The 284,526-nt window shown below is 48.3% G+C and overlaps 5 protein-coding genes across 8 annotated transcripts in view; all 5 read right to left on the bottom strand.

Moving 5' to 3' along the window:
* The window catches only part of LOC139678550 (pre-mRNA 3'-end-processing factor FIP1-like), a 23,461-nt gene extending 2,767 nt beyond the window's left edge, over positions 1-20,694 (bottom strand). The window contains exons 1-15 of the mRNA XM_071569444.1: positions 20,292-20,694; positions 18,741-18,780; positions 15,768-15,852; positions 14,514-14,620; positions 13,721-13,779; positions 12,612-12,722; positions 10,269-10,399; positions 9,409-9,533; positions 8,338-8,443; positions 7,126-7,324; positions 5,750-5,776; positions 4,682-4,739; positions 4,141-4,196; positions 2,805-3,009; positions 1,085-1,243 (exon numbers count right to left, since the gene is read on the bottom strand). Of these exons, the coding sequence (XP_071425545.1) occupies positions 1,085-1,243; positions 2,805-3,009; positions 4,141-4,196; positions 4,682-4,739; positions 5,750-5,776; positions 7,126-7,324; positions 8,338-8,443; positions 9,409-9,533; positions 10,269-10,399; positions 12,612-12,722; positions 13,721-13,779; positions 14,514-14,620; positions 15,768-15,852; positions 18,741-18,780; positions 20,292-20,388 (1,565 nt within the window). The 5' untranslated portion in view covers positions 20,389-20,694. The remainder of the gene's footprint in view (positions 1-1,084; positions 1,244-2,804; positions 3,010-4,140; positions 4,197-4,681; positions 4,740-5,749; positions 5,777-7,125; positions 7,325-8,337; positions 8,444-9,408; positions 9,534-10,268; positions 10,400-12,611; positions 12,723-13,720; positions 13,780-14,513; positions 14,621-15,767; positions 15,853-18,740; positions 18,781-20,291) is intronic.
* A 3,110-nt stretch (positions 20,695-23,804) lies between these two features.
* On the bottom strand, positions 23,805-45,984 carry CHIC1 (cysteine rich hydrophobic domain 1). 2 transcript variants are annotated; one of them, XM_071569526.1, is made up of 6 exons: positions 45,808-45,984; positions 37,662-37,716; positions 31,260-31,415; positions 28,571-28,627; positions 28,315-28,374; positions 23,805-27,558 (listed from the first exon to the last, which is right to left on the bottom strand). In XM_071569526.1, exons 1-6 carry the CDS (start codon positions 45,975-45,977, stop codon positions 27,508-27,510), a joined length of 549 nt encoding a protein of 182 aa, XP_071425627.1. In that variant the 5' UTR covers positions 45,978-45,984; the 3' UTR covers positions 23,805-27,507. The 2 variants fall into 2 exon arrangements, with proteins under 2 accessions (XP_071425627.1, XP_071425628.1); XM_071569527.1 differs by having other exon boundaries at positions 23,805-27,461.
* Positions 45,985-57,557: 11,573 nt separating this feature from the next.
* CDX4 (caudal type homeobox 4) lies at positions 57,558-66,014 on the bottom strand. Its single transcript, XM_071569556.1, has 3 exons — positions 65,615-66,014; positions 60,277-60,422; positions 57,558-57,764 (listed from the first exon to the last, which is right to left on the bottom strand). Exons 1-3 carry the CDS (start codon positions 66,012-66,014, stop codon positions 57,558-57,560), a joined length of 753 nt encoding a protein of 250 aa, XP_071425657.1.
* Positions 66,015-76,381: 10,367 nt separating this feature from the next.
* On the bottom strand, positions 76,382-90,895 carry LOC139678594 (homeobox protein CDX-1-like). Its single transcript, XM_071569531.1, has 3 exons — positions 90,496-90,895; positions 79,743-79,888; positions 76,382-76,636 (listed from the first exon to the last, which is right to left on the bottom strand). Exons 1-3 carry the CDS (start codon positions 90,893-90,895, stop codon positions 76,382-76,384), a joined length of 801 nt encoding a protein of 266 aa, XP_071425632.1.
* Positions 90,896-141,063: 50,168 nt separating this feature from the next.
* LOC139678330 (vascular endothelial growth factor receptor kdr-like) lies at positions 141,064-278,442 on the bottom strand. Of its 3 annotated transcripts, XR_011699014.1 has the most exons (31): positions 277,625-278,442; positions 242,177-242,273; positions 237,914-238,125; positions 225,123-225,250; positions 220,028-220,187; positions 218,537-218,673; positions 216,900-217,056; positions 215,993-216,110; positions 214,126-214,301; positions 202,212-202,362; positions 199,618-199,723; positions 190,509-190,617; positions 183,086-183,379; positions 181,036-181,182; positions 178,555-178,680; positions 178,343-178,449; positions 177,030-177,165; positions 175,705-175,809; positions 173,310-173,426; positions 169,628-169,716; positions 168,286-168,451; positions 167,638-167,735; positions 166,382-166,504; positions 166,174-166,285; positions 160,692-160,791; positions 160,019-160,124; positions 157,594-157,718; positions 157,282-157,360; positions 154,943-155,037; positions 143,996-146,822; positions 141,064-143,931 (listed from the first exon to the last, which is right to left on the bottom strand). XR_011699014.1 is itself a non-coding variant. In XM_071569065.1 (30 exons), exons 1-30 carry the CDS (start codon positions 277,686-277,688, stop codon positions 146,618-146,620), a joined length of 3,945 nt encoding a protein of 1,314 aa, XP_071425166.1. In that variant the 5' UTR covers positions 277,689-278,442; the 3' UTR covers positions 141,064-146,617. The 3 variants fall into 3 exon arrangements, 2 of the variants coding, with proteins under 2 accessions (XP_071425166.1, XP_071425167.1); XM_071569065.1 differs by having other exon boundaries at positions 141,064-146,822; XM_071569066.1 differs by having other exon boundaries at positions 141,064-146,822; positions 173,310-173,423.
* Positions 278,443-284,526: the final 6,084 nt, after the last annotated feature.

Raw genomic sequence — 284,526 nt, 5'->3', positions numbered from 1 at the left:
CTGAGAGCTCTCCCCTCAAGCCATTGGCTCGTTCATCTGGTACCTGCTCAGCTTCCATTTGTTCTGTATTCAGTTTCGATTATGGTCCTGGCCTTTCTTCCCATCACTTTGTTTGCAACCCTTCAGCCATCAGTGCTTCCTGAAAACTTACTCATCTCCTTCAGGATGAGAACAGCCTTTTACCTCCAATCACTGTGCAGGGTTTTGTGGTACCAATTTGAAAATGAGGGTCATTACCTACAGAGCTGACACGAATTTCATGTAAAAGAAGGAAGGTGAAGCATCCAAACAGAAGGGCAAGAACAATTCTGCTCAAGGCATTACTGGGATGTAAAGTGACACAAGACCTGAGCACAGGACCTGCCTCAGCCCAGGGAGCACAGCTGCTGCTTTGCTAGAACAACCTTCTCACAGGAAGATCATCTGCTGCAAATCCATCTTCTCCAGAAAAACTGGGGTTTCAGGACATCCTGCTCTGCCTCAGGAGTGTTTCACCACCCTCACTGTCAGCACTGGGCACAGAGCTCTGACCATGGGCTCTTGGCCTCCTGCTCAAGAAGCATTTTCAGCTGCAGAGAGCTCTGCCCTCATGCACAGGAGCAGCAGCACTGAAAGCTTATGCTCCTCTTGTGGTTTGGGCCTTCCCTCTGTGTGCAGCTTTGCCAAGGGCAGGAGCTGCACTGCCCTGATGGGATGCTGAGCACAGGTTACCCTCCTCCATCCATCAGTGCTGCCCTACTGAGAACTCACCAGCACTGAGGGCCCTTCTCCTGTTACAGGTGTTTCCTCCTGCCCAGGTACTGCTCAAGACACTTCCCCTTGCCAGGGCACCACCAGCTCACAGGGGGCCAGGATGACCCAGGGCAACAGCTCACCCCGAGCATCCAGCTCCGTGTGGGCAGCCAGGAGTGTTCCCATGCCACCCCATGCTATGCCACCCCATCCCATCCCATGCCATTCCATGCTATGCCACCCCACCACATGCCATGCCATCCCATGCCACCCCATGCCATGCCATGCCATCCCCTCCCCTGCTCTCCCCTCCCATCCCATCCCTCCCATCCCATGCCATGGCAGCCCGTACCGCCGGGAGGATTTGTGCTTGGAGCTCTCCTCCTTGTCGCGGTGCCGGCGCTCGCGGTGCCGGTCCTCGCGCTCGCGGCTGCGGTCGCGGCTGCGGCGATAGTCGCGCTCGAAGTCGTAGCTGCGCTCGCGGCTGTAGTAGCGGTACCGCTCGTCGTCACTGGGGGGACAGAGAGCGGGTGAGGCACCGCTCACGGGGCCGGAGAGCCACGGCAGTGCCACCCACCCCACCGACAGCACTGCCACCCCGCACTGCCAGCGCGCTGAGGAACGGGGGATGCTCCCGAAAAACCTGCACCAGGAAAGCAACACCAACAGGCTCCTCCTGTCCCGCTGCCTCCCCTGCTGCTGCTGGGCATTCCTTCCCCACACTGACACCCCAGAAAACCTGGAATTCTTTGATGTGAGTTGCACTAAGGGGCTGTTTTCTTCCCTGTGAGCTCAAACTGTGAGTGCAGCTGATGTGGTTCTTCTGTCCACACCTCCCCACCTGCTCAAAGCACCTCATTCAATCCCCACAGGAGAGGGCACGAGGTACCCCAAATCCAGAGACATTCCCTCTGCACCTTCCTCTACACCTTCCCCACAGTCCCTGTGCAATTTCTGAACGCCTAAACCTGAGGGTTAACAAGTTCCTTTGTGGGAAGCAATACTCAGTCTGACAGGGAGGAAGTCAAACATTGTCCTGACAGTCCTGGGAACAAGCTGGACAAACAAGTGTCCTGGATCAATGATCTGGGAGTGCTCCCAAGGACTGCACCGAGTATGGCCACTTTCACAAGCATGATCTCAGCTCCAGAGTGCTCCACATCACCCAGAAATGCCAACAATGTGCTCAGGAGTGCTGATCCCAGGCCTTGGCTGGCCCAAGGACCTGCTCAGGGAGTGGGAGAGTCTCACCTCTTCCAACTTTAGCAAGTTTGTCGTCTGTTCTGTTCCTCCCCCTCACACCCACAGTGACCACAAGCTTGTAAGTTAAAAAAAAAAAATGGGGGAGAGAAAAAACCAACTCGGGAACAGGCTGGGCTGTTTGTTCCCTCCCAGGGCTGGGAATTCACATTCTGATCATGCTTTGAATGATTATTGGCATTTCTGAGCCTGACCCCTGCAAAGCCCTGACACTGGACCCCAAGGGGATGGGCTCAGGAGGTCTGTGCTGCCCAGCCTCCACCTCAGCTCTCCACACAACATGGGCAGGCTCCAAGCTCCTCTCCCCTCCCCTCCAAGTGCTCCCAGCACTGCTGCCACCCGAGGTGACAGCAGGTCCCCCCACGGTGGCCTCTCATGGCTGACTCCCAGTGAGTGGCACTCCCTGCCCCGAGAGCCTCGCCAGGGGTGGGAGCAGAGCAGGGGGTTCGTGCTTTGATCTGACAGTGAAATGTAGAAGACAAACAGCAGCAGCTCCTGCAGCCAGTGCTTCACACTGAGCTGTGAAATAGGGAGTAAACACTAGGACTACTTCATTTACTGGCCTGGTGGGACAGGAACTGGTTCTGCTGGATTTAAACCAGGAACCCCAAATCCAGGCACAGGAAATCAGCCACTGACACCAGCTCCGGGTCTGTGCTCCAGCTATTGATCCAAAGTCGCTCTTGCCCAGACATTCCAGGAAATCCAGCTGGTACCACGTGTGATCCCAGCCCTTGGGCACTCAGCCCCGTGGTGCTGCGGGGCAAGGCCAGAGCTGCCCAGAGTGGGCACAGGGGGCAGCACTCACTCACTTGTTGTACTCGCTGGTGGTCGGGGTGCGGTCTCGGTCCCGCTCTCTCTCCCGCTCCCGTTCCCGCTCCCGTTCCCGCTCCCTCTCCCGCCTGGAGCCGGAGTATTCCCAGTGGCTGCTGCTGGAGCTGCTCGTGCCCTTGTCCACCGTGGTCACCCAGGGCGTGTGGGACGTGGAGATGGGAGGGTAGCTGATGAAACCTGAATCTGCAGGAGAGCAGAACCTGAAGCATCCACAGCATCGCCTCTGTCCCTCCCCTTCCAAAGAGCCCCTCTGGCAGTACAGCTGGATCCCAGGAGACAGTGGCATCTCCCTCCTGTCCTTCCCCTGCACTCCCAGCAGTTTGCTATGAGCACAGGAACCCCTTTCCCCGAGGCAGACACAAGCAAGAGCAGATGTTTCCAGGCAGTGCTGCACACCCTCTGTCAGCCCTGGGCTCTTGGCCACCTCTTACCAGGTACCTTCTGGTCTAAGGTGGCACCTGGGTAGGGCCAGGAGCTCCAGCTTCTAATGAAGGATGTCACCTGGTGAGCCCAGAGCCACCAGCACTTCCCATCCATATGCTGCTCTGCTCAGCTGGACCAGCCAAGTCATATCCCACAGCAGTGCCAGCTGCTGAGCAGCTGCACATCTGGCAGCACTGGGGGCTCCTGCTGCTCAGGAAGGACTGACACTGCCCACCCCTTCAGCCTCTCCAGCAGGGAGACACTGTGGAGCTGCCAGTGCTTCCATCTGCTCAGCACAGCCAGGAGGGGCCACTCAGAGTGCTGGTCACTGTGGAACTGGGAGAGAACACGGCCCTGCTGGCAGGGCTGCACCAGGGAAGGAAGCCTGAAATCCTGGCACTGCCTCTTCCATTACAAAACCAAAGGAGATGGTGCCTGTAGGCAAGGGAGAGGGGGAAGTGGGCGAGCAGGGATTCAAAAGCTCAGGGAGATGCCAAGCTGATAGCTGTGGATGGTTTTGTTTGTCCCTGAGGGTGGGGAAAAGGCAGAATGTGAGTGAGGGTGGGCACACGTGCGTGCAAATAGGCACAGCAACACCGTGTTGAGGCACCTGGGGCAGCTCCTCTGGTGCTGGGGATCTGCACTGAACACTGGCTCGACCCTCAGCACTCAGCCACAGAACTGCATCACCAGGGCTGCACAACATGCAGCTCTCCAGCACTGCACAGGGCAGTGAAACTCAGCCTGTGTTCCTGTGACTGGGATCATCTGGGGCACAAGCAAGACCCTGCACTTAAAGCAAACATGATGTCTGTAAGCTCAGACCAGCCTGGACTGCCAAGCCCCAGAGAGGAGAGAGAGCAGCAGTTGGTGTGTTCTGTCAGTGCTCACCTGCAGAGTTGTAGCCAAAGGGAGGTGGCTGCCTGTTGTTGTAGCTGGCTGGCTGCCTTTGGGAGAGAAAAGGATGAGTTACCAACACCAGGGAGCCCCTGCAGGTGAGTCTGTGCTGCAGGTTCACCCCCTTTCTTCTGGAGGTCTGTGGAACACCCTTATGGGAAACCCCCCAGCAGAAATGCACACGGGGGGCAGGGGCTCTGCCTCAGCCTCTAAACCTGCCATAACCCCACTGCCTACCCTGCTCCACCCCAGCCAGGCTTCCTGGGTGGCACCACTGCTCCCAAACTCCCCAGGGAATCTTGACAGTAACACAACATGCCTTCAGCTGCTCTAGGTTGTGCCTGGATTCTGTGCACTCCTTCCTGTGCAGTGACAAGCCAAAGCAAACACACAGAGGGCTCCTGACAGACTCTGCTCTCACCCCCATCCCAGTCCAAGACCAGACCATGCATCACTAGCACTGGTTTGTGACTTTTCTCCTCCCCTCCTCCCTGCACAGGAGCTGCAGCCCTGGCTCAGCCCAGCTGTGTCTTACCCGTCCAAGGTGGGAATGAGCAGAGCTGGTGGTGGTGCCAGGGGTGGCGGGAACAGCCCTAAACACAGAGGAGTCAGTCAGCACAGACAGCTCCCAGCTGGCACAGGGCAGCCAGGCCTCAGTGCTGGGCACACTTCAAGCAGTTAAAGCACCTTTGACTCTGAACAAGGCCCTGTTTGAAATGGAATCATTTTCCTTTAGTGTTGTGTCTCCTCCTAGAATTCAAACCCTACAGCTGTGTTAGTTCTGTGGGGGTAAGGGAAGAAAAACAAGGAAAAACTGCCTTGTTTTGGCTTATAAATCTTAAACATAAGAGTCATCAAGGAGTAGAAATTAACCCTTACAGTCCTATGGAAATAAAGTGGTTCTTGGGATGCAGACACATTGCAACTATAGCAAAGGTTTTATGGCTGCATTGATTAAAATGAGTAACCGTGTCCCTTACACAGCACAGAACTCCCTGTCAGCCCTGAACTTTCAGAGGGACAGGACATGGGCACAGCCACTGCTCCCAGTGCTCTGCTGTACCAGCAGCTCTGTTTTCCATGGCAAAATTCCCAGTAGAAAAATTACAGCCAGAGGGAACTCAGCTTTGAATTAGGGGGTTCAGCAGCTCCGAATTAGTGGGTTCAGCAGCTCTGAATTATGGCCTCTTGACTTACACACAAGATTGGATGTTACATTATTTTCTTAGTTTTCAGCATCTCTGCAAAGGCTTCTGCTGGAAATGGCATTTATTCTGCTCAGTCTCACACCCTCAATTCCTGCACAAAGGAATCCCAAGAACTAACAATCTTAAAACTAACTAAGTGGCTTTTGCCATGTCAAGTTCTCCATTTCACTGTCTACAGTGGTCTTCAGAGAGAAAACAAGACAGAATTAACCCTACAGATGATTATTTAGGTACAGAATGTACCATAAGCAGCTCGAGTTCAACACTGCACTGGAATTTATGAGTCTTAAATTAACTGTGCTCTGAACTGGTCCCATCCTATCTCAGTTACTTAGTCCAAATGCTCAGGTAAGGCTCAGAATTGCAGCTGCTATTGGAAGCAAGGCAACACCTACCTGGAATGGGACCTGGGGGTGGCAGACCTGTGGAGATAAGGAAGGGAAACAAGTGAGGACAAGAGGGAAAGTGTGGCATCTCTGTGCTTCATGGCACCTCTGTGCCTCAGGCTAAGCCTCACAGCACACTTTTGAATAAACATCACAGATTTGAGCAAACAGGGCAGCACCAAAACTGGTGCTATTAAGCAGAAACTGGCCCACAAAGTGTACCACTCTCCCAAATTATGATCTCTTTACCTTTATGTTGTAATTTAAAATGTTGCTGCTGTCCTGCATTGGAGAATTCCTTTTCTAAGTGTCAACACATAAACAACTGATTTGGACTTCAGAACAGAGGAGAACCTGCCACAGGCTCCATCCAGCGTGTCCACCTTGCTTTTGCCAATCATTTTAATGTAAGGCAGTGGGAAAAGCTCCCACAGCAAAGTCACCAGGAGAAGCACCAGTGAGCAGTGCAGCAGAGCCCTGCTCAGACAGGGGTCTCTGATGAAGTGCTGCTGGTGCCCTCTCTGAGGCCTGGCTGCTGCTACAGGACCAGAAGCCCAGAGTGTGGCCCCTTCACTTGAACCTGGCCCTACTTCAGCAAGAGGGGGACAGACATGACTCATGTTGGACCAAAAGATGAACACAGTTAGTGAGAAGTGAAGACAGAAATACATGTCTTAGGCCATGACCAACATATTGGCAACTTGCACAGAAAAATGACCCTGTGCCCCTGGAAAAAGCTGTGTATTTGGCCTCTCCCATCACAAAGTTCTTTGTTCTCTGCACCATTTGCCTGGTGCTAGAAACCCATTTACACTATTATGCTTTGTTTTTAAAATGAAGCACAGCTCTGAGGTTTGCAGTAGACATTACACTCCTCCAGGAGCATAAGAATCACCCTCAGTGGCAACTGGCACAGGCACATGCACAGAAACAAACAGAGGAAGGGACAAATCCTGGTATTTCAAGGCATAAACCTATCAAGAACTGAAGCTATTTGCTAGAGCTGCTGTTGGAGAATTGCCAATTCTAGCATCACCTTGGAAACACCTGGAATCAGTAAGAACCAGAGAGGATCCTGAGCTGAACCTGCTGATGTAACTCAGGAGAGCAGTTCCCACATCCTCACCTTCTCCCACAGAGAAAGAGGAACCTGTTCCTTTACATTTATCAATAAAGCAAATCCATCAGTAGCACCAAAAGGTTCTCTCAAGGAAACAAAGCTCAGAGCTATTTTTGCCAAGGACCAGCTGCCAGTTTGTCAGTGTTCAAGGGCAGATGTCAAACAGGCCGATGGAGACTCTAAACAAAGCCTGGCTGGGCTCAGCTCCTGCCTGCTCAGCTGTCTGCCAGCATTTCCCCCAAGTCTGGAGCCCCCCTGGACGTACCTGGTGGGTGCAGGGGAGGTGGCACTGAGGTGACAGGAGGAGGAGGGTGCAGGAAATGAGGAGGAGGAGGCCCGGCCAGTGGCGGTGGTGGGGGCCCTGCGGGTGGAGCGAAGGGCTGCTGCTGAGGAGGCTGCTGGGGCTGGGAGGGCTGCTGGGGCTGCTGGGGGGGCTGGGGCTTGCTCCCGTGGTCTCCAAGCACCTGAGAAGGCAGAGGAATGAGAAGAGAGCATTTGAATCCCATTGCTCCTGCAGCAGGGACCTTGCAGTGTTGGCAGGAAGGGAGCACTCATCAGAACAGGCAGGGGGTGATGCCTGGGAGGAGAGAGCAATGTGCAGAGGCACCAGAAGGACCTGGAAATGCAGCTCTCAGTGCTTGTAAGGGTCAGGAACAACCACTTCCCAGAAAAAGCTTTCTCTTAGGCAAACTCCTCTTGTTGGCAAAATCTGGAAAACTGACCACTAAAAGTATAAACCGACCACAAGACCACATGTAAAACAAAACCAGGAATTGCACCCAGAGGGGCAAAGGTTCCATATTTGGCTTTTCTTGGCAAGGTAGAGGGGGCTGGTAGGAAGAAGAGAGGTGGGTAAGAGAAGAGCTCTTGGCAGATGGTTCTCAAACCCTGCACACAGCAGCTTCCTGCCCAGGAGCCAACCAGAACATTATAGCCATACACTGGGCATGTAAGCTCCAAACTGAGACCAGTTTTATACCCAAGGTGTTCACCCCTTACAAGGGACAAGATCCATCAACACAGACCCAGCCTCAGACTGAAGTGTGGGCTGCACCAAATGATGCTGAGACTAAATGCTACTTCAAAGTAGAATGAAGCACCAGCCACAGGTGGAGATTCCAACCCAGAATTGGAAGGGGAAGGGAATGATCCACAAAAAAGCTTCCCAGCTACACAACCCAAGACACTCTGGGAGAGCTGATGAGGAAAAGAACTTGGGCCTTGCCATTCTGAAGGGAAAACTAGTCTTTAAAGGACAAATCTGGCTCCCAGCAAGATCAAGCTTTTAACCTAGAAGTGAAGTGGGACTGTGGAAGGGAACAATCTGTGCATACACTTCCACGGGGTCTGCACATCCCCTGCCGCTGTGCAGGCAGGAGCTGGGCTGTGGGAGGTCAGCAAAGCACAGACACATTTGCTCAAGGTTCAGCAGAAGTGCAGCAGTCAGCAATCTGCCAGGACAGCACACAACACTCACCTGGATGGGGTTCTCCTCCGAGGCGTGTTTGTCCCGGCGCCGTCCCTCCACCCTGCGGATGGTGCCTGCCTGGCCCCCGATCACATCGATGGTCCCACCCAGCTTCCTGTACAGAGCACAGGCATCTTTTCAGGCTCAGAGACATCAGAAGGAGCAGTTTTCCCTGCTGCAAGACAGACCCCTCCCATGCATTCCTTCCCAGCAGGGAAGCACCTCCAGAGACAGCGCTCAAATTGACAAGAGGCAAACGAAAAGTCTGTTTGTACTTCTGAGAGTTTCACTCTGAGCAGGGGTGAGTTTGGTCTCTCTGAACATCCAGAAACATGATCCATTGGATCCCCACAAAAAACAGGGACTGCACACTGGGACAGAAATGCCTCCAGAGTGCTCAAATGCCACCAGGCTAAGCAGAGCTTTAAAGCTCATACTTGGAGGACAAAGCTGGTTCTCAGAAAAAGTGTAAAGCTGGAATGCAAGGCTGGTTTCTGCCAGGCAGGTGTGCAAAAGCTGGTTTGTGAATGAAGCAGCAGAAACACCCAGAGCCCAAAGCTCTGGCTTGTCAGGTTTCACACAGCTCTGTCTTCCTGGAGCTCCTGATAAAACCAATGGATCTCCTGAGGGCCAAGTGGTTTCCCCAGCAGAGGCTGCACATCAGAGTGACTCAGTTGTTTCCCCATATCCAGCAGCATCACACACAGCTCAGGAAGCAACAGCTCCTCTGATCCCCTGCCAAACTCCTAACCCACTTCCACTGGGGGAGGCAAAGATAACACCGTGGGAGTAGGAATAAGCCAGGCAAGCACAGGCAGTCAGCAGGGGAAGGCCTCAGAACTGAGGGGCTGGCCCTGCTGCCTCTGCTCATCAGCTGGGACACAGGACTCCCTCTCTGCACTGAGCAATCACCAAGGAGAGGTGCATGGGTAGGCAGGTAGGCACTGCTGAAGGTGACAATGCATGAGTGACCACAGAGCTCCCTGGGAAGTTTCAACGCTTCTGTTTGAGGCTTGAGGAAGTTCAGAACGGCCTAGGTGGATGCAGCTGCCCTGGGGAAGGAACCTGTCCACCCCTTACCTGTTGGGAGGAGGCCCAGCCTTCATGCGCCCTCCCACCAGGGCCAGGAAGTCTGTTTTGAACTCTGTTTTGATGATGTTGTTTTCCACCTCTTTTTCAGCATTTCCTGTTCTTCCCTGCTGAACCTGTGGAAGGCAATGCATAACATGCAGGTTTAATGCTCTTCTTTCAACTCAGTGTAGCACCAGAGATTAACCCTCAGCAAAAGAACTGGAACAATCACAGGGCTCTTGCCAACAAGCCACACATTCTTCAGTCAAGGCACAGACATTTCTGTCAATTAATGGCCATCTCACCCTTACTGCTGTCCACTGTCTCCTCTGAGAAGTCCAAAGGTTTAATAATCTCATCCTTTTTCAGGCAGTCCTTAAGCCAACACTGGAACTACCAACACTTGCTGTACTGACTCTGCCTGAAGTTCTGATTCCCAGCTGTTGGCCACCAATGGACTCTGCAAAGGCTGATGGCCAAAGCAGTATCCAAAGACAAACTGCAGCCACAGCAACGAGCACAAAAGCCATGGAAGTCCAGCTCCCCTCTATCCACCTCCTGCATCCATAGGAGTTTCCAACCAGACAACCCTCTTGCTGGGGAGCCTCAAAGTCAACAGGAAATTCACTCCAGTCTTGCTGCTGCAGTGGCTCAAACCCATCAGGCAGACAGAACTGTGCCTCCCCCAGAGAAGAGATTTTAGCAGAGAGACTTAATCTATAAAGACTCATTTTTGTATTCCTAATCACTGAAAGGACTCAGAACAGCCTGGAACTGAGGCACCTTCTGCCTTTAAACCCTGCCCTCTGTGATGACAGACCCCAGCACCAGTGGCACTGGAGCCAGGAGCAGCAGGACATGCCACCCACCGTGATCTTGTTCTCGGTGCTGATGGGAGGGGCAGGGTCCAGCCCCAGCTGCAGCCGCCGCTGCTTCTCACAGTAAGCCTTCCATGTTTCCTCATTGAATCCATAATTAAAGTAATCAGAGAGGTCAGCACCTGGCAGAGGGAGCAGAAGTTAGCACAGGGGTTCTGCACACTTGCATTCCCCACCTGTCCCTAAATGAAGGGTTAAGAACACCAAGGTCTCCTGGAGAGCCCAGCTGAAGGTGCATTTCACTGCCAGGAAGCTGCAGGGGCACAGGGGCAGCACCTTTGGGTGGGAGGGGCCTGAGCACCCTGGGACCAGCTGGGACACACAGTGCAGCTCCTGCACAGGCCATGGAGAGCTGCCTGCAACCACTTATTCACCAACCTGATTTCCCCAGACTGGTTTCTTCCAGCTGTCCACGAGCTGAGAGCTGGGGAGAGCACAGAAGTGACAGTTCCAGTTCCCACCACAGAAATGGGATGGTGGCACAGAACATTTTCCTTGGCAGAGCTAAGCCCACACATTCCCCTCCTGACCATCACTGCTCTTGCTGCTTTGTGAAGACATTCTGGGGCTCACCCATTTCATGAAAGACACCTAAAGTGCAAGTTTTTAATTGATATATCCCAGACTACACCAGTAATTACAGTTCAGTCACAAGCCTAATCAGTCATCCTGGATTGTTATCTCACATTGACAGTCTCCTGTGCAATGTGCTAATTCAGCACGAGCACTTCTGAACAGAGCTGGCCACAAATTGCTTGCCAAGGAAATGTGGATGCAGAGGGACAATCCTGGCTGCAGGAGCTCCATGAGCATCCCTCCCAGCTCCCACCAGGAAGCACTACAAAGCAGCTCCTGCCCTGCTGAGGTGTCCCTCAAACATCCCCCACTCAAAGATATTCCTGCACAGACCAATTCCAGAACAAAGAGCTGATATGCCCAGGGCTATCACAGCACTCTGACCATGCTGAGTGTGGTTTAAGCTGTGAGGTTTCAGTTTATCTCCTAGGCAGGAGGCCACTCTTCCTGTTGTACCACCCAAACATGCAAATTGCACCAACACCGACTCAGCAACATGACATTTACTCATCTACTTTATCAGCCTCTATTTCTGACCAATATCAGCTCCTCCACACAGGATTTCTTCCTCTGCCTCACTCAAAGAGATCCCAACCTGCTGAACAATTAACTGTAAAGGATATAAACTTGAAAGGCTGTTGAGTAACAAGCTACTTGCCATTCTAAAATAAACACAGACCACACAGCTCTGCAGTCCCTTTCCCTCTCCTCACAGTCCAACACAGTTTCAGGGGAAGCTGCCTCTGTTTTGGTCCAGGGATGTCAGCATGGCCACAATAATTTCCAGGCTTCATCTCTGAACTTCATTGTATTCTTTCTAACTCATTTTCTTCCCATTCCCCTTTCTCACCTCACAATCAAAGGGAAATCCCTGCAGGAGAAAGGCTACATGTTCTATTCTGTCTGCACTTGCTCCATCACAGGGTCTTTAGTGCTTGTTTGATGCCTTGACATAGTTATTAGCTCTGTTCTGTACTCTGATGCCTTTTATGCGGGCAAGAGAAACCCAGCCCACACCACAGACAACCTTAGAAAAGCACTCCTTACTCAGCACAGCAATAGCTCTGAAAGATAAAGAAGATACAGGCACTGGCAGGGAGAAGAATTACTTCTGAGAAGAGGCAAGTGGATGTTTTGTTTCAGTTGATGTTTCATCAGAGCACATTTTATGAGCAGCACAGCAAAAATATGTATCTCTTGGTCCTTCAATTATTTTTGTATCAGATGAAAACCAGCAGTTCCTTTGTGCCCCCCTACAGCTGTCCTGCAGGAGCAGGAATGTCCTCACACTGCTGAGTGTGGGCAGCCCCAGGACCCCAGTGAGGAGGGTGCACAGGGACAGCTCTGGGCTTGGCCACAGGAACAGAACGAGCTGCTGCACAGGAAGAGGAGAGCACAAATCAACACCCAAATCCTGACCCTACTCAGCTGCCAATGTGGGCGAAAACCATCACCAGATTGGGATCAGTGCAGTATTTTCTGGAACCAGGGAATTCATAAAACAGACTATTGAAAAAAAATAGCTGATCCCTTTAGTTAAATCACTAGAATAAATGCAACCCAATTTTAGGTAGAGCATGGCTTGTTGAATCAGAAAATGCCACTGATTGTCTAGACAGGCATCAGAGGCTGAGCAACATACATTGTTCCAGCTCCTGTTCCCTGGCAACAATAAATGGACAGAAACATCCTGTGAAATTGCAGAGAGACAACTAAAAATGCAGAAAATATTTACCACAAGGAACTGTGGGGCCCCACCTGGTTTTCTCCATGGCTTGTCTTCAAATGAATCCAGATCCACTTCTATAACAGGCAATCCATTTATATTCCCTGCGGCATCCAAGTCAATACCTTTGGGCTGCAACTTGGCTTTGGAGAGACACAAACTGTTACTGCTTTTAATGCAATGCCTTTAATCCCCTCATTTGCTGAGCAAATGATTCCAGTCAAAACCAAATAGCTGCTGTGAATTAATCCCTGGCTTTACAGCACGCAGGTAACCACAATGAACTTTTTAATGAATATGTCTCAGTCATCCCATAAACAACAGCCAAGGATGTGCAGCACCTGAGGCTGAACAGCAGAGAGGCAAATTCAACCCTGAGTGGTGCTACAGACAGAGTAAACCATTAGAACTTGCATGAAACCTACTCCAAATTAAAATAAAATCAATTTTCTCCCCAGGTAAAATATCTGTTTTCCCCTTCCAAGACAGACAGAGGAAATACTTTCAGGATCAGTCTTTACTGACTGTGGACTAATGGGAATCAAAAATATGATACAGATACAGAATCCTCAAGCAGAATTTCTCTCACTCAAAGAAAACTGATTTGGATTTAAAAAGTAAAGGGAAGGAAGTAGATGAAGCCCAGGAAAGGACAGTCTCACATATGTGGAAGGACAGGACCCACAACAGAAACTAAACTGAGTGGTGGGGAAAATGTCATCAGCAGAAATATGCAGAGCTGATACTCAAGGCCAGAGCTGGATTCTTTCAGCAGCTCAGGACACTAACCAGAGTTACAGTCCTTCTCCAGGCAAGTTGCAATGCTCAGCCCCAGTGCCACAACAGAGGCTAGAAATATTGCAGAGGTTTTACTATAAAAGTAATAATCAATGTATTTTTTTGTAGTTTAAATAAAATTATGATCAGCTGTGATGGGTAATTAAACTTCTCCATTGCATCCTGGACCCTCAGACTGTCCCAGGAACACTTGTCTTTAGGAAATGCACTTACTAGTCCTGGTTTGCATAAGATGCACAAATCCTATATCCTTCCAAAGAGACCAAAATGTGCAGCTGCTGCAGCTCTCAGTGCCAGGAAGTGAAATACAGCAAAAGGTGAAGGATAAAAACAACAGCAATACCTGAAGCAGATGCTCCATAGCCTCTACCCGTTTTTAAGTTTAGGTTCATAGGAGTTCCCCTATTGGAAAAGAATCACTGTGTTGGCATTTGAACAAATGACTTGGCTGAAGATTCTCATGCAAAATACTCAAGCCCTGACACCCTTCAGAAGATGCTTTAGTTCACCTGGGTTTGCTATTCAGAGTCATCCATCAGAGTGAAACCATCTCTACAACAAGAGAAGGAAATTATCCATAAAGTGGAAAAATTAGAATAAGCAGCAAAGCACAGGTAAGTAATTTCTGTGAGAAGAGGGCTGCTAGCAGCAAGCAGAAGTGCTGTCTTATTATTTTTATTCAAGGCACATTAGTCAGAATTTAAAAAAAATTCCATCTCCTGGTTCTCAAATCCAACCTCATCATTTCTGAGCCACAAAAAATCTGACAAGCTGGGAATGAGTAAATCCACAGCTTTATCCAGATTCTTGGGAACACAGATTTTGGTTCTGGGAGTTTTCACAGATGAGTTACATGTAACCTCCCACTTTTCATTCTGCCCCATGAAGCACACTAATTAGAAGGTTAATTTTCCAGCAGCAGACCCACGGATTACCACTCCTAGTTGACAGATGGATTCTCCAACAAGCAATTGCAGGACAGAGCTGCCCATCAGCTCCCAGTCCCATTCCAGTGTTCTGGCCATTCTTCCCATGTCTTCAGGAGACAGAGCAGCTCTCACCTCACCCCCACCTTCAACCCCAACATGTTGGAGCCACCTCAGCCCAAAAGTCCCACCAAGACCAGCAATACCCACATGTAGGACGGGGCTCCCGTTTTGATGTTGCCAATGGTGACTTTGACGTCATCATCATCGCTGTCGCTATCACTGTCATCTTCATCATCCTCACCACTGGGGAGGGCCTGAAACAGTGCACACAGGTGATAAACTCCCCAGGACACTCAGCCAGGTCTCAGAAAGCTGCCTGAACAGCCTTCAAAACCAACGGACAGGTGTCCACAGGTGTCCCCTGTGTCCTCTGAAGGCAACCCCCAGTTCTCAGGTAGGGTCATATTTCTGAATGTAGGGAGGGTTTAACTCAGCTCTGAGAATTTCATCACACCCCTCAGCTCCTCTCCCCCTGTGTTTGAAAGAGTCAGGGCTTTTCTGACACATCTCCCTCACAGGTCCATGGTCAAAGTACATGACCACAAATAAAACCCACCAAAATACATTCACCAGGCTTCCCCCAAGAACCTTGAAGGAAATATTCCCTCACCACTTCTGTGGTAGGAATCTGCTAAGGAGTTTGGCTTGCCTGATTTAGCACAGTCAGCCCCCAAGCCACTTCACTTTAGAGCTGCTGATTTGACTCCAGTGCCACTCCAGTGCTGGGGCACAAGAGTAAAGGAATAGGCAAGGAAATTTCCCAGATATGCAGCAGTGAGATGTATGAGCTGAATTAACAGCTCACCCCACAAAAGGGCATGAGGAAGCTGTTCCTAACCCTCCCTCCTTTTCCACAGCACATGGGTCAGTCAGGACCCTGTGGGAACCCTCCTGATGTGCCACAGTGGCAGAAAATAAACCCACCGAAGAGATCAGAGGAGGAAGGAGGGGAGAAGCAACCCTCCTCCTCCTCCTCTTTCAGCACTGAGCTGCTAGATTGCATTCTAAGAAGTCTGAGCCTAAATCAAAACTGATTCCCAACCCTTTGGGCTTTCTATCCCAGAGTCTTCCAGATCCTATGGGCCCTTGAGAAGCCACACTGAATACTGAGGGGGAGGTAACACTGTGTTCTGTTTTCCCTGCAGGCTGCAGCACTGCAGACCCCCCTCGCCCCTGGGTGGGCACGAGCAGAGCTCACACCGGTTCCTGCCCCACCACTCGGGACAGGCTGCCAGGAGAATCCTGCTGCTGCATCTGGCACTGGGGATTAGCTGTCAGTGCACCCTGACACTGCAAAGACAAGGAATTGGGCAGTACCAGGCTCTTTACAGCTCATCTTTGCACCCAGGAGTGCTGAGCAGCACAGAGCCCTCCCGTCCCCCGCAGGCAGTGCCCACGTACGTGCTGTGCCACCTCCCGGTCCTCGCTGCCGACAGGTCTGCTCTCCTGGGGGGCATCCTGCAGAGGGTGGGCAGGTTCTGCATGCCTGGGGACAGAGGGAACACAGTCACCATGACAGGGAACACAGAGTAGACAAGCCCAGCCTAGAGGTTCACCTACAAACACTTCTGAAACCTTCATCCAGGAGACTTTCACACAACACTTTATTCATGCTCTGTGTGTGCTCTGCTGGCACTCAGCTCAACTACAGCAAAAAATCCATCCCCTGCCTGGCTCTGGCTCTGCTTTTGCTGGAAAGAATTGGTTTCACACATCCAGAGAGCACCTGACAGCACTCAACAGCTCATGTATGAGTGGCAGCTATACCAGCTCTCAGCCTGGCTCTGGCACAGTCACAACTGGTAAGATTAAGACCGTAAGAGGCAAAATTTCCCCTCGTCCTTAAGGATGCTCACAATTACACAAGTATTTAGTAAGCTGTAAGGGCATCTGTCCCAGACAAGCTGAGGAAAAAGTGATTTCAGTGTTTCTGCAAATAGTTTACAATAATGAGAAGTTAAAATTCCAAGAAGAAGAGACAGATAATTACCCATCTAATCTTCTCACTCATTACAAATCAGTCCTAATGCAACAACGGTCAGGTTTGGATTTACCTCCAATTAAAGAGTTTGTACAAATGTTAACATTATTTGCTGCATTGGTCAAGCACAAATGTCAAATTGGTGTGCACATGCTAGAAAAGAGTATGCCAAGTATTACAGAATTAAAATACAGAGAGAGGTCTTTGTCTCTAATGCCATAGATAAAACCTGGTAGAACTTCATAACAATTCTGACTTTTCAAGAGAAGACAATCAGAATAGCCCAAAACCCCCATTTCTCCACCAGTGCCTTGTGGAGATGTTGCTATTTAAAATTCCATGTTGGACAACAAACATACACAAGATTGTTTTCAAAAATAAGCAGAGGGAACACTCACAGAATCCAAACACTGGTCACAGTAAAGACAAAGTAACCCAGCTCAGGAGTCACTGAGCATAAAACAAAGACAAACAAACAGTCTGAGCAGGAACTGAAGCTCCATATTGCAAAAGCCCCACATACACAGAAACTCATCAGGCCAAGATCAAAAAGAAGGGCTGAGGGTTTGGCAGCTGATCAGGGAAGGTCCCATGGTCACCATGTTCCTGATGTGACACCTGCAGACACTTCAGGTGTAAAAACCAGACAAGATGTCAGAGGGAAAATCAGTCTCAGTATTTCCACACTGCAGGCACAGGCTGGGACAAGACAACCAAAGGATGGACCACTGGAGAAAATGTCTCTGATGGATTCAAAACCCTTTGCCCAACCCAACCAACTCCTAACACTGACCTCAACCTCTGAATTTTCTTAAATCTCTGAGATGACTGTGATTCCTGATGTCAGGAAGAGTGACAAGTACTACCTTCAGCTTTGAGTCACATGAAGCATCTGTGGGTGTGCATTAAAATGTATGAACAGGAGTTCAGGGAGGCATTTGCCACCCAGCAGCCTTTCCCTAACCTGTTTGCTTCCCAGGAATGAACCACCTGGCAGGGTCCCAGCTCCACCTGCACCCAGAGAAATGTCACAGCCATTTCATTTCCCCAGAATGCCAACACAAGCCTGGGCACTGCTGACCCAGGGGCATCCTGCTGGTGTTTAACACATCCCCTAGGCTAGGGAATGCTCATGGAGACTGCAGCCCAAACCACACTGGTCTCTGCTTCATGGCCAGGGACAGACCCTCCAGACAAGCCAGCAGGGCATCCCTGGAGCTGCAGCCACTGCCAACAGAGCAAACAAAGAGTCATTTTTCTTAAAACACCCCAAGGCTCTTCATTTAGGAAGATCCTCATTGTGCAACAAAGAAGTGGGAAAGGAAAAGAAAAACAAAACAAAAAACCAACCAAACAAAAAAAACCAACAGGAAAAAGAAAAAAAGGAGAGCTAACATGAACACTAATCCTTTTCCTTCCTGCATCTTGCAGTTACTGGAGACAGTTGCTGGAAATTCAGATTTTTAATCCTGCTTGTCAAGTAAAATTACATTCAGATGAACATGACACAGAACAACAGATTGATGCAAATCAGCAGTACATTTCTGTCTAAAACCTGCTCCTTCTCACAAAGCTCATTTGATGTTTTTAGGTAATAATTTACTGAGTTTTTTACCACTTGCTTATTTGAACAAGTTTTCAGGTTCCTTAAAGCACTCAAGTGGGGCAGTATCTGTAACAACCCAGAAATGCCAGACACTGAATCCACAATGACAACAAACATTCAACTGAACTTCAGAAGGTGCTGAGCACACGGAAGTCCAGTGAAGATCAAGTCTTCTGAAAAATGTCCCACTTTAAAATGGCAAACAGATAATATTGTGCTGAGGGAAAGCTCTGCTGGTGCAAAACACAGGGCTGCAAACACAGAGGAATCATGACCCAGTACAGACATTACTTTCCACACACAGAAATCCAAACTGATCACTGACTTTATCTCCAAGTCTTACCCAAACCACACACTTTATAGATCTCACAGAATGTGCTCATTTGATCATGTCAAGATTTTAACCCCAGATATTTTACCTTTTCCAGGCTAAAGCACAGGCCACAGTTTCACCAACGCTAGGCCAGCACAAAGGCCAGTCCTCAAGGCATCATTTTCCCAGGGAATTAAACTGGAAAACAGATCTGATTTAAAACTAATTGGTGAGAGGAAAGAAGGGCTAAAAGTTAGTTTTAAATCAAACCAGTTGACTGACCCAGTCCACCTTCCACATCCTTAAATGTGTGCCAGCCCAAGTGAGGTGGATGATTCCATGGGATGGGGAAAGGACAGGCTGCTGTTCCTGGCAACAGGACCAGTCTAAGGCACTCATAAAGCTCTGCTTAACAAGGCTTGATCTTCTCTGTAGCATGTACAGTTACAGTGAATAAACAGCCACTGGACTCACCCAGAAATTGGTCCATCTTCTTGCTTACCAGCAGTGTCATCTGCAAAAACAAGAACCAAGAAATTATTCAAGTGAAAGGAAAAACAGTAAATCTAAGCCCAAAAGGCATCCCAGGTACAGAAATACCTCCCGGTGCCAAGGCATCACAGCCCCAGTACTCTCTTTCCAACAAAGTTCAACTAGAAATGGACCAACTGCAAATAAATCCAACAAGCAACACCCATGTGCAGGGGTGATGCCTCACTCCCCTGACACAGCACAACATTCCAAATACACGGCAGAAGTCTCAGAGAGTAGAGACAAACATCACACAGGAGCTGAACTCGGCCTTGGAGGTCTCTATAAAGAGTTCTAACGTGCCAGAAGGATGAGACACCAGAGTGTTCCTGTGGGAAGCCCTCGGGAGGACAAGGGGTTCCCACAGCATTGGGATGGGCAGGGACCAAACTCTGACAGAGCAGCTCCTTCAACCTCCCTGCACCAGTGGCAGTGAGGGACAGACAACAACACACCGCCCAGAGAGCCATGAAGAGCCTGCACCCTGCGGGGCTGGGGGACAGCGGGGGACGGGGGGGACTGTGGAGGGGCAGGGGGCACAGGGGAGACTGCGGGGACAGGGGAGACTGTGGGGGGACAGCAGGGACAGCGGGGGACGGGGGGGACTGTGGGGGGGCAGGGGGCACAGGGGAGACTGCAGGGACAGGGGGGACTGTGGGGGGACAGCGGGGACGGGGGGGGTCAAGGGGGACTGTAGGGGGTTGGGGGCCAGCGGAGGGACAGGGGGGACTGCAGGGGGACAGCGGAGTACGGGGGGGGACTGTGAGGGGGCAGGGGGCACAGGGGAGACTCCAGGGACAGGGGGGACTGTGGGGGGACAGCAGGAACGGGGGGGGGCAAGGGGGACTGTAGGGGGACGGGGGGCCTGTGGGGGGACAGTGGGCATTGTGGGGGGCAGGGGGACAGCGGGGGCTGTAAGTGGACAGTGGGAGGACAGCAGGGGCTGCGGGGGAACAGCAGGGATTGTGGGGGAACAGTGGGGAGCCGGGGGGGGGGGGGGGGGGATGGTGTTCCCTCTCTTGGCCCCGGGAAGGGATGTGGGTCCGTGTGCGGGCCCAGGAAGGGATGTGGGTCCGTGTGCGGGCCCAGGAAGGGATGCGGGTCTCTGTGCAAGGCCCCAGGAAGGTATGTGCGACCCCGGGATGGGATGTGGGTCCGTGTGAAACCCCGGGATGGGATGTGGGTCTCTGTGCAAGGCCCCAGGAAGGGATATGCGACCCTAGGAAGGGATGTGCGACCCCGGGATGGGATGTGAGTCCGTGTGCGACCCCGGGAAGGGATGTGGGTCTGTGCGCGGGCCCGGGAAGGGATACAGGTCCGTGTGCGGGCCCGGGAAGGGATGTGGGTCTCTGTGCAAGGCCCCGGGGCGGCGATGCCGTTCCCTCCCGCCCGCACCCGCGGGGCCGCCCCCGGTGCCAGCCCGGCCCGCACGGCCCCGAGGCGGGGCTGCCCCGCGGTGGGGCGGGCCCGGTGCCGGCCAGGGCCGGTACCTACCCCCGTACAGCCAGTGCTCCTCGTCCTCCTCCGCCTCCAGCGGCGCCGCGCCCGGTACGGCTGCGGCGGCGGCGGGCGGCTCCAGCTCGGTGGCCATGGCGGCCGCGGGGCGCGGCGGCGGCGGGAGGAGGAGGAGGAGCGGCGGCGGCTCCGCCGGGCCCGGGCGCGGCGCTCGGGCGGGGATCGGCGGCCGCGCTACGGAGCCGCCATCGCTGCAGCTGCGGCGGGAGCGGCAGAGACCCCCACGGGGGCGCGCTGGGGCCGAGCGGCGCCGGCAGCGATGCGGGGCCCTAGTGCCGCCCGGCAGCCGCGCACGGTCCTAGTGCCGCCCGGCAGCGATGCGGGGCCTTAGTGCCGTCCGACAGCAATGCGGGGCCCTAGTGCCGCCCGCACGGTCCTGGCGCCGCCCGGCAGCGATGCGGGGCCTTAGTGCCGCCCGACGGCCCCGCACGGTCCTAGTGCCGCCCGCACGGCCCCGCTCCGCAGGGTCCCGGTGCCGCCCGACCGGGGTCGCGCGCATGCGCAGTAGCGCGCAGATATGGCGGGAGCGGCGCGGCGGAATGGCGGGATCTCTGCACAGTTCATCCCTCAGGCTCTCACTGCCGGGCTGGGAGAAGGAGGAGGCTCCGCGCGGGCTCGGCCACAAAGAGGAGCTACGCGCGCAGAGCAGAGCCCTTGTGTCTGCTCCCGCTCGCAGCCCCCGAGGGACGGGAGCAGTCCGACAGAATTCCCAGCGAGGCGCGGGGAAGCGCTGCTGGCAGCGCCGCTGGGCACGGCTCAGGGCTGTCCGGGCGGGGTGTCCCACCTCCCACCCGGGATGCGGCGCCCGGGGCTCGCTCTGCACCTCAAAGCAGGGTGCGTTCCTGTTCCGGAGCAGCTGCACCGCTCGGGCCCTCCCAGCTCCATCAGCACCCCCTGCACACGGCCAGGCGTTCCGTTCTCCCAGCTCCATCGGCACCCCTTGCACCCAGCACTGCTCGTGCTCTCCCAGCTCCATCGGCACCCCCTGCACACGGCCAGGAGTTCCGTTCTCCCAGCTCCATCGGCACCCCTTGCACCCAGCACTGCTCGTGCTCTCCCAGCTCCATCGGCACCCTCTGGACACAGCCAGAGTGCTCCAGCACCTCTCATGCTCACAGTTCCGCAGGATCCTACAGCAAAGTATCCTTTCCGTGCCCTGAACGATGACACAAACGCCGCATCCCGAGTTGACCTCAGCAGTGTCCTGCCCGTGGCTCTGGTTCCTCCTCGCTGTCCCCTGCTTGCCGCTCCAGGTGGGAATGCCGGGGCACTCCCGTGGAAACTGGGATGGAATTGGCCATGCACAGGGCCCGAGGAGCTGACACATCCTTGGATACACCCGTGGCTCAGGGTTAACTCCAAAGCTGGGAAAGTTCTGCTCGTTCGATGCACCTCAGCAGAGCCCGGCGTTGTTTTCCATTAACAACATCATTTTCCATTTACAAACCAGAATTCCCTTTGAATTTTGTTGCTCTATTCCAACACTTCACTGTCCAGAAAGTCCAAGGAGACCCTTGCAGACGCAGCCTGGACAACCAGTAGTTTTCAATGTCGTATTCAGGCTTGCACATCACATAATTTACACTAAATGCAGTTCAGTCATTACCTATTGATTAGTATTTGTCTTAAATTTTAAATTCTTAGTCTAAGAGCTCCTGTAATTCCTCCTCCCAATTTTATTACAATCCTGGATATCCCATGTGATTTCAAGTGTTCTTAAAAAGTGTGGTTTTTTCACATCTCAGTTTATATTTGTTATCACTGAGCACAGAAATATAAATTTACTTCCTACAGGAATTTTAATTTACTGCTCAAAAAAAAGCTACTATGGATCACAAGATGTAGATAAAGAATGTGAGATAAAATGTGAATATATTAAAAGGATAATTATCTGAACAGATACAGCAGTTACAGAAAATGCAGAGAATTCAGCAGTTCAGCCTAGACCCAAATCTGCCCTGTTCATGTTTAGAAAACAAACAGGTGTAAATCAACCAGGTCCAGGTAGGTTGGATGTACCAGATAAATCTCAACAAGGAAGTTACTGGAACAGTTGCATGGAGAGTTAATAGAAACATTTAAATCAAGTCAGGGACAAAGCAAAAGGGCTTTAGAGAATTGTGAGCAATTTACCAGTAGAAAGTGCCAGGTGCCGAGTCTGGACTGGAGGGACTGGTAATCAGTGTCTGTTGGGAGCTCCCATAAACTACAAGGGACTGAAAAGACCCAGATTTATCATGGAATGGCAGTGAATGAGAAATACAATACAGACATTAAGGAGACGAATGGGAGCCTTTCAATTTAAAGGATCATGTTCTTCTCAGAGAAGAGAAGGAACTGTCAACACTGAAATGCTTGATGGCTTAGCCATGAGCTGCTGTCCGGAATATCCAATTGGTTTTGGTCACTCCTATCCAAGGGAAATTCATTCAAACGAAGAAGTACAAGCAGGATGAACAGGACCAGAGAACTCTGCTTTTGAGAGATCACCCACATTTAATTCTGTCTAAGAAATTAAGGGTTTAAGTCTCTATAAGATCAACTGGAAAAATAAACTCAACTGGGGACAGACACACAGCATGATAAATACACTGGCACAGACATCACAGGAAGCTGCAGCACCAACAGCTCCACAACTGCCTTCCAGTAGGAGTCAGGGCCAAATCCCAAATATTCCTAGAAGGAACCTTTGCTGCCATTGGAGGCAATTACACCTCATAAACCCTACGAGGGAATGAACTCCCTGACTCAGCCTCACGTCCCTGTTCTGGCCAACCCCCCCAGTACCATCCCTGCCTTTCCCAGCCACTGAGGATCAGTCAGTCCTGTGCTCACACAGCACTGTCAGCCCAGCACCTTCCAACGCAAATGCTGCACATGCCCATGTCAGGAAGGCACGTTTTTCCCTCAGGGATGAGCCACAGGCTCTGGGTGTAAGTGCTGCTGTCACAGCTCCTCATGCAGGCTGTTCTCACACACAAAGGGCCACACTGTGCTGGTCACAACCCTCCTGTGACACCCAGTTACTCACCTGCAGCACTGGCTGGGCCCAGGGTGGCTCCACAGAGGGGCAGCACAGGGGAAAACCCTCTCTCTGCTCCTTGGAGAGCAATGTTGCAGGAGATTCCTTCCAACAGAGGGTTTGTAAACCCACCACCCAAATGATGAAATCGTTAAGGCTGGAAAAGGCCGCTGAGACCTCCCAGTCTGACCAGCACCACCTCCATGTTCACCACTAACCATGTCCCCACATGCCACATCCAAAGGCTTTCTGAGCCCTTCCAGGGATGGTGACTCCACCACCACCCCAAGTGGAAGGTGGATCATCTGGAAAGCCAGATGTGATGATCATTCTGCAATTTTCTTCCCTGGAAATCCTTCCTAAGCTTTCCAAGTGCTGTTCTCCAAACCAGCCATCCCACTTACATTCTGCTACAGGGAGAGACGCAAAACATTCCTATTGTTTTCCATAAACACATGGCACTATTTGAGATTTTCATCTTTAATTAAAGAAAAATGTCTCAAAATGATGAAGCATGTCTGACTTCCAGCTTCTTTCAATGGCACAAGCCAGTGCAGTAAATTGTAGAAAGCGAGCTCAGTTAGAATTTTATTTTCATTTAAAATAAAAAACAGAGAGAAAACTCTCCAGATGTGAGGTCCTGTTAAAAAAGTGGCTGTTCACTTGTAAACAGAATAAAAGTGTTAAGAACATAGTTTCATACAGCTTAAACAAAACCACTTTTCTGAAGCAGTACAAGTATGTTACAACACTGTAAGAACACCAGAAGCAGAAAACAAAAGAATGGCAGAAGAATCATGTAACATTATTTACTAAAGTGATAATTATGTTGAATGTTAATAACTTGACATTTTTATTGCTCCAATGGTAACGTGTTGACAAGTACATGTAGTAAACTCCCACAGTGGGATGATAATAAACATCTGGGTTTGGTTTGCATATGGAGTTTTGTACCTAACCAAGGAGAGCAGAGGAACATTTTTTTGTATTTATCAAAACTACACCAGATTTAGCAAAAATATTTTTTCTGTTTTTAAAGTCACCCATCTACAAGTGAATCCACACTTCCCAGACTTGTCTGTGCATGTCTAACACTTTGTGTGTTCCTCCTGTGGTGAAACACCTGCCCAGACACAGGTGAGGATCAGCAGGATGGAGCCTGGATGCTTTGCCCGTGTTCTTTACACCTCCAATACTCCTTAGATACAAAACTCTGGATACAAACCCAGATATTTCCTGTATAAAAACTAGTTAGTGTCATCATGTTTATGTGAAAAATTAAACACTGATTTGGTAAATAGCAGCTGCTTTTGAAAGTCTGCTGCAAACTAACACTACTGAGTTACCAGTTCCCTTTTCTCCTCACCTTGTTGGAACCAGCCAAGGCACTTCCTTTACCACTCCCACTCCCTTTGCTGACATTAATCTCTGTTGTGTTGCTACAAATTCTTTCTCCAGCTGACAAATATCCTCCATAAACAGTTTACCATCTCCTGCTGGTGATTTTACTGTCACAAATGTGATTTTCAGTCTTGTGAGACAGAATTACCTGTGGATGTGTTTATATTAAAGCAAAGGGCAAAAGAAAAGAACCTGTGCAGATTTCAGAGCAGCACTCAGAGCTGCCTTCATCCTTCACTGAACTGTGGCTCTTCCAGATGCAAATATAATACTGCTGCTGGCTTTGCATTTTAATGCAAATTTATCTACTCTTTAAACATAGAACTTAATGTAAATCTCAGTTTAAACTCTCCTTCTTTGCTAGTTGCTTTATGGCCACATAGTTAAATGTCTATTACAACACAAAGAGGAGGCCCATTCATAGTTTGAAGACTGTACAATTAATAATTAAGGGCAAAGTAAAATGTATAGAATTTACATAGTTAAAATGTAAACTTTAATGTGCTTAAGTGTCCAAGGCCAGGCTGGATGGAGCTCTGAGCAACCTGGAAGGTGTCCCTGCCCATGGCAGGGGGTGGGACTGGATGGGCTTTAAGGTGCCTCCCAACCCAAACTCTTCTGGTAAGTGCCTGTTGTAAGGTGGGAAAGTACACCTTTAAAATACAGTTATGTAAAGAAGAAAATAAGAACCTGCTGAGATTTCTTGAGTTTCTTGCACAACCCCCAAAAGAGACTAACAAAGTTCTGGCATAACAACGAGAAACTGCCAATGTTCTGTTAATTAAGCCAGCTCCCTTAATTTTCTCCAGAAACTCTGCCAGGGAAATCCAGAGAACTGGGTGTGCTGTTGCAGTTTTGGTTTACCCTGTGCTCTTCTGCCATTATTTTCTCTGCTTCCAGCTAACACTCATCTAACAAAAATTTAAAAAAATAAATTGGACACAACACTTTGCTTGGTTCTGTGATGGAAATCTGAGTTGCAAGGTGTAGCTGACATTAAATTCCAACCACACAGGAGGGTTTTATTCATGTTACAAATGCAATTACACAGCCAGTTGTCACCAGTCTCTCAGTCAAAGGAAGCTTCTGCCTGCAGTGTGCAGACCTCAGACCCTGACCCACCTCAGCTGGGAAGGAAAACAGCACAAACTCTGCATGAGACTGGCCTTGTGTAAACAGTGGACAACAAATGTGACCAACTACACAGAATGCAATGGTCCTACAAATACTGTACTTCAATAACATACTGCAAACTGAGAGGATGCAAATACATTCAGAGGAAGTCCCAAGTCACCCTGAAACTAAAAAGAGACTTGGGATGGTGTTGTAGGGAGTCAAGTTGCTGCAAAGAAATGCCCCGACAGTGATGATAATACTCATCCCAACTTGCAGATACTCAGTCATCTGCTGGTTTTAATTATTTGTAGTTAGGAAAGGGAGAAAGTGTGCACCAATTTTCATTTTCTTTCTATTATCAAGTGGTCCTGCTTAGGTCAGTCATCACAGAAGTTTTTCTACAATTACTTCACTTCCTGAGATCAGGCAAACAGGGAAGTATCCAAAATAATACTGAATTCCACAAGGCATTTGTGGTTTCTCAGACATTGCCTGACTGCCAAAACATGCACCAGCCCTGACTGCTCCACTTCCTCCCTCAGCATGTTGGGAGGTGCCACTGATTTACATGAAATGATTTCCACTAGAAAGAGCATCATGTCAATGTTGAAATGCTGAAGTACAACCACACCACAATAACAAAAGTGCTACTTCAGCTTTGATTTGACTCTTCCAATTTTTTTCTCCTTAGTAATGAGGCTTTCCAATCATGAGACTTTTCCTTACTTCAATTCAGAACTTATTCCTAGCTTAATAATCCCTAACTTAGAAAGAGACCTCAGGATACTCTTTGTCATGGCAGCTGCCCCACAAATGCAGCTCTTCAGAGGTGAATGGATTTCAGCTTCCCACTTCAGGGGCTGCAACCACCACCTGAGATACTTTTTAAAAGAAAAAGACAGACAGAAATGCTATGCATTTTTCATCCATTTACTAAACAAAGTGCAACTGGGCCCTACACATCTGAGAGTATGTACAAACTCCTTATGGCTTTACCATAAAACCAGCGTGTGGACACGAGGGACACGAGCAAATGGAACCGATGCGACGCTGTGGGATGTTGGCAAGAGAGCAAGAGCTATAATACATTCTGTAAACCTTGGCATACCACACTTTACATTATGCAAAGAGTCAATATTTACAAATCCAGAGTGGGTAAACTAATGTCAATGATGATTTTGCAAAGTGCAGGACAAAACCAGTGCTGTTGATTGCAAGTCCTATGCAAGCAGGTTCTACTAAATCAGCACTACAAGAGGCTTACCTGGACATTCCTACTGAGGGTTTCTAGGAGTGAGACAGTTAGAATGAAAGAGAGGATGACACAGCTTTAGGATGCATGTCTTGAGAACAGCAAACAGAGAAATTAATAAGGCAGCATGCTCAGAACAAGTTGAAGCAGCACTGATGTCAGATCCCTAGTGGCAACTCTATCAGTTGTTATGTTAAAAATTCAGAGTGCAACATAGAAGCCTCGTTTAACATAAAAAATGTGCAAATTGTTCTCTTCTTAACAAAAGAAAGTAACAGCGAGGAAGATAATCTACTGAAGAACATTTTTAAGTCACAGCAAAGTAGACCATCTTCTTTCCAAAATCATCTACAAGGCACTAAGGGTAGAAAATGACAGGTAACATGAAAGACCAATGTTGTTCCTCAGTCAGGTCGAAATATGGGGTATTTTGGTAAGAACTCTATTAATATTACCTGTTGAAGAAGGGGAAAAGACAAGAATAGAACACAGTAACCAGGAGGCTCAAACCTCAGCACAATTTCCATGCAACATTTGCTGCTCATAAGATTAAATATATCTGAGATGGTCTGTAAGGAGGGAACGTTCCCAAGGAGAATCAAGTAGAGATTTCAAGCATCTTGAAACAGAGGGATTCTGGATGCCTGATTTTTTGGGGCTGACTCCTTTTCCTTAAAGCCTGCACCATCTGTGTTAAGGTGGGAGGGGGAGCAGCAGTCACAGCAATAATCTGAATTCTGCTTTCCTAAAAGGTCTGTCATGTTTAAGACTGTGAAATTTAGAGCTGACCAAAACAGAAAAGAGGAAAAGATCCATCCAAAACCACCCCCAAACAACCCACTGCTACAAAAATGCAATATTTCTGCACAAATTATTGAATCAAAGTAGTTATGAATACCACTGGAAAGGGGGGTAAGTGTTACAGAGCTCTGGTGTGGGAATCACACCCGGGCATGCAGTGCCAGTGGGTCTCCCTCAGCCCAGAGCACAGCAGATCTGCAAACACAGAACTGGCACGAAGGAAAAGCATCTCTGTGGTGCCAGAGGCTCAGTCTGCTGCTGCTGAAATGGCCTTTCTGGGAGTGTGTCAAACACAGCTCCACTTTGTCTGGCAGATCTCTCTGCACAGGGTCAGTCTGGCAAGGTAAGGATTTGCTCCATTAAATCCCAGGGATAGGGAATAGCAAAGCAGGAACAGAAGTAATACTTACATATTCCATCATATTGCTAGTTTCACATTTCCTCTTACTCAGCTTCCAGTGCAAACCAAGCTAAGAAAATAATTAACAAAGATTAACACACCACAGCCACAAGCATTAGCAACACTGAATTATTACAATCTGGAACACTTGAAGAGCAGTATAAAGTATTGTAAGAACAATATTATTATAATTAGAATTAGAGTAAGACTGTAAAATTCCTTCCTGAGCAGTATTCTTAAAGCTGAAAAGAAACAACTTTTCTTACCTTATGATATAGTCTGTTATTTTCCCATTCTAATAACTTGTGAATTGATCTTCTAGTCTAAAAAGTAAGAGTCAAAACTGTATTATAAATGGTTCAGTAGCTGGTCTCATCCAGAAGAATCTCACTATGGCATTTATGGCTAAGATTAATTTATAATAAGTTAGTTTTATATGAGTAGAACCAAGGAAAAGAGAAATTATAGTGGAAGTCCTGCCACTTCACCTCCCCACTCCTACTTTTTTCAGAGGAAACACCCATGGGTTTCCTGTCAACTTAGGACTGTAAATTTCCCAGAATATATTTAGATGGTAAGAGATACTTTGAATTCAGTATTTTCACCTACCACAGCCAAGCCAACAACCCCAAATGTGCCACATTCCCGTGGCCAAACAGTGCACTTACTACAGGGGTTCTACTGACAACACATGACTTACATAGGTGTGATTTCTCCTGACAACACATAATCTCCATACATGGAATTCCCAGATTTTGCTCGTGTCATTGTGCTCTGAACCCTGAAAACATCTCCCCATCACAGAACTCCCAACAAACCCTGCTTTGTTTTCAACTCTTGGCTACCCAAGTGTGACCTTCATGTTTTGCTCTTTCCACTGCTGGGGAGCAGGAGATGATTTTTGGAGTTCCAGTGATTTTTAGGGTCACAAAAAAGACCACTGTGATGACCCTGCATGGGACACACAGAATTCCACCACCAATTCCTTTGCTACAGCCAAGACTGGCAGCTGAGCTACAGCATGTCACTAAAAAAAGATACAAAGCTACCTGAGTCACAGACCCAAAGGTGGGGAATCCTCCACTTCTCTGGGAGTTTCTCCAGTGCCAAAGCTGTGCCTGGAGTTCAGCAGTACCTGCATCCTGTGCCAGCTGTCCCAGTTTCACACTGCAGCCCCTGGGCCTCTCTGCTGCAGGAGGAGAGTGTGGGGCTGGCTGGGCTGGGGGGACTGTTCTTCCCACAGTTTGTGCTTCAGCTGCATGAGTGGAACAGAGTGACCCCACAGCAGTGCTGTGGCTGCTGCAGGACTGCCAGGGGGATGTTCCAGCCATGGAACACCATGCTCAGCCTTTCCAGCCTGGAGATGTGCCAGTGCAGGGCTAAGGGCTGGACTGGATGGGCCTGGTGGGTCCCTCCCAGCTCAGCAGGTTTGGTGAGGGATTTGCCTCTGCATCTCTGGGGTTTTCTTCCTTTTTCCTCCTTCACTTACTAAATTTTATCTAAAAACTTTATCCCTCTTCTGGTTCTCTCCCCATCCTGCTCTGGAGGACAGGGGTGGAAGGGGAAGGGGCTGGGGGAGCTCAGTCACCCTCTGGGTTCAACCCTCAACAGGAAAAAATTAAATACCATCTTTGCTGGTGATGAAATCCCTCCCACACACCAGCACCATCATTTCCCCTACTTGCATATATTGTATATATTCTGTAGCCTTGAGAATGACAATAATTCTACAACATCACATGGGCATTTATTTAGGTCTTCGCTAGCAAAGGAATATAAAATATGGCTTTAAACCTGCAAATGCTCCATTTGCATATCTCAAGTATATTCCTCTGCAATAATTACAATATCCAGGCAGCTAAAATGAGGCTAAAACAAGCCCTGCAACTTTGTAGTGACACAGCTCCAGCAATGAGCAGTCAACAAGTTAACACATTATGCCTTTAGTGCATTTTATTTTATATTTTTTTAACCAAAACCTCGGAGCCAGTGAAGGCAACTTTTTCTGGATAATTTGGCAAAATCCTTGTGGTTTGAAAGCAAGGCCTATTCCTCATTTTTGCTTTTGGTTTGTTTCATTAAAGATCATAAACTCTGAAAAGCCAGAAGGATTACTTTTAAAAAAATTTTATTCCTTTTCCTGTTATTAAACTAAAAAGTCCAAGAGGTTTTTTCCTACTGCACTTATATAATATTTGCATTTGTGGATAACAGGATTTTATGGCTACAAGTCTTACAGACTACACAGCTGCCAAGAATATCATCACAATATACCCACTTATGTACCTCCTAAACATTTACTGCTGTGATAAATCAATTCTAAATGTAAACCACAGAGGTAATTAGGATCATGTGTATTTGATATTACTAAAGTGCTAATCAGAATTATTACTTTGGACCTGATTACAGGAGTGATCAACTCTGTTGTGGAGGGAAAGTCTTTGAACTTCCCAAATAACAAAAAAAATTGTGTTTGATCTTACCAGAAACAGCACATAAAAATGCTCTGAAATGTTGTAGGATCTATTGCATTAAAAAAGTGACTTGATTTAAAAAATATTTGGGGGAAGAGGAGTGAAGAGCAAAAGTGAGTTTCAGTCCAGTTCTGGCAGTCTTTGAAGTTCAGTGACCAGTTCTGCACTGATTTAACTCAGCTCCTAAACCTTCAGAAATCCTGGAAATTCAGGTTATCACATACTCCATCCTGTTCTCTGAACTGAGGTGGAATCAGCTGTTCCAAAAACTATTGGTTCAGCTGGTAATTTGGTGTCATTTATTTCATTAACAAACACATTTTCCCTATTTTCTAAGGAACAGAAAGCAGAACAACCTTTCGAATGCAAGACCAAGAGAGGGTTTTGAAACGGGGATGAGGTTATCAAACGTTACTTAATGGTGTTATTATTAATACTAATAACTGCAAAATAAAGAGAAGGAGATGCAGCATGTACTTACTCTTTTATTAAGACAGACTACAGGCCAGAGGCTGCAGCCCAGGGTGCAGCAGCAGCACAGGCAGCCACAGAGCAGCCACTTCACGTTGACGGGGAGGTTCTTCCTCAGGCAGGCGTTCACTCGGCTGATGCTGGTCTTGAACTCCTCTGGGGCCACCTGCAACAGAGGGGCTGCAGGTCAGTGGGGGGCCCTCCCAGGGGGACTGAACCAGCTGCTGGCTCTGCAGGTTCCAATGGAAATGAAACACAAAGCCATGGCAGAGCTGGAGCCCACCTGCCAGAGCCCTGGCCACCCGTGAGCAGGAGGAGTCACCTTGCTGAGTGTGCCTTGCACAAACTTGCTTTCAAAAGCTACACATCACTTGCATGAACAGCCTCATCCCTGTTAATTGCACCATTAATAAATCCATTGGCCTGATCACACAGCAGGCCCAAAGGAAACTAGAACTGGGACATGGCTGTGCAATACATGCACTGACCCAACCCAGGGAACAAGGACAGGCCTCTGCTTTCGGGGGACTCTGGGAAAAGAAAGTGTCATAGAAGGGGATAATATTGTCCAAATTAATGTCATACCAATGCAAGTCTACACTGGGCCTGGGTGAGGGTGGGCCTCTGCCCACAGATACATTCCTGAAGTGGTCCAGACTGACTTGGAGCCACAACTTCCCTTGTGGCTGCTTCCTAAAAGAGGGAAGCCTGCAAAGATACATACTGGATTATATTCAAGGCAGAGCAAAGCATCTTGTACAGAGTTATGGAGAAAGCTTAGCTGGTGAAAACCAACCTATTTAAAATCAGGGTTATTCAGCAGAGCTTAGTCAAAATAGTATTTTCTGTAAATTGCCTCTGCAGAGTCACAGTGGAACCCCCCATTTCTCCAATAGCAGCATGTTGCTTACCTGCTTGCACAACCCAGACCCCTCATCTCTCTACAGGATCTAAATAATCTGTACCTGCCAAGCCAAATATGGATTTGAGGCACTGACTCCCAGATGACACCCTTCACTCTAACACAGTCCAGGACGAGAACACACAAAGGAGAATAATCTGCTCCAGCTCAACAGACTTGACCAGGCAGGCACAACTCAAAAAATAAAGAAAAAAACAAGCAAAAAACTCTCCCCTAACTACTTGCAGTGTTGATGAAAAGGCTGTCACAAACCTGTGCTATCCCTACACAGCCCCCAGCCCAACTCTGCTCTTCTGCTCCTGCCACACCACGGAAAAGGTTAATTTAATGACAAAGATCCCTTTCAGCAGCAGCAAAGCCACGGGGCAGGAAATGGAGAGGACCTGCTGCTGCCTCTCCCTATTCACCAGAGCCACATTTGTTAAAGCACTGCAGGAAAGGGAGCAAATAAACCCAACATCTGTTTCCTGGCCATTGAGGTGGCCAGGCAGGAGAGGCAGGGGCAGCTGGGCTTGCACACAAGCCAGGCCTACACTTAGGAACACAAGAACATGGCTGAACATTGTGGTTATTTCATAAATACACAGAAAGCATTTATTCTGCACTAACAGAGGCTGCCCCCTCCCATATTAAATAAACTGGTTTGATTCACATATGCAAATGGAGCAACTAAAAGATTTCTTTATGCATTTTTCAACAGACATTTTAGTTTAGGGAGAAAAAAAAGAAAATGGCAAAAAATCCCAGATATCTTTCCTATTCATTGTCAGTGAAAAAAAATCCCACTGTAACATGGAACACAGGCCTGTGCTTGCATGTCTCTGAAACAAGGGTTTCCAGAGCCCTCTGCCAGTGCCAGCTGTTGTATTTGGGATGTAACAAATACCAGGGGCACATGAGAAAATTCAGCTGCAACATGGGAGAATGTTTTGCAGGAAAGAAAAACTGGGCTGGTGGTTTGCAGTGACCTGGTGCAGGCAGAGGTGCCTCAAAGGAATTGGGGATTCCTACAGGAATCAGCATTCCCAGCTCCTAAGGAGGTTTACCTCTGCCTCAATTTAGGTATCTTTTGGAATGTTACATGTATCATTCTATCTGCTGGTTTGAAAGATAAAAATAAGTGGTTGTTTTTCTTAACCCCAGTAATAGTTTTGCAGTGGAACCCCCTAAGAGAAGAGAATGTTTCCATTAGGCACAAAGATTCCTCCACCTTGACAACAGCACTCCCCAACCCCAAACAGAGCTGAACAAACCCACCAAAGGCACTGGAACTGCCTTTAGTTTAACAGGAAAACCCCTTATCACCAGTGATAAATCCAACATGAAAAGAACTCAACCAGACTCTTGGATCACAGCTGGGCCCTGGCAAGAGAGCAGGGGATGGGGAGACTCCCTGTTCCTGTGGTCACTGCTCACATCAAGGGCAACAGTTTGATCCTACTGGGTAAGAATAATGTTGAAGTTTTCTCCTCCCTGTGGAACAAGTGGCTGAACTAGAAACCAGCTTTGGTGCCACTAAGGAACAGAGAATTTCCATGTCAGGAATGTTGGTCTGAGGGTTACCTTAACAGTCTTATGAAAGCACCACCATGACCTGCTAACTCATCAAATAATTTAATTTAAAGATAAACCTCTTGGCTACAACATAAGAGGAAATGATTGAAGATGTTTTGGGCTAACCCAAACTATTGGGTTATTTCTTCCTTCAGGAAATGTAATCACAAAAAGTTTTTCTGTTACTCAGTGATACATCTTCATCTGAAACTGAAGGAACTGGTGACCAAGATAAACCTGAGAAGGAAGAAACAGTTTGTGGCTCTCAGTTTCCAGCTCAGTGACAGTTCAGTTTTGTTACACAGTGACAAGGAACAAAATACCTGTGAATAAAGCAACTGTTCTAATTTAACAATAAAATGGTATCCAAATGAAAGTCACCAAAGAATTTTGCTGATTTTCTGGCCCCACTTTAATCTCACCTTTGCTGCAGGTACAGCTGCTGAAAGGGATGCAGGAAATGCCTAATGTGTCTCAACCAACCCCAGCATTAACAGCACGTCCTGCACAAAGAAAGCTCCCTGTGGAAGGGCACTTTGGGTCATTCTGGAGATCTCTGGCGAGTTTGTGTCTGTGTCCTGAAAAGCAGGAGATAAGCACTTGGCTCCTGGCTGTGCAGTCACCCTGTGAGGGGACAGCAGCTCCTTTCAGGCCTCCAAGGCAGGGCAGAAACAAAACAAATAAAAGGCAAGGAGGGGGTGTCATAATATTTTACAACAGGATGCAGAGGCTCTACAAACACCAGAGGAGAGCGAGGGAAGCCCAGCAGGCCTGAGGTGAGCCCATCCATCACAGCTGCAGGGGGAGTGCAGTGCCAGCCCCCCTTTATGGCTCCCACTGCCCTGCAGGGCACAGGCCCCTTTTGCTCTGACACCAGAGCACCAGCTCCTCTTTCTCCCCCAGGGTTCTCTGCCCCAGCATGTTCTGGTCACCTGGAGCACTGGGTGCTACTGTGCTACATACCAGGAGGAGGACTTTGGTAAAAGCTTTTAAATGCTTGTTTGAAAAGAATTAATAATCCTGTGAAACTGCAGCACACAGAATTTAAATTTAGGCCAATCTCCAATTATGTTGTTAATAATAATGTAATTATATAATATGGCATTATTAAAAGTTAAATATTGCCTTTGTATTAAGTGTAGTTAAGTCTGTTCTTAAAATACTCCCTTGAAAAGAAAGCACTGTCTGAAAGCCTGGCTCAGGATTTATGAACCAGGTGAGCTTGTGCCTCATCCTGCAGGATGAATATTAAGTCAATTGGGCTGAATTAGTCAGGCCCCACATCTGACCCACGTGGGATTTTCCTTTATTATTTTACTGCCTGTGCTTTATCCTCCCATGTGCACATTCACCTCCCCCAAGGAAGGCAACAACCATCTCAATTAAACGTTGCAGATGTAATTACAGGCACTGCAGCTCCAACCCAACTTTCAACAGCTCTCCAGGCTCCCTAAAAACTGGGAGACCAGGAGAAGGGTGAAGAATTAGGGGTATTTCAGATTTCAAACCCCAGAAAATTAGCAGGTTTCCTACCCTATTATGTGGATGGGCAAACTGAGGGGTGAGAAGCTTTAATAAATTACTGACACAACTCAGTGGGGCATAAACCCCAAAAGTTTGTGCTTTTGGGACAAAGGTGTAGCTGGATGGCTTTCTCTATTTAGGATTTTTATTATGCATTGGAAAGATTTTCATCCTCTGTTTAAAAACCTGCACCTTTTACACTGGTATTTATTAAAAAGGAAAACAATGCCACAGAAAAACCCATCAACCCTATCTAAGGGCTTCATCTCTTACACTCCATTAGCAGAAGGGATATATTATTAATATCCATCCACAGTGGGCAGCAAAGCCAAGCTGTTAATGTTGCTCAGACATTCTGAATAAACTCTGACATTGCCTTACACCAGCTCAGTCCCAGTGCAAGTTCACAGTAAACACCTTAATCACAATTTGTTAATAGAAACAGTCACTCTGCTCTTTATAAGTTTTGATTGCATAAAAAAGTGAAAAAATACATTTTAGGAACAGAAGAAGATCTTAAAAGTGGTGTCACCATTGACTACAGTGCTGATTATTGTGAATTATTTAACAGGGTACTTGAAGAAAACCTTCTTGCTGGAAAAAATTGACTGTATTTTCATTTTCACTGGGATTAAAATGATTGACTGCCTCAGCCAGAGGAAGCAGCAGATTATTTATTTCTTGCAATTCATGAAAAGTATTAAAAACCAGAAGACCCACAACTGTGGTTTTTAATGCCTTTTGTGGCAGGCAGGAAGAAAAATGTGTTTACTGTCTTATTTCATTGGTGTTCTCCCCTGACAAAAAGGATTTAATTTCCTCTCAAAAGCACAAGGAAACAGCAGCAGCACCCCAAGAGAGAGCAGAGCCCTCTGCACACCCCTCCTGTGTCCCTGGCACATCCACAGCCAAGCACAACAACTGCCCCTCTCCTTTCTTTGCTCAATTAAGGCCAAGCAGTCAAGGGAGCCTGAAATTAAGCCTTTTTTCAGAGTATTTAACAAGAGGAGGACAATCACATGGAAAATGTGATAGGCTGGTATTAAAAAGTGTAGGCCTGGGGGGTTGAGGTTGATTTATTTTTTAATATACACAGAAATATATTTCAGGGAGACAGAAACAGAGGAAATTATACAATCAAATTAATTTTTAACATTTCTTGCTAGGGATTTTCTATAGGCTTATTTATAACAAACTACAACTTGATTGAACAACATGGAATTTTTCTTTCCCAAAAACATTGTGGCTTTCCAGTGATCAAAAGGAGTTTCCCAGAAAAGAATAAGCCTCAGACAAGCAAAGTAATGAAACACAAATGGGGTGTGTGTTACCAGCAGCCCTCACATGAGACACTGTGGAACCAGAAGGACTTTTCCTTTCATGTTCAGTAAGGTCCTGAAGCAAGGCCAGAATTCCCAGGATGACTTTCAGCAGCCACAAACTCCCAGCAGTCACCTCTTTCCAGTGGTACTGCTGGCCAAGTGCTGCACGACCCCAGCACAAGGATTTCACCCACGACACCCTCGGGGAAGGGAAGGATGAAAGCCCAGATGTTTGGCACCATCCAGCTGTGACTCAGGGCATGACTCAGCCCCTGCAAGAGGCTGCAGAGCCAGTGCAGCTGTTTGGGAGGGCACCACAGAAGGGAGAGAGAGCCAAAGAAACTTTTCCCTCACAAATTCTGCAAAAGATACACAGTGGGGATATAAAATGAAACAAAAGCAAAGCACCAGAGTGAAACAGCAGGAAGAAAAAAAATCAAGAGAAAAAATTACAAAATTTAAAGTCTAAAAAAAACCAGTATGCAAATAATTTAAAACCATAACTAAGGATTTTGTGAAGATTTAATTAATAGTTGCAAATTATTGTTTCTTTCAACCTGCATTTAATTAGATGACAGGGCTCCAGAGAAACAAGAGACTTGCCATTATTAATTTTCAGAACTAAACAATTGTATTTCCAAAAATGAACTAAAAACCTGCTTAATGTTCAGATTTGACACCATGTGAAGCTTCAGATAAAACAGATTTCACTCCAGAGATCTGTCTAAACACACACTCAAGGGTTGTCAGGCATGTTCAAACAGAGGGGTGGTACCTGACCCCCCTAAATTCACACAGGAGGGAGCACAAGCTGCAGGTATATCTAAGCAGGGAGAAGGGGTCTTGCTGTCCTGGCTGCTGCCTGCATGGAAACTGTGCCATGGAGAGCCCTTCTGTGTTCAGAGGCTCAACAACGAGAGCAATCCCTGCAAAGCTTCAAAGTGCACTGGGGGGACTGGCCACCAACCAGCTGGTTCACACAGGGCAGAGTCAACCACCTGCAGTGGGTTCATGAGCACGTATCCACCACAGAAACCACTGGATGCACTGCATCTTCCCATGGAAAAGAACAGTTTAATCTCACACTTACCTTCCCTGTCAGAACAGAAGGAAATTCTGTATCAAACTTGTTGCTCAAGCCAAACCTTGAAAACAAAAGAGACAAACAAAATATATTCCACCTAACTTATTTTGTTTCCCTTAATCAAGAAATGTAATAAGAATTTTTACTTTAAAAAAAAAGAAAACTATTAATATCTTTTGCCCTTACATTTACAGTATTTCATGAGCTTTCCATCTCAGTTTATATAAGCTCTTGTGTATCATTCATAAGGTCATTGAGAGGACAGACAATTACAGCTTGTTGCCCTGTTCAATACCTCTGAGTCCTCAAAAAATACAGAATTTCTTTTACAATTTGGATGGCAGTCCTTTCAATCTTTGCTATCTTTAAGGAAAAACCCTCCAGCTGTTAATTCCCAGGTTTACTGGGTTCAATAATCCTTTTACTCATGCAATTGTCCCACATGCAACAGATGCAGCTCATTGTAAGGATCCCATTCACCACCATCATCATCATCATGATAGAAATTTATAACCACCTGGGTTTAAAAAAATCACTTTGGGCAGAGTTGAACTGTCTCATGCAAAACATGTAAGAGCCTACACAAAGAACAGCTCTGCAACTGTGAACTTCAAGGAAATTAAATCTTAGGTGTCACTGTGATTACTCTTCATTGAGGTGTTCTGGGGTTTGAGCAAGAGGTTTGCACTGTAACCAGGGAAAGCTACAGGGGCTGGGCTTTGCTTTAAACCTGTTCCCACAGCCCCAGAACTCCTGAGCCTTCCCAGTTCAGTGATCAAACAAAATCCAGCAGCAGCTGCCCCTCAGCCACCACCTGGGTGTTTGAGCAGAGCTTAATGGTACCTTTGTAAACTTAGATTGGGCATCAGGTCCACTGTCAGCTCTGCTAAACTGTGTCCTGAGTATTTGTGTTTCAAAAAACCCAAAAGGAAGAGCCTGAGATGAGCTCAGTTGGTTAAAACTTGGTTGTAATAACACCAAGGTCATGGGTTCAATCCCCTGTGTGGGCCACTGACTTAAGAGTTCGACTCAATGATCCTTGTGGGTCCTTCCAACTCAGAACAGTCTGTGAAATCTGAAGAGCACAAATACATTGGGTGTTGTAGCATTTATTGCAGAAACAAACCTGGAGAGTACCTGCTTGGAGTCCAGCTGGCACCTGACTTACTCCTTCCTGGTGCCGTGCACCGACACCAGAGCTGCTGGAATATCCCACAGGGGTTGGGGCTGGAGGGACCTTAAAGCTCAGGTGGTTCCAACCCCTTGCCATGGGCAGGGACACCTCCCAGGAGACATCAGCCCCATCCCTGTATCACACACACCCTCAAGGGCACAGCCAAAACTGACCAGGGGACTTGTTTAGGAGGAGGCAACAAAGGTAAAATCTACCTGAAAGAACAGAGAGGCACAACAGAACTTGTGCTGCCTTTAGAAACCCAGCCAGGTAATGGAAATGTTTGGCAACAACACCGGGGAAGGCCAGGCCAGTTCTTCAATGAATAATTCAAGGCAGAGCCTTGACTCTTGTCAAGAGCATCATATTGGAGCACTGGCTGTGTAAAACATGAAACAAATCCCCCAAAACAGTAAAAACAGTAGGATTTTAGGCAAGCACAAAGGTGACTAACACAGCACATTTCCATTCTCTGTGAATGTAACCTGGCAAGGCAGCCTCCACATCTTGGAGCTCTTCTTTTTAAGCTCAAACCCTCCAAGTTCTGTTATATGTACCGAGTTTCAAGGAAGCTTGAAAAGCAGTGAAGTAACCTTTTCAATCTTTAAAACACCCAGAAAAGACTAACAATAGGAAACACACACACAAGGCTGTTTTGAGAAATGCTTCTCTGTGCATCAGCAATGAGAGGACCTGAAAGGATCACAGAGTAGGAGCAACATGGTAAGAGAACTACTGGGAAGGCCAGGTAATACTCAGAATTATTTACCCACATAACAGACCAATTCCACTAATTCATGCCAAGGGTCCCCCTCTCCCAGAACACTGACTCGAACAGTGGCCACGAGCAGATGCCCAGGAGACAGCAGAGGAAAGGAAAAACAACAACAAAAGAGCAAACATGTACTGGCAGTTGCCCAGAATACTCCCTGACCTTCAACAACTCATAGTTCAAATAATTCCTGAGCCACAGGTAGTGTCTTTTATCTCTGGCATCACACAGGCTCATTAAAATTCCCACTGCACCCCCAATTTCCATGAAGAACAAGATAAGCAGCCAGGCAGAAAGGGACCTGGGGGTACTAATTGACAGGAAGCTCAACAGGAGCCAACAGTGTGCCCAGGTGGGCAAGAAGGCCAGTGGGATCCTGGCCTGGATCAAAACTAGTGTGGCCAGCAGGCCCAGGGCAGTGACCCTTCCCCTGGACTCAGCACTGGGGAGGCCACACCTGGAGTGTTGTGTTCAGTTCTGGGCCCCTCAGGTCAGGAAAGAGATTGAGGGGCTGGAGCGGGGCCAGAGAAGAGCAACGAGGCTGGAGAAGGGACTGGAGCACAAGCCCTGTGGGGAGAGGCTGAGGGAGCTGGGGGTGTTCAGCCTGGAGAAGAGGAGGCTCAGAGGTGACCTCAGCACTGTCTGGAACTGCCTGAAGGGAAGTTCTGGCCAGGTGGGGGTTGGTCTCTTCTCCCAGGCACTCAGCAATAGGACAAGGGGGCACGATGGGCTCAAGCTCTGCCAGGAGAAATTGAAGTTGGAGAGCAGAAAAAACTTTGCAGAGAGAGTGCTCAGGGATTGGAATGGGCTGCCCAGAGAGGGGGTGGATTCACCATCTCTGGAGGTTTTTAAAGTGAGCTTGGCCGTGGCACTGAGTGCCATGATCTGGTAAAGGGACTGGAGTTGGACCAAGGGTTGGACTTGATGATCTCGGAGGTCTTTTCCAACCCAATCCATTCTGTGATTCTATGATTGTATAAATTAGTGCTTTCTGATTTAGAATTCTGATTAAGAATGCAAGACCATAATATATTTTATTATGTTAAATTTGAAGGCTGATGTAATGAAACATGTTTAAACACCAAAACTTTTATCAGCTGCCAAAACACTCCTTTCAGTTGTAGCTCATCCAAAAAACCTCAGTCACAGAACTGCATCTTTCACACTGACACCTGCAAATGGCTCAAAGGATATAAAAGGTTTTAACTACACTGAAACCAGGACTGTGCCACACTAAAACACTCTATTCAGGCAGCACCACTGATGGAACAGTTGGACTGAAGTGTCTGTACGAGTTTTACAGACCACCCTGTGACTATTTACCAGAGTTTAGAAACATGAAACTCCTGTCAGAGGGTTCAGGGGAGTGGTGCTTCAGAACCAAATAAAATAAAGGATTTGAAGCAGGATGTTATTCAGCTGTACAGCTTTGCAAGCAGCTTTGTAAAAGTATTGAAGTGTTATTAGAATATTTCATATTAAAAAAGTTAAGATCTAGTCTTGATCAAGAGATAATTAACTTCATTAGACTTCCTACAACAGACCAGTGATCGAGCATGATCAGGCTTTCTAAAATTCAGTATATTTTAAAATCACTATATAAAATCAATTGCAGCACCTGTCCTTTGAGACATTTAAAACATGAGCTGGTGGTGACTTATTTCTGGGCCAGTTCTCTGACTCCTCAGTGAAAGCTGCCCAAAGTGTAACATTTAGGAATTCAGATCAGTCACCCACATACTTGGGTTGCACTTTTCTCTCTGCATGACAAGTATCTCTAAAAGCAAAGCCCTGTTTCCTACAGCCTGGAACAGAACTAGGATGACCTCACCCTCCAGTTCTGTCCCTCCTTCCCTTATTTCATGGGTGGCATCAGACAAGTCCTCTCCCCTCACCTTCCCCCAGCAGCAAACTTCTCCAAGGAGCTGAAATAACACACATTCATCAATCCCTGCAATTAGAGACTGAAAGGAACCCCCTGAATCACCAGTGACAAACCCCACCTGCAACAGGCACAATACAAAGTTCTGTTAGTTTACAAAGCAGGACATCAGGTTTCCTGTCCCCAGAAGGTTTTGGGAAACACCTTGTCTTATCTAGAAGAGACATATTTACAGGTGCTTTGCCTTTTTTTTTTTACTTTGACTTAAACAGTGCTTCACTCTCCTTTCCCCCACTCCTGTATCTACAGACACTGATCAGCCTGCCTGTACTACACAAGCCCAACCTGCTCAGTGAAGCTCTGCAGCTTCTCTGGGCACAGCTCCCCTCCCCACACCTCCCCCAGTTCCATTTAACCTCCCTGGAACAGAGCCCAGGCCCCACACACTGATCTTCAGGAGCTTTGTCCAGCACAAAGATGATATTCATCAAGTAATAATGGAATAAATGTCCAGGTAAAGATGATATTCATCAAGAACCCTGAGCTGGAATCTCCTTGAACACTTGGCATTCCTCTTCCTAATTCAGGACATTTTCCTGTGAAACCAACACAACTATCCAAGATTGTCCTTACCCATGGAGGAAGTTTTGGAAAAAGAAGTTTTTCATAAGTAGTGGGAGGCTGAGGTCATTTTCTCTTTTAAATATGCAGAAAATGGACTAATATGAGATAATAATCAAATGCCATCTTATCACAACTGGCTCTTCCCCCCTTGCCAACTGATAACAAGCAGCTTTTCATCAGCACCTGGACTGTGGGTCCCTGGGGCACTCCTGCAGAAAACAGGGTGGAATACCAAAAGTTAACTTCTAGTCAGAACTAGGAGGTTTGCAGACTTCAGCAGGAATCACAGGCTGGACACTAAGGGCAAAAATATGCTTAATGGCTATTTCAGTACCTCACACCATCCATCCACACCGACTTAATGACATGGAAAAACTACAGCAGATAAATAAAACCTTATAACCAAGTTACAGTTTGTTTACTGCTCTGTTTCTGAGAGTTATTGCCTTTGCTTTGCTGGGCATATGACTCAGCCTTCACTAAAAATGCCCATGTTGTGTCAAAGACACCAAGCAGAGTCACCCTGACTGTGCCAGAAACAGCAAACAAGGGGTTTGTAACTCATCAGAGGCAAAGGCATTTACTGGGACCCAGTAACTTCTCTGTGCTAAAATTCAAAGCTCTCTGAAAACATTAATTATGGCTGAGAGCTAATTTTGTCCAAGTAAGAATCTCCAACAAGAGGAGCATAAATTTTGCCAAGCATTTTCACACACATTCTGAGTAAAACAAAACAAATAACACTTTTCATGGACACTCTTACCATGCACAGGGGTAGGTGGGTTGGCAAAAGTCAGCTGAAAAAGTCAAATCCTGCTAAATACCTTGGGAAGATTCTCTGAATTTCTATGTAGTACTGGTGGGTTCTGCAGGACTCTGGGAGGGTGAGCAGCTCACTGACAAGGTCACAACAATAAAAACTCTCAGGCAAGAAACTAACACAAAGTTTGACTCTACCAACTCGGGAGTTTTATAAGGGAACTGCACATCAACAGCTGAAGCAGAAGATGAAGCTGGAATTTGAAAATTATCCCTTTTCTATACTCCAAAAGCACCAAGAAGGCCAGTGTCAGCTGAACAACAGGAGATACCTGAAACAAAAATCCAAGGAAAACAATGGCTTTATAAAGATAACTGGTCTTCTTTTTATATTTTTTTTAATAGTGTGTGACTTGTGTGACTTGCCAGGACAGAAATTTTCATCAGCAGTGTTCCAGAGGGGTTCAGAAAACAAACACAAGTTTCAGTGGCTGACGTGCCCCAGCTCAGGAAGTGGAGCAGCTGCTCCTGCAGCCAACAGATTTCAAAAGCGTCGCTGTGATCAAAAAGTGACAAGAGTTCCAGCACTGATACACACTAACCACAGACTGTCTGGGAAGCAAAACAGTTCCATTTCATAAGGAAGTCAGGATTACATAGTCTAGTGTGCAGGGTTTGCTTGCATTTCCCAGGGGTCTGTGTTGGGTCCAGTCCTGTTTAACATCTTTATTGATGATTTAGATGAGGGGATTGAGTCCATCATCAGCAAATTTGCTGATGACACCAAGTTGGGAGGGAGTGTCAACCTGCTGGAGGGCAGGAGGGCTCTGCAGAGGGATCTGGAGAGACTTGAGAGATGGGCTGATTCCAACGGGATGAAGTTCAACAAGGCCAAGTGCAGGTCCTGCACTTTGGCCACCCCAACCCCCTGCAGCAGCACAGGCTGGGCACAGAGTGGCTGGAGAGCAGCCAGGCAGAGGGACCTGGGGGGACTGAGGGACAGGAAGCTCAACATGAGCCAACAGTGTGCTCAGGTAGCCAAGAAGCCCAATGGGATCCTGTCCTGTATCAAAACTAGCGTGGCCAGCAGGCCCAGGGCAGTGACCCTTCCCCTGGACTCAGCACTGGGGAGGCCACACCTGGAGTGTTGTGTTCAGTTCTGGGCCCCTCAGGTCAGGAAAGAGATTGAGGGGCTGGAGCGGGGCCAGAGAAGAGCAACGAGGCTGGAGAAGGGACTGGAGCACAAGCCCTGTGGGGAGAGGCTGAGGGAGCTGGGGGTGTTCAGGCTGGAGAAGAGGAGGCTCAGAGGTGACCTCAGCACTGTCTGGAACTGCCTGAAGGGAAGTTCTGGCCAGGTGGGGGTTGGTCTCTTCTCCCAGGCACTCAGCAATAGGACAAGGGGGCACGATGGGCTCAAGCTCTGCCAGGGGAAATTGAAGTGGGAGAGCAGAAACAAATTCTTTGCAGAGAGAGTGCTCAGGCATTGGAATGGGCTGCCCAGAGAGGGGGTGGATTCCCCATCCCTGGAGGTTTTTCAGCTGAGCTTGGCCGTGGCACTGAGTGCCATGATCTGGTAAAGGGACTGGAGTTGGACCAAGGGTTGGACCTGATGATGTCGGAGGGCTTTTCCAACCCAATCCATTCTATGATTCTATTTTACTGGTAACATCCAGTATCTGGTTTTATTAGTTTAAGAACACTTAAAAATACATCACTGAGGTGACAAAAGCTGCCTTCTACCACTAGGGTAGGGATGCCTGTCACAGGAAGGAAGCTGAGAAGGGTGGGAGAAAGGGGAAGTTGGACGGGGATTCAGCTCAGGGGGCTGCAAGGGTAGCTCAGGATTTCCACATCACTGCCAAGTATTGCTTTGCTTTGATGCAGACACCCCCCGTTCTGGGAGATGCTCCTGCCCATCCCCAAGGGAACTTTAAGGCCCATCAGTGACACAGAAAAGGGCAGCACAAAGCAAGTGAGTGTGTGATGTTTTCCCCAGGTAACTCCTCAGATGGGTACTTGGTGTTCTGAGCATTTTGCTTGTGTTCCACCTCTCGTTCAGTCAGTGCAGGAAGAAATTGCACCAACCCGAGCAAGGGCACTGTGGTGCAGCAGAGCAGCTCCCCCCTGGCAGCAGCTCCGTGCAAAGCTGCCCCACAGTGCCAGGAGGGCACCATCACATCCAACACTGGCTCCCTCGGGATGGGACAGCCTTCCCCCCAGTGGGGTCGCTGCAGTTGGATCACACTGCACCTCTTTACAGAGAGAAACGTGCATTCTATGCAGTCCAAAGGCAGAGCCAAAGCAACACAAAACGGGTCTCTGCAACACAGACCCTTCAGTGCCTCCCTCCCTGCCACGAACATTAATGTAACAACCAACAACTTGCTTCTATTAATTCTTCAGCTTGCAGGAGCAAGAATATCAAACAGCTCCCTACAAGCCAACACCGCGTACACGGAAACACAGGTTGCCCATCCTCTGTTCCGCTGTTTAAACGAGCAGCAAACATTGTGGCTGACGCTGCGTTGCCGTGACAAGAACACTCGCTCTGAGCCCAACTCAGCGAAGTTCGGGGCGGGTGAGGCGCAGCCCGGGCTGAGCGCGCCCTGCAGTGCGGTGTGACCCGCGGGGCTCAGCGGCACGGCCGGGCCAGGCTGCCCGTCCGGGCCTGGCCTTTATCGGGCACTGCGGGGGCAAAGCGGAGCCCCGGGAGGGCCGGGCCGGCCCCGCACCGGCACCCCTCTCCTCCCGCCGCTGCCCCGCGGCTGCCCGAGCGCCGGGAGCGCCGAGCCGCGGGTCTCCCCGCGCCAGGGGCACAGCCCGGCTGCGGGGGCAGCGCTGAGGGACAGCCGGGCCAGCGCTGAGGGATAGCCGGGCCCGCCGGCCGGCCCCGCCGCGCTCACCCTCCCGCCCCGCCACGCCGCCCGCGCTCCGCCCTTACACGGTGATGTGGCCGGCGCCCCGCACCGCCACGGGATCGGGCGCGTCGCGGGGCCGCGGCAGGTGCTGGCTGCGCACCACGGGCTGCGGCTCGCCCGGGCCCTCGTCCTCCTCCTCCTCCAGCTCGTAGATCGTGTCGAAGTCCGCCATGTTGGGCAGCAGCACGCTCATGCCGGCCCTCCCGCCGCGCCTGCGCACTGCGCGCCGGGGGCGGGGCCGCGCACCGGGAGGGCGGGAGCGCAGCGGCGCAGGCGCGGCGGGGCGGGCGGGCTGAGGGGAGGTGGGTTGTGTTTTGTGTCCGCGTCTCCCCCTGTCCCTGTGTGCGGCCCCGTGTCCATGTCACCCGTCCCTGCCTCTGTGTACCCCAGTCCCCCGGTGTCCCCCTGTGTCCATGTCCACATCCTCATCCCTATGTTCCCGTGTTCATGTCCCCCAGTGTCTGTGTCACAGTCCCTGTGTCCTCGTGTTCATGTCCCCGTCGCCGTCCACCTGTGCCCCGTGTCCCCTCGTCCCTGTGTCTATGTCCGCCTCCCTGTCCTCCTGTCCCCTGGTGTCCCCCAGTCCCTGAGTCCGTGTCCCAGTCCCTGTGTCCGTGTCGCCGCTGTCTCTGCTCTCCTCCTGTCCCCGCTGTCCCCCCACAGACTCCCCTGTCCCCGTATCTCCCTGTCCCCGCTGTCCCCCCTGTCCCCATTGTCCCCCCCGTCCTCCTTGTCCCCTGTCCCCCTGTGCCTGCTGTCTGCCTGTCGCCCGTGTCCCCGCTGTCCCCCCGTCCCCGCCGTCCCACTCTCCTCCTGTCCCTCTGTCCCCCCTGTCCCTGCTGTCCCCCTTTGACTCCCTGTCCCTGCTGTCTGCCTGCCTCCCCTGTTCCCCCTGCTCCTCTTGTCCCCCGCTGTCCCCCCTGTCCTCGCTGTCCCCCTGTCCGCCCCTATCCCACCGTCCCCGCTGTCCCCCCCGTCCCCCTGTCCCTGCTGTCCGCCTGCCCCCCCCATTCCCCCGCTCCTCTTTTCCCCCGCTGTCCCCCTTGTCCCGCTGTCCCCCCGTCCCCTTTGTCCCCCTGTCCCCCCCGTTCCCGCTGTCCCCCCTGTCCCCCCGTCCCCTTTGTCCCCCTGTCCCCCCCGTCCCCGCTGTCCCCCCTGTCCCGCTGTCCCCGGCGGTGTGGGGCCAGCCCGGCTCCCCACGGGGCGGGCTGTGCTGTGTGTGGCGGTGCCAGAGCAGCCGATCCACGGCGCTGTTCTGTGCCCGCAGTTCCTCGGAGCCCGAGCAGCCCCGCTGTGTGTACCACGGGCATTCCTGGCGTGCCCTGCCCGCGGGTGGGCACCGAGGGCACTGTGCTGGCTGGGGGCAGCCGGAACAACCCTGCGGGACTTCAGCTTGTGTTCGGGGGTTCCCTCCGAGCCCTCGATGTCCAGGGGCCTGAGGATCCACAATGTTGGCCCCGTTGTAAGTCCTGCCTGCCCCTCAAGGCCTTCCAGGGGCCACGAACACAGAGCAGGCTCCCTGGAAGAGGCAGTTCCCGAGCCCTCCGCCTTGTCCCAAGGGAGAAGAGAAGGTTTCAGGCGGCTCTTGAGTTGCCGGCTGGGCTGAGGGCGCCGGGGACACGGGGGCAGGCTCTGCTGGGGAACCCCCACGGGAGGCCTGGGATTTAGTGTTCTGCACAGCTGTTCGAGCGTTCTCCCGCACAGCTGTTCCCATGTTCTCCTGCACAGCTATTCGAGTGTTCTCCTGCACAACTGTCCCCGTGTTCTCCCGCACAACTGTCCCCGTGTTCTCCTGAACAGCTGTTCGAGTGTTCTCCCGCACAGCTGCTCGAGTGTTCTCCCGCACAGCTGTCCCCATGTTCTCCTGAACAGCTGTTCGAGTGTTCTCCTGCACAGCTGTTCGAGCATTCTCCTGCACAGACATTCTCCTGCACATTCTCCTGTTCTGGTGTTCTCCTACAGACCTACTCAGCGCTGGTGAGGTCACACCTCGAGTGCTGTGTCCAATTCTGAGCCCCTCAGTTCAGGAAAGATATTGAGGGGCTGGAGCAGGTCCAGAGAAGAGCAACGAGGCTGGAGAAGGGAGTGGAGCACAAGCCCTGTGGGGAGAGGCTGAGGGAGCTGGGGGTGTTGAGCCTGGAGAAGAGGAGGCTCAGGGGGACCTCATCACTCTCCACAACTCCCTGGCAGGAGGTTGTAGCCAGGTGGAGGTTGGTCTCCTCCCAGGTAACTATCAGTGAGACAAGAGGGCAGGGGCTTAAGCTCTGCCAGGGGAGGTTTAGGTTGGGTACTAGGAAGAAATTATTTACAGGGAGGGTGGTCAGACATTAGAGTGGTCTGTCCAGGGAGGGGGTGGATTCTCCATCCCTGGAGGATTTTAAGATGATCATGGTATGGTAACCGCGGTGGTGGTGGTCAAGCGCTGGACTTGATGATCTCAGAGGTCTTTTCCAGCCCGGCTGACTCTGATTCCGTGTTCTGCCCGCAGGAGGCACGAACAGCGCGAGGAGTCCTCGCCACCTCCGAAGCTTTGCTTGCTGCGTGTTTATCAGGGAAAGGACCGGGGATTGTCCTCCAGCCCCACTCGCCCAAACTCATCGCTGATCCCTGACTCTCTGAGCAGTGACCTCCCTGGAGGGGATGCTGTGCTCATTTTAGGGCCGAGCAGGGTGAGATCGGCACCTTCCCTGTGCCCCAGACACAGAGCAGAAGTTGTGGCTGGAGGGAATTCACGGTCCTTGCGCTGGTGCCGCATTGCCCGTCCCACCCGGGGCTCTGCGGGAGGCGAGGGCAGGGCTGGTCCTCCGGATTTTACCTTCTCCAGGTGTATTTCTGGGGCAGTGCTGCTGAAAACAGTCCGATATTCCTTTCAGTTTTTCCTCGGCCGTTTTTCCTCTCCCGGGACGGCCGAGGGGAAGGCGAGGGAGGTCTTGGCGTTTTCCCGAAGGTTTGAGGTGGTTGCCTGGAGTTTGTTGGTGGGTTTGGAAAGGAGTTACCTGGTGGGTGGGGAGAGGGAATAAAATGCACACAGGAATAGCAAGACTGGAGGAAAAATCCTCTCAGGGGAATACCCCACCCCAGCACGAAGGTGGGAATTATTATTAATTACTCGCCTACTGCAAATGGAAAAGAGCCCAAAAATTATTGGTGTTTGTAATTGCAGTAGAGGAAAGAAAAAATGAAGTTCCAAGGGGATGTTTGGTCTGGTGGGGTTTATTTTATTTTATTTTATTTTATTTTATTTTATTTTATTTTATTTTATTTTATTTTATTTTATTTTATTTTATTTTATTCTATTCTATTCTATTCTATTTTATTTTATTTTTTATTTTATTTTTATTTTATTTTATTTTTTCTATTTTATTTTATTCTATTTTATTTTATTTTATTTTTTTATTTTATTTTTTTATTTTTTATTTATTTTTTATTTATTTTATTATATTTATTTTATTTTTTAATATTACTGTAGCTACCCTAAAGTGTTGAGTCTGATATGTGTCCCAGTCAGAATCCCTGACCACAGCTGTGGAAAGGAAGAGCTCACCTCCTCCTCCATGAGGGAAAAGCGGCCTCCATTCTTGTCTGCTGTTTTCAGAAAAATAAATCATCTTTACTGTTTTACAGGAGTTTCTAGACTGCAACAAAATGCAGATGAGTTGACTGTGAACATTTTTGCTGCTTCCCAAAGCAAAAGTTTATGAGCTGCAGTTTTATCACTGCCCCATGCTCTTACTTTAGCACATTACCCACCCCATGTGGAGCTGCAGGTAAATCCAACTCCCATGACTTGAGGAAAAAAAAAGAGACAAGTTGTTATTAAATGAAATTACATGTTCTGTGTTCTCTGATTTTTGTCAAAATACTTTTTTCTTGTTTAGTGATGAATTTCACCAGTAAATTTCAGGAAAAGGAAATCATTGAGCAAATATTAAAAATACATTGTGTTTAGAAATGTTAAAAAAGAGAAAATTATTCTGTCCTTGAGGTTCTGATATTTTTTTTCACATATCTTCATCTTTATTTGGATGATTGCCATTGATAACCCATGGAAAGGAAGTCCTGGAGCCTCTGAAATAAAGTTATATATTGGGTTATTAGTAAGGTACTGGCCTTTCTTTGCTCTCAGTGAAATTCCACATCTCTGCTTTAACTGATGTGAAGGTCAAAAGGGTAAATCTTATAACTGAGACCACTGGAAGAAATGATAGTTCTGATGCTGTTCATTATAGGCTTGAATATTTAGTTGAGATCATCTTAGTTCTTGGCAGCTTTGGTGAAATGCCCATGAGAAAGGTACTTGTATTTAAAATACAATCACAGGGTGTGTAACCTGATGTGCTTTTGGCCAGTGTTTCCTGAGAGAAGGGGCTAAATGCAACCTTTGGTGCTCAGAGCTACGTGCTGTTACTGAGCACGAGTCACACAGCTCTGGGTCTGTCTCATGGAAAAGTTAAATCTGCTGTTCTTAGTTTATTATGGAAGCATTTTCCAGCACTGTCCCTGCAGAATGCTAAATATTGATGAAAATTAATTGCTTTATCTTCTTCACAGTGCTACAGCATTTCTGGTTTTCTCAAAGCTTTGTCTGACTGCTGATTTTGATTAACCTTGCTGGTGTATTTCCATTTCTTAGACTCTTGACCTGGCAGGTGAAGAGTTTTTACAGGTGTTTCCATACTCAGAGGTATCATTTCAGTGGAGGACCACAGGCAAGGTTTCCAGCTCCTGCCCAGTTAGGTGAGAAATGCATTCTCTTACATTATTAGAGTAAGGTGCTTATAAGATATTTGGTGTCTTTTTCTGTGTTTAACTGACTATTGGTGTCAGTAATTCTTATTTATCACCATTACTTCATCTGAACCGTGGCCTTGCAGTGCTCCATGAATGAAATTGTGAGTGCATCAGCAGCAGGGATTTCCTGGCATTGGGAAAACCAGAGAAGATTCCTTGATCAGCTGTGACAGCATCTCTGTAACTGTATGAGTGGAGGGATCCTGTGACCGTGATAAAGGACGTTTGTGTGATGCCAAAGGGGTTTTTGTTCTGATTTTCACATTTTGTAGATTTTAGGAACACAGCAGTTGTAGATTTTTAGAGGGTTAATATTTCTAACAGTTTAAGTTTAATGCCTTTCTATCCCTACCCCTGCCCCAGAACAGGGAGCTCAAAGTCCTTTAGTTAATTAATCTTGTTTAGACTCCTTTCCAAGGTAGAGCTGAAGGATATCAGAAGGCCCACAGAATGAAACATAAGCACAGGTCAGAGTGACCCAAAAGCCAGAACTGGATGAACTCCAAGGGACCTTTGTGTGCCTGAGGAAGAGGAGCTGGTGAAGACAGAGGGTCTTGACGACCCCAGACCCAATTCCAGGGGTTGGACCAGGGGTGGAACCAGGGCTGGACTGAGAAATGTGTAAAGCAATGATTGGAGGGATCTTATTATAAAAGCCATGGAAACAAGAACTGGGACACAGGCATGTCATCCTGTATTCCTGTGGGCTGTAGGCCTGTGATATTAAAGGACCTTTACTTTTTATCTTACCCTACACTAACGTGGCTCATAGTCCTGCTTTGGGGGGGTCACTCACGACATCAGTGTGTTTTTTATAAAACTAAAATGATTCCATTGCTATGAAATGTTTGGATTGCAGAATAGTTTCCCACCAAAATGTCCTGCTGCTGAAAAGAAGCTGTTTTGAGGCGAAGGATAATTTAGTGATAGAAACCACAAGATAATGATAAACACAGCCCTCATATCCAGGAGAGGTTTCTGGTGAAGTCCAACAGTGCTGTTCAACGTGACTACAAATGCTTTGGAATGGCAGGTGATGAAGTTTGCCAGAGATGTCTCACTGACTTTTGGCCAAACTGTGTCTATGCTGCACAAAGCCCAGGAGTGTGAAGGACTTAAAGCTGTTTCAGTGCTGCCTGACAGTGTTTGCTCATTGCTCTGCATAACCCCTGGATGCATAAGGGAGAGAGGAAAGCCCTGGGAACAGGCAGCTCCAGGTGGCTGGGGAGCAGCCCACAGCCTGCTCCTGGGAATAACTGAGGCAAGGAGAGACTGCTTAGGAGGGTTTAAGCTGGGATTTCCCCTGACTGTGACACTGTGCCCTCCTGTCATGATCCTGCTTTTACTGGGACAGGTGCTGGCTTGGGATGTGGATCAAGCCCTTTAAGAAGATTTTTTTAGAGCACTGAGGATCCCCATTGGATGCTGTAAAGCCAAGTCCCCTTCCCTTTCCTTTCATTCACTTTTGTTCAAATAAAAACCTCCCAAAAACTTTCAAAGGATGACAGAAAGCAAGAGACAAGCAGGGTGTGTGCCAGAAAACGAAATAAACCCCATGTGCTGTGCAAGGATTTACAGCTTCAGCACTAGACAGGACAATGAGGAGATTCAGGTGTTAGGAAAGGTGTGGCACACAGGGAGACAGCCAGGAACAGTGTCATGTGTCATTGGAAAGCCTCCTTTTTAATGCAACCTGTGTTCTGATTTGATAAACAAGGTCATGTCCAGCCATTTAAATGGACATTGTGCCAGAAGGGCACATGTGGTGGGATTAAGGCATAAACTCCTTTAGGTGCTGGAACAGGTGGGACAAAAATATGCTGAGTTGAAGGGCAAAAAGAGCAAGTGTAGAGTTTTGGCTTAATATGCTGTGTAACCTCTTTATCAGGAGTGTCTGAGGTGTTGGCAAACCACAAAAGGAAGTCTCTTTAATTGGAAAAGGTACTTTGCTGTACCAGCTTCATATTTCACATCTTATGCTTTTTAAGTAAGAGGTCGAATGCAAAGTTCAGCTGAAGTTTCTATAGACCTTTTTTATGCTTTTGTGTTCTCTCCTGTAGGAATGATGACTGTGTGGGTAAAAATAGACCATTTTGGAAAAACACATTTTGTAACCCATGTCTGTATTAGGAAAATGTCTGCCGAGTATTGGGTTTGAGAGGTAAATACTACAGGGAATTTTTTCAGCCTGATTTGTCAAACTTTATGGCTTCCCAGGAAGAAATATTTAGAAGCCTCATTTCAGGACATTTTTAGGATGTTGTTTATTTGATGAAACTATTATGCCATAAAACCAGAATGATTTGTGGAGAGATTATGGGCTCTGGCAATATTTATCCAACCAAATCACTTCCTTTCTTGGAATCAAGTGTGTTCTTATATAGTGCATGAAACACAAAAAGAGATCAGGAGAGAAAGGAGATAAAACAAAGCACGTTATTCAATGAAAGCTCCATGGAGAGAGCATGGAAAGTGAATGCTCATGTGGGCCTGAGAGACTCTGAGTCTTCCAATGTATTTTTTCCTTGTTGGTTCCAAATAAATCACCACCACACAGTCATTCTTCAGAAGGAAGGATATACAAGTGATGTCATGTTGGCTGTCACAATTCACTCATTTCAGATACTTGTTTCACCAAAGGGAGAGGCTGTTGGGTAAGAGGAATACACTCCTGGAGTTTGGAGAATGCATTTTAAGTCTGGTGGACAAACCACCGTGTTCCTTGATCAACTAAAACAAACTCTTATCCCAGGCTGAGTTGCATCTCACTGCAAGTTCATGTTACTCTGTTTAGAAATAGAAATGTGTAATTCATTAGGCAAATTGGGCTATGTTCATTTGTTGAAGGATGGCAAGTCAAGAGTGGTGTGAGAGGTTTGATGAAACTGGATTTATGATACAAACATTTGGTATTGTCTGGGAGGTTTTTGGCTCAGGGCAGGGGTGTGCAGCTCTGTGCTGCTTATTCTGAAAATGCCTGATGGAGATCAATTTTCAGAAGTGATCCAAGTTTCAGGATGTCAGGTTTCTGATCCGGGCTTTAACCTGACCTGTATGACTGCTACAAGCAGACAATTAGATGTTTAGTTATGCTCTCTTCTCTGTAACTTGGTATTTTAAATATCTTATAATGAGGTCCTTTCCACCTCCTGGTGTAGTCTGTCATTACTGTAACTACAGAAAAATTTGTATTTTCCTTTACTTTCTCCCACAAATCAATATTGAGAATAATAAAGCCAAATCACTGTGGTGCTACACTGAGCATGAGCAATTTGTGGCAAATTGTTTCTTCTTGATTAGGTATTTATAGGCAGTGGGACTGAGAAGGCCAATTGTTCCCAGAGCTTTGGCACCTCTACACTGTTCCCATAAGGATAAGGATGGTCCAGCTAAATGTCAGGAGGGATTTGCTGGCTGCTGGAATTAGACAGTTGTGTGGTGCAGAGTTTCCTTTTGATATCAGCATGGTGCTCCAGTGGCTCCCTGCTTTGCAAACTCCAAACACCAATCAAACAGCTGAATTTAAACAGTGTGATGGTTTTCTATTTGCATAAAGTGAAAAACACAGGAAACTCAGTGAGCTTGGGGAAGAAACCCACTGGGTGAGAAGGATGGCATTTGATTTATTATTATTTTAATTGCTTCATGGTGCTAAGGGAGAGTCTAACTAAAGTCCCTGGAGAAGTCTTCAAAGGAGGAAAGATAAATATTGGAAAATGTTATTTATAGCCCTTAGTGTTTCACCCATGCAAATACAAAAATTAAATACAAGGGCTGATTACATCTTCTGAAGTTCTCCCTTTGCATAAGCAATGCTGAAGAGTCAAACACAGCTGCCCAGCAGAGAATAGCCATGGGAGGACTTTGGCTGTGTCCTCCACCCACCTGCATATCCTGAGCCTCCTGCTCCCATGCTGTTGTTGGCAGAATGGGAGTGTAGGATGGCTCCTGTCAGGCTGGCCTGTGGCCTGTAGTGGGCCATTGAAATGTGTTGGCATGAAGAGCTGAACTGTATTTTGATTTGGGATGAGGTTTTCAGAGAAAAAACAGTGGCCACAGTCAGAGACAGGAGAAGGGTTTCCTTCTCTCAGCTTCTTGCCATTTCCCCCTCTCTGTGTCTCACCAGCCTCCTTAGCTGAACTCTGACTGCACAGTTATCACACTCTGAGCCAGTTTACTAAAACTTATCCTGATTAGTTCAAAAGAGTTTAATTCCCCCCCAACTTAGATTATTTTGAGAAACAGCTGTGTTGCTGCACTGAGAAAGGGATGTTATGATCTGGGTGGGCACAGTGCAGGACAGGGGGAATAACTTCACATGTGACTCAGTCACAGCCAGAGAAGATAATCTGATACACATTTTAGGCTTAGAGATCATTATATAGTGCATGAAATAAACTCTGTTCCCCAAATACTTATCAATATATGCTTTGGAAAAAATTCAGGGTGAAGATCATGAAAAAGGAAAACACTTTTTATTTACAAGACTGATCTTAAACGTGCCACAGGAGGTGCTTTGTATCCTATTTCAGCTCTGGTTTGAAATCTCCAGGTTTGGAGTGATTCCTTTGTGGACTGTGCTTGCTCCCAAGTGCAGTCAGTGGCTCCAGCTCTGCCCAGTGTGCCAGAGAACTGGGGTGTTTCCTGACTGCCTGGACTGGAGCTTCTTCAGAACATGTGCAATGTGAACATGGTATATAACCACAGAAGATTTTATTTCAATTTTGACATAAATGAGAAGGAAAGAGAAATCTGCAGTCAAGTGACGCATCTTCAGTCTGCAAGTACAATGAATGATGTGCTGTGTGTGACAGCTCCTCACTTGCCATTCTCCCTCGTACATGTGATGACTGATCACAATAAAATCCTGGAAACTAGAGGAAAGTTTTCTCTCTCTGCATTCCTGTGCCACTCAGAACCCTCAGCAAAGCCCTCCCCTGCTCTCCACAGAGATGGGCCTTCTGCTGAGTTGAGATCTGCATAGTGAAGGCTCTCTTCCCTTTTTCCTTGTTCATCTAAAGTGTGAGTTTCTTGGGAGACTATTTTATCCTGGGTATCCTTCACGTGTAGAAGGGCAACACTTCCATGAATCTGAACAGTCCTAGATGCCTCTGTGTGCTCTCTGCAAGGAGCTGCTCTGCCTCCCAAGATGTCCATCATCACCCTGGAACATCCTGAATTAAAGCCATGCAGACAGTCTCAACTTATCATCAGGCTGAGTTTTGTAAACTCAGATTTTCTGTTTACAGTTTGTTTGCTGTAAGGTACACCCATTTATTTTAACTGTATGATGGCAGATATATTGGGGAGCCACCCACAAAATGCTTGTAATGAGTAAGTCCATATCCTGTGTTCCAGGACTCCTTCCTAGTTTAATTTTAGACATGTCTACAAATATACAATTCAGTGTTTATTTTTGAAGAGTGTTATTCTTGTAACTACTAACAGAGTTACTTTCATGGAGTTACTCTAACAGAGTTATTTTTAAATACTTGGGGAACAGTGAGATACATCTTCAAGTTTAAGTTGTCTAATGTATTGAATGCAGATGGTGAGAGCTTTGGCAGGTTCTGTCCAGGTTGTTCAGTGCATTGTCAGTGCTCATGGACACAAAGGAAAGCAGAATTTGATCTGTTTCTGAGAGCAAGTGTGATATTGCTGAAATAAGTGACTCATGACTGGAAGCAATGCCTGACTTTTCATATGGCAGATGATGCTGATTTCTCTTTGTTTTCTGCTGTTTTCCCTTTTTATTACCTTTGCTCCTCTTGGCCTTTCCAGCAATATTAAATTTTTCCAGTAGAGCACTTAACTTTCATGCTATCAAGCAGCTCATACTATGAAGTTCCAAGGACTAATACTACTGAAGGCTTTGGGGATAATTTTAGTGCTTTGAGGTTTCTTTCTACTTTTTCCAGACTTTTCCTCTAGATATCATTGCTACCTTCTCACCTGGCAATATGGACTGATAATTAAAGCAAACCACGCCATGTTTATCCTTTTTCAGAAGTGCACATGGAGTGAACATTCCCTTGTGATACACCTGCACTTTGTGAATGCTGAGCTGCTTCAGGTAACAGCCTCAAAGTGCCCTGTCAGCTGCTGCAGGATGTTCCTTGCCTTCAGTCCCAAATAAGTGTCATGTATGAAATCAGTGGCCTGGGATTGCTGCTATTTAACTTGAAACATTTAGAGACATTAAGCCAATTCTTTATTTGCTTTTTGCAGGGTTGCTGGTAGTAATAATTCTGTTTTCATTGCCATTTTACTCATGTTTTTGAAGTAATACTTATCTTCCAAATTATTTGGCATTTACTGATGTGCCTGAGAAATGGGTGCATTTCTTACAATGGAGCAGATCTTGGCAGGTTTGGTATCCTGTGTGTCTGTAACTGTTGCATCCTTGAATAGAATTACATAGGGCAAAGATGACTTGTGTTATTGAATTAAATGCAGTATGTTAGTATAGTGACATTATTATTTTTCTTGAGTATTCAAATGTGCTTTGAATGTTTTGTTTTCAAACATGTAAGTTTTGTTTTCAGTACACGTAAGTGTAAATATTTATTAACATCTACTGTTCACTCTAATTATATAAATGTAACAAACCAAACACACTCAGCTTCTTATATTTTCTGCAATAATACTCTATTTTATAATCAGTTCACATAGTTTTCTTTGGATATATATGATCAGACTAGAACTACCTTTGCCTGAATCTGTGTCATATCATTCTTTGTGTCAGTGTCTGAAGCAAATTACCTGCTACTCAAAGGTATTGAGAGATGAGTCTTAGCAGCACAAGTTCCCTGAGATCTTTGCAATACTTAAAATATTTTGAGAACAGTCCCAGATCCTGTGCTTCAGCACTCTGAAGGCAGTTAAATGGCAGTGGTCCTTGGCGAGGTGAGTTTTAAAGGTGTGGTGGCAGAGGTAGGGACATCCATTTTGCTTTTGGTTTTTCCTGGTTTTTCCACTGTGTTCACTCTGAAACCATGACCTGGTGAATGTCACTGGGTTGTAAGGCACTGATGGCGTGAGGTGGTGGGAAGAGGGAGCCGGGCAGTTCGTTGGGGCTCAGGGAGCCCGAGTCGCTGTGGGCAGAGCCACCACTGCCGTCAAACTGCGACAGCTTCTTCTTGAGCAGCTTCCGCTCCTTGGCGCGCCGGTTCTGGAACCAGATCTTCACCTGCGGCACACAAAGGGCACAGCTCAGACTCTGCTCAGCCCCTCACAGGAACCACAGCAGGGGGGATGCAGGGAGGGTAAAACCACTATCAAAAAAAAAAAACCAAATCCCAAAGCAAGCAAATAAACAAAAAGCCCCAAACAAACAAAAAAAAACCCAAACAACCAAAACCAAACTAAATTTGTGCAGTGAAGAGTTTTGTTGTTAATATCTGTGTTCATTTTCTGGATCCTTGTCTATAAGAAATTATTTTCATTTCTTGGGCCTGCTGTAAAGTGAACGTGTTGTGTTATATGGGAACACAGGGATCAGTTCATCACCTCAGCTCTGCCAGTGGCCTTAGGAAGATGCAGTGATGGAAGAGTTTTGAAGATTTCCATGTTATCTGTGTTACAGGTTGATTCAAAGCCAGGCACTGAGGGTTCTTCTTCCTCCTTTACGTTGTGTGTTACTTTTGTTTGTGCCTATATTCTTAGTATTTTTTAAGTTTTGATTGGTTTTATTATATATTATATATTTCTATATTTATATCTGTATTTTACAGACATATACATACTGTCATGTGCATAATTAGATATATCAGCACTACCTAATGACAGTCAATTTCCCAGGCTAATAGTGCAGGTGTAAAGGCTCCTACCTATTGCAAATCTACTTTTAGTATAACTATCTATATTTTATTTCCTTATGTGAAGGTGTAAATGCATAGAAAGTTTGTGTTCATACTTTACAGTATTTGTTATAGCATAAAAGGTGTGTTGAATATAAATATGTTGTACCATTGCTTTGTATTAAAACTCTAATTATTGCACAGAATCACAGACTATTCTGAGCTGGAAGGGACCCACAAGGATCATCAAGTCCAACTCTTAAGTCAATGGCCCACACAGGGGATTGAACCCATGCCCTTTGCATTGTTTTCTATTTATTTTTATTACCTTACTGGTAATGGCATTAAGAAACATTTAGCTTTGTCTGTCATGAGTCCTGTAGAAATACAGAGAAATTAAGTGCCTTGTGTACACTATACTTGAAGGAGCTTTGCCTGCCAAAGGCTGGGTGGCACTGGGAGCAGAGGAAGTGCAAAAAGGAAGTGCTGATTTTCTGCAGCATCTCTGGTGACTCCAGGCATGTCTGTGCTCTAAATCAGCCTCCTTGCATAATATTAGGTGGGAATTTGAAGCTTTCATAACTGCAGTTCTCCGAAGACTTTCCAGTGCAGCTCTGTCCTATTGTATGACAAACTTTAGTCCATCCCTGATAAACTTGGTTTTCATTGTTACTGTCTGGGGCCACTTAGATTCTCAGGGTGCAATCTGTGTACCCTTTGGGTCTGGGAGAGAATGTCCCTGCACTAAAATCTGTTTATAAAAATCCACTACTTGATCCTAAAATATCACTGGTTATTTCTGATCCCTGAACTCCCAGCCTCCACTGGTCCCTCTCTATTATCCCAAGCTCTTGCACAGACTGAATGCAGCAGCAGAGGAGCCACTGAAAGAGGAGAGCATTTTAGAGAACTGAATGTGTATGTTCAGAAAGAACAAATGCTTGTAAAACACTAAAAAGAAAGATCTCTAGTTCAGATTTACCTGGGGGCAATAATCTGGTTGCTAAATGAGATGCCTTATGCAATCCCCCCTTATCCTCCAGCTGCAGCAGAACCACTGCAGTTCTGGAGGGTTGCACCCAACAGTCACTGCAGAGCTGTGCTTGGTAAATGTGCTCTCCAACAGAGGGATTTTATGGAATTCTCCTCCTGAATTCCTCCAGTCTGTGTGTGAACACAGCTGACACCCCTGGGCCCTGCTCAGGGCACTGCTTTTATTCAAGGGACTCAATGTGTTTGTGCTTGATATGAACAAATGCAGAGCTGCTTCCCAAGGAAGTGATGGATCTGAGCATGCACTGGAGCATCCCCTGCCTGGGCAGCCCTGGCTACTTGTGTTTGTGTAACAGGCACCAAATGTGACACCAAATTTGGCAGCCTGTACATAGTAGGTTTGACCTACTGCTGTAGGTGAAGTACCTGTGAAAACAGCAGCAGAACCAGACCCTGACTTGAAATTCCAGGGCTGGAAGAGCCCCTTGAACATGCTGAAATGTGAGGAAAAATGTGGCCTGTGAAAACTGGCAATACATTTGTAACAAAAAACTCCCCTTAGGTACCTCATTTGGTTGCTCTTTGAATGATGAGTTTTAATTTTCCTGGCTTACTGCTGAAATATATCCGATGCTTTGGATGTTTTTCTGGCCATTGTTTTGTGTGGGTTTTGAGAAGAAATAAAATTGGGACTCTCGTAAGTATTTGGAGCATAGCTAAGATGATATTAAACTGAACTGTTTAAATTCTGGCTGTGTAGCAGGTTAGCAGGTAAGAATAAGTACTTTGTGTAGTGTGTGTGAGTTCCTAATGCTTTAGTTACCTCTAACTGGAGGTGTCTGTCACATGAACTGTGAGTGCATTTGGGTCTGTGTGGTGCATTCTCTGTGCTGGGTGCTCTCTGTGTACCTGTCTCTCGGACAGTCCCAGGTTTGCTGCCAGTTCTGACTTCCTCCTGATGGTGATGTATCTGTTGCAGTGAAACTCCTTCTCTAATTCTAGTCTCTGATGGTCTGTGTAGACCACTCGGTACTTTTCTTTTGTTCTTGTTTTACCTGTTCAGGAAAGAAACCGCATTAATATTATTAAGAGATATTATTAATTTGATTTTCCATAACATCTTTCAGACGTGTTCAGCATTTCACAGACATTAATTAAGCTACAGAGTACTCACATGGGGCTGTTTTGTGTGGTACAGAGGAGGAATGAGGTGCAGGGTGAAGCAAGAGAGTATTGGTTGCCATAACTGTCTTTCCCTCATTATCTCCCTCTCTCTGCAAACATACATTTAAGTGTGAAGCTCTTAAGTGATAAACACCCTGAAGCATCTTAAATAATTCACAGCACTACCTAATTGGTGCTGGCTTTATTAATCTCAAAGGGCTTTCATTTCAGTGCTCATTGCAGGGACTTCTGGGTATTTGGGAGCAGAAATACACAGGATTTTAAGCCTGAAGTTCAGTCACAATTTTAGTAGTACCATGGCCTAATTCTTTACCTGAGTTTTTAAAGATCACTTCTCTAACACAAAGAAACGTCCTACTGGAAATACTTTTGCTTCCCTGTGTGGCCACAGGATGTGCTTATATGCTCAATAATAATTTGAATTTCCTTTTCCCAAACAGGTCCAGGCTTGCAAGGTGCTGAGTTTCTGTAGAGGCATTCCTGGGGTGTTCTGTGCTGGGCTTCCCTTTGGAGCTGGAGGCAATTTGTAAGATGGGGCAATAAAATACTTGTAAAAGGATTTGAGGATCATCCTCTCTCTAATGTATAAAAGAACTATTCTTAGGTACATTAGGTAAGTACCGCTAAGACAAGAATTACTGAATGTTCAGAAGACACCTCTCATTTAATATAATTTTTAAACAATTCTTCACATAATAATAATACAGAGAGATCTGTTTTCAACTTATTTGTTCTCCTTTGCACTTTCAACAGCCACCTAGATAGTTTTCCTTTTTCTTCTGATCTTCCCAGGTTTTTTTTGATGTGAGTTTTCTGGGACAAACTGTAGGACAAAGACTCCTTTAAAGTGGTTCCCTAAAACCCACTGAGGTGTTAAGATGAAGCACACGCCACACAAAGGAGCGACAAGGAGATCTTATCGAGAACCCCTTTCACATTCAGAGCCACAAGCCAACTGGTTTGGAATTTACAAGCCCTAAACAAATGTCAGACTCTTTCATCTTAGCAGAGGCAAAGGGGACAGAAATAGATGAAGGAATATTTTTTTCCTCAGCTCTCTTTCATTTTGGACCGACTTAGGGCAGACTGTGATATTTTTATCTGAAGGCTGGAGGTAGACATGGCTGAAATACGCATAATTAAGGATATTTTCCCAGTTCCTATGCCAGTTTGACTTCCAGCATACATGATTTTCCTGCCTAAATTTGCAGGACTAAAACAATCATCAAGCCAAGTTTACTTTTGTCAGGGTACAAATTGTTGGCTTTAAAATCTCTGCCCTAAGTGGTAGTTTTAACGCTGACAATAGATAGATATTCAGGTTCCTTGTAAACCGAAGGCTTAGAGGGAATCTTTGAAAACAAGTTAAAATTCAACGAGGTTATTCCGGCTTCACTATAATCAGCAAATATAACCATGATCTGAGGGGGTGGAGAGAAGGAGTAGTTTTCCCCATTCCCCTTGGCCATAAAATTCACAGAGCATTTCTTCTGAAGACAATAAAGCCGGGAGAAGGCCTCTTTATTTGCTGTGAAAATCATCACCCTTTCCGGCAATATAACTCCTGAAGAAAGGAGGGAGAAGGAAGAGACGAGGCTGCATATCAAAGCAGAGCCAAGTGTTAAAAGGGTCTGTGCCTCAATATGACAGATCGGCCTCAAACCCTCAGACAATGTAGCCCAGTGCAAAATAGATGTCACAACCAGTTTGCAAAGCAAAATAAATTAGCATTAGAGCAGGGGCCTGGCCTTTTTCTGCTTTCCTGTTTTGCTTTCTGGCCGTGCTTCTGCTGTGCTGTAATCTGAATTACTTGGACATCACTGCTTGTTTAAGCAAAGACATAAAATGTGTTCGCTGTAGTTGAAAAAAAGCTGAGGCTGAGCTTAACATATGAAAATAAGGCAGTGTCCTTTGGTTTAGTCGCCTTAAAATCCCTTCTCTCTCGGGGAACCGTCGCTTCCAGATGAACTTCCATATGGAGTTTTAAGCCTGTTTTCCAGCCCCTTTCCATACCTTTTCAGTAGGTTTCATGCTTTGCACTCTCCTGCTCTCAGAAAACACCCGTTTTACAGTGTGGAGGGTGTAGAAATGAATGTGCAGCTCCGCTCTTGCATAACTGAAGCCAGTGGGGCGTTTATCATACGGGTTTGGTAAAAACAGGTTCAGACTGTCAGGAATTCTTTAGATGTTCTCCTCACTTTGATAGCCTGACTGGGAAGATACCTTTACCAAGCCAACTTTTGATGTTGGGTTTCTTGAATTTCTTATTGCCTCGTGTATTTGCAGTGTCCGTGTGTTTGAAATAAAAAAGGGGTTGGTTCCAAATCGACACTTACAGCCCTTAAGACAGAGGATATATCATTTCAAATCACATCTGTTGGAAGGACATAGGACTTCTGTCTTTGTGAGGATGTTTTATCCTGAAGATTGACTTGATCAGGTAAATTTCCATTTCACTTTCCCTGCAGCTGAATTTTTTTATAAATGCTCAATATGAATATTGAATCACAATACAATGTTATGTACTAGAGTCTAATAGAGAGGGGAGAAATCCCATTCACATCCACTCCCCTAAATAATTCCCCTTGTCTTTAGGGCAGTATTTCAGGAGGGTCCCTCATCCAGCTGGATGTGTTTTGATCTCTGTTATTCCTTGCTGCTCACACACATTGATGTGAGCACACACCACTGGAGGGCTTAAGGACACGCACATATTTATACATATAAATATATTTGTAGAGGTCAGGGCTGTAATGCTGGAATTCGAGAGCAGTGCACTGTACTAAGCAGCGATAACAGGAAGGAGAGGATCCAGTAGCTACTTTGATAACATGGCTGATATAAAGGCAATAAGGAAAACCAGAGAGCAAGCGCATTTCAAAGGGGGGTTATAATGGCATCAGGTCGGTTTTCTACTCCAGAAAACACTGATAAGGTAATACAGAGCACTTATATGCATATTTTTAGCCTTGTCATTTGTTTGAATTTCCTTCCATTTATCACAACTTTTTATGTGTCAGTATGAAAATTTTCCCAGTTGTTTTTTTTTTAATCATGGATGAAAAGCCAATTCTATTTGGACTTTTCTTGTTTTGCACAATTACCACATTTGTGCTTTACTCTGACAGTCCCTTTTCCTAAATTGGCTTGATGCCTTGAGCTCACTTCTGTGAAGTCCTGAGCTGTTTGTAACACTTCAAAGGAAGGGCACGGCCTCAGGACATGCATCTGTCGATGGGCCCTGTTTCACCTGTCCTGAACGGTTCCTAAAGTGTTCCAGCGGGTGTGTAAATTCTGTGTCAGTGCTTTTCAGACTAGAGATCAATTCAGGCCCAGATCTGTGTCTCTGAATCACAAATGTATTTTAAAAAGTTTGAACCAAGCATGTGAGAAACCTTTCAGGGTCTTCCAGGTCTGTTCAGTAAGTGTAAAGCAAGGATTTAGGTTTTTAAGCCTGTGTTACTCTTTGGAATGCCAGCACATTTCAAATTCAGCGACAGCGTGACACAGACAGGGCTCCCTCATTGACATTCACTTGAATTTGGTCTCCACTCAGGTCTTGCATCACTTCTACACCTGGAAATCTCCAATGATGTTAATGAAGTTACTGTGATTTACATGAGTACACATAAGGGGAGCACAGACTGTAAACCCGCCTGGCTTTGAAGGCCTTTGCAGAGGCTCCAGGTGGAAGGATGGCATTGTGGTATCCTAATGTTCACTGGGCATTTTGTATCTAGGAACAGTGGGAAAGCAGAACAAGTCTGCTTTATAATTAAGAAACAATTACCAGACTGATCTTTCTCCTGAGTAATAACCATTTGGAGAAGGTTTCTGTCTGAAGCAGCAGTGCTGATTTTCTGTGCCTTCTAAGATTGCTCCAATTGTAATTGCCCTGCTTTCTTTGGAGCGTTTTCTTTGATGCTCCCTAACACACACTTACGACTTTTAACCTTAACAATAGATTTGTCAGACCTTGCTACACCCAGTTTACACCTTGGGAATATACATGGAGAGGTTCATCTGGAGGTAGAATGTGACAAGGACACATCAATGAGTGGCACTTGCGGGAAAGTGAGTTTTAATTGTGTAGTTGTGGCAAGCTGCAGAATTCTGGTATGTAAGAAAAAGATATAAAACTGATGTGAAACTAAATGAAGAGGAAGCTTAAGTGAGGAATTATGTGATCTGCAAACAACATAGTCTGTGCTGATCGTTTGAATCAGATTGCCTCTCTAGGAATACTTCTCACTAAAAGATCTGGGTAGAAAAAGAAAAGGCACTGGAAAACCAGCAGAGAATTGCATAATCACTAAGATTGGATCAGAGCACATAATTTTCTTTGCAAGTATTGAACAGTCTGTAAGGTTTAAAAAGGTCAACCTGATTTTGTATTGATATTTACCTTGCAGCAAAAAATAATTCTGTAGTATTTTGGCCTGTAACTGTTAATGTTGCTGCATTCGTTTGCTCCATAACACTTTCAAGATTATTATGTTTTTCATACCAAATGCTTTACAGAATGTTCCAACAGGAGCTGCAGATGTATCTTAATCTCATCCATGTCTAACCACAATCGTACCATAACCACATCCATATCTTAACCACATCCATGTCTATCCACATCCATAATTAACCACATCCATGTTTAACCACATCCATATTTAACCACATCCATATCTTAATGACATCTATGTCTAACCACATCCATGTCCAACCACATCCATGTCTTAACCACATCCATGTCTAACCACATCCATGTCTAACCACATCCATGTCTAACCACATCCATGACCAACCCTATCCATATCGTAACCACATCCATATCTTAACCATATCCATGTCGTAACCATATCCATGTCCAACCACACCAGCAATTCCAGTGGACTAAGCACACAGAGCCTTCATGGGGAGAAAGTGTAACAGCACCAATTTACCCAAAACTGCGTGAAACAGCAGTAGGTTAAATAAATGTCATAAATGACCCACCAACCCGCGCGCTTCAGGAGAAGTTAATTATTCCTGAGGGCAGCGCCGGCAGATGAGCTCTCCGGGCACTTACCCGCGGCGGTGGCGGGCGCGGCTCTGCGCATCCAGTCGAAGGCGCCGTGCCGTGCGGGGCTGTGCGGGCCGGGCTGTGCGGGCTGCGGGGCGCTGTACTCGGCGGGGCTGTACGAGCCCTGCGGGGCCGGCGCGCTGAGCTGCGCGGGGCCGGACCCGGGCCCGAAGGCGGGCCAGTCCTCCCTGTGCTGCGCGGGGTAGTGCGAGCCCCAGGGCCCCGGCGGCGGCCCCGCCGCGTCCAGCGCGCCCACATGGTAGCCCATGTAGTCGGGGTAGGGCGGCGCGGGCGCGAAGCTCTGCCCGGGCAGGCTGGAGCTGCTGCCGCTGCTGCTGCTGCTGCTGCACCTGGCGGGGCCCCCGTACATGCCGCCCTCCTTGTCCAGGAGCGGGCTCACGTACATGGTGTCACACTCCTTGGCACGACATCCTGTGCTCCTGGGTTGTCTTCTGCTGCTTCCAAATGTTTGTGTTTGGGTTTCTCCAATAATGCCACTCTGCTTGGAATCTTCTACTTCAACCTCTTTGATTATCAACTGAGTTACCAGGTGCTGGTGGTAATGGTTTACCAAGACCTTGTCTGACGTCACCCAACTGCTGCTCATAATTACATTTACATTCAAATGAAGCGCTGCCCGACCCCACCTTTCTGCTGGGTCTGGTGCTTTCCCTTTCAGAGAACTTTTATCTATCCTATTATCCTTCCCTGATACTCAACAGCGATCCCAGTCCTGTAAGATAATGCAACAGTTGCTTTTACTTGTAACTTAACTAAGTACGTAAACCTTTGTAAAAGAAATTATAGTGGTAACTCTAATTATAGTGGTAACTCCCAGTACTGTAAGATAATGCAACAGTTGCTTTTACTTGTAACTTAATTAAGTAAACCTTTGTAAAAGAAATTATAAGTGGTAACTCTAATAGCAAAGTTTTACACTCAGCTGATTCTTGTCGGAAACCTTTATTTTATGATGTGATATCATTCAACAAGTAAATCTATTACTCTTAATTTCTCAGAGGCTAAAAAAGAAAATCTCATTTTTACTTTTTAAGGAATACAGTCAGTAATTGCAAGTCAATAACTTCAAAATTCAAAGCACTTCAGAAGCAGCATGTCTGGAATATAAGTCTCTAAAAAGGTCCCTCTCACTGTTGATGTCTGTGAGCCGGTTTCCAGCACAGGAGAATTGGAAGCTCTGACTGTAAGGCACATGTTCCCACTCTCCCCACACAGAGTGATTTAAAGACATCCCTTCTTCTGGTGGCCATTGCAGACTGATAAATTTGGAAAAGCAGCCAATAAATCTTCCTAACAAAGATGGTGCCAGAAGTACAAAGAAAATGCCTGTAAAGAGTAGTGAAAAAAAGTCTTTGATTAGGCCCAGTAATATTGTTGGCTCCTGTTCCAGGACAACCTTTCCGTGCCTGAGCAGAGGCAGATCCTCCTGGGCAGCTGCTGTGTGTGCCCTGCTCTCAGTGGGCAGCTGATATGTGTGCCCTGCTCTCAGGGGGCAGCTGTTGTGTGTGCCCACTCTCCTGGGCAGCTGCTGTGTGTGCCCTGCTCTCAGGGGGCAGCTGATATGTGTGCCCTGCTCTCAGGGGGCAGCTGGTGTGTGTGTCCTGCTCTCAGGGGGCAGCTGATATGTGTGCCCTGCTCTCAGGGGGCAGCTGCTGTGTGTGCCCTGCTTTAGGGGGGCAGCTGCTGTGTGTGCCCTGCTCTCAGGGGGCAGCTGTTGTGTGTGCCCTGCTCTCAGGGGGCAGCTGATATGTGTGCCCTTCTTTAGGGGGGGCAGCTGATGTGTGTGCCCTGCTTTAGGGGGGCAGCTGCTGTGTGTGCCCTCTCTCAGGGGGCAGCTGATATGTGTGCCCTTCTTTAGGGGGGGCAGCTGCTGTGTGTGCCCTGCTCTCAGGAGCAGGTGCTCTCTCAGGGGGCAGCCTGGGCACACATCTGGCAGCTCTGGTGGGCCAGCACTGCCGTGCTGCTGCCCCGGGAGCGCCTCACGCAGGGAAATGCTTCTCAAGGGGCTTTTATATCTCCTTATTGAGGGCTGGACTTTATCGTGGCAGAACTAAACCACGCCTGACGCCTTCGGACTCGCCTCTGTGGGTTGTGTGGCTGCGAGTTGTGGAGTGCGTTTGCTGTATTTTTATTTTGGTTGGGTTTCTTTGCAATGAGCTATTTGTAAGGGCCATGCTTGCAAAAGAGGTGCAAATTACGATGAGTTGTTTCCCTTTACAGAGGTGTGGGTTTTCATTCAGTATCCTTTGTATTTTGACACTACTCGTATTCACACATCCCTTCTAATTCCAGCACTAAAGGATTCTAAGTGTGTACTTAAAGACAGGAAAGATATTCCTTTTCTGTTTGGGCTTGGGGAATGTTTTGAGGCAATAATTTTACTGAGAAGTGTAGCAAAATAATTTAATTAATTAATTTTTCTATATCTACAGAACTCTGAAGTAATCATTAGGATCCTGAGAATGTTGAGGAAATCAATGGATAGGATATGGGAAAAGTAAGACCTTCTGTAATTGCTGTACCCTTCTAAAACAGACACTAAAAATAAATAGTCTTGTTTCCTTTATCTTAAAAAGAAAAGGAATTGTAACACGATTTTTGAGAGCCCACAGAGTTTTCAGTAGTGATGTGTACTAGAAAGAACAAAGAACTCCACTGAGCATCATCCAAATGAAACGAGATGTGTTTGCTGTGCTGGGATTGCCCTGGAGTCTGTGGCCTGTTAGTGAGCATTGTGTCAGCCGCTGAATTCCGTGTATTGCCCAGTGTCACACAGAGCCTTCAGCCACAGGAGGGGAAGGTTTGTCTCCATCGACTGCACCTGAAATCCTTTGGCACGTGGACATTGGTTGTTCATGGATTTCGGATCAGACCCATTGTTTGATTTCTCCAGAACACCCCATTTCCACATCTCAGCGAGTGACATGTCATTTCATACACTGCATTCCATGTTGGTAACATTTTTAATCCCTGGCGCTCCTCCTTCTTTATGGGATTCCTCAGCACATACCCCCCACCATCTCAGTATCACCTAATCCTATTTTTTATATCTCAGAGCTTTATCCTTTTTTCTTTGTTCTTCTTTTATCTTTTGTTTATGCTCCTCTTTTCCCTTTCTTATTTTGCCTGTTCCATTATCTGGATTTTCTTCAGATCTATTTCGATTCTTTCCAGAACATAATTAGATCAAGATACTCCGATGGCAAATTGCTACACTGATTTGATATCAGCTCACAATAGTAAGCTTTGAATATGGCATTTTGTTTAAAAAGATTTACATAGCAGGATAAGATTGCTGGCTAGGACTGCAGATTTTTAACACCAAAGTGAGAATAAGATAACTTAAATGGCAACATTCAAATGATCTGCACCCTGACTCTTATGTCTCCTGTTTTGTATAACAGAACAACGTGGAGATATTAAAGTAACAGAACCTTTGCATGGGGTCTAGTAGTCTGAGGCTACCAAAACTTTGGGGTTGATGTTTTTTGAGAGCTAATTGGCTGTTAATCTTAGTCTGCCTTCCCAAGGATCATGTCTTGGCCATGCCCAGGTCCTTCCTGCTCAGCAGCTTCAGAGCCCCAGAACCACCACACCTTCTGGTGGAGCAACTTACACTGGAGTTCCAGGGACACCTCTAGTGGGCAAGGCTGTCAGGAAATAAAAAGAAAGGAAAAATGACCTGCCCTTGCCATGTACTGTGTGGGGATGGCAATGAGCTGCTGGTGGTGGAGGAAGGGCTCAGGGTGCTGCCTGTGCCTGCATGAAGTGCTTTTGAAACACGGCCCTCTCCTGACCTGCTGGGTGGTGTCAAAGGGACAGCAGCTCTGAAGTGGTGGCAAAGTGGCAGCAGCTCTGAGGTGGTGGACTGAACACCTGAAAGTCTCCTCTGTGGGGAGGTTTATATTTGTCCCCTTTTCTGCAGGGGGTGATAGAGGCAGGATGGGGAGGATCCCTGTGGTGCTGGCAGCAGGAGTGCTGTGCCCTTTGGCATTCCCCAGAGGGATGGGTTGCCAGCAAAACTGAACTCCAAGGCTGTTTTTCTTCTCCACCTGTTCAAATGCCAGGTGGAATTTATCTCCTAAGCCAGTGTCCATGGGAGTTGCCTCAGTGCTTGCTGAAGTGAAGCTTTATGTGTGTTAAATCAAATGTACTTTGAGATCTTCGGAGAAGAAAATTTTCTCATTCTCTAACAAGTGTTTGATGAAATTACCCACAATAACACATGTGGTGATAACTATGTATAGGTTATAGGAGCATATAAAGGAGCTATAAAGTGGTTTTAGGACTGTAGTAGATATGCTGTTCTAGAGAGCAGTTCCAGCTGGGTAATAATGACATAATCACAAACGTGCAATTAAATGTTCTAATGACAGCTATTATAACTGCAATTTCAGCACTACTGGTGGTTTAAAACTTGCCTGTACAACAATAACTTACATGAAAGGTGTTTATAACTGTGATAGTTTTTATTAGGAGCCCTTACTCATAAAGTTACTCTTAGTTTTATGGAGATAAGAAGAAACTAATCTGTCTGTCTTTGAAGCTTGAAAATTTTAGAAATAGCTCTTACTTCTTGGAATAAAAAAGCAGGTGAGCTTAGTGTGCCCCATTCTGGCTCAGGTGCTAGGAAGAGATGTTTGTTTTCTTGCCTCCAGATGAGCACTTTAATAACACTTCAGTAACACCAGGCTTAGGAATGCTTCTTGCCCATTCCTTTATGACTGCATGCTTGGAATTTCAAGGGAATGGCTGCCTAAGGACTCGGTTAGTGAGCTGTGTATTATTGGTGGTTCCAGTGCAGTGTTTCAGAGGTGTTACTGAGCCTGTGTCCAAGCTGGGCTTTGCATGCACACTCCTTCCTCCTAAAATTACTGTTCAGTTGTGTGAGTCCTGGGGAAAGCTCAGTCACGCCATGGTTTGCTGTCAGCTGAGGGCAGTTCTGTTGGCAAAAATGTGGCAAGTTGTCGGGATAGACCAGGACTTTATCAAGTGGCAGAAGTACTACAAGCGATGGGTTGACGGAGATGCAGAAATTGGAGAGCCTGAGGCTGTGGGCTTGAGCTTTTCATATATTGATTTCTCCCCTGTTAATGGCATTGGTCATCAGGTCTACCCATAATGTTTCCCTATAGGAGTCCCCGTCCAAATTCTTCTTCCCAGAACCCCCTTAGGTTTTTCCCACCAACCCTACCCTGATTGGCCCCAGCTTGGTGCATTGCAGTAGTTCTCCTTTTATGGCTCATTGTTCCCTCTTGGTCCTTTCTCTGTACCTCCACTCATGTTTTGACCAATAGGATGCTTGACCCTTCCCCTTCCTCCTCCCATTTTCTGGAACTATCCCCCCAACCCTTTATAAGCCGGGCACCCCAACAGAGCTTGCTTCTTCTGTTGCCACCTGGCCTCAAGTGTGGTCCTTCCTTGGGGAGGCTGCGCCGGGCTGGGTGTGGAGGGAGCCATCCCAGGCTTCGAGAGGCGGCCTAAAGGAGACGGCCACCGTGCCACTCGAAGCAGAAGACCCGTGTTCCTGATTTAGGAGCTTTTTCATCCATCGATACCAAGTGATGAAGGAAGGCAGATGGTTTTAAAATTTCAGAACAGTTAAAGAGACTACTCTTGCTTTTACTGAAGCTTCTACAAACACAAAGCTTCTGAAATTTTTATTTACCTTTTTAGTTGGGCTGGTTTAATATCCAGCACTGTAGTTGGGCCTCATTTTAGGCACACACGGCAGCTGTGGCACAGCCTGGAGAGCTGAGGGAGCTGTGCCAGCTGAGCTGTGTTCACTTGCTGAACTGAACTCCTCTGGGGAAAAGGAAAAAGGGGCTTCTTATCACTAATTCCAGTTCTGTCCTGTGTGTGTCTCTGATTCCTGCTGTGTGTTCCATAAGAGAGAAACAGAAGAAGTAAAGCTCTCAGTTGTCCATGAAGTCTTCCTCAGTGGTTTAGTCTTTAATTTCATGCTCTGAAATTTTGGTTCTTAACAAATCCTCTGGAAAAATGATGGACAGTGTCTGGTTGAAAGCTGAGTGTATTCACCCTTCTATCTACCCCACTACTGGTTTTCTAATTGCTGCTAACAATAACTTATTTTTAATTTCTAAATGTTAAAATATGTTTTATTAAGAGTAGTGTCAATATATATCATGTAAGATCTGCATCAGTGTTGCATTTGCCAGGAAGGAATTGTCTGAAGTTAAAGCAGGGTCTTACTATTCTGAAATCTGATTGATTTAAATTCTGCTACACGATCACTACTGACAGAACTTAGTTTATCTTGGTGCTCCACAGCAGTCTGAGTGTGGCAGGAGTTACAGAGAACCCCAGGGGACACCAACTCTTACAGCAGAGCCATGGAGATGCACAGCAGGTGCTCTGCTGGCATTGATTTGGGATCCTTGCTGAGCTCCCCCTCACTGCCATGTTTGTGCTGGGCAGGGCAGTTGGGTGGTACCTTTGGGTGCTCACTGTGACTCCTCCAGGAGCTTTGGGTGGGGTTTCTTGCCTGAGTGGCACAGGAGTGGATGCCTCCCCTGTTTGCTCATGCCTGCCATGTGCTGGGGTTATGGCCCTGCCACACTGACACTTCTGTCCCACAAATTAACTCTTCTTTCTCCCAGCCAAGAGACATTATTGGCTATGGAGAGTCACTGTGTCCATTGTGGCTGACAAACCAAGAGCACCCAGGATGTATCTTAATTAATCCTCTCCATTTACTGTGATGTCTCTTAGAAAGTGGAGAATCATTTGTGCTCTTTGAGCATGGAAACAGCAGCCACCTGAAATGGGACTCTGCAAATCATGTGCCCAGAGAGGTGTCAGGTCAGCACATGTGCTGGGAAAGAGGGTGGAGTAAGCCTGGAGTGCACCAGCAGACTGCTCAGGTAGGAGTCTGCTTGTTCATTTTCATGATAACATCCAGAATTGATGTATTTTGGAATCTGCTTCTTGGGTAGAAGGTCACACAGAGCTGATGCCTCAACGCACCTTAATGGTTGCACAGTCCCTGAGCAATAACTGAGGGGTTTTTTTAGGTATCATTTTGAATTGTGTATCTTCCTTACTTGCATGAAGGTTTTGTAGAAGGTCCTGTTTGCTGTGCTGCTCATGATTTTTTGTACCACATAGGTCACAATTCTCACTGGGAAATGGGGTTTAAAGGTTAGCAAATTCCTTGGAAAATTGGATATTCCTTGCTCGTTCTTTTAATCACAGTTAGGATTAAGGGCTTAGATACCCTGTGGTGTTGTCTAAGGTATGCTTTTCTTCTTCAAGGCACTTCCTTAACAACCCATCCATCTCCACAGCACTCTGCTTCACTGTTCCCAGTTTTCAGATGTGGTAAAAGGGATAAGTTATTTGATATACTCCAAGTATTATCCTGAGGATTGGCCCCAGTATTTCGTGACTCACAATGCTGGACCAAAGTAATTTCAGTTGATTTGTCTCCAGTTTTATGTCTCTCTTATTTTTAATGATACTCAATACATCATCCAAGCAACAGCACTGCACAAGCTTCTGAGAGAAAAATAACCTTCTTTGGGTTTTGGTGGGCAACTGTTTAAAGGATTAAAGCACTTTGGAAATACCTGGTTAGATGGATTGCTGGTAAGTTTTAAAAAAAATCCAACTATTTAAAACAGCCACTGGCATAACTGGAAGGTTAATAATCTCTAAGGTATTGCCCTGGTTTATAGATACTGCTTTTGGAGCAATAAATTGTAACCTTTGAACATGTGCTTCTGCAAATAAAATCCAGCCTTATTTTGTGTACTTAACAACTTCTGATTGGAAACACATAGCAACCTATAGCCAGCAAGCTTTCAGCAAACTGCAGCAGAAATGAGGCAGCTCTTCAAAGTGCTCACTTATCTTCCTCAATAACTCTTCCACATGTAAACAAGATAAACCAGGTCGTCCTGCCAGATCCCACTCGCTTTGAGTGATGTTCAAATCATTCTAAAGAGAAAGAAGTTGTGTTCACACATATTCCCAAAGTTCTTCCTTGAAGAACTTTTTTTCTTTTTTGTTTTAGAAATGTTATAAACTTAGGTTGTGTCATGGAGATGTGAATAAAACAGGTAGCTGAGCAGCCTGGGGCCAGGCTTCTGTTAGGAGTTCTGCTAGAACTAGGTCCTAAATTGCTGTGTATCAGTACAAAAGACAAAGCTTCCCTCTGTATTCTTACCTTTTGAAAGTCTAAATCTGGCAACTTGTATTGGTTTTTCTCTGGTGTGCAGGCACCATTCTGTTCAATTGGCCAGTGTGAGGCAGGTTCTCTCGTTCAGCCTTTTGCAGCCTCTGTTAAATGAAATATCTCTGTGTGTGAAGCACAGGTAACACCTTTGGCATTGCCCTCCCCAGACGTTCTGCCTGGTCTGTGCTTTTCCTGTGGATTCCCCTTTTGGATACACCCAGTGGAGATCTCTTTGGGTTGGCACAGATGGTACATGGCTTTGCTCCCACGTGCTCTTTGCCATGTGGAACTCGGTGGAGTCTTTCTGTTGCTGCCCTTTGAGTCACAGAGTCCTCCTCTCTCCTGTGCCACCTGTGCAGAGCTCTGCCTGCTCTCAGCCTTGTGCCAGGGGTGAGTGGCACTGGGACAATGTCCCTGTGTCTCCATTTGAAGTTGAACTCTACTTTTTTCAGCACTGTCCTTTTTGCAGCCATCAAATGATAAATGAAGTTAAGAAACAGTGAAAACTGTCAGCTGCCTGAACCACCCTGGTCTTACCATGCCCCTCTAGTTTTCATAAGCTTTTTTACCATCACTCTCCTTTTAAATTTGAAGTCATAAGTCAGTAACAGAAAGCTGCATATTCACTTGCTACAGTAGCTGATACCACATTGGAAAATAGTTATGGAAAAAGTAATTTATTTTAATGTTCTTTATATATAAAGTAATTACACATTACCAACATTTTGATGTTCTAATAGTACTATTTGTTATAATTAAGGAAAAAGAGAACAAGAATGTAGTGCCTAAATGACTTAATGTTCTTGTTTGCAACAGTGACAGAGAGATTTTGGAGGACACCTGGATGGAAATTAGTGAGGATAGGCATCCTGAATTTCTGATTTGGGTATAAATTCCCAAACCACTCACATGCTTTAAAAATGTTCCTTTTGCAGACAAAAGTTATGCATGTTCAATTGGGAGTCATGTTAGGAAGTACCTGCATTAGTCTGAAGTACTGACTGCCTCCCACATTCTGCTCAGTATAGGAAAGATCAGCACTTCAGGAACTGAGACACTCTTAAGAAAAAGCTGAGAGCTTATATTTAAATGAAAGATTTTGTTTGGTTTTTTTCCTTCCAATAATTTGGCTTCTCAGATTTTTTAAGTGTCACAATAGCTCATGAAACTGGACCAAATTTAAAATTGGTTGAATGCAATTATTGCATCTCTGTCCATGTGCTCTGCTGTCTCATGAAATGCAGTCACTTTTCAAAATACCTGCACTTTTAAAAAGGATTTCTTCCCCCTTTGCTCTTTCTTTTAGGACCAAAAATGAGCCTGATATGAATTTTCTTTGACCAAAAATGAACTCGGGCCAAGATTCACAATTCCAGAATGCTTTCAAACCATTGCTAATGAGCTGGAAGGGTGTGTGTCTGTGGCAGTTTGTGGAGCTTTGGAATCATACCTGTCAGAACCAACCCATCCCAAAAAGCTCATCCCTGGAAATCACACCTGTCAGAACCAAACCATCCCAAAAAGCTCATCCCTGGAAATCACACCTGTCAGAACCAACCCATCCCAAAAAGGTCCTCCCTGCCCTCTGCCCTGAGCATTAGTGGGTGCAGCCCCTCGGATCCAGGCTCTCCAGCAAGTGGGTCACCTAAGCCAGGTTTTCCTTTCAAGATCCATGTGCATAGTCCGTGGAAGTGAGGTGAGCACATGGAATCTGCGTGGAGATCAAAGGGGAAGGGATGTCCTCTGCCCCGGGGCAGACACTGACAGTCACTGCCCAACTGCCTCAGCGCTGCGGGGCTGCCCCAGGCGGGTTGGCTGCGCTCTGAGTCTGCAGTGCCCTGTCCCGGGTTCGGGGCGTTCTCAGTCTGCAGTGCCCTGTCCCGGGTTCGGGGCGCTCTCAGTCTGCAGTGCCCTGTCCCGGGTTCGGGGCGCTCTCAGTCTGCAGTGCCCTGTCCCGGGTTGGCTGCACTCTCAGTCTGCAGTGCCCTGTCCCGGGTTGGCTGCGCTCTCAGTCTGCAGTGCCCTGTCCCGGGTTGGCTGCGCTCTCAGTCTGCAGTGTCCTGTCCCGGGTTCGGGGCGCTCTCAGTCTGCAGTGCCCTGTCCCGGGTTCGGGGTAATCTCAGTCTGCAGTGCCCTGTCCCGGGTTGGCTGCGCTCTCAGTCTGCAGTGTCCTGTCCCGGGTTCGGGGCGTTCTCAGTCTGCAGTGCCCTGTCCCGGGTTCGGGGCGTTCTCAGTCTGCAGTGCCCTGTCCCGAGTTCGGGGTGCTCTCAGTCTGCAGTGCCCCGTCCCGGGGGCTGTTTTTGGTGCCCAACGCTCCCTCGGCGCTTCCCTGGCCGGAGGGCTCCTTGCCCTGTGGCACCCCGTCCTCTTGCAGAGGCTCCTGGCACAGTCCCGCTGCCCTGGGCACGCTGTGCTGTGCTGTGCTGTGCTGTGCTGTGCTGTGCTGTGCTGTGCTGTGCTCTGGGGTGACCGTCCTTGCCGCCCGTGTCGCGGGGTCCCGGCGCGGCCGCCCCGTCCCCGCTGCGGTGCTCCCGCCCCGTGGCTGCCCCGCAGCCTCACTGCGAGGCCAGGACCTGCTGCAGAGCCCCGGGGTGCTGCAGGGCCCCCGCGGGCAGCGGGGCGGGCGGGGGGAACAGCGCGGGGGGCAGCGCGGGGGGCTCGGGGGGCTCGGGCACCGCCATGGGGCTCCCAGCGCCCACGGGGCCGGGGCCGCCCTGCAGCGAGCCCACAGCGCTGCCGTCCAAGTGGCTCAGCTTCTTCTTCATTAGTTTTCTCTCCTTGGCTCTGCGGTTCTGGAACCAGATCTTCACCTGCAGAGGGGCAGAGGAAAGGCGTTGTCAGGTGTGATGGAATGCAGAGTGGCCCTTTGTGCATCTGCCACAGCATCACCGGGCAATGCAGTGCCAGGAGCACCAGGGGAAAGCAGTGGCAGCGTGAGACAGCAGAGCTGTGTGTTTATTTGACAGGTAATCTTTCCTGTCTGATAATGAAATATTTACTAATAGCTCGATAAAATGTGGGGGGTTTGAGGTATTTCTTTGTGGAATGACCTTTGATTTATTTTATTTCATTATTTTAACCAAAATCTGAGAGAACAGAATCTTGTGGGTCATAGTAATGGCCAAAAGGATCCAACAGGAGTATCAATACATTGCAAACTTTATGCCCTACTCAGGGCAAGTCAAAATCTGTGCCTGACCTATAAACTGAGGCACAGCAGCTTTTCTGTTGGGTGCTGCACATGACTTGGTGATCCCCAGGGTGTAAGCCACTGGGGACAGAATGTCACCAGTGCTCTGCACTTGGTGCACGATGTTAGTTCCAAATGTTGGATAAGCAGTGCCTAAATAGCTGAGTGCCTTTTATTGCATTCATAGGTGGAGCCACAACCTGCTGCTGATTCCCACACAGTCCACTGCTTTACACCACATCAGGGCACACAGTTATCCTTGGGAAGGAAGGAAGGACCATTGAAGAGGACACAGATTTTGGTTGGAGTGAAGCAAGTGAGGAGTGAGAGGAAGCTGATGAGTCAATTGAAAATACATCAGAACTTGCTGAGGTTTGAAAGGATGAGTGTTCTATGGCAACTGAAGTGTCTTTTGATGTGAATCCCCAGTATTGGATTTAAAGCAGTAAAAGTCAGCTATTTATCCTTGAAGTGGGTCTGTATCGTGTCTAGTCAGTGTAATTAGCCAAGGTACCTCATTCAGGTAATGTTGTGTTTTCTTGGTGGTGTTCAGATGGCAAAGGAAACACTTTGCTCACTTTCCTTTTTCTTTACTATAACCTACAGAAAAATCGAAGGTTTGCTGAGAAATACTGATCTGTTTAGATCTTTGTCAGAATCTGGAAAGGCAAAGAGAAGGATGGTCAGAAAGGAAGTAACACTGGAAGAGGTGACAACATCTGTGGCTACCAGGTTGTGTTTTAAAACAAACCACTGCTGAAGTCCCACAAAACACCTAAAGGAGTCTCTGTGACAGTCTTGGTGTACTTTACCTTGAGGCATTATTATTCTGTTCTACAGCTGAAGAATTCAATTACATGCAAAGCTTGTGTAAATTTGAACTAGGTCTCTTAAGTCCTGGGCTGTTTTCTCAGAGGTTTGGCAGTTCATTTTGTTGTCTTAGTTCAGGAATATCATTTCAGTACCAAATGATGTTCACTAAACCAGTCCCAAGTGCTCTCAGATCTGCATTCTCCCTGTCCCAGGGTAATTCAGCTTCTCTCATACATTTGTCAAAATACATGAAAAGATGGAACAGTCTAAAAACTGAGCCAACACTTATGAATTGCTCTTTGGCTTCAGGGTTCTCACCTGCCAGTGAATTCTGGGGTGTGTTCTGGGTGGTTGTTAAACCAGGGGAGCAGAACTGCAGTGATGCAGAGAGAACTTTGGCAGGCACTGGAGGGTCATACAAACCAGTACAAGGAAGTGCAGATGTAGAAGGTCACACTAAAAGCCAACAGAGCCAGTTGCATTTATCTGACTTGTCCTTCACCTCCTTCCTTTCAGTATTTTTTTTTATCGTGGACCCTCTGAAGTGTAATTTTCTCTCTTCTTTCTCATCCTTGTCATCTCATTTATTTCTGTATCTGTCCCATTTTAACAATGCTTCATTTTTCCTTTTTTTTTCTTAACTGGGTATTGCATCATTCCCTTCTTCCTTCTTTAAATGATTGTTCTTTGTCCTTTTTCCTTGAGATATTCCTTCCAGTGTCCTGATGGGATTTTGGTATAAGCAGAAAAAAAGCTTTTCCAGAAAATCCTTTCAGGTTTTAGGTGGGGTGTAGTGGAGGGTGGGATTGGACAATGTTCAGTCATGTTCATACTATGGGATTGTTTGATTTGTACTACAGGGTAGTGGTGGGAATCTATAACAGGCTTTTTTTTTTTCAATATTACATTTTCCAAAGTGACTTCAGAGATGTAGATTTTATGCTTTGGAATTAATTGTGTTTGTAACATATTGCTGATGAAGAAGAGAAACATTGGAAAAATTGTTGTTGTGTTTCCCCAAAATATGACAAAAAAACGTATCACATGTTCTTGTTTCACCTCTTCAAATATACCAGCAAAAGGGTTTCTCAGGAATTATCACTGAACTAGGAAATTGGAAGTAATTACCATTGGCTGTTTACAGAAGCAGGGGCACAATTTCCAAATGCAGCATAATGAAGTCAAGTTATTAATGTTTTAAGAGCCAGCAAAAAAAATTATACCCAGTTGAAATAACTGTAATCTTCAATAATTAAGTACTTGCATTCAACAGCAGATTGAGAAATACTTCCTTCTCCATTTCTGTGGGCATTTCCAGGCTGTGCTGGGTAGGACAGGCTGGAGTTGGATGGACAGCACTGCAACTGGGTGGATTTTGGGCTATCCCTGCTCAGCAGAGCCCATAAAACAACAGTGAATCACAGGATTGTGCTTTGATTTATCTTCTGGGAACAGAAGTGGGTTTTGGAGGGGGTGGTAGGAAGTGGGGGCAGGAGAAAGGAGTAGCAAGTATGTAGGAAATCTTTAATAAAGACAATAGCAGCCAAAGAAACAAACACCTTCAGGTGTCCTGAACATCCCTGAGCTCCTCCCTTCAGTCTCTGCTCAGACTGACCTTGTTGGGTTTGGTTATGGAATTCCCACTGGCTCAGCAGAACCAGCACTTCTGCTTTAGAAATCCCTGCTACCACTGCCCAGGGAGAATTCCAGGCAGGATTTGTTGGTGTTATTTAGCTCTTGATTCTCAGAACAGGACTGTGAATAAAGCCAGTGTTTGCATTTGATGGAAAGGCAGCTCAGTCACACTGTTGGGTTATTGGGGGCATTATTTGTGTGCTTCTAACCAGTACCATTGTCTGCTCAGCAGCAGTGACAGATTCAGAGGCAATCCTGGAGGGGGGTCCATACTCTACCTGTCTCTCCGAAAGCCTGAGGTTTGCAGCAAGTTCAGACTTCCTCCTGATGGTGATGTATCTGTTGTAATGGAACTCCTTCTCTAACTCTAATCTCTGGTGATCTGTGTAAACCACTCGGTACTTCTCTCTTGTTCTGGTTTTACCTGTTTTGAAAGAAGAACACATTGCTTCAAGTGAAAATTCTAACTGTGGTAACACAAAATATCTGCCTTTACATTTGAAAATGTCAGTGGGTGTTTCAGGCCTCATTCTCTGTGCCCTTACCCAGACTTGGTCTTGGTTTACAACACAAGAGGCTCATACCTTCAGGTATTAGGTTTGCCCCTTAGTAAATAGATGATAAACTGCTTCTCATGTTCTTTCTCAGCCCTGTGTCATCCTTTGGGAAAGGGAAGGTGTTCTTTTTAAGAACAGGTTTCCAGGAAAGCTGAGTTCTGTTCCCAGCTCTATCCCAGCTTCCTGCCCTGTGGGGAACTGCCGTTGTTGCTGTGTCTGAGAGCCCAGACATTCCCCTGCTTCAGTGACTGGGAAGGGCAGGTTATTGCCCAGGAAAAACTGGGAGCCTCCAAACTTCCTCACTTCTTGTTGCCAGAGAAATCCCTCTGACATTGTGGTTGTCCCTGCGGTTTGGAGACTGTTTTCCCTCAAGGTCTGGCACAGCTGTCCATGGCCTGACAACAGCACAGGGAACAGTAACACACATCTTGTAGATGACAGTTAATAAAAGAGAGGAAAGGAAAGCAATAATCCTTCACAATAGACAGAGAAGTGCAGCATCTGCCCCTTTGCAGGAGCACTGCCCCCCTGCCCAGCCCTGGGTGCAGCTGAGAGAGGCAGCCACGGCTCAGCAGCCTCCAGGTCGTTAAGAGGCAATGGCCAATAAGCCAGGGAACATTTTATGGATTCCCTGCCATTTTATGGATTCCACAGAGGGTAATTTCTGAGGACAGGATGTGTGGCCACAGTGGAGAGAACTGAGAATGGGAAAGGCTGCTGGAACTTCCTTTCTCACCCCCTTTTCCTCCCTGGTTAATGTTCAAATCAGACAGTCAATATATTGGAGTATTGGAGATCAGCAGCTGCCCAAAGCCAAGGCCTGACCCTGGCCCAGGCTCTTCCCACAGTTCTGACTGATTGGATCACCACTGTCTTAGGAGCAGTGTTGCCATCTGTGCCAGGCATTTGTTGGTGCTTGTCTGTCTGTACCTACATGGCTGTTCCTCCAGAGGTGCAGATTTAGTCTGTGAATTATCTGGAACAGGAAATGTACTTTGAGGAGGCGTTTTCCACTGTGGATCTGCAGGTTGAGAACAGTGTCCCAGTGGTCCCTGCAGCAGAACAGCCCCTCAGGCCCAGGTTCTTTCAGAGGGTGCACAGAACTCGAGCTGTGTGTGCCTTGTGCCTGTACCTGTCTGCTCCTGCTGCAGGTGTGGGGTAGCTTTCACAGCAGCTCGTGGTTGCTCACAGAACCTCTGAAAAGGTGGTGTGGGGAATACTTGGCATTTTACCAAGGTCAAACCATAACAAAAGGTTATGTGGATGCCTCACTTCTCAAGGAACAGGTTCCTCCATCTCCTAATAACTGCAGTCCAATAAGAGCAGTTAATTTTGAATGGAATGAAATAAATTCTGAGGAATTGAGTGGGTGAAGTGTCAGTCTGTGAGTAGATCCCACAGGCAAGTGGCCCAGGGCAAGCAGCTTCCCCTGGCAGGAGAGAGGAGCTGGAGGGCTCATCCCTCAGCAGTGCCAAAGGCCTCATCCCTCCCCAGCCCCTTCTTCCCACCCTCCCTGCTTTGGAAGTTTGAGTAGCACCCAAAACTCAGAATTCAGAGCACAGAACTACAGCAGAATCTTGGAGCACTTTATCCCTTAATTCACGTTTTGGGTTAATGTTTTTTTCCCCATCTGTGGAGAGAGACGTGTCATCTCTTTGTCTTTATGGCTGAACAGACTTAAAAAGAGCATTGCTGTGCCCTCTGTGTGGTCATGGTTGAGAGCCACGTCCCTTCTGTCTCTTTTAGCATTTGCCAGTCAGTGCTTCATTACCTGCCTGGATTTTTGGCTCCCAAAAAGCATTCGAAGGTTCTCCAGGCTCTGCTCCTCTCTGTGGTGTGTGCAGAGGTGCTGGGGCAGAGCTGTGGAGCACGGGGAGCTCTGCTCAGTGCAGGGCTGTGCACAGACACTGCTCTGTCCCTACAGGACAGGGTTTCTTTGGGACTCTCCCCGGGCTTGGAGGACATCAGGATTTGGCCCTTCAGCTTCCGTGCCCCACCCTGGGAGAGCGCTGTGCATTGCTCGTGCCTCAGAGTGCCATGGGCATTTCCCATCAGCCCGACTGCTGGGAATATTCCGGTAGGGAAAGAAGCGTGTGTGGGTTCCCTGCAGCCCAACCCCTGCGGCTCAAGCCTGGTGACTTCCCTGCCAATGTTCTGTTGGGCAAGAAACGCAGGACGGGCTCATTTCAGAAGCATCTCTGTCACTGCAAACCCCTGGTGAAAGCAGAATTAGCCCAATTACCTTTACCCCGATAATAGAGTGAAAAGTGCTGCTAATTTTACAGCATTAAGGTAAGAATTCGAGAGTCTCTAAGGAGCAGCAGTTACTCCGTTCAGTCCACATAAATCCCAGGACATTTGTTTTCGTTCTCTCCAAGTGTAAACTGTTTGTTTAACACATGGTCACCTGTGGTGCTTTAATGCCTCACTTGATATTTTTTAACTTTTGATCTCTCTCGCTGGTGGTTTGGGTCGGGTTTTTTTCCCCTCTTCAAATGAGAATTTGGGGTCATTCTATGGGACAAAATGTTTAACATGTTTCCTTAGTGTCCTTTGTGTTGTTAAGATGGAGTACACAAAAGAGCAACAAGGTGATCTTATCTTGACCTCTATTCTCATTCAGAAGCCACAGACAAATATCGAATGTTCTTCTATTGCCAAAACAAGGTGGTAAACGTCAAGATAAACCTTCCTGTTTCTGGTTTTAAAGGCTTAAACCCTCATTATCTGAGTGGAAGGGGGTTGTGAGTTTTCTTTTTAAACTGAAGAAGAAATTAGGTGTACATGAAACCCAGAACTTTCTCCCATAGAATCTTTTATTTTCGTATTAGCAACTCTCAGTTTATTTTTAGTAGAAATGATATTATCTGCTTTCTTTTTGAAGGAAGATTGGGAGCTTTGACATCTAATTTCTTTCTTTAAAGTAAGTTAAGAAAATAAAAAGCAGAAAAGTAAAAGGAAGGAAATTCTGAGAAATGTTCCGAGAAAAATTCTCGGAATTGTCACGTAAATCTTGTCTTTAACAATTTGTTTCGTTTGTTTTTGGTTTTATTTTGTTTTGTTTTTGTTTTGTTTTGTTTTGTTCAGAATAATACTCTCTGTGAGAGACAAGAGACAGTGGGAGTTGAGATCTCCTGAGAAGATCCTTTTAGTTCTGGCAGAGCCACAGTTTAGTCTGTGGATGTCAGCGAAGTGACCCTGATGCCTTTGTTGGATGCTGGCTCGGAATTAGTCCGCACATGGCATTTCCTTTCAAAGGCAAAGTACACTTTTGTTTGCCCAGGTTAACAAACAGCAGCACCAGAACCTCTCCCTGAACAGTTTGGGACTTTAGCCTCTAAATTCCATCTGTTGGATGACATAGATCCACCTCACTGCTTTCTGAGCCAAACCTTCTACTCCTTTTATTTAGTGAAGTCTTTTGTTTCAAAGAGAAGTATGAACTGAATAAAAGTAGAGGCAGGACTGATGGATTCACTCCAGAGACAGCAGAAGGATGTTCTTCACTTCCCAGACTTCTTTAGGAGATAATGGCAGAATGTAATGATGCAATGATAAAAGTTATTACATTAATCCAATTCCTTAGTCATATCCTGCATATTTGACTCAGGTGGGTGAAATTGTCAACATTTAAATTTGTAGGATCTTGAAAATCTTTGGTTAATGACAGATTAAAATCATAATCAGCAATACATTGTCAGTTCCACTGGAAATATGTTGCTCCCTGGACAATTATCCCGTGGAATTGCAAGGGCTTGGAGAGGTTATTGGTGTTGGGTGGAAGAGAAACGAAACAAAAGAGCTTTGAAGGGACTACCTTTGCAGTGTGCGAGCCTTTGTGCTGGGGGAGTGGATTTCCTGCCTTTAATGACCTGCTCAAGAACAGGGAGTTTGGTCCCAAACCTCTTTTGCACGGTGAGAGCTCAGGAGTGCCTTTGGACTAGCAAGAAAAGACATTTCAGACTCAGAAAACTTTTAATGAGATAGAGTTTACCAAGGCTGTTCTATCACACCCACTGTGGCAATTTTTGTGACTGGCCAAGTTTTGAGTTGGGGGAAGGGAACAGCTTTCCCATTGACCATAAAATTCACAGAGCATTTCTTCTGAAGACAATAAAGCCGGGAGAAGGCCTCTTTATTTGCTGTGAAAATCATCACCCTTTCCGGCAATATAACTCCTGAAGAAAGGAGGGAGAAGGAAGAGACGAGGCTGCATATCAAAGCAGAGTCAAGTGTTAAAAGGGTCTGTGCCTCAATATGACAGATCGGCCTCAAACCCTCAGACAATGTAGCCCAGGAAAGGGAAAAAAAACCCCACCATCGGACCTCACAACTAGTTTACAAAGCAAAATCAATTAGCATTCGAACCAGCCCTGGCTCCTCTTTCAGAGCCTGCTCCTAACTTTTCAGGAATATTCTCCATCTGCTGCAAGCAGCACTGTTCATGAAGCCCAGAGGGATTCCCCTGCCTGAGGATGTCCCAGCACTGCCTGGAGTGGCATTGCCGCGGGATTGCTGGCACGGCGCTGCAGCCTGGCTGAGGCTCCGCTCAGAGGGAGCTGGGGCTGTGCCCATGGCTGGAGCCACCTGCAATCAGCTGCCATGGGGAACAGCCCTCTGGCCTCTCAGTTCAAACACGCAGCTCTCTGTTAGTTTAGTGCTAAGAAACCGATGCTAATTTTTGAGCTTCTAAAGATGTGGATTGTCAGAGATCAGGCCCAGAGGTTTTTTAGGACTATGTCTGACTATTTATGTACTTTAAAAGTGTAGGAAGAGTAAAGGGTAAATTCTCCCTAGTGCCTCAATTGAAGTCGTGAAGCAAAAATAATTTTAAGTAAGTTCTGAACATACACATCATGTGCTGCACATGATGTTCTGTAAAGTCAAATTAAAAAGAAACTCAAACACCACTCACTGCTGTTGTACCAGAAGATGTTACATGGATCCAATCCTGTGTAATGTGAATCTGATATTCTTGCCAGAACTTTTGGTGTGCTGAGAGGTGTCCTGGCCCCCTGTATTATTGCCAAGTGGGCTGCTGAGAGGTTTGGGAACGTGGGGAAATTCTACATTTGCATTTGCTGCTGCATCCTGTTCATTTGTTCTCGTTGTGCATGTTCAGGTTATTCATGCTGAAAAGAACTTAACGGGAGCACAGAACTGGAACCTTTCAACAGGTTTGAATTTCCCCTTCTGTTTGCAGTTTGAATATATTCTGCTATTCTGAAATAAAGCTCATTGGCCAAATTCTGTCCTTCCCTTTGCTTAGTATAAACTTTCCTAATGATCATCATACAGAAATGAGTCCAAAGCAGACTCATTTTTATCACCTTTAAGCATTGCTTGAACAGGTGCCCCGTGTGGATCCTGTTTGGCAGAAGGGCACAACCTGCAGAAAATGTGGGTGGATTTCTGAGTGCCAGATCAGGGGAAATCCCACTGCCAGGGCCTGCACAGACTGAAAGGCAAGTGAGTAAATCAAGTTTTCCCCAAGTGTTCTGTGTTCTTTAGGCACTCAGTATTTTCACAGAAGCTGCTGAGTTGGAAGGGACCCACAAGGGTCATGGAGTCCAACTCCATTTGGCAGGAATGCCTTAGAGGCTCGTTCCCCTTCCTGAGATTTGAGGGGGGGAAACTTCTTCCTGCACAGACTAAACATGGTACATTTACAGTGTGTTTGGTCCTGCTGCTCTCAGCACCTGCTACCAGCAGCAGGAAAACCGTCCTTATGAAGGATGACAGGAGGAGAGCTGTCATCTACAGAGAAGGGCTCTGCTCATGATTAGTTACCTGCTTCACAACTGTCCCCTCCCTGTTTTATGGTAACATCAGTGCAGGTCTCACAAGGTACTTTCAGCTTTGTGAGCAAACTCTGCTCTCTCTGGCCTTGCCTGGGAGTTCCCTGCTCAGGCTCAGTGCCTTGGGCACACTGGGACCACAGGTGTGTTGTGTTCTCATACAGCCATAAAACCTGTGGGAATGATGACACACCTCCATGAAAATATTGGGATCAATGGGAGGAGGTTTGTAACTTGTTCTGAGGTGGTTCTATTCTACTTTCCATCAAAGAATTTGCTGTAATTATGTCGTGTGTGTGTGTGTGGAATTGCAACCTCAAATCTGTGGTTGTGGTTTTGTTCTGTTCTCAGTTACAATTGCTTGAGGCCTTGGCTGTGTGGGGGGGTTGGAGAGGGGGCAGGAGCAGTGTGGGGGGGCTGGAGAGGGGGCAGGAGCGGTGTGGGGGCTGGAGAGGGGGCAGGAGCAGTGTGGGGGGTGGAGAGGGGGCAGGAGCAGTGTGGGGGCTGAGGAGAGGGGGCAGGAGCAGTGTGGGGGCTGAGGAGAGGGGGCAGCAGCGGTGTGGGGGCTGAGGAGAGGGGGCAGCAGCGGTGTGGGGGCTGAGGAGAGGGGGCAGCAGCAGTGTGGGGGCTGAGGAGAGGGGGCAGCAGCAGTGTGGGGGCTGAGGAGAGGGGGCAGGAGCAGTGTGGGGGCTGGAGAGGGGTCTTTTCTATCAGTGTTTGTGGCTGAAAACACTCATCAGTCCGTGTGTCCTCCTTCAGGAGTTCTGAGCACACTTTGCTTTCCCTGTGTCCTGAGCACCTTCCTGCCCTGCATTTGGGATCAGTCCCAGTCCCTCCAGTCCCAGAGCTGCAGAACAGACATTCAGACACTCTTCAGCCAGAGAGACAATGATGCAGGAAAGCCTCAACAGGTCTTTTCTGCAGGAAATGCATTTCAGTAACATCAAACCAGGATGAGAGTCTCACATTAAACACAGAGATCTTCAGAGGCTTCAAGCAGCAAAACCTCCCAAGCTTTGCTTAACACCAGTTGAACACATGGCTTTATACTGGGTGCTGTCTGTAAAGTTGCAGAGTAAGACTGGAAACAACGTCTCCCTCTGTTGCAGGTTGGCTGTGTAGATAACAGGGTATCAGAGGGCCTGTAGGGCATGAGGAGTGGTAGAAATTGCAATGAAGTGTTTGGTTTGCCATCCCTCAGGACACAGAACAGCAGTGAGGAGGTGACATGGAATCTGTGGAGGTGGAAATGCCCCAAATTCAAGGCTTCTGTACCTGCTGCAAGTCAGACTACTCAGAGTATGTAAACCTTTGGAAGGAATCTCTCCCAGCCTTACAGGGATGAAATTAGTGGAATATTTCCTGCCTACTTCCAAGAATATTTGGGAAAATCACTTGCCTTAATAATTATTGTTTCCAGAGTGAAATAATATTCTAATTGATAACCAGTGTTATTAATAAATAATAAAATTAACTTTCTAAATAATTTCTGTTCAGATAAGTCTGAGCCTCAGTTTTTTCATCTTTAAGAACAGTGGTTGACACCTGTGGGACAGGGAATAAGGAAAGCTAATAAAGAAGAGATGTGATCCCTTCACTCTTGCCTACACTCACTCTACTGAAATTCCTAAAGTTTTGCAAAGAGGCAGAAGGATAATGCTCAGTGTACACATACAGCTTTAAGGATGGAAAAAGCACTGAATTCCAGCCAAGAAAATCCAGCAAGCAGCACTGGCCCTTGCAGTCAGCCTGGTCCCACCCCTGGAGTCACCTGCAGCACCTGCATGCACAGAGCCAGACTCACTCAGGTGCATCCTGGAGCTGACACTGCTGGAAGGAAAAATACTTCAAAATTCTTTTAGTTTTTGGAAAAATGTGAAGAAGATACTGCCCTTGCTTTTAAACAGAGGAAAAGGAGCGAAAGCAGAAAAAGGAACCAACTCCAGTGAAGGAAATCTACTGGCATTGGGCCTTCCTGGCTTGCAGAATATATGTATATATGTGTGTATATATCTGTATCTATATCTATATAGAGAGATATATGGATATGGGAAAGAAGCAGCAATCAGAATTCCTAACCTGGATTTCTCCCTAAAGCAAGACCCAGTAGCTATTAAATGCATGGCCAGACTCACACCAACTTCAGAGGGCCCTACACTGGCTCATGGACGTTTGGGAGAGTTTGCTGCCATGGGATGCTGATTTCTCCAGTTCTTCCCAACATGAAGATGCTCATTCCAGAATGGAGACACTCCCAGCTCCTGCTGTGAATGCTCTGACCCTTGCAGACTTGAAATTAGAAAAGTTATAAAGTTCCAAGTGTGCTACTGAAGCAGGCAGTGAGGATGTGGCATTGTCTATAACATGTATATAGACAATATCAGTCTGTCTCCCAGTGTCCCCACTATCAAAGGGACACACAGACAGAACAAATCAGGTCTTTCTCTCAGAGCCTGCAGTTGGAATCCACAGGAGCATTAGGCAGGTGGGGAAAGAAGAGATGAGGAGCAGTGGATTCTTGTAGCAAATGTTCTGCCATCTGTGAATCTGAGAGTGAATGAGCAATTTCACTGCCCTGGGAAGCACTACCCAAAAGTAAGTTTCTCCAAAACAGGCCCTCTTTTGTTTTGTCTTGGATAGTACTCAGTGAAGAACAAATATGATTTAAAAACACAAACTTGCTTTTTTTCCCTCACCCAAATTCTTATTCCCCTGGAGTGACAGCCTGTTCTGATTGTGCTGCTGAGCCCTGTGTGCTCTCTGTGAACTGGAGGTGTGTGCAGCAGGAGTGAGGATGGCTCTGTCCACACATGGAAATTAGATGCATTATTTTAATACAGATATTTTGTCTGTACATTTGCTTTCATTTCCTAACTCGTGGTTTAAGTAATGTCTTTCCCACCAAAGATTGGTTCGGTACTTTACAGGCACGTGTGGAGCAGAGCTGGGGCTGGAGGGATGGGACCTTTCTGGGATGTGACACTGGAATTCTGTGAGCACCTCTGGAGGAGAGGAGCTGAGCATCCTGGTTTTCTGCTGACCTCAGTGCATGGCAAAGCTGCTCAGCAACTCAGAGGATCAAATACTTTCATACAGCAGATTGTGCTCTTGTTTTCAGGCAGTTTCTTTCTTTTTTCTTATCCTCCTCCCCTTTCTTGTTTCATAATTTTTTCTTATCATACAAAGTACATATTTTTGTTTTAGGAGTGATCAATATTAATGTTTTTTTCCCTTGTTCCTCATCCCATCAAACAGAACATTTCCCTCATGTTCATGGCTAATTTTCACCAGTTAAATACGACTGGGCAACTGTTTTGTACTCATTGACTGTTACACACCAGAGTCTGATCTGTGCCTGTATTAACTGATGGTGTTTCCATGGATCTTTGTATTCCTGCACACTCTGAGAGCTGCTGCTACAAAGTGAAGCAAAGCTTTCCTCATCATTGCTGTTTTTTAAGCATGGACTCTGTTTGATGCTGCAGATTTCAGGTCAGTGCTCTGAGGTTGAGAGGCTGTTTCTGATATAAATAAAGCCTTAGTGCCACCCCCGCTGCTGCACATATTTCACTGGGACCTCTCATGTGTACTCCAGACCTCGAGGAAAGTAAGCAAAGCATGGGTGATGGAGGAGTACAATCCTCTGATCGTGATCCCTTTCTGCAGACTTGCTGCTTCATTCCCACCTATACTGAAAGCCATTATTTGATATCACAAACTTTTTAAACGTATCTGAAGTGAAAAGTAAATTGGTATTGCTTTTCATTTCCGGCAGCACAAAAGGTCAAGAAACATAAGAAATAGTCAACTAATAAAACCAACATCCAGTCATTGACTCAATGTTTAGCTGCTAGCAAGAGAAACCTTCGGAGCAATGAGACCTTTGTGAATCATTCCCACCTATACTGAATGCCATGAGTTGATAATCACAAACTTTTTAAACATATCTAAGTGAAAGAAAAGTGAACGGGCATTGCTTTTCACTTCCCGCAGCGTGAAAGGTCAAGAAAGAAACGTAAGAAACAGCCAACCAATTAAACCCAACATCCAGTCATTGACCTAATATTTAGCTGCCAGCCAGAGAACCCTTCAGAGCGATGGCATCTTTGTCAATCCGTGTGGCTCCCTCCGAGCAGGGAACCTCGCCGGGACCCAGCGAGTCAACCTCTCTGCAGCCCCCGCAGTGTCTGCCCTCCAATGCCCCGCAGTGCCCTCCAATGCCCCGCAGTGCCCTCCATGCACCGCAGTGCCCTCCATGCCCCGCAGTGCCCTCCATGCCCTGCAGTGCCCTCCATGCCCCGCAGCGCCCTCAATGCCCCGCAGTGCTCTCCAATGCCCCGCAGTGCTCTCCAATGCCCCGCAGCGCCCTCCATGCCCCGCAGTGCTCTCCAATGCCCCGCAGTGCCCTCCATGCCCCGCAGTGCCCTCCAATGCCCCGCAGCGCCCTCCATGCCCCGCAGTGCTCTCCAATGCCCCGCAGTGCCCTCCATGCCCCGCAGTGCCCTCCAATGCCCCGCAGCGCCCTCCATGTCCCGCAGCGCCCTCCATGCCTCGCAGCGCCCTCCATGCCTCGCAGCGCCCTTCAATGCCCCGCAGTGCCCTCCATGCCCCGCAGTGCCCTTCAATGCCCCGCAGTGCCCTGCAATGCCCCGCAGTGCCCTCCATGCCCCGCATACCTGTGGCGGTGGCGGGCGCGGCTCTGCGCATCCAGTCGAAGGCGCCGTGCCGTGCGGGGCTGTGCGGGCCGGGCTGTGCGGGCTGCGGGGCGCTGTACTCGGCGGGGCTGTACGAGCCCTGCGGGGCCGGCGCGCTGAGCTGCGCGGGGCCGGGCCCGGGCCCGAAGGCGGGCCAGTCCTCCCTGTGCTGCGCGGGGTAGTGCGAGCCCCAGGGCCCCGGCGGCGGCCCCGCCGCGTCCAGCGCGCCCACATGGTAGCCCATGTAGTCGGGGTAGGGCGGCGCGGGCGCGAAGCTCTGCCCGGGCAGGCTGGAGCTGCTGCCGCTGCTGCTGCTGCTGCTGCACCTGGCGGGGCCCCCGTACATGCTGCTCTCGTTATCCAAAAGGTAGCTCACATACATGATGCTCAGAGCCCGGCTCTGTCCTGCCGGGACATCCTGCTCCTCGCAGAGTGTGTTTGATCTCCCTTCCCCTCCTCTTTCTTTCTCTCTTTTCTAGCCCTGTCCGGCTCTATAAATGACTCAGGCTAACCCTGGTGTCCCTTTACTACCCATGATTAACAATGGCTGTACCAGGTGCTGGTGGTAACAGTTTACTAAGGTCCTGCCTGATGTCACAGATAACTGCCTGCCCCAAAGTGACATTTGCATTCAAATGAAGGGCTGCCCATGCAGGCAACCCCACCTTGCTGCTAGTCCCAGGGCTTCCTTTCTCACAGATCTTTATGGACCTCCAGCCCCGCTCTATACTTTTAGAAAGGAGTTGGGAATCTCGTGGTCTCCAGGCAGAGCCGTACCAAAAGTTAACCTGAACTGTTCTCACAGTAGGAGCAGCTTTTCTCTTGAGCTGTGCATGTCAGAACTAACTTCAGGGACTGGGTCAGAGTTACTAAAACTCTGGTTTCTGTTATTCCAGCAGTAGTTCTGTTAGAGGGTGCTATATTACTTTCTTTAAAAACAAAGGACCAGTCGAGTCTTCAACTGCAGCTCTTGCAGAGTTTCTCACATGAACACTTTTCTTGACTTCAGCTCCTGAGTCTGTGTGGGGGAGGACTTAGAAACCGCAGCAATCCTGGTGATTTTAACATTACAAAGGATATACAAGAAATCTCATAGTCATTTTGAGCATTTGTTCATACGAATAGTCTTGTTGATGTTAGCAAGCCTATTCATGAGCTGGCTGCTCGCCGCCGTGATTGAAGTCCCTCCGTTCTGACTTGCAGTGGTAACAGAAAGAGAATCTGTTATTGAGAGAATGCAAAATTTGTCACTTTGCCCATGCTCATGTCTCGTTTGTGATATTGAAATGAGTGGTGGCTTTCCCTGAAGGTTCTTCTGTTCCCATTGCTGTGGTTCTTTGCAGTAAGTAACAGCTTTCCTTAGAAATATGAGAACAAATTATAGCGTTTTAGCTCAGAAAAGCAGTTTCCGAACTTTCAGGAGCAATCTTGTGTTTGTAAGTAACAAATCCCTCCGAGACCATCTGTAACCGGGAGCAAGCAGAGAAAGTGTGGATTCCTTTTTTTTAATGAGATAGATACCTTAGCATTGTCTCTTAATCGGAGTTCACCCTTTTTTCATTCCTGTTCCTTTAATGATGTGATACTTAATTGCACCTTTATTAATGATCCAACTTGTTAAAGGGATTTTTTCCTTTAACAGGTGCAAAGTATAATGAGTTTTTTCTTTGTTCAGAGGTGTATGTTTTCTCTGAGAGTCTTTTGCACTTTAACACCATTTAAACTTAGAGGTTCTCAGGAGGAAAGAATCACTTTGCACACTTGACAACACCGTTGTTTCCTTTAGAGAGAGAAAGGTGTCCTCGGGCTGCGTTCTCAAACGGGTTGTAGAAAAAACTTTTCTGGCCGGTAATTCTGTCTGGGTGCAGAAGCACAGCCACCTTCTCTGAGTAGCTGAGATTTTCCTACTGTGCACTTGGGTAAAACTTGTGCCCACTTACTTACTGAGCTTCTGGAGACTGATGTTTTGCTGATGTAATTGCTGAAAGGGATTTTAAAAGTCATTAGCTGGGGGGCAGTTGGCAGAAAGGGTTTCTTCTGCTTGCATCTGTGAGCTTTTTGGGCTGCAGTTCACACTTCTGTGCCAGGTGGCCACTCAGCATGGCCAAGAGCTGCTGGTACAGCCTGCCCGAATCCAGGGACGTCACTGATCAGTGTGTCATGGATCTGAACTGCCCAATTCTGCTGTAACAGCAAAACAAACCAGTCATTAATTACGAATTAAGTGTCTCTAGACAAGTGTCTGCAGTTACCAACACAGTGGGATCCCAAGGTAGCATTTCATTTTTAACCACAGTGTTCCTCTCCCTTTCTCCATCACTCAGAGCACTGGGGTTGCTCGGTAGTTCTCAAGTTTAGACTGTATTGAAATAGTTACAAAGAAAGATTCTCTACAGCTTTTTGTTGTGACTTGATTTCATTTCCTTTCCTCCTCTTCAAAACTGGTGAAGATTTTCCTTGCAGGCATTTCAGTGGCTCTCCTTAGTGCAGGTGTTCTAATAAATCAGCCAGAGGAAGAGGCAGCCTCTGCTCCTTTGCAGGAGCATTAGTTGTGGCCCTCCAGCTGTCTGGAAAAGGTTCTAATTATGCTCATCTGAACAAACTTTCCCTGCAGGCTTGCCCCTCCTGATCCATCCCAGCCCAGGGCTCTGCAGCAGGTCTGGGTGTCCTTCGCTGTGGATCCGTGCCCAGGAATGTTGGATACTCCAGGCTGCACTCGGGGCTTCATTATCTGTCCGTTGGTGCACGAGAAACACCTTGACCAGTTTTCTCACAATGGTACAATTTGCCTCAAGAAGCTACTGAAAGTGCAGGTCCTGCACTTTGGCCACCCCAACCCCCTGCAGTGCTCCAGGCTGGGCACAGAGTGGCTGGAGAGCAGCCAGGCAGAGGGACCTGGGGGGACTGAGGGACAGGAAGCTCAACATGAGCCAACAGTGTGCCCAGGTGGCCAAGAAGGCCAGTGGGATCCTGACCTGGATCAAAACTAGCGTGGCCAGCAGGCCCAGGGCAGTGACCCTTCCCCTGGACTTAGCACTGGGGAGGCCACACCTGGAGTGTTGTGTTCAGTTCTGGGGCCCTCAGGTCAGGAAAGAGATTGAGGGGCTGGAGCGGGGCCAGAGAAGAGCAACGAGGCTGGAGAAGGGACTGGAGCACAAGCCCTGTGGGGAGAGGCTGAGGGAGCTGGGGGTGTTCAGCCTGGAGAAGAGGAGGCTCAGAGGTGACCTCAGCACTGTCTGGAACTCCCTGAAGGGAAGTTCTGGCCAGGTGGGGGTTGGTCTCTTCTCCCAGGCACTCAGCAATAGGACAAGGGGGCATGATGGGCTCAAGCTCTGCCAGGGGAAATTGAAGTTGGAGAGCAGAAAAAACTTCTTTGCAGAGAGAGTGCTCAGGCATTGGAATGGGCTACCCAGAGAGGGGGTGGATTCACCATTGCTGGAGATTTTTAAATGCAGATTGGCCGTGGCACTGAGTGCCATGATCTGGTAAAGGGACTGGAGTTGGACCAAGGGTTGGACTCGTTGATCTTGGAGGTCTTTTCCAACCCAATCCATTCTGTGATTCTCTGTGATTGTGTAGTAAAATAGTGATTATTCATATGGATTAGAAAAATGACATAAAAATACCTTCTGATGCTTTCAGCTGATACAGGTATTTATGACATGGGAGGAGACTTTTCCTGGTTCCACACGGCCTGAAGGAAGGACTTTGCAGTCTCTGATCGTTAAACTGACAATGCTTTGCTCCTCTGGCAACATGCTGGGCAGGAAACTGCTTCCTTTGGATTCCCCAGTACCCTAACTTTGTCTGATTTCTGTATTTTGGGTTTGCTTAGTCCAAGTTTTTCTAATTTATGTAATTTAAATCCAACCTATTAGTTAAACCACAGTCATTAGACTTAAATGTTCTTTAACTGCTGGGGCTGTGTGAATAACCACGTGTTGATACATCACATTTAAACCAAAACGTTTTCAAAAGTTCTCAAACACCAAGTATAAAGGAATTTTGATTTTCATGGTTTCTAGGAAGAATATGTGTTATAACAGGTGTCACCTTGAGAAGATCAGTCCATGTGTAAACCCAGCCCTTTATAAATCTGCCTTCCTGCAGTCAAAGCTGCTGGAAAAAAACTCCTGAAGTTTCTCCAGTGTGTTATCACATCTGTAAAGTGTTTGTTACCAGTGCTACATGTGAACAGTGTTTGGAGCTCCTTATTTTGGTGAATAAAGCTTTAGGTTTGTTAGAATGCACCAATAGGGGGCTTATATGTGTGAAAAGGCCCAGCTCTCTTCACACAGACATCCAGTGAGGAGCTGTGCATTGGAACTGCACACAGAAAAGCTCAGAATTCTGCACTAAATTACACATTTCAAAGTCAGAGGAGTTTTGTTTAAGGATTTTAACCCGATTTAAAGAAAATTGCCAATGTATTTTGATTTCTGAACTCCTCCTTGTACCAACTTGGTGAAATTGGTTACTTCTTATATTATTTTGCCAATAACCCTGCACTGACACTTCTGAATGTCATTTTGCTGTTTTGAATAAAGCTCTCTGCAAAGGTCTTCGTTTAGAGCAGGAGTGACAGTGGCCGAGTGCAAAGGGGTCCCTGCAGAGCAGAGCCTGGAGAAACAAAGCAGGGATCTCTCTTTCCTCAGTATGTTTTCCCCATATAACTACATTTTGAAGGATATAACGATCTCAACCTTCCTACCCTTCTTCCCTTTACATCCATAACCCAAACTTTATTAAGCACATTCAGCCTTTCATCATTCTTTTGTAAGTAGCCACACGAAGGCTAAAAAAGCAATTAAGGTGGAGTTAATTGCCTTGTAAAATGTTATTCTTCCTTCTTAATGGCATCTCTTATATGATAATAAATCTCAAACATTGTCAATACGAAATGAGATTTCTCCAAGTTGATTTGTGAAGAGACCAAGACCAGGATCTTGTAGATCTGACAAATATAGTGACAGTTCTGTGTTCTGGGCTCACAGAGAAGACAGAAATTGAATGGAAATGAGAAATTGTCCTGAATTCTCAAGAGAGGAAAGACGATCATTTATTGTTCTGAGATGAGCCTAAAACACCTTCACCCTGTGGCCTCTCTGAGATGCATTTTTTCCAGTTCTAAATTGAATTTAGGAAGTGGGGTTCACCAGAGGTACTGGTTGGGAAAACATCTCTCAGGGAGGGTTTCTCAGATCCCTTGGATGATGCTGTGACAGAGACTGGGCAGGAACTCTGGAATGCTCCAGTCCCCTTTGATTATTCCTGAGTCTCCAGAGCTTTCCCTTGTCGGGGCATAGAGCCATGGATGTGCCGATGTCCCACCCGCGTGTTCTCACGCTGCTGTGTGCCCAGTTGTGCCCACGTGGCTGTCCTGGGCTGCAGGGCTCCTCCTGCACATCCCCTTCGCTTCTGCACAGCCGGACAGAGCCGCGGCCTCGGGGTTTGGTTCCCTGCGCTGTGTCCTGCGCGGTGCCCGCTCGGCGCCGCTCCTGTCCCTCCCTGTCCCTCGGTGCCGCGGGGCGATGGGGACAGCTGGTGGCCACCGCCTGCATGGCAGGGACACTGAAAGAGAAAAGAGACCAAAAAACCCCCTAGTTTTGTGAAATTTCTAATTCTGTTTTGCAAAATGTTGTTTGCACAGCAAGGCTGCTGGAAAAGTGAGAAAGCGCTGGAGTCTCTTTGTTCTGGCACAGACTGTCCAGCAATTATCGAGGCCAGTGAGCCCTGGGTTGGAAGCCACGCATTAAAGTAATGTAGATATTTCAATAGGATGAAATCATAAAGATCCAAGATTTTGGAGAGTTAAAGCCAAGATTTTACAAGTTTGACAGGTCATGGCATTGAACAAAGAAAAGGTAAAGTCCAACAGTGACACTTCAAGACCACCTGAGGGATGAAGTCGGGAGACACCACCCAAATTTCAAGCCAAAAGGAAAGCTCCGCCCAAGATTTCACCCAGTCATTAATATGGAAATTAGAAGGTGTTAACTATGAACTTAAGACTATATAATGACTTTTTTACACAAAAAATTTAGGCAAGTTTTTGCCCAGTATGAACTGGCTGTGCCTCAAACGTTGTCAATAAATCCTTTTGCTGCTAAAAAGATAAAAAGCTTCTTAGCAGTTATTTATTTAGATGCGTTTTTCACTATCAGGCACCTGCCATGACTGAGCTGTGACCTTGCTCAGGTGCTGAAGGTCTGCACTGTCCTATCCTGGTCTGTCCTGGAAAGGAGTAGTGCCTGTGACATGCTCAGCTGCAGGAATTAGCGAGAGTCCTGGTGTGGAATTTGGGGTATTTCTGCTCTTTCATTAATGGCAACATCCCTCCTCTGAACCCTGAAATAAAGCTGCTATAGAAGCATGGAATATCCTGAGTTGGGAGGCACCCACAGGGCTCACTGAATTCCAGGTCCTGGCCCTGTACAGAACACCCCAAGGTGCTCCTCGTGCTGTGTATCCATCTCTCCCTCCTGCAGCAATGGCTGAAAAACAAACCATCAAAAAAGTCAAATAAAGGGGACAATGCAAACAGAAGCAAGTTCTGCATGTCAGTTCTGTCCCTGCTCTGTCCATCTCAGAAAGGACCTTCTGGTTTACAGATTTTTAGTATGAGATATCACCAAAAAGCTTGTTAGACAAACTAGAAAAGGATTTAACCAAAAATCTTATTAGGCAAACTAGAAAATGATTTAATAGGAGAACCAGGTGATGAAAGTTTACAAAGTGCATGGGATGAGTATGAACCAAGGGGATCTCTTTTCTACTACCTTTACAGCCCAACTTTTTCAGGTAGAAAAAATTACCCTCAAAAAAGTAAACTTTTTTAAAATTATTTTTCTGCCTCCAGGCCCTCCAGAACACCTTCAACTCTCACAGTGGTTCTCCAGCCTTGCTGTCTGTCTGTCTGTCTGTCTGTCTGCCTCTCTACAGGACCATAGGCCTATTCAGAACGAGACCAAGTCCTACAAGCACTACAGATTTTCACAGGAATATGCCAGGCTTTGAAAAATTCACGTTTGGCAGGAATTCTCTGTTAGCGGAGTGCTCAGGTGTCCCCAGTGGGCTGCAGTACCTTTGCTGAGCTGTGCCCAGAGCTGGGGCTGGTGGGGACAGAGCCTCTGTGTCACCCACCATGGCAGGGCTGGCATGGCACACCCAGGAAGTGCCTCAGGAGGTGGTGACAGTGAAGAACCAAGGGCAGGACTGAGGTATTTCAATTCTTTCTTCTTTAAGGAGTAGCTGTGCTTTAAATATATTTTCTTTGTTAATCAGTGTACATATTCTTAAGAGTGACCCCATCTTCCAGCTAACAGTTGTTGATGTATGTTTGGCCTTGAGGATGGCTCAAGTGAACAGGACACTGAAAATGTTGCTAGTTCTGAGAAAAGAATCTCTCTTTTCCTCACTGTTGGTTCCTGTGCTTGGAAGTTTTAGCTCCTTGCAATGGGCTGGATCTCCTTGGGCTGTGTGAGTCGTGTCACTTGTGCAGTGGGCTGGAGAGTGGTGACATTCCTGAGCCCAACCTGCTGAGCCCAACCAGAGGGCTCTGCTCACTGATCTTCATAGGAGAAGGTCCATCCACACAGACCTGCAGTCTCTGTTCTGCTGCTTGTGGGACTTCTCCTGTTCCTTTGCATGGCCACAGAGCAGGAGGGAACTCTCAACCCAGAGACAAGGAGGTCACTTTGGCCTGGTCACTCCTCACATGGGCAGAGCAGCCACACCGCTGATGGTTCCAGTCCCTGCCCAAAGCCCCCAGACAGGAGAATTGCTGCTGTGAGCTGAGGGCCAGCTGAGCTCAGCACAACCCAACCTGCCACTCCACTTTTGGGGTTTGTGTCTGTGTTTAACACCTCTCTGCTGCTGGAAACTCACCTGTGTGTAGGTCCTGGAAATTTAGAAGAAAACTGTGTTATTTTTTAATATGGACTAGAGTTGGACCAAGGGTTGGACTCGATGATCTTGGAGGTCTTTTCCAACCCAATCGATTCTATGATTCTGTGATTCTAAACCTAAATCAAGGCTATTAAATCGTGTCTGGGGAAATCCTTTCCCTTAGGCAGTGGTTTTGAGAACTCCATGAACACCTGGGCTGGAGGTGCTATTTGGCAGCTGGCTGCTGACCACAGACTGTATGCGGATTATTTTCATCTAATTCTTAACTAACATCAAGGATTTTGATTTTTTCCTTTTTGCAAATGTGCTTTCCCCACCTCCTTTAGCACGGAAGATATGCCTGGATGTGACAGGGTGTCTCAGTACAGGTGTCTGGGTGATCCACAGCTCCATTTCACGCAGCTGGACGGTCACTCCTGAATTCAAGCACCCAAGTGGCCCCTGGAAAGCGCCATTTCCCACTAGGTGGCACTTTGGATCCATCGCACAAATGCGAAGGCTGACGGAGTACCTGTTACCTGCTGCTCGCATTTGTGCTCAGTAATTGCCCAGGCTGGAAAAGGATCAATGTGGTGCTGCCTACAGCAAGTTTCACAGCTCCACTTAATGCGGACATTGATTAAATCCCCACCCCCCACTCTGTGTAAAAGAGCTTAAGCTCAGAAATGATTCCCTCTGCAATTCCCTGTACCCAGCTGTCTCCACTGCCCCATTCCCTGCCTCAAAAAACTCCCCCAAACCCCCACCCACCAATCAAACAAACTGAAAACCAAAACACAAAAAAAATCCCCTAAAACACCCAACTAATCTTTTCTTTCCTGTTGCTGCTCAAGGCTCTATCCAGAGTGGTGCAGGAGTTTGGAGTTTGCACAAATAAAATAGGACATAAGTGACAGTGGAAGTAACAGGCAAAGAAAGAAATGATGTGGAGAAAAATGGGAGTTGCAAAGGGGAAACTGCATAGGTAGTATTAGGGTTTATATCTAGAGAACAGCTGTTAGAGCTTTGCTAGTATTTAATTCCTGATTTTGGAGCAAATTACGAAAATGGACCTACCTGATGCTCTCTCTACACATGAGGCAGGTGATTCAAAAATCACAGAGTACACAATTTAGTTACAGTAGAGCTTTGTTCCCCAGCTCTTGTATCTCCAGTTTGGAATCGCTCAGGAGCCACAAGGAAAAGAACTGAAAGAACCCAGGAATTGTTGCTCTGTTTGTTTTGAGATGAGTGAGTTGGAGCCTGTGGTACCCAGAGTTGGAGTCTGGTACTGAGTTGGAGTCTGGAGCCTGTGGTACCCAGAGTTGGAGTTTGTGGTACCCAGAGCTGCAGTCTGTAGTACCCAGAGCTGGAGTCTGTGGTACCCAGAGCTGGAGTCTGTGGTACCCAGAGCTGCAGTCTGTGGTACCCAGAGTTGGAGTCTGTGGTACCCAGAGCTGTGGAGTCTGTGGTACCCAGAGCTGGAGTTTGTGGTACCCAGAGCTGGAGTCTGTGGTACCCAGAGCTGTGGAGTCTGTGGTACCCAGAGCTGGAGTCTGTGGTACCCAGAGTTGGAGTCTGTGGTACCCAGAGTTGGAGTTTGTGGTACCCAGAGCTGGAGTCTGTGGTACCCAGAGCTGGAGTTTGTGGTACCCAGAGCTGGAGTCTGTGGTAGCCAGAGTTGGAGTCTGTGGTACCCAGAGCTGGAGTCTGTGGTACCCAGAGCTGGAGCCTGTGGTACCCAGAGTTGGAGTCTGGTACCGAGTTGGAGCCTGTGGTACCCAGAGTTGGAGCCTGTGGTACCCAGAGTTGGAGTCTGTGGTACCCAGAGTTGGAGTCTGGTACCGAGTTGGAGTCTGTGGTACCCAGAGCTGGAGCCTGTGGTACCCAGAGCTGGAGCCTGTGGTACCCAGAGTTGGAGTCTGGTACCGAGTTGGAGCCTGTGGTACCCAGAGTTGGAGCCTGTGGTACCCAGAGTTGGAGTCTGTGGTACCCAGAGTTGGAGTCTGGTACCGAGTTGGAGTCTGTGGTACCCAGAGCTGGAGTCTGTGGTACCCAGAGCTGCAGTCTGTGGTACCCAGAGCTGGAGCCTGTGGTACCCAGAGTTGGAGTCTGGTACCGAGTTGGAGCCTGTGGTACCCAGAGTTGGAGCCTGTGGTACCCAGAGTTGGAGTCTGTGGTACCCAGAGTTGGAGTCTGGTACCGAGTTGGAGTCTGTGGTACCCAGAGCTGGAGTCTGTGGTACCCAGAGCTGCAGTCTGTGGTACCCAGAGTTGGAGTCTGTGGTACCCAGAGCTGGAGTCTGTGGTACACAGAGCTGGAGTTTGTGGTACCCACAGGCCATACCCGAGGGGGAGGAGCTCCTCAGTGAAGCTCCAGGATGTTCAGTGCCCACAGTGAGAGCTGCAGGGGTGCCCTGGAAAGGCTCTAACATACCTGTGCTCAGCAGAGCTGTGCTGACTGCTCTGGGCTCAGTGGGCACCACACATCCCTTTGTCACCACTGCACTGCTCACTGCCACTCTTCTTGTTGAAATCTTTGAGTGTGCAGCTCTCTGCTGAGAGCAGAATGATGAAGGTACTGGAGAACAGCTGAGGTTCAATTCTAAGCTCAGAACAAGTTCCATTTTGCTGTTGGCACCTTCTTTCATCTGTTTAATTTCTGACAATGCATCTCGGACTGTTCAGGGCTACAATGGCAAGATTCTGTTCTTCACCTTGACTTACAAACAGGTGAGCTCAAGTCACTGAGAGAGCTGAACCAAACTGCATCTCCTCCAGCACTGTGCTAAGGACACAAGTACATGCTCAGCAGCTGAGGTATGTGTTTTTGAGCATTAAGCTTGCATATGGTCCTCTGAGTGGTTTATAAGGTCCAAAAATTACTCAGTAAACTCAAAAAGAGCCTTTCAGCTATTTGTGTTGACTGTGCCCTTTTGAGGGGAGCTACTCTAAGTAGTAGGTTTGCAATTGCCACTGTTAAAAATTCATTAGGAACCAGATGAGATTATTAAAAATAAATCAAATACTTTTGGTTCACTTGTACTGGTTGGCTGTGTGGATTTCTGCAAACCCCACTATAAACTCCTGAGCTGGAAACACTCGAGTTTGCTCTTAAAAGCAGAGCTCTCAACACCACCATGAAAGAAGCTCTGAAGTCTCTTCTGTGGGAGGTTTGTAACTGTACAGCTGTTGCTTGAAGTGCTCAGCATCTGCAATGCTGCAGCAAAAGGGGCTTAAAAATAGCACCACGTGGGCATTGAATGTGTGTATTTGGGAAGACACCGAGCCTGAGCCTCAGTGTGCCCAACAACCTGTGACTGTGGGAGGCTGTCCCTGCTCAGATCTGTCCCTGCCAACCCCAGGGCACGAACACAAAGCAGTGGCAAACGTCTCCCCAAAGGCAAAATGCAGAGATGCTCCTGTGCTTTCCTTCCAGAGGTGCTGAGGGGGAGGGACGTGTGTTTTTGTACGAGGACAAATGGCGTGTGCAATTTAGTGCTGCAAGATGTTATTCTGAACAAAGAGCTCAGGAGGAGCTGGAAAAAGATGGGATAATTATGTGAGTCACAGGCAGTACCGTGTTTAAAGAATCTCAGTCCTCGTGCTTCAAGGTGTCAATTGTCAGGGGTGGTTTGCCAGGATTGTGGTTTCCTGAAGTTTTCTCTAAAGGAGCTGAGTTTAAATTCTAATTATTTGAAGGACAGTAAGTGGAGTAAATGCATTGCTGCATTCGTTTTGCAGAACAATCCTTGCTTTTACTGTTACAGCTGTATAATAGCATTTCATGCATTTTACAGTGCCTTATATTCATGAAGATCAAAGTATTTTGCAGATATTTTCCATCTTTGTGCTTCTAGCAGTCAGATAAATATTTTTGCTCTAATCTGTTGCTCTGGGACTTGTCTGGCTGCTCAGCTGAGCAGGAGGTAGTTTGGGGGTAGATGATTATCTGCAAAGATATTTCTATGAACTTTTTAGAAATCACTTGGAATAATTATATGGAGTAAGGACATGTTGAGGATAAAGAGTCATGGCTAACAAATGTTTATTTGAATGAAGAATGAAGGGGTTTTACAGCCATTTTTTCTCCTCCTCTCATGACCTTACCAGAGAGCATATGACCCAGTGTGTATGGTGGGATGAATCTTGGGGTGAAGCCAGTGGCAGTGTCAGAACTGGGAGAAGTGGGAGGGGGAAAAAGACATGGCAGAACTCTTCTATTGTACCCCAATTTCATTTGGCAAATAGTCCTTTTGAAGAGAGACCTGTGGTTGGTGTATATACACAGTGTGTGGGTTCTGGGCAAGTAACTGCAGAATCCCTGGGTGACCATTGCCTTTAATTACTCCTGGGACTGTGCAGGTGGAGACTCCCAGAGACAGTAAAATCAGAAGCAAATCCAAAGCAGCAAAAATCTTCTTTTGGGGCTGCTCAGGCCTTGGGACACCAAAGTTCAGAGCTGTGGTGGGGGAGGCAGAGTTCATCCAGCCCGGGTGGTAATTGCCTCACTTCACTCTGCTCTTGCAGTTCCTGGAGCTGTGGGCTGGCACCTGAGCTCAGGTCTGCAAGATGCTGTCTGGGCACTAACAATAGCTTTGTAGTGGGTCTTTTCCCTTCCAGTGGGTCTGAAGCAATTCCTTCCTGTCCCCAGTGCCTTTCAAATGGACCATCACAGCCCTGAGCAGCCCGAGGGGAGCCAGGCAAAGACTCCTTCAGTTTGGCAACCAGGGCTGATGCCCCTGTGGCAGGAGGGGGCTGTGGGACCTCCCAGTGCTTGGTTTGCTGTGGCACACAGTTCTCCATGGCCATTCCAGGGGGAATCTCACAAACACAGAGTGAACAGGAGCATTGCACCAGCACCATCAGTTCTCCACAGGCTGTGGGACTGGAAAAGATCTGGAAGTGCCTGGCTTGGTTCTCTGGTAGTCCTTCCCTGTCTTGGTTTGAGAGGCTGCCAGAGGGTCTGTGCTGCCTTTGGAGGGTGAGGAACCTCACCACAGGGTCACAGCTCTGTAATGAAGGGAATGAAGCAGTGCTGCAAGTCCAAGTTTTTCTGCCCCCTTTCTGGCTATGGAAAGGGCAGTGTTTGTCTCCAACGTTCTACACACACACTGGGTTGGATCCAGGAGCTTCCAAAGAGCTTTGGAAGAAGCACTGTAAGTCTGATATGGCATAAGCATTATCTTGATGTTCCACACAGGAGGATGGGTGTTCCCATCTGCCTGTGGTGCCCCCGTGCCCTGGAGCTGAGCTGGGACTCTCCCCTGCACTGTCCCCTTGCTCTGCACTCTGAAGGTGTTTGCTCTTCTGCAGATTCCCACAATTCCCAAACATTCCTCCTCTCCCCTCGGAGTCATGGCCCAGCTGTTCTTCGCCACTGCTCAGGACCCACCTGGGAATGGCACTCAGGAATCTCCTTTGGCCTTTCTCAGCAAACTGCCCCGTTGTAGCCTGAGTTGTGGAGGGTGAATCAAAGCCATTCCCACCTCAGATCATCCCCTGGATCTTCACAACTGGTCAGGATGGGATTAGGGAGCTGCTTGGATGTCCATGGCTTGGACAGGCTGGACAGCTTGACACCTGGCCTGGCTCATGCTTGGGAAATTCTTTTTCCTTGAACATTATAAATAACCATGGAGGTTTTAACTTTCTTTCTGTCTCAGGGTGCAGGTAATAAAGGACAGAAGTGTTGGTGTTCTTGTGTTCTCATCCTTTGCAAGCAATTGGTGTGTTTTCAGCTACTGTGAGGATTTGGGGAGGGGATTCTGGTGATTGGAAAAAAAAAATTGTGATTATTTTTTCCTTCCTGTGAGAATGAGAATATTTTCTAGTCCCACAGAAGCCCTGGCACAAAGGGGTTGCTCAGAAGAACATCAGAACAAATGGCCAGTGATCATCTGAGCCTTGTGCTAACATTCTCTTGGATTTAAATGTTTGCTTTATTTTTTTTGGTCAAATTTGCTCAATTAAAAAAGCTCTTTCATTAACATCAAGAGTTCTGTCTCACAATCTTAGTGAGGACATTGGACATCCCTGAATTTGTAAGCTGCAAACCTAATATGACTCCAGCAGCTTTTAAAACAAATATTAAGTGCAGTCTTAGTAATTATATGCATTGATGTAATTGAATATAGTATTAGAAGCTCAAATTCATAGAATTTCATGCTAATACATATTTTAATGACAAGAATTCCTGTCATCTGTCTGGTTTTGCTGTGGGAACATCCCTTCCAAGCTGTGCCCCCTCCTTGCACTGAACTGAATGGAAGTGGGGGTGTGTGTGGAAAAATCACCATTTATATAATTCTAATTATTTCTGTACTATTTATTTCTCTGGTATTGCTCTGACTGTAACTCCCAAATGTTATTTCCTGCCGTATTTCCTTCTCTTGGCCAGAACCAGCTCTTTATTTCTCTTAAGGCAGAGGAAGGACTACTTGAGGTCCAGAGCTCAGCAGGTTCCTTTTTTTTTCTCAAAGCCTTCCAACAGGATATCCCATTTTCAAAATAAATACAGCATTTTGTTTTTGGAAAACAGGAAGGGCAGGCCATGGAAGAGATGGCAATAAAGATTGTTGCTGAGATTTCCAAACTTGGAACTCAGAGTTTAGCAGAAGGTGGACAGATCACGAATGTGAATCTTCCCTTCTGAAGGTTCTTAAGGAAAAGAAATTGTAGCAGGAAATGTGAGATGGAATTTGTTCTCAGCCTTTCCTTAAAGAGGTGTCTCATCTACAGACAATGCCACTGGAAATGGGGACTGGCTCGTAAACATGAGGAGAATTCACTTGTAAACTGGATATAGATATAAAGTCTGCTGATCAGAGCCTGGATAAAAGCTAAAAAAAGTTTTGTTTCACAGCAAGCAGCCAATGCATCTTATTCCTGTGTTCGTGGTGAGGGGGTTGGGGTTTGTTCTTTTTTTCCCCTTTTTTTGTCTCCTGCTCCAGTTATGGTGCAAAAATTTAATGAGCCATCTGCTGAAACAGTTTTGCTCTGTAAATCAAGAGGGAAAAATAGCAGCCTCTTCCTCAGCAGAGCTATTCCTTAAATATGTTCAAAGTGGTATCTTTTTATCAAAGTGGTATCACATCTCATAATGCAGCAACAATTTTACATTTAAAGGAATGGAAAACCTCAGCCTGGGCTGGGCCTTGTTTGGTTGTGTGGACTCAGCAGGAGTTTTGCTCTCCCAGAAAACTGGATGTGGTGTTACAGGGTCAGACTGTCAGAGTCTTGTGGGAGATGACAGAAATTCCTTCCTTGGCAAATATTTCCAATCTCACCACATCAGAGGGATGTCTCAGTGAGTTGCTTTTCCACCAGCACAGACACACCTTCCCAGGCCATCAGACACCCTCCTCCCTCAGTGTGCACACAGATGTCCCTCACACAGCCCTGTCCATCTCACCACACCATCAGCTGCCTCCATTGGGGGCTTCTTGCCCTGCAGGAAGGAGAGTCCTCAGCAGCAACCTTGTTTCTCAGGAATTTCTGATGGGGATCTTGCTATTTATCAGAGTGCCTCCATCTGAGTTGCCATTTGTCATCACAAACCTCCCCTTGGGAACAAACCTTGCATGTAAAAGTCTTTTCAAAGTTTACCACAATTAGGATTTTCTCCTCTCTCAGTCCCAAATGTTCCATTTTGTAATATCTGGGTTTAGATACTACAAAAAACCTCCCAACAGGACCAACCAGACAGGGTCTGGCAAAGAAGTGTCTTCACAAGCCTGACTGTGCTTGTGATCATCCTTTCCTGATGGTTTGGGGGTTTGTGATTTCAGATTTATTTGTTATTTTCAGGAACAAGCAGTTGCAGGAAGAATGTGCCTGTTTTGGTGCTGCACTGAGTGCAACACAGCCAGTGTGTGAGACCTCCCTTGCCCCAGGAGCTGTTGGGAGGGGAGCAATAAAGAAGCTTTGATAGGTTTGGATTGCCTTGAGAAAGTCTAATGAGGAACTGAAGCTTGGACCAGTGGAATGAATATTACTGAGTGCATTTCTGATGTTCCTGGTGCAAAGGAGAAGAGTTGCACCTTTGTGCTGTCTGTAACTGTTGAGTTATGAACATGAGCTACTAAGGGGTGACATTTGGATTCCCAGAGATATTCCAGACCCAGCAGATGTTTCTGGCTTTGTCTCATGAATAAGCCACAACAAAAGTGCTCCAGCAGGTGCTCAGAGCTGCTTCCCCAGCCAACGGTGCCACTGCCATGAGCCTACGGGCACCTTGGCTGGCTGTGCCCATCCCACCCTGCAGGGCTTTGCTCCTGCCAGGTCATGCAGGCTCAGGGCTTGTAGGACCTGCTGGAGACTTGTCAATGGAATATTCCTTCTGTTGGGATGTCACCAGAAGGAGAAAGAACCACAGTTGTCATGTAGCTTTAGAAGGAATGATGGCAAGGGAAGGGTTGCCTTAAAACCGAGAAGTTTGTGGATGGGAGAGGATCCCTGAGGCTTTGCATGTCCTGCATGAGACCTGCAGGTCTGTAAGGGAATCTGGGAAACACAAAGGGAAAGGATTTATTTACAAATTACCCTTGAAAAGTGCCCCAGGAGGAGGTAGAGGAGAGGCTCTGCCTCCACTCAGAGGCATTAGGCCCAAGGATACTGTAAGAGGTGTAGGAGTCTTGGAGCCCAGAGCATTCTTTGAGTCTGGTTAACTCTAAGTGCTTTGAAGATAATTAGAAAACCAGCAATCAAGCCATGATGCCTTTAAATGAGGAAGCTGAGATGAATTGTGGTTTTGTTAGTGCCAATAGAACAGAGTACTTCTTCCTGCTCTTCCCAGTCCCATCTGCTGAAGGTTTTGGCCAACAGTGTTTTGCAACGAGGTCTTTGAGCTTGTAATAGTGAATTTTAGAGCTGTTGCATCTTTGTGTTGGAATAACCAACATGAGCTGCTGCAGACACTTCCTTGGCCATGACTTTGTATGCTGAACTCCTAAAATAATGTTGCATGTAAATGTGAAGGGACAGGAGTTCTGCACAAAGAGGTGCTGGGTGGGATCCTTGTCAGACCAAGGTATTTTACAGCTCTGAAACAGAACCTGAGTGTACAGCTCAGGAAATGACTCCCTTGTGCTTCTCTGTCTGTGGGCAAGTTGGAATTAAAATGTGGAAAATTTGCCTGGTGTGTGCCAGGGAGAGCTGTGGGTGTTGCCCTCTCTGGTGTCCCCAGTGGGTGCTGTCCTCCCTGGTGTCCCCAGTGAGTGTTGTCCTCTCTGGTGTCCCCAGTGGGTGCTGTCCTCTCTGGTGTCCCCAGTGGGTGCTGTCCTCCCTGGTGTCCCCAGTGAGTGTTGTCCTCTCTGGTGTCCCCAGTGGGTGCTGTCCTCTCTGGTGTCCCCAGTGGGTGCTGTCCTCTGTGGTGTCCCCAGTGGGTGCTGTCCTCTCTGGTGTCCCCAGTGGGTGCTGTCCCCTGTGGTGTCCCCAGTGGGTGCTGTCCTCCCTGGTGTCCCCAGTGGGTGTTGTCCTCTCTGGTGTCCCCAGTGGGTGCTGTCCCCTGTGGTGTCCCCAGTGGGTGCTGTCCTCTCTGGTGTCCCCAGTGGGTGCTGTCCCCTGTGGTGTCCCCAGTGGGTGCTGTCCTCCCTGGTGTCCCCAGTGGGTGTTGTCCTCTCTGGTGTCCCCAGTGGGTGCTGTCCCCTGTGGTGTCCCCAGTGGGTGCTGTCCTCTCTGGTGTCCCCAGTGGGTGCTGTCCCCTGTGGTGTCCCCAGTGGGTGCTGTCCTCTCTGGTGTCCCCAGTGGGTGCTGTCCCCTGTGGTGTCCCCAGTGGGTGCTGTCCTCTCTGGTGTCCCCAGTGGGTGTTGTCCTCTCTGGTGTCCCCAGTGGGTGCTGTCCCCTGTGGTGTCCCCAGTGGGTGCTGTCCCCTGTGGTGTCTCCAGTGGGTGCTGTCCTCTCTGGTGTACCCAGTGAGTGCTGTCCCCAGTGGGTGCTCTCCTCTCTGGTGTCCCCAGTGGATGTTGTCCCCTGTGGTGTCCCCAGTGGGTGCTGTCCTCTCTGGTGTCCCCAGTGGGTGCTGTCCCCAGTGGGTGCTGTCCCCTGTGGTGTCCCCAGTGGGCGCTGTCCCCTGGGGTGTCCCCAGTGGGTGCTGTCCTCTCTGGTGTCCCCAGTGGGTGCTGTCCCCAGTGGGTGCTGTCCCCTGGGGTGTCCCCAGTGGGTGCTGTCCTCTCTGGTGTCCCCAGTGGGTGCTGTCCCCAGTGGCTGCTGTCCCCTGGGGTGTCCCCAGTGGGTGCTGTCCCCTGTGGTGTCCCCAGTGGGCGCTGTCCCCAGCCCACCCTCCCCTGCACTGTGCCACTGCTCAGGGTCAGGCTGGGGCAGGAGCTCTTTCAGGACGCTCTTTGTTATTTCAGGTCCCACCAATTGCTTAGGGAACATGAGAGAGAATGAAACACTTGCACAATGCTTTTGGCTTTTTCTTCCACCCTGTCCTTGTTCTTTAGTTTCATGGATGGTGTAAATCTCAGCAAAGGGAAAATGGCAAGTTATTTTGAACTGATCTTCATTTCACAATAATTAGCATCATCTTAAGCAACCTCTGATTCCCTTCTATTCTATTTGATTAGAGGAGTCCAAGAGTAGGATGAGGAGGGAACAGAACTGCTTTCTTTGCACATTTGCTGCATCACAGAGGAGAGGGGAGGTGCTTTGGCTCCCTTCTGGGGATGCTGTAAGGAAAGCAGCAGGAGCAGAGTGGCTCTTGCAGGCCTCTTCTTGCAGCACGGGATGTAGAAAATACAACTTCTAGTTCAGAGCTTGGAAGTCCTTAGTGCTTTGTCAAGGTATGTGGAGTCCACACCAAGCTCCTGGTGCTCAAAATAGCTCTGCCATACTGGCAGAAAATCATTTCCTATTATATCTTAAGTCATGCTGTGTTTGTGTGTGTGGGTTTTTTGGGTCACTCTCCTGACAGGTAGTTCAGAAGAGTTTCAAGTGCAAGTCTAAGCACTGGATGGTGGTTGCAGCTCCCAGAGCTGCTGTTGGCCCCAGCCCTGCCCTGCAGCACCGTGTGAGGGGAGGGAACACTCCCCTGTTGTATGGGGTGACAGTAAGGATGTGACAAGGAGACCTGGCACCTGTCCAGGTGGGAGCAAGGCTTGTTGGCTTTGAGCCATGACATGTCCCAGGTCAGTGGTGAGGGCTGGAGTTGGGAGCAGAGCTTGGAAGGGCTCAATTTAAAGGAGGAGGCAGCAAAGCCCAAGGAGTGGGGTCGAGGGCTGGTGCCACCTGTAACAAACACTGGCCAAAGCAGCTTTCTTAGGGCATATTTTCCCATTGTGGAGATGGTCCTTTAAAACACATAATGAGAGTGTTCTAAGCTCAGCAGGATTTAGCTTCAGCTGAGCAACTTGCTTTTCTGAGCTGAGCCACCTCCTCCTCCACCCCCTCCTTTTCCCATGAGCAGCAGGCAGATGGCTGGTGCTGGCATTGGGCAGCTCTGTCCCACCTGCTGCAGGCCCTGGGTGGTGTATCCTCACAGCCATCCCGTCCCCAGGCAGGGAGGGAGAGAGGGAGGGAGGGCTTGAGGCTCCTCCCCTCCTGGGTCACCCTGCACAGTGTCTGGGCAGTGCAGTTCCCTCCCCTAAGCTCGGTGGGGACCATCCTTCCCCTCTGAGGGATGCCCTGGGGAAGAAGCAGCAGTGTTTTAGGGTTAGTAAACCCAGCCCCAACCCCTCAGCAAACAGAGGGCTGCCTTTAGTCCCACAGTGGAGCATGACAGCAGAATTCCACAGTAGTATCCATTTAGTGGGAAATGAAATTGTTCCACATCAGACAGGGTTGTTGCATCAGCCCCCTCTGCAGGGTCCCCTCTGTCCCCCCAGCTGGAACTGGCAGTCCTGGCAGGTTTTGGGACCTCACTGCTCCCCTGGAGGGTCTAGTCCTTAAGGGTCAAGAGGGGCCTGCAGGGATCCTGCTGATCAGCACAGGACAGAAGTGGGAGCAGTGCCATCTAACACTGGGAGGTTTATGCTGGACAACACCATGCCATTGTAATCCTCATGCCATCAGATCCTCCCCTCCTGGGAAACAAGGACACCTCAAGTTGTCCTGGTGGGTCAGTGAGTGCAGCAGTTTCTTCTGGTAGGTCTGGGACTGTTTTGTTCATGTTCACAAACTGTGTCCCCAGACAAGTGAACAGGGAGGATGTTCCTTGTTGAGGCAGGACCTGTGGCTCTACTGTGATCCTGTGATCTGCAGGACCTTCTGGACACTTGCTTATAAAGAAAATACAATAATCCAGCCTATAGGTTATGTCCTGAGCAGTTGCCACTCTTTATAGCAAGTCAGATTTTCCAGTCTTCACATGTTCCTTATCAATGAGTAGTAGAAATTCAGGCACAGAGGAGCTCATTGACTTTCAGAATGTAGGGCCCACAGACTTGCTTTGAGCCCCAGGATTTCATTTCACAGCCAGATGGGACCTGTGCAAACAGCAGCTCAGGTTTCTCTGAAAGGAAAGTCATGAGGTGTTACTGTCCCTGCCCTCTTTTTTCACCTAAAGGGCTGCTGTGTGGCTGTGCTGGTTTAAAGGTAAATTGGCAGGAGAAATGAACTCAACACGAAAGAGACTAGAAGTCAGAGTTACAATTTAATAACAATATTACAATAAATGCAATGGCACAAAGAGAAATTGGGTTTAACCCCCAAACCCAGCAGTGTAACCCACCCCCTGGGGCACAAACACAGGGGGGTTTGTTGGCCCCTGTGCTGAGCCCCACGTGGTTCCTCCGAGTTCAAAGGAAAAGGAGGGGAAAAACCTGTTGGTGCAGATGATGGCACAGTCTGGTGGAGAGTGGTGGTCTCCTCCTGTCCAGAGTCTGCTCCTCCTCTGGATCCAATGACTGGTCCCAGAGGTCTTCAAACCCCAAAATTGTCTCCCCTCAGGTTTGGGTGGGAGCCCCCAGTGCCTCCCCCAGGGCAGGGAGTTCCACACTGGGGGATCTGACTCTGGCAGTCAGGGGGGATTTTGGACTCGTTGCTGGCCCATCAGCAGAGCTGAGCCCTCAGGTGGGTGTGGAGGTGCCAAGGAGTCCCTGCAGGGCAGTTCTCCCAGCTCCTCTGCCAGGCTTCTTTCCCAGCCAGCTCCCAGCCTGAGGGCTCAGCTGTGCCCTGGGCAGCTGCTGCCAATGGGCCATTGGGAACAGTTGCTGGGCAATGTGACAGAGGGTTTAGAATGCACAGCTTTGATCACACCCACACAGGGATAAACTGGTCCCACCTGCTGAACTGGGACAGTGGCTCAACTGACAGGGATTGCTATTTCATCCAAACCTGTGCTTGATCAACTGCCATTGTTATTCCAAAACCACATTCAACTTCCCAACTGCAGGTTGTTAAGGAGTATGTTGTGTCCTGCACCCCCATCCCAGCCTCTGGACTGAGCTCAGGAAAAGTAGAGTTGATCTGTTATTGTCATCAGTTTCAGTTCTGAGCACTTGGCAGTGTGGGACATACACAAATGAGTCCAAGTGCTTTGCCACCATGTCAGAGTGTGCAGCAGCTGCTGGGGCTCAGCTGTCTCTCCCTGTGCTAACGGTGTGCACAACTGCTTGGGAGCACCCCTGCACTCACAGGCACTGCAGGCACAGCTGGGATTATACAATAGAGCTTTTAATATTTTATCCAGTGCTCCTGTGGGACTGGAACTTTTATATTGGTGATTTGTGGACTTGGAGGTGCAAATTCGATGGCTTAAGCTTGGTGTAGATTGCTGGGAAGTTGTTGTGTGGGGCAGAGGTTCTGCTCAAGGTTTGCTCTGCCATTCTGGAGCTCATTGGCTGCACTGATTTAAGGGGGGGTTTAATTGTACCTCGGCCTTCCACAGAGGAGCCAGCTCTGCTCTGAGAGGTTTAACAAATTTGCAGTTGCAGCTCAAACACTTGGCAGTTTCAGGTGGGCCCCCAGGAATTCAAAGGGGTTTTTATAAAATTTGTCTGATCAAAGTGAACTTCAAGGCTGGGACAACTTTGGGAATTCCCAACTTCGATGTTTTCTGCCTTAACATTAATTGATCTTTTACTTTTGATGAGTTATCATAAGATTTCATTTTTCTTTTGGATTTTGCATCTCAGTGCTGCTCACTGCACAGGCAGATGGCAACTTCCATTCCTTCTGCCAAAGAGCTCGCAGTCTAATGGATAGTGCAGCCAAAGAGAGGGTGGGGGGAAAAAAGAGGGGGAGAACATAATTTACTGGGTATCACATCCCAGGAGAGCAGCAGAGCTGGAGCAGAAACATCACCCAAACACTGCACAGGAAGGATGTCACCAGGCTGAGGGTGCACAGAGAATGTGCCAGCCCAGGGCAGAGCTCAGACCTCAGAAGCTTTGAAATGAAATCCTCTTATATCTCCAAAGAAAAACCAAAGGAAAAGCAATCATTTGGTTAAGGTTAAGGACATTGAGCCTTTTCAACAGAAAGTCCAGTCTGGAATCAGAGGCACTGCTGAGTTTCTGACCTCTTGTGGTGAGGTGGGGCACTGTGGGATTGTGGCTGTGAGGGGAGGTTGGTGTCTCACTGGAATGGGAAAGCCTGGCCGGGGCTTTTGTTTTCATCTGTTCAGTCTTCAGAGGGAAAGTTATTCCTGATGGTCACAGAGTGCCCTGAGCTGGTTGATGTGGCTCCTGTTGCCTACCTGTGCTATAAACCTGTGCAATACTGGTGCCACTCCCATAAATGCCTATCCCTAACCTTCCTTTGGATTCAGAGGTTGTGGTTCCACCAGAACAGCTGGGAAGGCCCCCCTGAGTCCTCTGAATTTGTGTGTGATGAGATGAGTGTTCATCTCCATGAGAAAGGTTGGCTTTGTTCCCAGCTCTCATGGGAGCACAGCTGCATCACCTTTCTGGCAGAAGAGCTGTGGGCATGGAATACTTTTGGCTGGGTGGTTTTTTAATTTTACTTTTTTGAATAACACTGTAGTTGAGAGGATCTGTAGGAAAGAAACAATGATGAAGCAAAGTCTGCTACTTATTTTGGTGGGTATTTTCTTTTTCTCTAGAGCAAGATGTTTTCTTCTTGCATGCTGAAACACCTTCCCACTTTGCATCTGTTACACCAGTCCTATTGGAATAAAAAATAATGTAGAAGTAAACATAAGAGTAAAAAAATCACTCAATTTTTGAACTTGAAATTATTCAAAAGTCACATTTCAAAATCTTTAACTTGATCTTTAATTAAGTTGATATAAGGTAGTAAATTATCCATGAAAATAGATTTTCATGCAAAATTGTAACAGTCCTGACTCTTCAGCACTAAAAGCAAAGCTGTGGAGTAGATGCCTTCTGTTTGCTCCCTCTTGGCACCATTCCCCACCATTCCCCCAGATCCTCTTCCCTCCTGGATCTCTTGGAAAGGCTGCAGAGAGAGCAGCAACAAACTGGGCACTGGAACTGTGTGGTACCTGCAGCCTCCCCTCTACTCATCTGTAGGAATCTGTCCAGCTGGAGGGCTCCAGGCAGACACAGAGGGTCAGGACACGAGACCTGCAGGGACTTTGCCATGTGGGCAGTGCCCTCAGGGGGCAGCCCCTGCCCTGCCCTGATCCTGGGGCTGCTCCTCTGTGTGCACTGAGATGGGCAGTGGGACACAGCCTCGGGGAGGAGGATCACAGGGGCACTCAGCAGGAGCAGCAGAGGTAAACTCTGCCCCTAGTCATTAATTAAAGCTTGATTAACTTGTTAACAGGATTATACCCAGCAGGCTGCCCTCTGTGAACCAGCAATGTCCTCTCCAGTGCTGTGTCCCTGGATCACAGAGCATGTGGCATCAGTAATTGCCAAGTACTTACAGAGGGCACAGAAAGGATTGTAAAAATAAACCTGTGCTGGCACAGAGATTACATAATGGCCATGTCCATGTCAGGGGCTGTAAGGGCCTGTGTCACTCATGACTCTGCTGCTTCAAAGTCAGATGTCAGAGCAGTATAACAGCACTTGGACAAGCTCTGGGAGAGACGAAACGGGAATTGCCAAGAGCATTGTGCCTGAAGAACCCACAGCTTGTACCTTCACAGAGTCTGACAAGGCCCAGACTCCCGTTTTGGGGGTTTCCCAAGCAAGTTGCCTTTCTTCTTGAGAGTGAGGACCTGATTTACTGTGTCCCTGGGGTGTCCTATTCCAGTCTGGGGAGGTGGTGTGAGAGAGAGCAGTGGGGAGGTTCTGGCCGTGCTCCAGCTGCTTCCAGGCAGTGGAGCTGACCCAGTGTGGCAACAGAGCTACTGGAAGGCTCCCAGGAGGAATGCTGAGGCTGGAGGGACGTGGCAGTGGGTGTGTGTCACAGGGATATCCTCAGCTTGCATCAGGAATTCTCACACCTGGTTTGCTCCCAGTCCTGCAGGGCTGTGTGGGGTCACTGCACTTGGGGACACATGAGAGCCTCTCTGGAGCATCTGTGACTTTCAGGAGATGTCCTTTTCCTGTAGAGATCCCCCAGGACACATCTGTTTGAGCCACAAACTCAGTGTTCCTCTGTCTTGATGTTCTGCTTGATGGACAAGCTCCATTCAGACAGTGACACTGAGTCAATTCAATTCCTGTAGAAGGAAATGAAGGGTTTTAGGAAACAAAGGTAAAGTCTCCGGCAGGGGTTGGGTCTGACTGAATCCACCCATCCTTCAGGAGTGCCAGGCCTCTCCAGGACTGGCTGTGCTGCCTCATCCTTCCAGGGCAATATGCAAACCCACTTGACTTACAGCAACTCCTCCACTTGACATTTAAACTGAAGACCAAGGTTGGGAGAAGCAGATCAGAAAACCTGTATTTACATCAGGTACCACTCTGCTGGCACCACTTACACATGGCTGAGGAACTCAGCTGAGCAGAGAAATCTGGGCATCAAAATGTGCTTTCAGCACAGCTCTGTAGAGGTATCTTCATTGGGCATTTATTTGCAGTTGTATTCACAGTGGATCTCTGTGATGGTCCTGTGGGTTCTGAGCACTGAAAGTTCTGTGAAAGGAGAAGCTGAGCCTGGCACACAAACCATGGCTCAGAGGGAAGCTCCTGGAGAAGCTGAGCCTAGAACAGGGCAGAAGGGAGTTGGTTTACCTCGGGGAAGGCTTGAGCTCTAGCAGCCATTCAGGGAACCATTCAGGGGCAGCAGCAGCTTGTTCTCAGAGATTTAACTGTGTCTTCTGGAGCTTCCAGAGGTAAGGGAAGAGTTTCTCCTGATCACTTTGAATAAATGTTTGATGAACACATAAATAGCTAATGGAAAAGGAATTGCAATGTGTTATGCAGAAACAACTCCCTGGGTCTCAAATAGGAAGCAGAAAGGTAACTGAGGCAGTCTGTTACAAGCCCTGCAGGTGATGCTGTGCCTTCTTGCTCAAGAGATACTACAGGTGATTGGCCTGGCCAAACATCCACATTTTCCTGTGCCTGGAGCTGGTGTTGGCAAATCAAAGTTAAGTTACCTTCAAAATGACACTATTAACATTGGACTGCTGAGTTACTCCCTCCTGTTCACCTTCCTCAGCCTCAGGGAAGTGACACCTCCCAGGAATCTGAGCCCTTGTCTCCAGGATCCCAAGTGCCACAGCTGCTCAGGCCAGGAGAGAGGGAGCAGAGCCAGGGTGGGCACCCTGCTGACCTGGGCATGGGGCTGGGGCATGTGAGAGGGCATCAGGACCTACCCCCAGTGCTGCAGAAGCACTGACAGAACCATTGTTACAGCCAAGAAAGAACCAGATCTGTTGCCTGGCATTGCATCTCCTAATGGGGACCTTAAGCATATTCAGTGGAAAGGAAAATATCTCTTATTAAATTTTACCATATATGACACCATTTATCTAATTTTGGACCATATAGTAGGGTCAGGAGCCCTTTGCACTTACAAAGGACAGTCCCTGCTCTGAAGTGCGGATAAATTAAAGGGTATGTGGGCAGAAGTGGACACAAAATTAGGAGCACAGCAAAGTGATGCTGGTCAAGTCAATTAATTAAATATTCTGGGATCACAGGCAGAAACTGGAAGGCCAAGGTAAAGTTTTTCTCTGTTCCATCTCAGCACTCTGACCCTGTGGACACAGCCCAGGGCATTGCCTTCCCCAGCACATCAGAACTGCTGTGCCCCTACTGAACCTGGAGGAAAGTGGATCCAAAACCTGACCTGGGGCTGGGAAATCTGTCAGGTCACGCAGTGTCCACCTCTCTGACTGGAGAAGTAATTCAGCTCATTAAGGGGAGTAACAGTGAGAAACCTCCCGATAAAGGAACACATTTATCTGCAACGAGGGGAGCTGTAGAATGGAATGAATAGGATCATTCACAAGTACCTCGCTGAACTCGGTGCCCAGAAACCTTCTGGAATTACAGGAGTGACATATTTGGATTTCAGCAGAGGGTGAAGGAGCTGCCTCCTCAGCCACCTTTGTGCAGGAACTGTCCTGATTAAGAGCCATCACAATGGGAGCAGCTGGAAGTCCTGCTGGAAACTTATTGCATGCCACTGGAACTGCTCTTTCAATGAGGGCATTTGCATTTAAATGAGGGTGTCAGACAGACTGAAGTGCAAAGAATTAATCACTGAGAACTGCAGTGCCTGCCCAGTTCTGCTCCCACACCTGGAATATTCCTGGAAGAGATAACCCACCTTGCCTCTTGATCTGGAATCCATAGGTCCTCCAAATACAGTTCAATTCCTGTACCAGAGACCTTGTCTTTCTACTCCACAAAGTTTCAAGCTACCCTTCTTAATTTTGTTCCTTCTTAAATGACAGGAGGCCAATTTCACACAGAAAACCTTCAGCATCTCAAAGCTTTCATGAAACTAATTTGCTCAGAGCCACAGAGGGTTTACCACAGGCAATCAGCCTCTGCATTCACCACAAGGCTTGATGTTGTCCCAGCTATTGTGATGAAAGGACTGATTTCTTCTTTTTTTCATCCCTGCTTTATTAAGAGAAAGTAATTACTGTCATACCAGTTACAAATTGTAGGGAAAAGATCTTCAAATATTTTATAAGTTACTCAATACTGAAAGACGTGGTGGAGGATTCTATTTTTCATTTATATAATGCAAGTTTCATTTATATAATGCAAATTCTCACAGCCATGCTGCAATTTTTCATGAGCTACCACGGCATCAAACCCCCTTTTGTGGCCTGGTTTTTGTGCATTTAGAAATGCATTTCTGCTCTTTACCCACAGAGATCAGAATTAGTGTTTTCAGACTCTGTATGTCAAAGTTCACAAAAATTTTTGCTTATTTTAAAGGTTTGGAGTGAGATTGGGAGCCACAGCATGAAACAGTGACTAATTAGGTGCAACATGGTCAAGGAGGCAAAGTTTTCCTGGTAAAGCAACTTGAAAAATTGATCAAGTGCTGAGAGGTGATCAGGTAATTAAACAGTGAGCATTTAAGCTGTGAACACCAGAGGTTCTCCAGGTTTGGCCTCTGGCAGTGGGGGCTGCTGGAGCAGGGTGTGGTGGCCTGTCTGGTCGCTGTGGGGGGATCAAATCCCTTGGCTTACACCCCTGTGCCAGCAGGTGCCAGCAGCACAGCACCCAGGCACTGGTGCCACAGGGCTGTGCCACCCTGGCGCACTCCCTGGGGACAGATGATGTGCAGTTTGATTGCAGGTTTGGAGGTGAAAGGCTGCCAATGGCCTGGATCCAAACTGGCGTGGCCAGCAGGCCCAGGGAAGTGACCCTTCCCCTGGACTCTGCCTTGGGGAGACCACACCTTGAGTGTTGTGTTCAGTTCTGGGCCCCTCAGGTCAGAAAGGATATTGAGGGGCTGGAGCGGGGCCAGAGAAGAGCAACGAGGCTGGAGAAGGGACTGGAGCACAAGTGCTGTGGGGAGAGGCTGAGGGAGCTGGGGGTGTTCAGCCTGGAGAAGAGGAGGCTCAGAGGTGACCTCAGCACTGTCTGGAACTGCCTGAAGGGAAGTTCTGGCCAGGTGGGGGTTGGTCTCTTCTCCCAGGCACTCAGCAATAGGACAAGGGGGCACGATGGGCTCAAGCTCTGCCAGGGGAAATTGAAGTTGGAGAGCAGAAACAAATTTCTTTGCAGAGAGAGTGCTCAGGCATTGGAATGGGCTGCCCAGAGAGGGGGTGGATTCCCCATCCCTGGAGGTTTTTCAACTGAGCTTGGCCGTGGCACTGAGTGCCATGATCTGGTAAAGGGACTGGAATTGGACCAAGAGTTGGACTTGATGATCTCAGAGGTCTTTTCCAACCCAATCCATTCTATGATTCTATGATTCTATAATTAACAGCCTGAGAGCACAGTGACCCTGCTGGGCCTTCACCTCTGAGGCCTCAGCTCAGCTGTACCTGCACATCTCACTCATGCACAGGTTCCCCCGAGGGGCTCAGGCAGCTTTTCCCAGTAGATTAGGGTTAAACTCAACAAACATTCCCTGGTCTGTGCCCAAAGGAGCTAAAGTCAGGAATATTCCCACCTGGAGAGATGGAAGTGCTTTGGGCTCCAAAGGGAATGGGCTGTGATGGTCCCTGTCCCTTTCCACCTTCTCCAATGGTTTCAAAGACTCCTTCTCTCATAGCTTGTGGTGCTTCAGAGAAATCTTAGATTTGAAGGGCATCAAAGCTGGCTGTACATGGCAGTACTGTGTCAGTACCACACCAGCCCTGCCCCTGGATGTGCAGGGGTTTGCAGGACAGGGTTTGGTGGAGGTTACAGTGCTCAGTGTCCCCCAGAGGAAGGTCTGTGCTCAGTGCTCAGTGCTCAGGGCACACTCAGGTGTGCCTGAAGGAACACAGGGGAAAACTGATCCTGGTCACACCTAATCCAGAGGAAACCAGATAACATCAGCTTTGATGGATCCAGGGGGGCTTCATGGAAATCACTCTTCCAGGAAGGGATGGAAAAACCTGATGTTTGCAGGACTTGAGCACATTTTAGACTGAGATTCAAAGCCATTTGTGCGACGTCAACCCAGAGCCACCCAACAGATCCCTTTAACAGTCTGAGCAGGAGAGGATGAGGCCACAGCACACATTGTCCTCTTCGAAGGGAGGAGCTGCATTTCCAGCCTCTGAGGCCCCAGTAGAGCTCAAAATTCCAGATGGCCCATTTTTATCAGAGTGAACTCCAGTTTCTGTACTTTGCTCAAAGTCTATTTTAAGTCATTCCATCCCAGAGGAAAAATTTCCTCTGGAGTTTCACAGAGATTAAACACGATGAACTTGCACTTGAACAACTTTACATATAGCATGAGTGGATTCCTTAGGATTTTAAACTCCTTTAAGTTATTGCAAGAGCTCAACATATAAGGAGATATCACACACTGCCAGTGCAGGTTGGTCATAGCTGAGCTGCAGGTTTATGACTGCAAAAAATACTAGAACAATACCTAAAGGAGAGCACCAGCTGTTGCACAGAGAGAGGCACTGATTATTACCCATATTCTTCAGGCCATTTTACTTTAATTACACTTCATTTTGCTGGCTAACATTTTGATAAAGTCAATTTAGAGACCTCTTTATGGTTTTTTCCCCAAGCCCCCTAGGACTCAATGAACAGATTTTGTCAAGGCTTGGACTTCAAAGTCCTGGACAGAGCAGTTTAGAAACTTAAATAAAGAAGCCCATTGTGAAGTGCAGAAGCTGCAGGTCTGACCTGAAGGTGCCCTCAGCCAATCTGGCAGGTGGCAGGGCAGGACCTTCAGTGCTTTGACTGCTCTGGTGTTAAACTGTGTTGGTTACAGTTCAGAGTGCACATGAAATCCCATCCCAGGACAAGAAAATAAAATATTACACATCAGTTTTCTGCAGTTCACAAGACAATTTCGAAAGACAACCAACCCAAACACAACAAACAACAAGAATTTAAGACCCCCATGAGTTCAGGGCTTCAGAAATTGTTTATGTGTCATTTCAGGTAGATTTTTGCATTCATTCTGGACCTCATAAGCTCCATCTTTCTCATCAAGTCATCATTTCTCTTTGAAGCTGCAGATTTCTTTTGAGCTGATGTTTTAAAATTAACCAGTAAAATTTGTTTCCTCACTTATTAAATATTGAGATATTTCCCAGACAACAGTAACCTGCTTTTGGTAAAATATCACTGAGTGGAGAGTTTGGCATTTTATCATACTTCGTGTCAAGAAAAAAACAGTTTCTTAAGCCTAAAGATCTGAATTAAAAAATTATTTCCTCCAAGCTCCAACCTTTCCTGCCTCTTTCGCCCTCCCCAGGCAAGTCCTGGAGGTTACAAGAGTTGAGGGATGAGGTTGCCTTTTAAAAATCTTTGTTCAGTGACATGAGCACCTTCAGTCTTGCAGAAGGACATTTAGCCATTGACAGAAAGGAGCCCCAGGAGGGACAACTGGTGGCAGTGAGGAACACAGGACAGGCCTGGAGCTTGGGCTGCTTCATGGCAGGCTAAAATTCTGAATTTTGCCTCTTTTTTATTTCTTTATTTTTGATTTTACCGTTTCCATTTAGAAGTAGCTGTGTTCTGTAAGGGAAGGAGGATGGATAACCTGATAGTTTCTTGTCTTTCTCTCATTTCTCAGCCTTTTTTCTTTGCTTGCTCAGAACATTTCCGTCTCTCAGGAAGGGCTGTCATGTGTCAGCTCTTTCTTTTGACCTGCCAGACACTAATCCCGAGCCTGGATCACACTGACTCAGGAAGAGAGAGAAAACTGTCACCTTTGGGTCACCTGCCTGAGCAGGGACCAGAGGAACCCACCTTTCCAAGGTGCTGAGGTGCCCCTTGTTTAGAAGCCACACGGGGTGATGCAAACGGCATAAATTGAATGGAACACGCACAGCTCGCCCCAGAGTTTGGGCAGGAGGATTGTGGTGGGGGTGGGACATTCCTGGGAATGCTCAGGCTGAGCAGAGCACCTGGAAGCCGATTCTCAGAGGTGCTTCTACGCTTTTTATTTGGCTTTTTCCCCCCCACCTTCAAAGTGATGCTCCCACAAAGTGCAGTTTGCAGAGCTCTGTCTGGCGTCTCAGAATACCCAGGTGGGCGCTGTGTCCCAAATCCTGTTGTGTTCCAGCCCGAGCCCTGCCCGGGATGCAGGAACACCTTCCCTTTCCCAGGGTCACCATTAGATGTCTCTGAGCGCTCAGGGTTCCTCGGCCGCTCCCGCGTCACTCCTGCAGCCCGGGCAGTGGCACCTCGGGACAGCCCGGGAGACCGAGGGGTGCCCAGGGCAGAGCGCGCCCGATTCCATCCCGGGACAGCCCCGGGAAGGTCCCAGCGGTGCCCAGGGCAGAGCGCACCCGATTCCTTCCCGGGACAGCCCGGGGGGTGCCCGAGGTGTGCCAGGGCAGAGCACGCCCGATTCCTTCCCGGGACAGCCCGGGAGTCCGAGGGGTGCCCAGGTCCTTCCCGGGTCAGCCCCGGGAGCCCGAGGGGTGCCCAGGGCAGAGCACTCCCGATTTCCTCTCGGGACAGCCCCGGGAATGTCCCAGCTGTGCCCAGGGCAGAGCACGCCCGATTCCTTCCCGGGACAGCCCCGGGAGTGTCCCAGCTGTGCCCAGGGCAGAGCACTCCCGATTCCCTCCCGGGACAGCCCCGGGAGTGTCCCAGCGGTGCCCAGGGCAGAGCACTCCCGATTCCTTCCCCGACAGCCCCGGGAGTGTCCCAGCGGTGCCCAGGACAGAGCACTCCCGATTCCCTCACAGGAGAGCTTCGGGACAGTCCCAGCTGTGCCCAGGACAGAGCTCTCCCGATTCCTTCCCTGCTGTGCCCCTGGGAAGCAAAGAGGAGCTCGGGAAAGCAGCAAACCTGTCCCCAGCGTCCCCAGTTTTCTGCTGGGTGTAGAGCCTTTGGTCCTGTGTTTGATAAAAGCTGCCTGTTTGATGCTCACGGTACACATTTGTCTGCTGAATGCCCCGAACATGCCAAGTGCTGAGTGTGGCTCAGCTGGAAATAACACCCAAGCCCCTTGGACTGCAGATTGCCTGGACTGAGTTTGCTGCATGTAAGGATTGTCCTGCGTGCTGGAAACAGAACCAGCCCATCAGGAGGGAAAAATGTTCTGACCATGGTTCTCTAACACTCTGCAGAAGTTTCTGGGCTCTCTGGGGCTGGAGCTGGGACAGGGCTGCTCCTGAGGCTCCAGGGACACCCCTGTGGTGCTGGGGGTGAGACCCTGGTAATTCCTGCTCTTTGCTCCTGGCAGCTGCTGCGTGCCAGGCTGGATGGGACAAGGAGATACTCCCTTTGGAGATGGAATTACAGCAACATCTCCCTCTCACTGCCGACGGGGCTTGTCAAAAGCACTTAAGCCCTGCCAGGGTGCCATCAGGTAAATGGTGTTGCTGCAGTGACAGGGTTTGGAGCTCAGCTGAACACAACCCCTGAATTCACTGTCCTCTCACTGAAACAAATGTGGTTTAATTGTTTGGATGTCTGCTCTGAATGTGTATTTGTTTCTGGAATGACCTACTGCTGTGCAGGGATACACACATTTAAGTGATGGGTTCCAGGCTCAGAAATTACTTCAGGTATTTTCTAGAGAGTGAACAGAGTGAGTGACAATTCTGACAAATTTTTATTCCGTGAGCAAACACAGAGAACAAATTCAAATTCAGCTTCTGAAATGGAAGAAAATGAGAGGCAATAGCTATTAAAAAGAGTTAATAGAAATGCACATTCTGAGTGAATGTTGCCCTTATGGTAATGTTGCTGTTTGCCTTTGTAATCAGCACTATTTTTATATAACCCACCTCATTTTTTTTTGCTCTTTGGTTCTTCAAATACTGTTCTCACTGTTTAAATTTGTATGTATGAGACTGTGTATATGGCTACATAGACAGGGAAGCAGAATAAAAGGTAGAGAGATTTGCTGTGCAGAAGATAAGAGATTTGCATTATTCGTCTGGTAAAGTCAGATGATAAAACAGGGAAAGAGGAAGGAAAATTCATTTCATTCCATATGCCTTTGTGCCATTCACCTTGGGGAAAATGAAATGGAACACTCCTGTGGTTGTAAAAATAGCAGAGAAGTAGGATTACAGGGGTAGAACTTAATGCCAGTGTCATTCCAGCCTCCCTGCCCTTTTTCATGGAATATTTCCAGTGCGCAGTCCAAGCAGGCAGTAAATACTGGGAATTGTTTATCAGTGAGGTCATCCCCGGAATGGCCACCTCATGGAATGAGTTCCTAATGAGATTTTGAGGCCTGTGTTTATCTGTGGGCTCTGAGCAGCAGACATGCACTTAGCCACTGTTATTTTGCTGTCAGGATTGTGTCTGCAGCTCCTTTTCTTTCCCAAGGCTTTAAATCTAATCTAGCAGAGCTCCCAGGAGTAACAGGACTATTTGTGGTGCAGAAATCCTCATTATGCACTGGGGAAAAATGAGCTTGACCAAGTTGCCAGCCAACTGTGTGTTCTATACTGCTCAGAGGAGTGGGATACAGCCCAAAAACCAGGAGGAGAAGTGAAGTTTCTCATTTTGCATCGATTTTCACACAGCCTGGTTGGAAAGGTGCTGATTTTACCTTGAAGAATTTGTTACTTCAGCAGTGAGGTGAAACCTTGTATGGATGAAGAGGGTTATGCAAGAGCTGGGCCTTTTAATGATGTTGATAAAGCAAAGCACAGCAGTTTGCAAAAATCTCTCAGTGCCACCACTGAGCAATTTAGATGAGCAAGTGATGAAAGGTTCTTTCTCCACGTGAAATCACGAGGGAGTTTTGCAAAAGCAACTCACAGTTACACAAGTAGCAACTTCAGGGCCATTTCTCTGGAATGCCTTTGACTTGCCCATGGAATTGTGTTCAATGCAGTTGGTCAGAACAGTGTTTAGACCTAATCCCAAAGGCTGTACCCACTCAGGGCTGGGGTGGTGGCACTGGGACATCTCTCAGGAGACCTCAGGGTCTCACCATGGCAGCTCAGAACTGGATATCCCAGAAAAGCACCCAGGGAGTCCTTGGAGCCACAAAATCAGAACTGACCAGAGTGATTTTCTATCAGGTCTACAACAACCAGCTGTGTGTGACCATTGTAGATGCTGAATATTTAGTTATCTTTGATCTTCACCCTCACTAGTACAAGAATTCTTGGTTACCAGGACAGTTGGCTCTCGATGCTGTTGAGAGACATTGAGTTCTGCAGGTTTCTGTAGGAAGATAAATTTGCTTTATGCTGCAACACTGAATTTGTAGAAAAGCAAGGAAATATTGCTCCTGGATCCTTTACATCCCTCCTGCCCTGTTCCTGCCCCAAACACCTCCCTAAACTGCACCTCCCTACTGCAGTGTGCTGGTGCAGAGCCATCCTTGGGAGTTCCCTGTGCTGAGTTTTGGATCTCGACATTCCAGCAGCACCTCAGTTCCTCTCAGCTGGCAGTGCTGGGCCATGGCAGGTGTGTGGGACATCCCCACACCTGGGCTGAACTGTAACCACCATGGCTTTGCTCCATCAGGTACCCATCTGTCTGCCAGAGCATTTCCTTGCTCAGGTGCCTTGAAGGTCTCACCACCAGTGCAGGACAAGCAGAGAGTTTTGCCTACCTGAGAATTCCCTTGAATTTTTTATATTGTTTTGAGTTGTGAAAGCTCTTTGGACTTGACCTTTTTCTCACTATAGCTGAGTTACTGGGGAATCAAATTCATCTCAAAGAAAACCCAGAAGTTACTTTTGCTCCAGTTTCTCCAAGATCTTTCTCCTTACACAGGCCTTGGATGCAAAGAGCAAAGTTCAAGATGCTCCTCGGTGTCCTGAGATTGTCAGTCCTTCATTCCAGATGGGGTCACATCTCCTTCCAGAGGCAGGTTCATGTTCCTGCTGCTGAGACACCACATCCTCCAGCAAGGCTTGCACTGGTGGAAAACCAGCATCTTGTTCTCAAACACGTGCTCTTCCTACCACTTTTTAATTGGTATTGTAGCATTTTGTGTTATTATTTCCTCTAAGAATGAACTTGGGACTAATTATTGCCTTTTAGTGTGGAGTTTTCTTGAAGCTTTTTTTTCCTTTTTTTTCCTTAAAGAAGCATTTAGTTCAATTGTTGTGAGATTAATAGGCAGAAAAAGGAGATACAATGAGAGATAATGTGTTCATATTTAAAAAATCTTTAGACAAGCTTCAGCGAGCTCCCTAATTAACCACAGGGAGACTAGATGGGTGCTGAATAAATTAACATAAAAGTTAAAACCTTGGTTGATTAGAATGCCTGAAACCAGGTTATGTATTGTTGGTCTTCCAAGAGTGTTCACTTGGGACAAAAGGTCAGAAGAACCCAAAGTGAGGGTTTGTTCCCCTCTGCTCCTGTGAGCTCACCATTTGCTTGGGTCACCCTCACTGACAGCAAGGGCAGAGGAAACCAGCTCTGCCCTTTTTATAACCATAAGTGATCCATTAACTCTGTTTTAGCTCAGTGACTTTGTTCTGCTCAAGGGTATTTTAAGTCAGTTTTAGACAATGCAAAACCCCCAGGGAATCACTCTTTAATCAAGGCAATATGGTAATTTTTGGAGACTGAATTACTGCCTTAACAGACCACTGTGTGAGGATCCCCCACATGGGTGCTGTTTGTGCCATTCCCTTATCCAAGGGAACAGCTGAGGCTGTGTCAGGGCAGGGTTGGGTTGGATCTCAGCAAAAGGTTCTTCATCACAGAGGGTGGTGGGCACTGACCAGGCTCCCCAGGGCAGTGGGCACAGCCCCAAGGCTGCCAGAGCTCCAGGAGGGTTTGGACAACAGGACAGGGACAGGGTGGGATTGTTGGTGTGTCCTGGGCAGGGCCAGGGGTTGGAGCAATGATCCGGTGGGACAGGGACAGGATGGGATTGTTGGTGTGTCCTAAGCAGAGCCGGGGATTGGAGCAATGATCCAATGGGACAGGGACAGGGTGGGATTGTTGGGGTGTCCTGGGCAGGGCCAGGGGTTGGAGCAATGATCCAATGGGACAGGGACAGGGTGGGATTGTTGGGGTGTCCTGGGCAGGGCCAGGGGTTGGAGCAATGATCCAATGGGACAGGGACAGGGTGGGATTGTTGGGGTGTCCTGGGCAGGGCCAGGGGTTGGAGCAATGATCCAATGGTACAGGGACAGGGTGGGATTGTTGGGGTGTCCTGGGCAGGGCCAGGGGTTGGAGCAATGATCTAATGGGACAGGGACAGGGTGAGATTGTTGGGGTGTCCTGGGCAGGGCCAGAAGTGGATCAATGACCCCTCTGGGTCCCTCCCACTCAGCACATTCTGTACTTCTGTGCTGCAGGGGTTTGTTGGCTCTCCCTGCACATGCCCTACACAGACACTGCAGGCACAGCCACTCCCTCAGGGGCTTTCTGTGCCCAGGAGAAGTGGAACTTGGTCCCTGTGGAGAGGGTGGTTTGTGGAGCAGCAGCTCCTGAGCAGCAGCTCCCTGCAGCTGGGTCAGGCCCAGCTGGGGAGTTGCTGCATCCCTGTTTCTGGGAAGTTGCCAAATTCATACCCAACTTCTTGGGAGACCTCAACAAAACGGCCACAATAATCCAATGTCCAGATCTTGCTTTTCTCTGCAGGCCTTTGGATGTGGCAAACAGCTTTTGCTGGGCAAATCCCTCGGGAGGCAGCCCCAGTTTCTGGGAGAAGCAGGGAAATACTGCAAGAGCAGCACTGTCTGCACTTGGGTGTCATCCCTGCCCTTGGCAGCATTTGGAACCTGATGATCGTTATGGGCCCTCACAACCCAAACCATACCTGTATTTTGGGAGCAAATCTGAGCTGTGAACCAGAGAAATAGTCCTGATTTGGAGCCAAGGCCTAGAAATTCCCCAGAGTGGATGGTACTACCATGAGTCTGTCCCATGTAGATGAGGTTTCCTGCAGCTCTTCCATTTGTCTGTGTGAGTTCAACACAAGGGAAAGAATAGAATCAGAGAAAGAACTGTCACTGGGGTGGGGTAAACATCATCAAGGATGCATCACATCACCCCCTGTCCTCCTTCCTGTCTCCTTCCATATGTTCTTCAGGATCAAATGGTGGCCCCAGTTTTAAGGGCTTAGTGATGGGACTTTGAGGCAGCTTCTTAAAAAGTGGTGTGTCTCCCTGAGCTGGAAGAGGCCCAGGGACAGCACCGTGCTGGGATTCCTGCAGTGCTCTTCAGTGCTCCAGGTCAGTGGCACTGGGGAGTGCCTGGATTATTCCTTGCTGTAACTCTCCCCACTCTACAGAGTGGAGCACTCACAGTGGCTTCTGAGACAGTTATTTATTCAGGATAAGGACAGACAGATGAGGGGCTTTTAGTTCTCATTTCACAATGAATATTTGGAAGTTGCTTGTTACCTGAGAACACAGGATTCAAACCTGTCCAAAAGAACTCCATGTCCCAGCTGCTGCCACATCTAATACACAGCATTTCCTAGTACCACAGAAAGGTGCAAAAAACTGCAGAGGGGATGAAAATGTAATAAGCAACTTTTGGGAAAGTTTTTCTTGTGTATTCTGACTTTGACTCCCAAGGGGCTTCTATTTCTCCTCTAACACTGTATTTCTCCGACCCCTTCTAAATGTGGAAGTTGTAATTATCCACACAAATGTTGTTCTTTTTTGGCTCTTACTGAACTCCTGCAGGTCTCCAGCTCTGGCTCATAATTTCATGAGTCACTGCTGAACATGCCCAAATGTTGGTAGCTGGGACAGTGTGACCCTTCACTTCAGCACAACAATGTCCAGGCACTCCTTAAACCAACCCCTCCAGGTTCTGGGCAGTGCTGTCACTGTCTGAAGTGATAAATGTGCTCACTCAGAGCAAACAGCAACCAGAGATGTGTCTGTGCCTCTTCCTTGCCCTGACACTCTCCCTTTGCCCAGAGCAGCTCCTGGAAAGCTGCAGGTGCAGCCACTGCAGGGTCAGCACCTCTCCCAGGATCTGAGAAAAGGAGGGATTGGCTTCAACTGACTCTTCTAACACAATCAGACTGTGCTGGAAGACTGTTCTGCTTAATAAAAGTATCAATCCATACCAGCATTAGTGACATTGTTAGTGATGGGAGAGCAAGAGCTCATGGTGTGATCTGTACCATACAGGGCTGTAGGTAGGGAGGTGAACTTTGCTGAGTGACCAGTTACCCTCTTCACAATCCAAAGCTTCCAGCAGAATTATTTCAAAACATCTAAGACCCTGATTCAGAGGTGCTCCTGGTTTTTTAGGGACGTGGAGTCTTTTTAGGTACATTTGAAGTCAAAGGACTGTCTGACCTCAGGCTGTTTTAATTCCATTTGTTTATGGCAGCCAATTCCCAGAGGCAAAGCCACTGGTGGGATTGTTTTGCTGAGTAAGTCCAGAGAGAGGTGACCAAACTGATGTCCAGAGATAGCCTGATGTGTTGGCATATTCCCTAAGCTTTCAGGGAAGGGGATGCTGTTCCTCACCTGTGGTCCTAGAGGTGTGAGGGGTGGGGGGACACTGACAGAGCAGTTTTCATTAACTCTTTGAGAACAGTGTGTTTTCCCAATGGTTTTCAGACTGGAGCACTCTCCTTTGCAAAATTCCTTACAGGAGTCTGAGGGATGTTCCCTGCTCTGGAATGCAGCCCTTCAGGGGCAGAGTGACTGCCTGGCACCTGAGGAGAGCAGGAGAAGAAAATGGTTTTAACTGGAAGTGCAGGGGGAGGGAAGGCAAAATAATCCCCTCAAGGGGCAAAAGGGAGTTCTTTGAAGTGACCCAAGGCTTTCCTTCTTGTCTGTCTCCCTGGAAGGCAGGAGGCACCTTTGGAGCTCCCTGCCACACCCTGGGCTTGCTGGGCATCCTGGTGAGAGCCCAGGCTGCTCTGAGGGTGCTCCTTAATGCCCCCACACTGGGATGGGAATGGAGCTGGGAGTGCTCTTTGCAGTTTAGCTAAGACCTCATTTTACTCCCTGTTTTATGAGCTTATAACCTTAACAAATCTTTGGGAGCCATTTACTGTCAGAAAGATAAAACTACCATTTGTAGACTTCATATTTCAAAGGACTCCCCTTTCTGGTCCCCTTTGCTACCTTTTTATAGCTGATAAGGAATGATTTGGTTTTCCTTCCTTGTTTCTGTTGTGGCTTACGAACCTGCCAGCTAATAAAATTTCAGGAAAATTTAATTCTCTTGAAAAGTTCAATTCAATTTTTTTAAATAGGGCTTTTATTTGCACACCCTTGTTCTACCATAGCTACCAGCAACATGAGCAGTTTTAGGGGTTGCTGCAGACCACATTTCATTGCTCATTCCACAGATGTACTGAGTTGTAATAATTTCCAAGGGCAGGAGTTGAGGCTGAAATGACAAACTGCTGTTGCCTGCACAAAAGTCTCTGGGCACCCTCACCAAAGCATTGCCAGCAATGAGGTGGCAAGGAAGGATTTTGTGCCCTGAAGTGTCTGTGCTGTGGAAGCAAAGGGAAGGAAGGGATGGAATTCCCTTGCCCCCATTCCATTCTCACTCAGTGGCCTTCTGAGCTCAGGAATTAAAGGTCATTTCCCTTTGCACAAAAAGCCAGGAATGCCCCAGCACTGACTCATCCCAACACTGCTGGCATTTTAGGAATGCTGAGAGTGCCAGGATGCATCTCCTGCTCGGTGCCAGCCATTCTTGGGGATCCCCTGCTGCTGGGGATCCCCTCTGTTTCCAGAGCAAAGGTACAGCAGTCCCGAGACTGCTGAGCCAGGCAGAGCCCCCAGGGCTGGACAATGCCAAGGTGTGTTCTCTCTGCTTTCCCTTTCCAACTTCCCTCTGGGACTGACAGGTGCTTTTTGGTGAAGTTTTTCACAGAATACTCAGCCAAAGAGCTCACATAAATGCTTTTGATTTGGTGTTTTCATGCTGTGGGTGGTGTCCTGGCACCAGACCGGGGATCAGCTGCAAGTTCCAGCAGATCAGAAATGCTGATAATTAGCAAAATTTTTACTCCAGTTCCTCCTATCTCCAAATGCTTAAATTAAATTAATATTTTTAGGAGGTGTGGCACTTTTAGAATATATATTTGTGATATTCCATCTTTCCTTTTTCTTAGGACTGTGTCCTGGTTCAGCAACTGAGACCACTGTGTGGGTGTGACCAAAGCTGGGCATTCCAAACCCTCTGGGCCATTGCCCAGCAACTGTTCCCAATGGCCCATTGGCAGCAGCTGCCCAGGGCACAGCTGAGCCCTCAGGCTGGGAGCTGGCTGGGAAAGAAGCCTGGCAGAGGAGCTGGGAGAACTGCCCTGCAGGGACTCCTTGGCACCTCCACACCCACCTGAGGGCTCAGCTCTGCTCAGGGGCCAGCAACCATTCCAAAATCCCCCCTGACTGCCAGAGTCAGATCCCCCAGTGTGGAACTCCCTGCCCTGGGGGAGGGACTGGGGGCTCCCACCCAAACCTGAGGGGAGAGAATCTTGGGCTTTGGGGACTTGGGGATCCAGAGGAGGAGCAGACCCTGGACAGGAGGAGCCCACTGCTCTCCACCAGACTGTGCCATCATCTGCACCAACAGGTTTGTCCCTTCCTTTTCCTTTGGACTTGGGGGAACCACGTGGGGCTCAGCACAGGGGCCACCAAACCCCCCTGTGTTTGTGCCCCCAGGGGGCTGGGTTACACTGCTGGGGTTGGGGGTTAAATACAATTTCTCTTTGTGCCATTGCATTTATTGAAATATTTTTATTAAATTGTAACTCTGACTTATAATCTCTTTTGTGGTGGGTTCGTTTTTCTTGCTGGTTTACCTTTAAACCAGCACAGACAGTGACATTGAGAACAATGTTACTGTGTCTCCTCTTATTCCTGAAGGGTTTCCTGGGTATCCAACCATTCCACAGTCTCTGCCTGAAAGAATGGAAGTACAAGTTAAATGGGATGAAGGTCCCAATGCCCTCCATTATCCAGACAAATATTACCAGTAAAATGTCTAAACCCACAGTGACACACAGTCCTTTATTATAATTAACACAAAGTAATTGCAGTCAGGATAATATGGTGGTGGATTAGTGACATTTTGAAATATTCTTCTGCAGTGTAGTTGGCTCTTGGATTCATCTTTGCCACAGTCTTGTTGCAACAAGAAATGTTTATAAAAGATCAAAAGGAAAATAACAGATCTGAGGAAAACCAGTTTTAAGAGAGGAACTTCCAGAAAGGTGCTCAATAACATCATGTGAAGAGCTGAGTGAATTCAGTCTAGTCTGAACTGACTCCTTTGGTTCCAGCTGGAAATCCAGGCATTGATTGGCATCATCAGTGGCAGAAGCCACAGCTCAGGGTCACAGGGCTCTTGGATACCTTGACATCCTTCCCGTGGCTCTGCCATGGGCCTGGCAGAGGGGATTGTGTGCCAGGGGAGCTCCTGAGCTGCTGGAATGAAGCTGCCCCAGCTCTGCTGTGCAGGATCTGGGCTCTGCCCTGTCAGGAGCAGTTGTACAAAGGGACTGTCTGTCCTTTCAGATGTGCAGTGAAGGGGTTGAGCTGAAACCTTGCACTTATTCCTAAAAAAGAAAAGGTCATTTATTCAATTCTCTTCATGGATTTTTCAGCCCTAAAAACATCGAGATTTTGATATCTTTTTCTCAAAAAGCCCAGCCTGTCCTTATATGCCTTCTGCAAGTCTTCTTCAAAGCACTTTTTCTCTGCAGACATCAACTAACACAAACCAAACCTTCCCCTCCACAGGCTCTTTCATCTCAAAAACTACAAAAGTCTCAGCAATTTAATAAATCCTTGCCCACAATCCCTGAGTTTTCCAGTGAAGAGTTATAGTTTCTCTCTGCCCTCTGAGGTGCCTCATCTTTACAAGCAACGTCTCTGAATTGATCAAACTTGATGTTTTACCCATTTTTGCAGTTTCTACCCATTTGCTCGGCTCTCTGAGACACCTGAACCAGAGATGATCAATTGAAAGGATTCTGCAAACGTTTCTGTCTCTGTGGCAAACCAAAAGATTGGAATATGAAGTGTCACTGTAACAATTCTATCCCCCTGTGAGCAAATTTTGTTCACCAGGAAATGTAAATATTGAAGCTGTGTTAAAGTTTCATAAGTATTTTTGCAATCCCTTTCATCCCTCATTAAAACAGAGCTCGTGCAAGCATCTTCACAGGCATATGTGACAAACTTCTGGGAAATGTTTTTCTTTCAGTTTCAAACTGGAAATATTTCCTGTGATGCTTCCTGTCACTTTTGAGGGCACAGATTTTAAAATAAAAGTGTAATACTAAAGAGTTTTCCCTTTTATGGGAGTTTATCTGGAATGTATCTTATGCTCATTTCCTCCTATTTGTATAATCACTCTGGAAAAAGAACATTTTCATTTATGCCTTTGCCATCCTGTGCCAAAAATTCAAGGTTAGAACTTTTACTTTCTGTTTATAATCACTGGTTTTGCCAACCTGATTCAAACTGTCTTCTTCCAGTATCCATTTCCCGATTTCATTCTGGTGGGACTTCACCATTTGATAACAGGGAGAAGAATTATCCAGCTGCCAAAAAGCCTGAGGCTTTGCCAGAAGCCTTTTGTGGCCTCAGGAAAGTCCATGGAAGCAGAGGGGGATGTGGGAGGGCTCTGCTTTGGCTCCTGGTCCTGCTCTGGAGCAGCAGCTCAGATGTGCTGTCACCTTCTGTCTCTTCAACTTCGGGCTCTTTGGTCTAAAAGGTTGGTGGTGGTTCATTGGCTTGTGAGAACTCCCAGGCATTTTTCCTTCTGGCATATCAGCAGTGCCAGGACTTTGGAGGCTGTGTCTGTACCTGTGCCAGAGCCACCTGTGCCATGGCTGGGCTGTCCTGGCTCTGGGTCTGTCCTGAGCTGCTAAACCTTTCAGGGGCTGTTTTTATTTCGGGAGAGACTCTTTTAGCTGCCAGTACCAACCCAACCCATTCCTGACCTGGAGCAGCAGAGCCTTGGCCCAGCCCCAGTGGGGTAACTGGAAATGATCTGAAGGGTGGGAATGGAACCTCAGCAAACACCCTCCCATGAACTGCAGCCTCTGCAGCATTTCTTTCCAGATTCAGGTGCTACTGGAGAGTCTTTCAGAACAAAAGGAGGGGTTTGAATCCACCTTGGCATCTGCACTGTCCCTTGCTGGGCACTTTTCCTGTGTTTTAACTTACCCTGTGCTGTGCTCACAGGATTTTTGCAGCCTTTTCGTGCCTTTAAAGCACATCAGGTGTGGTCCTTACGTTGGCATTAGGTCTGAACTTCCTAAACCCCACTCTAGAGCAATGAAAAACTAGAGAATTAGACCCTGGTCTAATGTCCTGCTTTGCCTGGGAGATGCTCCTGGATGTCACTGCCAGGTCCTACACTTTGGCCACCCCAACCCCCTGCAGCGCTCCAGGCTGGGCACAGAGTGGCTGGAGAGCAGCCAGGCAGAGGGACCTGGGGGTACTAATTAGCAGGAAGCTCAACAGGAGCCAACAGTGTGCCCAGGTGGCCAAGAAGCCCAATGGGATCCTGTCCTGTATCAAAAATAGCGTGGCCAGCAGGCCCAGGGCAGTGACCCTTCCCCTGGACTCAGCACTGGGGAGGCCACATCTGGAGTGTTGTGTTCAGTTCTGGGCCCCTCAGGTCAGGAAAGAGATTGAGGGGCTGGAGCGGGGCCAGAGAAGAGCAACGAGGCTGGAGAAGGGACTGGAGCACAAGCCCTGTGGGGAGAGGCTGAGGGAGCTGGGGGTGTTCAGCCTGGAGAAGAGGAGGCTCAGAGGTGACCTCAGCACTGTCTGGAACTGCCTGAAGGGAAGTTCTGGCCAGGTGGGGGTTGGTCTCTTCTCCCAGGCACTCAGCAATAGGACAAGGGGGCACGATGGGCTCAAGCTCTGCCAGGGGAAATTTAAGTTGGAGATCAGAAAAAAATTCTTTCCAGAAAGAGTGCTCAGGCATTGGAATGGGCTGCCCAGAGAGGGGGTGGATTCACCATCCCTGGAGGTTTTTAAATGCTGATTGGACGTGGCACTGAGTGCCATGATCTGGTAAAGGGACTGGAGTTGGACCAAGGGTTGGACTCGATGACCTCGGAGGTCTTTTCCAACCCAATCAATTCTATGATTCTAAATCCTCCCTTCTACTGCTCCTTGCATGGAAACAGAAAAGGAGGGAAGTTCCTAAAGAGTGAATTGTGGACAATATTTGAGGGAATGAGGTGCTCTGAGTGCACCAAGGCAGGGCTCAGTGCAGCTGCTCTGGGGGTGTCAGGGTGTCCCTAAATCCTCACTGCAGGCCAGATTGATTGGTGTCACAGTGCCAAGAGTCTCCTGCCTGGACACGGATTTCCAGGCTGTCATGAGGATTCCTTCCCCTCCTCAGCCCTTCCCCACGGTGCCAGGTTGGGATAGGGCAGCAGGAGCAGGGTTTGCAGGCTCTCTTCCACTTCCTTTTACTTAGACACTCCTTAGTTAGTAGTTATTTAAGCCTGTTAGAAATATTGCTCTTTACTAAATGGAAACAGAAAAAAAAACAACAAAAGAAGATGAGCGTTAGTTTTGCTTGAATAAAGAACTCCCTGACACTTCTGTATGGAATGAACTCTTAGGAAAGTAGATTGCTGTTAATTGTGCAGCTCTTGGGATGCTGTCAGGGGGAGGGTGTAACTTAACATCATTAAGGGCACTATTACATCACATTTTTCACTTAAAAAACAGTGGTCTGCTCGAGTCCAGAGAAAATTTCTGCTTGTACTTTGAATAAATCAAACTTGTTCATCTGGAATCTGGTTTTCTGTCTTTATCCACCAGGGATTTTCCTTCTTGCCTTGTCTGGAACATATGTTGGTCACCAGAGACAGAGACCTGCAGGGCCTGAGGGAAGGTCCCTGCAGGAGATCTGGGGCAGGAAGGAGGAGGTTCTTCACTCACAGAACAGAGAGCAGCAGTTCAGCCTGGCAAAGCTCCAGCACTTCGTTTGAGAGCAGCACATAGACCCTTCTCAATTCCAATCTCCTCCTTCCTGGAAGGAAAGGATGGCACAAATGGAAAGGAAATGATGGCACAAATGCAAAGGATTAATGGCACAAATGAAAGGAAATGGTGGCACAAATGCAAAGGAATGATGGCACAAATGCAAAGGAAATGGTGGCACAAATGCAAAGGATTAATGGCACAAATGAAAGGAAATGGTGGCACAAATGCAAAGGAATGATGGCACAAATGCAAAGGAAATGGTGGCACAAATGCAAAGGATTAATGGCACAAATGAAAGGAAATGGTGGCACAAATGCAAAGGAAATGATGGCACAAATGCAAAGGATTAATGGCACAAATGAAAGGAAATGGTGGCACAAATGCAAAGGAATGATGGCACAAATGCAAAGGAAATGGTGGCACAAATGCAAAGGATTAATGGCACAAATGAAAGGAAATGGTGGCACAAATGCAAAGGAAATGATGGCACAAATGCAAAGGATTAATGGCACAAATGAAAGGAAATGGTGGCACAAATGCAAAGGAATGATGGCACAAATGCAAAGGAAATGATGGCACAAAAGCAAAGGAAATGGTGGCACAAATGAAAGGAAATGGTGGCACAAATGCAAAGGAATGATGGCACAAATGAAAGGAAATGGTGGCACAAATGAAAGGAAATGATGGCACAAATGAAAGGAATAATGGCACAAATGCAAAGGAAATGATGGCACAAATGCAAAGGATTAATGGCACAAATGAAAGGAAATGGTGGCACAAATGAAAGGAAATGGTGGCACAAATGCAAAGGAATGATGGCATAAATGAAAGGAATGATGGCACAAATGAAAGGAAATGGTGGCACAAATGCAAAGGAATGATGGCACAAATGCAAAGGAAATGGTGGCATAAATGAAAGGAAATGGTGGCACAAATGCAAAGGAATGATGGCACAAATGAAAGGAAATGATGGCACAAATGAAAGGAAATGGTGGCACAGATGCAAAGGAAATGATGGCACAAATGCAAAGGAAATGATGGCACAAATGAAAGGAATGATGGCACAAATGCAAAGGAATGATGGCACAAATGCAAAGGAATGATGGCACAAATGAAAGGAATGATGGCATAAATGAAAGGAATGATGGCACAAATGCAAAAAATGAAGGAGGAGGCAGCTCTGGCTTTTCTTTGCAGACTGTTGGCACGTCCCAGTTATTGCATTATCCTGGAGCCATCTGAGCTCTCACCCACTCAGAGATTGGCACCAGCACAACTGGAATCTCACTGAGCAGGGCAGGGCTGCTGAGTCAAGAGGTGTCAGTGCCATGGGCTGATCCATCCTGAGTCATCCTGACAGCAGCAGGAATTAGTGCTTGAACTCCAGAGCAGCTTGGAGTTCAGAACAGTCCATCACACAGGAAGGAGTCCCTTGTGATGCTCAGGTTTTGATGCAGCTCTTTAGTGCTGGGGGAGACAAAGGTTTGGCTGCACTCCACCCTCCTTCCTCCTTCCCTGGGCTGGCAAAGGCCTGTTCCTCTTCCATCTTGACGTGGTGTCATGAGGGTGGTTTGCTCCTTGTTCCAGAAGCTTTGGGGAAGAGAGGAGAGGAATTCTGTCCATCCCAGAGGTTTCAGGAGGCAGCATTAAGGAAGCCCATCACCTTGATCCCCCCATGGTGACCTCAGCCCCTTCCACCTGCTCTCCTTGCCTTCCCCCTGCTTGTCTTCCTGGCTGTGCTCCCTGCTAAGATGCCTTGTGACATTCTGGCTTGGGGCATAAACAGTGGAAGGCTGGATCTGAAAAATATACATGAATAAAAGGTCAAAATTCTCCCAGGAAATAATAAAGTTCTTGGTTGTCTTTTTTGTGTTTATGGTTTTGGGGTTTTTTTAATGCATAGTTATGAAAAACAAATTAACCTTTGGAATTTGGAGGAATTCACTGTGACAGTGGTCCAGGTTAATAATAAACCTGAATAAATCTGAACTCCAAGAAGAGTGTCCTGAGATGCTGGGTTTGTTCTGCTGGCCCTGCACATCACTGAGTGTGTAGTCCTGGCTTTAAAAGTCATGCTAATGTTGCTCCTCCTGGAAGGGCAGAAGGCACAGGCTCATTTTATTTTTTAGTTCAGTGGCAAAACAAAGGCTTCATTATGCTCTTGGTCTCTCTGATCCTACCTGCTGTCAGGCCTGACTTTTTCTTTAATGATGCTACAGGGGAAGAAAGGAAGACAAGAGGGAAAAGCCACAAATGACAAAGTTTTCACAGTAACAGGTATGAACAGAAAACTCCACGGGAAAAGGAGAAACACTCCTTATCTGTGACTCAGACATGGAACAGAGGATTATTGATGGGTGCTTGCTCCTTTTTCCCTCACATGGACTCGAAGAAACCAAATTCCTGCTTCATTTGCAAAGGAGAAGACTCTTCTGAGGTTTTGAAAAACTTTCTACAATAATTTTAGCAATTTGATTTTGGAGACTTGGCCTTTCAGAGCATTGTGACAAGAATGTGACTCAAGAGATTCAGGGAAATGTGCAGCTCACAGTGAGTACAGAGGACATGCTTAGCTGATGCCCAATGCCACCATTTAGGTGTGATAAACGATGGTCAGAGAGCACCTGAGTGCTGTTTGTGGTCTGACAAGGGAAGTCACTAAAAAGAACCAAAAGAGCCATAGGATAAAACTGCCTGTGGGTTTTCATGGAAAAGCCAACCCAGGTTTGTTTTCACACAAGAATGACACCGTTGGTCTGGTTTCACTTCTGGATGGGAGATCAGTGTTGCCACATCTTTTGTTTTGATGCAGACAAGAAGATGATGATTATTAGCAGACTTCCCATGACTCCCAGAGCTGGAGTGAATCCCTGAGGGGTCCCTGATGTTTGGAAGGGCCAACCCTGTGCTGGTGTCTCTGCAGGGACACACAGGAGGGTCAAACACTGACTCAGATGTGGCTGCTGGATAGTTCAGGCTGGAAGGGACCTGGGGAACTCTGCAGTGCCAGTGTCAGCACAGAGGGCAGGTTTGGTCCTCGTGGACATTCAGAAGGTTCCCAATGTCACTTAATGATTAAAAGAGGGTTTTCCTCCTTCTTTGGATGGGTCAAATCCTGCTCTCAGTGAAGTCACAGCTCTGAGTAAACCACCTGTGGGTTGCAGTTTGCCCTAAAGTGTGTGAGAGAGACTCAGTGCTGCAGTGTCCTTGCCATGGATTTGTTCAGGAGCACCCAGTGGACAGATGTCCCCACCCTTCCTGTGACAGGCAGAGCCTCACTTGAATCATCTGCACTAAAAGAAGATAAACAGCTGTGGCTGCCTCTGTTGGGTTACTTGCATTACTTATTTTTCACAGCAAGTTGTAAGTTCTTATTTCACCTAAAGCTCCTCATCAGTCAGGGAAGGGCTGAAAGAACAACTCCACATCTTTGTCTCCTCTGTAGTCAACACACACTCTGAAGAAAAAGCTCTGCACCCAGAAGGTGAAGAGCTGAAACCTCAGTGGAAATATTTCTCCTTTACTGGGTGTTATTTTTTCTCAGTGAAGAAGAATCTGCATTCAGAGGCAGGGCTGGGGTGGGTCACCTGCTCAGACTAAACATCAAACACCTGGGCAGGGTATGGGAGGCTCTCTTGAGTTATTCCAACACACTTGGTCTTTCCCATTATCACAGCTTATATTCTGAAACCCTTTCAGCCCTTTTACTTCTCCAGCCCTACCCTGAAGGTTCCTCAAGGAATTAAGGACTGGGAGTGTTGAGGAGCCACTTTGCTCTGCCCCTGTGGCCTGTGCAGAGCTGGAGTGAGTACCCACTGGGGGTGCAGAGACAAAAGGAGCAGACAGGGCTCACTCGATGCAGCAGAACATGTGGAGCAGGATGAAGGGAGTGTCCCCAGCTGTCACTCCCTGTGCTCTGGTCCTGAGTCCCTGCACAAGTTCTGCAGAGCAGTTTCCCCTCTCGAAGTTTTAATGGATCCAACTCCTTGGGCTGTGCTGACAACTGGGCTCTCCAAAGCTGGGACAGTGAGGGTTGTATTTATGGCCTTGGGAGGGTTTGTGTGCTCTCCATGCAGGGCCAGCTCATCCCAGTGCAGGCAGAGCCACTGCACCCAATGGAATTCCAGCCTTGGAATGTGTGCTGCATCCTCACAAAGCAGTGAGGGGGTTCTGAGATTAAGTTTTTATCTACTGCTCATGGGCTCACTGTGGACAAAGCATAGAGAAGGAACAGTATTTCCCACTCTTTCAAAGCCTTTGCACTTCATAAATCCTCCTAAGTCTGATTAGGGGAGGAAGGAATGAGGACCTGACTGGAAATGAGCTGCATTCTCTTCTCACCTTTCTAATGTCACCCCCACCAAATCTGTGTATCTCACTCCTAAATCTTCCTCTTGCTAGTCTCTATTTTCCTCTGGGATTTTTATCACCTAAAACCACCAGGTTTCAATACTTTAGTCTGAGATTTTCTGATCTTGTCTCTCTAAGTGCTGCAGCTGTAAAAGCAAAACCCTTTTCCATCACACATAGCAAAAGTTACCTACCCTGGCCAAGCCCCAAGAGAAAAGGTTTCATTTCTGCATTCCCAGTGGTGCCCTTTTCCCCCCCCAAAATTCCTTTCCATGGCATGCCACAGCAGCTTCCCTTTCACCAGTGGAACTCAAGCTGTGTGTGATTAATAATTCACATTTTGTGCTAAAAGCAAACCAGAGTTAATTTTGTATATTTTGCTCCCTCTCTAACTCATTCCTTTGCCCAGGAAGGAGGTTCTGCAGTCAGAGCTCTCAGTGACTCATTCCTTACATAAGGAACTACAACATTTCAGAGTTTACAGAGAAGAATGTTCTTGCTCATTATGGGAATGAAAGGAGATTGCTGCATTTCAAATGACATGTATAATTTAGACACTTATTTCTAGGACTATTTGGAACAGGGAGTGAAGAGAAATGAAAATGTTTGAAGTGACTTGAGTGGTTCATAGTTTTTAATGTGACTAACAAATACACAGCCCAGTGACTTTTAGGACTGTTAATGGAGGAGTTGCTCTGCAACTCAACACACTTTTCTTGCTTCTAATAACAGGGTTTATTTTAAGCCATGAGCAGAAACTGGTATTTGTCAGTCTGTAAAATTCTGCAGAGATCTCCTCTTTTTCTCTGCTGGTTGTGGCCTCCTGTGCCACCAAAGTGGAAAAGGGGATGGGAAACAGGATCCCAGAGAGACCAGGCAGCTGGGGAGGGAAATGGCAGCAGGTCTGCTGCACTTGGATGGAGCTGGGAGACTTTTCCCTTTGGAATTCCAAATGTTAAACCTTCCCTGCAAAAGGAGAGCATGGAATATTCTGTATTTCAGCAATGCAGAGTTTCTTGGATGGGGAATTCAAGAACAGCACCATGGCTGTGCATTGGGAAGGATTTATTTAATTGTGTGCCTTTAGAATTCTGTGGTGAGCCAAATCCAGCACAGTTTCTGGAGCTTTGAATATGAACAACTCCCAGGTGCCACCACGTTGTGCAGTTTGTCTTCACACATTGCAGCACTTCCTTGGTGGGACATCTTTGGAATGCAGGATTCTGAGTCCATTTTCCCTCTCAGCCCCATTTAGATAATTATTTCCCAAGTACCAGGACAGCAGTGTCTGTATTTCCTGGCCTGTCCTTGGCACAGCATTGGTGCATTTCTGCAGCAAATTGCCCATCATTTCCTGAGGTCTGTGGGGTCTCTCAGGGAGGGCTCAGCTCCCTCTGAGCAGGGACAGTGCCAGGCTCTGTCCTGGCTCTGCAGCCCCTGCAGAAATTCAGGAGCTCTATGCCTTGGAAAAACCTCTCCAAACTGTTGCATTATTTATTTGTCTCCTGCTTCAAGGACAATGCTCTTCAAACCAAGAGATGACACAAAGGAGCCCTGGGCTGTATAAATATAGAATATTTTTTATTTTTTTGGTTAATAGATACAGTACAAGTTTTGACTACATAAGAAAGCCTTGTTTTCAGTGCATACATTCTTCAGACAGACAGGAACATGGCAGACAAACATGCCTGGGTGTTTGGAGGGTTCCACAGGGCTTGCTTTATTTCCCTAAGTCCCAAGTTATGGCTTTTCCCAGTTTTCTTCAGCTGCTTTGACAACTCAAGGTCCAAGGAAAAGTAAACTGAGGAACAGGGATGTGTCAGCTCTTGTGACACAGGAGGATTAGGTGGGAGAGCAGAACACTGCTCAGAGCACCCCACACTGCTCTCCCTGCAACCACCTTGTGGCATCATCTCATATCCCACATGGCCCAACCCAGCAAGATTCCAAACAAAATGTGGAAACATCAAATGTCAAACCAACCAACCAGTGCTTGGGCCAACACCTGTGCAGTGGCTGATTGTTGGGAGGGTCAGACACCAAACTCCTGCACTGCCCTTGTGTGAGGTGGGGCTGCTGTCCTGCCTTGGGCACAGTCCTTTCTGGCCTTTTGTGATGTACCATAAACCCAGGAAGGGGATCCCAGGGCTTGGCCATCGCACTGCAGGGAGGGACAGGAGAGTCAGTGCTGCTCTCTGAGTGGTCAGAACAAAGCCCAGGTGCTCTCTGGGTGTGACATGATCCCAGCTAACCCAGGAAAGCCCAGCCATGCCTCATCCCTTCTGCAGCTCCTTGGGAATGCTGCCCCCTGCAACCAGCTCTGGGGCTGTGCAGTGGGCGCTGCTGGGACACAGGGAGACGGATCCCAGCCCACAGCCCACATCCCACCTGGAGGGTGAGACAGGACCCAGCCCACAGCCCACAGCCCACCTGGAGGGTGAGACAGGACCCAGCCCACAGCCCACCTAAAGGGTGAGACAGGACCCAGCCCACAGCCCACGTGGAGGGTGAGACAGGACCACAATCTGGTGCAGGATCCCTGAGGAGCTCAGTCAGGAACTTCACTGGCCACTTCAGGCTCACATGAGCACTGCCACTCCTGCAGTGTGTGGGAGGAAATGCAGGGACAGAAGTGCCTGGACACTGGGAAAGCCTTGGCCTCTGCCAAGCAGGGCACCAGGAGCAGGGCTGGTATTGGTGGGACCTTCAGCAGAACAGTTCAGGCCTAATTGTGTTCACCTTCAGCCCTCAGTGGGTTCCTTTGAGATGACTACATAGACTTTGGGCTTTTATCTGCCCTTCCTTGATACCCCAAGCAGGTGCATCCTGGTTAGGATCCCCTTCTTGTGGGGGTAACTTGGAAGAACCCTCAGAAACCTCATTGTCTGGGGAAATGACTCAGAATGATCAGATTCACATCCTTCACCAACCTTCATTTTGCTCCAGACATCAACATTGAAAAATCAGTAGATAAAAAAAGCTTCTCCCATTCAGGGAAGGACACACAGAGGCTTCCAGACAAGCCAATATAAACTAGCTTTCCTTGGCTATATATTGAAAAAAAATTAATGTGAAAAAGCTTACTTTAGATTATCTAGTTCAGCCTCTGCAAGCACAGGAAATAACAGAGTGAAATCATCCTACACCTGAGCTCACTGCAAAGGCAGAGCAAAGCAATCCAAAGGGACTGGGAGAGCAAATAGCAAGGAGATGAAAAGGGGAGAGGAAACCAGAGTGTTCCAAAGCCCAGGCTGAACAACAACAGGCAGGGGAAGGCACTTCTTGGACAGCCAAGTGGCAGGTGATTGTTGGAGACAAGACAACCCAGTGGGTGGGGAGCTCTGAGCTGCTCTGCTCACGTTCTCTGGGGCCACAAGGGCACAGCCCCAGGAGGGAGCAGCATCAGGAAACAGGAACCTGTTCCTGCAGACACCACCGAGCTCAGAGACAGGAGGAGGCAGACAGGAGCAGAGCAAGAATCCCTGAGAATCTGAAAATACAACGCACATCACATCATTTAAACAATTTGCCCCTTCTGGCCCTCTGGCCTTGATTTAAAACTGAGGCACTGGAAACTCCTCCCCTCTAACAGGAGCTACCTGGTGACACTTCAGGAATGAGAGATATCTGCCACATTCCTCCAGATCGCTGTTTCCCAGCTGCAATTAAATAATGTGGAGAGTAAGAGGGAGACAGAGACACTCCCAGACAAGAGAACTGCTCTGGACTGGCACTGGTGGGGCACTGTAAACTGGAGCCTGGCCTGCAAGCATTAGTGAAATGTTTAGTAGTAGTTATGTTATGTCTGGGTATCTCCTTCTATTTGGACTAAAATGTTACAAATTTTACCTTATAAATGAATCACTATATTTGTTGCTACTGGGTACACTATATACATGCTGTAAGAAAAGAACAATAATTAAATTAAGGGAGGAGAGAAAAGGACAAACAAAATATTAGTATATAAAATAGAAGACATATGTTCAATAATACTTTTCAGGCAATACTTTTGCTTGTTACATTTACTATAAGGACTAAAAATAAAATCTTCCACTCAAAATAAAGGCTGGAAACAGCTGCCCACGGGTCAGTCCCTCCTCTGCTGAGGCTCTCCAGTGGAAGTGAGCCTGGGTTGTTCTTGATTGTGCCCCTGCAGAGGAGCCCTCCGTGTTTGGGGCTGCACAGAGCCCTGTTGGGTTTGCACTAAACCCTGTTGGGTTTGCACAGAGCCCTGTTGGGGCTGCACAGAGCCCTGTTGGGGCTGCACAGAGCCCTGTTGGGTTTGCACAGAGCCCTGTTGGGGCTGCACAGAGCCCTGTTGGGTTTGCACTAAACCCTGTTGGGTTTGCACAGAGCCCTGTTAGGGCTGCACAGAGCCCTGTTGGGCTGCACAGGGCCATGTTAGGGCTGCACAGAGCCCTGTTGGGGCTGCACAGAGCTCTGTTGGGGCTGCACAGAGCCCTGTTGGGGCTGCACAGAGCCCTGTTGGGACTGCACAGAGCCCTGTTGGGGCTGCACAGAGCTCTGTTGGGGCTGCACAGAGCCCTGTTGGGCTGCACAGAGCCCTGTTGGGGCTGCACAGAGCCCTGTTGGGGCTGCACAGAGCCCTGTTGGAATTGCACAGAGTCCTGTTGGGGCTGCACAGAGCCCTGTTGGGGCTGCACAGAGCCCTGTTGGGGCCGCACAGAGCCCTGTTAGGGCTGCACAGAGCCCTGTTGGGGCTGCACAGAGCCCTGTTGGGGCTGCACAGAGCCCTGTTGGGACTGCACAGAGCTCTTTGCCACCCCCAGGCCATGCAGAGGGGCTGCTGTGTGTTCCCAGAGCCACAAAGGGCCCTGGCTCCAAAGCCCTGAGCTCAGAGGGTTCCTCAGAACCCCCAGTGCATCCCTCAGGGTGGGCAGGTGACACTCAGTCCTGCCAGCAGTGTTTGCCAACCTTCAGCCCAGCCCAGGGCACACCTGCAGGGCTTTGCCCTACATGGACTTAGTTTAAAGTTGCTAAATGAAGGGTATTAACCACTGCTGTTTTCTCACCCTGCAGCTGAAGGTGCAGAACTAACACCTCCCTCTGATGTCACTGACAGCACAGCCACACAAACTGCACCTTCTTTTGCTTTCACCTCACAAATAAGTTATTTCCACGAGAAGTGATTGATTACTTGATCAGAGCTATAGATAATTAGTGTATCATGAAAAACCAATCCAATGAGCTTTCTGGGGCTCACTAGATGAATTATTTCCCAGTAGTTTCTTCTCTTCTATGACCAGCTCTACTTAATACACAGGTACTGAAATACAAAGCAGTGCAAAATGACCACAAAGCAACCAGAACCCACCCTGTCTGGAGGGGCACTGTGAGCAGGGGTCTCCTGGGGCTGCAGGGATGCCTCAACACAGCCACTCCCTAGCCCAGGAGGAGGAGCAGAGCAGGTCCTCAGAGCCCCTTCAGGGGCTTGAGTGTTCACAGTTACTGTGGGGTGTGGTTTGGAGACTTGTGTTCCCCTTTGCTGATACCTGAGGCTTGTTTGGGATTCCTCCAGCTCGGCTCCTTGGCTGCTGCCAGGGGGTTCAGCTGTCTTGGCCAAGGTAATACAATGGTTTTGGGGTTGGATTTTCCCCTCTCTAGTTTGACTCATGAAAAAAAAAAGTCTTTTGCTGAAGAAGTCAAATCAAGGAAGAAAAGGGGAGGGCTGTGCAGACCTCAGAGGAACTGCACAAGGAGCCACTTCCAGCCCAGGTTTGGAGCCCAGGGGTCACAGCCCTGACTGCCAATGGACATCCTCCTCATCCTTGGTTTTCCTACTTGCAACCTGAAGACTTCTTCCTTCCTGAGTTTTCAAAGTCAGCTCTGCTGGTTACAGAGCACATGAAATGATAAGGATTGTTTGCTGGGTTTGGAGCTGGTGTGGCATGCACAGGGTGCCTGTGCCACCTGCAGACCAACAGCCCCTGCCACAGGCAGCTCTGGGGCAGGGGCAGACACACCATGAATTCCTCACATGTGAGGATTTGGGATCCTTCCAGTCCTGGTGCAGCCAAAGCTTTGGATTACCATGACCCCAGGCAGGGCTGGGCTGCAGAGGGCACTGAATGTCATACCACTCTCTACCTTGGCAGGACACTCAGGGGTAAAGGTGTGCCACACAGGCTTGCAGCTCAGCAGGGGCTCATACTCCCAGGAGCAAACTGGGGGCATGTGCCACAGAATCCAAAGGAAATGGTGGTTTTTCATTGCTTTTTAGCAACTGTCCTGTGTGCAGAAAGGACCACGGAGATGCTGCTGCCCTGCCTCTCAGGAGGTGTGTTGGGGGGGGACTCTCTTGCTCCCAGGGAGTGTTTGGGGCACATTCACACTGACACATGAGCTGGGAAATTCTGCTGCAGCTTGAGCAGGGCCATATTTAAGGCAGGGACTTGCCTTGCAATCATTAGAGCTGCACCTCCAGCACAGCTCCCTATGGCATTCATGCCACAGCAGCTGCTGTTTGGGCAAGGAGCAAGCCCAGGGAGGCAGATCTCTCCCCCTCTGTGTGCCCTGGTGCTCCAAAGATGCCTCCTGGTACAGGAGTACCATCAGCTTCCTCTGGGCCACACCACTTTTAGGAGCATGTCCTGCGGGCAGTGGAAATGATTCAGTTCGAACTGGAACAATATCTTGGGTTTCCAAACATTTCAGAAATATTTCCAGGGGGTGAGATCCCAAGTTAAGAGTGGCTTTTTCCCAAACCCACTGGTGTGTTTGGCTGTTGGTCTCAGCTGAGCTCTGTCACCTTTGGGCTAACCAATCCCTGGGCCAGCAGCCTGGATCCTGTGAGCACAACTGGCTTGGCATGGCTCTTACGGAGCAAAATGGGAAGGAGGGAACCTGTGGATCTGCAAATCCAGTGAGCAGCCCCGGCAGGAGCAGGGAGGGGCAGCAGCTCCTCCCTACCATTCCCAGTGTTCATTTACTGCAGAGGTTGCAAGAGGCCTTTAAAGATAACAGAGGAGATGCTCTTCAGATGTTCCTGGTCACATCAGAACCGTTGTCCTGGGAGATTTCCCTTCCACTTCCTCCAGGCCTGGAGACAGGAGAGGATCCAGCAGGGCTGGAGGTGCAGCCTGGGGGGAGCTGGTTACACTGGAGGGGCTGAGTAGTGGATGACAGAGTTGTAGTCTGGGGGTGGGCTGTGGCATTCCAGGGTGGGATCCATGGGCAGCAGGACCGAGTCTTCCAGTGGGAAGTCCATGGTGTCCTCTTCCACCTGCACTGCGGGCTGGTACCTGACAGCCTCGTGGTCAGAGAGGATGGACTCCTTGCTCCTGCTGACAGCTCTCCTCCTGTGGGGAACAAACCATGAAATGTCCCACTCTGTCCCCTGAGGCTTGGCCTCTCTCTGCAGGTAATGGTCAGAATGGGGGGTTAAAGGGTAAACATCTAAAGCATCTCAAGTTCTCTTTCCAGCACCCTGCAAGACAGAGACATTTTACTCATTGGATAAGGGAACTGCATTAGGTATTTTGAATAACTCAGTGTTTTAAAAGTGGATTTAGGAGTAAATCCAGGAGCTGTTGCCCTGTCTTTCTCTCTCACCACATTTCACTTCTCTTAGTTGTAAAGGCAACTGCTCTATATATACAACAATATTCTCCCTCATTGTTCTGACACAGGTCAGTAAAAATTTGACTTTTCTGACAGCAGGACTGAAGGAGATGTCTTTTCCTGAAGTATAATAAAGGATGAAATACCGAGTAGTCTCTGACAGACTGTAATTTAAAATGATACTGAAGGAGGGGTGTGTGTTGAACACACTTCTTGCAGGGCAAAGTCTCTGCCATTCCCCAGCCCTTTACAAGCCCTGGTGAAGGGCAGCACTTTGCAGAGCTCCAGCTGCTGCTCCATGGCTGCTGCTGTTGGGGGAGCAGCCGCTCTCCTGCTGCCCACCCTGACGCCAGGGGATGGAGAGAAGCCACTTCCAGCACAGGGAGCCACCTCAGTGTTAAAAGCAGGAGAACCCTGGAGAGGATTTGTATCACAAGGTGCCATTAAGGAACAGCAAGTGTTGTGAGGAAGGAAAAAGGTACTTGCTGTCACAGGCTGGCTTCAAATAATGTTCTGTTTATCTTGGATTTTTCCCTCTGATCAGTTAATTGGTGGAGGCTCAGGTGACTTAGGGCTGGTTCTCATGTCAGAATGGCTTTTGAGCTCCTGCACTTCACTCAGGGCCCTTTAAGGTGCAGCTCTTTGTATGGAGCCTCAGCCATAGACCCACCAGAGCCCTACTCCTGTTCCAATTCAAAGGGACAGGAATGTGCCTGGGAGGACTGAAAATCAGGCAGTGCCCAAGCACTTGGTGTTTAAAGCAGCATAGAGCTGCATTTTAATGACCCTAAACCAAATCTGAACAACCAACAGTCCATCAAATAATTGTAGAATCCATGACACTTCTTTGGCATGTTTGCAGCTCCAGCTCTGTCTCCAGGGATGACCCCAGGGGCGAGAGGCAGCCCACATGCATGGCATGGCTGGCACGAGTTTGGGCTCTGGGCAGTGCAGAGACAGAGACTGGAGAGCAAAGCTGCAGTTCCTGTGCCTTCAGACCTGCACAAGGCACTGAAACCCAACCTGTGGAGTGGCAAAGAGAAAGTCTAAAATAAAGAGAACTCCAACAAAAATGTAGCACATTCTGCTTTCCCAATCTAAGCTTTTTCCTCTTGGTCCAGCGAAAAATGTGAGTGGAAACTTCTTTATGTATCCTGTACATCTGGCAGCTTCTCCTCCTATACACACACAGCTGCTCTGGGGATAAACTCTCCCCTGGCCTGAGCAGTGGAAACTCAACTTTGCCTCACTGCTTATTTATGTAACTCTCTTTCTGTTGCTCAGTTCTAGTGACTCATGTCAGACAGTTTCCTGGGGCTTCCAATTTGCCAGGTATTAAAGTTGTCAGTGGAGACTGAGGGAAGCTTGACAATATCTGCTGAACTTGGCCCTGGCCTGCACATCTCAGGGTGCTGGAGACAAAGAAAAGGTATTAGGGTTTGGTTTGGCCACACAAGGGGAAACTTTCAGCTCCCTGTAGACTCCTAGCAAGTCCTGGGTGGGTTTCTGCCCCTGTAGGTCAGGAGCCTGGATATCTGGGAAGAGCCTATCCCTGGATTCAGGCTGGGCTTTGGAGAGCTCCAAGTGCTGCCATCCAGTATCTTCTCCAAAGGCAGGAAGCTGCTGAGTTAGGCCAGAAGCAGGTTTTGGCCTTTGCAGACCAAAATGCAATTAGTTTTCAAAACTCTCCCTTTCATTAACTGCATTTCCCACTTAAGGCTGTCCAAGGGCTTTGCATTTCCCCCTTCACTGCCCCTGTTGCTGCCACTCCTGTGTGCCCTGCCCTGCAGCACATGGGCATTTGCTGGGCTCTGTGTGGGCAGTGGGACTGCAGGTGCCTTTGTCCTTTGCCACCTGTCTGAGAGAGCTCATTGACTCCACAGAAACTGCCCCAGCACACCAGAGCCCAGCCATGCCCCCAGCATGGGCAGTGCCAGTGCTACTGCCCTGTAAGACAAAGAAACCCTCCTGAACCCCACCAATAAACCATTCTGAGTGGTCTGATTTGATTAATCACACAGTTATGCAGCTACAGAAGTCAGTAATGGTTGTGTGAGGAAACAGTGTCATGAAAAGCTGAGCTGGACATCATGTGGCTCAGCACTGCTCCTGGGCTGGCACTGCCCTGCCCAAAAGGTGCTTCCCCACTGCCTTTGCCTCTGACTGCCCAGTGCTGCAGTGTGGGAGGTGACCCAAGGGCTGCTCAGTCCTGAGGAACCTGCTCAGAGCTGGGGCTGCCCAGCCTAGCCCTCCTGGCTGTCCCACCCTGGCACAGTCCTGAGGATCAGGTGTGGAATACCAGGGCAGGGAGCTGGAGCTGCCACTGCCCCTCCTGTGTCACACAGTGCCCACCCTGAGAATTGTTTGTGCTGCAGATTTGGGGCAGGGCAGAGGGACAGCTGAGAGTCTGACACAGTCACTCCCTGCCCCAAAGACAGCTGGTGACCCAAAGGACCCTCTGTCACCCTGGGCACAGCCCTGGGGAGGCTCGGGGTGGGGGCAGGTCTGGCAGGGTGTGCTGAGCTGCCCCAGCCTTGGTTCATGGGCTGCCCTGGGGCTGCCAAGGCACAGCACTGGCTCCTCTGTCAGAGAGGTTCCTCCAAGCCAAGGAAGTTTGGGGGGAGCATAGAAGTGCTGACAGCACTGGGGGAACCAACACTGCAAACTAAGGGAATGCAGAACAGTGTCAGCAAATCCCTAAGAATGACATGGAAATCCCTGCAGCAATCCAGGATGTGTGCCCAGGTGCCCTGACCCTGCTGCCATCCTGGCTCTGCTGTCATGCTGACCCTGCTGCCATCCTGACCCTGCTGCCATCCCTGCTCTGCTGCCATCCTGGCTCTGCTGCCACGCTGACCCTGCTGCCACGCTGACCCTGCTGCCATCCTGGCTCTGCTGCCATGCTGACCCTGCTGCCATCCCTGCTCTGCTGCCATCCTGGCTCTGCTGCCACGCTGACCCTGCTGCCATGCTGACCCTGCTGCCATCCCTGCTCTGCTGCCATCCTGGCTCTGCTGCCACGCTGACCCTGCTGCCACGCTGACCCTGCTGCCACGCTGACCCTGCTGCCATCCTGGCTCTGCTGCCATGCTGACCCTGCTGCCATCCCTGCTCTGCTGCCATCCTGGCTCTGCTGCCACGCTGACCCTGCTGCCATGCTGACCCTGTTGTCATCCCTGCTCTGCTGCCACGCTGACCCTGCTGCCATGCTGACCCTGCTGCCACGCTGACCCTGCTGCCATGCTGACCCTGTTGTCATGCTGACCCTGCTGCCATCCCTGCTCTGCTGCCATCCCGACCCTGCTGCCATGCTGACCCTGCTGCCATCCTGGCTCTGCTGCCATCCTGGCTCTACCAGGTGGAGAACTAGAGGAGGAAGAGGAGGAAGCCAAGGGTGTGAAGGCAGAGCTGAGGGCTGAGCCCCTGCCAGGCTGCACACAGGGTGGGCTCTGGGCTGGAGCACCCATGTGTGGGGTGGCTGTGTGTGTGCCAGGGGGTCATGCCCAGGTGGGAGCCTGGGCAAGGGCACTGCAGTGCTATTAGAGCCATTAACAGCTCCCCTTTTCCTGGGCTCTGTCAGAGTTCCTGCTTCAGATGAAGCTGAAAATACCAGGGATTAGAAGGAGGAAAAGTTAGCCTCAATGTTAAGTAATGTCTCACAAACTTTTGTGAAGTTTTCTGAAGGTGCCAAAGTGGTTTGGAAGACACCACAGAGGATAATCCTGCAATAGCCAGAAGGTCTAAATGACCTACTGAGTCTTTTCCTTCCTACTGTGTGAACCAGATTTTGGTTAGAGGTAGAAAAATACTGAAAGCATCAAAGAGCTGGGAAATCATTACTGGAGCTGTTTATTTTATGTGAGAGGGAACCAGTTTCTATTAGTCTAAATTTTGGGGTCAATGACTTGAAGAGGAGCCTGGAGAAAGAGAGATGACTGCAAGATAATCCCCTGTGCAGGGAGAGCCTCAAGCACCAGTGCAGCACTCACTGCAGGGCTGTGCAGCAGCTCCTTCTGCTTTGCAATGAGAAGTCCAAATATCAGTAGGAAAAGCCTTTTGTGTCCATGTAGCAATCCTGGCTGTGTGTTTAGAGGGAGATGAGAATTTGGGCTGACTGTATCCAAGTAGATCTGCTTGTGTCATGCCCACATCTCTTAATAACATGTAGGAGCTTCAGGGCTTTCAGGAGCTTTCAGAGGTGCTCAATGAGGCACAGAGTGACTGTTTTTTAGTTTTAATTTTTCTGCAATTAGAGAAATAAATGACTGATTCACAGTTTGCTTTAATGCAGTGTAGCCTGAGTGTTGTGCAGTAAGGGTTTCATCCTGGGCTCCCCTCTGGCAATACCAGGGTATCAGGAGCGTGCTGGCACAGACAATTCCAGAGGCTGGCAGCAGGAATTCATTGTTTTCAACACTTACAAACACAAAGGAGAGGTAACAGGGTAAAGCCACCCACTCCCTGAGTCTGTGTCCCCTCCCAGGTGTGGCCAGGCTGCTCAGCTGTCCCTGGGGCTCACTGCAGCACCCCAAAGGCAGGAAGATGGAAAGCACCACAGTCAGAGCCAGGCTGGGGACCACAGCCTTGCACAGTCCTCCTTTAAGTCCTTGCTTCTGTAAGCACAGTCCTGGGGGGACAAAGTGGCTTAAATAATCCTGAGTTATGAAAGTTGTGTTTTGGAGAGCTCAGGTCAGGTCACAGTGCAAGGGGCAGGACACAACAGGAAGGGTATTTATTATCTCAACATTCTCATTACAGAAGAAAAGTCTTCTGAAACTACATTTTACCATGGGGCAAACCTGGGCCCTGCCTCATTTCCCTGAAAGTCAAAGGGATCCCAGCCCAAGGCAGGCTGATGTTTGTTGGGCACCTTGTGTTTGGACACGAGTGCCTGATGCTCCAGAGCAAAGCCCAACTGTTTCCACATTACTGACTTGCCCCAGGCCCAGTTTGGCTTTGGCAGAGGCAGTGCTGGGTCTGGATGTGCACCCAGAGTGGATCTCTGAGCCCCTGCCCACTGGTGTGGTGGGGCTGGGGCAGAACCACCTCAGTGGTGCCAGAGCAGCTGAAGGAGCTGGGCTGCGAGGGAGAGGGCAGGGAGGGGCACAGCTGGGCAGGTGTCAAACCTTTGATATGTTTAAACATCAACGTGGTTATAGAGACTCTGGGAGAATTTCAAAGCAGTGCTTGGCAGCAGCCTGTTAATATTGTGGGATAAACCTGGCACCACAGCCATCCCATCATCAAGTCCCTCTGTGTCCACTGGGCTGCCCTTTGTCCCAGCCAGGCTTTGTCTCTCACTGCAGCTGCTGCTCTGACTTTCTGCTCCAGCTCAGAAATGGTTACTCTGCTCTCTAACAGTGGTGCCAGGCCCAGAGGATCAGATTCACCCTCAATAAACTCTTGACACTGACACTGCATGGTGTGTGCTGTTGACAAGTCTGAAACTCCACAGAGGAATGAATGCAGGATAAATAAACAGCAAAATTTTGGCAAAAATAATAAATGCAGCCACCCTGGTTTAGAAAACATACTAAGCCTTTGAACAGTTTTGTCTTAGAAAAGAAAGACTTTGAAAAGGATCCAGGGTAAATGTTTTTGATAGAGAGAGATACACAATTAACAAGGGTGACTTTATCCCCCCTGTTAAACCCACATCCCTTCTGACCTCTCCAGCCCATTCTAATGCTTTGGTGGCTTGTTTTCCAAGTTCTCAGTGCAGGAGCACCCAGGGGTGTCATGTCCTCAAAGGAGGGGGCACTGGGGTGCTCTGCACTCTGTTAAAACTCTGCCTTGTGCCAGTGATGGTCTGCAGGAGTGAAAAACAGAGGAAAAGAAGCTGATGAAATTGCTTTCTCAGCTGGACCTCAAACACTCGGCCAAGAAAAACCACACCTCTGTCCATCCATCCCACGGGAATCAGGGCCTGGGAGTGAGGGGACAACAGGCTCAGCTGGCTGCAGGGTTTGCTCTCCCAGCAGCTCCCTTGGGATGCTCTCCCAGGGCCTGGCTGGCACAGAAGGGCTCAGATAATCTCCTGCTGGATGGAATCCCTGTGGAAGTGTGAGCTGGAATGAGGAGAACATGGGCAGGGGTCAGGCAGGGAGGCACTGACTTCATGGGCCATGGCTCTGACCACTCACTGCCTGTGGGCTGAGAACAGCTCAGGTTTGCCTGGGAATCTCTGCAGGACAGGCTGCTGTGGAATCCTGGTGTTCCCACATCTGCCTGGGGGTTGATTTTTCTGATTTTCAGCAGAAAGCCTGGAAGGGGCAGGGACAGAACCTGCCTTGGCCAACTCATCAGCCACGTGGGAGAAGGGCAGTAGGGAAGCAGCAGTCAGAGGAGATTTACAGGAATGTTGGGAAGGATAAACCCTCCCAGAAGGCTGTTTGTGTCTGTTGGATTTGAGTCAACATGACCTCATGCAGAAACAGGAGGTCCATCAGCCCAGGTAAAGCACCCTGAATGCAGCTCCTGGCACTGGAGACCCTTTTTCTGAGCTGCTGCCATTTGTTCACCTTAGCAATGCAGGACTCCTCTGCACAGCCCAGAACACAGAGCCAGCTCTGGATCTCTGCTAATCCCAACAGGTCCAGCCCTGGGGCTGCTGGGCCAGGGGAAATCCTGCTGAACAGCTTCATTCCTGGACTCACACTGGCATCTGAATGCTCCTTGTTAGTGTTGGCTACAATTCCTTATGTAACCTTCTCCCTTTTCCTCCTCTCCTGCCTCCAAACATCCAGGAATTGATGGGTTTAAGGCCTGAAGACACAAGGCAGGGTCCTGCCATCTGCTCTGAGTAAGGGAGTCACCCTCTCCAAAACAGTCATGCCCTGCCCATGCACTCTCATGGGAACTACTCCATAATATCCAGAATTTCTCATCTCTCATTGCTCTTTAATGTGGAAAAGTGATGGCTTGGTGTGGAACAAGGAACTGCCCTGGTGGGAAAGGTTTAAGACAGAGGAAACTAATCCAGATCTCATCAACAGATTCCAGAGGAAACTCTAGGAAAAAATCAGTAAAAGTCTAATTAACTCCATTAACTGAATAGACATGGAATTCTTTGCTACAGAATAATTTTTTTAATATTTTGGGTAGCTGTTCTTTGAAGCTGTATCTGTTGACATCTGAATCAGTAAAATGGGTGAGTGATGCCAGGAAGGGGGAGAAGGCACTGCCAGGTCACCTCTCTGCTGTGGGATTGTTACTGAAATGCAAAGAGCTGGAACCAAAAGGTAAATACCTGCTTTTATTCTTCTGTGATTTCTACTACGAAGGGATAGACACGGAGCAAACACTGTCATATCCTCTGTTGGTAAACCAGGTCTGAAAACACAACCCAGGGGATCTTGGAGGTGTTGGATTAAGGGAGTTCTCTGCAGGACTGTCTTCACTGCTAAAGTAAATGTGGCAATCTGGAAAATGTAGTTGCTTTGCAGTGCTCATCTACTCTTCACTGTGCAAACACCTTTTAACTTTACTCCCAGCCCACCAGTTCAAAGTTCCCAGTCCTTCTGCATGTCTAAGTTAAATATACACACTGGTAGAATTATGAATGTGACTTTTTGGATGAATAGTTCAAGGTCTTCCACCAGAGCAGGAGAGCACTGGGGAGTCCCTGCAGAGGCAGCTGAGGTAGATGTGTGCATTCTCAGCTGAAAACTCTGCCCTCCATCTCCAAACACATTAGCCATGGGTGGGGTGGTAGGGCTGAGATTCAGAGCTGCAGCTCTTTCTAGCTTGTTTGGCTTATCTGGCAGATCCCCCCTGGGAACCAGAAACCAAAGTGCCCATTTCAGAAGCCTTTTGCTGGGTGGAAAAGAGGCCCCAAGGGAAGTGCCCCAGTACTCACGCCAGAGCCATGATGCCATAGGGCCAGGAGCGGATCTCCAACCTCTTGGGGCTCTTCATCTCCTCTGAGGTCAGCACCATCCCACTGTCAGACTCCTGAGGGGCACAAGGAAGCAACATCAGGGCTAGAGTGGTACCTGTGCCCTGGGCCTGCTGCAGGAGCTGCCAGGCCTTCACAGTATGCTCTTATCAATTTTTATCCAACTGTTCCTGTGATGCTGCTCTGGAGCCCTGAGAACTTTTCCCTTGGTCTTGGGATGCTGAAGTTTTTGATTTGTATTTCAAAAGAGCACTCTTAAAATGAACATATCAGAAAATAATGTGACATTTTCCAATTTGAAATTGATATCAAGCATATGGGTGCCATGTAGGACAGACACATGAACAGACTGAACTCATGGGGAATATATCCAGTAACTCTGGCTGGGTTTCTCCAGGAAAAGCTCCCTAAATACCTCCCAGAAATACACTCTTAGAAATTCTGAAATCCGAAGGAAGAGGAAGTTCAGAAGCATTCTGTAAATCCAAGTGCTTTGCAAAGATGTAGAGCCATGGCCTTTGGTTATGGATTTTTTGTGAGCCATCCAACCAAACTGCCTCAATCCCTGTCAAAGGGGAGGTTGTGATTCTGCTGCACTGGAAGCTGAGCCTTGAGGCTGCAACCAAGATCAAGCTGTTATTGTGCTAATTGTTATACAAGTTCTCAGACATCAAGTAATTAAAACATATTAAGTGTTCTGGGGAGTTCCTTTGCCTTTGAAATATTCTGTGTTGCTGGACAGTTGCATGTCTGTGCATTTATCAAGTCCAAGACAGAAACTCTGGTTAGTTTTAATCTACCAGTCCAACTAATTGGAATATAAAACATAGTCCCAGCAAACAATAAATAACAAGCAAAGCTTTTTTAGAAATACTTTGCTCATGTATCAGTTGTTAATAAGATCAGTTTAGAAACTGGTTTCCAAAGTATAAAGTAAAACCCTGAGCTAATGAGGTCTCTCAAAGCCTCAGCAGACTCAGCTGGTCCCTGGTTTTATCTTGGCTGTTTCCCCTTGAAACACGAGGTCCAGGAGCAGTTTATCTCAGGCTGCTCTGCATTTTGCTTACACTTCTCTGTTAAAAGAACACCCCCAGAGGCTGCAGATAAGTGGCACAATTGCAGGAAGGTGTGGTGGAGCACTGGGAGAGATCCTGGGCAACTGTGTCCAATAATTACCTCATGAGTATTGATGGCGTGATATTTAAGATAATTGTAGCAACCCAAGTGCACTTACTTGTCCAAGAGCAGATCACACCATAATTTGGCTTTAAAAGACTCTCCTTGAAATATCACATTTATTTCTGATCTGATGATGTACTATTACCCTTTTTTTGAAACTTTCCCCTCTTCATGTAAGGACTTGCTCTAAAATGCCATGAACAGGGAGCAGTTGGTCAAGTAATGCTCGTGCTGGCAGCACTAATCCCTTACTGCTACTGGACTGATGGAGGAAATATCATTGTGTGATTCAGAGAAACAGATTTTTATCCTGCAAGAGGAAAGAAGCAGGAGCCAGAGAAATTTCTGAGCCTTCTAATCCCTGAGATGCACCGATAAAGAGATAGAAATTACAGCTGGCAAAATGTTAGGGAGTAATGGCAGAGAACAAATGAGAAATGGGTTTGTCAAGGACATGAAATATGTCCAGGACAAGCTGTGGCTGCAGCCCTGAGCCCAAGAGGGAACTACCTGAGCCATTCAGGAGCTGGTCTGATTCTTTTAAATAAGGAAGGAAAAATGAAAAGAAAACCCCTCTAACCTGTAGTTTCAGAGGAAGGAAAGAGGGAGAACCATCATTCTGTAATCCCCTGGACTGAAAATTAAATCCTGTAATACCCTCCCACACTGCAATGGCAATCAACTAGTGATAAATATGTTCACTTGGGGTGGGGAAAATCCAGGGTGAAAGTCCTTTGTGTGATCAAGAGCAGGATCTTGAATCTTGGTCTTGTCTGCCCAGAACTGAACACCCTCCCCCCAAGTTATTGGCTGTCCCAGCCAGGATGTGTGCTGCACACATTTCCTTCCAAGAACCTCATTCTAATGAGCTGCCACCACTTTCTTATGGTGGAAAACATATGGAAATATGTAATATAAAGGTCCTTGGCCTGATCAAAGCCAGAGGAGTCAAACATGAGTTTCTCTTTAAATTATTTGTTGTCACACAGACCCAAGTGAGAGGTGCCAGGGCCAAACCTTCTGCTTGATTTAAAGCCCTTTCCCACCAAACAGATCCCAAAAGCTCTGGGAAGTGAGGAGTGCTCTGTGAACCTGGGGAAGGATGCAGCCACCTCACTTACCTCATGCACCACCTTCTCCTTTTCCACTGGCACCTCATCAAATGTCTTCACGCTCAGGGGTCTCTTGTTGCTGCTGTTCCTGAAAGGAGGAGAGTTGAGAGGTGAGCACAGACCTGAGCTCCTGTTGGCAGCTCAGTCACACCCTGACAGCTCTATGTCCTGGGCCAGCTTTCTCTTCTCACCTCTTGTAACTCATAAGCAACCCCCTGACAGGTCAGAGTTTTTACCCAGCCCTGCTGAGAGAGGACACCAGACAGTGCCCAGCTCCAGGGAGTCTTTCTCTCCCTCCCAGCCCTGGCTCTTTTTTCTCACCCAGTTTCCAGTGCACTCCAGGGGTTCACTCCGGGGTTCGAGTTTTCTTCCACAGGGCAAGTTTTGGGGTTGGATTCTCCATCTGGACACAGGGTGATGTTCAGTGGAATATAGTCTTTACCATCCTGGATAAGTAATAGCAGAAAAGAACATAAAGCTGGTGAAGTTCATCTCATTGTAAGAGGTTATTGTATTCTACAGCTTTACAATGGGAAAGGACTGGACTTTATTTTAATTTTAGGATGTTTCTTCAAAGTGATTAAGGTGTTCTTCACATCAATCTTACACTGCAGATGTGAGGCTGTTGTACCTTCAGGGAGGGGTAGGACCTGATGTGCCCTTCAGGAAAGCTGCCCTCTATCCTGCCATTGTGTTAGAACAGCTCTCAGGGACACCCAAACCCAAGTTTAAGCCATGGAGAAGGGAGGTCACAAAGCCCTGGGGCTGACACACCTCTAATAGTCTGGAATTGGTAAAAGCATCTGGCCCATGCACAGGCTTTTTGGGTTTGTTCAGCTTCAGGAGTTGGAGCTTGGGAAGAGCCAGTCCCTAAATGGGAGCCTGAAAGGGTTTTATTCCTTGTTCTTCCAAGGAATTGGTGCTGCACTTGCCAAGGATCCCTGCACTGCCATCTCCCCTGCAGTCACCTCTGCAGTGACTCTGCCTCTAAGGCCTGAAACTGTTTGTCCAATCTTGCCTTTGCTTATTTTTTGTTTTAATTTTGAGAAGCAGTTAAGTGCCCTATTCCCTTATTGTGATTTTTAGGTCTCCTTAATTTATTTTGATTCTGGAATAAGACTCCCAAGCTTTTCACATTGCAGACTGGGCTCCTTCAGCTCAGCTCCACTCCAGCTGTTTACAAACAGGAAGGAGCTGTTTGGTTTCTTCTCAAACTGACAATTACATTTCTGGCTGTTTTTACTGAGGAAGAAAATGACTGATTTAACTATTATGAAATTAGTGATGATATAACTGACTTTCTGAGCTTTACACTTTGTAACTGTAAAGCTCCTGAGAGCACTGGGGAACGTAAACATGGAAAATGAGAAAGTTCAGGAGGTGGAGGAAATCAGGAGTGAAGCTGAGCCCAGAAAGAAGGGAGGTGGGAGGAAGATGATTTTAAGATGTGGTTTTATTTCTCATTATCCTGCTCTGATTTGACTGGTAACAAACTGTATTTTCTCTGCCTTGCCCAGCTGAGGAGGTCAGTGATGGAGTGGTTTGGTGGCACCCAGCCAGGGTTTGTTGTGCTGGAATCTAATTAAAATGGAGAGATAAAGCACTGTTGTTCCTCCAAGGGGCAACTGGGCCTTTTCCTAATGAGTGCACATTCCTGCTGTTCTGGATGGACAGACATCGAGTCCTGAGATACAATCCCACCTGAACAGTCACCGTGTCTGTGCTCACCCCTGAGCCTTCCCCTGGTGACCTTTGTTGGGAGGCAGAGCTGCTTGTGGTGCTCAAACAGCCCTTACCTGGGGCACACCCACAGACCCACACACAGGTGTGCACACCTACACACCAACACACAGGTGTGCACACCCACACACCAACACATGGGTGTGCACACACACAGGCCCACACACAGCTGTGCACACACACACACAGGTGTGCCCACCCACACACCCACACACACAGGTGTGCACACTCACAGACCCACACACAGGTGTGCCCACCCATACACCCACACACACAGGTGTGCACACTCACAGACCCACACACAGGTGTGCACACCCACACACACAAGTGTGCACACCCACACACCAATATACAGCTGTACACACCCACACACCAACACACAGGTGTGCACACCCACACACCTACACACAGGTGTGCACACCCACACACCAACACACAGGTGTGCACACTCACACACCTACACACAAGTGTGCACACCTACACATCCACACACAGGCGTGCACACTCACACACCAGCACACAGGTGTGCAAATCCACATGCACACACACAGGTGTGCACACCTACACACCAACACACAGGTGTGCACACCTACACATCCACCCACAGGTGTGCACACCCACACACCAACACACAGGTGTGCACACTCACACACCAGCACACAGGTGTGCACACTCACATACCCACACCTACATACAGGTCTGCACACCGACATGCCCACACACAGGTGTGCACACACCCACACCTACACACAGGTGTGCACACACCCACACCTACACACAGGTGTGCACACACACCCCCACCTACACACAGGTGTGCACACCCACATACCCACACCTACATACAGGTGTGCCCACCCACATGCCCACACACAGGTGTGCACACCCACATGCCCACACACAGGTCTGCACACCGACATGCCCATGCACAGGTGTGCACACCCACATGCCCACACACAGGTGTGCGACCCCCTCCCCATGCCTGTGGCACAGGGCTGTGGTGCTGTACCTGCTGCACGTTGGCCTGCAGGAGGTCCCCCAGGCGCTCCACGAGCTCAGTGAAGGTCGGCCTCTCCGTGGGCACTCCGTGCCAACAGTCCAGCATTGTCTGGTAGCTATGGAAAAACCCCAGGGGTTAGAGAGGGAAAGGAAAGGAAATGGGCTTTGCTTCCAAACTGTCTCGTGCTGGTGCTGCTTGTTTTGGTCAGCCTTTGGGTGGGTTTGGATCAGGACAGGCTCCGATCTCCGTGTGCTGACATTCTATTCTAGTTTCCACTTGGGATGCTTTTTGCTTCCATTCTCCTGCCTCAGCTGACCTTGAAGGCTTTTTGTTTTCACCCAGCTTAAAATCTGGCTGCTGGGCCCTGCTGATGCTGTTGAAACAACTCATGGTTGTGGCTGCTGGGGTTCTGTCCCAGAATCAGAAGTCAAGGCAGACACAGGGGTCTCCTGCACCAAGATCAGATGACATGAAGGGATCTGTTTATCTTGTTGGCAGAGGTCAGGCTGACCTGGGCTGTCCTTGGCATCACTCTGTGGTACAGGGACACCCATGGTATGAACAACCACACCATTGACTGAAACCATACACAGCTGAGGTCTCCTTCCCCCTCCTCACCCAAACACAATCTCTTTTGTAATACTTAAATGACAGATCTCAACACAAGAGCAGGAGCTCTTACACTTCTGGGGTGGAGTACTCTGGAGATCTCATCCGAGTGCCTTCCTTGAGCCGGCGGCAGAAATCCTCGTCGATCTGCACTCCAGGGTATGGGGAGGCACCTGGGGAGGAATGAGGAGCATCAGAGTGGCACAGTCCCAGGTTCCCAGTCCAGGGAACTAAACCTAAAGCAGTGGTCTGTGCTGAGCATGTGGGGTCACCCAGAGCCTCACAGGAAGAGAAGCTCAAGCAAAGAAGCAGCTGCAGTTATCCACTGTCCTCATGGTTTGTTTGGAAGCATGTTACAGACTCTGTCTCTTTAGGCATTTCAATCACAGTGACTGGTCTGCATTTGTGATGTAGTCAGGGCCTCTCCAAGGTAAAAGAGGTCAGAAGAGACCTACCTTTTATTAGTTTGAGACTTTAAATGACTTCTTGATCAGTTGTGGAAAAGCTCCAGCTCATTCAGTTGGCTACACTATTATCCTGTTAATCTCCTGCACAAAGCATACACACATAGGGCCAGTCAGTCCTGCTCACCCTTTCTTGCCTTGGAATCTCTGCCCTTGCTGATCTAGAGGAGCTGTGGGCACCTGGCCCCTAAAGAAGGCCTGAGAACCTGCAGTTCAGCCCCAGGTGTGGAACTGTGGGTCACCAGCAGAGTGTTGTACATGTATTATCCAGCCCTACAGGCAGAACAACCATGCAAATGACCTGGCAGCCTTTTAGCCTTGTTTTCTTTCCTGACTGTGTGTTCAGTGTTGCTCTTCTACAGGGCCACTCAAGTGCCAGTGTGTGTCAGAGTCCCTGGGAGGGCGGCTCATGGCAGCTGCTACTGCTTTGGAGAGGCAGAGTGCTCTGAAGGGACCAGTAGCATTGTATTACTGCATAAAAGTTGGCCAAAAGTCATCAACATGAATCAAAAAGTCACCATTTGCCTGGGTAGATGTTTCCCTTCAGAGGAGGGACTGGTGTCAATGCATCAAATGTGCTAATGAGCTTTTCAGAGGTTGTGCTCTTTGTTGTATGACATCTCAAGAGCTCCATAAATAAGGGGAACAAATATATATTTTGGGAAAGTGCTCTGGCATCTGAGTAACCCAGACCTCATGGGTAAAATTCCAGAGAAGTCTACACTGAAGTTTGAAAGAGAACTGAGCCTACTGTGGACAGACCTGAAAGATCTGTAAACTTCCCTCCCTCCCTCCTCAGCAAAGGCTTCACATGCAGCACAACCCATCTTGCACATTTTGGCATCCAAAAGGCTGGATGATGAATTTGGAAACAATTTAATCAACTTTCAAAATAGGGGATTGAATGGAATCTGGAGCTGTATCCAGCCCTCGAGGAATCTCGGTATGATTTACTGGCTATAACATTCCTGCATATTTCCTGCAATGTTTTTTCCCCATTTGGAAACACCATCATGTGCTGTGCACTTGGGGGCACAACAAGCACAGCAGAAATCTTTTGGATAAAAGCAGCTAAGAGGGTGCCAAAACGTGCCTGCTTCCAGAATTCTGCTCCATGAATGTGACTGTTCACTGCCGAGCTCTGCTCCGGGGAGCTGAGGTCCTGGCAGCTTCCTAGGAGGGCACCTCAGCACAGCAAACAGGCTCCAGTGGCACCCAAGGCTCAGCCACAGCACATCTGAGTTCCCAGGATGTGCAAGGGCCAGGTCACAGGATTGGGAGTGTTTCTGGTAGTTTATATCCAGATTTTCCTTCCTTGTTTTGCCTTTGGCCTGTCAGAATAACCTGGCAATTCCTGTTCAGCTCGCATGGCATCCCCCAGCAGCCAAAGGTCTCCAAACAGGCTCCTACTGCCTCACAAGATCCCTCAGAACAAAGAGCTGGATAGAAACTGTAGTGACATTTTCCCAATGTCCCAGCTACCAAAGTGCTGTCTCTGCACCTCTCCCAACTCTCACTTGCTTGTCTTTCCATCTCCGCAGGCTTGTCTTGTCTTTACAGACCCTGACAAGGTGCTGGGGCTTCCTGAACACCCCTGGGACTGACTGCCCAGTGCTTATTTAACAGGGGCACAGCCTCTCAAGAGCAGGAGCCTCATCTGACCTACTTGGCTCTCCATTGTCAGTGTCCTGGGCAACACCACAACAACCCCTGAGGCACCTGGAGTGGGGAGAAACTCCTCTTCTGTAGGGAAGAGATGGGCTGCAACCCCTTTTTCATTCATTTCCAGCCACATTATGTGATTGTTGTGCCATCATGGCCGTGATTTCCACTGGGAGGGGCTGAATGGAGCACTGGGAGAAGCTGAATGGAGTCAGAACTTGAGGAGTGGCCACATTCCCACATGCAGGAGAAACCCTCCAGTTTGCTGATGGCAGTGGCTGGACCTGGCTCAATAATTATTGATAAGAATTAATCCTGCAAATGCATTGATTGAGGGCAACATGAGAGAATGGGGTGAGGAGGGATGGAGAACTCCAGTGGGTCTCACAGGCTGGGTTATCTCTCTCTGATTACATCACTGGTCATATCAACTTCAGTATGTTGGTGACAGCAAATACAAAAAAGGTAAAGAAGATTAATAGTGACATGACAAGGAATAATGGGTACAAACTGGAAGAGGGGAAATGTAGGTGAGATATTAGGAAGAAATTCTTCCCTGTGAGGGTGCTGACACTGGAACAAGTTACCCAGGGAAGTTGTGGATGTCGGAAAAGGCCTTGAGCAACCTGGTCTAGCAGGAGATGTGGGGGTTGGGACTGGATGATTTCTAAGGCCCATTCCAACCCCCCAACATTCTATGACTCTATGAACAATTTTGGATTGCAGGATCTCTTGGTAGTTGATATTTTGACCAGTGCTGGTCTCCTACCAGCTGGAGGCAGCTCAGATCATAAAAGCAGGGAACTCTCCCTTTTCCACTTCCACTCACTGCTGTACCTCATCTGGACTATGTGATAAGCTTGATTTAGGATGCTGAGACAGCCTGGGAGAAATGTAGGCTGAAACATATGGTGTAAGGTCTCCACATGATGTTTTCCTTAGGGAAAATCTCTTCCAAAATGCTCAAAGATGTGGCATGCACAGGATATGGGAGCCCTCTTTTGATCTGGGCTTCATTTCAGTAGGATAATCAGATGCTGATGTTATACGAGCAGGCACTGCTTGTTTACATAATTATCTTTGATTACTCTCTGAACAGTGCACATGGAAATTCCAGGAGACACCAACATTCTGCAAGGTGAGCCATCTCAAGATGTGTTACACATTGCTGGCACCACCTGACACGAGGGGTGCTGACCTCACAAGAATAATTTAAAGCTCGTTGCAAGCTCAGCCTCAGGTGCTAATTAAGTCTCTCAAGTCCTGATTTCCCTGTGCATCCCCAACACGGATGCAGCCTTCCTGAAAGAAGCCTATCCTCCTTCCCTCAGCTTCTGCCTCTGTAAGCATCATGACCAAACTAAACTGCAGTGTTCTAAGCAGTGCTTTTCCCTTTTTTAGAGGGTGCTAAGTCTGTGGGACCCAGTAAAAAGCAGCAGTTCTAATAGGGAGCCAAAACATACCCTGTAGCAACGCAAATAACTTCCATCCCTTGGCTCTCAATGATCTGTAAAACTTTTATAGAAGAGAATTCAATCAGTGACACAAATCCTTAATTAAATATTTATCATTGGAGCTGCAGCTGTGAGCACTGCCAAGCCACAGGCATGCCTGGATGATCTGCATGAAAAGCCTCTCAGGGAAATGACTGCTCTGGGACCTGTGCCACTGCCTGACAGAGGAGTTTGTAAGCGATGTCATCCCGAGGGCACAGGCTGGGCACGGGTGGCAGCCCTGGCAGGACTTTGGTAGGCTCCTCTGAATTCAGAAGAGCACAATCTCTTGTGCCAGGCAAGCACCTCCACTAAGAAAAGGGGCTTTCTAAAATTAAATAAACCAAAGAAATTGTTTTCTAAAACTAGATAAAAATAGAGAGGAATTCCAGGGACTGTATTTTAATTTATGTTAGTCTTCAGTATTAAAAGCTGGATGACCTGCAAGTCACATCTGTTAAAGTCTGTCAGGACCTTTGGGAGTGGTATAAGCCTGTTCCTGCAGTGCCCCTTGCCATTCAGCAGTACTCCTTTCATCTGGTTCCCTGGGGGTGCCCAGTGCAGAGCCTGTGCCCTCTCAGTGTCTCTGCTGATGCATTTTCCTGACTAACCTGTTCCAAATGGGCATTGCTGCTGTTTCTGGAGCTTTGTCTTTCTGTGGTGACTCAAAGGCCCTGCAGCAGGTGCTGCTGTTACAAAGCCATGGAGGGGCTACACCGAAATAGCACCACCAAGCACACAGGACTGAGCCTCAGAGAAAGCAGGAACTGCCTCTCGTTTTAAACATTTGAGTGTAACTTCTCTGCTTTGTGTTCTGACATGGACTAGAGGAAAGTCCAAATGAAAGACTTGGACTGAAAGCAAGTTGTGATTTTGCAGCCAGCCCTAAATAAAGATTAGGATAGAAACAGCTCCAGACTTTGCATCTTGACTTGGCATCTTGAGCCCCATCATTAATTTCAACTGATCCATGAACTAAAGATAGAAGGAGATTACAGAGTTTGCTTTAAAATCCAGCAGCTTAAGCTGACAATGCTCCTTGTTTTCTTTTGTCTGCAAATGCTGATTAAAAAGCCAGAGCTGACATTCCTAAATTCCCTCAGGAAAAGGAAACTTGCCACTCTGCAGGAGGATCTGAGAGGGGCAAAGCCCAACTGCCTTGTGAGGCTGCTTGTCTCCATTTCACAGCTTTATCTGCTGGACAGTGACCAGATCTCAGCGAGCTGAGACTTCCAGCAGCACCCTGGGATGAAATCTGGGGCACACAAAGAGCTCCAGTGCTGTTCTTTCGGCAATGTTGTGGCTTGCAGACCATAGCACAAGAGCACAAGGTTCTACCTGCCCACTGCCAGAAGGGCTTAGGCAGAGCTCTAAGCACTGGCTCTCATATCAGCAGCTGCTGCCAAGAGATTTTTCTTATTTAGAAAGTCTTAGATTTTGTGGGGAAGATAATCAAGCTGGGATAAGGTGTGTGGGCAAACACCCTTGTGTTCCATGGACTGCCAGGAGCAGCACCAGCCCACTGTGCCCACAGCAGGGTGAGGCTCCAGCCTTGGAGCCGTGGGGCTTCCTCAGGCAGATTGCTTCAGCAAAATATGGTTGGAGGGGAACCCTCCTCATTGCTCTTGAAGACACATCTCACTCCCCAACAGCAAGGGCTTGTGTTTTATCTCTGGGCTCTGTTGCTTTCAGTTCCTACAAATGTCATGTCCAGAGGTTTGGATTTTTGTTCCCCTCTCCCTGATGTTCAGTTTTCATGGACTTTTCCAGGTGTTCTCACTGACTTCAGCCCAATGACTTTATCCCACACCTCCTCTGTGCTGTGCCCTTGGCCCACCTGAAGCAGAAACACTCCCCATCAGCACCTTTTGTTAAAGGGTTTTCTTAGCAGAGGAGCCATAAATCAGGGGCAAGAAGGGCCCGAAACCATTCTTACCTAGAGAAAATATTTCCCAGAGCAGCACTCCAAAGGACCACACGTCACTCTGCGTCGTGTAGATCTTGTCAAAAATCGCTTCTGGAGCCATCCACTTGAGTGGGAGCCGTGCCTGGACAGCAGAGACACCACAGGTTGGCAGGCTGCTGGCACTGCTCCCTGGGGCACCCCCATGGCAGCCTCCCCAGCCTCACCCCCTCGCACTCACATCTCCCTTGCGGACGTAGTCAGGGTCCTTGTAGATGTCCCTGGCCAGGCCGAAGTCGCAGATCTTGACCACGTTGTTCTCGGAGAGCAGGATGTTCCTGGCGGCCAGATCCCGGTGGATGCACTGGAACAGGGGACAGGGGGCTCAGAGGGGCTGTCTGTAGTGCTCAGCCACAGCTGGGGGCAGGAGAGCCTCTGGGGAATGGGGACACAAACCACCTGCTCTTGGGAGCAGTGGGAGGAGGAACCTGGGTAGGATCTACCCCAAACCTACTGGCACATGCAAGAGAGAACAACTCAGGAAACAAGCCACTATGGCAGTTACCTTTCTGACTGTCACAATCATGACAAGACAAAGAGTGTCCTGTTTTCCAGCTAACTGTTCACTGGGAAAACTGGGAGAGGTGAAAAAGCAGCAGTCCCTGCAGCTACATTTGCAGATGCAGGCCCAGGAGGGGTGAGGAGGAGTGACAGCTCAGGACTCCTGTGCTGCCCTGGGAGCCATGGGGGCTCCAGGGGTGACAGCTCAGGACTCCTGTGCTGCCCTGGGAGCCATGGGGGCTCCAGGGGTGACAGATCAGGGCTCCTGTGCTGCCCTGGGAGCCATGGGAACTCCAGGGGTGACAACTCAGGACTCCTGTGCTGCCCTGGGAGCTATGGGAGCTCCAGGGGTGACAGCTCAGGACTCCTGTGCTGCCCTGGGAGCCATGGGGGCTTCAGGGGTGTGCCATGTGGGAGCTCACAGGTGTGTGCCACATGGCAGCTCACAGGTGTGTGCACACTTTGGCATGTGCATTACTTTCCCTTTATGGAAAAGGTGTTCCACAGGCTACAGAAATACTTCCTGTTGTGTCCAAAAGAGATGTTAACTCTGCTGATGGTCCCCCACACTGCTGACAAGCCAAAGTGATAGCTAGATACTCCCCTTCATTTTTCAGTAGTGCTGTTGTTGATCACACTGCAAGGATCTTTCTCTGCATTTATTTACGAGGCAGATCCAAGAATTGTCTTACAATCTGTATTCACTCCTGCTATCTAAACTCTCCTGTTATAGATGCCAGTCCCTGCAGCCAAGAACATGATGGATGTTCCTTCCCAGCCCCTTCAGTGCTACTTATTGCTCAACCACCAGAGCCAAGGTGATATCCAAGGCTTTACTAGAAGAGCATAAAGAAGATTACCGTGGCTCAAGAGCATGTTTGGCTTTCTCCATATCAGACACTGGTGGTTCTGGGACAGAAGTGTGAGGGAGCTCACCTTTCGGGAGGCGAGGAACTCCATGCCTTTAGCCACTTGGAAGCTGTAGCAAATCAGGTCCTCCAAAGTCAGGGGCCTCTTGTACAGATCCTCAGCATCTAAGAGAGATCACAGATATGGCAAAACACTGGAGCAACAGCTCCCAGCCTTGGTGGCACTGGTGCCACTTGCATGCTGGTGACCCCAGCCCTGCATCTGAGTGTGGTTATGAGAGGTCTCTGCTGGGGTTACAGCTCTGGGGTAGGAAGCACAGACCCAGAGGCAGAAGATCAAATGATTAAACAAGTTCTATCACACATTAATCATGTCTTTGAGCTATGGGGAAAAAAACATCTGGGCACAGGAGTGAGGAAAACTTCACAGAGAGTGGGTGAGGAGACTGGGAACAGTGGCCTCACAAATCCTCTGGTAAAGCATTGCTATTGCTCCTCTCACACAACAGGAGCAGCTTTTACACACAATACATCACTGCCAGTCTCTTCTGGTGAGAAAGTTAGAGTGGGGAACAGGCAAGAAGAATAATTTGCAATGTCAGCAACATGCCAAGCTGTGTCAGGGGTAGTGAAGTGTGTGACAGTGTGTGGGGCACAAGCCACGTGACAGAAATATTTACAAGAAAAGATTTGGGATCAGGTGAGTTTCTTTTACCTTCTTCCTCATCTTCTGAATCGCTGTAACTCTTATCTTCAATAAATCCTGAGCTGGCAGAGCTGCCTGTGCTGGCTACACTCTCCAGGCGCCTCTTGATCAGCTCAGTCAGATCACTGTTGGACTCATCCAGACTCTTCTCTGCTTGGTCAGAGTTTTCCTGAGACTAGAAATAGATAAAACTCATTTTTAGCTTTGGTTGCTGCAGTGTCTGAGGATTCAAAACATGTACCAGAATGGCATATGGAGAAAGTGTCCTCTGAAGAGGAGCTCCAGACATGTTTGAACACACTGTTCCCTGAAGAGCAGAACTAACAAAGGCTGATTTCCTATTTATCAATCCAGAGCCTCCCATTTCACTGGGAGCTGGCTGGGTGAGAGATGGTGTGACTCTGTGCCCTTTTTTTCCCTAGGAAGGTGCTGTAGATCAGCTCAAGGTACGTGCATGATGTGCACTCATGTGTCTGTCTCACCCTGTCCCGGGGAGTGAGGCAGAACCAGCCCCTCAGTCCATGGAGGAAACAATGCTGAGAAAGAAATTCCGAGTGGCTGTACCAGGAAGATCTCCTTCACTTACACAAAGTACCTCACGTACTTCTGTGCCTGTACACAATGGCTATAATAATAATAATAATTATGGATTCATCTGGGAAAATAATCTTGGGAGGCTCCGGTTTCTGGAAGGGTTGGGACCAGAGAGCCCTTTCCATGCTCTGTGTTCACAAGGAGGAGGCAGTGCCATCCCCTCCCCAGTGCTGACTCCTGGCCTCCTGTGGCCTCCCCTTGCCTCAGCCCAGATGTTTGTGTGGCTGCAGAGAACTGATGGGAACCAAACCCTGGGGTGAATTTGGGTGCAGATGTGTCCCTGACCCAGGGCCCTGCACCAGCTCAGCCTGGGCTGGCACAGGGAAGGGACAAACAGGGCGGGAACAGGATGGTGGAAGGAGGAGCTGCTTTCAGTGGGGGTGGGACTAGAAACAAAATCCACAAGCCAGGCTTGTATCTGGGGAGGGTTCACCTTCTCCTGGTTCTGTTAATGCCAGTTTTTCACTATTCCATTTTGCCCCTTGAGCTGTGTGGTACCTCCCAGGAAATTCCCTCTCTCCCAGGTGCACTACAGTGCTTGGGTATTTGCAGCTAATCCTTTAGGAGGTGTTAGAAGAGGATGGGAGTGAGACACTAATGAAAAAAAATCCTTTTCTTGCTCCTACAAATTGAGATGTGGTGAGAAAATAAAGTGCTCACAGAAATGCCCAACAGTGCCAATGCAGAAAATCCCAGCCTGTGGCTGTGGCTGTTGATTCCCTGCCTTGGCACTTTGAGAAGTCTGTCCTTTTCTTACCTTGCATGCAATGAAATCTCCTCGTTTTCCTCTTAGATAGTTGGACAGATTTCCATATTTGCAATATTCTACTATGACCATTAAAGGACCTAAAAACCAGTGAGAGTTAAATGAGATTTAAAGCACTGCAAAGCATATAATTCTAACTTATCCTCCCAAATCCTCTTCAAAACAAGGAAATAATTGGCATTCCTATTGTGTAGAAGAGAGAAGTGACACTCCAGAAGGACACAATCAGCAGGGATATGGAGAGAAGGGGACACAGAGCTGATTCTTAGTTTTCCCCATCAGATGGGAACAACTGACATTTATTACTTATTTATCAAATACAAAAATTCAGGATAATCAATAGAATGTACAATCCCAGGTCTGTGAAGGTTGGTTTACTCTGTACATGCCCCATAGCATGGAGCAGTTTTCATTTTCTCTGCTGGCTCCACAATTGTTTGTTTTGGGTGGAGCTGGTGCCATTAGAGGAAATAGAAGTATGCAGGGCCATAGACAGATCTAAATCAAAGTTGCAAAAATACTTAGTCTGAAGTTTTTGAAAACCTGGAAAGTCCTCTCAGTTTCTTCTTATTTCTGTGCAAACTACTGTGAATTCAGGGCAATTGCTGCTTTTATGCAATTATGCCTGTTTTTAAGATCTGCTTGAAATGTTTTTAAGTTGCAGTGTGAGCCATTAGAGAAGGGAAAAGCTGCATTCTCTACCTTTGGAGTAATCACTGCTTTTTGTAATCATCCAACATAAGATCAAGTGAAATCATGGGACTAGGATGTGTATAAACATGGATTGTTATCCATCTCAAGCTTCCAGGCTTCATGTCCAGAAACCCCTTTCTGTGGAGAAGGTCTGTGGTTCAGACTTAGGGGTTGGAACTTCACAGAAGTGTTGGGAGCAGCACTTGGCCTTGGGGAATGAGGGAGCTCTGGGCAGGATTCCTGCCTGGATACATTCAGCTGGGCACAGGGAGTTGGGCTGCACTCAGGCCCTGGGACAGGACTGACTGGGGAGGATGGGAGGGGGTTGTGGGGAGAGCCCTGGGCAGGATTCCTGCCTGGATACATCCAGCTGGGCACAGGGAGCTGAGCTGCACTCAGGCCCTGGGACAGGACTGACTGGGGAGGATGGGAGGGGGCTGTGGGGAGAGCCCTGGGCAGGATTCCTGCCTGGATACATCCAGCTGGACACAGGGAGCTGGGCTGCACTCAGGGCCTGGGACAGGACTGACTGGGGAGGATGGGAGGGGGCTGTGGGGAGAGCCCTGGGCAGGATTCCTGCCTGGATACATCCAGCTGGACACAGGGAGCTGGGCTGCACTCAGGCCCTGGGACAGAACTGACTGGGGAGGATGGGAGGGGGCTGTGGGGACAGCAAGGGAAAGGAGGGCATAGTGCCCCTGGCAGAGCCTGGCTGCTGCATCCCTCTGAGACAGGGAACCTTTGGAAGCAGATGGCCCCATAGAAAGGGTGAGTTCCTTCAGTGAGGACCAGCATTCTGCCCGTGGCACTGGGCATTTCTGCCAGGCTGTGTTTGTACCAGCCCCGTGGCACTGCTGGGCTGAGCACACACCTTGGGGCTGTCCAGGACTCCCAGGTCCTACCAACTGCAGCTGAGAAAAACCACAGCTGGCCCCAAATTCGAGCTGCCAGTGGTCCCAGTGCTGAGCCCAGAGCTCAGTGCTGGGATCTGACAGTGCTCAATTCCAAAGAACCTGAACTTGAAGGTCTCTCCTGGATGCCATGAGGAAACACAGAGTCCAAGACAGCTTTAAAGCTCCCCTGAGTGATTTATTCATGTTTTTGAAGTGCTTCCTAGATATGACCTCTCCATACTTTGTTTCCTCATTGTAAAGCACATACTGTGCACTAGTTCTAACTGCTTAACATCACACACTCCACCAAGGTGTTAAAACTCTGTTATTTGTTACATTGTTAAAGTAATATATGTGCATATTTAATATCAGTGTTCATCAGGAATACTGTTCCATGGTTACATAAACCCTGACAGGGAAGGAGAGAGCACTGTGCTCTGCAAAGGCATTTTAATAGGAGCTCCTGTCCCGTGTCTGCCTGCAGAACTCAGGGCTGTTTTGTTTTGCATTGCTCAGAGGGAACAAAGCAGTGCCTGCTGGAGGCTCCTCTGTGCCCTCTGCTCCAGCCACTGCTTCCCAAAGGCATCAGAGGTTTTCCTTGGCACCTGGCAAGGAGGAATGAGGGTCACCTCCCACCGGGAGGGCAATGGGGATGGAGCAGGCTGGAAAATGGGAGAAAACACTTCTCAGAGTCTTTGATCAGTCCCTGGGCTGTGTGTGGTTGTGCCAGGAGAGCTCTGGCACTCACCTGGGGCTTTAGTTAAGAACTACAGCCCCCTTGGTCCTGCTGCCAGGTGTGATGCACCTGTTTGCGCTGGGGCCCCTCACTGTCTTGTCAGGAGAGGAGAATCACCAGTGCCCCTCATGTTCCTTCCCCTCCACTCACAGACCCAAGCAAAGGCTCTTTGCTCCTGCATCTTATCACAGAAAATCATGAGTTGGAAGGGACCCACAGGGGTCATCGAGTCCAGCTCTTAAGTGAATGGTCCATATGGAATCCAACCTGCAACCTTGGTGTTTGTAGCACCATGCTCTACCCATCTGACCTGACCCCTAAACCCCTCCAACTGGAGCTGCCATCGTCCCATACAAGCTTTTGGGGTCTGCGGTGCTACAACAATTCCTACAAGTTCCCCATCCATGTCTCCCAGATTTCTGCAGTGCTACTGGTTGCTGACTGTTCCCATGAACAGGGAGCATCCTCCCTGGCATCCTCACCAAGGTTTTCTGTTTCCCCCCTGACTAGACACCTACATGTTCCTTGGGCACTGCCAGCTTTGGAATCTCAGATGCCAACAGATGTGTGCACTATCTCTCTTGCTTTCCCCCTTTATTTATTGCCCTTTGGGGTTTTTCTTGCCCTTGGGTCTCCTATGTCTGTCTCTGGGGGTGGTGTTGAGGGCTCATGGTCAGCTGTGAAGAGCTATCCTTGAGAGCTGCTCCCCTGAAGCTGAAGCCCTGTGAGAGACACAGATGCTTTGTATGGTGGTGTGGGAAGGGATGTTGTGGTGACACAGGGCTGAGATTTATGGAGCCCTTTGTTCAAGTGCACTTTGCCACTCACTCCCTGTGCTGTGGGGTCAGTCCTGCCAGCCCAGCCCTGGGGATGTCAGTGGTGTGTCCAGCTCAGACCTGCCCCAGTCTTCCTGCACACCAAGCAAAACCTTCTTGTGTTTGCCTGGAGAGGGTGAAGTGCTTGGGAAGGGAGGAGGCCTCAAGGAGTCAAGAGCCCAGCCTGGTGCATCCTCCTGATAAGGCAGGGAAGGAGAGGGAGAAGAACCTCTGAACTGAGCAGCAGGGCCTACATGGAGCAACTGGGCACCTAATTGCAGTTCAGTGTCCTGCCCCACTTCAGGCCATATCCTCTTCTGTAAACAGGCTCCAGAGAAAACAGAAATGACACCATGGCTGAGGGATGTTCAGAACCCTTTGTGAGAGGAGGTCACATTCTGCAGCAGCAGAAGCTCTCCTGTGAGCAGAGAGCTGGAAATGCTTAACTGCAGGTGGTGAGACTTGGACTTCACCACAGGCACATCCCAACACCTGAGAACTGTTTCCTTTCTCTTGATTTACTGAGGACCTCTCACCTCCAGCTTTGGTGCAGGCTCCCAGCAGGTTGACTACATTCAGATGATGTCCTATATGGATGAGGATCTTCAGTTCAGACATTAAAGCCTTGCACTCATTAGTAGTTGCACATTCTGCTTAAGATAAACAGGAAAAAAATCATCTTTTCACAACAGGATATTTTGAACAGGACACAGCAAGATCCTGTTTATACTTTGAAACAAAACCCACCCAGGTTACTTGCAGTATCTTTGCTTTTCAGACTCTGGAACAGATAATAATTCATCCGTTTCATTGTCTGCTGACCTTTATGAAGTGAGGTAGCACTTTATCTTTTGGGTGCCTCTTCCTTTCTCAAACTGGGTTATGGAGAGTTACTGTCCCTTCCCCCAGAGCAGATCCCAGAGAGCCTTTGTAAAGACTCAGGTCTGCAAGCTTAGCAAAGGCCCAGCCAAGGTCTCCAAGCACCCATAGCACATGGGATGTGTTCCTCCACCTCTCCTGGGGCTGTGCAGCTCAGCAGGACTTTGGTACAAGGACTCAGAAAGTGTTTTCCCACAGTACTGAGCAGCTCTGCAGTGCAGATGATGGAGGAATCCATGTACCTGTAAGCTGTGTCCCAAAATGTCCTGGGGGATGTACAGCATCACTAAACCCCAGCCCTGTAAGAGCTTCTCCACCCAGGGGATAACAGCCCAGCAAAGCTGAGGGGTATCTCTGTGTACCAGCCAGGGACTGGGCACTCGGTGGAGCCCTGGCTGGCCACTTACACTGTCAGTCCAGGCAGGAGAAGGGGCTGCCTTGTTTTGCCTGACTTATCTCCCAAACTTTCCTGGTGTATTTGAATAGGAGGGGATTTGTGCTGTTTCCTCTGGGTTTGCCTTTGCATCTTGGAAGATTTGAATATGAAGAACCAGTTACATAACAGATCATTTGGTGTGACAAGGGTGAACTCTTTATCTGTTTGTAGAATTCTCCATAAACAAACCTTTCCCCAAACTGTGTCATAAAGAAGGAGCTATTCCAAGGCCAAGACTTCTTCAGTCAGCACTGTCTGTAGCTGGCTGTGCATATGGGTGATACCACTCCTGATTTACCCTGTCAGGAGATGGAACACACAACTGGCAAACTCTAAGCAGTGTAGCCTCAGAAGGGTCTCAGATAAACTTGCCCACTGAATTTTGGCCCTAATCCAGGATGGACACCAGCCTGCTGTGTGGAAATGACACACAGTGCTGGAATTGCAGAAATGCAGACATCTCCAGAGCCCTTTTTTTCCCCCTGAATGGATTGACTGACATGAGAGAATCTGCTTTATTCATGAAAGTGATGAATTATGGGCACGTTAGTTGGGGAGGGACAGATCAGAGCAGGAGGCAGCTGCCTCCACTGGGGGGTGGAGGTGTAAAACAAGGCAGGATCTGGCAAATGGTTTGCTGAGCATGTGTTGGCAGGGTAGAGCTGCCATGAGGATCAGTTGGGAAGCACAGTATGGAGGGGAATGAAAACCCAGGGCTGTCCAGGGCAGGAAGTTTGGGATGGAAATGGGAATGTGTCTGAATCAGGGACTCCTAGGGTAGTTCAGGGAGATGGACATGGAACAGCAGAAACAACATCAAGAGAGGTGATCTGAATGTCTACTGACTGAAGTAGAGAAGGAAGAGCAGATTCCAAGGAGTTCCAGGCAGGTGACAAATGGATGCTTTGGAAATTTCAGAGAAATGGGAAGAAGCAGAGCATGAGGAGAGGCAGCTGGAGACAGAAGCCAAATCCCATGACAGCAGTGGCTGACTCCTGGCACTGCAGGGGTTAGTAGTGCCATGCAGAAGGGATGGAGCAGTGTGGGCCATGACCAGCCATCCAGTGAGCATGGATTGTACCTTTGGAAACATTCTCAGTGAGCAGTGGAAGGCCCTGACCCAGGCAGGCAGTGTGCTGGCTGGTGCATTTATTCATGCCCTGCCTGCAGAGGCCTTGTGTGCAAATACAATCTGCAAGAACAGTCTCCAGGTTGCCCCTTCCACCACCAAAGGGTAAAAGCTTTCCTTAATTTCAATAATTGCAAGCAAGATATCTGTAATTCACTCCCTTGGCATTGCTTCTCTTCCAACCCCTTGAACTGCTCTCCATCGGGAAGGGCTGTGCTGGGAGGCTCCGATCCAATTCCAGCCTATCTCATGTAATTACACTCTGTAATCTGCTTCCCTCCTGACCCCACGGCCCCGGAGCTCCGGCTGCGCTCCTGGAGGAACCTGCCTGTCCCTGCCTCCATGTCCCACCCCTGCAGAGGGCTGATTGCTCCCACGTGGAAACCCACTCCCTCCTGAGCACAACGAGCTTGGGACTGGCTGGGGGCTGAGCACTGGGAACCTCATTCCCCGAGGAGTCTGGGGGATCTCAGAGGGAGACATGTACCTTTCAGCATTTTTACGGCAACTGTTTTGCAGGTTGAAGATTTATCAATGCCAAAAGCAGACGCCTCCACCACCTTCCCAAAAGCACCATGACCCAGAGTTTTACCTAGAGGAGCAAGAGTCAAGAGTGAGCCCAGGGGACCGACAGTGTGCACCAGAAGGGAGGGGAACATGCAGCCTGAGCTGTGCAAGAGATCCCAGGCACAACACACGGCACAGAAGCTGGAACAGACTGCAGCATATGGATATATGGGGGGGTATATCCATATGGCTGCAATGCAAAACAGGACAGAGCAGAGCAGAACAAACCAATCTGCACTCAGCTGAAGGCAAGGCTCATACATACACATGGCTTGAGGGTAAGAACATTACCTGGGGCTGTCCTGAAGAAAAACAGTCAGAGTTTGGGTGAATTGTGGAACCCTGATCTCTCATGAATCATGGAGAGAGCCAGCTGAGGCACTCAGGCAGTCACAGCCCTTTAGCCCTTCAGTTATTGACATTGATTTGACGGAAAAACCTCTACTAAATGGAATTTAAGATTATATTTTATGTTATCTTCCAGTTGAACTTTCATGCCTGTGTTACCTGATGTGCTCTGAGGGCTCTGACCCACAGTGCAGCAGAGTACACTGGGCATCATGGATAATTTGACTTTATGTCCCACCATCACCTCAGCTTTTGTGGTTTTTGGTTATCTCCTTCTTTCATGTTTTCCAACTGAAACACCAGGAGCACTCCCAAACACAGATCTATTCCCTGCCCTCCTCAGTGCACACAGATGTTCCTGTTCCACTACACACACACAACCTGCTCTTTACAATTTCCTGCTCCATCAGCCAGTGAGCTGAGCTGTTACATGAAATCTGGTTCATTTTTCACGGTAGTTCTTTACAACTCGAAGCCAAGCTCAGATGGTTGATAAGGAATTGATTACTTGATGAATTGATAGGTTTCTTCAACATAAAATTTTCTGAAAGACTGCCACCTTTCAGATTGACTTCTCTTTCCATTTTCCTCTGTGGGACTGAAACCAGACTTTTGGCAGGGACAGTACCTGGAGGTGCCTTTCTTCCCTGCCAGTAGTTTGACTTCACTTTTCCAAGGAGGGAAAAGAGGTGGCAGATACTTTGCCATAGCCAACATCTTTCCTTTCCTTACCAAATCCCTCGTTCCACCCTCCATTAGGAACGACCCTGAACTCTGTGATCCTCCGTCCAAGGATGTAGTACCCTGGCACTAAATGATCCTGGGTTCTTCAGCAGATCCCCTGGAGCTGAGGAGCCTTAGGAACCCTCCTGCCCCAGTGTCCAGCAGAGCACTCACCCAGCCTCAGCCTGTCCCTGGGGAACTCCCACTTGCTGCTGTCGTAGGGCAGGCGCTCACACTGCTCATCCAGAGGCATCTCCTCGGGGTCCATGATGATGGACAGGTATCCTGTCTTAATGTCTGTGGCATCAGGCTGAAAACAGGGGATGGAGAAGTTATTCCCAGTGTTTACCCTGCAAGACTAATTGCAGAGAGCTGTGGAGGCTGAGGGATGTCTGGGGAGTTCTCTCCACTCCAGACTCAGCTCTCACATTTATTCTGAACCATGAATGCATCACTCCAGCTTTCTGCCTCTCTTTATTTTCCATAAGTGTCTATGTGTGCCTGCCACTCATGGCTGAGTTGCTGATGATGCTGGTAAACACTCTGAGGACACAGAATCTGTCATTGTCTTCTACCTGGATCAGTGAAAGGAAATCAGTGCTTTCCATAGGAACTACAGGAGTTGCTCTTCCTGGTGCACTATGGAGTGTTTTGACATTTTTATAGTGTTTGTTTTGCAGTCTTGATTCTCCATAGTTACCCACTTCATGGCTATTGCTTATTGCCATTTAAAACTGGTGAAAAACTGGTGGAATCTGCTACTTCTGATGCTGCTAAGTGAGAAGTTGTGCTTGGGTGGCTCCTGTGAGCAGATTGCACAGGGGTCAAATGTAATAGGAAATTCAGCATTGTTCACAGCTCTGTTACAGTGAGGTCAAGGAGGAAAACATGAATGTAGTCACTGTATTTGCAACAGGAGGGGAAATTTGACTCAAATTTTGGTGATCAGCACCAGGACTGTAGCTTGGTCATCATCAGAGCAGAGAGCTGTGCTTGTCTTGCTGTTTGTTTTAGGAAAAACAGACCTAACTTCCTTGAATTACTGAAAGTTTACTTTCTTGAGTCACAAAAGGGAGGTGAAAGAAGAGCAAGACTCGAAGGCAAAATAAGCTGTGTAGTCTGAGCTCATTTCTAGGATCCTTCTTAAAACAGGGCCTCCTTTGATACTTGTGTTTTGGAGACAAGTGCTGAAATCAAGTCTCACTTCAGAACATTTAGGATATTTTTCATTTCTTAATCTCACAGGCCAGTTTGACTTATGAAAAGGCAGCTGCCTGGTTTCATGGCACTGCAGGAGTGGGTGGAAACCTCACAAGTGCAAAGGATCTCTGGAGAAGACAATGGACCATCAGCAGAAACCTTGGGCTGAATTTCATAGGGACATTTTGCCCAGTTTTTCTCCCATCTGTCCCAAACTTCCGGCCCTAAACTCTGATGTTACACATGAACTGAGTCTGATCCCAGACTGGGGATGTGGGAGCTCTTACTTTTCTCAGTTTCCTGATGAACAAGGTGAGGAGGAGCCAGAAGAGAGTCGCGGCCAGCCCAGTGCACACCAAAATGATCACCTCGATGTTGGATTTCTCCTCAGAGCCTGCAGGGTCAGTGCACAACCACCATGTAAATGGAGCCAAAGGGACTGGGAAACAACCCTCCTCAGCCCAGGGAAGTTCTGCCCTGCCCTCAGTCTGGCCCTCACCTTGGATTTTGATGAAGGCTGATGTGCTGTCCTGGCCAAGCTCGTTGGACGCGCGGCACTCGTAGAGCCCTTCGTCGTCCTTCTTCACCCGCTCGATGACCAGGGTGTTGTTTTCCATGGAAATTCCTGTTGTAAGGATAATATTGTCACAGCAACCTGTCTGCAAGTGCTTTTAGGAGACAGGGAGCTGAAAGCCAGCTCCCAGCCATGCAGGTATGTTTTCCTCCTCAACACATGTATAAATTACCTGAAGGTCATTCAACCAACAGCAAATGTAGCTCTTAATTTAGAGTGGACAGAGCCTGAGAAAACTTCTCTGGGAGTTATTGCAGGGATGGGAGGACAGGCTGTCTGATAGCAAGGAGGTACACTGGCTAAAACAGGGAGCTCAGTGGAATTCCTGGAGAAATCTGACATCTTGGAGGCTGTGGAAGTGATGGATTTCTAACACATGGAACGTGGAAATCAGGTGCTGCACATCCCTGGAAAAATCACTGTGTGGAGCAATCCTGGGTTCACAGGCAGCCAGAGGCTACAGTAGAGTTGGAAGAGACAGGTTGCCCAGATATGACCTATGAGAGACTATTCTACACTAAATTTTCTAAGTTTAATTTTACCTGATTTTTGGCACTGCACTGAGAGCTCCTCCGTTTCACTAAGAATATGACTGGGGCAGAAATAGGGCAACAGGTCAGGCTTTGAATCCAAAAGGAAAAGACAGTTTGAATTTGTGGGTGTCCTGCCTGTGAATCCTGTTGTTGTTAACAAGAGCACTGCACAGAACTTGCCATGCTCCGTGCTGAAATATTTACCCTGAGGTGTTTTTTCCAAATATTTTATTTATGTTTCCATTGGTTGGATGAGTTACAAGCTTGTCCCTCTAGAATTATTTATAAAATTTCAGTAGCTATAAAGTGTTTCTCTCAGAACATTCTGATCTGAATTATGGATGATCCCAGATTTCCTACCTAGTCCAAGATGCAAAATTAAAGTCACAGGACCAGCTACTGACATGGGATCTCCATGATTTATGGGAGATCTCAGGACATATCCTACTCTGCACTGGGCCAGCTTCACCTGGAGTTCTGGGGGCAGTTTTGGGCATGATAATATAAAAAGAACATTAAACTATTAAAGAGTGTCCAAAGGAGGCCACAAGGATGGGGAAGGGTCTGGAGGGGCTGTGTGAGGAGCAGCAGAGGGCACGTAGTTTGTTCAGCTGGAGCAGACTGAGGGGAGACCTCATTGGTCTCAACATCATGTCTTCAACATCCTCCCAAGGGGCAGTAAAGGGGCAGCTCCAAACTCTGCTCTGTGTGACCAGTGACAGGTCCAAGGAGCAGCTGGAACTGTGTCAGGGCAGGGTTAGGTTGGATCTCAGGAAAGGTCCTTCCCCCACAGGGTGGTGGGTACTGAACAGGCTGCCCAGAGCAGTGGGCACAGCCCCAAGGCTGCCAGAGCTCCAGGAATGTTTGGACAATGGGACAAGGACAGGGTAGGATTGTTGGGGTGTCCTGAGCAGGTCCAGGGGTTGGACTCTGATCCTGATGGATCCCTTCCGGCTCAGCATATTCTGTGATTGTATGACAGAGCTGACAAGAGCTCCAGGCTCAGGTGAGGGAGCCCAAGGTGGCACTGTACCTGCACAGCTCTGCCCCAGCTGAGCTGGGGGCACATCCCCCTTCCTGTGCTATGGGAGGTGAAGGATGTGGCACATCCCCTGGGATGCCCTGGACCTCTCTGGGGGGTTGACAGGCCACTCTTTGCTGCAGTATATCCTGCTCAGGGTGTCTGACAGCTCAGCCTTCTGCTAGCAGAGCCACCTGACAAGCAGGTACACTCTGTGTCTCAGGTTTGGACACAGACTGCTGTGTCCCAGGCAGGCTGAGCAGCAGTGCTCTCTGCCTTCCTGGTGTTGTGCTACCATGTGCAGGCTGGGCTGGCTCCCACAGGAGCACCCACGGGCTGCAACCACTTCCTTGGATTTCCAAGGCCAAGCTGGAGCTTTCTTTGACCTCCAGGGCCAAGCTGGAGCTTCCTCTGACCTACAGGGCCAAGCTGGAGCTTCCTTTGACCTCCAAGGGCAAGCTGGAGCTTTCTTTGACCTCCAAGACCAAGCCAAAGACTGCAGCAGTGCTCTGACACCCTTGGATTTGTGTGTGTGTGTACCTCGGGGCTGTGGGTACTGTCCTGCCTCAGCCATGTGCCGTGGTGACCCTGCCACTCCTGATTCCATGTCCCACGCCATCCCAGCTGGGGTAGTGCCCTCACCTTATGCCCCCTGCCAGCCCTGATGCCACGTCCCATGTCCCACACCATCCTAGCTGGGCCAGTGCCTCACCTGATGCCCCCTGCCAGCCCTGATGCCATGTCCCATGTCCCACACCATCCCAACTGGGCCAGTGCCTCACCTGCTGCACCCTGCCAGCCCTGATGCCATGTCCCATGTCCCACACCATCCCAGCCAGGGCAGTGCCTCACCTGACGCAGAGGCGATGGGGAACCCGTCCTTCCTCCAGGCCACGTGCGGCTGGGGGATCCCGCTCACCCGGCACTCCAGCACGATCTTCCCACTGATGTTCACCTCCAGGTCCGTGAGGTTCTGCAGCACGAACGGCGCTGCCTTGGCTGGGCCACCAAGGGAAAGAGCCACAGTGAGCTCTGGGGCAGCACCTCCCTCAGCTCTCCCACCCCCTCCCCTGCACAGCCCCTCTGGGTGGACAGGGCAGAGATTTGGCCAAAATCCCCCAAAATGTTGTGGGAGGAGTGGGGGAGTTTATTTGGTTTATTCCCAAACTGACTGAGCTTAGATTCAGCTTCAGCTCAAACCTCCTTGAGTTTCTCATCCTCTGAAGGAAACAAAGGCTGTGAGTGAGTGGTGCACATTCAGAGTGACCACAAAAAAACAGAGGAGGAGGCAAAGAGGAAACAGTTCCGAAGGTTTTATATCCTCCATCACGAGTGCAGTTACCTACTTACTACAAAGCATGTTAACCCTCACTTTATGTTCATTTCTAAAAGGTACAGGACAGCAATGAATAAAATCACAAGCACAGCATAAAAAATGCCCCAAACCTGCACTAGGGACAGTGGCTGATGGGTGCTGGAATATTGAAAAGACCTTTTTTGAACAGGGGAAGGAGGGCTGGTTTGGAGGAGCATTGCCGTGTGTCTTCTTCACAAGAATTGCCTCTGAAATGTGCCAGACAAATAACAGACCCCCGACATCCTCCGAGGAATGTGAGCACAGCTCCAGTTCTCCATGGATGCATTCCCAGTTGAGCTGTTTTTCCCATAGCCATCCTGTGTAGGTGTCTGTGTGGGTGGAAATCTGCCTGACTGAATAAAACACGTGCCAGGGGAGAGGCAAGTGGAGTGCCTGAATGCAGAGGGCAGAGCAAGGCCAGCCCTTGGGCAGGTGGTGCTCATAGGTGGCTCCAGTGCTGGCTGTGGGGACCAGCCACAGCACCAGCACTGGGATTCCTTCCCCTCCTCAGGAAGAGAACTGAAAATATATCACCTCCCACTGCAGTATCAGAGCTGTGATAGCCACAGCTGTGACGTGGGGGAGCATCTCCCTGGCTGCTGGGCCAGGAGGTGTCCAGGGAATGTCTGTGCCTGCTCCAGCAGGGATGGAGCTGCCACTGCTCTGCCCTGGGGACAGGAGCTCCTGGCAGCGCTGCCCCTTCAGTGCCCCAGAGCCAGTCATCTACATGGAGAAGCCAGTTTGAAAAGCCCTGGGAAAGTCTATAGTTTTATAGCTCCCTGTCTTCCTGCTGGTTGTTTCAGTTCTACTCTCTTTCTGTGCTTTGGGCTTTTCTTCACCACTGGTGGAGAGTTAATAAATCCACCCATTCCTGCAGCCCTTTTTCCTCTAAGGAGGCCTAGAGATGGTCACCAACTTTCTTCACTGTGAAGCAGAAGAAACTTCACTCATTTTCAGTGACTCTACTGGAAGAAGTGTCCTGCCCTTTATGTTCCCACAGGTAATGGAACCAGGCTGCAGGATCTGTTTTTATGACAATAAGAGAGTTGGGGACTTGGGTGTAAATAACAAAAAATTGGTTTTACTATGAAGTGCATTCTACTTACCCAGCATAAATGGTACATGTGACTTGATTACACACTTGACCACAGTGACATTTGGGATAACATTAGCTGGGCCCAAATCTATTTAGGTATCTCTGCCACCCTGGCAGCTGGTAGAGTCTTCTACCAAAGTCATGTGGCTCTGGGGTGACAGTCCCAAACTAGAGTTGTGCTGTCAGTAACATGGTGGATGATGCCTTTTGTCCCCAGTCAACTGTATCTGCCCCCAGCAAGGGGTTAGGAAGACAAAGTGCTGCTGAAATCACCTTCATGTCTAAGGCAAGGATTTATCCTACCCAGCAGTGGCTGGATGAGTAATGTGCATGGCAGGCTGTCAATCCACATGCAGTAACGGGAAGAAACAATCCCAAACCAGGGCAGAAAAGCTCCATCAGGACTCCAACCCCAAGACCCACCCCACTGGCACCCTGCAGGCACCCACCTCTGACCAGCAGCTGTGTGTGCTGCTCCAGCGTGTCCGTGCTGTTGTGCTGGTTCTGGGCTTGGCACTTGTAGAGGCCACTCTGCTCCTTCGTGACGTTGGGAATGACCAGTGTCAAGGAGATGGAATATCTGCCCATTTTCCTGCTCAGGGAGTCGCTGGGAGCTGCCCCCAGGGAGGGGTGGAACCAGGCCAGGTGGGTGTAGATGTACCTGGAGGCACGGCAGGTGAGGTGGACATCGCTGCCCACGATGGCGCTGACCTGGGGGGCTGTTTGCAACCCAGAGGGCACATCTGGCAGGGACAGAAAACATGGTCACAGTCAAACCACAGCTGAGGAGAACTTTGGCTGCCTGGTTGCCTCTTGGTGGTCACATTTCCAAGCCATAGTGGAAGGAGCCAAGTTTAATGGGCCCCATGTCTGCATGTGGAAACAGGCACTGGAAGCAGATGGGAACTGGGGAAGTGAAATCCCTCTCACAGTCCAGTCTGACCTGTGGCAGCCCAGCCCTCAGTATTTTAATCATTCCATTTGCAAATAATGAATTGAAAGCTTATAAGTAGGAGTAGTTAATGGACTGAGAGAGTTTAATCAAGAGAGCTCTTTATCCAGGTAGACAAAAGTGTTCGTGAGTTCTTTCTGCCTGCAATCAGTGCTTGAAAATATAATTGCACAGGAATAAGGGAACGTTCCCATCTCTCAGGAGTAACACTTTCTTCACCACTGAACAGCATTCTCAATATTCTCCTATATCAACTATGCCAATATTTATTTTCATCACATGTGCCTCAGTGCATATTTACTTGATCACTGGTGGATTGACTGATCTAATGATGTCCAAGTCCTTGAGGCTCTTATATTAAGCAGGGAAATACTGAGGCGTGACTCCAATCCAGTCCCAGAAGAGTAAGCTGGTTTGTGCTCTATTTTTTAGTAACTTTTCACTCCAGAAAAAAGAAAAATCAATTTTCCTGAAGTGGCAAACTGAATCCATTTGAAGACAAGAAAAGCTCTGTGAGCAGAAAGCCAGAGCCAGGCCCTCAGACACATTCCTGCTGCTGCACCAGCCACCAGAGACCTGCAATTAAATTGGGGCTGAAAGACACTCTATTGCCTTTTTATTCTGCTTGATCCACAGACCCATCCACCCAGCAGACCTGAATGAAAGCACATGGACAACCACAGGCACCTGGAATTATTCTCCTATCTATTAGGTCAGGATTTTCAAGCAGTTGAGAGTTATGAGGAATCCCTTAGAAATGTGAGCAGGTATAGGACAGGGATGGGACACCCTGGGAGGACGCTGGGTCACCTTCTGGGCAGGAACAGAGGTTATTGCTGCAGCACCAGGCTGGTGGGAAGGGGCTGTCTCAAGCCAGGGTGGAAGGGATGGTACTTTGAGGAGGACAGAAGGTAAAGGGAGCAAGAGAGCACTGCATGTACCACCTGACACATTCCACATGGAGCTGGAACTTGGCCAGGTACTTGCCCTGCAAACTCCTGCAGAAAGTTCTGCTGCAGCCACAGCTGAGCAGAAATAGTGAGCCTGTAGAAATAACCAATCTGCCTCAGAATAAACCATATATCATAAAAAATACAGAGCCCTGAAGGAGCTTTCAGATATGATTAAAAGTCCCACTTCTTCACAAGTCCTCTGGAATAGAACCCACGAGCTTTGCTTCATGGTTTTTAAAGACTGGCACCAGAAATATTCTACAAAAGATCTCCAAAGAGAAGCGACCCCTCAGGCACAGCAGTGGCAATCGTTATTTTCCTTTTCTTTCCTTGTCAGAAAATTTCAGTTTACCCCGTGCAGTGTGTTGGGAGGCTCAGCTGCTCTCTCTTGTCTGAGCTGTGCACTGCAGCTGCCCGTGTGGGACACATCCACTCCTTACTCCTGATGTCCTGTGCTTCCAACTTGTGAAGGTGATGCTGATCAGCAGGGGGAGAGCCTGAGGCCAGCAGGACCTGTTTGGCCAGCAGGACCTCTCCGAACAGGATGAGAACAGTGGGTGTGGCACGAACAGCATCTCTCCGGGGGTGGGGAGGTGGGGGGATGTTTCTTTTCAGCAGCTATTCCAGTGCCACGGTTTGGATTCAGGATGAGAATGGGGTTGAGAACACACGGATGGTTTGGCTTTTTGCAAAGTCATGTTTATCCCAAGTCAAGGACTCTTTTTTCCCTTTCTCTCCTGCTCTGCCAGCGAGGGGGTTCCCAAAGGAAACTGGGAGGGAGCAGAGCTGGCACAGGTGCCCCAAACTGGCCCAAGGGATATTTCACCCCACAGAACATCATGCCCAGTGTATAAACTGAGGGAGTTACCTGCAAGGGGCTGATCTTGGTTTGGGAAGGAGGGTCTGGCATTGCTCAGTGGGTGTGAACAATTCCATTGTGCATCACTTGCTTTTTCCATTTTTATTATAATTATTTTTAATATTTTACTATATTTTACTTTATTTTCAGTTATTAAATTGTTCTTATCTCAACCTAAAAGTTTTACTTTGTTTCTCCAGCCTGTTCCACTGGGGCTGGAGGGAGAAGGGAAGGTTGAGTGGGGCTTAATTTCCAGCTGGGCTTAAAACCACGACATTCCTGAATCTGCCAAACCAATACAGGGGCAAAGTGATTTCCTTACTTGCCTTTTTTGTAGTTTCTTTTCTGAGCAGCTTGCTCCAGCAAGAGTTAGAGAGTAAGGCAGGTGGATCTTTGGATGGACTCAGTTGTTTTCTAAGCTCAGTGGTGGGGGACACCCTTGAGATGCCTCCCCCTGGATTGTGCTGTGATCCCAGTGCTGCCCCTCAGTGAAGGAACCGGGAGATGTCAGGCACGGTGGGGCTGTGGAGGGGTAAGGGCTGCAGGACAGGGAGACCCTGAGCAGTGGGGCTGCACTGCTCTGGTCTTCTCAGCAAGGCTGTTCTGCACAGGAATTCCCTCCTACAGCTCTCAGTCCTGTTTGTTTTGCTGAGAGAGTTTTCCTGAGTGGCTCTGGGAGAAAGGGAAGTGCTGCTTCTCTTGGGATAAGGCACTGCCTTGGGTCTGGCACTGCCAGAAGGGGCTGGAGCACCCACCTGGCATTTTGGTGCAAATTCCCAAGGGACTGGGTGTGTTCCAAGCGTGAGTTGTGAGGGATGCTCCATAGTTTTGCTTTGCTGTTGGACCTAAAATTTGCAAGTTTTTTCTACCAACTCAACATTCTGGGAGCAGAGGCCTGGCTTGTTTTTCTTATCATTCCTTCTGCTGACATTTTTTATTTAGCATTTTGAATATTTTTAGCTGGAACCTGTGCTATTCTCTCCCATCTTGTTTGCCTTTCAAGCAGCTCTTTCAGCTCCAATAGAATATTCATTGATTTTCATTGCAGTGGAAGGAAAAAAGAGGGGGGGAAAAAAGTCTCCCTTGCTCTCTCCTGTCTTTCTCCTCCTACCTGGGTTATCTGGGGAGTAGCTGCAGCTTTGAGAGCACGTTTTCAGTCAGTTCATCTCTTATGCTGCTTTGCTTATGTAATCTTGAACCTGAGCAGTGATTAACTCCTCTCTCTGAGCAGACACAGTGTTTTACAGGACTCCTAATAAGCTGGCTAAAAGAGTGCACCATGGGGCCTTTTCTCTTTTATCAGCAGTCACCAAACATTTGTCTTTCATATTGTGTTACAGTGGAGCAGCCACCAGGCTGGCCCTGGACTGTGTGGGATTCCAGGGCTGAAACAGCCCATGGGGGGGAGGCAAAAAGGCAGCACAAACCAGAGGGAAGTCTGGCTCCATTTGTATTTACAAGGAATTAATTGCTTTAATTTCCTGTGCTTTGCACAATAATCTGGGTAATTCAAAACTTCTGCTCTTCCCCAAATTCCAGCCCTGTGCCTGGCAGGGTGGGGGGTGCCAGCAGGCACAGGGATGTGGGGAGGGTGAGGACCAGGGTGGGGAACCCCCCACGTGGAGCAGCCCTGCAAGCACGGTGGGCATGGGCAATGCCAGTGGCATGGAAGGGTCCAGCAGCCCAGCTCACACATTGTACTGCTGTCTGAGGGCAGATTTTTATCTCCTATTCCAAATGTAGTATTTTCTTTCTGGTAAAAATCTTTTTGCTCCATTTTTTTTGAGTTGTTTGTGCAATCAGATAAGCCCCTGAAAAAGGGCTTTTGTTATTATTTGTTATTCTTGTCCTAATTCATTTATATTCCAAGAACATTCAGAGTTTCAGATGGGTGGGATCCCAATGTTGTACAGTCATACAAAGGCTAGAATTTGATTTACTGTGGACCAACAGTAACACAGACCTGCCCTTTTCAAGGTGCAGAGCAGAGATTAGAAGGTCAATAATACTTGTCTGTGGCAGAGAATCCCTCCAGGTCAGCTTTTCCCTGCACTGGGAAGGTTTCAGTCTGCCTGGAGTGTCCTTTGGAGTGAAACTGGAGGAGGGCAATGATGTGAGGTGGTTCTGAGCATCTGATGGCTCTCCCACATTGCTCTGCCCACGGCAAAAGTCCCCTGGGCAATGGGAGCACTGGAGTCACAACAGTGGCTGCAAAGCAGGCAGAGGACAGGCCTTCTTTCCACAAGGATTTACACAGAACTAAAATCCTGGGCTGAGACAGAACACGATGGATGACCCCATAAGCACTGCCATGGGGGTCTCTGCTGCCATGAGCAGCTCCAGGAGGGACAGTGATGGCAGGACATCTGCAGGGAGGGCTCAGAGAGGCTTTGGGGCCGTCACTCAGTGAGGAGATTTCTCATCACGTTGAACCCCTTATATGGTTTGGATTCAGTTGATCTCCAAACCCTGCTGACCCTTCGTGACATGAACTCTGCTGGCAAAGAAATGCTTTAAAAATAGACACCAGGGCTATTTCTGGTGTCCGTGGGAGTTTCTGTGGGGGCTCTGCAGTGGCAGAACAAAAGGACTGCTGACATTCCAGTGGGATGAAGACATTTTTCTGAAATGAACATGGGGGTGATTAAAACATCAGACTGAAGTGAGGCACATCCCCAGAGAGAAGCCTGGGCAACACCTGAGAATGTTTCCCTGGAACACTCTGCCATGTCCTGGGAAAACATTTCAACCCTGACCTAGTGGAATGGGGTTTTGAAGGAATTCAGCCTCTGTGTCATCCTCAGATTTCTTCCCAGTCAGCCAAGCCCAGCTCAGCCAAGAGCAGCTCAGGATACACCAGCTTGTTTGTTTGCAGGAGATACTGGGACATCAGACCTTTAAAACTAACAATTAATTGGGGGGGACCAAAACTTGCAGAGAACTGGGAGGTGCTACAAACCTTTGCAAACCTTGTCCTAAAGGCCCACGTGCTGCTCTGTGCCCTCAGGCTCTAACCCAGCCTTAAACTCAGCATTAGGTTCAATCTGCCCTAAACAAACCAGCCCAGTAACTGGAAAGGCACCTGCTTAGAGCCTTGTGCTTTTGGACTTCCTCTGCTTGGAACCTCATAAGGATGTTCCTCCAGGACTGAGACTGAAGGCAGCTGGTGAGAGGAACCTGAAGCCTCCTCCCAGTGCCCCCAGTAGAAGATCCATCTTTGCTCACCTTGAGGCAGAGCTGGAGCAGCTCTCACAGCAGCCTGGCCACTGCTGGAACAACACACATGACTCAGCAGAGCACCAAACCCAGCAGCAGGTCACTCTGCCGCTACTTCACTGTGGCAACACGACCTACTTTAGCACCAGGATGGCCACATTTGGAAAGTTTGCATTCCCTTCTAATCCATAAACACCACTATTTTTAAACACAGCACTTTTAAAAGCCAGTCATGCTCCTTCAGCATCTGCCTCTTGCCCAGAATGGCACAGACTCTCAGCCTTCCCCGCACAGGCAGGAAAACATCTGTCCTGCCAAGCCCCACTCACCTCCTGGTCTGCTTTGGTGGAAACATTTCCACCATAAACACTGTCAGTAATTTTGTTCAGTGATTCACTTGCTTCATAATTAAAATTGCATGATTAAAACATGCAAGTCTCAAACATTGCTACATCGATCTTAAAATAAAAAAATCTGAAATATTAGGTCACTGTGGGTGGAAAAAAACCCCTAGATAAGTTATTATTAAAATAAAACATAGATGTGAAAGGAGCAGGTATGACCCAACCTTTTGGAGCTGACCATGTGCTCATTGCTTATTTAGTGCTGCAGCTTTGGTTTGGGTCACCAAGTGCTGCAGGTTGGGGACACCCAGCTGTGGGTCACCCACCCAAACATGACAGCTGGAATTCAGAGCAGGCACCAGCCCATGGGAACACTCAGCATTTGGAGGTGCTGAAGTGTAAAATCAAGAGCTGGTCTTCAGCCTGCCTTGGATATCTTGAGGATCTCTTGTATCTGAGCTGTATTTGCCAAGAGTGCACCATAAAGGGATTTTTCCCAAGCAAATAAGAGTTAGAGCTTTGGAAAATGTATTCTGGAGGTTGAAACCCTCTCCTGTCTCCATTGGTAGCACAAGGAAGCTTTAATGGAGTTTTAATGCAGGTGAAATCTTTCCCCTATATGGCACCATCCTCATTATTGTTGGATGGAATATTCCCTATTGGCACTTCTGTGTAACAACAGAGTTGATGTTTAGGGAGCTTTTTTTTTGTTAGAATGATTTGAAATGTCATAATTGCTTTAGAGCAAAGGAGTCAAATGGCACAGGAGGTAAGAGAGGCAGAGGAGGGCAGGGCCCTGCCATGAGTGAGCTTGGCCCTCACAACTTGCTTCATGGGGAAGGACCCAAGGAGTGAGAACCAGACATTTACTTTCCAGGGCACTTCTGCACTCTTTGTTCCAAAAATTATTATTTTGATGCAAAATTCTACCAGCCAACATTCACTCATCCAGAAAGTGAGCACAGAACTGTTCAGATTGTTCTGGGTAAGCACTTGGACAAGGCTCTCCCTGCACTCTCCTCTCTTTATAAACTCCCATCTCTCCTAAAATCATTATGTAGGTCTTGATCTCACTACTAAAGAATTTCTGTGTTGAAAGGTTAAGCAGATATTAGTTTGGATTTGTGTTCTTTGGAGAGCCAGTGTGTCCCCCTCCCTCCTGCAGAGCAGGCACTGCCAGGGCTGAGTGCCCAGGCAGGATCCAGTGCCACCGGCCCTGCACCGGGGCGACACTGGCCCTGCTCACCTCTGCTATCTCTGCTGACTGACCTGGAGACCAACCAAGTCAGGGAGAGGCTTCAGGCCTTTGGGAGCCTCCAGAGGCTCAGCTTTGCTCCAGGTCTCCTGAGGACAGCGCTCAAATGTCACGAGTGCTGCTCTCAGGCACCGGTGCTGACGCTGGCCAAGTCCAGCTGGGTTCTGCAGGACCCAGCTTTGCCTGGCCTGAGGAGCCTGGGAGTGCTCCAAGAACACCACAAGGAGCTTTAGGGAACCATGTGTGAAACTTCAGGTGGCTCAGCCCCTCAGCATGTGCTCTGTGTGGGTTACCTGACACGTAGAACTCGACGCTGCGCTCCTCCACGCCCACCTTGTTGGAGGCCATGCAGTAGTAGATCCCCGAGGCACTGCTGTTCTCCACAGTGAGGGTGCTCACAATCTGCCAGGCAAAGAGAAGGCAAGTGAAGGCTCTGAGGGTGGGCAAGGCTTGGCAGACAGGCTTGAGAGTGAGTGTTACAGAAGAACAACTGCTAACAAAGTTGTGTCAGGTAAGGGGTGAAGGTCACGGACAGACAAGTGCTTCTGTGAGGATTTTCATAGAATCATAGAATCGATTGGGTTGGAAAAGACCTCCAAGATCATCGAGTCCAACCCTTGGTCCAACTCCAGTCCCTTTACCAGATCATGGCACTCAGTGCCATGGCCAATCTGCATTTAAAAACCTCCAGGGATGAGGAATCCACCCCCTCTCTGGGCAGCCCATTCCAATGCCTGAGCACTCTCTCTGCAAAGAATTTTTTTCTGCTCTCCAACTTCAATTTCCCCTGGCAGAGCTTAAGCCCATCGTGCCCCCTTGTCCTATTGCTGAGTGCCTGGGAGAAGAGACCAACCCCCACCTGGCCAGAACTTCCCTTCAGGCAGTTCCAGACAGTGCTGAGGTCACCTCTGAGCCTCCTCTTCTCCAGCCTGAACACCCCCAGCTCCCTCAGCCTCTCCCCACAGCACTTGTGCTCCAGTCCCTTCTCCAGCCTCGTTGCTCTTCTCTGGCCCTGCTCCAGCCCCTCAATCTCTTTCCTGAACTGAGGGGCCCAGAACTGAACACAGTACTCAAGGTGTGGCCTCACCAACACAGATCTCTCATCATCTCACGTTGTCTCAGCCCAGCTAATTCTCTTCCTTCCTCATTCCTAAATCTTCCTCTTCTTTTTTTCCCCATGAAAAACAGGGTTCTCCTTTGAGACAATGCCAAGGTCTTTGTGTGACATCAGCAAAAAGTTGAAGTGAAGGACCTGGAGGGTTCATCCAAATGCAGTCCCACATCCCTCTGTTCTCTTTTCTCCTTCTCAGTTATGGGTTATGTGGGTAACAAACACCCACATTTGCTTGGGAAGCAGGTAATTCACAGGGATGTGGGATAAAGAATACTGAAGGCTTTTGCTTTGCTTTGCTTTAACCCCAGAGAAGGGAGGGAAGGAAGAGGCCCCTTTGGTCCCCAACTCACTTACTGACTTGGAAGCCTCTTGATTCCATGCCCTCCCTCAGAGCTCTGCAGGAGCTGTACAGAAGGGAAGGAGGCTCTGGAGAAGCTGCTGGTGACACTTGGCAAATGCAGAAAGGGAGGGTCAGGAAGGAGAAGGAGGGAACACTTGTCCTGAGGTTCACCACACTGAAAAAGGAATTGTTTCTACTATTCATGGGGCTGAACTCAAGAAAATCCCTAAGAATTTGTGTTCCTTAAACATCCCAGATCTCCTCTTCTGTGTGAGGTCCCCTTAATGAGGAGCAGCCTTGTGGCACTGCCCTGTCCCTATCCCTGTCCCTGTCTCTGTCCCTGTCCCTATCCCTGTCCCTGTCCCTGTCCCTGTCCCTGTCCCTGTCCCTGTCCCTCTCCCTCTCCCTCTCCCTCTCCCTCTCCCTCTCCCTCTCCCTCTCCCTGCACCATCACAGGCTCACACAGGACCATCCACAGGTTGTGGCTTTAACTATTCCTCATGTCCCTTTGGGCTGGCAGCAGAAAGCAGGGGCTGACCCCCCAGGACAGAGATGTTCTTGCCAGATTACTCTGCTTCCCCTGCAGCCATTCACCTGAGGAACTCTGAGCCCTCACGTTTGGAAAAAAATACCACTTTCTTTGCCATCCTCTCTAAGGCCTTTGAGAATCAAAACTTATAACACCCTCTGGCCCTTTGTCCTTATCTCCAGAGAGTGCTTTGAAGTGCACAAAAGCATCTCTGGACTTTCTTTTTAATATCCTAAACTAAACTCACACAAGACATTCCTTTACCCCTCATAAAGCTGCACCATGAGTGTGTCTATAGCTGTGTGGGTTGTATTTTCAGAGTTATTTAAGATTGGCTGAGCTCTGGCACTTTAAATCCTGTAGGGAAATGAATTCCAAAGGGTTTGATCCCACGTGCATTTTACTTTCTAATAGGGAACATTTTCAGCAGAATAATGGATAAGTGGAAAAGTCTCTACTTTTCATGGACACAGAAATCAACCAAGAGCACCAACCCAGTTTAGGGATGAAAACAGGAGCCCAGTAAACGCAGCTCCCTCTAGTGCCCAGCAAAGAAAGAGCTGTGCAGTTCTGGGTGATTTATGAGGTGAAAATTACTGTAACTTGGATATAGCATCACCCAGAGAGGCGTCTGCTCCTCCTTCTGTTGCTGTTCCTGTAGCCCTGGGCCTGATGCCACGGGTTGTTAACAAGCACATGTTCAGAGCTCTGCCCTGACTTTGAGCAGCAGACACTGCCTTTGGAATTACTGCTGAATCAGGACCAAGATCCTTCTTCTCATGATTGCTGGATCTGAGAATTTGAGGCTTGGGAATAGAAAAAGCCAATATAAATGTATGTGCTGAGGATGGAAGGGGATAAATTTGGACAGCTCTTTAATAGTAATTAGTCTTTCTAAGTGACAGCTCTAGATGGGAAGTGGAGGATAATAGTGTAGAGCCAGTCAAAATCATAAAATATCCATTTTGGAATATATCCAAAGTGTTAGGGGTGACACTGTGGCTCCTCTAAACTCTGATGCAATGCCTGAGGCTGTGTTTGGTGGCCCAGAGGTAACTGCTCATGAACACACAGGCAGATGCTGATGCCTCCAACTCCATAACTCAGGAAAAGTTTGGCAGGGTACTGGGAACAAATAAAGAGCAAATAGCTATGCTGAGACCTCACCATAGCTAATCTCACTTGTGTCCAGATAGGAAGGTGAAAAAGATGGTGGGAAACAGCCTGGGGACAAATTCTTGGGAAAAAAACAACTGAGAAAAAGCAAGAAAGTAATTTTCTTGTTTGTTTGCTCAATCACTGTTATGCACTTGGATGAAGGTTTTTACACACCTGATCTACACAGATAAGGCACTTTACTGAGTGGTCTTACAACCAGCACCTCTCAGAGTCCTCCAAAATGGGACTTTCAAACCAGCAGCATCCAACAGGTGATTTCAGAGCTGGAAATTCAGGATTTTGCATGATTTTCCTGTAGTAAGATGAATTCTTTGAGACCATTATGTATTTACTCCAGCTCTATGCTCCTGGGCAAAGCCCTGAGACTGGGAATCCAATTGTGTTTCCAGCAACTGAGGTCAAGTTCTCAGTTGCCAAACTAACCTCATCCTGGCTTGTTCCTCAGCAGAGTGGGGCTCTGGAACACCAACCAAAGGGCATCCAAAGCCTCCTTCCCTCTGTAAGACCACATAGTTTTGTCTTTTACCAAAAGCAACCTGAAAGAAGGACTTAAAAGCCAGCAGTGTCCCTGCTTTTAAAATACCTGTAGATGAAGGAGATCCCACTGAAGTCAATCAAGGAGACCCAAAGTAACCTCTATTAACCAGATGTTAAACGCCACAGTGTTCACAGGGCTAATGTTTTGGCAGTTGAAATTTGAAATTTGGTCACAGTGGCAGATTGAGACAAAGATTTTGTTCTTCTAAGTGGCATCCTAATGAAAAAGTAGTTTGAACTTGACCAATCAAACACAGGGATCTTTTCCCATCACCAACAGTCGGAACTGTTGGCAGACTTGGCTCTGCAGTGGCACAGCCCCAGCATTTGGGGACCTTTAGCATGGATTGGAAAAAAATCTGAGGGATAATTCTCTCTGTGTGCTTAGTCTATGCACCTGGAGAAGTATTTTCCATTCCTGGAATCAGAGCCAGGATAGAAAAGTTTGAGACATGGAGCGAGTCCAGAGGAGGCCATGGAGATGCTCCAGGGCTGGAGCTGCTCTAAAGCCAGGCTGGGAGAGCTGGGGGGGCTCACCTGGAGATGGGAAAACTCCAGGAAGACCTGAGAGCCCCTGCCAGGGCCTGAAGGGCCTCCAGGAGAGCTGGAGAGGTACTTGGGGCAAGGCATGGAGGGACAGGACAAGGGGGAATGGCTTCTCACTGCCAGAGGGCAGGGATAGATGGGATACTGGGAAGGAATACCTGGCTGTGAGGGTGGGCAGGCCCTGGCAGAGGGTGCCCAGAGAAGCTGTGCCTGCTTCATCCCTGGAAGTGTCCAAGGCCAGGCTGGATAGGGCTGGGAGCAGTCAGAGCTGGTGGAAGGTGCCCATGCCCATGACAGGGAATGGGACTGGGTGGGCTTTAAGGTTCTTCCAACCCAAACCAAACCCCTCTGTGATTCAAAGCAAGGCTCACAGCACAGCTGCTGCTCTTGCCTTCTGCTCAGAGCTCCCACCCCAGACAGGGCACAGCCCTCCCTGCTGAGCCTGAAGAATGATGCTGATGAGAAACCTGCAAGTGCCTTGAAACTCTGTATCTCTGCAGTGAAAATACTATTCATGAACTATTTCCAGCCTGGAAATTTGGATTTTCTAGTTTAACTTCCACTCCCTGTGCTGGTGGAGAGCAGTTCAGCCTCAACGACATGCTCAGACCCTGCCCATGTGCTGCAGCCACGAGCAGAGCACAGACCACGTGGCTGCTCCTGTGCAGCCCAATGATAATTAATAACAAATTATTGGCATGGCATGTCTAGACATCTTCCTAGTGGGAGCTGGATGAGATCCTGGGAGTGCACTGCATACCAAACCCCACACAGCCCTGGGACCAGCTCTGACTGCCTGGGCTGGATGTGCAAGTGAAGGGCTCCATTTCCTATCACTTAACCTGAAGGCCACCCAATACTGTGAGCCCAGAGGGGATCATTAGCTAATAAATAATTACTATGAAAGAACAGACTAAGTTTAAAATGCAGTAAGAAAAGACATACAATGACTGATCTCTGAAGAACAGCTCTGACAAGTAAAGAGACTTTGCTGCTGGGAAGGCTCCTAATGGAGGAGTCCAATAAAGTCCATGTGTCCTGCACTGCAACGTTCCTGAGCTGATAAAGAGAAGTGGTTTTAGAAGCAGCCAAACAACATTCCACAGCCATGTCCTGGGAGTGTTTTAAGACATCTTGTAGTAAGGACAGAGCAACAAGACTTTTCCTTAAGCTGCAGTCAGCATGAATTAATAAATCTCGTTATCCCTTGCTTTCCCTTTCCTTTGTCTAATCCCTCCCTCCACCAGCTTCAGTTAACAATTCTTCCTCTTTCACTTTGTTAGCTCTGTGTGGGTGAGGACAAGGAGTGGAAAACATGTGGGGAAACTTCTCAGCTGTCTGACTCAGGCAGAGCAGGGCTGGAGGTGGCCAGAGGGGAATGGAACTACAGGAACTTAGCAGAGACCCCACAAATAAAGTACTCAGCTAACTCCTAATCCATCTGCTTGAATGGCACAGAATAACACTTGTTTTCATGGCCTGACAATTCTGATCCCTGATCTTGGTTCATTCATTCAAAACATGCTGAACCCTGGACTGAAGGCGAGTGATAAGAGGAGCCTGTGAGCCGGCTGAGAACTTCCATGTTTGCTGCCTTGTCTGGCAGGGGCTGTTTCTCCCTCTGTGAAAGGAGACCAAGGCTCTTCACAGAGTGCAGCAGAGCTGCTGGGAGCACTGTGTGCTCAGGAAAGGAGCTGGGCTGGGCTGGAAACTGGGGAAAACTGAAGGTTTGAGGTGCCTCTGGAGAAACTGGTACAGATGGTATAGATGGACTGATCCCTCTGGCCCTGGGATGAGTGGGCAGGTCCTGGCTAGTCCTGAGCAATGACCACCCTCTGCTTCTTCCTCCCATCCTGTGGCTGCAATAAGGAATTTAGGAGGGCAGGGAAGACACAGGGCCATTCCTCATGTCCCTGGGGCTCACCAGGCTCTCGCAAGACCTGCCAAGGACAGTGTAGTGCAGTCCATGCTCTTCTGTGATTGAGTGGTGCCTGATACGTCTGGGCTGGTCTCCCAGAGAGTGGATTCTGTGCTCCAAAACCCCTCCTGTGACTGTTCACCTTCCCAGTCAGAGCCTGGTGGGACAGAGCTTGTGGAGCTGACATGGACAGCCACACAAGGTCAAACAGCCCCACTGAGCTGCTCACACACTGCATCAGCCACATCCCACTGCTCCACTGTAGTCCTTCTGTTCCTCCAGGAGGACTAAACCTGGCATTTTTGGGTCAGTTTTCTTGAGTGGTTGTAAATTGCACCAGCACAAACCCCCCTGTGGCCAGGGCGCTCTCTCATAGCTACATGAAAGGGAGAAAAGAGATGAAAAGAACCCTCCAGTGAGGACTGAATTATGGATGAGTCTCTTCTGCTGGTCCTGCTCTCCCAAGCTCAGGCCAGAGTGTTATTTTGCTAACAGGAAAGAAAATCAAATGGCAACATAATTCCTTGTGACTTGAGAAGGAAATTCAGGCCATTCCTGCAATCACAGATGTTTCACCTGGTGTGAAAAAGCAGGACTCAGAGGGAGTTGCAGGGACTTTAAATCACACAGGGAAGAGTTCATATGGACTCAAAACCACTGGGAAAATTAATCTAACACAGTGCAACTGCCTCAACCATTATTTGACCAAAAGTTCAGTGAAGTACATCATAACCTTAACCACAACCACATGCTTCTCCTTAGGAATGAGACTCAGCCTTTAGATGGCAAGAGGAGCTGAAACTCACTTCCCTATATGTGGAATAATAATGGAATAATCATTATGATGATGACAAGACAGCTCAATTTTACACACCACTCCTGTCAAGAGTTGTCTGAAGATCTTCATGTGATCAAAGAGCACATCAAGCACTGGAGAAATCTGTACTTGCTGCCCTGCCAGCTTGCTTAGGGCAAGCTTCTGGATCTGCTAATTCTGGGGGTGTTGTTCCCATGTTTTTATCAGCTCCAGACAGTTAATGCATGTTTTCATGCTGAGCCAACAAGTGCTGCTGCAGCTCTTGGAGGGAGAACTCTGGGGATGCTGAGGAATCCTGGAGATCAAGGGAATTCCACCTTCTGCTCCAATATCCAGCACTCATTGATGGGCTCAAATCCCAGAGGAAGGTCACCAGGCTCAGCTGATGCCAGCTTTGGAACACAGCCCAGGAAAGCCCTGCCCAGCCACACTCCAGCAGCCCCATCACTTCACCTGCCCAGCCACACTCCAGCAGCCCCATCACTTCACCTGCCCACTTGCTAGGACATGGTGGGAATGGATTGGGCTGTTTCCTGTCTATTCCATTCCTGTTGAGAATAATCTTCTTTTTAAATTGTGTTTTATTATCTAAAGATTCCACTTAATACAGATAACCTTGGACTTCAGAAAGGGGAAAGGAGAGGAATTGTCTGCTAATGTAAGAAGGGAGACCAATTGCTGAGACCTGAGATTCATATATCTGGTTATATTAATTCATGATATATTATTTTGCATAAATCTTAATCAGGACATAAAAACCATCAGGAAGCAACTCAGATTTTGCATGGATGTTCTCCCTGTGTTCCTCACTTCCACACAGCATGACAACTCAGCAACCAACAGGTATTTTAGAGTCACAGCAATTGTGAAACCTCATTTCTGTGGGGACTAACATAAGTTAAAGACTGATCATCAGACATAAACTAAGCCCTGGGACAGTAGATCATACATTTAGACAGACTGTCTTTACATATATATACATATGTGTATGTGTGTGTATGTGCAGATATGTATATGTATATATGTATGTGTATGTGTATATGTATATATATATTACAGAAGTAGTAGCCAGGAGAGCCGAAAAGTTCTTGTCACTCCATGCAGCAACCAGAAAGTCTTAGAAAGGGGCAAAACTTGGTATGTACATGTTGCTGACCTCCACTTTTATAAGTAATTAGTACTTTGTAGGCAGTTGCTTTTACCAAAGATCTGAAATTACTTAAAGAATACATTAAAACCAGAGGTTAAGGGACACTATGCCATCTAAATAAATCCAGCTTATAAATATCTTCCAGCAATGGAAAAACTGGGGAATGAACAGCAGGCACTGATCTTCTCCTTCCCAGCCCAACCTCCATGGTTTCAGAGCTCTGCTTTAGATTATGTTTAGAACTGGAAAGTCTCCATGAGAAGGAGCAGATGGCTAAGGCACTGATCCTGCCAGATGCTGATTTAGTCTGGATCCAATCCAGAAGAGCACTTTACTTTGGTGCTTAACTTTAGGCACGGGAGTAACTCAAGAATTATGCTACACTCAAAGGTGTACCAGGAATGACACCCAGCAACTTGCAGGATTGACCATCCTGACCATCCATCTCAAAACCTGCAAACCCAGTCCTGAAGCCACAAAACCTTTGCAAGCCCAACAGGTAAACCAGCAGTCCAAGCACACCACAGCAGAGCCAGGAGCTGTGACTCCACAGTGGAACAGCACCAGCAGCTTCCCCAGGGGCAGCATGGACCTGTGTCCACATCACTCAGCACCACCACAGGTAGCCAGGAGGCACCAAGCAAGTAATTCATGGCTGGAATCTCTGCAGTTCACATAGATGTGATCCCAGGGCTGCTGGAAGGGGAAGCAGGCAGAGCAGTGTAGGAGGAAGGTCTTCCCTCCTGCATGGAGTCAGTAACATGGCTGGAGCCCAGAGGGGCAAAGAAACATTGGGACAGGTAGCACCTGGAGGGACCTGCACGCTGAACATCAGCCCAGTCCCCTCTGGCCACTGCAGGCTCCCACACCACACGGTGGCTGAGCTCCTGCTGCTGGGAGGAGGCCTGGGCACGACAAAGGGCTCTCTGAGTGTCCGAATGAAATCAGAATCCCCATCAGTGTTCCCTTCACGGCATGCCTTGCATGAACCACTCACACTTCCTCAGGACTGAGGGAGGCACAGAGGGTTTTGACCCAAAACACTTTGGAGAGTTTTAAACAGGGTTATGTGACATCATTCCCAGAATCCTGGTGTTTGTAGGCAGCACAGATCTGAAATGATCCCAGAGCTGGGGAATTCAAAGTATGCTAACAACCCACAGCAGCTTGGGAACAGGACAGAGCTCCAGCAGAGCATCTCCTGGGAGCAGCCCCTTGATCCCTGGATCCCTGAGCCCATGGCATCACGCTCAGACCCCCTGGGACACATACCTTTGTTTTCTCCCCATGCTTCATGGGCATGTTCTCAATGCTTCTGATCATGTTGCCTACGACCATGTTCTCCTGTACCACCACTTTTGGCCCCTGAGGATTGCACCTGGAGGTAGAAAAGCAGAGATGGTGTTCAAGAACTCGACTCACCAGGGAGATGTATTGAAGAGAGAATGTCAGTCTCAGACAACAGCCTTAGGTCTCAAAAACTCCTAAAAGCTGCTGTTGCTGGACTCTGTTACCTCTTTGTGAAACCACTGCATCCCTTCATGGCAATGTTTCAAAATTATTTACAAAGCACCTTGACAGAGGTGGACAGTGATTAAAAAGAAACCCCCTCCCCCCAAACTTTCCAAAGGTTAAAAGCAGAAAACAATGGACAAGTAATTAAATCACATCAGTTTAATTTGATTAATATGAGTTTTATTTCCAGACTCAAAGTGCCAGTCATTCAAAGTGAGGAGGGGAATGTTGCTGAGTCTGCCCAGCTTTCCAACTGGAACTATGGGCTGAGGGATAAATGGACAAATACTGGGATGAGGCTCCTCTAATACTGCCAGTTCCCTAGAACAGCCCTATCCGTGCCAGTTATCAATCTTCATTTTGGAATATGGGCAAAGAGCAGTGTATGGAACACATCATGTGGAAAGGCATATCTGCACCATCCAAGGCAAAAGGATCTTCTGTCCTTCTTAACTTAGAATGGCCAAGCAGAGACACAGGTTTTCTCATGCTTAGAAGTGCAAAGGCTCTGAGCCCACTGTAGGGTTATAAGAGCTAAAATGAATCTGGACTTCTACAGGACCTGACCAAGGGCTGATGCTGCAGAAAAGGAATCCATAAATCAGCTGTACCTTGCCCAAATCCACACAGGACACATGGGCAACTCCCTGGGTCAGAGAGGGTATACAGCTCTCCAAAGAGTCTAATGAGATGTCTTGAGTGGCTTCCTGCAGGGCACAATCCTGCCCTGAGAATGGAGGGAACAAACCCAAAGGAAGTCAATCACATCACAGCCCTAAGGAACAATGATGGTGTTTGGGGATTCAAAGTGCACTGGTGAGGCAGAGGAGGGGGAAGAGAGAGAGAGGGAGAGGAAGTGAGACAACAGGAGGAAACGGGGTCTGTGTCATTTCCCACAGGAATCCTCCTCCAGCTTCTGCTGGAGAGAGATAAGGCTGCTCTAGGGGCCAGGAGAGGTAGAGCCACTCTGCAATTGTATTTAAATTGATAAGATCAGAGAGGCAGAGAGCTGGAATAAGGGTTATATGAGGTCCTTTGTCACCAGGTCACTGGTTCCAATGTGGCTCAATTTGGCAGAGTGACCAGTTCTCTCTCCACACAGAATGGTCTGGAAAAATCTCAGGTCATCTCGATGGCTTTCCTAAGGAATGCAGAACCTATTTCCATGGGGTGTTTCCTTCTGCTCTGGATGAACTCCCCTAAAGCAGCAGCCCCTGTTGCTGCTCTGCAGTGCCAACAGCCCAACCTGAGCCGGCCAATCCCAGCCCTTTATTCCCATGGAAGCAGCGTAACTCCCCAAGGGAGGGACTGGGATTCTGCCCCAGAGGAGGGACACGAGGTCACTCTTCAGACCCAGCCTGAGACTGAGTCACCCAACATCACTGGGACTGCTGCAGCAGAGGACCTGGGAAAGGAGCTTCTCAGGGACCTCTCCCTGTCTCATGGCTTTCACACAGCACTTGGAACAGCAATGAATTGATGAGAACCAAAGGAACTATCCAGCAGTTTTCTTTTTTGCTTTCTAGATCTGCCTTGGTTTTTTTATGGATGGAAAACGTGTCTTCAGCCCCCTCGTTGCAGGGAACAGCTGAGCGGTCAGAATTGTTATGCCTGGCTCCTGCATGTCCCCTGGGGCTACCAGGGGAAGCAACTGGGCCTCAGCCAAGGCCCTTCTCTGTAGCCCACCCTGCTCAGACAACTGCAGGAGCAAAGAAAATGTGTCCTTGTATAAGGTAAGTCTCCAAAGGCACCTTGTGTTTCCCTTCATTCCTCTGTGCCAGCCCTGACCCAGTGACTCGGTCTGTTCACAACTCCAGGAGAGAAGGTCCCTCTTCACACACCTGACTCCCTCCTCCAAGCTCCTGGGACACAGATGCTGCCACAGGAGTCCCTGCTCAGTGTGAGGACAGCCTTCAGGAAGTGCCACAAATCCCATCTGGGAACTAAAGGAAGCCAAGCCTTCAGCATGTCTGTCTGGCAAGGGCTCTCACAGGCTAAAAAGTGTCACCTCTGCCCAGAAAGCACCTGCTGGTTTTCCCTTGTCAGCCACATCCAACAGGTGAAGGGCTTGGAAAGTCAGAGGGGCACTGCTGCTCAAGTTAAAGAAAATTCAATGATCTTTAGTCACTTTAAGCTTATTTGACACAACTCAGATAATGTACAATGTGCTTGTAAGTCAAGAAGGACACACACAACCAGATATGGGCTGGGCTCCTCACCCTGGAGGTCTTCAGGGGGTGAATGTCTGCCTGGGATTTTAACTAACAGAAATAGGATGCAGTGGAAAGAAAAACTGACTTGAAACTACCCAACCATTGTGGAACATGTCCATCCTTTGGCAGGTCACTTACAGAGTGTCTGTCAGGCTGCAGGGCTGCCACTTCCACTCAATCTCGGGGTCAGGATTCCCACCTGCAGTGCACTGGATCTTGTGTTTGCTTCGGAATTCCGCCCGCATGACCTTATCAAAATCAGTTTCCTTTTCATAGATTTTGGGTCTCTCTAAAGAAAAAAATACAAACACCACCACAAAAAATGCAAATGAGCAAATTTACATCCATGGTCATGATCCTGGCCCTGTTTCCATAAAAGGTTTTGAAACTTTTTGCTGATCTAGTGGGGCTCCTGATGATGTGGGGAAATCCCCAGCAGCACTGGGATTATTCATTCACAGAAAGATGGGTGTTGGTCATGGCATCTCAGAACTGCAATGCCACCACATTCATCCTAATCGCTCTCCAACGTTGTTGTGGACCTGCTGTACTTATGAAAAACCTGTGCCATGAAACATCTACTGGTCAGGGAGTGCAGGATCAGGCTGGGAGTCCATGCACTGTGGGCAAAGCAGCGCTGGAATGCTGAGGTCACCTCCTGAGAGGAACCTTATCCAGCAGCTGCTGTTACCATTGGGCAGGTCCTCAGCGTTGGGGAAAAAAGTCTTTTTGATCTGAAATCCCTGCTTTCCTCTTCTATTTCTGTGTAATTTGCACTGGAAGAAGGGGAGAAGAAAGCAAGGAAGAAGTGGCGTGAAGAAAACACTCACAGGGTAATGCCAAGGAATTCTCACCACCAGTGAACCATTAAAAATGCCATGGCATTACTCACATCTGGAGGGGTTGCAAGATCACACCCTTGGACTTAAATCTCTCAGGAACAGACTTCAGCGTGCCCCTTTCAGGGCTGCTTGTTCCCAGCAGGAAAGAAAGTCTTTGTCCCTTCTCCTTGCAGCTCCCACGGGAACACACGAAAAGGAGCAAAGCGCTAAAAATCCCCAAAGTGAGCTGAACTTTTCCTAACCTTGGGGAGGGTGGGTTGGAGTTTGGGGTGAGAGCACAGGCTCTTCCCTTATGCAGACAGCTCTGCCCATCCCTTGACATATCTCTTTGTCTGCTTCTCATAACAGGAAATCAAACAGATTTATTGGTCGGGGTCCTCCTCGGAACACCCCTGTGCAGCCAAGTGGGGCTGCTTTGCACTGAGGCCTTTTGACAACTTGGGAAGTGAATGGAGATTAGATTTCTATTTTTTGGGTTAACTTATTTTTTCTGCTGTCAAGGAGGCCCCAGATATGTAAATATGAGCTACTGCCCACCTCATCAATCTTGAGCCCTTCCCCTCTTTTTTTAATGGCTTTTTTCCCTTTCCAGCCCTTCACTCTTTCTAGAGGACTGACCAGGTCGATCCCATGTCTTGGTGGGTTCCTCGCTTTCCATTTCTCATGGTCAGACTCTGAAAGCTCTTCTGACCTCATCAGTGCCTGAAAACACATCAGCATTTCCTTCTCCACCACATGGAAGGAGTATGGAATGGAGTTGGCTCAGCTATATCTCATGCAGTAATAAAACATCATCTGCTTTACAGAACCTTCATTAGGTGCTGATTAACATTTCCCCCCCAGAAACCCAAATGACAGCCCTTATTTAGTGTGGCTCACGTTCCCTTTTGCTTTTTTGATCCTCTTTGGTTGAGTCTTGTCTCCCCATCTGCTTTCACATGATGGGCTGTGAGGCTCCAGACCTCCCCTCCTCACTCCTTTGTCCCTTCAGGAGAAGGATTGTCCCTCTGGGGAGGAGAAGATGGAGCACTCTCCTCCCACTCTGTGACACGGACACAACATTTCCTGCACCACACAACGCTCTGCTGACCAAGTGCTTGGAGATTCTTGAGCAATTCACAGGGCAACCTTGAAATTCCTCGTAACTGGCATCTCATTTCCCATCATAAAATTATTTCTGATCATAAAAATAATTCTGTAAAGCTCCCTGGAGAGAGAAGCACATTTTTCATTATCTCAGACATTTTTCTCTGCAGTCTCAAATCCTGTGTTTGGCATGTCTGGACTGATCTCCAAGTGATTTTCACTTGGAGACAGAGACTGAGTTCAGTGTGCAAGTTTACTCCAGTGTTATGTGAAAGGTTACTCAAGTGTTACATTTTGGGGCTGTAAGAACAAAGCTTTACACACTTAGGGAGGGAGACAGTGTGTTTGTGTGTGTTTGTGTGTGTGGAAGAGCATGAGGGGGACAAGGGCTGGTCACAGTCTTTTAAGACCAGGAGATTTTTCTCTGCTCTTGGTTAACTGTTATTTAAATTGTCCTTCTAAAAAAGAAGTAATAATTTTAACTTGATCCAATTCTAATAAGAACATACATAATGAATTCTTCCCAATTACTTCACTGCATGACACTATTAAATATTACTTGAGATCTAAAATGAGTCAAAATGATTCATCAATTGAAATAATCAGTATTTATGAGGTTTAAGCAATTGTTTTCCTAAAATCTGAGGTGAGGGGTTGGCTAAAAATGCCCCCCCATCTGCTCTTTCCCAGTGCCTTGTAGCACAGTCAGTGTGGGGCAGTAACTAATGGTGGGCACCACACTCAGAGACTGAGGCAAATTTGTGTCTCCCTTTCCCCTGCAGGGCTTGGATGGAGGTGGGTGCCACCCTGAGTGACTGAACTGCCACTGGGCACAGTGGGCATGAGGCCCTTCCCCAGTCCTGAGTGTGCCTCCTCTGTGCCTGGGGGTGCTGAGCCTGTTGGTTTGTTGAGGGGAACGTGGGGAGCTCAGATGGGGGACATTTCTTGGGATGGGAACTTCCCAAACCTTGCCCACTGTCATGGCCATTTTAGCTCTCCCTGTGGCCCCTGAAGGCAGGAAGCCTTTCCATGCTCTCTGCTTGCTGCTGGGCCAAATCCTGTGTGCAGAAGTCACCTCTGCCAGTGATGGAGACACATTAACTGGCCTCTGTGGTGGGACTGGCCTTCCAGACTGGTGAAGGCTGGAGTGTCCTGGGTGGGCTGGCACCTGCAGCACCTGCCCTGTGAGCAACCTCCCCACATCAGCCTGCCCAGGAGTTCTTAGCCCCAAGCCTGGGATTACCAAGGGTGCTCCCAGCAGGGTGTTTGTCAGGCAACTCTCTCCCTCCTCCAGACACTGCTTTGCTTTCTCTCTCCTGTTTCCTTACTGAGCAGCACAGTGGGTTATGCACAGACTCTCACCCCTGCCTGTGCCTGCCTGAGCTACAATGCATTTGTAAGTGCTGCCAAATCTAAGTATGTTTCTTGTTGCCCCTTAGATGCTGCCTCTGAAGTGAGGATTTCATCAGTACACATCCACTTGTGTGTGTACTGCTGGTTCCAAGCATGCAGAAGAGCTGCTGGGAATGGGGAGCTGTGGGATTGGAGGATCTCCAGAGGTCCTGTCCAACAGGGTCATTCTATGGAGCTGTGACTGAGGGATTGAGTTCTGTGCTTGGTGATTTCTGCTGGTGGCACAGTGGGGCAGTGACCTTCCCTCCTCCAGGAATGCAGAGCAGGGTCTCCTGCATCCTCCAACCTTTGAGGCTGTGCTGAGCCTGACCTGTCCCCTGTGCCACCCTGACCTCGATGCCACCTCCCCACAGAGCCTTGTCCCAGCCAGCAGCACCTGCTGCAGTGGTGCTGAACTGATCTGCCAGGGCAGATCCTTGCACACACTTTCTCCCTGATCCGAGTGTCCTGCGCTATCCCACTTCTGGCTCCCCACTCCCCCCACCCAGGGGCTGCTGCTCCCTCCCAGGCCATGCTTGGCCATCACCCTCCCTAGGCTGAGTTTTCTCAAGCAGAAGCCAACCAAACCTTAAAAGCTTTCTGGTCCCTGGCTGCCTGAGGAAGGCCATGTGCAGATGGCTTTAAATGTATCAAACTAAATGGGCTTCCGTCCTCCCTGGCTCCAAGTGTGACTTTATCCCCAGCTCACTTTGCAGAGGTGCAATTGCTGGTGTGAGAGCTGACCTGAATAACTAAAGACTTTGCTGCTGCTGCTGCTGCACTGAGAAGAGCAATCAAAAAGCAGTTCTGCTACTGTACGTTTCAAATTGATCAGCATTATGCAAATCTCGCCTCACTTGCTGGTGTTATCTCTACTTTATGGCTTTAGGAGCAAATAATGTGTGCAAGGATTAGGCCATTTAACCCCCTGCATCACCCCTTCTGCAGGAGACTCTTCTCTCTCCAAATTCCCTGCAGATGCTCTGAGGGGGTTGTACACTTGTCACCCAAAGGAGCATCCAAATATAGAGGACAGCACAGAGAATGTTACTCTGCCTTTTTTAGAGAAACTTTTCTTTGCTCTCAGTGACCTCTGACTGAACTGCTGTTTAGGTACCTTCCTCACCTCCATTTAAACCAGGCTTCAAAAAATCTTTTCACATGAAGCATGTCATTAAAATGCCACAGAGTGCCAGTGAAACATCAGTCTCACCAGCTTTATGTATTCTGCTGGACATTCAAATCATTGATACACTGGCAACTTGTTTTCCTTTCTGTTTCCCACGAGCAAAAAACATTTGCACTTCAGAGTCTTTCCTCTGCTGTTTGTACAGTGCTAAAGGGAAATCCAAGCTCTGCAGGCTGAGCCAGGTGAATATTCTGTGAGGCACAGATGAAATTATCAGTACAGGATTGGACTGGGCAAACAGGAGGGGAAAGGGAAAACAAAAGAGGAATTTTGTCTGTGTTTGTCTCACAAGTGAGCTCTGTAGTTTGTTGGGGGTTTGTCCTTTCTTTTCCATTAAAAGGTGAGGCAAGGGAGGGAAAGGGAAAAGGAAAGGGAAAGGGAAAGGGAAAGGGAAAGGGAAAGGGAAAGGGAAAGGGAAAGGGAAAGGGAAAGGGAAAGGGAAAGGGAAAGGGAAAGGGAAAGGGAAAGGGAAAGGGAAAGAAAAGAAGGAGAGGGAGAGGGAAATGCAGGAAAGGGAAAGGGAAGGAAAGGAAAGGAAAGGAAAGGAAAGGAAAGGAAAGGAAAGGAAAGGAAAGGAAAGGAAAGGAAAGGAAAGGAAAGGAAAGGAAAGGAAAGGAAAGGAAAGGAAAGGAAAGGAAAGGAAAGGAAAGGAAAGGAAAGGAGAAAGGAGAAAGGAGAAAGAAGAAAGAAAAAGAAAGAAAAAGAAAGAAGAAAGAAAAGAAAGAAAGAAAGAAAGAAAGAAAGAAAGAAAGAAAGAAAGAAAGAAAGAAAGAAAGAAAGAAAGAAAGAAAGAAAGAAAGAAAGAAAGAAAGAAAGAAAGAAAGAAAGAAAGAAAGAAAGAAAGAAAGAGAAAGAAAGAAAGAAAGAAAGAAAGAAAGAAAGAAAGAAAGAAAGAAAGAAAGAAAGAAAGAAAGAAAGAAAGAAAGAAAGAAAGAAAGAAAGAAAGAAAGAAAGAAAGAAAGAAAGAAAGAAAGAAAGGAAGGAAGGAAGGAAGGAAGGAAGGAAGGAAGGAAGGAAGGAAGGAAGGAAGGAAGGAAGGAAGGAAGGAAGGAAGGAAGGAAGGAAGGAAGGAAGGAAGGAAGGAAGGAAGGAAGGAAGGAAGGAAGGAAGGAAGGAAGGAAGGAAGGAAGGAAGGAAGGAAGGAAGGAAGGAAGAGAAAGGGAAGAAAGGAAGGAAGCAATCAAGGAAGCAAGAAAGCAAGCAAGCAAGAAAGAAAGGGGTTAAGTGACCTGCAAACACAACTTTTGTTTCAGACTGACCAGCCCCTGTGTTTGAGCCCAGCTGACTCGGTCTGGGAGCCCTTCCCGGCCGCTGTTTCCCCTCCCATGGCTCTGCTCCCAGCGCCGATGTGGGGTGGGTGCACAGCACCGTCCCACGGCACCTCTGGGGATCCAACTGCCGGGATGAAACCAAAATGCCTCTGTGAGCCAATGCCAGGGCCAGGAGCAGGAGGAGGGGCGGCGATTGCCCGTGTCCTGCGGAATCCCCGGCGCACGGCCCCGCTGCTCGGGCGCACCCGCTGGGATGGGCTGGCACTGCCAGGGCACGGCAGCACACGGGACAAGGCAGCGCGGCTGAGCCTGCAGGAACAGGCATTGACAAAAATCACAGGGCACTTCGCCTGCCAGACAGGGAATTTTGGTGTTTGGATGGCAGTGCAGCTTGGTTTTGGCTTTTTCTGTCCCTTCTGGATGTGTCTCTCTCCCCTGAGTAGGAAGAAAGCTCTTCCACTCCTGTGCCATCCTTCCCAGAGCTGTCACTTACCCCGATGCAGCCAAGTTTGGGGGCAAAAAAGGGTTTTTTCTTGTCTATCTCTCCTCATCTTACTCTTTTTGTGGCTAAACAGAGCTCAAAAGCAAATGTGTAATGATTAACTGCTTCATTTTTAAGAAGAGGGGGATTTTCTAAGATATTTGCCTCTGTTTCCTGCTTTCCAAAAGAGAAACCCACCCATTGATGCACCTGCAGGCTTGGCTGAGGGGCAGCATGGGCAGCACAGGTGCCACATCCCCACTTCCCCCCACTTGGCTTTTGGGGCTGTCAGACAGAACCTGCTGCTACAAAGCCATGAGCTGAATGCCCTGCACTTTTCTGGCACATTCCAGCAGGCCCCCACCTACCTCTTCCTCTTCCTCAAACTGCTTGGGCTACTCCCAACAACGTGGAAATGCTCATCTGAGTTTTCCATTAGGGGCTCTCCTGGGAGTGCACTGAGCTGGGACTGAGCAGGTCTGAGTGATGGCAGGGGGAAAACTCGAATTCATCAGTAATTACTGTACTGGAAAGGCCCTCTGCAGCCTCCTTGTGCTGCTACAGTTTCTCTTTGCTTTCCCATATCTGGAAAAGGCAGTTGTTTCCCTCCTGAGGGTGGCTCAGGGTCTGGAGCATGGTGCCTCCTTGCCTCTGCCCTCCCAGCTGAGTGTCCTGCCCCAGGGCATTGCCCACAGCCACTGTTGCCAGGAGAAGAGCAGAGCCTGGGGAGGAACACACTGCAACAGTGGCTGGATGGATTCAGGCTGTGGGTTATTTTGGGATTTCTGGTTTGCTCAGCTGGCCCAGGAGGTGGAAAATTGGATTTTCTACTTTGCCTTCCCCTGAGTGGGTCACCCTCCAAGGAGCAGTGCAGGATGGATGTGATGCACACAGAAAGCACAGCCCTGGCAGGATGTGGGCAAGGCCAAGGGAGGGCATTTTGGGCAGCCCTGAGTCTCGTATCTGGCTCAGTCCTTCAGCCTAAACATCAGTGGGATTTCCCTGCCAATCCCAAGAAATGCCAGTGTGTTCCTCACACTGCAGCAGTGTCCAACTCAGATTGCAGTGCCCCTTCCAACACTGACTGCCCTCTGTCCTCCCCTGGCCTTGGCTGAGATCCACCACTCTCAGAGCTCTTCTTCTCTGAACTGGCAGAGCCCAAATGCATTAACCTCGTCCTCAAGGCTCCCTTCCCTCTCCAGACTACTCTGGGTCTGGGTGAGGTGATGGGTTTTTGTTCACGTGGATCTCCACATATTTATTGCCTTTTACAGTGGTAACTGGGGATGCCTTTGGTGTCAACTAATCCCTTGCAAGCCCAGGAAGGTCAGGCACTGAGCTGCCTTTGCCTTTGCCTTTAAACCAACTATGAAAGGCTGACCTGGCTGCAGAGTGGGGCAACATGTGCATCATTAGGAGCTCTGGAACTGCTTTTCCCTGGTAACAGGTGGAGGTGCAGCCAGTGCCTCGCTGACATAACAAGGAGCACATGGCACTGCCCACGTGAATTCTCCTGCTCTTCTGTTGTTCCAGTCCGTGCCCATGAGGAGCCTGTGAATTTCTGCTGCCAAGGTAGAGCCTATTTCTAGCACTTAATCCTGCACTTATAGATACAGCAGGAGCTTGGGGGATCGAGGACTCTGCGAGGGAATGGAACTTCAATTGGCTGCAGCAGCTGGAACCCAAAGCAGGATTTGCTGGAAGAGCCTTGATGGAGCCCAGGAGAGAAACTTTGGGACAAAGAAGAAAGGCAAAGGGTGAAGGAGGTTATTCCTCCCATTTTTGAATTAACTTATGCTTGAGTACACTCCTCACTCCCTATGTGGTGGCAGCACACACTGCCTGCTCCAGAAGGGCTCAGCAGGAAGCCTGATGGACACGGTGCCTTGGACAAGGGTGAGAATGGAACACAGTCTGCTTGCCCAGAATAGATGTGAGGGGGTTGTTTGTGTTTTGTTCTGAAACTGCTCTGCACTCCAGCCCGGAATAACTGTTTTCTCCCATATTTCTCCTTCTTGGCTGGCTCAGATGTTCAGCCACCAGCTGTTTGCTAGGGTTGTTCCTCCTGCTTGCTCCCTCCTTTCCAAATTCTTCAGGACATTATTTTCTTGAAGTTTTTCTCAATAAGAATTTAATCAAACAAAACAAAAACACAGCAACCCGCCGCTTCTTGGACAGTGTTTGATGTGTAAATATGTAAAGAAGGAGTGTTTTGAAAATGCCATCAGCTACCTCCTGGGGACTTGAGTCCTACAATGAGCCAAGGTGACTCCACACGGAGATCTGTGCTCCTGCAAGATTAAATTCCAGCTGCAGTGGGAGCAGGGGTGACCAGAGGCTCAGCTAAGCCACTTCTTAAGGAGGCATTTTTTGAATAGCAGCACGATTCTCCTCCAGGCCAGGCACCTCCTTGTGTCCCCTGTCAGCCAGGTCCTCACCTGGGGCTGGGGCTGCTCTCAGTTCCCACCCTGCAGCTTTGGAGTTATTTGCCCATTTTGTTCTCTCTTTACTCTCTGGAGTCCAGACAATTGATACCTCTGCAGTTTTTTGGCCAAATCAAATCTGGGGGGGAAATAGCTCCTAATATTTCACCCTGAAGTGAAGTACCTCATACAGTGGATATCAGAACTACTGTGATTGCTCCCAGTGGATGTGACTCCAAGGAAAGTTGTAGCAGTGCAGTCAGGAGAGATACTCCATACAGGGCTCAGGCAGGTGACTTCTGATCTTGCTCTCATCCTGCTTAAAGGATTCACCTCTGCTGCCATTATTATTGAATAAATTACACTGCAACAATTAATACAGTGCAATTTGATGGACAAGTCCTGCTGCTATTTATGCTTTGCTTGTGAAAAACAATTCACCACACTATTAACTTTAAACTTCCTCTATACCAAGTCCAAATTTGCATCTGATGGGTTTGTCACAGCAGGCTGGCTGCCAACTGGACTACTTGTGGCACTTGGGAGCATTAATGATGGATTATTGTGAAGAGACTCTCAGAAGAGGGGGCTGTGTGATTACTGATCATCTTTTCAGTGCAGTGTCCCCTTGCAGCAACAGAAAACATTCAAATGACATTGAACTTCTCATTCAAAAGTCTATTTAAATAATTTCCCCTCATCTGTGTAACTGTATGGATCAGAACTCACTCCCTTGCACAGATGCAGCTCTGAAATGTAAAGACTGGCCCTGGTTTTTTGGGAGCAATTACTCCAAAGGAAATGTTCCTCCCCAGTGTCAGGGAGCTGCTACAGGGTCATTACTCAGCATGAGGTTCATCAGGTGCTGAAATGCTGCAGGCTCCACCTTTTAGGTGCAATGCAAAACTGATGCTCCTACCACTGTGTTCACCTGAAGGCCAAGAGGATTTTTCCATCAACTCTACTAATCCCTGTGTTCAAATTCCAGGCTCAGTAATTGCAGACTGCCCATGGTTCCAAGCAGAGACACTAATCAGCCCTCTAGCTCTGAGGTGGTGGGCAGGGTAATCCCTGCATAACAAGGCAGCAGAGTGTGCTTTGCTCTCCTTCTCCTTGTCTGTTTGTCTGCTGGAACTCCAAGCAATTTAATCTATCCAGGTGTGATACCAGGGTATCAGTCATGATGACTGGAGATAAAGTGTCAGGTTATTTGGAGAGAGTTCAGGTTATTTGGAGAGAGTTAAGGGGAAAATTCCAATCTGCATTCAGTTGGGAGCTTCAGAGCAGGCTTGAAAGCAAAGCAAAGGATGGTTTTTCCAGATCTGAAAAAGCAGTCCCTTTACTCAGGTGGAAAGCACAAGAAATGGGCAGTTTGCTGCTGTTGGATAAGCTCCAAGAGCAGAATTTGCCCTTGTTTGTCTCTACCCACATGAATCACAGCAAAATGAGCCTGTCTTTGGTCAGAGGCTTCCCACAGGATGTATCAGGGTGGGGCTGCAGGAAGGGCCTGGCAGAGGCAGGAGAGATTCCCTGGGTGATGTGTGCCAGCCCTGCCTGCAGCCAAGGCAAACACCCCCTTGTCTGCAGCCTCCAGCTCCAAACCAGTGCCCTCCTGGGCACCTGTTTGCCTTGCCTGCTCTCATCTCTGCCACCATCCCCTGTCACCAGGAAAGAGGCATTTGCTGTGCATTTGTCCATGTGACAGTTCTCCAGTGGGGAGCAGCTGCTGGGCTGTGCAGGCTCTTGAGAAATGGTGGGTTTGCAATGAAACAGTTCCTGCTGCTGGAGGTCTGTGCTGGGCTGAGCCCTCAGGGAGGCTGAGGGTGAGCACCACCCCAGGCTTGTGAGGAACAGAATCCTGCACACACCAGAGATGAAAGGCTTGTGCTGCAGGGAAGAGCATGGGAGGGTTTAATCCTGAAATAGCATCTTGCTGATAGAAACAGGGGCTGTTTGTTTTTATCTGCCTATTTGGAGACCGGCTGCTCTCCCAGTAAACGTCCTCTTGTGCACACAAACACCAATATTTACCTTGACAAGATAGTTTATTATCCTTCTTAATTTTCTCTTCCTCTGAACGTTTCCGTTCTCTTACCAAGAGGCAAAACCATTGTATGGAAAAACAACCTCAAGTGAAGAGATTACGCAGCTTAACACATTCCTCCTCCTCCTCAGCTGAGCTGCAGTACCTGACCATTAGTATGTTCTTAGCTCTGTCCACTCCTAAATATTAAGGTTTTTTAATCTACCATATCTCATTTATAAATTTTAATAGGCCACATGAACCTAAGGGACAAGTTCTCAAGTCTTTAGGCACTACTCCTTTCTGAAAGGGGAAATGAGAAGAACACAACTCTGGAAGTTACATGGTACAACAATACCTAAGTATATAAAAAAATGGACAGTTGAGAATATTTTCAGGTGCAAAGAAGGTAAGGAGAGGAGGATTCACCACAGAAAAGAAAGAAAACATGTCTCAATAACTTTCTCTACCTCACTGCCCAAGTGAACCTCAGAAACACAAAGGAAAGCAGAGCTAACTTTTGCTGAACTCTTGTCCTCATGATTCAATCTGCTGTCAAATTGGGTGGATTAAAAGAGGCACTGGATGTGCAAAGTGACAATGTGGCTCTGTCTTCCATTTTTCCAGCAAGGGAGGTTAAAAAATGGGATTCCAATAGCTATTTTCCCTCTATGGCCAATGAACCTGCTTCAGTGCACACCACAGTTTACTGCAGATTTCTCCAGGTTGCCCTGAAAATGAGCTGTCTCTCAAGTGGTCCCAACAGATAAATGAAGAACATAAAACACAGACTTAGAAAGTGTGTCTGGAGCAGGATGACAGACAGACATAAAAGCCAGAGCAGTTTATCCAGTTTCTTCCATCAGCCCCACTGGGACTCTTCCTGTCCCAACAGATGTTCTCCAGTGCTTTGCCCAAGCTAGTTCCTAACCCCAAGGGATAGAACTTCCATCACTTCTCTTGGGAAACTGTACCCATAGTTCTACGACCTCACTGCTCAATATCCTCCAAATTCCTATTAAAATGTGAGTCCTATGGAGTTCGTTCCCTGCCAAGCCCTTTCTGCTTCCCCCTGTGGAACCACACATGGTGCTGCAGCTGCTGGAGGTGCAGTGGCATGGTGGAAAAGGGCTTTAGATGACTTAATTTCAGACCAACTCCTCTCCACTGTGCTGCTTCTTTGAACTCGTGGTGAAATGAGGGGGTCACTGGTTCCTGAGTCTGTGTCAGCTCTTGCCAGCTAAACCCTGGGAAATGCCACCCACTCCTGTGGGCTGGCGAAGCAGGATCATACCAGCTGTGACAAATAACCCAGCAGAAGCCACTCTAAGCCCCAGGTCCTTACCTGTCACCACCAGCTGCATGGTGAGGTTCTGGTAGAGGCCATACTTGGGGTTGCTCAGGACGATGGTGTAGTTCCCGGCGTGTTTCGGTCTCACGTCTCGTATTCCCAGCCTGTACTTTGCTGGATCTGGCTCATAGCACGTGTGGTTGTCCTTGATCAGTTTGCCATCCTTGTACCTGTTTTGGAAGTTTCCTTCAGAAACCCTGTCACTCACGTGAGGGTGGGTAAAGAGTCATCCGTGGGAATCAGTAAGGGAATTACAGGGCTATAATCCCTTGACTGGATATCTAATTGGATCTCTATTCCTATTATGCCTCCACTCTAGAACAGAGTGGCATCTGGGGTGCTGTGGGATGGGTTCATCCAGCAAAGAGGAAGAAGATGTTTTCATGGATCTGAATGAGCAGTGCCTCTCACATGCTCAACTACCATCAGAAATGTACACCTAAAAACCCCGCAAATGATGCTGGATGGGCAACACCAAGGGCAGGAAATCAGGGGTTACCAAAATGTGTGTCATCAGCTTTAAAAGAAGATTAATTAAGCAAAATTGTCTTTCAATATGTGTATGAAACCCTTTGATGTTCCTGAAAAGTTGAAGTCTGTGACCTGGAGAAGGACAGTCAACAGGAAGGTCAGTGGGGCATTCCCAGCCTGGAATGTTCTCTAGGAGCAGGAGAGCAGTGTTCTCACTGCTGACCCCACATGCAGATTTGGGTTATGATCAGGAAACAGGCCAGACTTTGCCACACACAGAGCTTTGGGCTTGGTGGAAGGAGAAGCTGGGACATGTGTCCTACTGCCTGAGAATGCTGGAAACTTCCTTTACAGTCATTAAAACAAGCGTCCTGAGAGACTTCCAAGAGGAACAGCTGCAGCTTCGAGGGAAGGCAGCTCTGGTGGTCCCAGGCAGCCCCCAAACTGCTCCACACTGAGCCCAGAACAAAGCCTTGGCAGAGAGAAGGGGTCAGTCCCCACTTCCACTCCCCCAGACAGCCCATCCCTAAATAACAGCAGCAATCAAACTCACCTCCTGGCAGCACTCATTAAACTGCTTTGACCAATATTAGTGAATTTTGTATTATTTCACTGCTAACAAAATGCAGCAAGGCCATCCCTGAGCAATCCCCTCTGCTGCCTGCCATGCCCTTCCTGGCCAAGGACAGGTGCTCTGGGCAGGAACCACCTTCTCTGCCAGGAAATGCAACCCCTGCCAGATACCCCATGGCATTTCATGCTGTTAAAGGTGTTTAAGGCTTTGGAAGGGGTTGGTAAAGACCCCTGGCAGAATGAAGTCTGGACAAGCAGCAAGAGAGATGACAAGTGATGAAAGGGCAAAGAGGAACACAAATGTTTCATGTCACAAAGGTGCTGCTGTGTTGCCCTTCCTGTTTAGCAGATCCTTTACATCCTGGTGGAACCTTTAGTTTGCTCAGGAGGATTCACTGCATTGTCTACAAGGATCTGGTGGTACAGGATTGGAGGAAACTACTTAAAAGTTATGAGGAGAAATGATTTCTCACACTGAGAATGTGTATTTTCTGTTCTCCACTGCCTCCTTGCAGGCTGAGCACCACTGATGGGAGTCCACAGGCAGCCCTTCCCCAAAAGCTTCCTACTTGAGCATCCCAAACAGTTCTGCATCCAAAGCAAGTGAAACCCTCATTTTCCCTTGGGGATCTTTTCTGGATGACTAGAAGGAAAACCAGCATGGGAATGAGGACAGGCTTAGCAAGCTGCCAAGGCAGCTCAGAGCAGTCACACCTCAGCTAAACTGTGAGCCCCAAGCTCTGAGCATTCCCAGCTCCATCCCTTATCTGTGTGATGAGGAACAGTGGCAGTGTATTCCAGCCAGGAGGGCACTCACCAGGAGACGCTGGGCCGAGGGAAGGCGTCCACCTTGGCAGCCAGTTTGAGTGACTTGTGTCCTGAGGAGATCTCGTAGTAAGGCCCTTTCTTGTGTGACACCGTAAGGTAGGGTTTGTCTGGGAAGAGAAAGGAGCAGGAAGGTGAGGAGTGGCACCACTGCCACAGGACTGTGCTCACACCTGAGGACTGTGCTGTGCCTCCCTGGGATTTGCCCAGAGCAGATGTGCAGGGCTCAGCCAGCCAGCTGGGATGCCAGGCTGGTCCAGCTCGCCAGCCATGGCAGGAAGGGCTGTGCCCACATGAGGGACTCCATATGGGAAGCAGAGAATACACATCTGCATTGCCCCTGGATCAGGGGTGGGAATGCCTGGGGATGTCTTGTCCATGTGGATGCCACCAGGCTGCATTTTCCAGGGCCTCAGCACCACCCTTGGTGCCAGCTTTTTTAACACAGTCCAGCTCCCAGTTAATCCATATCCTCAGACATCACAGGATCCCAGAATGGTTTGGATTTGGAGGGACCTTAAAGCCCCTCCAGTCCCATCCCCTGCCGTGGGCAGGGACACCTTCCACCAGCCCAGGTTGCTCCAAGCCCTGTCCAACTTGGCCTTGGACAGGCCCACGGATGGGGCAGCCACAGCTTCTCTGGGCACCTGTGCCAGGGTCTGCCCACCCTCCCAGTCAGGAATTCCTTCCCAATATCCCATCCAAATGTACCCACTTGGACTTGTCTGAAGACACAGTGCTGGGTGCTGACTCTCATTGACTAATTAGAGGGTACAGATGACTGATGGTTGTTTTAACTAGCTGGCTTTCTTCCTAATGCCATTTCTAGGTCAACAGATGTCACAGCTGGACCTTTCCAGCTGTGGTGCCTGGGTGCCCTGGTTTGGCTCAGCACTCACCATACACTGTCACTGTGACATTGGCCTCCAGCCTGGTGGCATTGGTCCTGCAGATGTAGAGGCCTCCATCCTCCATGGTGACATTTTCAATGGTCAGGCTACTGCCAACTTTGTACACCACATCACTCTGGTCCATGGCTCTCTTAGGAGAGGGGTGCTGGGAGGCAGCAAAAAGAGGGGCAAAAGGCAGCATAAAGTGGATTATTTTGTTCAGCCTTTCAAAGTCTGCCAGTAAAGAAAAGCAGTGATTCATATCAACATTATCACATCTCCCCATCACTGAAACAAATAATATGAAAGACAAATCAGCAGGAAAAGCTCTTGTGTGAGGTTTCATTATTGAATCTAATAAGAGAGAGAAACAGAGTGGAACTGTGGTGCTTCTCTACTGAAATGTGGGCAGGCAGCTAAATGAGGAGATGGATCAAAGCTCAGCCCTTCTGCAGGACCAAATCCCAGGGATCTCAGGACAAAACTCCTGCAGGCTCAGAGCTGTGCTCTGGGGGTTTGGGTTTGGTTTTTTAGAAATTTATTTTGGTCACAGTCAGTATTTTTCTGTATTAAAAGCCTCCTACTTTCTAAAAGAAATATATTATGACAGAAATACAATATATTATGACAGCCAAGTGCCAATGCAAATTCTTGTAGTATTTTAGAAAGCATAATTACTTCTGATAGGATATTTTAACCCAGAGATTGGGCCAAGAAATTTTATATTTATAATGTTAGAAATATAAGGAGGGTTCATAGGAAAACAACTCTCTTCCACCATATGGGGTTCAAGAAATAAAATTCAGTCACACCGGCACTTGCACTTCTAAGAATTCCATGTTATGTTTTCTGTAGTTTCTCCACTGAAACAAACCCAGAAGTTCTTTCTTTAAGTAAGTAAAATAAGTCAAAATTAATTAGTTTTTAGGAATCACATTTTACACCTTCCCAAGAGGCCTGGATGCTTCTTTGAAATGTGTATTTTGCTGAACTAAAAAGAAAAAAATCCACTGATTTTAATTCTGAGCACCAAACAGAACCATGAGGAGAATCTCAGACACATGAAGTGATTTGGAAAATACCCCTGCTTCCCTCTGTGTTTCCTTGGGAGACTGAAAGGCTTTGGTACCTCAAATCTCAGTCTCTTACATGTTTCTACTTCATATTTGGCACTTTTGTATTGCATTTCCCAGAAAGCTCAAGAACCTGCACTCAGAATTTAGATTTCATTCTGTGGTGGCAATTTCAGCAGGTACAACTGTCTTTTGTTTTGCTTTTTCCTACTTCATAAATACCAAAATGAATGAGCAGATGAACAACTTGTAGCCTTCATGGCTGCCTTTGAGACTTGTCCCTGTGAGACAGACAGAGCAGAAGAAATGAGGGTTTTTCTTCCCAACAAGAAGCAAACACTTGTGGCTCTTCTTGCCAGGTTATTTTTAGCCTGAGATGTGCAGTTTAATCTGCAGGTTCAGGAAGGTCAGATAAGTTTCAGCTTCATCCAGACTGAAAATACAATCAGTGGTAGGCTTACAAACAGTTGGATGTGTTTCAGCATAAAGGGTAGGCAGGTTTTGCTCAGCCCTTGAGCAGGTTTTGAGGAGGGGAAGGAGCATGAAAGCAGAATGAGGGTTCCCACCACTCACCCTCCCGCGGGGACACGTCCAGATGAACTCAACGCGCCCGTTGATGAAGGTCTCTGCTCTGCATTCCAGATGGAGAGTCTCTCCAATCAGCAGCTTTTTGGGAGTTGCTTTCAGAGCCAGGTTCTGTATTCTGCCCTCTGAAATGAAAGGGGCAAAGGTGTAACCACACAGCACCCTCGGCATCAAACACATGAAGGCTGGAATTCACACTCTGGTTGCATTCCCCACATTCATTCCTTTCACCTTCCTCTGTCTTCTCTATGGAAAATGTTGGAACTGCCCACACATGGAAACCTTGGGGCAGGTGTGTAAGGGCCTGAGCAGCAGCTGAACACATGGACACAGTCAGCTAGGAAGGACTTCTCCTGCATTTGCCATGTTTGGCTCCAGTGCTCACTCAGCTCCAGAGAAAGACTTTCCAGGGGTGGCTCATCCTTTTGGGAGTGAGAGGATCCATTTCTGTGCAACATCAAACATGTTTCTCCTGCCCTCTCATGACCTGCTCCCTTTCTCCTCTGAATGGGATCCCCAAATCTTGATCTTACACGTTTATTGACACCTTAAATACATCAGCTCTGAACTAAATTCCATCCTGTCTCTGGTGTCCTGTACCAAACACACCCCTGAGCACTGCAGAGGACAGAGCAAGGCATTACCTGGGGCCTTTGGGGCTGCTGAGAGTGATCTAAGAGGGGTTTTTGGGTTTGCATTCATGATTCTTGTAAAAAATTACTCCAACAATGAAAAAGGGAGATAGAGAGAGATTTACAGGGCTTTTATTCCTCTGACATACAAATTTACAAGCTTGTTGTTTAAAGCTGAGTGCTAAATGTATAGAAGGATTCCATGATCTAATGGGAGAGGAGTCACAATAAATATAAAATATATGAGGAGAGAAAGAACATACATTGAAAGCAACAGAAAAATAAATTCTAATTGGCTTCCTATAAAAGCCCAGCACTCAAAAATTTAATGTTCAGTTGCTTCAAATTCAGATTTTAATTATGAGCTGAAGCTCAGCTGTAAATACAAGGGAAATGGTGTAATAAATCACCAAGAGAAAATATATAAAAAACCCCAAAGATCTGAATTAGCAGTTTAGTGAAATTTTTATGTCATGATTGCGTTTCTAATGACCAGGAGCAAAAATAAAGCTGGTGTTTGGTTTATCCTAAACCTGCAGTTGTGTTATTGTAAATACAGCTCAAACCAAGCAAACAAAGCCTTGGTGGGGTTTGAATAAAATGCTTCTGTTTTGTACCACCTCAACACTTGGTAATTTTTCAAAACCAAGAGTGGATCAAATCCAAGTTCTATTGAACAGGGAAAAAGAGGGAGAACAAGTTTTCTTTTAGCATTTCAGCTTGGACTGGCTACAGATTCCTCCCAATTCGATGTATCAGGTATAACTGAGGCTGCCCAAGAACCAGCACCCAGGGGCTTGCAGGGAACCAGGGCCCTGTGGCCGTGCCTGGGGCAGGGCACACTCACCCAGTCTCTGTGCCAGGTAGTAGGAGTTGAACACGGTGCCATTGATGTTTGCAGAGCACGTGAGCACTCCAGAGTACACAAAGGAGTGCGAGGGGATGACAAATCCTCTCCTCGGGTCCCACACCATCCTCTTGAAGTTGATCTCTGCAGAAGAGGGGTACTGAAAGAGAACACACAAGGAGGTTTGTGAGCCCTTCCCTGTTCCCTCCAGCCAGGCAGTAGCCAGGGAGAGGCAGGGGGGTCTCTGCCCTCCCAGAGGGGTGGGTGGGCTCCTTCCACACACATCAACCTAAGCAAACAGAACAGCCCTCCCTGAGGTAGGACTGTCTTTGAAACCCAAAACTTGGGCATCATAATGGGGTTTTTGATTCAGCAGCCCCAGCGCTCTCAGATCTCAGGCAAGATGCTGTGCTACTCATTGCAGGTCCCATTTCTCTCATCTCCTTACTGGAAATAATTATGCCCATCTTATATTAATTTTGTAGGGTAATATTTTTGCAAGTGGTTAAGGATAAGATTTGCTTCTACCAGTTCCACATGCAGCTACCACACACTTTGCTGGGATCTTGCAGTAATATGTGTGAAGTTAGAGGCCCCTAAAATCAGAATTCCTCATGTCACTAACTCACCTGCCAGGAGTTATCTACAAGGTGTGGTCTGTGGCCAGGCATCACATTTTGTCTAAACCATGGAAATGGTGGAGACACTCTCAGAGCACACTCTGGTTTTCCATGGAGGCAGCTTTGGTGACCTCAGAGTGTAAACCATAGGATGGCACAAATAAGGGGACTTAGGAACAGACATCTTTTGCCCTAAATTCATATATATGTGCAATGTTCTGAGATTCTTAAAGAAACCACTCTCTGTAAGTTCTGTTTATGAGGTAGAAGCGAGAATACAAAAGGCTGATTAGAATGAACCCTCCTCCATATAGCCTTGGACAGCACCAGGGTTGAGCAGCTTGGCTTTTGTTGGTGGGAATAATTAGTTCATTGCTATATTAACACACAGGGAAGCTCTGTGATTCCTAGAGAAAAGGTAATTTACTTTCAAATAATTTTGAAAATCTTGGATTATAATGTGGAAAAGAAACACGAGACGTTAAGTGCAGACAAATAGCTCAGAAGTGTGTAAAAGTGAGATCACTGAAATCACCCCATTTTTGCAGGAGGATGAATGGAAGCACAGTTGGGTCTGACTTTCTCATCAGAACAAGAGAAGGCCCTTCAGGACTGGGGATGCTCTATACGAGTGTTGGATCCTTTCTACCCAAAACTGCGGGGTCTGGGGAAATCTCAGTTTGCCCACACTCATGGGAACTAACTTTATTTGGAGTGCTTCTCCCTCCTCCTCACACTCTGGCTGCTCAAAGGTGAAACAACTTGATGATTTTCTTTTTTCAAAGACCTTGTTTTATCTTGGGGAGCCAAGGGAAGAGCTGCAGCAGGGACTGCAAGCAGGAATTTCCCCAGTGATGGAGCAGTTTTGCTCCTATTCCTGTGCAATCCTGTTTGTCTCCCAACAGCCAGAACTCTTGTTTGGCAGTGCCACTGAAATAGGGTTCAGCTGAAATAATTCTCCTATTCCACAGAACTTGCAGCTTCAGGCTCTGGGAGCTGAGGCTCAGAACTCTCCTCTCAGAAAGCACAGGGCATGAAGTTGGCACTGGTTTGGATCACTTGTTGTTCCATTTCTAGCCCAGCCCAAAGACAAAGGAATTGTGGCTGAGGGTCAGGAATTGGGGATGCCCTGCGGGAAGGAGGCACAGTCTCTGTGTTTTGGAGCAGCTCTTCTGACAGCAGCAGGAAACAAGGATTTCATGTAAATGCTTCTGAAATAATCAAGCTGTGATGTCTCTGTTTAGAACCATTAGGAAAAATAAGACAAATTACAGAAAGCTCCGAGACCCGAGGCTTAATCATGCTTTAACACTCATGAAGGTCAGAGCTGTAAGTGGAAAATGAACCACATCAGTGACTAAACAGATCTGACAAGACTGAAAATGCTTTCTTTGCCTAGAATTAAACTCATGTTATGCAGAATTAAAATCTGAAATGTGTGTCTTAGAATGAGTTCATTAAAAACAAAGATGATATATAGAGTTAGCTGGGATCTGCTTAGTATTAGCAAGAGGTACCTTTCCCATGCATATTTAAAGGCCAGAGAGTGCAATGATTTTAAAGTATAATGGTAACATAAGGAACTTAATTTATGGTGCAAAAAAGTACATTTTCTACAAGAATAATAAAATGTGATGAAGCTGAACTTCATGGTTTGGCAGCTCTGCTCCCCAGTGGCAAGGGGAGGGGGAGAGAAAAAATAACCCCACTCAGGAGGCCCTTTTCAACACTCCACACATATTAAATGTCTTCATCAAACGTTAGAGAATATATATTTGAGCCATCAAACAAAAAGTGTCAATGGGCTCGGAGGAAATCACAGTGGCTTCCCCCCCTTTGAAGTGTGTTGTCTACTGTGATTAAATTTGGAAGCAGAGGATGTTCTAAATCGGTCTGACGGCCCCGTCCCCTGTGCTGCCCTTTCCCCTGAGCTGCCCCTCCTCAGCCACCTCTCCGTGCCACTTCCTCTCCCCTCGGGAGGCACCACCGTGGCTCTGCCGTGGCATTCCCACACAGCCAAACTGGTGCTGCCATTCCCTCACTGGGGCTGGGGCTGGCACAGCTCCCCAGTGTGGTGTGTCTTCTGTGGGGGGCACCAGGGCTTGTCTTGGCATCACAGCACCCCTGAACCTCCTGAGCTTGGAGTGACCCATCAGGATCAGCGAGTCCAGCCCTCAGCCCTGCACAGGACCATGCCCAGGAGTCACACCCTGTGCCCCAGAGCATCATCCAAACCCTCCTCAAGCTCTGGCAGCCTTGGGGCTGTGCCCACAGCCCTGGGGAGCCTGGCCAGTGCCCACCACCCTCTGGGGGAAGAACCTTTCCCTGAGGTCCAACCTGACCCTGCCCTAGCACAGCTCCAGCCACTCCCTGGGTGCTGTCCCTGCCCTGGCACAGCTCCAGCCATTCCCTGGGTGCTGTCCCTGCCCTGGCACAGCTCCAGCCATTCCCTGGGTGCTGTCCCTGCCCCGGCACAGCTCCAGCCATTCCCTGGGTGCTGTCCCTGCCCTGGCACAGCTCCAGCCATTCCCTGGGTGCTGTCCCTGCCCCGGCACAGCTCCAGCCACTCCCTGGGTGCTGTCCCTGCCCTGACACAGCTCCAGCCATTCCCTGGGTGCTGTCCCTGCCCTGGCACAGCTCCAGCCACTCCCTGGGTGCTGTCCCTGCCCTGGCACAGCTCCAGTCATTCCCTGGGTGCTGTGTCTGCCCTGGCACAGCTCCAGCCATTCCCTGGGTGCTGTCCCTGCCCCAGCACAGCTCCAGCCATTCCCTGGGTGCTGTCCCTGCCCTGACACAGCTCCAGCCGTTCCCTGGGTGCTGTCCCTGGTCCCACAGAGCAGAGCCCAGTGCCTGCCCCTCCTCTGCCCCTGCCCAGGAAGTTGTACCTGCAATGAGGTCTCCCCTCAGCCTCCTCTTCTCCAGCTGAACACACCAAGTGCCCTCAGTGTTCTCACACTTCTCCTCAGGACCCTTCCCTACCTTCATTGCTCTCCTCTGGACACTCTCTAATAGCTTAATAACTTTCTTATGCTGTTGTCCCCCAAACTGCACCTATGCTCGTGCCCTACACTCCAACTGCTCTGCCTCGAAGGGGGAAAAATCTGTTGGGGACAATTTTCTGTGCAACTCAAAAGGGAGATTTCAGTGGAGATTTCATTCCAGCAACAAGATAAAGAGCTTCAGTTTCTGTTTGAAGGAATTACCAGGAGAGAATTGAGCTGGCAAGCAAGGAGAGCAGGGCTGCCCATAAATAAGGAAATAAACATGGAGGTTGGAGTTCCAAGGCCACATTGAGTCCCATGTGACTGTGCCAACATCAGCAGCTCTCTCCAGCCATGAATTAGGTTGAAACAGGCTGGAATAAGATGGGGATGTTTCATTTTGATAGCCAGGGAGGGAAGGTGATAACACTTATCCAGGCTGAAGTGACTGGAGGAGAGGAACCTCTTTCCCCCCTTTTAATCCCTGCTGACAGAATTTAAAGCTGCAGATCTGCTGCAGCAATAAGGCCCATGCTGTCCCTTTGCACATCTGCTGGAAAGCTGCCATGGGGCTCAGCAGGAGCCTCTGTAGCTCCCTGTGCTGTGTCCCAGGAGAAGGAGAACATCTGAGACACCCAACTGCCAAGAGGAGCAGAGGTGCTGCAGCAGCACAGCTCCAGCCTCTCTGCCTGTGCTCTGCTCTCACACCATGTCCAGAACAGCCTCATGTCCCACAGCCCCTCCAGAGCAGGCTGGGAATGGGGAAGAGCATGAGCTCTGGGTCCCATGGGGATGGCTCGAGCCCTCAGCCTGGCAGGGGAATGGAAGGCACATAACTTAGGAGGTAAGATGCAGGACTGGAGCCAGGAGACCTGTGTTCTGTCCCTCACCCCATGACAGGCTTCTCTGAGAGCATATCTAAAGCCCTTCAGGTGAGGAACTAGACCTCCATCAATTCAGGAAGCCCCAGAACTTAATTTTCTGTTTTTATTATCCCAAACAGCCTTGGCCTCCACAGACAACTCTGCAACCTTGATATTCAGATGCAACTGCTGCCAAAGGGGTGGATGCTGCAGCCATTTATTCCCAAGGCTGAAACTTGGTTTAAATTGATGAAATGAAGCAAAAATGGGCAACTCTTCTGAGGAAGTTCAAGGTATAAAAGAGAGAAGCTTTCCCAAGACAGTGAATAGCCAGGTGCTACACAAGAAATTTTGAAGCAAACTAGTGCTTTGTCACTTCCTTTGCCAGTTTACTGGGAACAACAAGCCACAAGATGAGAAAAACAGTTATAAACTCAGCCTAATCCCCTAAACACCTTTCCCCCAGTTCAATACCAGCACACTGCAAGCACAGGCCCCTGCTGTTGGATTTTCAGTGTCTTTGCTATTTTTTTCCTGAAATCTACCCAGCTTCAGACGTCTTAATTTGTGTTTTTACCCCCTGTGTTGGCAGCCCAGACCCCTGAGCTGAGCTCCTCTGAACACTCCTTACCTGGGTGAGCCTGGGTCTGATATCTGGCGAGGTGACACGGCAAGGGACAACCACCGTCTTCTTGGCATCCGAAAGGTAAATGATCTCGGGATGTTCCGGGTGCATCTCCATGAATGGATTTGTGTAGTCTGCAGGGAAAGAACATGGGTTTGCAAACCTGCTCATTTACTGCTCAGTTACTCAGAGGGCACTGCCACCCACGTGGTTCAACTGCCCCCCAGGGCTCACTGGGGCCTGTGGCAGGACACCCATCATGTGCTGCCTGTTTGCCAATGCCACTGTCACCTTGGGGTTAGAGCCAAGGATCAACTCCCTGGGACATTCAACCAGAAATTGCCCCAAATGGCACATAGGTCTGTGCAAATACCAAATCCAGATGCCAGTGCTACTTCTGGGTATTGGGAGCCCTCCTGTCAGTCATCCAGGGATATCAATGTGCCTTTCTTGACTGATGGCAACAGTCTTTGCTCAGGAAATGTCATGGAAATGTGTAAGTGATGTCACTTGGAACTGACCTTCAAAGAATCAGCTCAGTTCAGAGCTGCACATCCTTTGTTCCCCAGCCCAAGCCAGCAGAGACTGGCACAGGACAGTGGCACTGTTGCCTTTTGTGGTTTTGAGAGCTTAATTCTGCCCCTGAGCACTGGAAATAGGATTCTTAGCAGACAAAATGTACCAATGGTTTCCTCAAGGTGAGAGCAGGTGTTGGAGCTTTGTGTATGTCAGGGAGGCCACATGTGATGACAATGTTTTAAAAAAGGCACTTGGGGCACTGTGCAAGTACCAGAGATGTGGAATTAATGTGGGGGGGCTCTGCCAGGGGGCTGATCAGGAGTACTGAACATGGAGCAGTAAAACAGCAGAGAAAGACCAGAAATCTGGATGATTTCTCCAATTTCTGGTACTGTCTTTTCATGCCAGCTTTTACTCCAAGCCACTGGTTTATTGTGACTGGATTTATCTATAACAAGACATGTGCTTTGGGCATCGCAAGAAACATCAGGTGAGAGAGACTAACTGGAATTAAAAAATTAGACCTGTAATCTCTCCCCATTTAGGAAGTTTCAGATACACACCTGAACTTTCTGGTCAGGCAAGCACTGGCTGTGATCTGGGGCTGAGAAACCAGATCTCCAGACCACAACTCTGTAGTTTGGTCCAATCCCTAAAACTACAAGGAAATGCTTACACTCAGCCCAGTGTCTTGTGCACTTTCCCAAACAGGTCTGTTCAATTCTTCTGGTGAAACTATGAAAGTGTGTCCAGTGTTTGTCCCTGAGCTGCTCCATTCCTCTCCAGTCCTGCTCTCCACCTGAACCACACTTGGAGGTATCAAGTGGAACAACATTTTTATAGCCAATTTTAAAGCTCATGCACACTGTGAAAGAACTTTGTACTTAAAAGAAGACCCCGAATGGTTAAAAGAAGACCCTACTTGTGATAGGAAAAAGCAGAGAAAGTAGATTTTTGTGTATTTGCAACAAGCAAAAAAATGTCAGGGGAAATGTAGTCAATTATTTCTAGTCCTGTGGAAAAAGGAGAGGGCAATGAATGTGACATGTGATGGAGGATGGACAAGGTTATAGGCCAAGAGGAAACTTGCTGGGGAAAAAGGAGCTTCTTGGTACCAAACTGTTCACAATTCTGGATCAAGTTTTGACTGAAAAGATGGGAACACTGAATGTAAAAATATTTGTGCCAGTATTTTTAGAGGGAATTTCAGAATAGCAATGTTTGTTTAAAAAGTAACATAAATCAAGAAGAAGGCAGCTAAGCAAACGTTAAATAATCCTGAAGTATTGGAAAATATTGAACTGTGCAATGACTGATATATCTTAGTCAAAACAGAATAAAATTTCTCACAAAAAAGGCAGTTTCTGGGTTATAAAGGTTGGGTTGGGAAAGCGAGGGATGGCTGGAGTTGTGATTGTTAATCACGAGTGAATGTTGGGTCTCATGGGTGTTATTCTCACTCTCTTTTGATAAAAAAGGGGTTTATATTTTATGGGTCCTTCTCTTTGCTAAGTAAGTGAGGTGTCCCAGGGCCCAGTGCAGTGGGCTGCAGTCTCTGTGGGGTCAGTGCTTTATCCAGTTTATAGCCTAAGCCCAAAGAGGGTTCTCTGTCTGTCACAGGCTTTCCCCTCCCTGTGTCCTTCTGCAGTGCTGGAGCTCTTAAACACGATGGGATATCTAGGGGTGGGATAGCTGGGGGTGGGATACCCAGGAGTGGGATAGCTGGGGGTAGGATACCCAGAAGTGGGATAGCTAGGGGGGAGGGGGGAGTAGCTGGGGGTAGGATATCTAGGAGAGGGATAGTTGGGGGTGGGATGTCTGGGAGGGGGATACCTAGGGTGGGGATACCCAGGGTGAGGTAGCTGGAGGGGGAATACTCGGTGGGGGGGATAGCTGGAGGGGAGTGATAGCTGGGGGTGGGATATCCAGGGGTGGGATATCCAGGAGTGGGATACCCAGGGGTGGGATGCCCAGGGGTGAGATAGCTGGGGGTGGGATAGCTGGGGGGGGATATCTGGGGGTGGGATATCTGGGGGGGGGGGATATCTGGGGGTGGGATACATGGGGGTGAGATAGCTGGGGGGGGAATAGCTGGGGGGGATAGCTGGGGGGGGGATACCCGGGGGTGGGATACATGGGGGTGGGATAGCTGGGGGTGGGATAGCTGGGGGGGAGATAGCTGGGTGGGGGGAATAGCTGGGGGGGGATACCCAGAGGTGGGATAGCTGGGGGGGATAGCTGAGGGGGGATAACTGGGGTTGGGATAGTTGAGGGGGGATAACTGGGGGTGGAATATCTCCTAGTGGGATACCTGGGGGTCAGGCATCTGTGGGGCTGACTGGAGCAGCTCCTGCAGTGAGGGTGCTGCTGTGGCAGCTGCACTGCTACAGGTTTGACAGGGAGTTTAAGCAGGAGGTTTAAGGGCTGCACTTGGGCTGTCAGTGGAGAGTGAATCTGCAGTGAAAGGGACAGGCAGCTGCAGGGAAAGGCCAAGCACCTGGGTATGTCCTGAGGCCAGCGAGGCTTTATGTTCCTCCCTAACTGTGCAACTCTGTGCAAAAGGAAAAAACAATGTTAGAGAGTCCCAGAATGGTTTGGGTTGAAAGGGACCTCATCCAATCACACCCCCTAACATGGGCAGGGACACCTCCCACTATCCCAGGTTGCTCCAAGCCCCATCCCTCCTGGCCTTGGACACTTCCAGGGATGGGGCAGTCACAGTTTCTCAAGTATCTCAGTCATCCAGCCCTAAAGAGCCCCAGCATACAGAGAACAGGCAAACCTGGTGTGTCCCGCAGCTGCTCCAGCTGCTCCAAACCCCCTCCTAACAGGACCAAGCCTTGGCACAGTGGGAAGGAGAGGCTCTGAGCAAGAGCCTTTTCAGGCAGCTGGACCCTTCATCAGCAGATAAGCAAAAGTAAAGTGGCTCAGCATTGGAGCTTAACCAAATGACAAAGCATGAATTCTGAACTAATCAAGTGCCAGCTGATAGCTTTGTTATGGTTTGTGCAGACCAAAACCGGATCCTTCATAAAACTCCTAAGTAGTTCAGACTGGTGGTGGCGTGGAAAAATGATGTGCTGGAACACTGGGAGTGTCACTACCAGCTTTACAAACATGGCCACCACCTTCAGCTCATCAGCAATCAGTTATCTCCTTGTAAAAAAGTCTCTCAGAGACAGAACGTCTTGAAACCAAAGGGACAGGGTCACTTTTCTTTAAAAGTGATAACCTCAGCCTCAAGGAAGATGTAATTCCAGGTGGTGTAAATCAACTGCACTCAACTGCTGCAATTTGGAGAGCTGTGGCCTGGGAGATGCAGGTGTTGTCCTTTCCACAGTCACCAGCACTGAACTCCGAGGGAAACACTCCCAGCCACAAAACTCTTGATGAAAAGAGAGCAATTCCCTGTAGCTTGGCACATCTGTTCCTCCTGAGCTGGGAAGGTGATATGCCCTAGGAATCATACCCATAAAGAAACACCCATCAGTTCCCACAGGATAATTAAACAGAATTATTTACTGTGGGCTGCAGAGCTCATGATATGTGAAGAAAGACAAGAGTTGAAACACGTTAGGGGCTTATCAGCTGTAGCCCCAGCTCCGAGGCAAGGGAAAGGCTCTTCCCTTGGGTCCCAGACTGGCTGTGGAGCTCCCCAGGTCAGTGGAAGTTTGCAGGAAGCTGCAGCCAGGGCAGGGTGTTACTGTTTACCCAGCACAGCTTGGGAGGGAACATACACAGTAAAGCCAAGGAAGCTGTGGCAGGGGATGGAGCAGGGAAGGGACCTGCTGGGGACAGCCAGGAGGGAAATCAAACACACCACTCACAAAAACAACTCAAAGGTCAAGTGCCTACAAGAACGTTGTTTTCCTCCTGGCAGTGAAGCCCTTCATGTTTAGATTCTCCTTCTCTCCAGGAGGAGATTAATTGCTGCTGGAGACGAGTTTTGGGAGGGTCCCTTTTAGCTCAGCAGTCTAAGAGCAGTTCCTGGGAATGCTCAGCTCTCCTTCAGCCTCTGCAGAGAGAGCAGGGAGGCACATCCAGGACTCCCTTTTCCCACAGGGACACCTGCTCCTGGTTCAGTGCTACCTGCAGTACAGGTGCCTGTCTGCCAGGAGGTGGGGGAGGCTGTAATTATGGCATAGAATCATTGAGGTTGGAAAAGACCTCCAAGATCATCAAGTCCAAGCTGTGCCTGAGCCCCACCTGGTTCAGCAGAGCAGAGCTCCAAGTGCCACATCCAGCTGTTCTGTCCTGCACTGGTGTGTGTATATGCACAGTATCTGCTGCTGCAAAGAATGCCCCTGGTGTGTGCAGAGAGACAGAACTTCCTACTCTACAGATCTTCAGCACAAACACCTGTAAGTAACACCATCTCCTCTTACCCTGGAAACTGGAGACTTCTGATGAGCTCCTGGGCACATCCAGTCCTGTCTCAGTTTCCACCTGCTCACTCTATCAGATCAGACATAAATTCTGCTGAAAATTACTGGACATCTTTTTTCCCAGCACATCCCAAACAACAGACTTGCATTTCTTATTTTAAAAAAGTCAGTGCCTAAACTTGACACAGTTCCTTAAGACAAAGGCAAGGCTCTGTATTGGTGCTGTGGTGCAGTCTTGAAGAAAAGAGCAAGAGCAGCATCACGGATTCTGCTGCCCCAGGAGGGAGAGCAGGCTGGGAATGGCCAGGCTGGGCTCTGTCCTGTCCTGCTCCCTGGTCATTTGAAGCCCAGTTCCATAGGGATCCCAGCCCTGTCCTCCAGCTGGGCAAGCTGAGGGACCTCAACCCCTCAGCACTGCACTCAGCAGTGGCAGATTCTGTCTCTCCCACAGCTCTTTGCTTTGCAGTGCCCTGTCACCTGCCTGTGCCTGGAACACCCTCCTGGACACACACAGAGGGTCTGTGACAGGATTCTTGGGTGCTTTTCATTTCTGCTCGTGTTTCCTACACCGTGTCAGCAATTTGTCTCATGATGTTTGTCTCCATGTGAAGCAGTGGAGCTGATATTGTCTCTCCCTTCAGGTCCTGCCTGTCAGCCCACGGAGATGACAAGCACTAAATGGCCTTTGAGGACAGGCATTCACGGCAATTCATGCCCGTGAAATTCCTCAACATTCTCATTTTGCTTCTGGCTTTGTTCCAGCTAAAGAGAATTCTCTCCCTCTCCCTTTTTATTTCCTTCCTTCAGCCATACCTAGGCTGGGAAGCCTGGGCAGAGTTTCACAGGTTCTTTGAGTTCATGTTTTGACAGAATCCCCATGAAGTTTGTCTTCATCAAGGTCACAGACTGAGAGGAGGTTTATAACCTGTTCTTTACGGGAATAGGAGCATGAGCAGTGGAGTGACTCTTTGGTCAGAGCATTTTGGAAGCTTCCCGAGGCAGCTGCCTGGTGTGCTGGATTTCCCCTGGTAACCCAGCAAAGCTCCTCTAGGTAGAGCAGTAACTCCTATAAGGGCACTTGTTTTGAAACTGGAGCTTTGAAAATGAAAGACCTTTCAGCCTGGCAGGCCAATGAAAAGAATTGGTGGTGGAATGTTTAGATTAAACAGAAAGCAGAATATTTTCTCTTTAGGCAAAACAAAAGTGAGTGCAAAACCCCCAGAAGCCATTCTGAGTCAACATGAAGCATTCTGTTTTGGTCAAATGAAATGCATTCTTCCCCTGGAGATTGCTGTTAGAAACACAGGAATATTTGTAGAGAAAAAAAATATCACTTTCAAAAGTGTTACTTCAAAAATTGTAGAAGCAAAGTGCTTCCCACTGCCAAACAAATACAGGCACAATGGAAAGATTTAAATATAAAGGAGAACAACATAAAAAAGAATTCTCCACACTTGGGCTGGAATTAAGTCTCATGCACCAGGAGAATTTATGAATTCTGACTCTTCACAGCAGATTTTAGTCAGGCTTAGAGTTTGTAGAAAATATTCTCCAGCTTTACCTGCAGTCCCATTAGGAATGGATCTTAATTAAGTCCCATTAAGAACAGGTCTCCCACATTAGATGCTGCTGCTGCTGCCAGACTTAGGGGAAGGCTCATCAACTACTGAGCAGATAGGAAATGGGAAGGAAGAAGTGGGGGAAGTGTGTGTGATTTGGGCTGTTGGGATTTCATTCAGATACTCTTCAGCAGTGAGGGGGGTCGGTACATCTTCCTGCTGGGCTGGCACTGATGGTGCCAGAACTGCTGCTGCTCACTCAGCATCAGATCTTACAAGGCTCCTCCACTTAAGAGAGCCTTTAGGATATGATTTGAAGATATTGAATGTCTTGATTCAGAATTAAAAGCATCTTACTCTTCCCTTGGATCCAGCCCTTAGTCCTTGAGAAACAACAGAAGGGTCCTGCACAGTGACATAGCCTGTGTTCCCCTGTGCTGTGGCCTGACACTCTTAACTGGGATAAGGTGCCGAGCCCTTCCACTACCACATGTGGGACACCAGTTTATCTGCTGGGCTCCCCCTGAGCAGACAGAGCAGCCTTTGCCTATCTCAGCTTGCTCAGTGTCTGGCAGCAAGTGTAGCTGCCTCTGTCTCCAGCGTGGAAGAGAGAAGCAATGCAGCTCCAGCTCTGTTCCCACTGGAATATCTTGGGGAAAGCAGCCAAGGCCCACCTCAGGCTGTCAGCCTGGCCCTGCATTTCTGCTTCTCACATTTGGATTATCTCTGAACTGTCAAGAGAAGTAAGCAGGCAGGAATCAGCTTCAAAGACCATCAGAACCAGAATATGATCTCATGTGAGGGGCCTTTCCATGCACTTCCATCCTCTTCAGATTTCTCTTGGTGGGGAAGGGATGAAGACAATGGGGCTTCCCATCTCTGGGCTGTGCTGGCTGATACAGAAGAGCCTGTGGCTGATGTGATGCTCTACCCTGATGGAGCACTTTCACCACCTCCCTCACCCTCTGCAGGGCAAGGGAGAGCTCCTGTCCTTCCCCGGGGATGCCTCGCTGCTGGAGCTGACCAGCAGGGAGATGTGTGCTCCAACAGGACAAGTTTCCCCCTTTTCCTTATTGCATCCCCTCTGTCCTTCAGAGTGCCCTTAGCAGGACTTGTGCTCCTATACAAAGTCTGGCTTCAACTTTGATTTGCAGTCCTTGTGCTCTGGACTCCTGGCAGGACTGCACTGTGGCTCAGGCTGGCAGTGCTGGTGCCTCATTGTGTCCCCATGGGGTTCCACAGGAGCCAGAACTCAAATTCTCTACTGGTGTGTTCACACTGTGCTCCTGTGAACATCAGTGCTGAAACCCAAATGCAGGGAAGCAAATTCCTCCCTCAATCCTGCTGTATTCCTAACTCACAGTAGCACTGAGGGGTGAGACACCTGCAGCTGATGGCTCTGGGTGACACTGGGATGACACTGTTAAAATGCTCACCCATTTATGTGTTCAAAGACTGAGCCACATTGGGACCAACAGGGATCTGGGACCCTGTACTTGGACCCTTGTGGGAGCCAACACTGGTGTACTGGGCTCACACACAGGATTTTGGGCCATTTACAGTCAGAGGATGTGGGACTTGTGTTTCTAAAGCAGTTATTTGAGAACCAGCCCTATCACAGGCAGAATTATTTCAACAAAGACATTTATGCTTTGCATAAAAATCACCAGAGGATATCTGTGGATGCCACTTCCAGCCCTGCAGCATTAGCCAAGCAATGCTGTTGGGCTGTGGGCAGGAATCACACTTTGGAACCCTGGTGAACTTTCCCAGGCACTATGTGGTGAGATGTGACCAGCTCCACTCACCTCAGCAATAAAATCAGACAAGTTGCTGGTGGAGGGGAGCAGAACCACATACATTTGTGCTCCTTCCTCTGCTGCACTGTTGGAGTGGCACAGAGGGTGCAGCACAGCCCTGGCTGTGCCAGAGCTCAGGGCTGGACTCAGAGCTGAGGCAGCCTCTGGGCCGAGGCAGGAGCTCTGCCAGCTGACACCACAGGATTGTCATTGTGAGAGGGTTGCTTTGCTGACAGTAACAGAATTTCAAATAGCTGAGAGCTTCAAATCCTGACTCTGTCTAGACTGGGGCCTGAGATAGCCCTTTGGGAAGGTGGAATGAATCTTGGCTTGATTTGTCCTTTTTCCCCCTCCTTCTCTAAGCCATGTTAAATTGTATGTGTGCCCCACTGTCCTGGTTTCAGCTGGGAATGGTATCTGTGTGTATATATGTTAACAGACAGGAAAGGCAATGGGCTAGGGGAAAATGTGGGGCCTGTCATGACACAAATGATATGGAATAGGAGGTGGATGCTGTCCTGGTATTGTCTGGGATAGAGTCAGTGTTCCTCTTAGTAGCTGGTACAGAACAGTGCTTTGGACTGAGTATGAGAATAAAGCTGGTAACACAAGGATGGAACCACTGTTGAGAGCACTGGCTGGATTTCCAGAGCCTGCCCTTTCCTTTTGCACAGGGATCCCAAAGGTGGAGTAGACAGGTATGTTCCTCACAAGGAGGCATCCACTGGACTGGGAAGGGTGACTGCAGAAGGCAAGGAAGCAGGTGACAGTCTGGGTGGCTGTGGCAGTGTTTGCCATGGAGAAGCTGAGCATATGAGAGACACCCTGACATGGGCTCCTGCCATCCACGAGAGACACTCTGACATGGGCTCCTGCCATCCATGTGAGACACCCTGACATGGCCTCCTGCCATCCATGAGAGACACCCTGACATGGGCTCCTGCCTCCATGAGAGACACCCTGACATGGGCTCCTGCCATCCACATGGACACCCTGACATGGGCTTCTGCCTCCATGAGAGACACTCTGACATGGGCTCCTGCCTCCATGAGAGACACCCTGACATGGGCTCCTGCCATCCATACAGACACCCTGACATGGGCTCCTGCCAGCCATGAGGGACACACCCTGACATGGGCTCCTGCCATCCATACAGACACCCTGACATGGGCTCCTGCCATCCACGTGAGACACCCTGACATGGGCTCCTGCCATCCATGTCACACACCCTGCCATGGGCTCCTGCCATCCATGAGAGACACCCTGACATGGGCTCCTGCCATCCACATGGACACCCTGACATGGGCTCCTGCCATCCACATGAACACCCACACATGGGCTCCTGCCATCCACATGGACACCCTGACATGGGCTCCTGCAAAGGCCTGTCCTCACTGCCCTATGAGAGCTGGCTCAGCCTGTGCACTGAGGGGGTCTTCCCCCCATGCTCTGACAGCAGCCACCAGAGCTGTCTGGCTGCTCTGCCCACCCAGACACTGCCCTTTCCTGCAGAGATTGTCCCTCAGAGCTGCAATGAACTCAAAGCAGTTAAAGCCACCCAACTATTTCTGTTCCAGCCCTGAGCTACCCTGCATTTTCAACAAGCAGACAGGCAACAGGACAAGGGGGTTGCCTTCCTTTTTAATTAGGATCCCTGGGACTTGCAGCTGCAGCTGGAAGCAGAAAAGGCCTCAGGAACAATTATCCAGGATTAAGCTCCTGAGTTGTGCCTCACTCCAGAGTGTCAGGGCACAGCTGAGGCTTGGCAGCTGCCCCTACTGCCTCTGGGTCCCTCATGATGCCAGTGATGTGCAGGGGCATGGCTGCCCAGTGCCAGAGCCTGCCAGAGCTCAGAAACTCCACCACAGTGGCTGCAAAACCATCAGCAAGCACAGGAAATAATAGCCAATAAGCACAGCTTCCGATACAATCACACTCTCATTTTGGTGTCAAGCAGCAGCCCAGGAGTGAAGGGAAAAAACACCATTACCCTTCCTTTTTTGGCAATAATGGCTTGTAATCTCAGAGGACTCTCAAGCCTTCAGGATCTGGCTCTGTATTTTCTCATTCCACCTGGCTCAGCCTTGCAAACACCCCACTGTGTTCATGCTCTCCCCACAAAACATCTGGAGAGATGTGCCCTGGACCTCACCCTCATCTGGCACTCCCAAGGATCTGTGAGGTTCCTCACTTGGAGAAAACTGATGGATTTCTCAGTGGTGTCCAGACCTTAATTTCCTTAAAGAGGCAAATTAAAACATTGAAGAAAGCCATAGGTGTGTTCTGAACCCCTTGTTTAACTCCATGGCCTGTAGAGCCCTCACTGCAGAGCAGTTTTCTTGTCCCCTGCTGGCTTCCAACAAATACACTCAGGGACTGGGGGGAGAGGAAGATCATGGCCCAAGCACAGCACCCATGCTGAGGTGTAAATAGCTCCATTGCATAGGGCCAGGCAGCCTCTTCAGCCTGGCAGCACAGAGCCCAGCTGGCACCTGCAACTTCCAGACTGAGCAGGGCTGTGTCTTGGGGTGGATGAGCAGGAGAGGGACCAGAGGAGTCTGAAGGGATCCCTGCTGCCTTGTCCCTCTCTTCACTTCACCCCCAGAGTGCTGGGCCATTTTCCACCCCCACTTTTCCTCAATAACATTTAGAGCACGTGAGTCTGAGTAAGAGCTTTCAGAGCAGGGAGGACACAAGACACAATTAAATTGCACCTGAGAGAGGAGAACCCTGGAGGGTGACTGAGAGAAACACCCACGCGGTGCTGTTTGTCAGAGAACCTTGGCAAGGCAGTCTAAGGCAAGCAGGAGGACATCCTGCCACATTTTTAGATTTTTTTAGACTAGCTCTGTTCCAAGAACATCACCGGTGAGCATTTCATAACCTGAGATATTTTCTTCAGGGAAGTGCTCAGGCAGTCCCAGAAGATCCATCACATTTCCTGCACGTGCTGCTGCCACAGAATAACCAAGGCTTGGGTAGGCAGCCAGGGCAGGGAATCAGGAGAGAATTGAGCTTTCAGTGCAGCGTTTCCTGCAGCGTGGGCACAGGGCTGGGCTAACAATGCTACCGGTGGGGCACTGGGAGGGGTGTGATGAGAAAAGGAAACAGCTCAGCACAAGAACCAGGGGGGATAAAGCAACCAGGGCTCAGAGCACCAAGAAAAAAACAGAAGGAGGAACTAGAAAGGGAGAGAAAAAACGACTTCAGGAACTAACAAGTAATGCCAAAAAGCTGCTTTCCAATTAGAGGAAAACTTGCTGGGAAAGCAGGATAAGGATATAAAGGGACTATTTTCAACAGACGTGAAGAGACAGGAAAATGCCACCCACACAAATCAAGCAGGTGTGTTCACCTGGTGTGCAAAAGCTGAATTGAGCAGTGTGGGCACATCAGAGCTCCTCAGGGTGGGAGTCACATCTCGTGTTGGCTGGACTGTCAGTGCTGCCCAGCAAATGCTTCTGTTTTCTGTAAGTGTGGGTTTGCTGTATTTTCAAATACCTTCAGACAAACTCATGGCCTCTTGAGCATTTGTTTTAGGAAAAGGGTTCAAAGAACCCACATTTTAGCATTTACTAGAAAAATGAAATGAATTCATTCCCGTGAGTATTTGTGGGGAACCAAAGGCTAAGACTATTCAGCACCAGAGAAGTTCATGTCAGCCCCTATTCAAGACACTAAAAGCTCCTTTATCTGAGGATTCACAATCTTGGAAGATCCAAGATGATTCAGTGTTTAGTAATGCATTTGTCAAGTAGATTGGGAAAAAATAAGATCAGCATTTTGGGGGCATATTCTAACAAAAATTCACTTTATTGAAATGGTTGTTCAGTAGGTTGCAGTCACTTAGTCACAGAGGACCAGACTCCTCTGAAGTTTCTGCTTCCATTTGTTATTGGATCTGAACTCAATGATTCTGACACATCGGGGAGAGGCAGCTCAAAGGGGACAAAAACGAGCAATGGGCCACTTTCTACAATAAAATATGTATAATGCAGTCATGTAGCTGTGCTGAGTGGGTCTCCCAGATGGGAAGGACAGGCAGTATGCAAAGGTATGGGAGGGGAGGAATTACCAAGAATGCTGTCAAGGAGTTTCATGCCTGGGGAGGAAGGGAAAGGGAGAGGTTTTGGGCGTTCAGGATGAATCTTGGGAAGAGCACTGGGACTGCAAAACCCTTTAGGATTAAAGAGTTTAGTCTTAAAAGGAAAAGAGGTTTAAAGAAGTCAGTGTATGAGTTATTTGGAACAGAAAACTAGATGGGACAATCTCGCTTTCAAGTCCTGGAATTGAACAGGATAGGTATTCTCTGATTCTCACATTTGTGTCCCTGAGAACTCAGCTGGCACAAACTTCCAAATATATCCAGCCTCCTCAGGATTCCAGAGCTGGTGTTTGCTCAGTGCTGGGCCAGTGAGGAGGTGGGATCTGGGAGAGCATCTCCTTGGGATTGCTGCCTCTGCTGGGCACAGATGCCACAGTGAGCACAGCTGGCAGTGCCAACCCCACCATCAAAGCCAAAGTGCAACTCTTACCTTGAACAAACACATAGATCCTGGTCGTGAGGTCCTCCCTGGCCGGGGAGTCGCCGTGGACGCAGGTGAGGTACCCGGTGTCATTGGCCACTGCCCTCCTGAGGACGAGGCTGGCGCAGCCGTGCCCGGCGCTGTCGCGACAGCTGCTGCGCTGCACGCGGGGGCTGTCCCGGTGCTGTCCCCGCAGCTCCCAGCGCACCGACGGGGCTCCCCTGCAGGCACAACACACCGCAGTCAGCCAGGGCTTGGGCAAAGTGGGGATTCCCTTCAGCCAGCTCTTCCCGTGCTCCCATCCCTGCCATTCCCAATGGGTGGGAAAGGTTGCTGGGTGTGTGTGCTCCCACCCCTGCCATTCCCAATGGGTGGGAAAGGTTGCTGGGTGTTTGTGCTCCCACCACTGCCATTCCCAATGGGTGGGAAAGGTTGCTGGGTGTTTGTGCTCCCACCACTGCCATTCCCAATGGGTGGGAAAGGCTGTGGGGTGTTTGTGCTCCCACCCCTGCCATTCCCAATGGGTGGGAAAGCTTGCTGGGTGTGTGTGCTCCCACCCCTGCCATTCCCAATGAGTGGGAAAGGTTGCTGGATGTTTGTGCTCCCACCCCTGCCATTCCCAATGAGTGGGAAAGGTTGCTGGATGTTTGTGCTCCCACCCCTGCCATTCCCAATGGGTGGGAAAGGTTGCTGGGTGTTTGTGCTCCCACCTGTAACAAACCATGGTGGGTCCCCCACTCTGTCCCCTGGAGCAGGGCAGGCCCCTGAAATGGCAGTGGGAACTGCAGTGAGGCAGCTCCGGGAAAAAAACCTGCACTTTTTCTTCTAAGAAACTGCCTGAGCGTGAGTTTGTTTTCATAATGCTCTATTTTAGCCTCTTCAAACATTAGAAAGCATCAGATAAAATTATATGTTTCTTCCAAGCTGAGGACTTTGCATATTTTAACAGCTCAATTAACGTGTATTTTCCTACACTGAGGCTGCAGGGAGAGAGGAGAACATTTACATAACTTCACCTTTCTTGCTTAATCAGCAGTGGCTCAGTCTTGATTTTTGTGAAGGGCCTGAAACTAATCAGATTACAAACCTTGGAATATCTGCTCAGGACACATTCTTATCAATTCAGCTTGTCACAGCAGCCAGAACATCAAGGCAGCAGGGTAGAGGATGCACCACTGCACCCACCTGACCTCTCTGCTGTCACATCCATGAGCACAGCTCATGGCAAAAGCAATTCCATGGAGTTGAGGACCAAAAGTCAGGCCTGTGTGTCACCTGCTGCAGGACCCAGAGCTCTGGGCTGATCTGAGGTACTGGCTGTGGGAGCTCTTGGAACTCCCTCTGGCTTGGGCTGCACTTTGAGGACTTTGATGACGATACACAGGCCTATGAGATGAAGATTATAGGGTTTTTTAGGAGACTGGTCTTCAGAGCTCAGTCTGGAAACTGGGGGGTTAGAGGGCAATGACCCATTGATTTTTCTGGAGAAGTTTGTATTAGGGAGAGGGAGTTCTGTCTAGGTTTGCAAAGAGAACCCACTCTTCCAGGGGACAGGGGGTTGACTCAACCCTTCTCCTAAGTGAATTGCCCCTGACATTGCTGAGCTGAAGAGGGAATAAGAACCCTGGACTTTCCCAGCTGAGTGTTGCCAGGGAGAAATCCGGTCTAGACACATTGACTCAGGATCGAGATGTCAATAAATTATCTGACAGGCAGGCTGTGTGAAACTTCCAGTTAGCCAAGAGCTACAACTCCTCTTTCTGCTCCAGTGGCCCTGTCGTGGTGCAGAAGGTGCAGAGTGGGAGTGTGTTTGCCAGCAGAACTAGTGACACTTAAACAAACATCCTCTTGGCCCTCGATTCTGCCCGTCCCTTTGACGCCTTCCTGGAGGTGAGGCAGACATGAGGCCGAACTCTGGAGGTTATTCCCAGCACATTGCTGAAGGAGAGCACTGGGAAGTGTGAGTATCCTCTCTGCTGAGCAGCCTCACCCTCATTCTTGGACACTCTGGTTGCTTTGCCAACCCCCCTCCTCCATCAGAGCAGCTTCCTGTCCTTCCCAGTGCCGGGTTAGCTTGTGATGTCCCTCCCCAGGGCTGTCCCCACCTCACCAGCGTCACTAATGATGCAAAACTCCACTGTCCAGAGCTGGGACTCCTGGCCCAGAACATGGGACAATGCCACTTCACAAGGACACACAGCTCCCAGCAAGTCATCCTGTCCCTGCCCTCTACCATCCTCCAGTGGTGTCCTTTGGGGCTGGAGATCTCCAGTAGTGGCTCTGCAGAGCAGGGCTGGGATTTCTCATACCTGCCCTTCCTTACATCTGCCCACTTTTCCCTCTGTATATTTTATCCTCATGGGAGGTGAAGACTTTGGCTGTTGCTTTGGGATTTTCACCCATCTGCCAGAGGAGTCACAGCAGTAGTTTTGGCCAGGCTACCAAAAATCAGGACATCTTGGCCAAGAATCTCAAAAGCATGGAGTTTAAGGGAGAAGGGATGTTCACATAGACCTGCTGGGTCTGCTGCCTCGTGCTGTGTCCCCCACAGCCCTAATGGCCCTGGAATACAAAGGATTCCAGAGCTCCCAGTCCAGAGCAACCCTGGGAGTGTGTGGCAGAGGAGGCAGGATGACAGACATCCACAGAGAGAATCTTGTACTCCAAGTGCAGAAACCACACTTCAGCTTCTATTCCCAGCTCCTGCATGACCTGAGCCAAGGGGCTGAAGTGCTCTGTGCCCCTGGTCCCAGGTTAGCTCAGCACTGTGCTCACACAGTTTACTGTTTCTCAGACCTGTCATGTCATGGATTTATGGCTTTGCATCCATAAAGCAACGTGGGACTGCAGTGCTAATAACTTCTTCAACTATTCATCTGGTGATAGGAGAAAAGTAGAATGTTCCTTCAGATTGAAAAGGCAGTGGATGAGCAACTGCTGAAGAGTCTTGGCCTGGAGCTCTACAGTGACCTCGTGCCCACACAGTGTGTTTTATGAAGTACAGCACCAGGATTTTAGAGGACTGTTTAAACTTTATTGCCATCCTGTTTGCTGCTTGCCAAGATGAAAATACCACTGTAAGGTTGTTTTGACCTCATAAGCCACATGGCAAGCTGGAGGTACTTGGAAAAAACTGCCTTGCACTCCAGAAGACATCCCAAATTTACACAGTCTATTTGCCTTTCACTATAACAAAGAATTAAATAGTCTGAGACAAAAATCAGGGGGGACATATGTGTCAGCATGAAATACAGCTTAGATTCACCTTCCCACTGCTCTCTTAGTGAAACCATCCAGGTAGAGGCTACAGCCAAGGAGACCTTGATGTAAAAATAATGTGTGTGTGAGAGAAAAAAAATGTGATAGTTTGTGTTACCTTAGGCCTTCTCTCCTACAACACTCTTAGAAGAAAAAAAAAATAAAAAACAACCTCTGGCAGTAGTTTAGTGTCAAAATCACACTCAGAACAAGCAACACCTACGTCCATCTCAGCCTTTGGTGTGACTGAGCAGCTGATGGATGCTCTGGCACAGCACAGAGTGCTCTGGCTGCCCATCAGCTGTGCCCAAACACTGTGTGCCCCTTTGCAGGCCCCTCTCCCTGAAAACCAGAACTGTGCTGGTCCCTTGCAGGCTGGTTGCACACACTGTGCCAGCACTGAGCAGCTGCCCTGGTTTACAGCATCAGCAGTCTGGGTTTTCACACATCCTGGTTATCTCTCATTTAAAGAGTACAGTGTGTTTGAACAGGTCAGGTCTTTGAAGGGGCACATCCTACTTGCTGCTTATTTAACTGTGCTGTTATGGGCTAGATGGGATTTGAGGGTAGGAAGTTTAAACTCATACACACATACATATATATATACACACACACACATACATATACATATATATACACATATACATACACACATACATATATATGTATGTATGTATGCAAATAGGTAATGGCATGGCCTGGTGTTCTTGTTTGTCATTTCCTTATGGACAGGGAGCAAAAGAATGATTTTGGCTGCAGAGGACCCGAATGTGCACCTAATTTCAGAGAGGATTTTCCAGCATGTCCTCCATCCTGCTCCTGGAGGCTCCCCCGGGGGCTGACCCAGCACTGTGCTGGGCCCCTTTAGGGCACAAAGAGCCTGGCACAGACTGCCCTCCTTGCTCTGCTGCAGCCCACCCAGCTCCCTCCCCTGCTCTGTCCCAGGCACAAGGGCTTCTGGCCAAGGCAATGAACACAGGCACAGAAATCCAGCAATGCTGGGACAATCCTTACCTGCATTTGATTTTTAGGGTGTTTCCTGGTAAGATGACAATGTGGTCTTCTGCAATGCTCAGCGTTGGTTTCCCCAAAAGCTCTTCCTCGGCAAGACCTGACCCAAATAAAGAGGGAACCATCATTAGACAAAGCCATTCACGGGCTCAGAATAGGCACAATGCACTCGGGGCAAGCGTTTTGTTTTGTAAATAGTTCCCAATTTGGGGGCCGCACAGTGCCCGCATTTATTCTGCTGTGATTCAGTGAGAGTGGAGTTGGGAGATGCCCTTAGTTTGTTTGCGGTTTCCTTTATTCATCTCTTTCTTTTCTGACATGGAGCACCAGTGTTTCTGCCAAGTCTTTCTTTTCTCGTGTTTAGAGCCAGCTTTATTACTGAATTATTGCAGATTTAGGGGAACAGATTTGTGTCAAAAGGATTTACACGCGTATACAAGTGGAAGGAGTCAGGTCTTTGGGAAATAATTTGATATGTGAGCTCATACATTACATTTTAATCAACGGGAAAAGAGAAAACAGTAATTCTGGGGAGCAGCTCTTTGGTTCACCACTGTGAAGCATCTGTGAAATCAAATGCCTGGTGATTCCCAAATCCCATTGCCAAACCCTGGATCTGAACTGAACCACGGGCTGCTGGCTTTGTGGGCATGGGGCTGCTCCAAGGGAACCTGCAGTGGTGGCTGGGACACCCCCAGGTGTGGCAAGGTTTGTCAGGTCTCTGCTGACAATGCTCTGTAATGACAGCAGGGCTAAAGGTCTCTCATCATCTCCTGGCCCAAGAAATGTCTCCTGAGTGTGAAAATGTCCTCAGGGAGTATCTGAGTGTACATCTACGATGATATAATTTTCAGAAAGTGAAACTGAGAAGAACCAGAAGTGGGGTTGGCCAGGCTGGTTTCCTTGTCCAAATTCAAAGTAACATAATCAAGGAGAGGAGAAAACAGGCTTAGATAAGGATCTCCATTTCCAAAGCTCTGACATTAAAGCTGGATGTTTTCTTTCCCCTCCCGCTCTTCAAACCTCTATCTCCTCTTTGCCTTGAACCCGATAAGGCAGAAATCCTTCCCTGGGCTCCCAGCACAGGCATTATTCCCAGCAGGGAAGGGAGATAACATATCTCACAAAGAGAGAAACACTAGGCTTTAACTTTTCAACTGGATCAAACAGTGATTTCCCTGCCTCCCACCTCTCAGCTCTCATCTCTTTTTTTGCTGGATTTCAGCAAATTGCTTGTGGTCTGGAATCAGTGAATCACTCCCACTTTGGGGTATCTGGATTCTTCCATGAGCCCTTTGGGTTCCCATCAGTAACTCAGCAGAGGCCAGATAATCTCATGGCACCACAGAGTCCTTCCAGAGGGGATCCTTCCCAGACAGAATATTGCTGGACTCCCTTCAAGAGGCACTGACCCTTCCTATAGACTCTGGCTGAGATTTTGAACTAGTCCTGGGCCCTGGAGAGAGAGGTCCAACCCACTCCCCCCCTGCTTGGTGCAACTGTTGACTATCTCCATCTCCAAAGTCTTTTGCAGAACAAGAAGTTGAAGTTTGACCAACACAAACTCCCTCCAGTGGGTCTGTGGGACACTATTTACCCGCAATCTGCCATTCCATGGAATTCTTGGGACACAAAACAGTCAGTGAGTCCCAGCCCTGCAGTTCCCATTTCTTGTGGGGAGTGCTGTTATTCCTAAACATGTTCAGGGGGGAATGTGCAGGGAGCAGCATCATATTTAGCTGAGAATCACCAGGAAAAGCCCCAAACCTTCCAGGAGGAGACACTGTCAGGCACCTGTCTCTGAGTTTCTGCACACAACCAGTTCCCACCAAGCATGGGCTCAGCTTTGGCACGAATTTTTGGTGTTTCACACTCTCCTAAGACCTTTGCAAAAATGATCCAAAAAACAGCCAAAGCCTTCAAATGTGTTTGTCAGGTGTCATTTAATTTGCCAGCTGAGAGTGATTTGGGTCCTGTGCAGCTCTCCCAGGACACTGCTCCTCCCGGGATCTGCTCTGGGCTGTTGATGTGACTTCAGCCAGGTGCTGCTTCAACTTAGAAAGTTCTGGGGTTATTTATTTTTCTCTTGTGCCTTCAGGTGTTTTAGGGTGTAGGGGGGCTCAGCTGTTCTTGAGTTGGCCTTTGGAACAGGCCTGAGTTACACCTCTCATGTGCCACTGTTGGAAGGGTCTGGAGTCAAAGGCACAGAAGTGGCTGTGGTGACCCCAGAGAATGGAGTCCTTGGGCTTTTATGATATTTGACACCAGTTGTGCTACAAGAAAGAAAAGTATTTTTCAATTATTCTGTTTTTACTTCTGAGCTACTTCTTTCCCAAAGTTTACTTTGGCTTCAGGAGCTGAGGAAAAGAATAAGCAAAGTGTAATTTCAGAGGTTTCTCCCCTTTGGAGGACAAGAGGAGAAATTCCTGTGCCACACACACATCTGGTCTCTGCCACCAGGTGACAGAGGGTTCATATAAACACGGGGTGTGCCCTTTCTGCCACACCAGAGCCAGAGCTGAGGGCACTGGAAAAGAAAAGTTTGAGGGCAAAACTGAGAGAGCAGTGAGGGAAAAGCTCAGACTGTGCTATGGCAGGAACTGAATGCCAAACTGGCACAATGAGGCCTTACAATATTCTTAACTCCCCATGTCCCTTTAGACTTCAGTTTCCAGAGGCAAGGCTGGGAACAGCCCCAGGGTGTGTTGGATGGGAAGAAAGGGATCTACTCCACTTGCATGTCTGTTGTATGTATTTGAGGAGACCCGTCCCTTTAGGAAGGTGTCAGGATGCTGCAAACAGCTCCCTGCAGAGGGCACCTGCCAATCCATCCCCTCCTTTTCCACAGTCCTGCTTCCAAACATTTGTTTAGCTTTGGATTCTCGTTCCCACCCGTCAGTGGTGCCAGGGCAGCCTGGGCTGCAGGATGGTACTGTTCACTTGTGCCAAGCCTGAGCCTCCTGGGACGTTGTGTGCAGGACGTAAGTGAGTAGGATTGATTGCAGGGGCTGTGAAACACAGGCAGGAGTGATCTGGTTCGGGAAGGGCAAAGTTAACCCACTGCTGACACCCCCCAGAAAAGCACCATTTCAATGTGCCATGGAGCTGGGCTGCAGTGCTTGTCCTTCTGTTTGCAGTGAATGGTCACTGGTGTGATGTGTTTCATTTCAGGTTTATGGCTTGAGTCAATGATAAATGTCTTGATAAATGTCTCACACCTCAAAAAAAGGCTTTCACAGCTACTCTACACTTTCTATAAAATCCCCCAGACTTGAAAGACATCTCTCTGTGGTACCCTGTGAAACCAGGAGATCCAACCTGCCCAGGGTGGGCTGGGGGACCCCCAGTGCAGAGCCAAGCCCTGCTGAAGCTGAGGGGCTCTGACTGCACAGCTCGAGCCACAATGCTCAGGCCTAAAGCAACGTTCTCCTCTTCCCTTTTGTAATAATTTTGGTCCTGCTCTAGGGCTACAAGGGTCACAACACTCAAAACAAGTACTCAGCCATGTCCTTAGCATGGCCAAAGCTCTGCAGGGGAAGGAGCAGCCTGGCAGGCTCCCTCCTGCCATTCCCTGTGCAGCTGGCACTGCTGCCTGGTGTGGCTGAGGAACCTCTGGCATGGTGTGGGATAAGATGCTGCAGGGATAACACTGCAGGTTTAGCAGAGAGCTTGTTGCCCCCTGCAGAGCTACGAACAGGTCTCACATCCCCTCTGTCAACCAAAGAGGAGGATGGGCTCCTCCTGGGAAGGGACAGGTTGCATCTGACATCAGGTGCCTGCCCTCACTCGGTTGTTGCCAACACAAGTTGGCTGCAGAAGCCAAGAACACAGTGCCACCAGCCTAAAGATGTCCCCAGGAAGATCCCCCAGAGCGTCCTTGCACCATTTCCAACACTGAGAGTTCATTGCTACCTTCAGGTTAGGCTTTAACATTCTGCTCTTGGTGGTGAAAACTGCAGACACAGCACAACCACACAAATCCTTGGGAGTAGAGTGGGAAAGGCTGACTGAGACATTATCCAGGGAAGAAAAAGATATTGAAAACTGCTTTTCCTGGGATAATCTGATTTTGCAGCACAGCCAGCATTAAACACAGGAGGATCCCAGGGCAGAGTGTGATGGGTGACCTCGCCACCCCTCTGTCAGGTGGTTGCTGACTCCATCTCACTTGGCAGAGGGAGATCCCTCCCACACAAAGCCTGATGGTTCATGCTCAGGCCCATCAGTGAGCACAGAGAAAAACTATTTTTAATCTCTGCTTCTGATTGTAACAGCCTTCCTCCAGGCATCCTCCAGGCACTGCAGCTATCCCTGAAAAAGCCCTCCCAGATGGCTGTGAGCTTGGCCATGCCTGGTATGGCACACACTGACAGCTCACATCAGGGTGATGTCTGATGAGGGATCCACAGGGCCCTGCTGGGCACTGCCATGCACAGGGCAGGGGCAGCCTGGGGGACAGGATCAGAGAGCACCTAAACCCTGTAGCTGGCAAGGAAAGGATTGCTGGGCAAACTGGGCACTGCTGTGCTGCCAGCTGAACCAGGCAGGTTAGACCCAGGCTGGGACTCCACGAGGACTTGGGCACACAAATAACTTTTAGCACATGGTTGGACTCCAGGGACTATTGATGTGTGCAAAGTCACTCGTGTGCACAGCTCTGGGCCTGAGGACACGTCAGGGCCCATCAGAAAGGTCTGCAAGCCAGAGTTTCAGAGCTGATTTGAGTCAGGGATGGGGAGAGGAATATGGATAACATTTAAAAACTGATTTGTCATTGCAAATGGGCAATGGGCTGGGGATACTTCTGTAAGCTGTGCCTGCCTGAAAACCTTTGTGAGTCAGAGTCTGGGTCAGGAGCACACTCTGGGAACACTCTGGAATCCCTGGGGCTGTCTGGACAGCACACATGGCTCTGGTCACCTGCAGTGAGGTGACCAGCAGTAACAGGGATAGAGCAGGTGAAAAGCTGTTTCCTCTGCTCCTGCCATGGAAAACCTGAGGAAAGTCAGTCCCTCCAAATGACTTTGTGTCTGCAGCAGTAAATCACACCAAGTAAATGACAATGTGCTTCCCTCTGAGATGCCAGAGCACCTCATCACAAGCACACAGTGTGAGCACACCTCAGAATGAACAGGTACCACTTTTAAAGGGTATTTTCATGCTCATATCCCCAAGGAAATCTATTTTTGCTGGAATTACAGAGCTCAAACATTCACTGAAATGCTGTATGTGTTTAAACCAATGGCCTGTAATCACTTTAGGATTTGTTTCAAGGTTACCCCCTGTGAAAAGAGAAGACATGGCAGCACTCCCAGCATTATTGGATCACAAGCCTTGCAATATTTGGTGTGTTTATTAAGTCTTCAGCTCCTGGAATCAGCTTTCACTTGTTACAGTCAAGTAATTCTCTTTGATTTTAAAGGCTTTAAAAGGCAGTAGCAAATAACTAAAAAGACCCATGTCCAACCCTTCTTTGTTGTGAATTTGGACACAGGATTTTGGATTCTCCAAGACTCATCATTGACATTAACAAAAGGTTTTGTGCTCTCTATTCCAAATGCAAAATCTTCTAAATGAAATGCTATTGCACTCACTTCCCCAGCAGATGAGAAGAGATGTTCTTGTGCTGAAGGTCTTGGCTGTAAGTCAGGAACAAATCTCTCAATGTTCTTCTTTCCTGCCAGCCTGTGAGTTCTGTACCAAGACACTTGATGGGCACCAAGTCAGTGCAGGGGGCAGAGGCCCCTGTGATGAGCCACATGTGGGGAATGTGCAGGTCAGACAGGGTTGTTTGAGGGGAACTTACCCTCTAGGTCTAACTGAATGCCTCTTTCCCATTTCTCTTCCCTCCTGATTTGCTCAGGGAGTTGGTTTTGATCAGGTGATTTGCTCTGAGGATAATAATTTAACTTGTCTGTAAAGATGTAAGCCCGTCATCCTTTCCTTTGCATCTCTGCAGTGTCTGTGCTGAACTGCTTTTCCCAGAGGAGGAAGTGGGAAAGGATTCAGCCCCTGCCTAAGCCACAGCCTCACCTGAGGCAGAAATGCCACTCTGATCAGTGCTCAATGTGCTGGGAGCTGGGAGCCAGACTGTCCATGCCCAGACTGGACATCTCAGTGATGTAACACTCTAAAATAATTGCAAAATCAAGACAAATTACCCCAGAACAGTGAGCAAACTAAAACATAACAGCTCCACCTTTGCTGAGGAGTCCAACCCACGGAGATGTGTCTCACAACTGGAGGGTGGCACAGCCAGCAAGCAGGTGGTTCATGCACACAAGGTTTGATTGTAATGGGAAAAGATAACCTGCCTGGAAAGCCTGTCCCTGGCAAGTGCAGGGCAAAGGGGCTGCAGCTCCACCACGGAAACACAGCTCATGCCCTGTGTGCAGCTTGTCCCTCCCTGCCACTGCCCAGCACCAGGGGCTCACCATGCCCTGGCTGTTGGAGCAACCCACCCTCGTTCCTGGGAAAGCCACCCCTGGGATTGTGGAATGCTGCTGTGGGAAAAGCCAGAGGCAGTGGGACTCAGAGGCCCTTGGACACCCCTCACAAAATGGCCCCAGTTCTCTCCCTTGCCCACACTGCTGCCATTCCAGCAGAATTATTTTGAAGGAAAACAGTTCATTAACTTTTACAGATTTTCTCTTTTCCTTCTTTAAGGGGCATGATGGCAAGAAGCCAATCTCCCTGTGGTTTCCCACCTGGAAATAATCAGGAATGTCCCCGAGTGGGTCCTGCACCAGAACTGCTGTGGGTGGGCACAATTACCAACCTGCAGACCAGAGCCAGAGCTTCCCTTCCTAGAGAAGCTGAAGAAGTTCATCCAAAATCAAAGTAGCAACCACAAATCATGAGGAAAGATAGCTAAGATTGTTCAGGATACTCGAATGTGAGTGCTAACCCCAGAGTATCTCTGGCAAAGCAACAGACCTCACATTTCCACTGATTTCCCGAGCCAGAGAAGGCAACATTTCCTCAGCTGACTCAGGAGAAAGGGGAGCAGTTCCCACCCATTCTTCTCTGCCTGCTGCAAATGGAAGTTGTGTGCAGTTCAGCCAGAGGCAGCAGTCTGGGTGTAAATGATCCCAGTGACAACCACAGAAAATTAAATCATTACTCTGGAGCGGGGGAGACGTCAACAACAGTACAGTAAAAACAACTGCTAAGTAGAGCAAGTGTTTAAAGATAAGATAAGACATTGGCCCAGCTTTTGGGATTTGTTCCTACAAGGCTTTTCCTCACCCATATATGCATCAGCATTTCCTGCTGAAGTGGCACAGGGTCACTGGTTTCCTCCTGTAATCAGCAAAACCCTTCAGCAAGGCCACCTTATTGCTCTGTGTGCTGACACCAAAACCCCATGGCAAGTCACAGGAACCTTTCTCTGTTTTTCTGTAATCAAAACATAACCTTTGGTGTTCCCCTCCACCTGCTCCAAGGCAACTCCTGGAATGTACAATGCCATGTCCCTTCTTAGCTGTCCATGATAAGGATCATTGTATCAATTACAGATTTATGGAAAGAGGTCACAGAAAGCAACTCCAGGTCAAACTTGTTTGGTCTTGGGCAGCAGCAGCTCATTAATCAGAGCCATTGTTTTCCCTCTGACACTGCAGAGTCCTGCAGAATGACAGAGACACTCCCACCCTGTGCTGTTGGTGAGTTATGGAGTGAGGGGACATGTCCTTGCTTTGTGACGGGATGATAAGCCCAGAACTTGGATCTACAGCCACAAAATAAACATGAAATCTGGGAAAGGAGGTGGCAACATCTGCAATCATCTGCCATGCACTCAAGCACAATTTGAAGTATTTAGGAAATGTGGTAATCTCATGTCGATGGAAAAAAGGCTGGGAATGTTGTTATTTCTTGATCCAAACTATGGCAATTCCTCTGGGAAAGAGAAGACCTGGCACGTCTCCATGATTAGGAAATAAGCAAACCCAGTGGGAACAAGATGCACACAAGAGGAGACCATGCTATGTGCTAAAGACTTGAGGGGGGAAAAAAATCCAAAAATGTGAGGTATGAAGCTGTCTTTGCCTCTGCCCCCAACATGGTCTCCTGAGAAAAGCTCCAGGGCTGCAGATGTGAGTGCTCCCAATGATTCCCAGACAGGATTACTTCATCGGCACTCCAGACATAGCTGTCGTTCTTCCTTACTGGACCATCCTGAGGAGAGAGCACATTCTGAGCAGGGCTGAGAGTCAGGAGGAGGAAGGGCCTTGGTGGAGCTCAGCCCTGGCAGAAGCCTGACACACCTCCCTGCTGGTGTTTGCCCCCAGGGCTCACCCTCAGCTCTCACTGCCCACGTCCTTCCTGCCCTTTGCCTCCTCCCAGGGCACTCTGGGGGCTTCCTGCACTCCAGCTGCAGATCTAGGACAGCATTTACCTGGAAATGCACCTAGCCAAGATTTCTCCACTTTCTCCAGAGCACTGGGTAGGAAAAGGGCAAGATAGAAGGCTTCCTCGTGAGGGGGAGAGGAGGGACAGCACCAATCTGCTTTATGTGAGCAGGGACAGAACCCAGGGAATAGCCTGGAGTTTTGCCAGGGCAGGGTTAGGTTGGATCTCAGGAAAAGGTCCTTCCCCCAGAGGGTGGTGGGCACTGACCAGGCTCCCCAGGGCTCCCAAAGGCTGCCAGAGCTCCAGGAGGTTTGGACAATGCTCTCAGGGACAGGGTGGGATTGTTGGGGTGTCTGTGCAGGGCCAGGTGTTGGACTGGAGGATCCCTGTGGGTCCCTTCCCACTCATGGTATTCCATGGTCTCGCTCTGCCTCCTCTGGGTCCTTTCCAGGCTTCCCTGTGTTTCTGTGCCAGCTCAGAACTGTCAGCACAGGTGAGCTCCTGGGATTGGATGATGGACAGAGCTGGGTATTTTTGTTGCTTGTCAGCCCAACAGTTCCTCAGAGCTCCACACAGCAAACCTGGCTCAGGTTCTGATCCCAGCCTGTCAAACCCCTGCACTCAGGTGCCTTTAATCTAATCAGAATCACTCTCTGCAGGTAATTTGTATGTGGTGAGTAGTTACTTAGAAAGTTGTGGATGGTAAGGAAGGAATGTTTTAAACCACTTCTAGCTAAATTACTTTATTATTTGGAGCAGAATCATCAGATTTGCTCATTTATCAAAGGTGACATGTGAGGCTGAAAAGTCACCAGCAGTAACTCACGGGCTCCACGTGTGTCACAGCACAGCACAGCACTGTGTTCACTCACACATCAGTGGGATTGAATTTGGCACCTCTCTAAATTTCTTTAAAACTTACTTGTTTTGTACAGCTGCAAATAATGAAAGCAATTGTTGTGCTGACTCCATTCCAAGAGCTATTCCCCAACCTGCTCATGTGCACAGAGAGGACCAGGCACTATTGAAATCCATCTTGATATGAGCCAGGACCTCTCATGAAAACAAGTAGTAAATCTCTATTGATGCAGGAGTGATTTCCCTCTTGTTCCTACCCAGTATTACTATTTATACTGGACTTTTAACCTGGAATAAAGGGGCTGCCTGTAGTCTGGAAAGAGTAAAGCTCTTCAGGGTGGATATTTTGTTAAAGAGAAGACCTTTTCAAGTCAGAGCAGTAGTAGAGAAGTTTTCAGCAGGTTTGCTCTTTTATACAGTTTTATACCTTTCTCATAGTTTTTTGAAGCCACCAGAAATCAATCAGATTTTTTAAAAAAACTCCAATCATCTTTTTTTCTGTGTGGATATGATATGTTAATACTTTTTTACTTGCTAACCATATTATTGCCCACTTCTTGGCAAACTGGAAATATCTGTGGTGGTTCCTATACCCTGGTGGCACTTCCCAGAGAGGGATTGAGTCAGGCTGTTCTCCAGGCAGGAGACTGGGACGACTGGGGTGGGGGTGCAGGCAAAAAAAATGCCTTAATTCAGTGTTTAGGAGGCAAAGCAGTAACCCAGTCAGGCACCAGCTCCTCCCTCAGCCCTCTTGCCAGCAGAGGTCAGACTTTAAACTGGCACCTTAAAATGGCAAGCAAGGATTTCCCTTATGTTTCCATACAAGCTGCTATCAAGGGTGAACTGAAGTTTTTGCCAGAATTCAATAAAATAATGCTGTTTTCACACATGTTGAAAGTCTATCCTGGTATCTCAGAGAGCTCACCCAGTCCCTGCCATCTCCAACAATTTTCCAGAGCAATTTAGGGCAGTCAGGCTTGTCTCTGGACAACAGCTTTGGAGCTTGAAAAACAACACTCATATCAATCAAAAGCAAACAGATGAAAATGAACGTTCCTCCAGTTAAAGGGGTTGGTAAATTAAGTTTCACAGGACCACAACACACAAATTAAAACCCCAAATACCATCCCACTTGTCAAACATTCATTGGCAGAGCAATTTTTTCATATAACGTAAGGTAATATCAACAAGTGACACAGTATTTAAAATACCAAGTCAACTAAATTATTGGACTGTATATCAGCTTAGTCCTTGGACAATAAATAACAATTCATCCTAAGTACAAGTCCTTGGAAAGCCGTAAGATGGATACCCTAGGGAGGCATTAAAATGGCCAGAGAAGGAGGCACAAAGCCCCTGACACTGTTTTAGCACAGTGTGTTCCTTTGAAAGCGTTTTGTGGTCTCTGCCAGTGCTCAGCCTCTGCCTGGATCAACCAGATGAGAGGAGGATGTTCACTCGTGTCCCTCCTCCACCATCTCAGACTAAATCGGTGACTCCCAAGTCTTCCTTCTCACTCCATCAGACACTTGTGCATGAGGCTCTTGGAAACCCCTGTGGACTCCCTGTACTGTGTCCTTAAGCCCTGTACAGCACGGAATGACCTTTGGAAGATCTGAAAAAAGGTATTTTAAGCCCAGCTGATGGGAATTATCAGGATATGACATGTGGATCTGCTCGGGGTCCTGTCCTTCCTCCTGGAAGTCTCAATACACGGAAATGAGTTGTTTGCTGGTAGAGGTGGGTGAGGCTTAGGAGACTTACAGAGCCCTTCAGTTGGTCTGGTTTGGTGAAAACCATCCAGATGAGACTGCACCCATCAGCATGGGCCTCCAGTGTGTGTTGCTCAATGGTTTAGTGGCTCACAAGCCAAAGAATAAGGACACTTCTCCCCACATCTGTCCCAACTCCACTGAAAACAAAAATATTTTGGTGCCACAGGGCTGTTTGCTGAAAAACCCCAGAAAGCATCACATTCTCTGTGTTCCTTTGGTGTTCAGTCAGTGGGGGGCAGCCCACACCTTAAGGAGGGAACAGTTAAAACACTAAATCTCAGGTGTGGAACTTGACTCAGATATCTCATGTGTCAAAGATGCTTAGAGAGAAAATTGGGCCTCAATATCCTAGGAGTGTCCTGCTGGTTTTCCATGTCTCAAGGAAAAGGTCAGGAGGGTTTAAACCCACATCCCCTTTGCTGCTAATCTGGTTATTTGCCACATTGTTTAACCTGAAGACTAAGAGCCCTTTGAATAGATTTGGCACAATTTTCATGCACAGCACAGTGTACCAAGGCCTTTAGGTGCTATAATAATAAAATTGTTAAAAATTACATGGCAGTGCTTAACAGGAGAGGTTGGAACCATGGGAGATCTGATACAAAAGGCAGCTATTTATCTGCTCTTTCTGTTGCAACTGGTAAGAGTCTGGGGAGTGGAAAGAAAATCTTCCCAAGGTTGAGTTGTATCAGCCAGTGCAATTCATCTCCCAGAGGAAACAATGATGCCAGGCCTATCTTTAGGAATATTTAAAATTAGATGAGATAAAGTGCTAGGAGATGTCCTTCAGAACACATTTGCTGGTGACCTACATGGAACAACCTCTGAGACCTTCAGCTGCCCCACTGGGGCAGTGCCATGGCCCTGATGTCCTGCTGAGTGACAGCCAGGACCTGGCTTGGGGTACAGGTCTCTTCCCTCTCCAAACTTCTTTGGTGCTACCCCAGACTCAGAGGCAGAGTGGGCATTCTCAGCTTTGGACTCAAAAGTGTCCCCAAATCAGACCTGAAACAAGACTGGGGCTGTGCTCTGAGAAATGCAAGAGCTGACAGAGGAATCTGGATGAGGTTCTACTGAATGGCTTGCAAAACAACCTCTGACCACCCCCAGGGATAAATCCTGCTGTAGCCACCAGGCAGGATGGCTGGCCAGGGACCACCAAGCGCTGATGGAGCAGCTGCTCAGAGAGACCACCCTTTCCTCACAATGCTCAAGGCTTCCTCCTTGCTGGTGGGAATTTTGCAATCAACCACTTCTCCCTGGGGGTGCCAGGGTGTCCCATAGGCAGCTCCCTGGGGGTGCCAGGGTGTCCCATGGGCAGCTCCCTGGGGGTGCCAGGGTGTCCCATGGACAGCTCCCTGGGAGTGCCAGGGTGTCCCATAGGCAGCTCCTTGGCGGTGCCAGGGTGTCCCATGGGCAGCACCCTACCAACTCTGGTGGAAACTGGGAAATACCTGTTCTCAGGCCTCTTGCACTGTGGTGTATTCCTCCTCTCTCTCCATCTCATTCCTCATCCCCAGCCCTCTTTTCTAAGAAAAATATGAGCTTGCATGGAAAGGCTTCTTTGTAAGAACATCTGTGTCCTCCTGTGTGATGAATCACTGACCTGCAGAAGGAGCAGGCCAGGGGAAGGCCACAAGAGGATGGAGAAGGTGGATGGCCAGGGTGAAGCAGAACAAAAGCCCACCCCTGTTAGCTTTGTTTTATCCTTTTTCCTTGAGCTGTAAATCCAGAAGTAAATGAGCCAGAGCCTCCTGAGGTCAACTCAATTGATGCATCACACTAAACAGAGATGGGTCTGATCACACACAGGGTTTGTATGGGCCAGAAACATGTAAATGCTCAGTGTCAGTACAACCTGCTTGGTGGGTAATGACTTTGTTTTCTCAGTTCTCAGCTTTACCCATTAGGAAGAACTGGGCTGAGGCTGCCTTTGGACGTGAGGCTGGAATCTGTTTTCCATCAGCCCTGTGCTCCACCTCTGTCGGCTGTGTGTGCCTGTCTCAGGAGGGTTTCCCTTTTTTCGGGCTGTTTTGAAGGATAGCAGGTTGCTATTTTGGGAGACAAGATAAAAGCTGTTTGCTGAGATGGAGAGAGCGAACCCAGCGATGTCCTTAACCCAGTCCCAGTTTTGGTCACATTTCCACGGCCCCAGGCGATGTTGTGTCATCCTGGGACCGAAGCCTCCCAGGTCCTTGGTCCTGCCCAGGGCTGGGAGCTGCTTCCCTCCCTGGTTTGCATTAGGCTGGAAAGTACCAATCGGGCTCTGGGAATTGGCTGCAAATCATTTGTGAAATCCTTCCTAATGACCAAGTCCATCAGGCTGTGGAATGGGCTGCCATCACTTCCTTCCAGCCTGCACCGCACTGCTCCCCTGACATGACCCCAACTTCTCCCCTCCTTGGGAGGCTTCTCTGCAGCTGTGACATCATGTTTTTGATGGCAGGGTTGGGAGGAATTCTGCTTGTGGCAATGCAGGAATCTGCTTCGAATTAGCACTGCACATATTTAAGTCTGCATAGCGTGGCTGCCTGTTGACAAAAATCCTTCCCTGTCCCCTGCAGGTTCCCGGAGCAGCTCCATGACCTGCCAAGGGTTGGGGCAGAAGCAGTTGCTGGTGTCTGGGAGCAGCCCAGAGAAGGGGCAGCAGGTGGGTGATAATCCAGGTGGGATGCCCAGAGCCAAGCTGGCTTTCTGCTGCCAGATCCTGACTTTTGGGTTGACTCTGAGGGTGGGCAGACACTTCCAGGCCTCCTTTGCTGTGCTGCAGCCCCTCAGCTGGATTGATGCACTCTCCAGCAGGTTGGTTAGATCACAGCAGGTCAGTTCATAACCTGGAAAAACGATGGCACAGGGGAGAGGATTGCAGAGTGACCTGGAAGCAGCAGATCTGCTTTGTGGGATCCTGCCTTTAAAGGTGCTTTACTGCAGTTGCTTCCCAGAGAAGCAAACACTGCCAGGTACCCCGAGCAGCCCCAGTTCCCATTAAAGCCACCTACGCTGCTCAGCCAGAACTGGGCAGGAAGTTCTTCCCTCTTCATGTCTAAATATTTAAGATCTATTTATTTATTTTAATTCCTCTTGTGCAAAGGGATAAAACGCAAATCCTTCAAAGGTTTTGCTTATTATGAAAAGCAGCAACAAAAAAAGACTCATCTAAAAATAGCCAGTTATTTAGGGCAGCCCCCAGTAGTGGGAGACGGATGCAGAGGCTTAATTCCACCAAGGAACGTGGTGTCTCCACCATCCTGCACATGTACCCCGAGGACAAGGTCAGGGCATCACTGGGTTGGGACCAGAAACACCATCCTGGCTGGAGAACCTTTCCTGGAAAACTGCATCTAACCCCCACACTTCCTACATGGAATTTTGCCACAGTGTAATTTTCTAATGAAAACTCATTTTTTATAAACCCCCAAACTGTTTCTTCGTTATTGATTTCAGAGGAGAAACAACCAGACCACTGTTTTCTTTTCCTAAAAATCTCGCCTCTTTGGCCCAAAAATTTAGTACAGTTTCTATAGAAAGACAAAATTTCCCTTTGAACAACAAAATTAGTTCGTGTGCTGGATGGTTAACAAAGTCAACAAATATGGCTCTAAAAGTAATTAAATGAGGAAAACAGCTCCTGGTTTTAGAGCTTTCTCCTGAGTACCTCTTGCAGAGCACCTGAAGACCTGGTAAAGAAACAGAACTGTATGAAAATGACTAAGAAAAAAGAGAATCATGAAAGTTAAGTGAGCACTGAATGAAAGCAAAATGAAAACTTTATGTCACCAAGAAAGAAAAATGTCACCATTTGGATTCAGGAGGAGAAAAGTACCAAGGTGGGAGATGAAAGAATAATGCAAATCCATGCAGGCAATTAAAAAGGTTCCTTCCACCCCAGATCCACACATAGAGCCTTGATTTGCTCCACTAAGATTTCAGAGAACTAATCCCAGTAATGAAATCCAGATCTGAGACAGTGCAGAATAAACAAACAGCTTATCAAGGTAGAGCCAGCATTTGCTGGAGTTCTTACTTCTTCCAGAGTTCTGTTCCCTCTTGTCTTGATTAGTCAGTAAAACTTCTGGTCCTGCATATGAATTATGGTCTGGCAGATGCAAACTGTGGCACTGAGGGATTTCTCCACATGCTGAAGAAAACCAGCAGGTTCCCAAAGCCTATTGAGAACATGGGGGTGTTTGTGCACGATGGCTATCAGGGCAGGAGGAGAAGCAACACCCGCTGCAGGCAAACAGACTCACTGGAAAAGGGTGTAAAAGTGGGGTTTATTTTTCCCTGGATGTGCCAGAAGGTTACACAGATGCCTGGATGTGCATGGCCAAGCTGAGACGAGTCACTACCGCAGCCAACAACATGCAATACTTGAGTCAAAGGAACACACTTGGCTTCCAGCTGGAAAGGCAGCCTGAGCATTCTGCTGCACTCTTAAGCTATTGAAATGTTTGTATCAATCCAAAACAGACTCTTGGGGAGAGTACAAAAACAGAGATGAATTTCCAGGCTGAGACCTCAGATGCCAAATTGTAAACCCGTGGCTGAAAGGTCTTAGGGCAGAAACAACTGCACTGCATTAACAGCATAGCAGTGGTTCATACAGGAGCCATAAGAATAAAGAGCATTTGGGGAAGCTGGGAGGCATTTCATTTGGGCTTTACTGCAAGGTCATAGGATGGAAGCAGCTTTGGGAGGAACAAAGTGCTGTTTGAGAGTAAAAAGAGCTGCACATCAAGCCCCAGTCCTGCAAACCTTACCTGCAAGAGCTGTTGTGTTGATAGGAACACGTGCCCAGGGGAAACAGAGCTCTGAGCCCAGGCTGGCTCCACCTGGCAGGCCAACCTAAAGAAATCAGGACACTGGGCAGTGGCACTGAAATTAAGGGACAGTTTCCCCTACAAGGAAACAGAAACTCTCCTGTGCTCACATCACCATTGGGAGGAAGGACGGCAGATCACTGTTGGTATTCTTAATTTATTTGGGCTATTTTAAAACTACAGGTCCCTAACCCAAGTATGCATTAGTTTAGTTTTAAAAAATGTTTCTAAAAGAGTTCTGCTTGTTTATTTTTCAGTTTTGTTAGTTTGGCTTTTGGCCATGAAAATGTTGTTCCTCTGAAGAGATTTCATGTGATTGTGCTGGGACACCAAAAAGGCTTTAATTAGTGGTGTGTTGCAGGGCTCAGAAAACATGACCCAGTTCCTGCAATAACAGGACCCCCCTGATCTGTGAGGGCAGTTACTGCCCCACACTCACGTGGCAGAGGTGCCAGGGTTTGGGTGCAATCCCAGGGCCTGATTCTGGTGGGTTTAATGTTGGGTTTCCCCCTGATGTGCCCAAATAGGCACAGCAGTGCTGGGTACTGGGCAGCCTGGCACAGTCCTGAGTTACCAGGGCTAAGCACGACCTGTTTACTGTTGGAAAATGAGTAATTCTCTGGATGATTCATTGAGCTTTGTTGTTCCTTAGAGCAGCCAAACAGGAATTTTAGACCTGTTATTTTATTTTCACAGTCAATAAGGGAACTTTCTCTTTTCCCTGGTTTTCAGAAAAATGGACAAGGTTGATGAGGAGTCACAGAGAAAGAAGGAAAATTGGCCATTTTTCCTTTGAAGTCTCCAGTCCTGAACTTGAACCTTCCATGTGTCCTGCAGGGACTCTGACCCCCCTGACACAACCTCTGAAGTCAGTGAAGTGCAGTGGGGACTGAACACAGCCGTGACTTCAATCCCTTTCTTGGCTGTCACCAGTGGCACAAGACCCTTCTCAGCAGACCCAAACTGCTCTTGTGCTGGAAGCAGCAGTTCAACCTCTTCAACAGTCCCACTTGGCATGAAGTTTACAAGTGGGACTTTGCAGTTTTATCATGTGCCTTCCTGTGCTGACATGAGAGATCATTGTAGTTGGAAGGGAGAATAAATGTGTTGCTCCATGGTAGGAGGGTTACAGAGCTGTAATCCAGATATCTATCAATAAAATAGAAGGCAATAAAAAGGCTCCTGTAGGAACCTTCCATTTGCAAACATGTGCAACGTGCTGATTTATCTGTTCCACTGATGGTCCTTGAATGAATGTTTATTAGTGAAGACCTGAATCTGGAGGATTTGGACAATAGTAACATGCAAGTCTTCTTTCCCCTTCTCATGAAGCCCTGCTGTGACTGTGATGTTTAGGACCTGCAGGCCTTGCTGACCCTCCAGGACAGCCACAGGAAGAGGGAGGAAAGGAAATTGCTTTGTATTCAGATCCAAATATAAAACCAGCTTGATGTTCTTGTCTCCCTCATCAAGCAAGTCACGTTCCTCTCCCTTCTGCCTTTGCCCAACACTGCAAAATCAGAGCCCTTTGGTGATTCCTTAGTGCAAACTCAATAGAAGAACTGGCCTAAGTACAAAGTTGAACGTTTTTTGATTTAAAATGAGAACAGGATAAAATCTGCAGCTTCAGCTTTCCTATTTTCTTCAAAAACTGCTCACCCCAATCCTGTACAGGATTCAGCAAAGGACAGAAAGGTGCTTTCAGGTACAAAAGACCTCAGCTGTCTAATTCTTGTTCCAAATCATGGTGAGGCTCCTCCTGAAGCTCACAGTGATGGTATCCTGCCCTTGCCACCCAATCTGGTCCCATTCCAGACCAGGATGGGCAGCCAGTGTCCCACAGCATCCCACGAGAGCCTGTCTGGCTTTGAGAGAAGGCAGGAAGGATTGAGAGTCACCCCAAGGGAAACCTCTTTCCCCACACATTCCATCTATCTCCCACAGATGTGGGAGGAACATGTAAGGTGCTGACAAGCCCCGAGATTTTGGGCCACTCTTAGGAGTTGAATCTGTTTTGCTGTGCCATGAGCTGTTCTCCCCAAAGCAGAGACCAGCTGGCAGCACCTCTAACCACGTGGGAGGCTCCTGAGGGCAGAGCTGTGGCAGGTGCTCTGGGTGGGGGTGCATTTGCACCCTCAGCACACTCAGGGCTTCACTGTGCACCCAGCCTGTCCTTCTCCTCTAAACTTTCATATCTTCTGGTTTTAAAGAAACCAGGGATGGCTCCACCCTGCTGTCCAACTGCAGTGCTATTTACCACTCGGAGAGGAAATCCCATGTCACAACCCCCAGGAGCCCAAGGAATAATGTCCGGAATTCCTTTATCTGTGCCTGGGCCTGGCTCAGGCTCTTTCCCGTCTCCTAAGTGTACACAAAGATTTCTTTTCTTTTGTCAAGGCAATGGGCCCAGATTTTAATGATGGTTTATGAAAAAAGAAAACACTTTGGCAAGACTCAAGAACAAACATTCTCTGACTTCAGACCCCTTTGTATTCAAGGTGAAAAGTGACTACAAAGAATAAGGAAAATTGAATCACTGGTCCTTGCCCTCCATAGTAAATTTGACCTCCACTGTTTTTACAGAGTCTAAAATTGGTGTCCTGGGCTAATCAGGGAAGTGATGTGATAAGCCTCTCTCCATGGTGGCTCTATATGATGATTTGCTTTAAGGTGATCCAAATGACTTTTTGGGAATTGCAGGGGTTTTCCCCCTCAGCTCCAAGGCTCCTGTCCATGTCTGCATTGCCCAACTAAAGGTTGTACTTATCCATTTGCAGGCACTGTGAATCCTTCAATCCTGAGGGCAGTGCTGCCCTCGGATGAGAGGGTGGGAAGGACTGAGATGTGCATGTACTAAAGTGCCCCTCTGCACATGATCCAGAGCTCTGGCCATTCCCTGCAGACCTGGTGTCCTGCTCCCACTACAGAGACCAGGGGCTCAGTGGCTCCCTGAGACATCCTCCCAGGGCTCCTCTGTGGGGACAGGAGGAGCTGGGAGCCCTCAGGGGTACCCACTGCCATCCCAGCAGCTCTGGGTGCCCCTGCTCTGGGTGTGCCACCCTTTGCCTCCTCCCAGCCCCACAGAACAATGCTGGGTGCACCCTGGACCACCAGTCCAGGAGACAGGGGAGGGAGATCTACGGCAGGAAGTGACTGGGAGCAAGGAAGTTGCAACAGAAATCTTGGCACCAGCATTCTGACGGAGGAGGGGGAAGCAGGCAGGAGAAGGAATCTTTCCAGGAAAAGAACATTTGTATCAGATACTTCCAAAAATAAAATATCATCTTGTCAGAGAAATGTTCTAAATATTGGCAGCACTGCCCTGGTTTGGCTCACCACTCTTTTCAGCACTCTTGCAAATCCTTTTCAAAGAAGTGTTTATGATCCATCAGTCTTGAGTCCCCCCATGCAAAAAGAAGAGCACATGCCAGCGGGGGACCCCAGAGCAGTCCCAAGTGATTCATGGCACCCTCTTCCCACTGGGTGCTGATATGAGGAAGCTGACAGCCTTGTTGCAGTACAAATAACTCACCAGCTGCAGTTTACTGGCTCTTTATTTATATTCCTACAGCACACAGGCAATGCCAGATGTGCTGCCCCTGATTCATGTACATTGTGTTTGATGTCTCTCATCAGAACCAATCTTGGGCTAAATCCAGCAACTAAACTGTTTTTTGGGGAGATAAATATTTAGGCAAGTCTGTGATTGGCAAGAACCTGTTCCTCCCTTTGCATCCCTTCAAAGCTGACATAAAGGTGGCAGCTCAGAGTGGGAGCACGTCACGGGTGTTGTCTGCACGGGAGGAACATGGTGGGTTCTCACTGCCAGGGAAACCAATCTCCAAAGGAGGGAGAGGCTGGCAAGGGAGGAGCTGCCAGGGGCTGGAACAGGAGCATTTGCACAACATTGGGTCTGTGTGCTGGATCACAGCACCGAATTAGCACCTGCTCTTATCTGAGCACCGTCAGGCTCTCTCCTGTCTCTGGGGCATGACAGACAGTTGGAAGGAGATGCTGTCGTGGACTCTGCCTACAGAAGGGGATAAATTTCACTGCTGGCCCTGCCTTTTGTCAAATGTGGATGTGTGTAATACTCTGGCCTGGAAGACCTGGTGATTGCAAGGCTTGATTTCCCTTTGCCCTCTGTTACAGTCCACAAAGTGCAAGTAGCAGAAAGGTTTCCATGCTCAGTCAGTGTGTGCAGAGGCAGCATACGTGGGGTTTGCCTTGCTGGTTGAGAAGCTCACTTATTTCTCCACTTACTGGGGGAATCTACACTACATGAATAAATGCAGCAGTGTCCTGAGAACAGTCTCTTTTTAATTCTTTGGGATCTTCCACAGTTCCCACAGCTCTGGCTTGCCTGTCCTGCCCACATCACAGAATTCATAGAATCATAGAATTCACCAGGTTGGAAAAGATCTTTGATGGTAGGCACTGTTTTGGCAAGAAGCCTTTCCAGATCTGATCCTGCAAGGCTCAGGTGAAGGGACTGCAGGAGAAACTGGGGCTGGCTCTTGCCTTGTTCAGTGAGTGATTTCCCTGTGGCACTGCCCACATGCCAGTTAACCCTGGCACTGCCCTGCTCACAATGACAGTACACGGTGCTCTGAGCTCCTCAGGGAAAGCCTGGCTGTGAGAACTCAATTCATGCAAATCAAGTAAATTAGTCCCTTCCTTTTCCCTGCATTGTCACTCTGTAGTCAGTGACAGTGATTTAAGGCCACCTTACTCAGGATTTGGGCTTTCATTTCACAGCTTCTTTACTTGCTCTCAGTTTTCCAGTCTGTGCTGCAATGAGGAGATGAACCCACTTACTACAAATGATCCAGGCCAATATTTCCTGCCATGGATCACAAATCTTCCTACTCTCATGTCAAAAGGACTCATGACATCACCAGCACTGTCCCAGAAGGGGAAACTCCTTCCTCTACAGACATGTTCTCTTTATTAAGTTGCTGCAAAACTCTGTTCCAAGGAGGTGAAACTGCTGTGCTACAAAAGGAGAAGGCAGTTCCCAGTGTCACCAGCCCAGGGGCTCTGACCACAGGCATGTCTGTTCTGGGAAATGCTGGCTTTGAGTGCAGGTATTACAGGGTGTTCACAGCACTGAGATCACTCATAAAGGAGGCAAACCCCACAAACTTAGCACCAAGTACCCACATTCTGGGCAGGGGGGGTCAGGAATACCTCCCTATTTTGTATCTTGCCTGATATGTCTCTTTGAACGAGGTCAGCAGAGATTGTTATTCCCATCAGAGTGTTGCTGTGTTGAAATGTGGAATTTTTCAGGAATTTTTCATTAATGTTGGCTCTGGCAGATAAAATACTGGCCATGCCAAAGACAACATGCTTGGGAATATGTTGCTCTTGAGCACCAAGATACCGTCCCTTAGAACTGCAGTTCAGACAGCAAATGGATTGCCCCAGCTGACAAAGAGAAAAATAGCCATGAAAACTGATAATGCCCAGGAATTTTGGTTTACCTTTGCATTTCCATCTTCATTAAAATGCCAGCATAGCATATTCCTGTGAACACTCACTTTTGTTGTTCAGTTTTGAGTGAGAAACTCTTTGGTAAGAGATTAGGCAATTGTAATTCTAGCTTGGCCTGGGCGTAAAGATCCACTTTCTAGCACTTTAATAGTTTGATCTTTTTTTGATGGCTTAACTACAGTGAAAAGAGAAACAACAACTTGGGCATGTGTAACTGAAGCAGTGGCTGAAGGAGTTCAGGAGCCTTTCTGGGCTGGTTTCACAAATGCATTTGCTACAGGGTAGGAGAGGAATTCATAATGACTATCACGGATAAACCCAGCCAACCCTAATCCTAACCCTACACAGTGCCCAGGTCCATCACCCACCTTAATCCTAACCCTGCACAGTGCCCAGGTCCATCACCCACCCTAATCCTAACCCTACACAGTGCCCAGGTCCATCACCCACCCTAATCCTAACCCTACACAGTGCCCAGGTCCATCACCCACCCTAATCCTAACCCTGCACAGTGCCCAGGTCCATCACATCACCCACCCTCATCCTAAACCTGCACAGTGCCCAGGTCCATCACCCACCCTAATCCTAACCCTACACAGTGCCCAGGTCCATCACCCACCCTAATCCTAACCCTACACAGTGCCCAAGTCCATCACCCACCCTAATCCTAACCCTACACAGAGCCCACGTCCAGCACTGACCCCATCTGGGCTCCCTTTGTCCTGTTGGCTGCTGTCCTACCAAGATGTCTTTGTACCCTCTGCACACAGAAATGTGTACTTAAAATAAATAAAGATCTGCTGCTTGGGAAAAACAAAACACTTTCCAAGGAGGAACAATGTCTCTTTTTACCCTTCTTCCCACCCTTCCTCAAGACAAAGGATTAACAAATATTAATATAAGCATTAGAGCTTTGGTATTGAGGTTTGAAGTCTGTGAAAGGGGCTGTCTTGATTGTGTGTGTGTATCATTCATCTTTTGTTTTCTGCCCAGCTATGCCCACCCTCTGAGGGCCTTTGGGGGTGCAGGTAAATACTTTGCCCAAAAATGAGAATATTTTTTGTGGATACTGACACTTAAACCTTAGCTGTAGGTTTGGGGAGGTGCAGCTGTTGTAGCAAAACATCAGTGGCTGAGAAAGGACAAAGCCAAAATGATGATTAATGATAATAATGATGACAATAATGATGATAACAATGATGATCATAATGATAATGATGAGGAAGAAGAAGAAGAAGAAGAAGAAGAAGAAGAAGAAGAAGAAGAAGAAGAAGAAGAAGAAAAGAAGAAGAAGAAGAAGAAGAAGAAGAAGAAGAAGAAGAAGAAGAAGAAGAAGAAGAAGAAGAAGAAGAAGAAGAAGAAGAAGAAGAAGAAGAAGAAAAGAAGAAGAAGAAATAGAAGAAGAAGAAAAAGAAGAGGAAAAAGAAGAAGACAAAGAAGAAGAAGTTGCACTTCTAAGATGAATTGCAAGTTGGCTGCCAAGGGGGTTTAACCTTGCAGCATGTCCATGGGGTTGGTAAGTCATTGCTGTTCTATGCTGCTGGAAACCAAAGACAGGTAAGTATCTTCCTTGAGGTCACACAGGCACCTGCAACCCAGCACAACTCAGAGCTCGAGGAAATTGGCTCCAAGTTGTGTATTGAGCTCCAGGATCATCCAGGGAAGGAACTTTCTGGGTGTCTGCAGGAGCTGGAAGGAGCTGTCCCAGGGAATATCTGGTGTGCAGGGTAGTGTCCTCGCCTCTGAGGGTGGCCAGTGGGGCAAGCCCGTGGGGCAAAGAGGACATAGGGGTTTATTTTGAGCCCTTGCTGTATGATGCTTAACTGCAGCTCTCTCTTCCTCCCAAAAGTGTGTGAGTTCCAGAACAAGTGTGCTCTGAGACTGGGGGGGTTCTCCTTTGGCTTCCCAGCATCGATAAGTCCAATACTCCCTTGCACAGCCTGACATCTACAATCACCTGATTTCCACTGGGCTGAAAGCAGCAGCAAAGCCAATGTGCTGGAGGTGTGTGAGGGCTGCCTTCCTCCAGGGAGGAGGGAAACTCCTGAACATCAGCACAAGCCCTCAGTCAGTCACACTCCAGGCTCATTAACCAGCTCTCCAAGAAGTAGCTTCGACAAAGATGTGCACAGGGGAGATGAGAACAGACTCTCAATCTGGAATCCTTTAACTGTAAAAGACACTCAGCAGGGGAATCCATTAGATCAGGGCTGAAAATTAGCTTTGCAAATTTGTCTGTGCCAGAAGACACAGGCAGAATGAAAACCAAGAGGCTTCTTGGAATACAGATGCAATTGGAGTGACACTGCAGCAATGTGTGTGTGTGCCACAGGCACTCCACTTTTCAGACCAAGAGGCTGAGGGAGGCACCACAGGAGAAGAAATTCGAGAGAAAATGTAGCTTTGCAAGGCCTGTGCTTCACCGCCAGCGATTCCTGACAGCTCAGGCCAAGCCTATCACTGTATCCCAGTCCTAATCCTTATAACCTTAAATGCCTCCATGGCCTTGCAGCTTCAAATGGCTTTTTCTCTGGTGATGGAGGTGAAAGATGAAAGAAATCTACTGCAGTTCCTGAGCTGGTTTTCCTCTGCAGAACATCGATCTCCCCGTGCCTCCAGGGAGGAAGGGAAGTGCTAACCTCCCTGATTTACAAACAGCAGAGGCACAGCAGCAGCAAACACACCTGTGCTGCAGAGAGGAAGACAATGCCAAAGTGCCCAAAGCACAGAGAGCTGAGTGGGCACCCACAGACTGTGGAGCAGTTCCTGCAGGGACTGGGCAGCATCCACCCCAACCAGTGCAGGGAACACAGCTGGAATTCCAGCAGCCATTCCTCACATGGAGATTCTGGGTGTTCCTCCATCACACCCTGCTGCAGGCCCTGTTCTGGGGTGGGTGCTGCCAAGGCCAGCACAGCTGTGCCCCAGGTGAGCCCCTCTGTGGGGTGTGCCAAAGGGCAGGTGGCCAGAGCTGAGTTCCTTAGCCATGGTGGCTCATGTCCAGCCCACCTGAGGTCCTGGTTGGTTTGGAGCACAGCACCTGGCAGCAGCCCCCCTCAGCTGAGCCAAACCCCACACACCTGGTCCGGGCCCTCTGCTCCTGGAGCTCCCACTCACTCCAGGAGCAGCCCCCAGGGCACCATCACATCTGCCCAAAGCACTTCCACATCAGGCCTCAGCCTCTCTCTAACGAGACAACAGTTCAAGGCAGAGGAAGACATCAAACCAAATGATGCCTGAATTCATGTCCCTAAGAATGTAAAGGAAATGCAGCCTAAATGCACTATACAAGCACAGAAAGTTAATGTATGCTCGTTATGTATCAGCCCATTGTCCAGGGGAACCCTCAGTTTCCTCTTGGGATCTATAATGAATAGACCTATAAGAGAATGTTGTGGTGGCAGTGATTTCTCTTTTCCTACCATTTAACTTAGAACAATATAGAATCAAAACAGAAAGGCAGTCTTTCAAAGGCTGCCAGTACAATACACACTATAGGACATCATTCCAACCATTAAGCTGAGGAGCACGAGGGAGACCTTTGCCCTGTGTATGCTGAGACTCCCTCCCAGTTCATTATCTTACATTCTGCCAGGAGATCAGCATCCCAGATACTCTGCCTGCATCCCACCATGCCCAAGTGCCACTACTCTGCTCTCACTACCAGCAGATGTCAGGACCAGAACTGAGATAAGCAGAAAGAATTTAAAACAGGAAAGATGACTAAAGGAATTGGGCTGTTCTGGGCTCTCCTCTCTCTTTTTAAGTCTGCTCAGCTTAGCTGTAAATTAAAGGAGACTTATGGTGACACCAGACAAGAACAGATATATTGGTCAGTCCAGGAACTGAAGAACCAGCAGCCCCAAAAAACGACTCTGCAAAGCTTTAGCTGCCTGATCCATCAAGGTGAGGTGTTTCTCCTGAACCACAACGGTGAGGGTGCTAATGATGTCAATATTAACTGTCTTTGCTACTCCAAGGATGCAAGAGGAATGCTCTGGAAAAGTTTAAACATCCTGTCAGAACTGTCCAGGAGCTGTAACAGCAATCCCAGAGTCACTGAATGAAGCCTTTGGCATTTCCCTTGTACACATTGGATTAAAGATTAAAGATTACTCCTGGCCTTTTGTTCAGGTTCACCAACAAGGTGATCTCCACCTCAGCAATCAGAAAGCATTTTCACACGAGTTGTGACACAAAAAAGCAGCAGCAGCCACCTGAGAAGGAGGAACAGTGACAGCACATCCCTCCACCTCCTCTCTGCACAAGGAGAACATTTTTGATAGCTTTGTCCTTGAAGGACACTCTGCAGCAACGTGAGCTGCCCTGGGCTTGTGCAGACCCTGGGCCAAATACTGTGCTACAGGTGGCTCTGATTTATGCTGCCAGGGATTCTCCTCTCAGCTTTCTGTCCCATTTCTGGCCAAACAGATTCTACCCAGTCATTTACCTTACAATGACCATTGCAGTTTTCCCAAGCCTATTTCTGAAAGACACCTTTTATCTTTTTAATATAAACTATCTTGAAAACAGGATTTTTGGTTAAAAAAGGCAGTTAAATCAGGAAGATGTTGAGACCAAAATGTTTAGATCAAGTGGGCAGACCAAGGGATGTCCCAAGCACAGGTAGGCACAAAGGCAGATGTCAAAGTTGCAAGGCCAGACCACAAATCCAGGCAGAACTTCAAAGGCTGCATTCATGTTTTAAAGCAGAGTGACACTGTGATATTGGAAGAGAAAATGGCCTTGAACTGTGCCTATGCCAACTCTCCTCCATGGAAATCAAAACTAGCTCAGCTTTAGCTTTTCCACTAATCTCACTTTGAGCACAGAATTTTCAGCTTTACGGCCCTGATTTTCTCATAAGTGCAGGACAGGTTTGACAAACGAGAACTGAGATTTATACCCAGACAAAACTGTCTCCTTTCCTCTTCTTTTGTCCTTCTGCCAGAAATCCTCCAGAAAACTGGAGATACTGTTGTGAAGAATGTTAAAACAAATTGTGCACATATTCTTGGGATGGGAAAAGAGAAACCTTTCTCTTGGGACCATCAGCCTGCACTTGCAGACTTGTGGGATGTTGTGGTGTCTGTCTGTGGGTGCCTGCCCTAGATGATATTGAGTGCCAGTTCTGACATGCCAGATGGGAAAGGAGGTTAATAACTTATCTGTAATAACAATATAGCAACCAAAGTTATGCCCAAAATTCAATAGAGAGCAACTTCAGTAACCAGAAGAAAGCACACGAGTTCAGGATTTATTAAATTAAATTCATAAGGGCATCTCACCATGTAGGCTTGAACATTACTTTGCAAACACAAAGTAGACAACAGCAAAGAAGGCAAAGTTTGTGGCTAATTTATACCATGGATCTGAATAAATAGACTGGACCAAGATAATCCCATGTCTCCAAATTATTATTATTATTATTGTTATTGTTAGTAATAATAATACTAACAGTATTACTGTTAGTAATAATAATACTGATAATAGTAAAGATGATGATGAAGATTATGATGATGATGATAATAATGATAATAACGATAACAATAACAAAATAATATTAATATTAATATTAATATTATTATTATTAATAATAATAATAATAATAATAATAATAATAATAATAATAATAAAAACAACAAGGACAACAGTCTCATCAGCCTTGTATAGATAATGACAGAAGTTCCCGATGGGACTGTAGGGTACAGCACTGTCTGGAGCCACGTGGGGGAACCCTGGCCATGCCCTGCCCAGCAGCCTCCTGTTTTCCTGAATTCACCTTCCCAGACAATTCCTCCATCCCAGGAGTTGTGCCACACTGGGACTTTTCTGTGGACCTGCACTTCTCCTCAATTAGAGCAGGGCGGTATCATCCAAAGTGAGCTGGAGAATGAAGTTCATGTTTATTTGACTCCTTGGGAAAGCCATGAGAGAACAGTCCAAGTGGGAGCACAGCCTGGAAACCCTGCAGCAATTCCAAACCTATAAATACATCACCCTGAAGACTTGGTTTATCTCCCTGTTGATGTATCAGTGGATTAAGTAATAAAACTGTTAACAGAATCATTAGTGACTTCATGGTAACCACTGGCTTTGCTTTCCCACAGCCCCATGGTTTGGTTATACTTCGAAAAGTCAGCACTGAGTGGGATGATGAGCTGTGAGAAATACCCTTTCAGAGTGAGGAGGGCCAAGTGCCTGGAGCTCACAGCCAGAGCAGGCTCTGCCCCAGGCACAGGCTGCTCCCTTCCTGCTGACACAGCATTTGGGGATTTAATCACTCTCTGATAATGCCTATTGGGCCAAACCCTGTTCTCTTGCCTTACTCAATGGAAGATCTGCCAAGACTAAAGGAAAGTTGTTTTATGATGAGAGCCTCCAGGAGCCTGAGCAGAATGGGATCTGGGCAGCCAAGGCAGATGTGAGGAGAGCAGCAGGAGCGCTGGGCTGAGCTGCCTCACACAACTGGATGTTGCTGCAGGGCCAGACACTGGCTTTCCATCAGCACTGGAGAGTAAGCAGGTTCCTTTCCTCTCTCACAGTGAAGCAAATCAGGATTTTCCAGCAAGATTGGTAAAATCTCTACCTCTATAAGGCAGGCAGTGGGGGAGCAGCTCTCAGTCCTTTTCTCCCTCAGATTCTACCACAAAAGGTGTAAACAACCATAATAAAATAAGTGTTCTAAGTCAAACAATGGATAATTCAAAGACAGGCTATTGTCTTCAGCCAAGCACAGCTTAAAGCCCGTGAAACTCAGAGGGAAAGTTTGTCCCGAGTGCATGAACATGAAAAGAAAATAATCCAGACATCATCCATTTGTAGAGGAAAAATGTGGCAGGCCAAAAGGTTACCTGATTCTCTCTGCTTCACACCATGTAATGGCTTAAATTGTGTTTAAAAGGTTCTCAGGCTGACATCAGTGTTTACATTCACTTGCATCATCCTTTAATTGTAACAAACCCCTTCCAAGCAGCCACACTCACTGTGCTGCTCAGTCCTGCTGTGTCATGCAGCAAGAGCTCCTTGCCTGGTGTACATCCAGGAGAGGTCTGGAAAAAGCATTTCTCCCCACACCTGTGAGCTGCATTAGGATTTCTACTGATAGTCCTCCTGGATTTAGAGGCAAAGCAGCCCCTGTGCTTCTATGAAGTTGTTTCCCTCATCTTTGCAAATGAGCAGCTGCATGAACTGGGGAGTGAGGCAGCAGTGGGGCCCTTCCCTAAGCACAGGGGGATGCACCCAGTGCCCAGTGCTGGACAACAGAGCACCTGTGGGTTCCTTTTTTCTGCAAGAAAAGATAGAGACCCTGAGGTTTGCAGCTGATAATCCCCAGTGCTTTGCTTCCCTCCTTTCAAACACAGTCTCACGGCCCTTCCTGAGCCGAGGGGTTCCGGGCAATCTCTTCCAACAGGCATTTCCTGCTGGAGGCTGTTGTGGTTGGGATTGCCCACGCCATGGACTTCCAACAGCTACTGTGTGGGCACGTGGGATGGCTCCTGTGGGAGCCACTTCGGGCAGCTGGAAGAGTAAGTGAGGAAGCAGAGGGGAAAATCACATTTTATGGCTCCTGGAGGACACACGGCAGTCGGTGTCTGCACATTAAAGCTCTGAAACACCGACCCCTGCACAGCCCAACCCAAAAGTCAGGGCAGGATCAGCTTTCAGGTATGATCCCTGTTGCTGCAAAGGGCCAAACTGAGCTCTCCTCCGTAGCTGGGAGGGGGCTGAGGAGGAGAACTGGCATTCTGGGAGGCCCCACACCACTGGAGGGTTCTGGGGACTGGGAGGAAAGTGCTTTAACTCCTAAATGATTGCCATTCAGCACTGATTTCAGCTAATAAGCTATGAGCTAAGGGAAAACAGGATGAATGCCTCACAGATCAGCTGCTTCTGTGTGTTTGTGTGGGGTGGTGTCCCTGTGAGCAGCCCCTCTCACTCACAGCAATGGGCAAAGCAGCCCCGTGGTGGTTGGTGCCTTTTCTGCAGACTGACCTTACTGGATCTGTAAGCAATAATCCAAGGTGAGCAATTTCTGAGCTGTGGGCTCTAAGGAAGCAAACATTTTGGCAGAGGCAGTTTAGATTCATGGGGACTTTGTAAAAAATGAAACAGGTAATGACTAGGTCAAGCTTCCTTGACCCTCAAATCAAGAACAATCCCAGCAGGGCTGAAAACTCCCCTCTCCACTTCCTTGGCAATCATGTTCCCACAGTTCAGAAAAACACAGGAAGATCTAAGGAAACCTATGTGGAAATGCAGAAGACAAAGGCAAGAGACCTGAAAATAGAAGGCTAGTCCATATATTTCCTTTACATTCTGGGTCTGAGCTTAGTTTTTGGCTGAGTTTTGAAACTGGGGGGGCCATACCATTTGGCCATTCCCTGCAGGGCACGAAGGAAAAGTGGCTTGTTCAGACTTCCATCCTTCACAGGGTTAGAGGAACTTCTTTCCTGGTTGCTCAGTAATGCCAGGATTCTCACTGCTAAAAGCTTTGTGGTTTAGAGCCACACCAAAGCCCTGGGCACTGGTTAGACACACACCAGGCACGAGCTGTGGCTCCTGCATTTCTAGATACTGGGGGCAAGACTTGCAAAAACGACTTCTTGTAAAAGTTCAGTGCAGCAGGAACACTTTGTGCATCTGCTTGAAGAAAATGAGAAATTCAGCTGCAAATCCACTTTGGCTTGAGAAAAATCTCTGCACCAGGGCAGTTGTACAGGCAAAAATTCATTTGGGGACAGAGAAGAGAGACTGTGCAGAACCCTTTGTGGAAGGGCTCAGAAATTCCTCTTGGCTGTTTCTAATGTAAAAATTCAAGGAATCCTGAGCCCTGAGGGGAGTTTAGGAGACATCCAGGAAAGGGGGGGAGAGCAGGAGAGGGATGGAGGATGTCGTGGGGACAAAAAGTATGTGCTGTAAAGACAGACTAATCCAAGGACTTGGAGATGAGGGTATTGGAGTGACTCATAAAGATGCCCACGGACTTACTCACTATCCATCATGAAATAGTTCACAGACTTACTCACCATCCAACAGAATGCATAGTTGTGCTACACTGTTAGTGACAGACTAACACAGAAGTTAATTGCACAGCTCAGCTCCCTCAGTCTGTGCTTCACTGCTTACATTTCCAAACCCTTTGGAAGGGTGTCCAGCAGTCAGCAGTGAGGAATTTGCACAAAAGGGGCAGCCAGCAGTTTTGCTCATCACAGCCTCCTAGACCAGGCTCCCTCCCTCCCCTGAACCTCCCTGTTCCCCACCTGAGGCAGCAGCTCCTGGACAAGCCTCCAAGGCCACAGTTCGTGCAGAAAGCCCTGACTGACGTGGTGTGCTCCAGCCTTGCCTGGCTCCTGGGGATTGCAGGCTCTCTGCTGCCCAAGCCCTGCTCCCTGGGGCAAGTTTCAAGCAGGCACTTCCATTAAATGCCATTTCCAGGTAATAACCTTGCCTGGTTCACTTTGGCAGCTTCTACAATTTTCTCTGTGGCCTTAAAAAGGAAAATTAAAGAAGTGCCTGATGTGGTGAGAAGATCAGTTCTCTGTTACACACATTTCATGTCAGCAGATCTGAGTGGCCAGTTTGTCTTGGTGGCTGTGACTGAGGACAGTGAGATGCTCTTCCCGAAGGGAAGCACTGGAGGAACAGGAATGTCCTGATTGGCACTCAGAACCTTCATGTCCTGTTAGTCATCTTTTCTGAAGGAAAGCACCAGGGACACATTTATCTCATTCCTAACTGTTGTTTAGATACTCCAAATATCTTTTAATTACTTCCACTCATAATTCCCATTCCAGTGCCATCAGGCTGGTTTAGAGAGAAAAGGAGAGGTGAGGCAAGACTGAACAGAGGAAACATCAAGCTGGGCAGGTGAAGTTTGGGAGGGCTGAGCTTCAGAGTCCATCTCACACTCACTGGGAAAGTCAAACGCCGTGTCCTGGAAATTTCCTGTGTACTTTTAAAAAATGCAGGTTGCTGTTGCTGCCCCCCAAATTCTTTTGCAATGTAAACTGAGAGCAGCTTCTTTGTTCAGCCTGTCCTTTGCTGATGATCAAGTGACCCTTGCTGCATATACTTTGCAAATGTCCCTGGAAGCAAAATATGTGTCTCATCTCAGAATAAATACAGCACAGGGCAGGTGTTCACCCTCCTTCAAGCTGCCCTAGCAATTTGGGAGACAAACCACTGACTGTACCAAAGGGATCTCCTGTTGTGGTTGGAAACCTTTTGCCCTTGTGAATAAACCTGCCAGCAACATAAATATTCTATCTTCAGCCCAACTTAATATATTACTTCAAACTCGAGTAGGTTGAGCTATCACTTGGCTCAAATATTTCATCATAAAGTGAGCAATTTCACCCAATGGAATGTGTGAAAGGACAGAGGGAACCCAAAGTGTCCCCATTGCTCTCACTCAGATCTATGTGTATGAGCAGCCCAGTGGGGAAATGCATGCAGATAAACCTTTTTTACAATTTTCCAAGGAAATATTAAAATTCTTAGAACAGAAACCTTCAGCAAACAACTGGTTGGTGTTCTCAGCCTTCTTTTGGGCACGGTGCTGGCTTTGAGAAGTTCAGGGAGTATTCAGAAATACTTCACATTTTTTTTCCTTGCCTTAAATGGATGAATTAGTGTAAAGAGATTTCCAGTTGGTTTTGAATGTGGCAGCTTCAGCAGGAGGCTCATATATCACCATCTTAAAAAAAGGCTTCTCTGCTTTTTATAACATTTTCCCACAGTGTAGCAAAGGTCTAGCAATAACACCAATTAGGGGGCACATTTTTGGTTTAGTTGAGCCCATGCACAGCCTGCACTGTCAGACACCCCATTCTCCACTGCTCAGCACCAAGTGGCTCAGGGAAACCCAAAAGCAACCCCTCAGTGCCTCTCACTTTGCACTGAGCCCACTCATCCCAGCTGGACACAGTGATCATCCCAGCTGGAAAACCAGGAGGACTCCAAGCTCCTGAACTTCTGACTTAACTACTGATAAGTGGTATAACTAAATAAATTGAAATATATGTTAACAAGCTACATTGCCCCTCCAGCATATTCTACTTGTAGAAGATGTTGTATAATTAAACAATAAAAAAATCCAATTTCAAACGTGCTTTACTTTCAAAGGGATTGGGCAGGACCTAATTTTTAATCTTCAATCTTTAATACTTTTCAGTATTAAACCACTGAGTTTATCCCAATACCTGAAAAGTTACTTGGACTCCTCATATATTAAAAACTTGATTATAATGTCAGGGGGTAAAAGATACCAAATTCTTCATGCACAATTTAAGGTGTCACTCATGTAAAAATTTCTTTGCAGATTGTTTTTCAAAGAGAGGATTATTAACCATCCCACTCCATACCTGAAACATGGGCTAGTTCTTGGCATCTGCACAACAGTTACTACATCAAAGGTGCTGAGCAGAAAGACCCTGACCAGTACTCTGAGAAGTTGAACATAAGCTGCGTAATAAGAAAAAAGAAAGTGGAAATTTAATTATTCTTTTAGAACTGTCTTAGGAAATTTAAAGATGTATTTAATGTTGTACTTTATAATAAGGTGTGAAATTATTGGGATGATGTTTGCATGGTCTTGCTGAAAACACCAAACAAGTCAGGAGTTCTCTAAGGGAGATCATCCTTTGAGCTGGATTAATTTAAAGGCCAGAGTTTCACTGAGTTCATTGTTGGAGAGGAACTTGGAGGGAAAGGTGGCTGAGGAGTTAATACCTGAACAGTTTCCACAGTTGTACCACTTTACTTCTATCTGCATTGCAGATGGAATTGTTTGGATTTGAATCAGTCAGCCTCTCCAGCACAACTCTGCCTGACTTTGGCCACAAAGATCCCAGAGAAGGTTTGACCCACAGCCTGCAGGACAGATCCAGGCCTTGGGAGGTCAAGCGGAGTTTCATCGAGTTCTTTGCTGGAGGTGAACTTTGAGGGGAGGGTGGCTGAGGAGTTAATACCTCAATAGCATCAGTGCTATCCAGGATCCTTAGACTTCCTGGCCCTGTCTCCCTTTGGCTTCCAGCCTAATTAGGGCACCCAGAGACTGTGCTAATATGTTATCTCTTCCTAATGATGGCCAAGGCTCTGACATCCCTAGTGCTGCTTCCAAGTCCATCATCACTCTTTGCCTACAGGGACAGTTAGTGATGTGCCTTCCCTCCTTTGTCACAGGATGCAGACATTGCCTTCTCTTGGCACTGCTGGAAAAATGAATTTGGACCAAATTCCAAGGTTATTAGGGCCAAAATTACTAGGACAGGAATCTGATGAGTAAGGACCTGAGCAGCCCTGCAATGTGGGCAGCACCTCTGTCTTTTCACCCACCTTCTCAGTAACACACTCACTATATAGTGTACAACTACACTCCTGGAGCCTCAAGAACACGTTCCCTCCCATCTCCCAAATACTGGCTATTATCCTGATCCACAGAAGTCTGTGGTATTTATGCCTTTGTGGACTTCATGCTGGATTTCTGGTAATATGCCTTCTATGGGCACCTTTCACAGCCTCTCCAGGTGCTGGAGCTCCAGAGCATGCAGCTGCTGCTTCTGCACGTGTCAGCCAGATGGAGCTCATCTCAGGAGGCTCCGGGGGCTGCGGGAGCTTCCCACACCATGCCAGGTGCAGCTCAAGGTGCTGGGGCTGCTGTGGTACAGGACTGACTTCCCTGGGTTCACATGGGCACCTTCCCTGAGTTCATGTGGATCATGAGGATTCCTGCAGGAAAGGGGCTCCTTTTCACCTGCCAGATTTGCTGCTTCAGCTTTCCCTGGAAAAGCTGGACAAGCCCTTTGGAGCACAGCCACAGACCTGGCTGTTTATTCTGCAGGTAACTGTGGGGAAGGTACTGCAGGGGAGATATGAAGTTCACTGGGACCTGCCAATCAGCTCCTTTCTGCAGAGGGAATACATTAAATCCCTGAATGAATCCAAGAAAATCAAGGACAGTGATGCTTCCCAGTGTTTCCAGAAGCTATCCTCTTAACTATGAAAAGATTATAATATGCTAAAGCACCAACAGCAGTGTGCTGTGAAACACATCCCCCCTCCAAAATAATAAAGAAGCCTTTCTGTCAGAAGGAATTCCCCAGTAAACAACAGACCATCTTCCCTCACACAATTTGCAGCGTCATGAATGAATAGCTCAGTAATCCAGCAAAATCCTCATGCTTAATGAGATAATGAAAAGTCATATGGCAGATGGAAAAGCTCTTCTAAATCTCATTAACCTGCCTCTTGGCTCTTCTGATATCAGTGAAAATCGGGAATAAATCCGGGGGGGGGGCAGTCTATTTACTGCAAGGAAACACACTGTTTTTGGAGAACGGGGAATCTAACCTGGCACCTGGGCTTGGAAGGGGAAGGCGCCAGAGAAACCATGTGAATAAAAACTGAAGTATCCAGGAATCAGGAAGGGAATATCACAGAGGATTTGTGTTTGCCCAGTGTTGGTCCCCACAGCTCTGAGGTGAGCCCCAGGACCAGGGTAGCCCAGGCACCCCCAGACACACCACAGCTCCTCCTTTCAAAGCCTTTGTACCTCAGCTCTGCCTCAAATCACCGAATACAACCACAAACCCTGCCACACTGAGGGGGAAAATGCCATAAATCGGTAAATACCCACAACTCGCTATTTCCAACCGAGTGCCCAGACCTCGAGGGGAATAAACCATTCAAATGCTGATCTTTACATGCGGCGCCTTCAAGGAGGCGTTTGGGATTTTTAACCTTTATTTCCAAAGGTGAGTTTTACCGGAGCCCCGAGGTGTGAAACCTGAGGCGTCTGGGCTGGCTTTGGGGGCAGAAAGGCGGCACCTGCCCAGCGGGTCCCGGGGCACGAGGTGGGTGCCCCCTGCTCGGGCCGGGGAGGATCCCGAGGAGCGAAAGCAGCGTCAAACAGCACAAAAAGCATCCCGGAGCGCTCTCCTCAGGCACCCCGAGGGACGGCAGCGGCGGGGCGGGCACGGGGCAGCGCCAGGCGGCTGGTCCGCTCCCCGGCCCCTGCCCTGCCCTGCCCGTGCCTCCCCGGCCCTGCCTGTGCCCCTGGCCCTGCCCGTGCCTCCCCCGGCCCTGTCCATGCCCCCTGTCCCGTGCCCTGTTCCGCAGGTGCGAGGATGGGCAGGGCGAGCTCTTACCGTGCAGCAGGAGCAGCCCCTGAAGGGCACAGACGGCCAGGACGGCGCTCGGCCTGGGCAGCATCGCCGGGGCCGCTCAGTTCTGAGTCCCGTGCCAGGCGAGGTCCGCGATGCGGGACAAGTTTTGTTTTCCAGCAATAAGCTTGTGGAAGGCTGCGGGCTGGCGCGGGAGGGGAGGGGAAGGACAGGGCGTGCAGGAGTTCCCACTTGTTGATTCCAGTTAAATTGTTCTTTCCATTCACTGCTTCATCCTGGGGCTGCAGAATGCCTTTGCCTTCCTTTCTTCGGTGCGAGTTCTTCGTTTGTTCTCCCCCCACTTTCCCAATAAGCTTATTCCTCCTTTCCCCCCGTTTCTCCAATGCCCGAGGTGCCTGAGGGGAGCGGTGCTCTGCAGCAGAAACTCCCCAGCCCGCCTGGCTGGTGCAGAGGAACTCAACGGGTTAAACAGGGAAGCAAAAGCACCAGGAAAAGTTTGGCAAAAAGTTTCCTCCACTCAGCGAGTCGCTGCTCCCGGCAGTCCTTCGCCTGGAGTTTGGGCTAAGGTGGCTGTACTGCAAAGTCCGCTCCTGGCGGTATCTGTCCAGGGAGGTGCAGGTGCTGCGGAGCTCGGCAGGAAGGGCAGGTCTCTCGGCTGCAGAAGGGCAGGAGCAGCGGGACTGCGGCGGCCGCACCTGGCCCTACCTGCCGGGGGGCACCACGCTGTGCCCGGGGCGGGCGGCGGGCGGGCAGCGGGGCTGGGGCATGGCCGGGGGCCCTGGGCGTGCTGCGCTCTCCCTCTCCCCACACCCCTCAGGGGCTGCTTTGCTTTCGCTGGGAAGTTTGATGAAAGCCTGAGATTCTTTATAGGGACAGGAAAAAAAAAAGAGGAAGGAGAGACGTCACCAGGCGAGGCAATGGGACCTCACTCTCTCTCCCTCCCTGTCATTTCACTGAGCTCCTGGATTTCCTGTTGCTGCTGCTGCTGCCTGAGATGGGGCAAAGAAAGGAATCCCTGCGGCTTCCTAACATCGTCTGTCCCTGAAAGAGGGACCTGCGGGAGCATCAGGTGGCAACGTCTTGCCCCTGTCCTGCCCCCGCTTCCCCGAGGAGCAGAAAGGTGGCATCTCCCTCCCGGCTCCGGGGCTCTCAGGGCTCCAGGACACTGGGAACGGCAGCGCAGATGGACATCCGCTGAGGAACGGGGTGTCTTCCAAGAGCACTCTCTGTGCTCTCCTTCCCGTGGTGATTTACCAGTTTGGGGTTCTCTTTGTGCCACTCACTGCATCCTGCTGGAGTGTCATCTCCATCCTCCCCACCCTGCTGCCACTGCTGTGCATCCCTTGCTCTTGGGGTGCATAGAAAGTTTTCTGTTTGAATAAAAAAGTTCAGGTAACCCCAACAGTGTTACTGTTTCTATAACACAACTGTCTCCCTGATGCCTCATGGGCTGCTCACAGCAGCTGTGTCACCTGAGCATTATCTCCAGGCACTTGGGTGTGGACAGATCCACCCACACATCGAGGCTTCCAGCCTGGCCACAAGCCTTTGCTCTTGCCATGCCAGGCAGGATTTTGGCAGGGATGGAAACATTTCTTAGATCACAGAATATTCTGAGTTGGAAGGGACCCACAAGGAGCTTCAAGTCCAGCTGTTCAGTGAATGGACCCTTCAGGGATCGAACCCCAATCGAACCTGATCGAACCCATAACCTTGGCATTATTAACACCAGGCTCTAACTAACTGAGCTCATCTCAGGGTTAATTATGAGCAGTCCTGCCATGGTGGGGAGAGTGTGATTTTGACAGGGGAGATGCAGTTGCTTCCCCTTTACCCTCCACCCCAGGAGAGCAAAGTCTTTTCCTGGTTCAGGGCTGGTTCAAGCCGCAGATGCCTCCTGGGCCAGCACAGCTTCAGCTGCAAGGGTCACAAACTGTGTTTAGCTGGTGCCAGGTATCCCAGGAGATGTCCCAGAACATATAAGGGGCACTTCTGAAAATGTAGCCAGCACCTAGGTGAAGGAGAGAGAGTTATCCAGTCTCCCAGGGATCTCTTCAGCTGGTGATGTCTCTTCTTCCTTTTCCCTTTTTTCTTTGTGCCCATATAAAGAATCTCAGGCTTGCATCAAACTCCCCAGCACATGCTCTATTCACATACCAGTTACAAGGCTTTTAACGTGCACAAGCCACAAGGCTACACTGATAATGAAAGAGTGGTGGAAGCTCTACAGCCCCCACGTAGATTGATCTTCCCAACAGTGCCACAAAGGAGACACTGGGGTTAAAGGACCTATCACAGCCTTACAGTAAAGCACTGTCAGTCCTGTGGCTCAGGGATGGGGTTGCTTTGCAAGTTTTTGTTACTCTTGTTCAGTTTGTTTTGAAAAGAAGAGAGAGACAGCAGGTACATTTAGACCTTATAGAATATGTACATCAAGGGATTTAGTGACACTGAACTGTGCTCAGGGTATGATAAAATTTTTCATGCCTTTATCTAGCCCACTCCTAAATTCTTGTTGTAGATTAAGCCCAGATGAAGGTGCTGGGAACAGGTCTGTGTGCTACACAAAATGTGCTGAGCAAAGGGAGGCAAAGGTACAGTTCAGAGAGTTACAAATCCAAAGGAAAATTGGCACTTCAGAAGATTGGAATTGACATCTGGGACAGAAAGGTCATGAATTCTAGCAATAAACTGAGCACAGAATAGCCTCAGATATTTCTAGGTCTGTGAACACGAAGCATCATTTCTCATGCACAGTGTTACATCAAGAACACTGTTCTCAACATCTCATGATGTTAATGCTGATTTTCATAGAAATGCCCAGATCATTCTTAAGGTGACAAATTCATTTTCTACATCTAAAATGAAACTTCAGAACATACAACTCCTCCCAGATCTGTGTTACAGTAACAGACTTCTAAATAGTTCTGGGTAATAGTAAAGGCCAGTCTTACAGGAACTTAACTGGGGAATGAAAACTCTAACATAGCTGCAGGACTGTAGTTTATTTGTGGTTTATGGGGAGGTGTTTAAGAATTCACTGGAGGTTACTTGCCAGTTGAAAATAAATTGTGTTTTGGTTGTGTAATGCCCCAGATAATCTTCTATCTGTTGATAAATGTAATTGATCTTTTAATTGAGATTAAATGCATCTAGTGTGTGGTTTCACAAGGAATTCAGTATAAGAACCTGGCCAAGCAGTCCAAGGAACTATTTTTAACTTTTTATTTTCTCCCTCAAAATATACAAAATAAACCTCCACAGTTGTAAGAAGTTTTTTCCTGAGCATCTTCATGTGCCTGAAGCAACTTGTTAGAGCTTTTCCAAAGCTTAGCACACTTCCCTGACACAACAGCATGTTCTGTTCATACAGATGGGAAAAGCCATTTGCTAACTGGACTATAACCTCTTCATAATAATACAACTCATCTTCCCATGACAGTTATTCCATCTGAGGAACTCAAAACTCTTTACTAATATTAACAAATATCTCAGCCTCACAATACTCCTGGGAATTGAAGTAGGCCTAGAAAATGTCATTTAACTTCCAATTAAGTGCTTTTAGCTTTGTACAAACACCCAGCACTTGTATCAGTATCACCATACCTGAATAAAAATAGTCATAACATAAGGGAGTGAATGTTGCTGTGTCTGGTGAAAACACCAGAGAACTGGGATGGGAAGCAACGACCTGCAGCAATTTGGACAGAATACCTGGGCTGTGTCCTCCCTGAAGCACTGTGTGCTTTGTAGGACCAAGGCAGTGTAATTAAGGTAGTGCATTAACTGGAGACTGCCCCAAGGATTGCCTGGCCATCCCTTGGAGTATCTCCCACCCTTATGGCATTGGCCGGACACAGGATTACATGTCAGCTTGACAGGGAACAATTCCAGACCTGCTTCCCTTTGTCCTGCTCCTCTGCTGCTGCTCATCCTAAGCAGTCTCGTCTCCAGGAAGGGCAGCAGAGGGAGCGGCTGTGGATCCGGGTCTGGAATTGCATCCTCCACCGTGTGCTGGTTTTAGCCTTAGGCAGAGGTAAAGTGTCTCCAGCCCAAACTCTGGGGCAGTCACTGGGCTGCTCTGCTCAGTGCTGGCAGAGATGGGCTCTTCTGGCTCATCTCATCTGTGCAAACCTCAGTTTCACAAACCTCCTTTGGCAGGTGCCTGTTTGCCTCCCTCAGCAACAGAGAGAAGAGGCAAGTTTAGCCTATAATCCTAAATTTTAGTGGGTAATTCAGCCCTTCTTCTTCAGGTGGATGCACTTTGATGCCTTTCCTCTCAGCTTGACAGAAAGAACCCCAACAGAAGCACGTTCTGCAGGGCAGGTTATTCAACCAAGCAGCTCCTGCCTTCTTAGCTGAGGAGAGCTGTTCACTGTGCTGCTGAGTGCTGCCTTGGGCTGCCAGAGCTCAGCTTGGCCCACAGAAAGGGGAGCAAGCGGAACATGACAATGCACTGAAAGACATTTTTCCATGTTAGTGATCTTCGTTTCAGTGCCTGTGGCGGGGGGTGGTGGCTCCCTTTAAGGACAGAGATTGTCACTGTGATGTGTTGTATCCAGTACTTTATCACCTTCCCTGATGGACAGTGTTCCATGCCATGGAAATTCAAGGAAGAGGTGGTGAAACAGGCAGGACATTGAAAATGTGTCTTGTAGTTTGCTGCATTATTCTTGGATAAAACGCTTCCTGTCCCATGAATTCAGCTGTTACTTATTGGATGTACAGGGTGCCTTGGAGGCATATTCTGACCTCCAGGACACACAAGGGGCTGGCTCCCTGTGGGTATGGGTCCTTAAGCCAGTAAAGAGAAGCAAAGCCATCAGTTCCCAGGGTGCACAGTCCACCCCCAGTCCCACATCCCCCCACACAGACAGTGGCATTGCCAACAGGAGCTGCCCTAATCCCAAGGAGAGCTGCAGAGCCCTCACTGGGTGTGCCACTGGCCACAATCTGGGCAGGCTGTCTTTGATGCACACACATCCTCCAGTCCCTGGGGATCGAAATCCAAGTTAACGTTGTCAGTCTGTGTGCAAACAGGGTGGGGAGCCTTTGGATGACAATATTTTTCACTGGAAAATGGCACGTTATCAAAACAGAAGCCTTCCGTGGGAGTTCTCAGTTTGGAGTAACTTCTGTCAGGGATGCAGTTTCTAGGGACAGAAAGCACCACCCAGCCTTGCCTGCAACTGGTGACCTGTGTGTGCAAGGCTGGTTTCAAGTCACAAGCCTGATTAGGTCATAGAACTGCCCTCTCCCATCTTGCTGGAGTCCTCTGCCTCACAAGTCCACTGGCTGTCCTTTGCTGTTCCAATCAGCCTCTTGCAGACATGTTTGCTTACTTTTTCCTTTGTTTAGAAAGAAAAAAAAAAGGCTTCAAGAAAACCCCATTTGGCTCAAACACAGAATGGGAACAAAATGTTTCTCTAGCTGAGAAAAACATTTCCTGCCCAGCTTTGTGGAGGCACACAGCAGTGCACAGGCTGTGGGGAGGACTGTGGGGCAGGTTTGTGGTGCCTTCTGCTCCTCTGGGGGATGGCAGCTCCCCAGGCAAGGGCAGGAAGCACACACAGCCATCAACAGAGCCCCTGTGCAGCTTTCTGCTTTATACAAGAAGGGAAAACAAGGCAAAGAAGGGTTTCATGAATCACCCAAAGCACAAAGCAAAGCTGGAAGAGACTTGTCTGTCACTTTTAACAATGCAAAAGTATAAGTAAAGTAATATATTGCAAGCCATTTTATTTTTGGTTAAAAACTGTCAAGAATGAGGAGTTTTCCCCTGGTTTTCCTTTTACTCAGCTCTGCCTGGCATCCTGGTAGGCTCCTCCTTGCCTGTGCAGTTGAGAGTTGTCACTGCTTCAGTCCCAGCCTGTCCTGCTGCTCTTCCCTCTCACAACCTTCTTGCACTTGCACTGACTGCAGGTGGGGACCTCACTGAAAAGCTTCTCAAACCCATGTGTCCAGACACCAGGGGAAAGCAGCACGTTTCATCCTTACTCTGGAAACACAGGACATTAAAGATAAGGAATATTTACCTCCCATTATATAGTGCTATGAGCTGTAGTCTGTTTCTTTAAAATTCAACATGAGCAGAACGTGTGATGTCCCATCTCTTTGTGTTTCCTCTCTGAGGTTGTTTTTGAGCATCTCCTTGTAGCTCTTTGACTGAAATCCTTTGTAACTGAGCCTGCCTGGGGAGATCCTCACAGCTTATAAATATAATCTAGGCCTTAGGCCCGTGTGGCTCTTTGGAAGAATTAACTGGTTTGGAGCAGCAGACAGACTTCTGAGCCAAGAGTACAGAACAAGAGAAATGCTAAGGAAAATAAATAGCCATCAACAAAAGGAGACAGGCACAGGGTTTGATCACTGGTGTGTTCTGCCAGAGTCTGTGGCAGAAAGACAAAGGTATGCACCTAATGGAGAAGAAATCCATGAGCCAGGTTTCATCCACACAGAGCATTTCAGGTAGGAAAAATATTCCAACCCTTCGAGGTACCTTCATCCAGACCTTCTCCCTGCCATGACCTTCCTCAGTCAGAGGCCAGATTTCATGGGAAAGGTTTGCCTTTGCCAGAGTATGAACTTCAAAGGGTGAGAAAAAATGGGTTTCATCCAGCGACCAAGAATGCTCTTTTTATTTATTTTTCTTTGGGTTCTAATTCCCTCTTATTCTCTTTCTGTCTTTGGGGATAAAGCAGGATTTTCTTACCACTGAGACTGAGAAATGTGGTTGATATCCATAGTGCTCTGCAGACATTCCCCTTACACTGAAGGTTTCTGCTCCCGTCTCCAAAGCACCACTGCCAGGGAGAACTGCCTGACTCCAGTAGCAGCAGTGGGGGGAGAGAAGCCTTAGAGGAAGAAAAAGCACAGACAGGCCCTGCCAGTGGCCAGGCAGAAAAAACCACAGGCAATCCCAGAGC

Source organism: Pithys albifrons, chromosome 14, assembly GCF_047495875.1.
Source record: "Pithys albifrons albifrons isolate INPA30051 chromosome 14, PitAlb_v1, whole genome shotgun sequence".
NCBI classification, from domain to species: domain Eukaryota; kingdom Metazoa; phylum Chordata; class Aves; order Passeriformes; family Thamnophilidae; genus Pithys; species Pithys albifrons.
This window is presented reverse-complemented; position numbering and strand designations above follow the sequence as displayed.

Coding starts and splice junctions, on each gene's coding strand:
- CHIC1 (XM_071569526.1), bottom strand. CDS start 45,977: ATGAGCGTGCTGCTGCCCAACATGGCGGACTTCGACACGATCTACGAG. Junction 28,628..31,259: donor TAGTCTGTCTTAATAAAAGA/GTAAGTACATGC, acceptor CTTACTTTTTAG/ACTAGAAGATCAATTCACAA. Junction 27,559..28,314: donor CTAGCAATATGATGGAATAT/GTAAGTATTACT, acceptor CTTCTTCAACAG/GTAATATTAATAGAGTTCTT.
- CDX4 (XM_071569556.1), bottom strand. CDS start 66,014: ATGTACGTGAGCCCGCTCCTGGACAAGGAGGGCGGCATGTACGGGGGC. Junction 60,423..65,614: donor CGCGCCCGCCACCGCCGCGG/GTAAGTGCCCGG, acceptor TTTCCTGAACAG/GTAAAACAAGAACAAAAGAA. Junction 57,765..60,276: donor TGGGACTGTCCGAGAGACAG/GTACACAGAGAG, acceptor TGTGTGCCGCAG/GTGAAGATCTGGTTCCAGAA.
- LOC139678594 (XM_071569531.1), bottom strand. CDS start 90,895: ATGTATGTGAGCTACCTTTTGGATAACGAGAGCAGCATGTACGGGGGC. Junction 79,889..90,495: donor CGCGCCCGCCACCGCCACAG/GTATGCGGGGCA, acceptor CTTTCAAAACAG/GTAAAACCAGAACAAGAGAG. Junction 76,637..79,742: donor TCAGGCTTTCGGAGAGACAG/GTAGAGTATGGA, acceptor GCCCCTCTGCAG/GTGAAGATCTGGTTCCAGAA.
- LOC139678330 (XM_071569065.1), bottom strand. CDS start 277,688: ATGCTGCCCAGGCCGAGCGCCGTCCTGGCCGTCTGTGCCCTTCAGGGG. Junction 238,126..242,176: donor ACCCTAAAAATCAAATGCAG/GTAAGGATTGTC, acceptor TTGTGCCTGCAG/GGGAGCCCCGTCGGTGCGCT. Junction 169,717..173,309: donor AGCCTGCACCAAAGCTGGAG/GTGAGAGGTCCT, acceptor ACTGGTTTTTAG/GTCCTTTAATGGTCATAGTA.